This window comes from Ranitomeya imitator, chromosome 4 (genome assembly GCF_032444005.1).
Source record: "Ranitomeya imitator isolate aRanImi1 chromosome 4, aRanImi1.pri, whole genome shotgun sequence".
Taxonomy (NCBI): domain Eukaryota; kingdom Metazoa; phylum Chordata; class Amphibia; order Anura; family Dendrobatidae; genus Ranitomeya; species Ranitomeya imitator.
The window spans coordinates 367,746,974-368,035,331 of NC_091285.1; the positions used below are offsets into that span (position 1 = coordinate 367,746,974).

General features: G+C 43.1%; 1 protein-coding gene across 1 annotated transcript; it reads right to left on the reverse strand.

Annotated features, from left to right (window-relative positions):
• Nucleotides 1–6,844: 6,844 nt before the first annotated feature.
• Nucleotides 6,845–236,163, reverse strand: SEMA3C (semaphorin 3C). Its single transcript, XM_069765149.1, has 18 exons — nucleotides 235,921–236,163; nucleotides 227,200–227,350; nucleotides 116,686–116,846; nucleotides 114,218–114,280; nucleotides 108,494–108,613; nucleotides 107,295–107,385; nucleotides 101,883–102,002; nucleotides 97,980–98,122; nucleotides 96,952–97,066; nucleotides 96,254–96,323; nucleotides 90,093–90,237; nucleotides 87,094–87,316; nucleotides 61,569–61,657; nucleotides 55,537–55,578; nucleotides 51,507–51,664; nucleotides 50,211–50,278; nucleotides 34,917–35,047; nucleotides 6,845–12,102 (listed from the first exon to the last, which is right to left on the reverse strand). The coding sequence occupies exons 2-18, from the start codon at nucleotides 227,300–227,302 to the stop codon at nucleotides 11,692–11,694; spliced, it is 2,253 nt and encodes a 750-aa protein (XP_069621250.1). The 5' UTR covers nucleotides 227,303–227,350; nucleotides 235,921–236,163; the 3' UTR covers nucleotides 6,845–11,691.
• Between the last annotated feature and the right edge of the window lie 52,195 nt (nucleotides 236,164–288,358).

The following is a 288,358-nucleotide window of genomic DNA, read 5'->3' on the forward strand; positions in this document are numbered from 1 at the left end:
GAGTTTTCCATCTAAATTTAATGTTTAATTTTAAATGGTCCAATACATCAGGGGAGACATTTAATGGAATGGCTTCTGTTTTTGAAGTATTCAATTTACAGTATATCCTGATAAATCCCAATATTTTTGAAAAACATCCATAAGATTAAGTAATGTAATATAAAGCTTAGTAAGGGTTAAAAGGACATCATCTCCAAGCAAAGAAACCTTATATACTTTACTTACATACTCCTGATATGTTGGGATTTTTTCGTATCATTGCCACCAGTGGTTCTATGCACATAACGTCAAATGTCTTTTCTGCATCCAGATTTAATATAAGGGAATGTATATTATTTCTGATGGCAATCTCTATCAGATATATTGCCCATCTAGTATTGTCCCCCCCGTCGACGAGGGACAAAAGCCACCTGATCCTTATTGATAAGTTGGGGTAACCAGCATTTAAGCCTATTGGCCAGCATACGGGTTAATATTTTCAGGTCACAGTTTAATAGAGCGATAATTTGAGCAATCTAATCAAGGACAAAATCTGCAAGGAGTTTGTATGTTCTCCCCGTGTTTGCATAGGTTTCCTCCGGGTTCTCCGGTTTCCTCCCACATTCCAAAGATATACTGATAGGGAAATTAGATTGTGAGCCCCATCGGGTACAGCGATGGTAATGTGTGCAAACTGTAAAGCGCTGCGGAATATGTTAGCACTATTTAAAAATAAAGATTATTATTATCTTTTCCCATCTTTGGGGTGAGGGTTAGATAAGAATGTGTTAAAGTGTCCAGAATGGGAGAGTCCTCCTAAAAGAAGTTAAACATCTTAACCATATGGGGAGTAAGCTCCTCAACAAAGGATTTGTAATACAGATATGTCAACCCATCTGGGCCAGGGGATATACTTAAAGGAAGGTCTTTGAGGATGTCTACAATCTCTTCTTCAGATACTGGTTGGTTAAGAGATAACAATGCCTCAAGGGGGACAACTGGAAGCTTTAAATTCGAAAAAAAAAATTGCACTATGCTGTCTCTGTTATTCCTATTTGAAGGTAGAGTATCTTGCAGATTTTACAACCTGCAATATAAGTTATAAAATAGATTTGAGATAGTTTGTAATGAATCATACCATCTCCTCCCCCCCCCAAGGGCCTGGGGATGTAAAGACGAAGCTTTATCCTTCAATTGCCTAGCCAATATTGTGTGGGCCTTATTATTTTTCATAATATTTTTGCTTTGTATAAAGGAGTAATTTCTCAACTTTACGCATATATAGATCTTTTAGCCTGTTTCTGATCCCCACAAACTTGTTAAGGCCCTCAGAGAGGGTGAGACAGCTAACTTATGTTCTTCTTTAATAAGTTGTGAGGATAGTTTGTTGAATTCAAATTTAGCATTTTTTTCACTCTAAAGCCTTAATACAGTAACCTCTCATGACAGCCTCATGAGCCTCCCACAAAACTGAGGGAGACTGTGAAATGGTCCACTAATGTTTTGCGGATAGTTGCGTCCTTAATTAAAAACTCATTCAGGTGCAATTACAGGCCCAAGTAAATGAATGAGTGGATTTAAGGTCCAGCACAACAGGTGTATGATCATACCAGATAATTTGACCCATCTCAAACTTCTCTACGATCCTGAGAGTTAATATATTTGTGAAGAAGAAATCAATTCTGGTATGGGTATAATGAGAAGAGAAAATAAAGAAGGCCTTATCTTTGGGATGATTTATCCTCCATAAATCAAATAAGGAGTTAGTCCAAATTAATTTCCTGAAATCTCTCGCCACTCTAATGATATTTGGTGATTGTGGTTTGGTACCAACAGACTGCCTATCAAATATCTCAGAGAAGGGGACATTAAAATCTCCTCCAACTAATAAGGCCGCTGGTGAAAGTTTTTGGAGTAAAGTAAATATTTTCCGCAAAAAACAAATCTGCTCCGTATTTTTTGCATAAAATGATGGGCTTACAGAAGCTTTTAAGACCACAAACCTACCCCATGGATCAATATGCGTCTTAATCACTTGCAAAGGGCAACCTGAGGAAATCAAAATTGCCACCTCTCTTATTATTATTAAAGGCAGAGTAGAACACAAAGAAGGAATTAAAGGCAAATGTAAAGTTCCATTTTTATCATAATGAGTCTCCTGTAGGAAGATTATATCGGACCTCTGAGACTTTAATTCCTGGAGGGTGAGCCTCCTTTTCCTAGGGGAGTTAAGACCCATAATGTTCATTGATATTATATGTGTCATTTTGTATGTGTGAGTTACTTACTTATTCAGAGTGCTCCTAACATGTCACCTCTCTCAAGTTCCTGATATGCAGCGATGCACTCTCCCCTCCAGGACGTCATGTGTCTCATAATCAAGAAGTTGTATCTAAATAGATGGATGGGAAGGAAATACAAGGACAGGGGAAAGGCAAAGACAAAAACAGAGATGGAGGAAAAAATTGCAAACTTTAGAAAATAAAGACCTATAGCTCCCAGGTATGAATTTCCTGGCCTAAGGTTACCCCTGTGGAGCAAGTTGAACCCACAAGGAAAACAAAAGAAGCAACGTAGCCTCAGGAGAGAAAACCAGATGGACAGAACCCAAAGACTAAGGCTACTTTCACACTAGCGTCGGACTCGGCCCGTCGCAGAGCGTCGGGCCGACGTACCGACGCTAGCAGTGAATGCGCCGCACAACGGGGGCAGTGGATGCATTTTTTCAAGGCATCCGCTGCCCCATTGTGAGGTGCGGGGAGGTGGGGGCGGAGTTCCTGCCGCGCATGCGCGGTCGGAAATGGCGGACCGTCGGCAGCAAAAAATGTTACATGTAACGTTTTTTGCTCCCGGCGGTCCGCCACAACACGGCGCAACTGTCGCACGACGGTTGCGACGTGTGTCAATGCGTCGCTAATGTTAGTCTATGGGGCAAAAACGCATCCTGCAGACAACTTTGCAGGATGCGTTTTTTCCCATAAACGACGCATTGCGACGTATTGAAAAAAACGCTAGTGTGAAAGTAGCCTAAACCACTCAAAGGAGAGAAGTAACTGTAGCAACAAAAAAAAAGTCCCTTCCAGCAGGGCACACCAGGCCCCCAGGGCATATATCGTAGCTCAGAGAGAGAAATAAACAACAGCAGTTTGCCAACTCCTGCAGCTTAGAAAAATTGTAAACAGATTGAATCAAGTCGAATAGGAATCAACAAAGTCTATTAAGGGATGTTCCTCTCTTGCTGTCCCTGAAACTCCTCATTCCTTTCTTCTTTCCTGGGAACAAACCAGGGGTGGTGGTGGTCCCTCAGACGCAGAAGTATCCCAGTCAACAATCTTAGGGATCTTCAACCCCAATTAATAACAAAAAGCTGGAAGGTCAGCCAGAGAACGTAATGTTGCTGAGAGTCCCTCTCTCCGGGCTGTTAGGGCCAACCCCATCTGTAAGGAATTTGGAGATCTTTAAGTATGGTCGATAAGGTCCTGAGGAGCCGCCTTTTCTGCAGAGTAATACGAGACAAATCTGGAAATAACAGAATTGCTGTGTCCAAGTACAATATTTCTTTCTGTAACCTGGCTTTTGTCATAATCTTTTGCTTGATTTCAAAATCATGGAGGGAACAGATGTCTTGTAGATAAGGTAATGACCCTTTAGGCTGAAGCGCCCAATGAGCTCTGCCAAAATTAATAGGTGATGAGGCTGGTTCACCCACAATGGAATTAAAAATATCCTTTAGGATAAATTTTGTGTTTTCCTACACATTGGAATCTGGGAGTCCTCTCATTTTAATGTTGCTTCTCCTGCCCCTATTGTCAAGATCTTCCAGTTAAGCTCTCAGGTTTCTGACAGTTTTCTGTTGTCAAATAGATGCCTGATGTAATTTATCCATATGGAATCTGGTGAGATCATGTTTCCCCTTTAAAGTATCAATCTGACCAGACAAAAGCTGCAGGTCTTGTCGCACATAGGTTGTCTCCGACCTGCATGTGTCCTTGACTTCCGCTATTAAAGATTTAAAGTCATCTTTTGAGGGAAATCGTGGTGGAGGGTGTTCACCCAAGTGGCCCTCATCCTCCCCAGAGGTCTCCCCCGTATAGTCAATCCAGACCCCTTCATGCATAATTTTGTTTGATACCTTAGGGGGGCCCTTTTGGGAAAACATTTCCCTCATCTCTCCTTCTCTTCTGCTCCTCCCCATAGAGGCTTTTTTATTTCTGTGTGAAAGTAAAAGTTCTGAGGGATGATTTTGCAGAGAGAGGGGGGAGAGTTATCCTCCTGCTTCATCCTGCTGTGAACCACCATCTTGGGAGTCGCTCTATGCTGAGGAGTCTGTATATCCAGCCCTCCATAAGCCTGCTGCTGCCTGGGGACACCTCCCATGTGCTCATCCTCCTTACCCTTTCCAGGCTCCTGCTCATCAGAAGAAGGCTGCGTGTCCCATCCATCCAGACAGCTGGGAGACGCGTCATCCACAAGTTGTCCATCCGCCTCCTCCTCATGACAAGATGGCACCTGGGCCGACAAGCGTCCAAAGCCGTTGCAGAAATGGACTTACCGTAACTGCTCCCGGCTGCGCAGGAGTCTTCACTCTCCTGGGGCCCATCAGGGAAACATGAGAAAAGGCTGGTGCAGGTACCACAGGCCAGATTAATCACAGGCCTGGAGGGAGCTCTGTAGCCGCACGTCTGTTCAGGTCAGGATCTGGACATGCCCCCCATTTCGTATATTGTAAGGATTCTCTTGCTGAACTATTTTTATATCTTTTCTCTGGAACATACAAATTATATTTCTCCTGCAACTATTAAACATAGTATCTCCAAGAAAAAACAGCTGAATAAAGAAGTAAAACTTGCAAGGAGTATCACTGTGCTATCAAGAGATTACCCTTTTAACCCTCAGTCAGGTACAGCTGATCTGACAGACACAGCTCAATTAGGTTTGTTTCAATCCTCTCCAAATTACTCTTTGAAACCTGATCCAATGAAAGTGCTGGCCAATGGTCATCTCGTGATGTTGAATGTGGGTGGTATCAATTCACAAGTGATTTACCTCAGTAGAGTAGAGAGCTACACCGAAGAAGTCAGAAGACAAGTGGAATCTCCTCTAGCCTGCAAGTCCGGCTGAAAAGATTTCATCCCAAAAATGATCAAGAAAAATCACTGCCTCTCCCACCTCCCAAAAGACATATATGCACCACCTGCACCGTTAAAACTGGTGGCAGATGGATGTCAAATTATGAATGTAAAAAATTTCACAACACGATTTGCCTACCTCTTGCAAATATGATCTGCCTGCCTTGCTTCTCTAAGTCTGCCGTCACACTAGCAGTATTTAGTCAGTATTTTAAATCAGTATTTGTAAGCCAAAACCAGGAGTGGAACAATTAGAGAAAAAGTATAAGCGTTTATCACCCATTCCTGGTTTTGGCTTACAAATACTGATGTAAAATTCTGACCAAATACTGCTAGTGTGACTGCAGCCTTCGTGTAACTGTGTTTCTTATGCTGAACATGGAACCTCTGAATAGTAGTCAAGTAGCATCTAAGTGCACTACCAAGTTTTTTTCCTAATTTTAATGTTTAGTAACAGCTATGTCACGAAAACTGGAGGCTATTTGCTGGTAGTTGAGAAATTTGAAACTTTTTGTTTTAATATATTTATGGTTATTAAATGGTTTTATACTCTCTTTTAATACATCCCTATAAAGGTCACTGATTACTTTTGAAGTCCTGAAATTGAGATAATTCGATATTATAGGTGGTTTTATAACTTGCGCATTATTCTGCCTAAATCTGTATTTAAACTAAAAGAAGTGAAACATCAAAGTGTAACTGTGGTTTCAGAAGAACTTGCAGAATTTCCGTGTCTACCTCTAGCTCCCCTGTCCTCCTCTAGCTCCCCTGTCCTCACTCATCCAAAGATTTTTATCAGCAGAAACCGTCATCTCCTATCTCTTTGAAAGTCTGTATTCAAAGAAGACAGATTTTACCAGTGAACTAAAGGTACCTTCACACTCAGCGACGCTGCAGCGATACCGACAACGATGCCGATCGCTGCAGCGTCGCTGTTTGGTCGCTGTAGAGCTGTCACACAGACAGCTCTCCAGCGACCAACGATGGCGGTAACCAGGGTAAACATCGGGTTACTAAGCGCAGGGCCGTGCTTAGTAACCCGATGTTTACTCGGGTTACCATCGTAAAAGTAAAAAAAACAAACACTACATACTTACATTCCGCTGTCTGTCCTCGGCGCTGTGCTTTCCTGCACTGACTGTGAGCACAGCGGCCGGAAAGCAGAGCGGTGACGTCACCAATATGCTTTCCGGCTGGCCGGCGCTCACAGCCAGTGCAGAGAAGCACAGCGCCGGGGACAGACAGCGGAAGGTAAGTATGTAGTGTTTTTTTTTTTTTTACTTTTACGCTGGTAACCAGGGTAAACATCGGGTTACTAAGCGCGGCCCTGCGCTTAGTAACCCGATGTTTACCCTGGTTACCAGTGAAGACATCGCTGAATCGGCGTCACACACGCCGATTCAGCGATGTCTGCAGGAGGTCCAGCGACGAAATAAAGTGCTGGACTTTCTGCAGCGACCAACGACATCACAGCAGGATCCTGATCGCTGCTGCCTGTCAAACTGAACGATATCGTTAGCCAGGACGCTGCAACGTCACGGATCGCTAGCGATATCGTTCAGTGTGACGGTACCTTTAGCGTTAGAGATCAGTCAGATTAGAAGGAAGCAGATTTCGCTTGTAAGATATGTTACAAAGCTTCTTATCCTCACGTATACTATTGATTTAGCACAAAAAAAATAAAATGAACGCTACTCTTTAAGAATAAGTTTTCAGAAAAAAAATATACAGTGCAATTCAAAGGAACTATATTTTATTTAGACTAGCAATGAAAAGCATTATTAAATTACTAAATTCTAAATGTACTGTAAACACATTCATATTCACCGTAGAAACAGTTTCATCATGCCAATGGTTATACATTTCCATTCTGTAGTAAATGTATGTATAATATGTGGAGACAGTGCAGACAGACATCACAGACTAACAGACAAAATGTTAAGTACCCAATGTATGCCAATTAGGAAGGAAACTCATATTAGCTAAACCAGTCTCCCATCTGTCGCCCAATATTTTGTTTCAGTGCTTCAAAGTTTTGTCCCTTGTCAATACTGAGCAGGACGCTGGTTTGCTGGATGAGAAAATACCCACCTTGAAAATAAAATGTAACCAACAGCAAAATATGTGGTAGGTACAGCCATAGATGTTACACAATATGAAACAAAAATTTATGTACATTATATTAAAAGGCCATAAAACAGACACATTAAATAGCATGAAAGTGAGCAATTATATTACAACAGCAAAGTAAATGATGCAAATAAAGAAACTAAAAAACTGACAACATATTGTCTCTGCACAGAAAAACAGCGGGGAATTGTAAGAAAGATCATTAAATTGAGGCTTACAGTATACGAGCTTATTTCACATGTGCACAGCACATATACACTAATATCCAGGTATCTATGGTAGCCACCTATATTACCTCATTACATATTGTGATGCAAATCGGTCTCTTTATAAGATCTGATACTGTAGATTAGTGCAAAACAAAATACAAATTATAGCAATCCTTGTTAATGGCCATACATGGAACTGTGTAATGATACAGTGGTAAAAGCTGTGACTTGGCAATATGAATGGATAACAACATTGAGGTGTACTATATACTAATTCTTTCTGAAAGCTGGAAAAAGTGGACTCAATTTTCTAACAGTGAATTACCAACATTGGGATCAGATGGGGTAGCCGGCATAAATATCTTGGTGAACTGTACTTGTTGAATATACAGATGTAGCTGATGTTAAACTATGACACAAGAAAGATGACAACGCAGAAAGTCAACTCAACACAACAAAGCCCCTGAATTGGTATTGTTAGGTGTCGCATTAAGGCCACATACATATTAGGTTAGGTGCTGTTTGGTCGACAGCCATGTTCTCTATGAGAAAACTGGCAGCAGAGATCGCTCCCATTGGCGTATCTCCAAGAGAACAAAGTGATTGGCAGTCCAAAATTGGACCTGCTCGATTAATATCTTCCCAAACAATCAGATGGCCAGTGCTTTCATATGTATTAAAGTTTCATTCAAACCTGTCGATATTGGGGGCTTTAAACTGTTTCACACCAGTATTTTTCTGCATTGTTACATCTTTGTCCTTTAAAGAATGTCTACATCTGTATATGAATAGACATAGATTTCAATATGTGTGTTGCATGAGAATTCACACCACTGGCACAGTTATACGTTCACCATTTACATGAATAGCAATTTTACATAGTAGCTTATAGAAGAGCCTCACAAAGCATTAATTGTCAAGCAGACCAATCCTGATACTTTGTTGAAATTTATATTAGTAGATATTATATTATAAGAATAGTGTCCAGTTTACAGATTTATCATCTGTAATAGCAATTCCTTTGGACCAGAAATTGAGGTTTTTTGCTTTTTCCAAACAAGATGACAACTTTCTAATGTTATATACCACATACGAGTCATATGCAGCTTTACGTTACCATATATGATAATGTATAAAAGGTATTATGGCACTTCCTGAGGGTATACTAAGCACAATGGTCCATAGATAAAAAAAAAAATCAGGTCTAGCCCCTGAAAATGCCACACTAATAAAAACTAAGGTGCAAGATTACGGTATATATTGCTCTTTATATACTAAAATGTAGGTGATTTTTAAAAATTGTTATTAAACATAGACACAGAGTTAGTAAAAAAAATACTCAAGTGAAGTGTACTTGTCAAAAAACCATTTACTTAAAATAAGACTATGGGTTTGATATTGAATGGAAGGCATTTTGGAGAGAAGAATGGGGCAAGCCACTGGTTGCTTCAGGTAAATATGGCTTTTTTCCCACCATAAATATGACTAATACTGGTGACAAACTACAGATAGACTATATTACTCCAATAAATAACAGTAAAACACATTATATTTGTGGATTTTGATCACATACCATAAATTATATTTTTGAGTGACCATATTCAACAGATATGACAGTCTACAAATGATATCCACCCGAGAATTGGCCTCAGCAATTGCAAATATTTATGATCCCCTATTGTTAAAGTGAAGCCATCTTAAGAAAATCACCTATTGTTTGAATCAAGTTATTGTTTTACATGTATTTCTAAACAAAATATTGTCAATATTTTTTCCATATCAATCTTTATAAATTAAAAAACTAAATGAGTAGTCTTGCAATTTTCACACAGCTCATCACAAAGTATACCTCAATCTCAGTAGTAGATGTCACAGTTGACCCCTCTACTCTCTCTTCACAATGACTTTTTCACAACCTCATTAGACACTTTAATACAAAAGAGAGGGTCGGAATCTGATAATTGTGGCTATGTACAGTACATGTGTTGTTTCCTGAGACTACAGAGCCTTGATGGCCAGTGTGAAAATTGCAAGATTTTTTAAAATTTTTTAATACAGATTGTGATATGTAAAAAAGTAAAATGTTGCCAAAGTTAGTTTCCCTTTAAATGGCCTTTTCTCAGAACCTCCAGCCCTGGGACCCCTGCTGTTCAGGGGCTGAGCTGCTCTGCTTGGAAAAACAATGGATGATTTGAGTCTCTCCACGGTTTTGTTAATCATGGCTATCCCATGGGTTGCTCTCTGGAAGAATGGGTCTGGGTGTTGCATGGTTGCCTTCACACACGGACTAAGCTATCTAATGTTACTTTCCGATATAGAACTAGTAGATATTGGCATGTGAATGGGCCTAAAAGTGGTAGAAGCAAATGATCATATCTAAGTTACTGTAAAATGGTACTCTGTAAGCAAAATTAAAATGTAACGTTTATTTTTATGCTACAATAACTAAGTTCCAATGTACAGTCTTAAATAGGTGTTAAAAAATTGCAAAATATAAAAATAACATAAATTTGGATTTTCACATAGATTAATCACGCAACATCTTTACACTTTACCTTACTGATTTGCTGTTTGATTTAAACAATGTACTAAAATAATAACAATAAATTGGATTTCTCAGCAGACGGCAATTTGAGCTTCAGTCCCTTGAATAATGATAATAATAATAAAAAAATAAAACAGGATTTTGAGAAACCTCTCTAACCATTATGTTTTTAGAAATGCATATTTTCCCTTTTAAACACCAAACATATAGAACTTCATTTATCAAAATTGGCTAAAGAAAAGTTGTATTTGTTGCCCATAGCAACAAATCATTGCTAAGTTTTCATTTTGCCAGTGCAGTTTAAAAAATGTAAGCTAAGCTCTGATTGGTTGCTATGGACAAAAAGATAGATTTACTTTTTGCTACTTTTGATGAATATGGCCCCAAATATTTTAAAACTGACTTTTACATTTCCTTTGAGAAGCTGGCCTATGAGAATATTCTAACAATCCTCACTACTTTCCTCTCTTCCAAACCACCTTTGTGCTTTTCCAACCATGATTTATATTACTTCCATGTTCCTTTCTCATCAAGATATATACAACATAAGCCTTAAACTCTCCATTGCTTTAGCTCACTAAGAGTTAACTATATGATTCCTTGGTATTGTTGTTTAAGAGAACCTGTCATCAGGGTTACATGTATTAAAGTAAAGGCACTGCCATAATGGCACAGGTATACTAACTTAATATATACTTTCAGAAGGAAATCTGTACGCTGTTTTTTTTTTTTTTTTTTTAAATCATCATAAGTTTTGGTCTCTGTGCATCAGGGTGGGCCTGTGGGACGGGACTGCGTGTAGGGTCTTTGGGTCTGCCATGGCCTCTCAGCTGTCTAATCTTCTTCCTTATTCAAATTCCCCGCTGGCGCCATCCTAGTCACGGGAAGCGCTTGCGCAGATTGATTTCTCGATGGGCTTCAATAAAATGGCGCTGGTGGCAGCGCACACACTCATTGGGACCTTGGCTCGTCATTGAATTCCACCAGCATGGAATTTAAATAAGGAAGAAGACAGACAGAAGAGGGACCAGGACAGAGCCGAAGAAGCAACCCGCTGTTCTGCCCCGAAGCCCAGAGTCCAAAAAATTGTAATGATGATTTTTATAAAAAGCAGGCTATGAATTTCTTTACTGAAAGTATATATTGAATCAGTATACCAGTGCCATTATGGCAATGCCTTTAGTTTAATATGTATGACCCTGATGACAGGTCCTCTTTAAGTACTGTGGATTCATATCTCTTCTGTAACATAATGTATTAAGACAATTTGCCGGATCACTCTAATACATTTAATATGTCCTACGTTTCTACAGTATAAATAGACTCTGGACCAACAGTGAGTGTTAGTTACAACATGAAACCTCATTTGTTATGTTCATTTTAATTACTGTCTGAAAAATAAAATCTAATAAATAAGGGTTAATAAAACCAAATTTGACTTATGTACACTAACACATAAACAAAAAACAAAGTGTAAGTGAAGGCATCTACCACCAACCGGTTCAATATTGTCGGAATATGCTAAATTACTTGGGCATTTAGTTGATGTTACAAAAGCAGGATTTCAGTATCATAAGTTCAATTGAAGGTATGGTTATATAAGCCAAATGGGTTTGAATTTCATTTTTTTCTCCATATTGTTCACACCTAGGTGACTGGTAACACAACTCATAGCTGTAAATAGAGGAGTAACCAATCCTTAAGACCCAGGAAATTGATTTCTCCGATTCCTGCTTTTCCTGGTATTCATAATGAGTTTTAATTTACTATATTCACCTTTGTGTTTTGGTATTTCTAGTGCCGGGTTTTTTTTCTGCCTACTCTCTTTGCAGTATTGGTTAATTATTTGCATCTCGGAGTGACTGAATGATCCAGTGAGGTCCTTGGGATGAAACTGTAGTCCACTCAAAGTGCTGGCCCAGATCCACTGAGATTTATCAGTCATAAAGGTCACAAGTTCTGAATCCAAGATTTTTAAATTGATTTTTGCAATTGTTTGCTTGAAAGCATTCTCAGTTGCTATGCAGTGATACAATCCTTGGTCAGTGTCCTGAATGGATCGAATAAGCAGTCCTTGACCAGTAGAAATGATCCTTTCATTCAGCTTCACCTGTGAAAGGCATAGAGGCGATGTCAGAAAAATATGTAGGCGTGTAAACCAATCATGTATGGTATTACAAAGCTGAGGCTAACATTTCAAATATGCTCCAATTCTTTATTATTGCTAAGCTATTGTGAATGCATTTATTTAAGACTTGAAAAGTTCTGTCTTTTAAAACATTTTCTGAAAAATATTGGTTTTCAAAGCATAAAGAAACAATTTGGGGTCTCTTAAAGGGAACCTGTCACCCCCCCAGGCGTTTGTAACTAAAAGAGCCACCTTGTGCTGCACTAATGCTGCATTCTGACAAGGTGGCTCTTTTAGTTCGGGTCCCTGGCACTGCTGAAATAATCGTTTTTTAAATTTGTCCCTCATACCTCGAAATCGCCATGGAGGCAGGTCTTTCCCCCCTAATCCAGATGCCTCCCAGCCATCACTCAGGGCCTCTGCACGACGGGCGCCGCCTCCTCTTCCTTCATTAGCGTTCCCGGCGCCTGCTCTGTAAGTTCGAAGGGCAGCGCCACTCCGCTTGCCCGAAAAAAAAAACAACAACAGCGCTGGCGCTGGGAACGCTAATGAAGGAAGAGGAGGCAGCGCCCGGTGTGCAGAGGCCCTGAGTGATGGTTGGGAGGCGTCTGAATTAGGGGGGAAAGACCTGCCTCCCTGACGATTTCGAGGTATGAGGGTCAAATTTCAAAAACAATTATTTCAGCAGTGCCAGGGACCCGAACTAAAAGAGCCACCTTGTCAGAATGCAGCATTAGTGCTGCACAAAGTGGCTCTTTTAGTTACAAACGCCTGGGGGGGTGACTGGTTCCCTTTAAAGGGAGATCCAGAGGCAGCATGTATCAGATGCTGGCTGCAAGAGTTCAGTGGTGTTTATCCAATATCTACATATAAGTATAGAAACCATTTAAGGTATACATAGTGAAATTTGTGAACGTATGATTACCAAAACAGATAAATTATTATTTCTTTCAAAATATGCAATAAATGGGTGTGGTGGTTTCGGGAACTTAAATACTACTGGAAACGTTTCCTCTCTTCCTCTCTTGTGGTAGCTTTAAAATTATTACTGTTCTCACATCATCTAATGTCATCATATTGTCAGTTTGTCTAGTCTACCGTGACTCATATGGTTATTAGATAAAGCTGTAGGAATTTATCAGGACTACCGCAGAAATTCAGCACTGAATTATTATGCGGACCACTTAAAGTCCATTATAGTGTCATCATAGAGTCATAAATATATACGCACATATGTGCGTATATATTTATGACTCTATGATGACACTATAATGGACTTTAAGTGGTCCGCATAATAATTCAGTGCTGAATTTCTGCGGTAGTCCTGATAAATTATACATACAGTGGGAGAAAAAAGTATTTGATCCCTTGCTGATTTTGTAAGTTTGCCCACTGACAAAGACATGAACAGTCTGTAATTTTAAGGGTAGGTTAATTTTAACATTGAGAGATAGAATATCAAAAGTAAAATCCAGAAAATCACATTGTATAAATGATATCAACTTATTTGTATTTTGCAGTGAGAAATAAGTATTTGACCCCCTACCAACCATTAAGAGTTCTGGCTCCTACAAACCAGTTAGACACCCCTAATCAACTTGGTACCTGCATTAAAGAGAGCTGTCTTACATAGTCACCTTTATAAAAGACTCCAGTCCACAGACTCAATTAATCAGTCAGACTCTAACCTCTACAACATGGGCAAGACCGAAGTGCTTTATAAGGATGTGAGGGACAAGATCATACACCTGCACAAAGCTGGAATGGGCTACAAAACAATAATAAGATACTGGGTCAGAAGAAGACAACTGTTGGTGCAACAGTAAAAAAATGGAAGAAATACAAAATGACTGTCAATCAACATCGATCTGGGGCACGATGCAAAATCTCACCTCGTGGGGTATCCTTGATCATGAGGAAGGTGAGAGATCAGCCTAAAACTACACAGGGGGGAACTTGCTAATGATATCAAGGCAGCTGGGACCACAGTCACAAAGGAAACCATTGGTAACACATTACGCCGCAAAGGTTTAAAATTCTGCAGTGCCTGCAAGGTCCCCCTGCTCAAGAAGGCACATGTGCAGGCCCATCTGAAGTTTGCAAATGAACACCTGGATGATTCTGTGAGTGATTGGTAGAAGGTGCGGTGGTCAGATGAGACAAAAATTGAGGTATTTGGCATTAACTCAACTTACCGTGTTTGGAGGAAGAGAAATGCTGCCTATTACCCAAAGAACACCATCCCCACTGTCAAGCATGGATGTGGAAACATTATGTTATGGGGGTGTTTCTCTGCTAAGGGCACAGGACTACTTCATTGCATCAATGGGATAATAGATGGAGCCATGCACCGTAAAATACTGAGTGACAATCTCCTTCCCTCCACCAGGACATTAAAAATGGGTCATGGCTGGGTCTTCCAGCAAGACAATGACCCAAAACATACAGCCAAGGCAACAAAGGAGTGGCTCAAAAAGAAGCACATTAAGGTAATGGAGTGGCCTTGCCAGTATCCAGACCATAATCCCATAGAAAACGTATGGAGGGAATTGAAGCTCCGAGTTGCCAAGCGACAGCCTCAAAATCTTAATGATTTAGAGATGATCTGCAAAGAGGAGTGGACCAAAATTCCCCCTGACATGTGAGCAAACCTTATCATCAACTACAAAAAAACGTCTGATTGCCGTGCTTGCCAACAAGGGTTTTGCCACCAAGTATTAAGTCTTGTTTGCCAGAGGGATCAAATACTTATTTCTCACCGCAAAATGCCAATACATTTAAATATTTTATATCATGTGATTTTCTGAATTTTATTTTTGATATTCATTCTCTCAAATTTAAAATTAAGCCACCCTTAAAATTATAGACTGTTCATGTCTTTGTCAGTGGGCAAACTTACAAAATCAGCAAGGGATCAAATACTTATTTCTCTCACTGAATACACAAACATGCTGTAGTATGTCCTGTACATTGTGTAACGTATATGTGTTATTACCATATTGGCTAAAACTTTATCTGCAATACAATATTTAACAGATTTGAATTGAGTAGTATATTGTATGATATATCTGCCCAGGTTTACCCACCTTATCTGAATTTGTACTGCCCTGTTTTTACATATTCATGATTTTGTTCTCATTCTTTTAATTATAATAAAAATGTTTTTAGTCTTTTCTAAAAGGCGCTCATCTCTTTTTTAATGTTGGTTTATGATATGTTTTTTTGGTCAAATAATTTAGTATTGAGGATATTGGTGTATTTACAAATGTAAAACACAAAATATCTGTATCACAAGCTGTAAGCTGTACATTGGAAATGAGTATACCATATGTGGTAATGGAAAATAAAATGCAGTGCAATATAAGGCGGCTGACATACGTGTAGGCTACTAGCATTAACCATAGGTGTACTTAGGTTAATTTGATGTGTTTCTGTCTGATCCATATAAAGGCTCTATTGTGTGTAGGAAAGCACTAACATCATCAGCTTCATCGTGGATCACATCTGGTTCTGAAAAATTCTTATTTGTATCTTCACTCCAAAGATCGCAAGATACTTAGGTTTGTTTTACAGTGAAAAATATTTCCAAGTAACATTTGTTTCTTGGCAATCAGAAGCCTAATTTCCAGACAGTGATGCTGGTATTGTCTAGAAGGAAAGCACAGCTGGCGATATGGTCAGGCTGTAAAGGTTAACAGTTCCAAATTGTAAAGAATCACTGACATTCACACAAGAGGAACGAGTTTCCTGGGAAGTGAAAAATTAAAGAGTTCAACAATTCCTTGGCTTGTTAAGAGTAGAGGTCCCATTCCCAACTAAAACGTTCATCCCAAATAAAAAGCTTGATTACGTAGTCTTGAATCGTGAGGATAAAACCTTTGCCCGTGTGTAATCTTGATATGGTAAATTCATGCTGACAACAACCAAAAATATATTGATGTATTACAAAACAGACAATACTTGTGACTACTTGTTATCTTCAGTATGCTGATCTCTGGTGTTTGCTACCACTTATGTAATATTATTGGATCTCCGGAGCTACAGATAAGCCAGTTTTTGTATGTACCCTACTGTGACATCTCTGCACACTGTAACAATTTAAAGGGATTGTCCCATGAAATGTGTTGTTTGAAGCTCAATAGAGCATGTGAAAAGAAGTGTATTTGCAATATACATCCAGTAACATTAGTGTGTAATGGTGGTCCATGCTGTTTCTCTTGTGGCAATAGCTGTAACAAAGGGAACTGTTGTGAATTCTGTGGCTGAGTTCACTTCTGTGGTCACAAGTGGTATTGCAGTCTCTGGGCTTCCTCCCTCAGGTGTTTTGGTGAGCTCGTTGGCTGCCTTGCTATTTAGCTCCACCTGAGTCTGTCTTCCTTGCTCCTTGTCAATGTTCCAGTGTTGGATCTGAGCTACTGCATCTTTCCTTGGGCCTGCTGCTCTGCTAGATAAGTGCTTCTAGTTTGTTTTCTGTTTTTTTCTGTCCAGCTTGCTATTGTCTTTTGCTGGAAGCTCTGAGAAGCAGAGGGGTGCACCGCCGTGCTGTTAGTTCGGCACGGTGGGTCTTTTTGCCCCTTTGCGTGGTTTTCGTTTTAGGGTTTTTTGTAGACTGCATAGTTCTCTTTGCTATCCTCGCTCTGTCTAGAATATCGGGCCTCACTTTGCTGAATCTATTTCATTCCTACGTTTGTCTTTTCATCTTGCTAACAGTCATTATATGTGGGGGGCTGCCTATTCCTTTGGGGTATTTCTCTGAGGTAAGTCAGGCTTGTATTTCTATCTTCAGGCTAGTCAGCTCCTCAGGCAGTGCCGAGTTGCATAGGTAGTTGTTAGGCGCAATCCACTGCTGCTTATAGTTGTGTGAGGATAGATCAGGTACTGCAGTCTACAGAGATTCCACGTCTCAGAGCTCGTCCTATTGTTTTTGGTTATTGCCAGATCTCTGTATGTGCGCTGATTACTGCACGCTGTGTTGCCTGATTGCCAGCCATAACAGTACAAGGAGCCACACCAATGATTCCCAATAGAGGGAAAAAAGAAATCCTGACATCATTTTTTTTTCTTAGCTCTGTCTTCAGTCTTTTTTTTCCCCTAGACATTAGAGTGCTTCAGGACACAGCTGTGGACATGGATATTCAGGCTCTGTGCTCCTCAATGGATAATCTCGTTGTAAATGTACAAAAGATTCAAGATACTATTGATCAGAAATCGATGCTAGAACCAAGAATTCCGATTCCTGATTTGTTTTTTGGTGACAGAACTAAGTTCCTGAGCTTCAGAAATAATTGTAAGCTATTTTTGGCCTTGAAACCTCATTCTTCTGGTAATCCTATTCAACAGGTTTTGATTATTATTTATTTTTTGCGCGGCGACCCACAGGACTGGGCGTTTTCTCTTGCACCAGGAGATTCTGCATTGAGTAATGTTGATGCATTTTTCCTGGCGCTCGGATTGCTTTACGATGAGCCTAATTCAGTGGATCAGGCTGAGAAAAATCTGCTGGCTTTATGCCAGGGTCAGGATGATGTAGAAGTATATTGTCAGAAATTTAGGAAATGGTCAGTACTCACTCTGTGGAATGAATCTGCACTAGCGGCTTTGTTCAGAAAGGGTCTCTCTGAAGCTCTTAAGGATGTAATGGTGGGATTTCCTATGCCTGCTGGTTTGAATGAGTCTATGTCCTTGGCCATTCAGATCGGTCGTCGCTTGCGCGAGCGTAAATCTGTGCACCATTTGGCGGTACTGCCTGAGAGTAAACCTGAGCCTATGCAGTGCGACAGGACTATGATTAAAGTAGAACGGCAAGAACACAGACGTCTGAACAGACTGTTTCTATTGTGGTGATTCTACTCATGCTATTTCTAATTGTCCTAAACGCACTAGGCGGTTCGATAGCTCTGCCGTTATTGGTACTGTACAGTCCAAATTCCTTTTGTCCATTACCTTAATGTGCTCTTTGTCATCGTATTCTGTCATGGCGTTTGTGGATTCAGGCGCTGCCCTGAATCTGATGGATTTGGATTATGCTAAACGTTGTGGATTTTTCTTGGAGCCTTTGCGGTGTCCTATTCCGTTGAGAGGAATTGATGCTACACCTTTGGCCAAGAATAAGCCTCAGTACTGGGCCCAGCTGACCATGTGCATGGCTCCTGCACATCAGGAAGTTATTCGCTTTCTGGTACTGCATAATTTGCATGATGTGGTCGTGTTGGGGTTGCCATGGCTACAAACCCATAATCCAGTATTGGATTGGAACTCTATGTCGGTAACCAGCTGGGGTTGTCAGGGAGTACATGGTGATGTTCCATTTTTGTCTATTTCGTCATCCATTCCTTCTGACATCCCAGAGTTCTTGTCGGACTTTCAGGATGTATTTGAAGAGTCCAAGTCTGATGCCCTACCTCCGCATAGGAATTGTGATTGTGCTATCGATTTGATTCCTGGTAGTAAATTCCCTAAGGGTCGTTTATTTAATTTGTCCGTACCTGAACACACCGCTATGCGCAGTTATGTGAAGGAGTCCCTGGAGAAGGGACATATTCGCCCATCGTCGTCACCATTGGGAGCAGGGTTCTTTTTTGTAGCCAAGAAGGATGGTTCGCTAAGACCGTGTATTGATTACCGCCTTCTTAATAAGATCACTGTTAAGTTTCAGTATCCCTTGCCATTGATTTCTGACTTGTTTGCTCGGATTAAGGGGGCTAGTTGGTTTACTAAGATTGATCTTCGTGGTGCGTATAATCTGGTGAGAATCAGGCAGGGAGATGAATGGAAAACGGCATTTAATACGCCCGAGGGTCATTTTGAGTATCTGGTGATGCCGTTCGGACTTGCCAATGCTCCATCTGTTTTTCAGTCTTTTATGCATGACATTTTCCGTGAGTATCTGGATAAATTCTTGATTGTTTACTTGGATGACATTTTGATCTTCTCAGATGATTGGGAGTCTCATGTGAAGCAAGTCAGAATGGTTTTCCAGGTACTGCGTGCTAATTCCTTGTTCGTGAAGGGATCAAAGTGTCTCTTCGGTGTGCAGAAAGTTTCATTTTTGGGGTTCATCTTTTTCCCTTCTACTATCGAGATGGATCCGGTTAAGGTTCAGGCCATCCAGGATTGGACTCAGCCGACATCTCTAAAAAGTCTGCAGAAATTCCTGGGCTTTGCTAATTTTTATCGTCGCTTCATCTGTAATTTTTCTAGCATTGCCAGACCATTGACCGATTTGACCAAGAAGGGTGCCGATTTGGTTAATTGGTCTTCTGCTGCCGTGGAAGCTTTTCAGGAGTTGAAGCGTCGTTTTTGCTGTGCCCCTGTGTTGTGTCAACCTGATGTTTCTCTTCCGTTCCAGGTCGAGGTTGATGCTTCTGAGATTGGTGCAGGGGCGGTTTTGTCACAGAGAGGTTCTGGTTGCTCAGTGTTCAAACCATGTGCTTTCTTTTCCAGGAAATTTTCTGCTGCTGAGCGTAATTATGATGTGGGCAACCGAGAGTTGCTGGCCATGAAGTGGGCATTCGAGGAGTGGCATCATTGGCTTGAGGGTGCTAAGCATCGCGTGGTGGTATTGACTGATCATAAGAACTTGACTTATCTCGAGTCTGCCAAGCGCTTGAATCCTAGACAGGCCCGTTGGTCGTTATTTTTTGCTCGTTTTGATTTTGTGATTTCATACCTTCCGGGCTCTAAAAATGTGAAGGCGGATGCTCTGTCTAGGAGTTTTGTGCCCGACTCTCCGGGGTTATCTGAGCCGGCGAGTATCCTCAAGGAAGGAGTCATTGTGTCTGCCATCTCCCCTGATTTGCGGAGAGTGTTGCAGAAATTTCAGGCTAATAAACCTGATCGTTGTCCGGCCGAGAAACTGTTCGTCCCTGATAGGTGGACTAGTAAAGTTATCTCTGAACTTCATTGTTCGGTGCTGGCCGGTCATCCAGGAATCTTTGGTACCAGGGAGTTGGTTGCTAGATCCTTCTGGTGGCCATCTCTGTCACGGGATGTGCGTGCTTTTGTGCAGTCCTGTGGAATTTGTGCTAGGGCTAAGCCCTGCTGTTCACGTGCCAGTGGGTTGCTTTTGCCCTTGCCGGTCCCGAAGAGGCCTTGGACACATATTTCGATGGATTTCATTTCTGACCTTCCCGTTTCTCAAAAAATGTCGGTCATTTGGGTGGTCTGTGATCGCTTTTCTAAAATGGTCCATCTGGTGCCCTTGGTTAAATTGCCTTCCTCCTCTGATTTGGTGCCTTTGTTCTTCCAGCATGTGGTTCGTTTACATGGCATTCCTGAGAATATTGTTTCTGACAGAGGTTCCCAGTTTGTCTCGAGGTTCTGGCGAGCCTTTTGTGGTAGGATGGGCATTGACCTATCTTTCTCCTCGGCCTTCCATCCTCAGACTAATGGCCAGACCGAACGAACCAATCAGACCTTGGAAACATATCTGAGATGTTTTGTTTCCGCTGACCAGGATGATTGGGTGTCATTTTTGCCGTTGGCTGAGTTCGCCCTTAATAATCGGGCCAGCTCGGCTACCTTGGTCTCTCCATTTTTCTGCAATTCTGGGTTCCATCCTCGTTTCTCTTCAGGACAGGTTGAGTCTTCGGACTGTCCTGGTGTGGATTCTGTGGTGGACAGGTTGCAGCAGATCTGGACTCAGGTAGTGGACAATTTGACCTTGTCCCAGGAGAAGGCTCAGCTTTTCGCTAATCGCAGACGCCGTGTGGGACCCCGACTTCGTGTTGGGGATTTGGTTTGGTTATCTTCTCGTCATATTCCTATGAAGGTTTCCTCTCCTAAATTTAAACCTCGTTTTATTGGTCCGTATAGGATTTCTGAGATTCTCAATCCGGTGTCTTTTCGTCTGACCCTCCCAGACTCCTTTTCCATACATAATGTATTCCATAGGTCGTTGTTGAGGAGATACGTGGCACCTATGGTTCCATCTGTGGAGCCTCCTGCCCCTGTTTTGGTGGAGGGGGAATTGGAGTATATTGTGGAGAAGATTTTGGATTCTCGTGTCTCTAGACGGAAACTCCAGTATCTGGTCAAATGGAAGGGTTATGCTCAGGAAGATAATTCCTGGGTTTTTGCCTCTGATGTCCATGCCCCAGATCTTGTTCGTGCCTTTCATGTGGCTCATCCTGGTCGGCCTGGGGGTTCTGGTGAGGGTTCGGTGACCCCTCCTCAAGGGGGGGGTACTGTTGTGAATTCTGTGGCTGAGTTCACTTCTGTGGTCACAAGTGGTATTGCAGTCTCTGGGCTTCCTCCCTCAGGTGTTTTGGTGAGCTCGTTGGCTGCCTTGCTATTTAGCTCCACCTGAGTCTGTCTTCCTTGCTCCTTGTCAATGTTCCAGTGTTGGATCTGAGCTACTGCATCTTTCCTTGGGCCTGCTGCTCTGCTAGATAAGTGCTTCTAGTTTGTTTTCTGTTTTTTTCTATCCAGCTTGCTATTGTCTTTTGCTGGAAGCTCTGAGAAGCAGAGGGGTGCACCGCCGTGCTGTTAGTTCGGCACGGTGGGTCTTTTTGCCCCTTTGCGTGGTTTTCGTTTTAGGGTTTTTTGTAGACTGCATAGTTCTCTTTGCTATCCTCGCTCTGTCTAGAATATCGGGCCTCACTTTGCTGAATCTATTTCATTCCTACGTTTGTCTTTTCATCTTGCTAACAGTCATTATATGTGGGGGGCTGCCTATTCCTTTGGGGTATTTCTCTGAGGTAAGTCAGGCTTGTATTTCTATCTTCAGGCTAGTCAGCTCCTCAGGCAGTGCCGAGTTGCATAGGTAGTTGTTAGGCGCAATCCACTGCTGCTTATAGTTGTGTGAGGATAGATCAGGTACTGCAGTCTACAGAGATTCCACGTCTCAGAGCTCGTCCTATTGTTTTTGGTTATTGCCAGATCTCTGTATGTGCGCTGATTACTGCACGCTGTGTTGCCTGATTGCCAGCCATAACAGGGAACAAAAGAGAAGAGATAGATAGATAGATAGATAGAGTACAGACCAAAAGTTTGGACACACCTTCTCATTTAAAGATTTTTATGTATTTTCATGACTATGAAAATTGTACATTCACACTGAAGGCATCAAACTATGAATTAACACATGTGGAATTATATACTTAACAAAATAGTGTGAAACAACTGAAAATATGTCTGATATTCTAGGTTCTTCAAAGTAGCCACCTTTTGCTTTGATGACTGCTTTGCACACTCTTGGCATTCTCTTGATGAGCTTCAATTGGTAGTCACCGGGAATGGTCTTCCAGCCATCTTGAAGGAGTTCCTAGAGATGCTTAGCACTTGTTGGCCCATTTGCCTTCACTCTGTGGTCCAGCACACCCCAAACCATCTCGATTGGGTACATGTCTGGAGACTGTGGAGGTCAGGTCATCTGGCGTAGCACCCCATCACTCTCCTTCTTGGTCAAATAGCCCTTACACAGCCTGGAGGTGTGTTTGGGGTCATTGTCCTGTTGAAAAATAAATGATGGTCCAACTAAACGCAAACCGGATGGAATAGCATGCCGCTGCAAGATGCTGTGGTAGCCATGCTGGTTCAGTATGCCTTCAATTTTGAATAAATCCCCAAAAGTGTCACCACAAAGCACCCCCACACCATCACACCTCCTCCTCCATGCTTCACGGTGGGAACCAGGCATGTAGAGTCCATCCGTTCACCTTTTCTGCGTCACATAAAGACACGGTGGTTGGAAACAAAGATCTCAAATTTGGACTCATCCGACCAAATCACAGATTTCTATTGGTCTAATGTCCATTCCTTGTGTTCTTTAGCTCAAACAAGTCTCTTCTGCTTGTTGCCTGTCCTGAGCAGTGGTTTCCTAGCAGCTATTTTACCATGAAGGCCTGCTGCACAAAGTCTCCTCTTAACAGTTGTTGTAGAGATGTGTCTGCTGCTACAACTCTGTGTGGCATTGACCTGGTCTCTAATCTGAGCTGCTGTTATCCTGCGATTTCTGAGGCTGGTGACTCAGATAAACTTATCCTCAGAAGTGATGCTTAGTCTTCCTTTCCTTGTCCTCAGTTTCTTTGTAGCACTTGATGGTTTGTGCCACTGCACTTGGGGACAGTTTCAAAGTTTTCCCAATTTTTCAGACTGACACCTTCATTTCTTAAAGTAATGATGGCCACTCGTTTTTCCTTACTTAGCTGCTTTTTTCTTGCCATAATACAAACTCTAACAGTTTATTCAGCAGGACTATCTGCTGTGTATCCACCAGACTTCTGCACAACACAACTGATGGTCCCAACCCCATTTAGAAGGCAAGAAATCCCACTTATTAACCATGACAGGGCACACATGTGAATTGAAAACCATTCCCGGTGACTACCTCTTGAAGCTCATCAAGAGAACGCCAAGAGTGTGCAAAGCAGTCATCAAAGCAAAATGTGGCTACTTTGAAAAACCTAGACTATAAGACATTATTTCAGTTGTTTCACATTTTTTTTATAAAGTATATAATTCCACATGTGTTAATTCATAGTTTTGATGCCTTCAGTGTGAATTTACAATTTTCATAGTCATGAAAATACAGAAAAATCTTTAAATGAGAAGGTGTGTCCAAACTTTTGGTCTGTACTGTGGATAGATAGATAGATAGATAGATAGATAGATAGATAGATAAATAATGGGACTTTATTTATTAGTAGTATTGATAAGACTGCATACAATTGATTATTGTTTTCAGGTAAATGGAGGAAGACAGGAGATATGGTGTTTAAAAATAAAGGTAGCTGACAGCACTCACTCTCGCAGGGCGCTCGATCCAAGTCCAGGGAACCCTCCTGGGCAATGTACAGACTTCAATGTAGAAAGACAGCGCTCCATCCAGGTGTTGAAATTCAAGAAATCTTTATTAAAGCCATGATAAAAACAGCAAACAGCAACGTTTCGACCGCACAACCGGTCTTTTTCAAGCTTGAAAAAGACCGGTTGTGCGGTCGAAACGTTGCTGTTTGCTGTTTTTATCATGGCTTTAATAAAGATTTCTTGAATTTCAACACCTGGATGGAGCGCTGTCTTTCTACATTGAAGGAGATATGGTGTTGGCAGTGCACTCCTGGAAAATTCTGCCATTTCCTGGTCACATTGGACAAGCTATCGCCCACCCATAGGAACGGAAGAAACCAGAATTTTTGAAAATTTTTTAAAGGTGTCTAAAGGGATAGAAATGCACTGAACAAATAACTTTTAATGTATTAAAATAATATTGTACATTGTTCCATAGATTTATTTATTTACCTAGTGGGATAACCTCTTAAACTTAAGGTTAGAGTCGCATGTTTACATAGGTTTTGCTGAAATCGGCAATGTTTTTTTTAAGTTATACAAAAGATTCTAGAACTGCTTCCATTACATACTTGGTATACTAAATTCATGGCTTTTCCATGCTGTTCTACCATACTCAGTTACACAACATATGTATCTATCCATTTTCCTCTAAAGGATGCAAAAATTGATTCTATGAAGAAGAATAATGTCACAGGTGGTTCATCTGCTGTGTTGCAATAGCATAAAATCTGACCAAAACCTGAAGTGAGTTTGCATATTCTCTTCAAGTTTGATTTGACTTGTCAGTGTACTCCAATCTCCATCCACAGTCCCAAAAACATGAACCAAGTTCATCAACTTCCTATTAAATTGGCCCTAGTGTGTGTATGCATCAGACAGAGAAATTAGATTGTGGGGACACGTGAGTGATAACAAGAAGGCACCTAACATCGGGACACTGTAGCACACCTCTACAATTACAAAAAATGTGAGCTCATAGCTCGTGTGCTCATAGTCAGGATTTGTTGACATGAATTTAATCTTCTTTCCTTATCTGACATAGAATGAGTCTATTAAGAGGAAAATGCAATTTCCCCCAAATGAAGGAGCATTTTTGCACAAAGGGCGTCCTGTTCTATAAAAGCTTATGAAGGATCATAGATGTGGAGAGGTGAACACAGAGAGCCCTTACAAGCACTAATGTATTTTAGTGGTTCTGTCTGCGTCACTAAGAACACTGTTGGGTAATGGCTCATTATAATAAGATGTCTAATAATAGAGAAATGAAATGCGGCTTTCTGGAAATAGCCACAGATGTCAAAGAAAAGTGCGTCTGGAAAAACATCTCTCTATGAAACCAATAACAGTGAGTGAAGAAGAGAATATTTATCTGTATGCAATAGAAGGTGGTGAGCATTTATTTGTTTTTATTTATGGGTGCTGCCCTATACTACAGAGTCTGCCTGGGGGGGTGCTGCCTTATACTACAGAGTCTGCCTTGGGGTGCTGCCTTATACTACAGAGTCTGCCTGTGGGGGGGATACTGCCTTATACTGCAGTCTGCCTGTGGGGGGTGCTGCCTTACACCACAGAGTTTGCCTGTGGGAGGAGCTGCCTTATACTGCAGTCTGACTGTGTGGGGGTGTGCTGCCTTATACTACAGTGTCTGCCTATTGGTGTACTGTATTATGCTACAGAGTTTGCCTATGGGATGCTGCCTTATACTACAGAGTCTGCCTATGGGCTGCTGTCTTATACTACAGGATCTGTCTATGGGGGGCTGCCTTATACTACAGAGTCTGCCTATTTGGGGCTGCATTATGCTATAGAGTCTGCCTATGGGGGTGCTGCATTATACTACTTTGCCTACGGGGTGCTGCCATACACTACAGAGTCTGCCTATGGGGTGCTGCCTTATACTAGTCTGCCTATGGGGTGCTGTCTAATACTACAGGGTCAGCCTATGGGGTGATGTCTTATAGTGCATGGTCTGCCTATGGGTGGTGCCTTACACTACAGAGTCTGCCTATGGGCTGCTGTCTTATACTACAGGGTCTACCTATGGGGTGCTGCCTTATACTAGTTTGCCTATGGGGTGCTGTCTTGTACTATAGAGTCTGCCTATGGGGTGCCTTATACTACAGTCTGCCTATGGGGTGCTGCCTTATACCACAGGGTCTGCCTATGGGGTGCTGCCCTATACTATACAGTCTGCCTATGGGGGGGCTGACTTATACTACAGAGTCTGCCTATGGGGGCTGCCTTATGCTAAAGAGTCTGCCTATGGGGGTGCTGCATTACACTACAAAGTTTGCCTATGGGGTGCTGCCTTACACTACAGAGTCTGCCTATGGGGTGCTGCCTTATACTAAAGGGTCTGCCTATGGGGTGCTGTCTTAAACTACAGGGTCTGCCTATGGGGGTGCTGCCTTATACTACAGGGTCTGCCTATGGGGGTGCTGCCTTATACTACAGGGTCTGACATAGGGGTGCTGCCTTATACTACAGGGTCTGCCTATGGGGTGCTATCTTATACTAGAGGGTCTGCCTATGGGGTGCTGCCTTATACTACAGAGTCTGCCTATGGGTGCTGCCTTATACTACAGAGTCTGCCTATGGGGTGCTGTCTTATACTACAGGGTCCACCTATGGGGTGCTGCCTTATACTACAGAGTTTGCCTACGGGGTGCTGTCTTGTACTACAGAGTCTGCCTATGGGGTGCTACCTTATACTACAGGGTCTGCCTATGGGGTGCTGCACTGTTATGATCAGGTGGCCTTGGAGCAGCATGAAATGACCTTCGCTGGAGCAGTGGTAACTTTACTGACCACAAACCCTGATCCTATCATCGCAACTAGAAGTAGCCGTGGGGTGTGCCTAACCAGACCTAGACACCTCGACACAGCCTAAGGACTAAATATCCCTAAAGATGGAAATAGGAAAACTCTCTTGCCTCAGAGTAGATCCCCAAAGGATAGATAGCCCCCCACAAATAATGACTGTGAGTAGGAAAGGAAAAGACACACGCAGACAGAAAACAGGGATAAGCAAAGGAGGCCACTTCTACCTAGATATGAAAGGATAGTACAGGATACTATGCGGTCAGCATAAAACACTACAAAATATCCACAGCAGAAAAATACAAAAACTCCACCACCTAACTAAAGATGTGGAGAGTATATCTGCGACTCCAGCGAGTCCAACTAGACTGAGAAAAACATCAGGCACAGTCTAGCAGGAACAAAATAGAAACAAGATAAGCACAGAAAATAAACACACAGCAGTGTGTCTAAAAAAATGAAGCAAACACTTATCTTAGCTGAATTGGCAGCAAGCAGGAGAGGCCAGGCAGAGGACCAACACTTCCAAAGGAACATTGACTACTGGCAAGGACTAATGAGTCCTGCACAGCTAAATACCCCAGTCAGAATTGCAATTAGCAGAAACACCTGTCCAAGACTGCTGCTCAGGAATAACTGCATTACCATCAACAACCACCGGAGGGAGCCCAAGAGCAGAATTCACAACAGTACCCCCCCTTGAGGAGGGGTCACCGAACCCTCACCAGAGCCCCCAGGCCGGTCAGGATGAGCAAGATGAAAGGCACGAACCAAATCAGCGGCATGGACATCAGAAGCCGAAACCCAAGAATTATCCTCCTGGCCATAACCCTTCCATTTGACAAGGTACTGAAGCTTCCGCCTCGAAAAACGAGAATCCAAAATCTCCTTAACCACATATTCCAACTCCCCATCGACCAACACAGGGGCCGGAGGATCAACAGAGGGAACAACGGGCTCCACATATTTCCGCAACAAAGATCTATGGAAAACATTATGGATAGCAAAAGAGGCCGGAAGCGCCAGACGAAAAGACACCGGAAAAATAATCTCAGAAATCTTATAAGGACCAATAAACCGAGGCTTAAACTTAGGAGAAGAAACCTTCATAGGAACATGACGGGAAGATAACCAAACCAGATCCCCAACCCGAAGCCGGGAACCAACACAGCGACGTCGGTTAGCAAAACATTGAGCCTCCTCCTGAGACAACACCAAATTGTCCACCACCTGAGCCCAAATCTGCTGCAACCTGTCAACCACAGAATCCACACCAGGAAAGTCAGAAGACTCAACCTGCCCAGAAGAAAAACTAGGATGAAAACCAAAATTACAAAAAAAAAGGCGAAACCAAAGTAGCCGAACTAGCCCGATTATTAAGGGCAAACTCGGCCAATGGCAAAAAAGCCACTCAATCATCCTGATCAGCAGACACAAAGCATCTCAAATAAGTCTCCAAAGTCTGATTAATACGCTCGGTCTGGCCATTTGTCTGAGGATGAAATGCAGTAGAAAAAGACAAATTAATGCCCAGCCTAGCACAAAAGGCCTGCCAAAACCTAGAAACAAACTGGGAACCTCTGTCGGACACAACATTCTCAGGAACACCATGCAAACGGACCACATGCTGAAAAAACAACGGAACCAAATCAGAAGAAGAAGGCAATTTAGGCAAAGGCACCAAATGAACCATCTTAGAGAATCGGTCACAAACAACCCAGATAACAGACATCCTCTGGGAAACAGGAAGATCGGAAATAAAATCCATAGAAATATGCGTCCAGGGCCTCTCAGGGACCAGCAATGGCAAAAGCAACCCACTAGCATGGGGGCAACAAGGCTTGGCCCGCGCACAAGTCCCACAGGACTGCACAAAAGACCGCACATCACGCGATAAGGAAGGCCACCAAAATGACCTACCAACCAAGTCTCTGGTACCAAAAATGCCAGGATGACCAGCCAACACAGAACAGTGAACCTCAGAAATCACTCTACTAGTCCATCTGTCAGGAACAAACAGCTTCCCCACAGGACAACGATCAGGTTTGTCAGCCTGAAATTTCTGAAGAACCCGTCGTAAATCAGGAGAAACGGCAGAAAGGACCACCCCTTCCTTCAAAATACCGACTGGTTCCAAGACTTCAGGAGAATCAGGCAGAAAACTCCTAGAGAGGGCATCAGCCTTAATATTCTTAGAACCCGGAAGGTACAAGACCACGAAATGAAAATGAGAAAAAAACAAGGACCATCGAGCCTGTCTAGGATTCAACCGTTTGGCAGACTCAAGGTAAATCAGATTCTTATGACCGGTCAAGACCACAATACGGTGCTTATCTCCCTCAAGCCAATGTCGCCACTCCTCAAACACCCACTTCATAGCCAACAACTCCCGATTGCCGACATCATAATTGCGTTCAGCAGGCGAAAACGTACGGGAAAAGAAGGCACACGGTTTCATTAAGGAACCAACAGGATCCCTCTGAGACAAAACAGCCCCTGCCCCAATCTCAGAAGCGTCAACCTCAACCTGAAACGGAAGAGAAACATCCGGTTGACGCAACACAGGAGCAGAAGTAAAACGATGCTTAAGTTCCTGAAAGGCAGAGAAAGCCGCAGGGGACCAATTCGCCACATCAGCGCCCTTCTTCGTCAAATCAGTCAAGGGTTTAACCACGCTGGAAAAATTAGCAATGAAACGGCGATAAAAATTAGCAAAACCCAAAAATTTCTGAAGGCTCTTCACGGATGTGGGCTGAATCCAATCATGAATGGCCTGAACCTTAACCGGATCCATCTCTATAGACGAGGGAGAAAAAATAAAGCCCAAAAAGGAAACCTTCTGCACCCCAAAAAGACACTTAGACCCTTTCACAAACAAGGCATTGTCACGAAGGATCTGAAATACCATCCTGACCTGCTGCACATGAGACTCCCAATCATCGGAAAAAATCAAAATATCGTCCAAATATACAATCAGGAATTTATCAAGATAATCCCGGAAGATATCATGCATGAAGGACTGAAAAACAGATGGAGCATTAGAGAGTCCGAATGGCATCACAAGGTATTCAAAATGGCCCTCGGGCGTGTTAAACGCACTTTTCAATTCATCACCCTGCTTAATACGAACAAGATTATAAGCCCCCCCAAAGGTCAATCTTAGTAAACCAACTAGCTCCCTTAATCCTAGCAAACAAATCGGAAAGCAAAGGTAAAGGATATTGGAACTTGACCGTGATCTTATTCAAGAGATGATAATCAATACAGGGTCTTAAGGAACCATCTTTTTAGCAACAAAAAAAAGAACCCCGCTCCCAACGGTGAAGAAGATGGCCGAATATGCCCTTTCTCCAAAGACTCCTTAATATAGCTCTGCATGGCGGTATGTTCAGGTACAGACAGGTTGAAAAGTCGGCCCTTAGGAAACTTACAGCCTGGAATCAAGTCAATAGCACTATCGCAGTCCCTGTGTGGTGGAAGGAAACTGGACTTGGGCTCATCGAATACATCCTGAAAATTAGACAAAAACTCCGGAATTTCAGAAGAGGGAGATGGGGCGATAGACATCAGAGGAACATCATTATAAACCCCCTGACAACCCCAACTAGTCACAGACATGGACTTCCAATCCAAAACAGGATTATGTACTTGCAACCATGGAAAACCCAGCACGATAGCATCATGCAAATCATGCAACACCAGAAATCGACAATCTTCCTGATGGGCTGGCGCCATGCGCATGGTCACCTGTGTCCAAAACTGGGGCTTATTTTTAGCCAAGGGTGTAGCATCAATGCCCCTTAAAGGAATAGGGTTCTGCAAAGGCTGCAAGGGAAAACCACAACGCCTGGCAAACTCAAAGTCCATTAAGTTCAAGGCGGCGCCTGAATCCACAAACGCCATGACAGAAAATGATGACAATGAACAGATCAAGGACACAGATAACAGAAATTTAGGTTGTACAGTACTGATGGTAAATGAACTGGCGATCCTCTTGGTCCGCTTAGGGCAGACAGAAATGACATGGGAAGCGTCACCACAATAATAACACAACCTATTCTGACGTCTGAAACCTTGTCGTTCCGTTCTAGACAGAATCCTATCACATTGCATTGGCTCAGGAATTTGCTCTGAGGATAACGCCATAGCGCGCACAGTTCTGCGCTCCCGCAAGCGCCGATCAATCTGAATGGCCAGAGACATAGAATCACTCAGATTGGAGGGTGTGGGAAACCCCACCATAACATCTTTAACGGATTCAGAAAGACCCTTTCTGAAAATTGCCGCCAAAGCATCATTATTCCATTTAGTCAATACAGACCATTTTCTGAATTTCTGACAATACAATTCTGCCGCCTCTTGACCCTGAGACAGGGCCAACAAGATCTTCTCAGCTTGATCCACCGAATTAGGTTCATCATGCAGTAATCCTAACGCCTGAAAGAAGGAGTCTACATTAAGCAAAGCAGGATCACCAGATTCCAGGGAAAATGCCCAATCCTGTGGATCACCACGCAGCAGGGAAATGATGATTTTAACTTGTTGAATGGAATCACCGGAGGATCGAGGTTTCAATGCAAAAAACAGTTTACAGTTGTTTTTAAAACTCAAAAACTTGGAACTGTCACCAAAAAAACAAATCAGGAGTAGGTATCTTAGGCTCCAAAGCAGGAGTCTGAACAATGTAATCAGAAATACCCTGTACTCTAGCAGCAAGCTGGTCTATACGAGAAACTAATTCCTGAACATTCATGCTAGCACAAGGCTCTTCAGCCACCCAGAGATAAAGAGGGAGGAGAAGACAAAACAGACTGGAGAAAAAAAAATGGCTCAAGATCTTTCCTCCTTTCTTCTGAGATGCAATTAACTCATTGTTGGCCAGTAGTACTGTTATGATCAGGTGGCCTTGGAGCAGCATGAAATGACCTTCGCTGGAGCAGTGGTAACTTTACTGACCGCAAACCCTGATCCTATCACCGCAACTAGAAGTAGCCGTGGGGTGTGCCTAACCAGACCTAGACACCTCGACACAGCCTAAGGACTAAATATCCCTAAAGATGGAAATAGGAAAACTCTCTTGCCTCAGAGTAGATCCCCAAAGGATAGATAGCCCCCCACAAATAATGACTGTGAGTAGGAGAGGAAAAGACACACGCAGACAGAAAACAGGGATAAGCAAAAGAGGCCACTTCTACCTAGATAGGAAAGGATAGTACAGGATACTATGCGGTCAGCATAAAACACTACAAAATATCCACAGCAGAAAAATACAAAAACTCCACCACCTAACTAAAGATGTGGAGAGTATATCTGCGACTCCAGCGAGTCCAACTAGACTGAGAAAAACATCAGGCACAGTCTAGCAGGAACAAAATAGAAACAAGATAAGCACAGAAAATAAACACACAGCAGTGTGTCTAAAAAAATGAAGCAAACACTTATCTTAGCTGAATTGGCAGCAAGCAGGAGAGGCCAGGCAGAGGACCAACACTTCCAAAGGAACATTGACTACTGGCAAGGACTAATGAGTCCTGCACAGCTAAATACCCCAGTCAGAATTGCAATTAGCAGAAACACCTGTCCAAGACTGCTGCTCAGGAATAACTGCATTACCATCAACAACCACCGGAGGGAGCCCAAGAGCAGAATTCACAACACTGCCCTATACTATAGAGTCTGCCTATGGGGGGCTGCCTTATACTACAGAGTCTGCCTATGGGGGCTGCCTTATGCTATAGAGTCTGCCTATGGGGGTGCTGCATTATACTACAGAGCTTACCTATGGGGTGTTGCCTTACACTACAGAGTCTGCCTATGGGGTGCTGCCTTATACTAAAGAGTCTGCCTATTGGGTGCTGTCTTATACTACAGGGTCTGCCTATGGGGGTGCTGCCTTATACTACAGGGTCTGCCTATGGGGGTGCTGCCTTATACTACAGGGTCTGACATAGGGGTGCTGCCTTATACTAGAGGGTCTGCCTATGGGGTGCTGCTTTGCGCTATAGAGTCTGCCTATGGGGGTGCATTATACAATATAGAGTAGGCCTATGGGGAGTACATTATACTATATGGAGTCCTATGGGGGGTGCATTATACTATATGGAGGCTATCTAGGGGGGCCAACATACAGTGTGGAGATTACAGTGAGAGGGTCATCTTACAGTGTTGGAGCCATCAAACAGTTTGGGGGCTACTAAGGGGTCGGTATACTGTGTGGGGTACTTTACAGCGAGGAGGCATCATGTTATGTATAAGAGAGCATCATGCTGTGTATAGGGGAGCTGTTCAGGGAGGAGAGTCAGGACATTTTTCAATGTTAAGTGGGCACTTATTGTTATAGGGGAACTCTGGTTACTGTGACTATCAAAGGGCCATATAGGCCAATATTACTTTCTAGGGGGCAAAATGTGGGCACTGTTTTCAAGGGCACTTAATGCCGGTATTACTATATTATAGAGGGTTGCTTTAGAATTTAGAGAGCACACAGAACCACACAGCAGGTGAAGTAATAGGGTCACATATGGCAGCAGCGGTTCAGCACTGGGGTATCAACAGGATGAGGAGTTTGTGCAGGTTGGGAATAGATGGTGATGGCTGGAATGTGAGAAGTGAAACGTGTCTTTGTTGTATTCTCTGCAGCCGAGTCGTGGCTGGAAGACGTTGTCATGTCGGTCTGGGCCAGATGTAAAAAACGTGAAAAGTGACAACTCCATCAGAAAGAACATCAGCAGTAAGTCATTATCTGTAACTGTGCTGTGATCTCTTATATGTTCTGTAGGACTGGTATCTACCACTGCCTATATGGCGGTAATATCAGTATTGGTCTTTATATAGAGATTATTTTCAGTAACAGCGCGGTCATCTGCTGAGGTTCTCCTCTAGTATTAGGGTGCATCACCAGTTGTAATCGAGGTTACCTGGTTAGGGGCCCACGCAGAAGCTTCGCCCCCCGAACCAAAACCCTAGCTACTCCTCTGTCTGTATGATACTATAATTATAGGTCTGATTTTCCAGCTAATAACCCAGCAGCAGGACAGGAGGGGACAGAATGAGTAGTAATATAAGCTGATGTGTAGTATTGCATAGTCACCATTTCATTTCATGAGATAGCAAATTATGGCAAGACTTTTTGTTTACTGATACTTGGAAAGTCCCAAGTGAGAAACTACACCAAAAATTTAGGGACATTTCAAACTACATATTAGAAATTTAGAGCCAATGTATAAGCTTTGTTCTGTATGTAGTCCAAGCTAAACAAAAATATATACGCTATTTGTCTCAGGATTTACTTGTGCCATGCTTCACTTCAGCCATTGATAAAAAAATGGGATATAGAGATGGATTCTTCTCTGTGCCGCTCATAATATTAGAAGTCCAATTCAGTAATCCAATGAAAAGTGACTTTATTTCAAGGTGTTTCGGAGCACTACGTATATTTGATGTGGTATCCTGATGAAGGAGCCGTAGTGCTCCGAAACGTGCTGAAATAAAGCCACATTTCACTGGATTACTCAATTGGACTTCTAATTTTATGAGCTGCGCAGAGAAGAATCCATCTCTATATCCCATTTTTTATCTTTGGTGCGGTCACAAGGAGACCGGTGGATCTGCAGCAGCTTAAGTTTCTATAAGCCTTTGTAAGGGCTGGATCTGGTGAGTACATTTTATTGGAATTTATCTCTTTATACCCAGATAAGACCATATTGTGCGCCTTACTTCCTTCTAGCCCTTCACTGATCACTTCAGCCATTACAGCACGTATCTGCATCTTGTGGCTTTCCATTTATGGCAAAACTACAACTTTCAGTAACATATTGGTGCCAAGGTATGCTGGAATTTGTAGTTGTCACAGCCACTGAGTCATGATTTAGAGATCACTGTCCTCTAGAGCAGTGCTTCTCAAACTCCAGTCCTCATGGCCCTCAACAGATCATATTTTCATGATTTCCTTTTTATTACACGGGTGAGTGAACCAATGGCCATTTCTGATGCCTTGATAATAATTCCATCACCTGTGCAATGCTAAGGAAACCCTGAAAATATGATCTGTTGGTGGGCCGTGAGGACTGGAGCTTGGGGAACACTGATGTAGAGTAAAGTCAAATATCCATCTACAGAATTTAATATAGAATCTTTGGTAGAATTTTTGATTGGGTCATGATCTGCCCCATGTTCCACGAACTCACCTCTTTCCTTCGATCATTGTCTTTCTGCAGGAGCCATCTGACAGAAGCTTGCGGAGATTTGGCAGTGCACTCCAGGAAAGTTGTGTTATTTCTGACTCCGTACTGTATAGTCTCTTCAGTGTTCCTATACTCTGCACATAAGGAAAATAAGGGCTTGTAAACCATGCCAAAAACATCAATAAGCCTAAAACTGCTAAATATATCTAGCTACCTAGATCTGAGCCAAGTGGAAGAAAATACAAGGTACTAAAGCCACATCAGAGCTTCTTTGCCACCCGCTTAACCCCTTCATGACCCAGCCTATTTTGACCTTAAAGACCTTGCCGTTTTTTGCAATTCTGACCAGTGTCCCTTTATGAGGTAATAACTCAGGAACGCTTCAATGGATCCTAGCGGTTCTGAGATTGTTTTTTCGTGACATATTGGGCTTCATGTTAGTGGTAAATTTAGGTCAATAAATTCTGTGTTTATTTGTGATAAAAATGGAAATTTGGCGAAAATTTTGAAAATTTCGCAATTTTCACATTTTTAATTTTTATTCTGTTAAACCAGAGAGGTATGTGACACAAAATAGTTAATAAATAACATTTCCCACACGTCTACTTTACATCAGCACAATTTTGGAAACAAAATTTTTTTTTGCTAGGAAGTTATAAGGGTTAAAATTTGACCAGCGATTTCTCATTTTTACAACGAAATTTACAAAACCATTTTTTTAGGGACCACCTCACATTTGAAGTCAGTTTGAGGGGTCTATATGGCTGAAAATACCCAAAAGTGACACCATTCTAAAAACTGCACTCCTCAAGGTGCACAAAACCACATTCCAGAAGTTTATTAACCCTTCAGGTGCTTCACAGCAGCAGAAGCAACATGGAAGGAAAAAATGAACATTTAACTTTTTAGTCACAAAAATGATTTTTCAGCAACAATTTTTGTATTTTCCCAATGGTAAAAGGAGAAACTGAACAACAAAAGTTGTTGTCCAATTTGTCCTGAGTACGCTGATACCTCATATGTGGGGGTAAACCACTGTTTGGGCGCACGGCAGGGCTTGGAAGGGAAGGAGCGCCATTTGACTTTTTGAATGAAAAATTGGCTGCACTCTTTAGCGGACACCATGTCAAGTTTGGAGAGCCCCCGTGTGCCTAAAAATTGGAGCTCCCCCACAAGTGACCCCATTTTGGAAACTAGACGCCCCAAGGAACTTATCTAGATGCATAGTGAGCCCTCTAAACCCCCAGGTGCTTCACAAATTGATCCGTAAAAATGAAAAAGTACTATTTTTTCACAAAAAAAATTCTTTTAGCCTCAATTTTTTCATTTTCACATGGACAACAGGATAAAATGGATCCTAAAATTTGTTTGGCAATTTCTCCTGAGTACACCGATACCTCACATGTGGGGGTAAACCACTGTTTGGGCACATGGTAAGGCTCGGAAGGGAAGGAGCGCCATTTGACTTTTTGAATGAAAAATTATCTCCATCGTTAGCGGACACCATGTCGCGTTTGGAGAGACCCTGTGTGCTTAAACATTGGAGCTCCCCCACAAGTGACCCCATTTTGGAAACTGGACCCCCCAAGGAAGTTATCTAGATGCCTAGTGAGCACTTTAAACCCTCAGGTGCTTCACAAATTGATCCGTAAAAATGAAAAAGTACTTTTTTTTCACAAAAAAATTTCTTTTCGCCTCAATTTTTTCATTTTCACATGGGCAATAGGATAAAATGGATCCTAAAATTTGTTGAGCAATTTCTCCCGAGTACGCTGATACCTCATATGTGGGGATAAACCACTGTTTGGGCACACGGCATGGCTCGGAAGGGAAGGCGCGCCATTTGACTTTTTGAATGGAAAATTAGCTCCAATTGTTAGCGGACACCATGTCGCATTTGGAGAGCCCCTGTGTGCCTATGCAATGGAGCTCCCCCACAAGTGACCCCATTTTGGAAACTAGACCCCCCAAGGAACTTATCTAGATGCATACTGAGCACTTTAAACCCCCAGGTGCTTCACAGAAGTTTATAATGCAGGGCCATGAAAATAAAAAATAATTTTTCTTTTCTCAAAAATGATTTTTTAGCCTGGAATTTCCTATTTTGCCAATGGTAATAGGAGAAATTGGACCACAAATGTTGTTGTCCAGTTTGTCCTGAGTACGCAGGTACCCCATATGTGGGGGTAAACCACTGTTTGGGCGCACGGCAGGGCTCAGAAGGGAAGGCACGCCATTTGGCTTTTTAAATGGAAAATTAGCTCCAATCATTAGCGGACACCATGTCGCGTTTGGAGAGCCCCTGTGTGCCTAAACATTGGAGATCCCCCACAAATGACCCCATTTTGGAAACTAGACCCCCAAAGGAACTAATCTAGATGTGTGGTGAGCACTTTGAACCCTCAAGTGCTTCACAGAAGTTTATAACGCAGAGCCATGAAAATAAAATAAAACATTCTTTTCTCAAAAAATGATTTTTTAGCCCGCAATTTTTTATTTTCCCAAGGGTAACAGGAGAAATTTGACCCCAAAAGTTGTTGTCCAGTTTCTCCTGAGTACGCTGATACCCAATATGTGGGGGTAAACCACTGTTTAGGCACATGCTGGGGCTCGGAAGTGAAGTAGTGACGTTTTGAAATGCAGACTTTGATGGAATGCTCTGCGGGCGTCACGTTGCGTTTGCAGAGCCCCTGATGTGGCTAAACAGTAGAAACCCCCCACAAGTGACCCCATTTTGGAAACTAGACCCCCAAAGGAACTTATCTAGATATGTGGTGAGCACTTTCAACCCCCAAGTGCTTTACAGAAGTTCATAACACAGAGCAGTGAAAATAATAAATACGTTTTCTTTCCTCAAAAATAATTTTTTAGCCCAGAATTTTTTATTTTCCCAAGGGTTACAGGAGAAATTGGACCACAAAAGTTGTTGTCCAGTTTCTCCTGAGTACGCTGATACCCCATGTGTGGGGGTAAACCACTGTTTGGGCACACGTCGGGGCTCAGAAGGGAAGTAGTGACTTTTGAAATGCAGACTTTGATGGAATGGTCTGCGGACGTCATGTTGCGTTTGCAGAGCCCCTGGTGTGCCTAAACAGTAGACTCGGGCATGCTCATCCGACAGCGGTGGACACCGCGTCCTGACCCGTCTCCTTTCCAGCCTGCAGCAACGTCTGCAATCGCGGCCCTGCCTAGGGACTTACATCGTTCAAGGGATTTCCCTGGAGCTCATTACGCTCTCAGAAGCACACCATCTATCCAGACACCTCTCAGTACGTAACTGACGAAGGCCAGACCAGGCCGAAACGTTTTACGTACTACAAAATAAAAACCACAAGTCTGTCTTAAAGTTGAGTGCCGGGTTCTTCTTATCTACCTAAACAGTAGAAACCCCCCACAAGTGACCCCATTTTGGAAACTAGACCCCCCAAGGAACTTATCTAGATATGTGGTGAGCACTTTGAACCCCCAAGTGCTTCACAGACATTTACAACGCAGAGCCGTGAAAATAAAAAATCATTTTTCTTTCCTCAAAAATGATGTTTTAGCAAGCAATTTTTTATTTTCTCAAGGGTAACAGGAGAAATTGGACCCCAGTAATTGTTGCGCAGTTTGTCCTGAGTATGCTGGTACCCCATATGTGGGGGTAAACCACTGTTTGGGCACACGTCGGGGCTCGGAAGTGAGGGAGCACCATTTGACTTTTTGAATACAAGATTGGGTGGAATCAATGGTGGTGCCATGTTGCGTTTGGAGACCCCCTGATGTGCCTAAACAGTGGAAACCCCTCAATCCTAACTCCAACACACCCCTAAACCTTATCCCAACTGTAGCCGTAACCCTAATCACAACCCTAACCCCAACACACCCGTAACCCCAACACACCCCTAACCCTAACCACAACCCTAATTCCAACCCAACCCTAACCCTAAGGCTATGTGCCAACGTTGCGGATTCGTATGAGATTTTTCAGCACCATTTTTGAAAAATCCGCGGGTAAAAGGCACTGCGTTTTACCTGCGGATTTACCGCGGATTGCCAGTGTTTTTTGTGCGGATTTCACCTGCGGATTCCTATTGAGGAACAGGTGTAAAACGCTGCGGAATCCGCACAAAGAATTGACATGCTGCGGAAAATACAACGCAGCGTTCCCGCGCGGTATTTTCCGCACCATGGGCACAGTGGATTTGGCTTTCCATATGTTTACATGGTACTGTAAACCTGATGGAACACTGCTGCGAATCCGCAGCGGCCAATCCGCTGCGGATCCGCAGCCAAATCCGCACCGTGTGCACATAGCCTAATTCTAAAGGTATGTGCACACGCTGCGGAAAACGCTGCGGATCCGCAGCAGTTTCCCATGAGCTTACAGTTCAATGTAAACCTATGGGAAACAAAAATCGCTGTACACATGCTGCGGAAAAACTGCACGGAAACGCAGCGGTTTACATTCCACAGCATGTCACTTCTTTCTGCGGATTCCGCAGCGGTTTTACAACTGCTCCAATAGAAAATCGCAGTTGTAAAACCGCAGTGAAATGCGCAGAAAAAACGCGGTAAATCCACAGCGGTTTAGCACTGCGGATTTATCAAATCCTCTGCGGAAAAATCCGCATAGGACCAGAATACGTGTGCACATCCCGAACCCTAACCCTACCCCTACCCCTAACCCTACCCCTAACCCTTACCCTACCCCTAACCCTAACCCTACCCCTACCCCTAACCCTAACCCTAGTTCTTACCCCAACCTTAGTGGGTCATTTACTTTTTTTTTTATTTTGATCACTGAGATAGGTTATATCTCAGTGATCAAAATTCACAGATTCGGCAGATTCGGCGGGCGCACTGCACATGCGCCCACCATTTTGGAAGATGGCGGCGCCCAGGAAAGAAGATGGACGGACCCCGGGAGGCCAGGTAAGTATAAGGGGGGCGGGGGGGAGATCAGGGCACGGGGGGGCGTCGGAGCACGGGGGTTGGATCGGAGCATGGGGGGGGTGGATCGGAACACGGGGGGGTGGATTGGAGCACGGAGTGGGGGATCGCTGTGCGGGCGGGTGGATCGGAGCACGGGGGGGGATCGCTGTGCGGGGGGGATCGGAGTGCGGGGGGGTTTGATTGGAGCACGGGGGGTGTGATTGGAGCACGGGGGGAGCGGACAGGAGGACGGGGGAGCGGAGCACAGGACGGAGGAGAGCGGACCACAGATCGGGGGGCTGGGGGGGCGATCGGTGGGGTGGGGTGGGTGCACATTAGTGTTTCCAGCCATGGCCGATGATATTGCAGCATCGGCCATGGCTGGATTGTAATATTTCACCATTTTTTTAGGTGAAATATTACAAATCGCTGATTGGCAGTTTCACTTTCAACAGCCAATCAGAGCGATCGTAGCCACGGGGGGGTGAAGCCACCCCCCCTGGGCTAAACTACCACTCCCCCTGTCCCTGCAGATCGGGTGAAATGGGAGTTAACCCTTTCACCGGATCTGCAGGGACGCGATCTTTCCATGACGCATATGCTGCGTCATGGGTCGGAATGGCACCGACTTTCATGACGCAGCGTATGCGTCAAAGGTCGGGAAGGGGTTAAACAACCACTGGCTTTAAGGATATAAATCATCAATGACTAGAGAATCATGAGTTTACACTGGAAAAATCTACAAATGAAACCCCAGTTAATCAGAGATTGTGCTCAGTGATCAAAGTTCAAGGTACACGATGTAAATTGGAAACATAATCAGGTGGCTTAGCAATGTGGAGCTACAAATATTTGTTATACATTATATCTTCGGAAAAAGAAAATATCTTGTGGTCACCTGTTAAACTGTACTACTATAGTCAGTGTGTTCTTTCTAGCTGATTTACAGTTACAGGACTTTTCTGTTTGTACAAAAAAAGTGATAAAAAGTAATAGTTGTTTCTACAATAACCCAAGATATTCTTGTTTATTAAAGGGAACCTGACACCAGGTATGGCCGATACAAGATACGGCCATCACCTTTAAGGGCTGATATAGAAGCTGGGAGGAGCCAGACCAGGACCTGCAACACCCTTCGGACCGGACCGCCCTGCAGGTGAGCATAATAAAACGTATTTTTCTTCTTTTGCAGGTCGGATCAGGGGCTTATCTACAGCATTATAGAATGGTGTATATAAGCCCTGAAAGGCGGTAGCAGTAACTTGTATCGGCCAAATCTGGTGACAGGTTCCCTTTAAGTGTTCCTAAACTAGTCTTGTCAATGTATGTTACAATGAGCATGGAAGGAAAGAAGCCGAGAGCACAAGTGACATGTCAGCTCATATCTTAAATTAGAACTGGTAAAAATAAACTGGTAATTAGTAATCGTGCTGGCAGTGACAGGGGAGATCTTTTACATGCAGCTATAAGCCACTCACTGAATTGAAACGTGTATAAGCCATTTAGGAGTGCAGGTCATTCTATCATATAACATGGAAAATTGCACAGTATGTTTTCTGTTTTGTGCACTTTTTGTTACTTTACATAAAAAATATATATTTTTTTAATGTGAACAATCACATGCATACGGAAAACAACACAAAGCCAACAAAGTACCGTATGTCACACATTAAAAACTCTGTTGCAATGCGAGGCTAAAAATGGACACCAAAATCAATGTGGGATATGTAGAACTTTATGTAATAGGTCATCTTGACAGAGGAATATGGTCATTAATTTTATATTGACAATCCTAAATAAACTGCCGGATACCTGACTATTCAAGACAGGTCTCTATTTTTAATCTAGTCTGTAGCTCATTGTACTATCATATAACTGACTGGAGTCTTCATGTCTATTTCTTTGATGGTCGATACATCATCTAGTAAACAATTTAAAGGCTATTGTGAGAATACCCTATTTATGTCAGCTTTAGCTAAAGCCCCCCATGCACTTTTGATAGCTGTGTGCTATAAAGATTGTTCGTCTGGAACACCCGTCAGGACAGTGGGGATACTCGGTACCAGGTCCGGTACTTAAAAGGACGTGTCACGGCGGCGACCCGGTCCGTGGCCCTGGGCGCCCATGTAAAAGGGATTTGTGGAAATTATGAAAGTTAGTGAGGCCACGTGTGGTATTCGGTCAGAAGTGACCAACGCTGCTTAAAGGGGTCCTCTAGGGTGATGTTATGGCAGCCAGAAGGTATAACTTCCCACAGGTGAAGTAGGTCCCCAGGGCTCCTGGGGAATAGATGGAAGATGGTGAGTGGTGCAGTAAAGAACGAAGGACGCAGTTGTGCAGTCTTTTTACCTGGTTTACTGATGGTAGCAGGCAGCCACAGTCCAGAGCACCAGATCACAGGTCCAGCAGGGTCCGGCCGACTTGGAAGCGAGTTCAGAGTCCCCTTTAACCAGGTGGAGTTAAAAGCCTTCCTTCTAGCGCTGTGGTGTAGTTCCTTACTGCCTATGGCTTCTTAGCAAGGTCCTCTCAGTTATCTCTGTCCTTTATTGAAGTGGGACACAAACCCGTATGACAGGTAACTCGAGCCTTTTTACAGGGTCTTTATCATGACCCAGGCTCTATGTGTCACTGTGTCTCCTGGGCATTAGGGCAGACAGGTTACATGCAGTCTAGCTGTCCTACCAGTTTCTGACGTGCCTCCTAGAGTATGACACAACCTCGGTCTTCCGGTTACCGGTATCTGAGCTCTGTCAGGGAGGTAGCCCAGCCGCTGCTATTTTCCCTTGTTGTCACTCTCCTGTGCTTTACTCTCCTGCACATTAGCTAAAGGCTGTTCTTCCTTCTGTATCTCGCTATCTAGGAGCTACAGCACCTCAGGCTGTATGGCCCATCACCCGTCCTTCTGCCTCAGATGCTCCAGTCTGCTGTCTGACACCAACTGTCAACTCTTCCCAACTGCCTAGCAACTGCCTAGCAACTAACTCCTCCTCCCGAACAGAGAGAGCAGCTCCCCTTTCTGGCCTGGAGTCAGAATGGTGTTGTATGTGCTGATTACCTGTCAAAAGGAATCCTTCATCGCTTCCAAGCATGATATCACTCTCCCCATGAGGAAAGCAATGCCACTGTGACAACCAGGACCCTGGGGTGTCACACGTCCACCTGACTGCTATGTGGCCTGATCATCCCAAACACAGGAGCGCTTGTTCTGCTTGTTCTCTGTATGCGAGAGCTGCTGCTAGACATCTCTGAAGGGCGACTTATCTTTAACCCCTTAGTGACAGAGCCAATTTGGTACTTAATGACCAGGCCAATTTTTGCAATTCTGACCACTGTCACTTTATGAGGTTATAACTCTGGAACGCTTCAACGGATCCCGCTGATTCTGAGATTATTTTTTCGTGACATATTGTACTTCATGTTAGTGGTAACATTTCTTCGATATTACTTGCGATTATTTATGAAAAAAACGGAAATATGTCGAAAATTTTTAAAATTTTGCAATTTTCAAACTTTGTATTTTTATGCCCTTAAATCAGAGAGATATGTCACGAAAAATAGTTAATAAATAACATTTCCCACATGTCTACTTTACATCAGCACAATTTTGGAAACAAAATTTTTTTTTGTTAGGGAGTTATAAGGGTTAAAAGTTGACCAGCAATTTCTCATTTTTACAACACCATTTTTTCTTAGGGACCACATCACATTTGAAGTCATTTTGAGGGGTCTATATGATAGAAAATAATGAAGTGTGACACCATTCTAAAAACTACACCCCTCAAGGTTCTCAAAACCACATTCAAGAAGTTTATTAACCCTTTACGTGCTTCACAAGAACTGAAACAATGTGGAAGGAAAAAATGAACATTTAACTTTTTTTTGCAAACATCTTAATTCAGAACCATTTTTTTTATTTTCACAAGTGTAAAAACAGAAATGTAACCATAAATTTTGTTATGCAATTTCTCCTGAATACGCCAATACCCCATATGTGGGGGTAAACCACTTTTTGGGCGCACCGCAGAACTTAGAAGTGAAGGAGCGCCGTTTGACTTTTTCAATGCAGAATTGGCTGGAATTGAGATCGGACGCCATGTCACGTTTAGAGAGCCCCTGATGTGCCTAAACAGTGGAAACTCCCCACAAGTGACACCATTTTGGAAACTAGACCCCTTAAGGAACTTATCTAGATGTGTGGCGAGCACTTTGAAGCCCCATGTGCTTCACAGAAGTTTATAACGTAGAGCCGTGAAAAAAAAAATTGAATTTTTTCTACAAAAATGATCTTTTTGCCCACAAATTTTTATTTTCACAAGGGTAACAGGAGAAATTAGACCACTAAAGTTGTTGTGCAATTTCTCCTGAGTACGTCGATACCCAATATGTGGGGGTAAACCACTGTTTGGGCGCACCGCAGAGCTTGGAAGAGAAAGAGTGCCGTTTTACTTTTTCAATGTAGAATTGGCTGGAATTGAGATCGGACGCCATGTCGCGTTTGGAGAGCCCCTGATGTGCCTAAACAGTAGAAATCCCCCACAAGTGACCCCATTTTGGAAACTAGACCCCCCCCCATGGAACTTATCTAGATGTGTGGTGAGAACCTTGAATGCCCAAGTGCTTCACAGAAGTTTATAATGCAGAGTCGTGAAAATAAAAAATATTTTTTTTTCCACAAAAAAGATGTTTTAGCCCCCAAGTTTTTATTTTCACAAGGGTAACAAGAGAAATTGGACCTCAAAAGTTGTTGTCCAATTTGTCCTGAGTATGCTGGTACCCCATATGTGGGGGTAAACCACTGTTTGGGCGCACGGCAGAGCTCGGAAGGAAGGAGCGCCGTTTTGGAATGCAGACTTTGATAGAATGGTCTGTGGGCATTATGTTGCGTTTGCAGAGCCCCTGATGTACCTAACCAGTAGAAACCCTCCACAAGTGACCCCATTTTGGAAACTAGACCCCCCCAAGGAACTTATCTAGATGTGTGGTGAGAACTTTGAATGCCCAAGTGCTTCACAGAAGTTTAGAATGCAGAGTTGTGAAAATAAAAAATATATTTTTTTTCCACAAAAAAGATATTAGAGCCCCCAAGTTTTTATTTTCACAAGGGTAACAGGAGAAATTGGACTGCAATAGTTGTTTTCCAATTTATCCCGAGTACGCTGATGCGCCATATGTGGGGGTAAACCACTGTTTGGGCGCACGGCAGAGCTTGGAAGGGAAGGAGCGCCTTTTTGGAATGCAGACTTTGATAGAATGGTCTGTGGGCATTATGTTGCGATTGCAGAGCCCCTGATGTACCTAAACCGTAGTAACCCCCCACAAGTGACCCCATTTTGGAAACTAGACCCCCCAAGGAACTTATCTAGATGTGTGGTGAGAACTTTGAATGCCCAAGTGCTTCACAGAAGTTTAGAATGCAGAGTCGTGAAAATAAAAAATATTTTTTTTTTCACAAAAAAGATATTGTAGCCCCCAAGTTTTTATTTTCACAAGGGTAACAGGAGAAATTGGACCACTAAAGTTGTTGTCCAATTTATCCTGAGTATGCTGATACCCCATATGTGGGGGTAAACCACTGTTTTGGCGCACGGCAGAGCTCGGAAGGGAAGGAGCGCCGTTTTGGAATGCAGACTTAGATAGAATGGTCTGTGGGCGTTATGTTGCGTTTGCAGAGCCCCTGATGTACCTAAACAGTAGTAACCCCCCACAAGTGACCCCGTTTTGGAAACTAGACCCCCCATGGAACTTATATAGATGTGTGGTGAGAACTTTGAATGCCCAAGTGCTTCACAGAAGTTTATAATGCAGAGTCATAAAAAAAAAAATATATATATATTTTTCCACTAAAAAGATTTTGTAGCCCCCAAGTTTTTATTTTCACAAGGGTAACAAGAGAAATTGGACCCCAGAAGTTGTTGTCCAATTTATCCCGAGTACGCTGATGCCCCATATGTGGGGGTAACCCACTGTTTGGGCGCACGGCAGAGCTCAGAAGGGAGGGAGCACCATTTGACTTTTTGAGCGCAAAATTGGCTGTCGTGTTTGGAGACCCCCTGATGTACCTAAACAGTGGAAACCCCCCAATTCTAGCTCAAACCCTAACCCCAACACACCCCTAACCCTAATCCCAACCTGATCCATAATCCTAATCACTAACCCTAACCATAATCACAACCCTTACCCCAAAACAACCGTAATGTCAACCCTAACCATAACCCTAATCAAAACCCTAAATCCAACACACCCCTAATCCTAATCTCAACCCTAACCTCAAACCTAACCCTAATCCCAATACACCCCTAATCACAACCCTAACCTTAACCCTAATCCCAAACCTAACCCTAATCCCAAGCGTAACCCTAATGCCAACCCTAACCCTAATACCAACCCTAATCCAAACCCTAACCCTAATCCCAACTCTAACCCTAACTTTAGCCCCAACCCTAGCCCTAACTTTAGCCCCAACCCTAACCCTAGCCCCAAGGCTACTTTGACACTTGCGTCGTTTGCCATTCCGTCGCAATCCGTCGTTTTGGACAAGAAACGGATCCTGCAAATGTGCCCGCAGGATGCGTTTTTTGCCCATAGACTTGTATTGCCGACGGATCGTGACGGATGGCCACACGTCGCGTCCGTCGTGCACTGGATCAGTTGTGTTTTGGCGGACCGTCGGCACAAAAAAACATTCAATGAAACGTTTTTTTGTACGTCGCATCCGCCATTTCTGACCGCGCATGCGTGGCCGTAACTCCACCCCCTCCTCCCCAGGACATAGATTGGGCAGCGGATGCGTTGAAAAACTACAGCTGCTGCCCACGTTGTGCACAATTTTCACAACGTGCGTCGGTATGTCGGGCCGACGCATTGCGACGGCCCCGTACCGACGTAAGTTTGAAAGAAGCCTAACCCTAAATTTAGCCCCAACCCTAACCCTAAATTTAGCCCCAACCCTAGCCCTAACCCTAGCCCTAACCCTAGCCTTAACCCTAGCCCTAACCCTACCCCTAGCCCTACCCCTACCCCTAACCCTACCCCTAACCCTAGCCCTAACCCTACCCCTAACCCTACCATTACCCCTAACCCTACCCCTAATTTTAGCCCCAACTGCTGTTCTCCTGCCGGCCGGCAGATGGAGACAGATGGCGGGCGCACTGCGCATGCGCCCGCCATTTTCTTCTGCCGGCGGCCAGGAGGAGCAGCAGGAGGATCCAGGGACACAGGTGAGTATGATAGGGTCCCCGAATCCCCCTATTTCTCTGTCCTCTGATGTGCGATCACATCAGAGGACAGAGAATTACACTTTACTTTTTTTTTTTTTTTGCGGTCGCCGGTAAACAGTTAATTACCGGCGATCGCAAAACAGGGGTCGATAAAACCGACCCCGATCATGCTCTTTGGGGTCTCGGCTACCCCCGGCACCCGAGACCCCAAAGATTTTCGCGGGACCGGCCGGCGGGCGCACTGCGCATGCGCCCGCCATTTTGAAGATGGCGGCGCCCACCGGGAGCCACGAGGAGCATCGGGGGAGATAGGTAAGTATTGGGGGGCTACCTGGGACCCCTTTTCTCTGTCCTCCGATGTGCGATCACATCGGAGGACAGAGAAATTAAAGAGATCGTGTTTTTTTTTTCTTTTGCGATCGCCGGTAAACGGTTAATTACCGGCGATCGCAAATGCGGGGTGGGTAAAAAACCCCCCGAATCATGTTCTCTGGGGTCTCGGCTACCCCCGGCAGCCGAGACCCCAGAGAAAATCCGACTCTGGGGGGCGCTATTCACTTTTTCCACAGCGCCGTTAATTAACGGCACTGTGGTTTAAGTACCCTTAGCGGCCGCCGTTAAAAGGCGTATCGGCGGTCGCTAAGGGGTTAAACGATCAGCAGTCCGTAACTGGGTATGCCAGATCATTATGTTCTCAGACAATCATCTGACCCCCTACACAGCAGGCTGTCGACAGATTTCAGAGCCCATTTATAATTCACATATCAGTATGTAATTATGGATTCTCAGATTAACAGAATTTATACGTAGCATGACAAGAATTTTCTATATAACACCAACTCTTGTACTAGGCAAAACACTATTTACAGCATTCCTATAAAACGAGAAGCTTTTAAAGCATTTAAAAAAGTACTCTTTCTTATTACTGTGTATAAGCTGAGTTTTTCAGCATATTTTTTGTGCTGAAAATACCCTCCTTGGCTTATACACGAGTCATTATCCCAGTTTGTAGCTGGGGATGGGGAGCGGTGAAGCAGCAAGTCACAGAGCCGGCAGCTGCGGCTAAAGCCTGTGCCCACTGCTAAAGAGAAATGAATATTCACTGCCCTGGCAATGAATATTCATTTCTCTTATAGCGCGCAGTTACAGCCGCAGCCACCGGCTTCCAGCAGCTGCTGGGCTCTCACGGGTGCCCGCTCATTAAAGTAATTAATATTCACCTCTCTCCACTCCCATAAGCTGGAGAGAGAATATTCATTACCTTAACAAGCGGGGACATGTGATCGCCTGGCTGCAGGAGCTGCTGGAAGCCAGATCGAGATGCTGCGAGGGTGCGCAGGGAAGGTAAGTAGGATTTTTTTAATGCTTTTCTCATGGGGCCATACATACAAGGATGAGAATAAGGAGCCATGCATACAAGGATGAGAATAAGGAGCCATGCATACAAGGATGAGAATAAGGAGCCCTGCATACAAGGATGGGAATAAGGAGCCATGGAATAGGGATTAAGTGACAATGCATACCTGGCTTCTAATCGAGTCAATAAGTTTTCTTAGTTTTTCGAGGCAAAATTAGGTGCCTCGGCTTATAGTCAGGTCGACTTACGCACGAGTATATACAGTATATTTTCATCTATCATTTGACTTTTACTTATAGTGCCTTACACATAGACTGCATAATAATAATACTACTCCTAATATTAGCAACAAGTATATCTTTATTGACTGCATACTTAAAGGGAACCTGTCACCCCGTTTTTTCAGATTGAGCTATAAATACTGTTAAATAGGGACTGCGCTGTGCGTTACTATAGTGTATGTAGTGTACCCTGATTCCCCATGTATGCTGAGAAATACATTACCAAAGTCGCCGTTTTGCCTGTCAATCAGGCTGGTCTGGTCAGGTGGGCGTGTTCACAGCGCTCTTTTCTTCCCCAGCTTTCCGTTGGTGGCGTAGTGGTGTGCGCATGTCCAAGGTCCGAATTCCCTGCGCCCACGTGAAGACACAGCGCGCGATCTGCGCTGTCATCCCTTGCATCGGTAGGGGCGGCCATCTTCCTGGGGCCGCGCGTGCGCAGATTGAATGCTCTGCCGCACGGGGCTTCAGGAAAATGGCCGCGGGATGCCGCGCGTGCGCATTAGAGATCGCGGTGGCCATTTTCCCAAAGCCGAGATGCAAACTCGGCTTTGGGAAAATGGCCGCCGCGATCTCTTGTGCGCACGCGCGGCATCCCGCGGCCATTTTCCTGAAGCCCCGTGCGGCAGAGCATTCCATCTGCGCACGCGCGGCCCCAGGAAGATGGCCGCCCCCACCGATGCAAGGGATGACAGCGCAGATCGCACGGTGTCTTCACGTGGGCGCAGGGAATTCGGACCTTGGACATGCGCACACCACTACGCCACCAACGGAAAGCTGGGGAAGATAAGAGCGCTGTGAACACGCCCACCTGACCAGACCAGCCTGATTGACAGGCGAAAACGGCGACTTTGGTAATGTATTTCTCAGCATACATGGGGAATCAGGGTACACTACATACACTATAGTAACGCACAGCGCAGGCCCTATTTAACAGTATTTATAGCTCAATCTGAAAAAACGGGGGTGACAGGTTCCCTTTAAAACATTTCAGTCTTTATTTTGTGTTTAATATTAAATAGAATTGTGACAGTAATAATTTACAATATTCAGCGGTATAATTACATACTACTTACTGTTATGATGCCTTTAATAATTATAAGAAGCTGTTTTCAAACTGACTTCTTGGGATGTATGCACACAAAGGGGCAGATTCATCAAGATTGGCATAGTGCACAATTGTGCTATGCCAGTCTCGCTGTAATAAAATGTGTCAAGATCATTAAGAGAGTGTGCCGTGTCTGAAATGCTACTCCAGTCAGACACTGGAGTAACATTTTTTGGTGTAGAAAGTGGCACCATTTATCATGAATTTGATGGGCGGGAGTAGCCACACCTCATCCCACCCCAACCATTTTGGCAGAGTTGAGTCAAACTGGTAAAGAATGTCAAAAATTTGTATGACTTTTCAAATATTTTACACCAGATTTAAGTTATAAAGGCTTTAATGAATTGGTGTCAAAGTTTTTCTAGAAGGTCAATAATGATCGATTTTCTAGTAGAAATCACGGAAAATAATTCTGTAAAATACCTTTCAGATTAAATCCACGGCACTGGGTAACTGGATTTCCATGTTTTATATCCTGTCTCCTGCTTCTTCTATGAAATCAGAAAAACACAAAGGTCAAATCAAAACAGCACTCATCGGAAATCTCCAATGAAGTACAGGTATATGCAGTGATAGGAGGACATGAACTATAAGTTATGATTGCTGGCTACTTATCAAAAATTGAAAGATCTGGACAGTAGACAACTATTACTAATGTATAGGTCAATGAGCACGCTCAGATATTCTTTTATGAAGAATGGGGGTGTGACAGACAAAATATGGCAAATATATATTTTAATAGCATTAACCTGCAATAACAACAGAATTAAAAAAAATGTATTCTTTAGCCTTCTGATCGTGCACTCCGCCTCCTAGCTTCAGGTGTTTTAATTACAGCAGGTCCAATACCCCTCCACAGAGAGAGAGAATTTTAGTCTAGGAAGAGGTTTTCACATGTACCCATTCAGATGGAGACGTTTATTCTCAGCGAGGTAAGGCAAGTTTAGGACCTGGTATAAGAGAGATGCCGTAAAGGGGCTACCAGGTACACATAAAATTGGCCATTTTTATGCGCTAAAAGCTCTCATTTTTCATATTTCTAGTGCAGTAATGCAGTTCAAATTTCGTGTTTTCAAGTTTACATGTTTTAGCGCTGCAGTGTGCTGCCTTATTTACTTAAGTGTCCCTTTAAAGCTTAGCACTGCTATTTTTCATAGAAGATCTCCTTTTTCAAAAGATGATCCAGTGATCAGCTGATTGACATGAGTACAACTTTTAAATAAGGAGATGTGTGGCCTGACTGAATTAGAGCCTTTTGGCTCGAGTTAAATGACCACTGATCAGCTACATATTTGCCTGTGAGCAGAATATTAATTCAATGATCGCTCTGTGTGCACAGACTGTTGTTGGTCTCGGCAGCACATATCCTGTATACACAGGGTGATTTGCTGCCAAGAATAATCGTTTATTACGCAGGCTTAAAAATCATTTCATGAATGAGCCTATTGCTTGTTTGCCCATTGATCAATCTGTTTACACTGCATGGTTATCAGCAAAAAGGAATTATCTTATTTAAATTTTTGGCTATTAATTGTGATCCAATGAGGCAGGTTTTTTTCTTATTACATAAGTGACACGTAAATTGTAAAAATTATTCAGGCATACTCTTACATAGCAAAAATTCCACAATAAACTATAAAATGAAACCTTCTCCAGTCTAGACAGAAGCAAAACATCAACACATAAAACCCAATACAAGTCATAACACAAGTGTCTTACCTTTTCCCAGAGGGGTAAAACTTGGAACAAAAGTTTCCATCCCAGGCACAATAAGGGTCCCTGGCTAGGCAGCAGTCTGCACATGCAGGCCCATAAATATGGCAACGGTGTAAAGACAGCTGAGTGACACCTTCTTCTGAGCTAACGTACAATTGTTGCTGTAAAATGAAAACCTATTTTCAGCAAACTGTTTCTTAGCATTTTACTGTCTTAGCTGAATGGATTTATATCTTGTGTGTAGAGATACAGGCTATAATAATTACAATCACAGAACAACACTGGTTATTAGACCTAAAACAAATCTAGCTTTTGACGCAAAGAAAAAAATAATTTCTGTTTTTTCTTCCAAAACACAATATTTTAAAAGTTTATAGGGAAAGGTGCCATTATTGAACATGATAAGAAGAGCTATGAAGGCCTGGCAAAACCACCAGCATCAACAACGAGAGCTGTAAATTAATGTGTCAGCTGCCACACGTGAAAATCTGAAAGTAGATTTTAAAAAGAAATGAATGGTTTAATCTGAAGCTAAAAAGGGCCTAGAATATTAATACAGTCTAATGTTTATGGTAGCCCCAGAGAATTTATTGTCGAGGATCCAGCATGTTCGTTTTCAGACTGAAGATCCACTTGTTATCCTTGAGGTAAGCCACCGCCCGGACATGTCTGGCAGCTGCTCTCTCATAGAGAACACAGGAGCACTCGGCAGAGCAAGTGCCATGAGGGCTGGATTAAACCACTCGACATGCAGCATTAAACAACCACTACTAGTGAGATCGATTATTATTAAGCAAGCTTAAAAATAATTTCACCCAACAAACATACGTTTTGGACATTTGTTAGATGATCACTAGTTTGTTTAAACTACCCGATTAAGCAAGTGTTTCTCAGAAGACAATTCCATGATAATCATGCAATATATATCCAACCTAAGCCATTGTAAGACACCGCTATTGGCAGCCTATCTCCCAGAGACCAAAAAAATGGAGGCCACATTACACATTAGATAGTTGGCCAGTCTATCTCAAATTGGCGGGTTGGGCAGACTTTAATCAAATGTATATAGGGTCATAATGGAACCTGGACCTCTTATAGCTACAGATGGTTTTGGTCCATAAAATGTAAAATAGTGCATATTGAAGAGAGTTTTTAAAAATACTTTTTGGGGCACTGGCTCGCTTGGCACACTTTATATCTATGCATCATGCAAAGTTGTAGAATGTGTTGATGCCTCATTATTATGATAACGCTTGTATACGTCTCACTACTGTTTCCTTCTTTGCAGTATTGCTGGCTGATTCCAATTGCCAATGCAATCATATAGTATATAATAAATTTAATAAACTGTGTAAACTACCGTATTTTAAGGTCTATAAAGATGCACATGACCATAAGACTCAATCCAAATTTTGGGGAGGAATATAGGATTTTTTTTTTCAATAAAATGGTGGTGAGTCTTGTAGTCCACTTTTACGATGGCGGCAAGAGTGGGTCGATGCCGCAGGCCCCGGGCTGGGCAGAGGGGTGTTTGATGGTGTGAGGCTTTCAAAAAATGTCGGGAGTCCCAACACTTCCCATCATTTTCACTGTGGAGGACTTCGGGAAAATGGCTGCTGAAGGCGGCTCATGTGCAGATTGGGATTTCGGTAGGGTTGCATTGATGCAATAGCTTTTACATTTTTTTATCAAAATCAAGTCAACTAATTACCCTATGGTATTTTCATGCACTATTGCTATTTACTTATTTACTGCAGGGTATTTGCTGATTTTGCCTTATGTTTTGTCTGCTTAGTGACCAGTGTGAACATGCGCCTGCATGTTTGCATGTATACCAATTTATATTCTAGTTAATCTCTTTGGGATTTTAGCTATTAGATAGCATATTTTATAATCTAGAACTCCATAACAGAAGTCTAAGTGTACAGTATATTATAGCTGAATTCATATGAAAATGTTACATATTCTGTATTCCATCTGCTTTTTTCCCAATTCAATACTTTCTTTTAATTCTAATGTGCTTTAGTACTTGACTTTACAAAACTTAATGAGTATTCCATCTTTGTAGAATTTCTGAATTTAGATGTAGTATAACATAATCAGTGTGAGAGGATATGCTCAATGACTAAAGTGCTCAATTGATTTTAGGAGTGTTATTACTAATGAATCTAATCTCTACTTGCCTGCAGACGTCTTACTAAAAGGGAATTTATCAGTTACTAGGGACGTAGCTTTAAAATGTCACTTATGGAAATGTGAAATTACATGCCTGCCATAAAACACATTTTGCAATCTTGAACATAGATTAGGGAATTAATTTTTGGAGCGCAATCTGTAATTACAGTCATCAGAGTTGGAAAAATGAATTTAATCTGTCACCAGTCTTCAATAAGTAAGTACTGAAATGTATAGTTGCGTAACGTTGAGCTTTAGGATATAACTGTAGCTACAAGAACATAAAATTAGATTAAAGTTTGCTATGAAAGGACAGTACAAGAAATTCTGAAATATTCAACTCTGGGAAGAAGCGAAAAGTTGAACAGTTTGCAAGTGCTATAAACTGATTCCCAAGTTCTTCCTAAGGGTAATTTCACATTAAGTTTATTATGTGAATTTTAGTCCCTGCTCATCATGCCCCATTTCCTTCCATTGCGCAGTTCAAATTTTGGTTCTTAGATTACTTTTTTTGCCTTCATCTCACATACCTACATTAAGGCCATTACCTACTTCCGCCCTCAACAATGGCCCATTTCTACGTCTATATGTTCAGCTCGCATGTCAACACTGTGCAATGTGTACATAAAGACACTGCACACAAACTCTAACCAGTACGGACAGTCAGTCTTACCGGTACGTCACATAGCTTGATAGGTAATCATGCCAGTACGCTCTACGTGGATGGTGTGACCCATTGTTCTCTCTCCCTTGGCCTGCGAGCATAGTTTGCATCACCTGTAGTCAGCTTATTCATTCATATATATCTATCACACAGTTTCTGTGGTACTTGCTAGCCTTATTTTAGTAGTGTGTAGCATGTATATATGGTCTCCCTTTCATATCTCTATATTTATAGCTGAACACATTTGGTTTTAACTCCCAAAACTGGAGTGCACTTGAGTCAAAATTACTAGTCTACTATTGACTTATGGGTCCACAAGACTGCATTCGCGTTTGCTAATATGTAAATATTGTGTTAAATATTATGCAAATCATTGGTTTTAATTTGTGCAATTACAGTTTGTGTGTATTTTTGATAAGGGTCTGCTTACACTAGTCTTTGTGCGGCACTTATCAAACACTTATCAGCAACGTGTTTACACAGGCAGACCGCACTTCATTGACTGATCTGTAAGAGATTGTTCAGTTCAAATAGCTTGCCAAGAACAATGATTTTAAGCCTTCTTAAGAAAACATTGCACCCAACGAATGAGCGTTTTGCTCAATCATTGGGTGATCGGCAGCCTGTTTACACTGCAAGATTATCGTGAGACAAGTGATCCTAGGAATAATCGTAAATTATAATCTTGTGGAGTAAATACACTTTAAGGGAGCGGACAAGGTCCAGATTGGACTGAAACTTTGACTATATTGGTACAATTAGATTTTGATATGCTGACACCTTAATATCTACAGTATTTCTATGTCTAATCTCTTTCACCAGTACATTTTGAGTGATGGGATAACTTTCAATATTGTTTTACAACTTAAAGTAACTGACCACAAGCTTTGTTGATGTGTCTGGCATAGGCTAAATACGACCACAAGTATAAAAGTTCATTAATTATATGCACTAAATGTGATTGAGCCATTAAAAGACACAGGGTGTTCATAATTTCCTTTTTGCCCTGAATCAAGACTTTTTGCATCATACACTGTTGCAAATATATATATCTAATTTGGTTCAATATTTTTATATAACCTAGTCTGTTTCGGAGAATAATTTGGCAATAATGCATGCGCACATAAAATACATGCTTTTACATTGTACACTAATTTGTAAACAATGCAGGCTAAAAGATAAAAGGCAAATTACCTTTTTTGAGGAAATCTTCATAGATCTTATAGAAGAATGACCCTAAACAAAGAGAACAGATTTTTGTAATGGGCACAGGTCACCACATGCATTAGTACAAGACAAAAATTGCTGATGTTACACATATTACTATAAAATCTTAAATAAAGCTATGAATCTTAGAATTAAACTATATCAGGACAATCACAGACACACAGACTTCCGCACCAAGTCAAAGACCACTGGACACGTACAACAGATACAAATCATCCTGTCACTGCAATATGCATTGTATAGAAAAGTAAATTATTGAATCGTCTGCCCAATAGACTTACTGTAACTTTACTCTGTTGTCATGAAAATGAAATCAGAACTAATAGTATAAATTCTAATAAGAATTGTAAGTCTGTGTTCCCGAAAAAGAGTCCTTGCACCTATTTTCATGTGATTTGGTCTCTAATATCAATACTTCATAAGCAGAAGGATTTCTACTTTGCATTGATTAATTTGATCTATGTAAGAGGAGAGTTGGCAGGTGGCCAATTGCTATATCTTCCTAGCATGTGAGAACAGCTACTGGGATATATGTTGTGGTAACGGTCAGTAGGCGAAAAAAATCAGCTAAGCATTACAAGTTGTGAAAAATTAGGATGCAAACAGAAATCCGTTATGTCTAGTTACTTATAGATGACTTCCAGGAATTGTTAATGCGCAGCCTTGGGGAAAAACATAACCGTCCTGAAATCAGTTATATTGCCTCCTGTGAAGTGTTTGTAACAGTATCACTTCCTCTTTTATAATTTTTTAAAAATATATTATTTTGTGTAATAAGTTGCTCTCTCTTTGATGCAACACAGTTATGCAGTGATCAGTATAAATCAATACACCCACTTTGAAAAGTAAGATTTTAATCAATCTCTCACTGAACACACAAACAATTTCTGAGACTGAGTTTCATAGAACATTTTTTAACCCATAACATGAAAGTAAGGTTAATATAACTTTTGTTAAAATAAATCTTCAGTTTTGCTCAAATTAGTTGATGCAAGAATGAATACACCCCACATCAAAAACTATACAACTATTACTTTCTATGACCTCCATGATGTCCAAGGACAGCACCATGTTTATTAGGCATGGAATGAACAAGTTGGTGACATATTGCAACATCTCTCGTTTTCCATTCTTCAAGAACAACCTCTTTTAGAGCCTGAATGTTGGATGGAGAATGATGCTCAACTTGTCTCTTCAGAATTCCCCATAAGTGTTCGAATGGATTAAGTTACGATACGATACACTTTATTGATCCCGTGGAAAATTATGGTATCACAGCAGCACAACTTAAATCATAAAAATCATAAAGGAATTACATAGTTGACATGACAGTGGAGTTGACAGAAGAACATTATACATTATACATTAGAATAGGACATACACAACAAGTGAACTGAAATGTAGAGAAATAAGTAGACATTCACCTTGGTGGTTTAACCCTAATGTTATTGTTGTACATTCCCATAGCAGTTGGCACAAACGATTTCCTATATTTTTCCTTCTTACACCTCAGAAGTATTAGCCGGTTGCTGAAGGTGCTCTTCTGTCTCATGAATAGCTCATATAATGGATGTGCATTATTGTTCAGAATTGCCATACACTTTTTCAGAGTTCTTTTCTCCACTACCTCCCCAAAAAAGTCCAGCTTGCAGCCCACAGCAGAACTTGCCTACTTAATAATCTTATTCAGCTTATTATCATCAGAGGCCCGCACACTACTACCCCAGCACGTGATTGCAAAAAAGATGGCACTTGCCACTACAGATTGGAAAAACATTTCTAACATTTTGCTACACACATTAAAAGACCTCAGTTTCCTTAGGAAATACAATCTGCTCATCCCCTTCTTGTAGACAAACTCTGAGTGGCATCTCCAGTCCAGTTTGCTATCCAAATGGACACCCAAATATTTGTAACTCTCCACCTGCTCTACCTCCTGACCAGCAATAGTGATCGGTAAGCATTCCATCTTTATCCTGCTATAGTTGGCCACCAACTCCTTAGTTTTCTTAACATTTAGTTGTAGATAGTTACCATTGCACCAATCCACGAAATTCGACACCACCCTTCTGTATTCCTCATCCCCCTGATCTCCCCTAATGCATCCCACAACCACAGAGTCATCCGAAAATTTTTGAAAGTGGCAAAGTTCAGATTTATACTGAAAGTCTGAAGTATACAGTGTGAATAGAAAGGGCGCAAGCACCGTTCCCTGGGGGGCACCTACACTGCTCAATAATCTGCTTGACACAACTGTTCCCATCTGTACAAACTGTGGCCGATCTGATAGGTAGTCAGTTATTCAATTTCTCATCCCCTCCTCAACCTTCATATCAGTCATCTTTTTGTGTAGTAAAAGTGGCTGCAGGGAGTTAAATGCACTCGAGAAATCGAAGAACATCGCTCGCACCATTGTACCGTCAGTCTCCAGAAATGAATGTACCCTATGTAACAGAGAAAGAATAGCATCATCCACCCCCAATCTATGTCGGTAGGCAAACTGAAGGGGATCGATAAAAGCATTGACCATTGGTCTTAAGTGAGCAAGCACTAATCTTCATAGGCCTTCATAGCGTGAGATGTTAAGGCTATAGGACGATAGTCATTTAGGGTTGCAGGAGAAGAAGTCTTGGGTACCGGCACCAGACAGGAAGTTTTCCATAACACAGGTACCCTTTGTGTTTGTATACTTCCATTAAATAGGCGTGTAAAGACAGTACACAGCTGGTCTGCACAAACTTTAAGGACACGTGAGCTGAGTCCATCTGGTCCTGCTGCTTTAACAATGTTAAGTGACTTAAACTGCCTCCTCACATCATTTTCGGATACTCTAAAATTAGTCTGCTCATCCTTCAATATCGATGTTGCAGAATTTGCACCCAATTCCCATCCACTATCAGTTGGCAGTACACATGTACTGCTAAACCTGTTGAAATACTCATTCATCTCATTAGCCTTGTCCAGATTTCCACCATCATGTTCAGGCCTCACCTTAAGCCCAGTCAGTAATTTCATTCCTGACCAAACCTCCCTGGTATTATTGTGGGACAGTTTCTTTTCAAGTTTAATTCTGAAGGCTTCCTGGGCCTCCTTTATTTTATGCTTCAATTCATGCTGTATCATTTTAATTTCCTCTTTGTCACCTAGTTTAAATGCCTTTTTTTTCCTGTTGAGCAAATGCTTCAATTCCTTTGTTATCCATGGCTTGTTGTTTGCAAAACACCTAATCTTTTTAGCCGGCACCAACATATCAGTGCAGAAGTTAATGTAGTCAGTCACTCTACCAACCACTTCATTAACACTTGTGTACTCGTCCATTGTCCCAAGCAACACATCCCAGTCTGTAAGATGAAAGCAATCCTGCAGAGCCTGCTCATTTGTTGGACTCCACATTCTAACTGTTTTAATGGTAGCAGGCTGTTTACTAACAACAGGTTGGTAGACTGGTGACAATAGTATAAGACTGTGATCAGACTTCCCCAAGGGCGGCAGGGTAATTTTGTCACGTGTTGTACATTTAACAAATTTATAGAATTTAGGTAAGGCAGTAGAAATTTTAGCCCGGTTAAAATCCCCAGAGATTACAGTAAGCGAGTTGGGGTGTTTCAGCTGGAGCCGAGCAATGACTCCTGACAGCACTTTACCTGCAGCCTCATGGTTTGCAGTTGGTGGTATGTACAACACTATTGCAGTAACAAGTGAAAATTCTCTAGGAATATAGTAAGGTCTGAGGCCAACAACTAGCAATTCAATGTTAGGACAACAATGGCGCTCCCTTACAGTCACATGCCCCTGATTGCACCAACCATTGTTTATGTAGAGTATAACTCCACCGCCCTTTTTTTTGCCGCTCTTCATAGTGTCTCTATCCGCCCGGACCATGTGAAATCCTGGTACTAAAACACTTGAGTCCGGGATCTCGCCACGTAACCATGTTTCAGTAAAACACATCAAACTGCATTCCTTGTATTCCCTCTGGGTCCGTATTAATGCCAGCAGTTCATCCGACTTATTACCCAGTGATTGAACATTCCCCATGATGATGGACGGAACTACAGGTTTAAACCGTCTTCGCTTTGCCTTAAGTTTTTTGCCCGCTCTGCAGCATCTGTAGGGTCGCCTTACCTCACACGGGACACGTGGTTTACCCACTGCAGGAGAAGGCATTAGCCTGAGCAGCTCCAGAAGTCGGCCCCTTGAGTAAGCAACGCGTTTATGAACAGACTTAGGGACATCAATCAAAACCTTGCCCATGTTAGTCGCACTAAGCCTGTCCGTGTAGGGAGGCATACAGTGCACTCCTCCAGACATAGCTGTACCAATTCCCAGACAGGTAGTGGCCGCCTGGCAGTAGGTGCGTATAATACCAGTCCTAGGTTGCAAGGTGATCACAAATGCACTGTAAATCCAGATAGCTGTGGGTAGCAGCAAACATCCAAGGGAAACCTTTCAGGGGAGCCAAGGATCAGAAGCATACATCCAAAAAGCTGTGGGTAGCAGTATGCATCCAGGGGAAACAAATCAGAGGATCCCAGGTTCAGAAGCAACCAGCCAAGGGGAAAGCCAAGGGTTCAGCATAAATCCAAGGGTTCAGCATAAATCCAAGGGAAGCATTCCAGCGGATCCAAGTTCAGAAGGAGTTCAGATGCAGAGACATACTTGAGTTACTTTCACCCTATTCTTCTACAGAAATGCAACAGTGGCCTTAGAAGTGTGTTGCGGTCAGTCATGTTGGAAAAGAGCAAGTCTACAAAGGGCATCTTGGATCAATATAGGGCAGAACATCGGTGAATTAATGATACCATCAATGAAATGTAGCCCCCCAAGATCAGCATCATTAATTCTAAAGATATTTATCTTGGTCTCAATGCAAAGTATAGAGTCCCAGTAGTCTTTATATTTTTCATCATGGGCCCTGGCAAATTGTATGGGGGCTTTTTTGCGCATGGGCTTTAAGAGAGGCTTCCAAGTGGACGACATCTATGAGTGTCATTCCTCTGAAGAGACGCCGTATTGTATCAAGAGAAACACTGACCCCGGTTTAGCTTTCTACTTCATTATATAACTGCAGTGAACTTGCATGTTGATTGTCTTCAACCTTTCTCATCAGAGGACACTCCTGTTTAGGTGTTAACTTCCGTGATTGGCCTGGACGTCTGTAAGATGGTGAGCAGTTTCATCTTTGGCAAATGTTTGCATCACTCTTGCTACAGCATTCTGATTGATAAGTAAAGATTTTCTGATTTTCATGTAGCCTTCAGCTTTCTTGTTTAAAGAAATTCTTTTTCACGATTGGTGACATTTCTCTTCCATGTGGTGCTATTGCGGACAGCATGAAATGGGAAGGTGATTTTTTTGTTCAGTAACATCCCTTTATAGTCAACTGTCTCCTAGACACCTGTTAAATAAGTAATTAGACTTCCTGCATTTGAATTCTTGCTAATTAGTATTTTGTAGTCTAAACTTTAGCTTTGCTCTTAAGACTGTCATTGGATTATATTCATTTTTTCAAAATGGTCTTGAATGAATTTGCCTGCAAAATTACTTTTTTGGGTGTGCAAAATAACAAATCATATACAATTTTGATTCTGAAAGAAAACTAAAGGGTTTTGGCAAATCAGTTGGGGTGTACTCGTTTATGCTGGGCACTATAAGTCTACTAACGGAAATGAGTCCTTGGCGATTGTTATAAATTGCTGGAAACAATACATTACAATTACATCATCCCTTTACTATAGAAAGAAAACAAGCAAACTTCTGTTTGCTTTTCATGCTAGCTATTCGTATACTTCTGTTGCCAGCAATATTTATCATATCTGACGTGAAGTTACTGAAACTACACCAAACATTACGTTATTTCAGTGCTGGTCACAGCTAACCCAAACACACATTACAGCACTAGCTTTTTTATCTGTAGTTTTACATATAGTGCCAAGTCTGTCAGGTCAAAACTGTATGTACACATGTTAATTTCTTGAAATTAGAAGTTGGTGCCAAACCTTAAAAACTTCCAGCTCTTCTAAGATGATCTCTCCAGTAGTTGAGCTATTACCCGGAAGAACGACTACTTTCTGTACTGTCCCCTTGTCTGGAAGAAAACATTAAGTTATTACGTTACATAATATCCTATACATATTATCAGTGTGTAACTTGGGAATCTATTATCAGACTTATGCTGCCCTATCAAAAGGGCATCATAAAGTAGTGACAGAGGATCTGATGCTAGCACATGGTCACTTCCATAAAATCGCGTTTAAACAGAATTTGTCAGCAGGATTTCACAACCCAAACTATTTATTTGTGCATCTAGCTCTTTCAAAGACAAGCCAGATGCATCGCTGGGCGGAGAAGAATAACGGAGTCAATGATTCTTGGGAAGATCTACCACACACAGAAAGCACTTCAGGCTCATTTGCATATCCTATCAAAAACTAACTTCTCAGTGACAGAAACATGGATGGGCTAGGTAAAAGTTTAACTGGACTTGTCTTTGAAAGAGCTATGTGTACATATAAATATTTTGGAAAGGTGAAAACCTGCTGAGAGATTCCCTTTAAAAACTGTAAAAGGAGTCGAAGTTGACATTCTCTCAATGTACTCCATGCATCATGATGAAGTGCTTGATATTTCTGACCTGCAGACCAACCCCAACTTTCACTCCCTGATTGTTAGCTATCTCCCTATGTAAGGGAAAGGGAGAAAAATCTGTCAATCAGTAGCCAGATGGCATGATTAGCCAGCAGCTCATGAATATCACTTGGCATCCCTGGCATTAAATCGAGTGAACTCCAACAATGCTATATATTGCAGTTAATAAATATTGGAAACAAGTACACCAAACATGGTAAATGGCCCAACACTGTAATCAGGGAATTTATCATCTTTTATGCCACTTTCATGATAACCCTGATTACTGTTCTAATTATGAGCATATATTAAATAAATATTCTTTTGATTTAATGACACTCACGGTGGAGCACCTCCACAAGAACATCGAGACCAACGCATCTCACATCAAGAACATCGAGACACAACAGGCTATTGCTGGTACGACGGAGGGACTCAATTCACTAAAAGGCTCAGATCCAGACTCGAGCGGATCAACATAGAAAGGACACCAAAAGCCGTAAATGAAGTTCTCCAGAGATACCACTAATAACGAACTGAATCAGGTATATCGATGGCAAGGTAGCTCTTCTACCAGACGACCACCGTCTCACAGCCAAAGATCTTCAACGGACCTCTCCACTACTGGATCGGAGCAAGAAAGGAATACACTTCCGTCCAATCAAGGTCTTTTTGTAGGTCAGAAACGTTGTTTCCCAAGAAGAAGAGAACATGGGGGCGTAAACAGAAACAATAACCCAGACAGAATGAGTCACGAGATCCCAGGTACAGAATCTTTGGTAGTTAACATTTTGTCGGGATCCCTGGGTATCCACGAACTTCGTGTTTTACAGAAGGGCCTCTCCTTCTGTCCCTCCTACAAATGCAAAACTTTCGAACTGGAGATGGATCTACAATGGTTTTTCCGTCTCCTTAGGTTGAAAGTGCATTTTTCCACAGTTCCCACTCCAAACCCTAGCTCCAGCATAGCCCATAACACTTTATCCATCACCAATTTGGGACGACGAAACAGAAGTTGTTTCCGCTCACCTCATGGGTCACATGCAGTTGAGACCTTTATCGGTTTTATACAAAATTCTTTCCACACTATATGTGAGGACATAGAGAAAGGTCGTCCCTTCTTTGCATCTAACCTATCCGTAGTTGAACAACAAGCCCTCAGGACACTTCAGGGGGACAATAATCTTATAATCAAGCTGGCTGATAAGGGGGAGCCCTTGTAGTAATGGATAGAACTAGCTATTTATCTGAAATTACCAGACAATTAGAGGATACATCGGTTTACTCAAAACTCACTAGGGACTCTACCCCTGATATCCGTAGTAAAATAGAGGACATTCTACAAAAATATTCCCATCTCAGGGTCCTTGATTCAAAAACTATGGATTTTCTTAGGAAAAAGAACCCGTGTTCTACATCTTACCTAAAATACACAAATACCTACAGAATCCTCCTGATAGGCCTATAGTGGCCTCTACTGAGTCCGTCCTATCTCCATTATCAATTTTCCTAGAGAAAATTCTCACATCGATCATTCAATCTACACCCTCTTTTCTTCTTGACACTGGGGCATTCTTAAATATTATTCAGGAACTCAATACTGTACCATCTAACACTATCTTTGTAAGAATAGACGTTAAAGACCTCTATACCTCTATTCCCCATATTGAGGGGATTAACTCAGTACATCGTTTTTTAACATCAGCGGGTATGGAAACGGATCAGATTAATCTGTGCATGGATCTCCTTACGTTAGTACTGTTCAACAATTTCTTTCTCTTCCAGGATATTTTTTTTCTTCAAACCGTGGGACCGCAATGGGCTCCAACGTAGCGCCCCAGTACGATAATGCCTATATGGCTCACTTTGAGGAGTCGGTGATTTACAAACATCCCTTATTCATTTCCAATGTCCTTCAATGGACACGTTATATCGATGATATATTTTGCCTATGGGGGGACCCGTTGGAGTCCCTAAATGTATTTTTTGCATTCCTCAATGAAGCTTGACCTGGTATAAAATTTACTATGACTCGTGATACGGGGTTGGTCAGCTTCTTGGACACCTATTGTCCTTAAAGATTTGGAAGCACACCTATCCACTGACCTTCACATCAAGCTCACTGATAGGAACTGTATCCTACATTATCAGTTTCCATCCCCCTTCAGTCAAACGTTCCATACCCAGGTCAAAATTCCAACGCGTTAATCGCTTTGTCTATAACAATATGATACGTAGCCAAGGCCTACATGACATTACGTCCAAATTCCTTAAGAGAGGTTACCCTACTTCTGTATTAAAAGAGCAACTTAGTCCTCCATCCAGAATCCGGAATAAAAACCACAATACAAGAATACCGTTTGCACATTCGTACCATCCATTTGCCTTTATCCTTCATAAGAACATTAGGAAACACTATCCTTTACTAACTATGGCATATCCTAACATTCCGGAATTTAAACTCCCTTTTTTACCATGCTTTAAGAGACCCCCCCAATCTTATGGACAATTTATTTAAGGCCGACATAGGCCCTACACAATCCAGCAGATCACTTTTCTTAGCAAGACCAAAAATGGGTATGTTTCCCTGCTTACATTGTGCACAGTGTAGCAATGTGCAAAAAGGCAGTACTTTCCAGCATCCTCGATCAGATAAAAGCTATCAGATTAGGGAGCACTACACGTGTGAAACATCCTTTGTAGTATATCTAATTAAAGGTACCTTCACACTGAACAACTTTACAACGAGAACGACAACGATCCATGACGTTGCAGCGTCCTGGATAGCGATCTCGTTGTGTTTGACATGCAGCAGCGATCAGGATCCTGCTGTGACATCGCTGGTCGTTGCTGAAAGTCTGGAACTTTATTTGGTCGTCAGGTCAGCGTGATTCGTCATGCTTGACAGCAAAAGCAACGATGCCTGCAATGATTCTTCATGGAGGGAACAACCAGCGAGAACGATAAGTACATCACTGGATCGCTCCTGCATCGTTCTGGAGCTGCTGTGTTTGATGTCTCCTAGCGACCTAAACAGCGACGCTGCAGCGATCAGCATCGTTGTCTATATCGCTGCAGCGTCGCTAAATGTGACGGTACCTTAAGTGCCCTTATGGCCTACAGTATATCGGAGAGATGACACAACCAGTACGGGATAGAATTTCAAAGCATAAGTCGACCAAATTAGCTTTTGCCTATCCCTAACCATTTTCAATCACAGGGGCACTCAATTTCCCAATTGAAGTAGACGAGGAGGGGATAGGATCTCTCTCCTAAAAAAAAAGCAAAGCATATTGCCTTCCTGTAGAAGGACGTAGTTCTGGGGATTTATTATGATGGAATATAGGCTGAACTGGATGGACAAATGTCTTTTTTCGGCCTTACTAACTATGTTACTATGTTACTATGTTACTATATTGGATCCATACGCTGGAGACACTCAGTCCTAAAGGACTTAATAGAAAGTAAGATCTGTTAGTCTTTTTATAATATTAATGTGTTCATACTGTGTTTAACCACTTCATGACCCAGCCTATTTTGACCTGGCCGTTTTTTGCAATTCTGACCAGTGTCCCTTTATGAGGTAATAACTCAGGAACGCTTCAACGGATCCTAGCGGTTCTGAAATTGTTTTTTTCGTGACATATTGGGCTTCACGATAAATGAGAGAATTATGTGACAAAAAATAGTTAATAAATAACATTACCCACATGTCTACTTTACATCAAAAATTTTTTTTGCTAGGAAGTTATAAGGGTTAAAATTTGACCAGAAATTTCTCATTTTTACAACAAAATTTACAAAACCTATATGGCTGAAAATACCCAAAAGTGACACCATTCTAAAAACTGCACCCATAAAGGTGCTCAAAACCACATTCAAGAAGTTTATTAACCCTTCAGGTGCTTCACAGCAGCAGAAGCAATATGGAAGGATAAAATGAACATTTAACTTTTTAGTCACAAAAATGATCTTTTAGCAACTATTTTTTTATTTTCCCAAGGGTAAAAAGAGAAACTGGACACAAAAAGTCATTGTACAATTTGACCTGAGTTCGCCGATACCCCATATGTGGGGGGTAACCACTGTTTGGGTGCATGACAGGGCTCGGAAGGGAAGGAGCGCCATTTGACTTTTTCAATGAAAAATTGGCTCCAATCTTTAGCGGACACCATGTCGCATTTGGAGAGCCCCTGTGTGCCTAAACATTGGAGCTCCCCCACACGTGACCCCATTTTGGAAACTAGACCTTCCAAAGAACTTATCTAGATGCATAGTGAGCACTTTCAACCCCCAGGTGCTTCACAAATTGATCCCTAAAAATGAAAAAGTACTTTTTTTCACAAAAAAATTATTTTAGCCTCACTTTGTTCATTTCCACATGGGCAACAGGATAAAATGAATCCCAAAATTTATTGGGCAATTTCTCCTGAGTACACTGATACCTCACATGTGGGGGTAAACCACTGTTTGGGCACACGGCAGAACTCGGAAGGGAAGGAGCGCCATTTGACTTTTTGAATGAAAAATTATCTCCAATCGTTAGTGGACACCATGTCGCGTTTGGAGAGCCCATGTGTGCCTAAACATTGGAGCTCCCCCATATGTGACCCCATTTTGGAAACTAGATCCCCCAAGGAACTTATCTAGATGCATAGTGAGCACTTTGAACCCCCAGGTGCTTCACAAATTGATCCCTAAAAATGAAAAAGTACTTTTTTTTTCACCAAAAATTTTAGCCTCACTTTGTTCATTTCCACATGGGCAACAGGATAAAATGGATCCCAAAATTTATTGGGCAATTTCTCCTGAGTACACTGATACCTCACATGTGGGGGTAAACCACTGTTTGGGCACACGGCTAGGCTCGGAAGAGAAGGAGCGCCATTTGACTTTTTGAATGAAAAATTAACTCCAATCGTTAGCGGACACCATGTCGCGTTTGGAGAGCCCCTGTGTGCCTAAACATTGGAGCTCCCCCACATGTGACCCCATTTTGGAAACTAGACCTCCCATGGAACTAATCTAGATGTGTGGTGACCACTTTAAACCCCAAGTGCTTCACAGAAGTTTATAACGCAGAGCCGTGAAAATAAAAAATCATTTTTCTTTCCTCAAAAATTATTTTGTAGCCCGCATTTTTTTATTTTCACAAGAGTAACAGGAGAAATTGGACCCCAGAAGTTGTTGTCCAGTTTGTCCTGAGTACGCTGATACCCCATATGTGGGGCTGGGGGAACCACTGTTTGGGCACACGTCAGGGCTCGGAAGGGAAGTAGTGACGTTTTGGAATGCAGACTTTGATGGAATGGTCTGCGGGCATCATGTTACGTTTGCAGAGCCCCTGATGTGCCTAAACAGTAGAAACCCCCCATAAGTTACCCCATTTTGGAAACTAGACCCCCCAAGGAACTTATCTAGATATGTGGTGAGCGCTTTGAACCCCAAGTGCTTCACAGAAGTTTACAACGCAGAGCCGTGAAAATAAAAAATCATTTTTCTTTCCTCAAAAATGATGTTTTAGCAAGCATTTTTTTATTTTCACAAGGGTAACAGGAGAAATTGGACCCCAGAAGTTGTTGTCCAGTTTGTCCTGAGTACGCTGATACCCCATATGTGGGGGCTGGGGGAACCACTGTTTGGGCACACGTCAGGGCTCGGAAGGGAAGTAGTGACGTTTTTGAATGCAGACTTTGATGGAATGGTCTGCGGGCATCATGTTACGTTTGCAGAGCCCCTGATGTGCCTAAACAGTAGAAACCCCCCATAAGTTACCCAATTTTGGAAACTAGACCCCCCAAGGAACTTATCTAGATATGTGGTGAGCACTTTGAACCCCAAGTGCTTCACAGAAGTTTACAACGCAGAGCCGTGAAAATAAAAAATAATTTTTCTTTCCTCAAAAATGATGTTTTAACAAGCATTTTTTTATTTTCACAAGGGTAACAGGAGAAATTGGACCCCAATAGTTGTTGCCCAGTTTGTCCTGAGTATGCTGGTACCCCATATGTGGGGGTAAACCACTGTTTGGGCACACGTCGGGGCTCGGAAGGGACGTAGTGACGTTTTGAAATGCAGACTTTGATGGAATGGCCTGCGGGCATCAAGTTGCATTTGCAGAGCCCCTGATGTGCCTAAACAGTAGAAACCCCCCACAAGTGACCCCATTTTGGAAACTAGACCCCCTAAGGAACTTATCTAGATGTGTGGTGAGCACTTTGAACCCCCAAGTGCTTCACAGACGTTTACAACGCAGAGCCGTGAAAATAAAAAATCTTTTTTCTTTTCTCAAAAATGATGTTTTAGCAAGCAATTTTTTATTTTCACAAGGGTAACATGAGAAATTAGACCCCATAGTTGTTGCCCAGTTTGTCCTGAGTATGCTGGTACCCCATATGTGGGAGTAAACCACTGTTTGGGCGCACGTCGAGGCTCGGAAGGGAGGGAGCACCATTTGACTTTTTGAACGCAAGATTGACTGGAATCAATGGTGGCGCCATGTTGCGTTGGAGACCCCTGATGTGCCTAAACAGTGGAAACTCCTCAATTCTAACTCCAACACTAACCCCAACACACCCCTAACCCTAATCCCAACTCTAGCCATAACCCTAATTACAACCCTAACCCCAACACACCCCTAACCACAATCCTAACCCCAACACACCCCTAACCCTAACCATAAGCCTAACCACAAGCCTAATATTAACCCTACTTCCAACCCTAGCCCTAATTCCAACCCTAACTCTAATTCCAACCCTAACCCTAAGGCTTTGTGCCCACGTTGCGGATTCGTGTGAGATTTTTCTGCACTATTTTTGAAAATCCGCAGGTAAAAGGCACTGCGTTATCATCATATATTGCACGTTCAACAGCCAATCAGAGCGATCGTAGCCACGTGGGGGAAAAGCCACCCCCCCCGGGCTAAAATACTACCACTCCCCCTGTTCCTGCAGATCGGGTGAAATTGGAGTTAACCCTTTCACCCGATCTGCAGGGACGTGATCATTCTGTGACACAGCATATGTGTCACAGGTCGGATTGCCACCGACTTCCATGACGCATACCCTGTCACAGGTCGGGAAGGGATTAATTGTTATGGTTACTAATTATGTCCACTCTATTCTCCTAGAGTCGTCTATATTTATCTCTTTTCACGAGCACTCACTAATCTTCACCATCTGCCTCACTGTATATGAGATCTCATCATTATCCACAAAATACACATCCTGTATACTGTGGTATTATTGCACTTTTTTCTACAATCTCTATATACGTGGGTTTATGTCCTTCATAGTTTGCTCCTGTACCATATTATAATCTATTAGCTTACTTAATATTAGGTACATCCACCCTATGACCCCTGAGTGATTTATAATACCCCTGCGCCGGATACTACATATCTTTACTATCGTACCACCTTCGGCATTTATGGGTGGCGACCTAGCATTGTGATCACACAAAGACTTCCCCTTGTTTGGTAAGTGAAGAGCCGTACTCTTCTAACATGGGTGGAATGCATTCAGTGTGTCCTTGGAACGCACCACCATGTTAGTTACATCACATCCGGTCCCAACACACACTGGTGTTAGCCGGCTCCTGCCCACATCCGGCCGACGGCGTTCACATTTCCTGCCCCCTCTCCCACGTGTTTTATACGAGCGGCTCAGCCTAATGCACCAGATAAGCGGTGGAGTCTGCGTCTGCAGCATCACCTCCTAACCTACGGTTTCTGTACCATCTATTTATATCATTAGGGGCGATAGTACCTTATTGGTACTAATTTTCTAATATAGGCTGCACCAAGTCTGTGTCCTTTAATTTATGCCTTCCATGTAAGGGGTATGCTATTCTGTTCCTTAAACACCACCCCATGCTTTTATGGTCACTCCTGTGTTTGATATATCCATCCCTGTTCAATTCCAGATACTAGTAACTACTAACTAACATTTCAGTCTGCCTATTGGGCATAGATATTCACCCCACTATCATTCACAGCACGGTACGTAATCTCACTTATACTGTCTAATAATCTAAATGTGACTGTGCCAAGATTGATTTATTTCTTCGGAACATGTTTCACCTGTTTGTTCATTATGTTGCCACATAATACTTGTATATACCTTATTTTTTCTATTTTCTTTTTATTATTAATTTTGTGACATTATATCTACAGTAACTGATGAAGGTCGTTGTTTGTGACCGAAACGTTTTGCTGTTACTGTACTATCCTTTGGATTAAAAACCGCTTGCATACATGAAAGTTGAGTGCCAGGTTTTTGTTATATTTATTAACCTTCATAAGTCTGACAGCAAAGTCCCTTTTTGGCTAAAAATAATAAGTTAAGTTCCTTATACAGTATTTAAAGTTCAATAATTGCTAATACTATATTTTATGCATGTCTACTTACGGTATATTCTCTATGACTAGTCAATTACAGTACATGATGTCATTACTTCTTTCTAAATTATGTCATTTCTAAAGATCTAAGATCCCTTAAAGAGTGGAGGGTTTTAGGGTTATGGGTTTAATCCAAGCATATGCACCGTTGTTCAGCACAAAACTGGAGGTTAAAGTGATGGCCAGTCTGCAAGCATATGCAAGAAAGTGGAGATCAAAAGTAGAAAAGGACAGCTTTTTTATTTGTGTTTCAGAAAAATGGCACCTTGTTTCTTCTTGGGTTTTGTCTGGTATGGCAGCTGAACTCCACTGAAGTGAATGGGGCTGAGTGGCAATACCACACACAACCCGTGGACAAGTGTGGCATTGTTATTGGGAGAAATTAGCCTTGTTTTTCTAATCTTGTACAATTTGTTTAAATGCCATGTTCTTAAAAATATTCTTAGAATCAATAAGGAATATATTTGATATCATTTTTGATAAGAAGTCGAAAACTGATCAAATGTAATGTAAAAAAAAACAGATAAGTAGCTTAATAAATGCCAGCTAGCTTTTCCTTTGCATCATTTTTAAATTATTATTAGTGATGAGTGAGTGTACTTGTTGCTCGGATTTTCCCGAGCACGCTGGGGTGACCTCCGAGTATTTATGACTGCTCGGAGATTTAATTTTCATCACGGCAGCTGAATGATTTACATCTATTAGCCAGGCTGAGTACATGCAGGGGTTGCCTGGTTGCAAGGGAATCCTCACATGTAATTAAGCTGGCTAGTAGCTGTAAATCATTCAGCTGCCGTGATGAAAACTAAATCTCCGACCAGTCATAAATACTCGGAGGTCACCCCAGCGTGCTCGGGAAAACCCGAGCAACGTGTACACTCACTCATCATCACTAATTATTACTATTATTATTATAGCGCCATTTATTCCATGGCACTTTACATGTGAAAAGGGGTAAGCATAACAAAAAACAAGTACAATAGTCTTGAACAAAACAAGTTGCCGACTGGTACTGGAGGAGAGAGAACCCTGCCCACGAGGGCTCACAGTCTACAAGGCATGGGTGAGGATACAGTAGGTGGTTATACGTAAATATATGCTAATTCATAAGGGCCACCCTATACTATAGTAGGTTTCTGAAGCTAGCAGTCCTCAAATAGTGCAGTATGATGATCTTGGAACATTAATGCACTATAATAGCTAATAGGGTTATTGTAGGGTCACCAACAATCAAATGTTTATTTCTGCTCAATCTCAGATTAAAATATAATCTGATAAATGTTACAAAATATGCATGCATTCTCTGTGAGTTCTAGAACAGATTTTACCATATTAGTACATAATCACTGAAAAAAAAATCCTTAACATTGTAATGCAATATACCGTAGCCTTTTAATGTCAAATCAGATTATCACTGTCTCAAGTCTAAAACTGAGCCGATCCTCCAGCTATAACTATACACACTGAAGCTCCACAGTCAAGCCTATTTCAGAAAGTTCAGTACATTTATTTGATAGGCTGATCTGCAGTACTGGGAGCGACCCTAAACAGTCTGTGGACCTATCCCAATGATAGGTCATCAATATTGAAGTAGTGCACAACTCCTTTAAGAATGAGAGCAAAGAATAACTACAAAGAACATCTGGAGAACATAACACATCACCACAATCAGAGAACAGCCTGTTGATTTCAATTATATTTGGTAATATTTGGTAATGCTTAATTTGTCCTGTAGAGGCGCTGCAGGGAAAGAGAACAAGTGATGATGGATTTTCCGTGAAATTACAGCTAAATACCAGCATTTCTAGCAGCAGAACACTGTGTTGAACAAATCATCAGGATGACCACATAAGCAAAAAGAGGCCCTGAGAGGTCAAACAACTTTAGGCCAGAGCAAGGCTCTCATAGACTTACACTGAAAGCTTGTGAGTGTTACCTCTGACTCTGTCCAGTCAGAAGATGTGGTCACAAGATGGTGGAGCGTGCCCGCCATTGTGCTGGGAAGAGCTGAAGATGTCACCTGGTAAGTATAATATTAGGGTCAGGGACATTACGTTAATGGCACAACTCTAATGCTGAAATAAAAAAAGTTGCTGAAGTGGTGCTTTAATGTCAGTCTGCTGGTGACATAAACATAATGTAAAAATAATTATGAAAAAAATGACCTACTCTCCAATGATCAGTCCAACTTTACATGTAAAAACAATCTTACCCAAGAAAGTTGGTTTACCTGTCATTCGCCCACTTTTTTCATCTATTCACCAATGGATACACTGAATTATCACTAATTGCTAAACATTAACCTTAGGATAGAACGATTTGTCTATGCATTACTGATGAAGGGAAGACAAATATGGCAGTTTTTTCATCTAATGAACACCCCTACCCAAAACTTTGGTGTACGTGTTTAACAGAAGTCTCAATTGCTTATACGGAATATCATCTTTCAAATAGTATAGTACATAGTTACATAAGACTTTTCATCATTTGCAAAAATATACAATAGTACTCCTTATTGCCCTAATAGTAACTGGCCTTTGCTAATTATGGTGTGGAACAAAAATGTTCAACATTGTACTCGGAAAAAAGAGAATTGTTAATGTACAAGACAGGGTCCTGACAGTGACAGACAATCCTGCGGAGATTCACACCTATATGGAGGCTCTCTGTATTAAATATAACGGTTATTTCCACGAGGCGTGAAACCCATTGTGCACTCCAGTCTATTCAGCAACGAAGATGTAGGCGGCTTCCAAGTAATTACCAAAGTACCGTATTTGCTGCACACAGACTTTCATTACTAAAAGGACAGTAAAGATTATAGACTTTTAGAGTTGACATTAGTTTCTACCATGCCTCCTGTGTGCTCAGTTAGCTTTTTTGCTGTATTGTGCTTCTTATGTATGGCAAAATCTAGCTTATAAAATAGAGAAGCCATAGCTGGTATCTGCATTACGATAAAAAAAGGCTACAGAAAACAAACTTCCGACAGGTAACCAGTTGCAGGACCTTAGGTATTCATGGTCACGACCACTAGCAACTAGCTAATTACCTGTCACTATATCAGTGGTCGTAACCATGGACACCTAAGGTCCTGCAATGCCTGCACATGAGGAAAGAGACATAGCGAATCAGAAAAACTATAATATATTTGTAATTGGAGGTATGTGCTAATATTATTATTATTACACCTACTACATATTGGGATAGGATCTTGGAGATGGTAATACTCCTGAATCATTATTGCCTTTGCGTGCTTTTTTTTTGTCTGCTTTTGTGCCTTTTTTTTGTTTGCACCCAATTCCTTATTCTATTTCTGCTTATAAACCTATTTTATCTGACCTCCCTGTTTTTTTTTTTCGCTTCATAGGTGGAGTTGAGAAATTCCATATATTTTTGCCTGATATGTGAATTTGATCGATTAGTTGCAAAATTTGAAGCAATTTAACTACAATTTCCTTCCCTCCCGCTGTATTTTTGAGTACCAAATTTTGGCATCAAAAGATGCAAAACAGTGACTGGAAAAAAGTCAATTTTTGAGCTTGCACCAAATTTATGAACCACTAAAGTGGTTAAAACAAGTAAAAAAAAGACCGAAAACGTACACAGAAATATCATTCTTACATTGCTGTGGATTATATTCATTTTGTGACAGACCTGCTGCGCTTTTCAAGGTAGATTCTCGGTGGAAAAAGATATTGTATGAACATACGCTAAGGCTATGTGCACACGGTGCGGATTTGCCTGCAGATCTGCAGCGGATTAGCCGCTGTGGATTTGCAGCAGTTTTCCATCAGGTTTACAGTACCATGTAAACCTATGGAAAACCAAATCTGCTGTTCCCATGGTGCAGAAAATACCGTATGGAAATGATGAGTTGTATTTTCCGCAGCATGTCAATTCTTTGCGCGGATTCTGCAGCATTTTACACCTGCTCCTCAACAAGAATCTGCAGGTGTAAAACCGCAGGTGAAATCCGCACAAGAAAAGAAGGAAATCCACTGTGGATCCGCAGGTAAAACGTAGTGCGTTTTACCTATGGATTTTTCAAAAACGGTGTGGAAAAATCCGCACACGAATCCGCATCATGGGCACATAGCCTAAGACTACATGAGAGCACGCTGCTTCCTACAAATTGGAGTTTATAGTTAGCTGCTAAGGAGGATCTGGCAAAACTGTAAATGCTCTAAACGAAATCCACACAGGAAATCCAATTAAAAACAACATTTTGCTTAAAAGAACATACAGAACTAAATTCAGATTTTAAGCTGCTTTAACAGACATTACATAATGTAGTGAGATTTATATAAGCAGTTCACCCAATCTATTGCAGTTTGTTCTGGTGTGGTTTCTCCACTCTGAAAACCAGAGGAATATGTTATGTGGGATCTGCAATGCTGAAACATTTAACCCCTTAATGACCGCCGATACACCTTTTAACAGTGAAAGGGTACTTATTCCTCAGGGATGTTTTTTAGCAGTGCTGAGAAATAAGGGTATAGCATCCTCCAGCGTCAGGAAATCTCCAGGGTAGCCGAGACCCTGGAGAACATGATTCAGGTCGGATTTTACCGTCACCAGTGTTGCGACCTCAAAAAAGTCTGATTTCCCATATATTTCTCTCTTCTTTGATATGATCTAGCATACCAGAGGAGAAAGAAATGGGGTCCCCTTAAGCCCTCCCCGCTCCTTACGGTGTCCCTGGACCCTCAGGGTCTGTCCCCAGGCCGTCAGCATCTTCTTCTGGGAAGAAACTGGCGGACGCATGCACAGTGCACCCGCCGACATCTGATGGCCGTAACTCGGCAACAATAGGTGATTTTTCCTATTGGTTCATTTTTAGCACTGTGATACACCCTATTACAGTGATCAAAATAAAAAATATAGTAAATCAAATCCCCCTTTATCACCGCCTTAGTTAAAAAAAATATATATATTTTTTCTATTTTTCCATTAGCGTTAGGGTTGGGGCTATGGTTAGAGCTAGGGTTAGGATTGGGGCTAGGATTGGAACTAGGGTTAGGGTTGGGTTTAGGATTAGGGTGGTGGTTAGAGTTATGGCTGTGGTTATGGTTGGGATTACGGTTAGGGTTGGGATTAGGGTTAGGGGTGTGGGGGTTATGTTTGGGATTAGGGTTAAGGGTGTTTTGGGGTTAGGGTTGGAGTTAGAATTGGGGGGCCATCAGTCAATTTGATTTCAGTCAATTTTGCCTTCCAAAAGTCAAACAGTGCTCCCTCCTTTCTGAGCCCTGCTATGCGCTCAAACAGTGGCTTTCCCCCACATACAGGGTATCAGTGTACTCAGAAGAAATTGCACAACAAATTTTGTGGTCCATTTTCTCATGTTATCCTTGTGAAAACAAAAAAAGTTTGCGTCTAAAGTAATTTTGAGGTGAAAAAAGTAAAATGTTCATTTTTTCCTTTCACATTGCTTTAGTTCTCGTGAAGCATCTGAAAGGTTAACTTCTTGAGTGTGGTTTTGCGCACCTTGAGTGGTGCAGCTTTTAGAATGGTGCCACTTTGGGGTATTTTCCCTGTTTAAAATACAATGAATGTAACAATATCCAAAAGGGAGATACACCCACATACCGGAAAAAGATACACTATCAGTAATTTTTTCACATGTGACTCGACCTATGTAGTTTACCTGATTAAATGTCCATGTGGCCTTTTGCTTGTGGGTGAAACCACACAGCCTATCAAAGATAGAATATCCAAGCACAAGTCAACCATCAGATGCAATAATCTTCTATTTCCCATTCCACAACATTTCATTACCAGAGGCCATCCAATTGCATAGCTGAAATTTCAAGTCATATTCCCCCCCCCCCCCCCCTGCCGAGAAGGTGATCACGTTCATATCATTGAACACAGGGGATCGTTTTGGATCCATGAATTAAATACCTTGGCCCCAAAGGACTATTAGTACAAAAGTCTCGCACTCAACTTAAGTCTTATTGATTCATAGATTTTATTGGTGCAAGGTAGCACTGGAAACGTTTCAGCTCTTGTCGAGCTTTCATCAGTCACGTGCTGTGCCTTAAGAGTGTGTACCGAACATGTCTTAGATTAGGATGCATCGTGCCTGTTGCAGCCAAATGACTGCGGAGAGATAAGACGGTGGTCTTTATGTAGTATACAACACTACAGATTAGAGAAGCTTTTGTATATAGTGCCGGCGGAAAGAGTCAAGGACCTCAAAGGTGGCCAGCATGAGAGCAGGGGCTTATATATATATAGTGTCAGCGGTAAGAGGCAATGACCACAAATGCGGCCAGCATAAGGGCCGGGGCTGCAGGGAGAAGCCGCCTGTGAATGGGTTACGTCCCCTGAGACGCGGAGTCCACGTCACCTTGGAACGCATACACGCAGTTCCGGCATTATAGAATGCACAAACTCCAGCACCTCCATCACTTCCGGTATACCATTTCCAGCGCCTCGGCACTGCATCTACAGTGTGCGATCCCAGGCACCATATAAAAAGCGTTTTTCTGAATATTTTCTCACGCTAGAGTTCATATGAGGTTATGCCAGCAGGGGGCGCAGCACCGCAAGTCTACGATGCTGCATCGCAAGTGTGCATTCCATTCATTCTCCATTTTTTACAGGCAGGGGCAACAGCTGCATTAGCAGGCTCAAGCTTGTAAAATTATTTAACCCCTTCAGATGGATTTACAGCGTGGTACTTGACTGTAACGCCTGAGAGGTATGGGATATTGTTGTTTTTTTATTTTAACTTTGTTTCAGGTGACAAAGGTCTTCAATTGGAGCATATAATAAAGATATTACAACACCATGTGTATTTATTTCATTAAAATACTTTTTTGCAAATGTGTGTGTTTTTTAACCCTTTATTATTATTGGATTAATAATGGATACAGTGGGGCAAAAAAGTATTTAGTCAGTCAGCAATAGTGCAAGTTCCACAACTTAAAAAGATGAGAGGCGTCTGTAATTTACATCATAGGTAGACCTCAACTATGGGAGACAAACTGAGAAAAAAAAATCCAGAAAATCACATTGTCTGTTTTTTTAACATTTTTTTTGCATATTATGGTGGAAAATAAGTATTTGGTCAGAAACAAACAATCAAGATTTCTGGCTCTCACAGACCTGTAACTTCTTCTTTAAGAGTCTCCTCTTTCCTCCACTCATTACCTGTAGTAATGGCACCTGTTTAAACTTGTTATCAGTATAAAAAGACACCTGTGCACACCCTCAAACAGTCTGACTCCAAACTCCACTATGGTGAAGACCAAAGAGCTGTCAAAGGACACCAGAAACAAAATTGTAGCCCTGCACCAGGCTGGGAAGACTGAATCTGCAATAGCCAACCAGCATGGAGTTAAGAAATCAACAGTGGGAGCAATAATTAGAAAATGGAAGACATACAAGACCACTGATAATCTCCCTCGATCTGGGGTTCCACGCAAAATCCCACCCCGTGGGGTCAGAATGATCACAAGAACGGTGAGCAAAAATCCCAGAACCATGCGGGGGGACCTAGTGAATGAACTGCAGAGAGCTGGGACCAATGTAACAAGGCCTACCATAAGTAACACACTACTCCACCATGGACTCAGATCCTGCAGTGCCAGACGTGTTCCACTGCTTAAGCCAGTACATGTCCGGGCCTGTCTGAAGGTTGCTAGAGAGCATTTGGATGATCCAGAGGAGTTTTGGGAGAATGTCCTATGGTCTGATGAAACCAAACTGGAACTGTTTGGTAGAAACACAACTTGTCGTGTTTGGAGGAAAAAGAATACTGAGTTGCATCCATCAAACACCATACCTACTGTAAAGCATGGTGGTGGAAACATCATGCTTTGGGGCTGTTTCTCTGCAAAGGGGCCAGGACGACTGATCCGGGTACATGAAAGAATGAATGGGGCCATGTATCGTGAGATTTTGAGTGCAAACCTCCTTCCATCAGCAAGGGCATTGAGGATGAAACGTGGCTGGGTCTTTCAACATGACAATGATCCAAAGCACACCGCCAGGGCAACGAAGGAGTGGCTTCGTAAGAAGCATTTCAAGGTCCTGGAGTGGCCTAGCCAGTCTCCAGATCTCAACCCTATAGAAAACCTTTGGAGGGAGTTGAAAGTCCGTGTTGCCAAGCGAAAAGCCAAAAACATCACTGCTCTAGAGGAGATCTGCATGGAGGAATGGGCCAACATACCAACAACAGTGTGTGGCAACCTTGTGAAGACTTACAGAAAACGTTTGACCTCTGTCATTACCAACAAAGGATATATTACAAAGTATTGAGATGAAATTTTGTTTCTGACCAAATACTTATTTTCCACCATAATATGCAAATGAAATGTTAAAAAAACAGACAATGTGATTTTCTGGATTTTTTTTCTCAGTTTGTCTCCCATAGTTGAGGTCTACCTATGATGTAAATTACAGACGCCTCTCATCTTTTTAAGTGGTGGAACTTGCACTATTGCTGACTGACTAAATACTTTTTTGCCCCACTGTAGGTGCCTTATTGACACCTCTCCATTATTAACCAGGCTTAATGTCACCTTACAATAGCAAGGCAACATTAACCCTTTATTACCCCATATCCCACCGCTACAGGGGAGTGGGAAGAGAGAAGCTAAGTGCTAGAATAGGCGCATCTTACAGATGTGCCTTTTCAGGGGTGGCTGAGGGCAGATGTTTTTTAGCCGGGGGGGGGAGGGGGAATAACCATGGTCCCTCTCTAGGCTATTAATATCTGCCCTCAGTCACTGGCTTTCCCATTCTGGCGGAGAAAATTGTGCGGGAGCCCACGCCAATCAAAATTTTACACACAGACACTTCTAACATTAGCAGTGAGGAATATGTAAAAAAAAAAAAGGGATATGAAATGGGTTACTGTATGTAAACCATGTATCATATCCTGTCGGGTTTGGGAAGGAGATAGCAAAAGCCGGCAATTGAATTACCGGCTTTTCTGCTATCTAGCTCTGTATTAAACATAAATATATATATGTGTCTCACTGATATATATATATATATATACTGTATATATGTTTTCAGAAATATTTGCGCCCATAGATCCATTCTATGTCCATTTTGCAAGCCGGTGAGAAAATCTCGCCGTACGAATGCCATACGGATGCCACACGGATAATTTTTGGAGAAAAAAATCACATCCTCGCATTGAATACGGATCAATGTTCAGGAGCTTTTCTACGTATTACGGCTGTAAAAAATGGACCGTATTTCCCTACGCTAAGTGTGACGCCGGCCTAAGGGTGAGTGGAAAACATTGGACTGCACTCAAATGACATTCATTCGAGTGCACTCCGATTTCTGCGTACTCACAGAAAGGAGAAGATGGAGAAATCTGATCAGAGTTGGAGCGGAGTCCCATTTACATAATCAATCCGATACTCTCGCATGATAGAATATATACTTGTATGAGCGAGCCCTGCTGTTTGCAGCGGAATGCCTGTGTCTGCCTTTATCTCCTCCCTCCTCCTCTCTATCCCTCTTCATAGAATCTTATGAGTAGCAGCTGTCATCCTCCATCTTGGCAATGGGAAAATATGTCTACAATGAATTCAGCTTTTACCCATGAATTGAAACTGAAAGATCAGTACAGGAAAAGAAAGAAGTAGATTTCTCAGATGAGATATATTAAAAATGTCTCTTCTTTTCATATATATATACTATTGATTTATGAAACACTAATACTAATGTTGGTTACTCTGTAAGGCCGCATGTGCCAAGATATGGCTGTGCTGCTGTTTTCATTCATAATTTAAATATACAACACAGTTATAATACAATTCATTTTCTTTTCTTTAGCACAATCTCGTTTATAAGAAAGTAGAGATAAATCGTAGCATTGCATAATACAGGCAGATAAATATAATATATCTGCAGAGATAAGACTGTACTCATTTGTGTAAAATCCTGCAAATCATCATACGGCGTCTGTGTGAACAGCGTTGTGTGTGAATGCAGCTTCTTCAGAACAAAGGGCTTATGAAGCTCTACTCATGACAGCGAGTTTGTCGGCACTAGATAAATCAATGTCAAATAAGCATATAGTGAGTTTACATGAATCTTCCTTTGGTGTGATAGTAAGTTCATATCGTTTAGACACTACAGCGGAGTCCAGTCCAGGACTATAAAGCCATCCAGTAAGAATGCTAAGCCTGGCGGAGCTATACTGCCTTGGCAGCCAGAGCGATAAAATTGTGTGACCACACGGCTATAAAGTTAATGCAGTCTGAGATGGAAACAGCCCTCTTCCATCACTTCAGTGTGACTATGTCAAGTATTTCATGGCAGAAACAACTAGAAGTGTCAAAGTGATTAACAATGGACCGTAAAAAGAAATAATATCCATTGATACACAGGCAGCTTACTTCGAAATTTTCAACCTGGTGATGTGGTGAAACTTGATCTACTTTGCACTGACTCAATTAAAGACTTCCAGAGAATAAAATGGGGAAATCTAAAAAGCTGTCCTACAATGTGTACCATTATAAGTATAAGGGCTCATTTCCACTTGCGAGTAAAACGGACGAGTGCAATCCGATAAAAAATCGGATTGCACTCGGACCAATGTTATTCAATAGGTGTCTTTTCATTTGCGATTTTTTTCTCAGCCGAAATCGGACTGAGAAAAAAATCGCAGCATGCTGCGATTTGCTGCGAGTCTCGGACGAGACTCGCCAATGCAAGTCAATGGGTGCGATTAAAAAAACGCATGGCATACGGAACATCCGTATTCCATCCGTTTTTTACGGATACCTTACCATTCTGTGTCATAGAACACTGTAAATAGTCCTGTAAATGACTGTATAAAAATAGTTGCAGAGAAAAAAAATGGACTGCATACGGATGTAAAACGGATGGTGCGATTACAAAATCGCATTGAACTCGCATCACAAACGCATGACAAACGCATACTTTTCATCCCTCTTTTCGGTCCAGATTACGGACCGATTTGTCTATCACAAGTGGAAATGAGCCTTAAAGAATATTCCCTTCCACAAGTCCAGACAACTCCCACCTGGCTGGAGAGCCTAATCGGGGGAGAGGGGTAAAAGCTACTACCCGACCACTTTGGAAGATTGTTTTCTTGAGGGGAACAAAGGTTTGGCCATGTTGAAATCCAACATGTCTTAATATCTGAAGGCCGGAGGTTCTTGAGACACTCAATGCACATTAGATAGTACGAGGATAAAGCCAAAATGATCACGAATAATTATGTTTATGATCAGCGTTTGCCTGCTGTATGCAGGTAAAGACTTCCATGCACATTATATTAAAGCCCGAAAGATACATCTCCTGGCTACCCCATACCCATAAAGGTTCAGAAACACTCCCAAGCACATTTGATTTGATCTCCCAACTACACCACACACAGAAACACCCAGCTTGGTTCCTGTGTTCTCTATGGGACTCTTAAGGTACCGTCACACATAGCGACGCTGCAGCGATACCGACAACGATCCGGATCGCTGCAGCGTCGCTGTTTGGTCGCTGGAGAGCTGTCACACAGACAGCTCTCCAGCGACCAACGATCCCGAGGTCCCCGGTAACCAGGGTAAACATCGGGTAACTAAGCGCAGGGCCGCGCTTAGTAACCCGATGTTTACCCTGGTTACCATCCTAAAAAGTAAAAAAACAAACGCTACATACTTACCTTCCGCTGTCTGTCCTCGGCGCTCTGCTTCTCTGGTCTGGCTGTGAGCGCCGGGCAGCCAGAAAGCAGAGCGGTGACGTCACCGCTCTGCTTTCCGGCTGACCGACGCTCACAGCCAGAGCAGGAGGAGAGCAGAGTGCAGCGCTGGAGGACAGACAGCGGAAGGTAAGTATGTAGTGTTTGTTTTTTTACTTTTAGGATGGTAACCAGGGTAAACATCGGGTTACTAAGCGCGGCCCTGCGCTTAGTTACCCGATGTTTACCCTGGTTACCAGCAAAGACATCGCTGAATCGGTGTCACACACGCCGATTCAGCGATGTCTACGGGGAGTCCAGCGACGAAATAAAGTTCTGGACTTTCTTCCCCGACCAGCGATCTCCCAGCAGGGGCCTGATCGCTGCTGCCTGTCACACTGGACGATATCGCTAGCGAGGACGCTGCAACGTCACGGATCGCTAGCGATATCGTCTAGTGTGACAGTACCTTTAGTGCCAAATATTTTAATGCGAGAACAAAAGGATCGGCTCCTGAAACTCAGCAGGCTATATCCTTCTCTTCCCGGGAATTACCTTTTGGGGCAGTGCTGACTTTGGTAACCTTAAAGGGGTTCTGCCACGAACAAAAGTATACTTTAATCTTGGAATAATAATAAACTCCACAATTGGATGTGTTTTAAAAATGTTTTCCTGTCCCGAGATAATCTTATAAATGTGCCCCTATGTAATGGCTGTGTTCGACCATGCAGAAACATGGTCGGATATACCACAGCTACTGGCCAGGGGAGGAAGCAAAAAATATCCAGACATTACAGCATGGGATCATAGCTGATTCTTTCTTTGAGGTAAGCCAAAATCTCAATTTGCAGACTCTGTGTTTAGGGGTACAGCAGCTCGTCAGTACAAAGTGTGAGATCTGGTTTGGCTGGGTGAGAGGCGTCTGACCGGGATCCAAGGGGTAATGTTTCTCCTTGTGGAGAGTGGCATTTCAAGGTTAAATTTGAGGTAAAATATTGTTTAAACACAGGCAGTGAAATGTTTTACTCACAAAAAGAAGCAGCTGTGATCCCATACTGTAATATCTGTATACTCTCTTAGGCTAGGTTCACATCGTGTTAGTGCCATTCGTTACACGGATGCGCTAACGCTGATGCACAAAATCTCTTTTTACTACAATCGCGCTAACACATGCGCTAACACATGGTAAAATTGCATTTGCATGCGTTAGCAATAGAGGTCTATGCACAGCGAACGCATCCGTTCGCTGTGCGTTAGACCTAACGTACCCGAAAATGTGGTAGACCGCGTTCAAGGGTGCATCACTAAGTAACGCTTCATCGCTAATGCATGCTGATTTTGACAAGAATTAGGATGCGTTACGATGATGGAAGTCTATAGGCGTGTTAATGGATATGTTACATAGCGTTAATGCCGCTAAGCAACGGATCCGTTAAACGGATCGCCCAAACGCAATATGAATCTAACCTTATGCACGGGAGCTGTGATATGATCAGACCATGTCCCTTTATGGTCAGTCATGGCCATTACACAGTACACAGCAGGGGCACATTTATAAGCTTATCTCAGCACAGGAACATTATTTTTAAACACGTTCAATTGTATAAGTTATTATAATTTCAAGATCTGTTGATTAAAATATATGTATGTTTGTGGCACAACCCCTTTCAGTCAGTCTTACCATTAGGTAAGATGTGGGCTGGTCGTCATACCCACATCTCTACTCATTTGGGTCACAGCTATAGCAGGATAAGTAATGTATCTAAGGCTACTTTCACACTTTCGTCGTTTGGCATCCGTCGCAATGCGTCGCTTTGGGGAAAAAACGGATCCTGCAAATGTGCCCGCAGGATGCGTTTTTTGCCCATAGACTTGTATTGCCGACAGATTGTGATGTATGGCCATACGTCCCATCCGTCGTGCACTGGATGCGTCGGCACGAAAAAACGTTCAAGGGAACGTTTTTTCGTACGTCGGATCCGCCATTTCCTACCACGCATGCACGGCCGGAACTCCGCCCCCTCCTCCCCAGGACTTTACAATGGGCAGCGGATGTGTTGCCAAATTTTCACAACGTGCGTCGGTACGTCGCGCCGACGCTTAGCGATGGACCCGTACCGACGCAAGTGTGAAAGATGCCTAACAGGTAATATGTTACACTGACACTATTATAAATGGTACTGGAGCTGCTGACGTATGCAGCGCATGGAGAATTGTCTAGTTGGGTGCAATTGTTTTACACTCGTGAAATACATTGCATTTTAGTGCCAATTTTACCCATTGTATTGAGATAGACAGAATGCTAGATAAATTCCAAAGAAGCGTACGTGTTTCTGCTGTCTATAATTCGGTGTAAACAGGGTAATATGCTTTATATAACAATAGTGTGGTTTTGCTGATTACAGCATACAACAATTTGCAGGATCAAATGGAGACGATGGCAAAACATCAGAGCAACACTTACTCTCTGATGTGCTCTAACTGTGCATCCATTTAGAAATATATCCATAAAATGCAACATTTACATTCTGGGAACATATGTGTAAAATATGAGACTATATCTGAGCCAGCTACTGATTTGCTGAATGTGGAATATATTAGCATGTTTATACAATGGCACTCGGAGTGTGAGACAATACACTGGCACTCATTAAATAAGTATCACAGGAATATCATCCAGTCACTGGACAAATCATGCTCAGTTCAATAATATACATATTTATTATAGCAATATTACTGTCGCATCAAGAGTATAGAGTCTCATGTAACGTCATTCTTTTCTTGGGGGTGGATGTCAATGATCACCCAGAACTATAACACAGGGCGCCTTCTTCTAGTAGTTGCGTCCTATGAATCCCCCTCCCATAAAAACCATGGGAAACAGTTACACGCTTTACTAACAAAACAAGAACAGATGTGAATGGTTCCATCAAGTAATGAGGTTATGGTAAAATGAATGGCCAGACATGTGTTACATTTCTTAAGAGGCTGCTTCTTAAGAAATTGAGTGCAACTTGTTCCAGCTATCTGCATATTAAAATTGGCAAATAAATTAGGTGAAATTTCTACATATACAAAAGCAAATAATAGCTACTGATATCAAATACCTCTGAAACTGCATCTCAGATAAAATACCGTACAGAATCGCTACAGTAGACTATCAGCATACACTGTATATTCATTATACAGCTCTGGCAAAAATGAAGAGACCTGAAGAGACCACTGCAAAATGTTCAGTTTGTCTGATTGCCCGGGCATAGTAACTAACTCTGGTTAGTTATAACAAATTATAACGATTATCTGCCATCCCATAGTCCCGTGCCCAAATACCCATCATACATATCCTCTATCCCACAGTCCAGTCCAGTGCCCATATACCAATCATACATATCCTCCATCCCATAGTCCCGTGCCCATATACCCATCATACATATCCTCTATCCCATAGTTCAGTGCCCATATACCCATCATACATATCCTCCATCCCATAGTCCCGTGCCCATATTCCCATCATACATATTCTCCACCCCATAGTCCCTTGAAAATTAACCCATCATACATCCTCCATTCCATAGTTCCGTGCCATATACTCATTATGACATCATCTTCGCAATGGCAACCATTCTGACAAATCATCGCCATTGCAACCTATTTTGACATTGTCACCATGGCAACCATTATGATATAACTGTCACCATTACAACCTATTATTACATCATTTTCACTATGGCAACCATTATGACATACCCATCACCATTGCAACCTATTATGACACCATTGTCGCCATGGCAACCATTATGACATCATCTTTGTCATGGCAACCTTTATGATATCATCGTCACCACGGCAACCATTATGACATCACTGTTGATACACACACATATACACTCATTTTTATATAGAGAGATTTTTGAGTAAAATGTAAATAGTTCTTTAGTTTCTAAACTTCTAACAGCATATCTCCGAATTTCCAAGCAATAAATTTAGGTTTTTTTTTCTGAAAAGGAGAAATGGTCAAAATAAAAAAAAAACTGTGCTTCCAGACCTCAAATAATGCAAAGAAAACAAGTTCATAATCATTTAGAAACAATAATACTAATGTTTTAGCTCAGGAAGAGTTCAGAAATCAATATTTTGTTGAATAACCATGATTTTGAATCACAGCTTTCATGTATCTTGGCATGCTTTCCACCAGTCTTTCACACTGCTTCTGGCGCAAAAATGTAAGCAGTTCTTCTATGTTTGATGGCTTGTGACTATCCATCATCCTCTTATTTACATTCCAGAGGTTTTCAATGGGGTTCAGGTTTGGAGATTGAGCTGCCCATGACAGGGTTTTGATGTGGTGGTCTCTTAATTTTTGCCAGAGGTGTATATGAAGATTGTTTCTGAAACTTCATTTACCTTGACATTGAAAGCCAGCAGTGTCAGCTACCAAAGGAGCGCCTTACATCAACTGACCACATACTCTTGGTGCTGTCCAGCAGACCAAGGGAAAGTTCTGCAGCAAGGCAACAGCTGAATCTGAGTACGAGTGGAGCACACTTTCGATTCTGAGCTCTGTACTGCTGTACCTATTGCTTGCTCATCTAACCAAATCAGAAGAGAAGACAGAAACAATATTGCCCTAGGTAATGCTCATTTTTGTCTTGTCTCTTGACTGCACGCATAGTTGGGCTGACCCAAAAGAACTTGACCCAAGTGGTCCAGTAGAGTCTATAGAGCATGCACCTGTTCTGTATACGTGGTTGGTGGGGTCCTGGTAATCCTGTCAGACTCTGTATGAATTGCATTGTATCTATAATTACATTTCTGTTATTCCGCTTACCTGTCCCAAGAAACAAGACATGATACTTCCCATCCGCTGCATTTACTCTATCCACCACTATTTTTGTATACTTGTAATCCGTGCCTGTTCTTATTAAAAGTGGTCTCCTGTGCGCTGGATAAATTGAGTTGAACATAAGTGGATGGTTTCTTATGAAGGTAACAACATCATCTGGGAATTCCTTAGTTGTATGCACATTTGGAGTAAAAGCACCCCCTGGGCACTGAAAGAAACAGAATACATGATATTAGTACATATTCTCTCAATAAGATATCTAGAACAGGGAACAAGGAAACAAATACGTTACCAATTCATAAAATAAGCTATAGGGGCTATAATCAAGGTACCAGTTTATGCAAAGCTAGAAACTTGGGGAAAAACCTTTACACATATGGAAAAAGATGATCAGATTGAAAATAAAGAGGATTACAATAAAATTGGCTTTTGCATTAGTTTCTATCATTCACCTAATAATGTTAAACAACATAAGACTTTGGGTCAAGCCAGAAAGACATGAGTCTGTGCTGTATGTAGACACTGCAACATTAAGACATAACATTACATAAAAAAAGGATAGTGACACTTTTAATCAATTTAAGAAAAGGTCTAGTTTGGTCTTAAAGGGGTTCATCCTTGTCATGTGTCAGGACAGAGTGCAGTATGAAAAAACACAGCTCCCAAGACCTGTCCCAACTGAGAGAAAAAGTCTACTGTAAGCACACATACTGTACCTCTGTGAGTCGAGGACAAAAGCTGTCAGAGGAGAGGAAATAAATCTGACTAAGCACAAAGGATCTTTTCTCCAGCCTCAGTCCTCTGCGCATCCAGCAGAAAAAAAGCAATGTATTTCTTCTTCTGTCACAGCCCTTCTCTTGCGGGTCCAGTATGTGTGCTTATGATCTTGCTCCTCTCTCAGTTGAGACACAGGTCTCGGAAGCAATGTTTTTACAAAAGGATGCCGTATGAATTACGTGATGGTGCCATTTTATTACTTTCTTGGAGAACCCCTTAATGTCCACACATCTTTTTTTTCCATTGTTAAATTCCAGGAGCCATAATTTTTTTTATTTTTGAAGCAGCTATATAAGGGCTTGCTATTTTCAGGATGAGTTACTACCATTTTGGGGTAAATGAAACCTATTATCTAACTCTTTATGGGAAATAATATATAAAAAACAGCAATTCTACCTTATTTTTAATTGCTCTATAATAGTTCTTCTGGCACAATCTATGATAGATCAAAAGGCCATTGTTAGGCACATAGCAAACATCGGCTCCTTGCAATGACAATGTAAGGAGCTTTATGCAGTAACAGAGCTTGTGATCCTTCCCTGTCAACTCCCTACATGCTGCATCACTATGGACCACAGAATCTAGGGGATTATTTGAGCTGCAGCACAGTGATGACAGTACTCACATCCCCATGTTGTGTCTGTGCTAACAGAAGGGGATCAGCATGGTCAGACACAGTGAGAGAAGGTGCACTACTTTTTCATTTTCTAATTGAAACTGACTTTGGTTAAAAAAAAGTCCCCTTTCAATAACATGGCAAATATTTGCTTGATTTCATTTTCTACACTTTCAAAATCATACCAGTGGTCCGAAGTGCAAACTGCAATGGTAAAACTTCTTTTAAAACAAATGTAAACCACAAGTTTGTAAGCCAGCATTTTAATGCTTCTGTGGATGTAGCCAAGGGAATGAATATCTGCTGTGTGAGATGAATGTTTACAATGATATGCTGGAGTTGTCTCACTTAGGCTATGTGCACACGTCAGGATTTTCTGCAGAATTTTCCTCAACAAAACCGGACTTTTTCTGCAGGAAATCCGCATGCGTTTTTTTCCGGAGCTTTCCCAATGCAATAAATAGCTGTAAAAACACGAAAAATCAACAAAATTAATGAACATGCTGCGTTTTTTTCTGCAATGCCTTTTTTTTTTTTTGCGGAAAAAAACGCAACATATGCACAAAAATTGCGGAATGCATTATAAATGATGGGATAATAATATTTATTTTTATATAGCGCTAACATATTCCGCAGCGCTTTACTGTTTTTTGTACACATTATCATCACTGTCCCCGATGGGGCTCACAATCTAAATTCCCTATCAGTATGTCTTTGGAATGTGGGAGGAAACTGGAGAACCCGGAGGAAACCCACGCAAACACAGAGAGAACATACAAACTCCTTGCAGATGTTGTCCAAGGTGGGATTAGAACCCAGGACCCCAGCGCTGCAAGGCTGCAGTGCTAACCACTGAGCCACCATGCTGCCTGCATATGTATGCGTTTTTTAAGCGTTTTTATCGCCAAACATCCTGAACGTGTGCACACAGCCTCACCCATTTTTTTTTAAAGAACAAGGCATGTGGTAAATAATAGAAGTTATACTCAACAGCTGTAACACCAATCCATTACATTCTTTTCTTTTGACACCTGAGCGCAAATGATTATGATTGGCTGTAGCATTTAACTGACAGGAATGGCAGATCATAAATTGTGCTTTAGATCACATCTCATTTCAGTCATTTGATTGTCAGAGCCAAACACAGACCTCAGATGACTGAGAACACGACATCATCAATTCCTGTCAAAAAATTCCTAACAAAAATCTGTCTTTTTTTAGGAAAATCAGATTACTCTTTTAATAATCCCTGCATTGGTATTTTTAACAGGTTTTCCTAAAATCAACGGTTAGGTCTTAAGTATTTGTTTGCTGGGGTTTCACAGCTGGGACAGGAGTCTCATATGCCAAGTTTGAATGGCGCAGTAGTGGAACATGCGCACTGCCCCTCCATAGGACTGATGGCGATAGCCGACCTTAGCGCTATCATAGGATCTCTATCAATAGTGCTGATTGGCTGTAAACTATCAAGTAGTACTGTCTGTGAGTCCACAACTTCCTTCAGTCGTTGACAGAACCACAACTGCAACATAATTATATGATGAGATCATGCGTAATACATAGAGGAGATAATACCTTCCTAGTAACTTACCGTACCAGGCCTTGGATAGGGTATTCTGCCCTGATAAGGAATTAGCTGGTGGTTTGGACCTTCTCTATGAGCAAATGGACCATTAAAAACGGTTTGAATGTCGGACATGTGATAAACACACACTGCAGAGCCTTTAAAAACCGAGCTGGAAAACAGAACCATAATAAGAGTGAATACAAAGAACAATAAGAAAAGCAACGCGATCTTATTACACTTGTTCACAAGATACATTTGTAAAAAAATAACACATAACAGCCCAGTAATTGCCAGACAGTAATAAATAAATGCTAAGCAATAAATCCAAGTTGAAAAGAAAGGCTTATTTCTTTTAACTGGCTTTGTAGATTTCCAAGATCTGTCTTCCAAGAGTGCCACAAAACTTGTGTATGGAAACAGTAGCTCATTTTCCGTTCAGTTGTTTCATTCATAAGGTAATTCCCTGCAGGTCTCAATCCACATGTTTAACGGATTATACAAGGAAACCTGAAATCCTACCTAGTGGCTGGCAACCAATGTGTAGGTCTTAACAATTCCATCTTTAGATCAGTTTCTGTTTGCATTTGTCAGACTTTGGATATCTACTTTCTTATATAAACTTCACTCCATATAATGGAAAAGCACTGCCTGCGCTCCAAAAAGAAGGTTCTGTACAAAAAATTCTTTATATGATCTATTGAGGAAGACCACACACAGCTGGAAATGGCATATGGCTATTATTCTATTGGTGTACTTGATAAGCTTCCTCTTACATTAAAACTCTGGACAGCTAAAGGCTAATTGAAGAAATATATTTATTGACCTATTTTCCATAACATCATTGGCAAGGTGCCATATGATCCTTTTATCATCTGCATATTTCTGTGCCTTATGACTGATGTATTGTAGAGCCCCATTTGGCTCTTCAGTGAAGTAGTTGGAGGAAGGACATCATTTCCCTCTTCAAATAATTTTCAGAGTTAAAGAGAACATTTGTCTGCCATATTAACGCACTACTCGTCCCAAGAAAAGATGTTGCTTCCTTAATCCTTTGCGGTCTTGTTTTTTTTTACTTATCTTTTCATATTAAATTCTAGCATCAACAGACTTCTGTTCAAACTGCCAAGTGAATCTGAATATCATCAGCCTTTGGAATGTATGAACTTCTGCCCATAAACATCTTAATTATGGTGGACGGATAATAAATGACATTTCAGCCAGTGCAAGCCACCCACTGTTTGGGATTGGATACCTCAATGCTCTGCTTCTCCTGCCATTTAAAGAGCCTGTAGGCCAGCTATGCAAAATGCGAAATATCATGTTTGTACAGGAAAAGGAAACTCCTATGGTTAGAAACACTGACGACCCAGACAAAAATAAAATACCCCAACCTGTCCCAAGTGCTTAGCAGGCTATGCTACCATTACTCAGAAGTATTGATTTGTCTTTTCACTATTTTTCCCTTTGCTGTGCTGCACCCTTGTTTTGGTACTGCCACAATTTGTTGTGTGTGGAATTAACCCTACCACTATTCCACTCCCAAAGATAGTCTCTTTTACAGCTGCCTGCATGCTCTTCCACTACAAGGTGTAAAGTAGTGCTGTAAACACATAATGGCTTAGCTAGCTACTCTGAACTGCAATAGATACATTTATTTTCACTTCCTAGACATTGCAATCTGATAGCCGGTATATGAAATATTATCCATTCTAAGAAAGGAAGAAAGAAGAGCAGAGCGCACTGGGGATAACTGGTATGTGACATGTAACGTTCCATATTGTGCAGAGAAAATGGTCAGAGGACACCAATCTACCCTTCAAAAATCTGTTGGGATGAACTTGTGATCTAGTTCAAACAAGCTGATATGTAGAGCTCAATTTAGAGAGAAGTCAAATTTGGCTATGTATTAATTTGTAAAAATCATATCAGGGTTTAATAATAAGTTTCTGAACCCAGAAACCGTGACTCCATATGTGCAATTGGAATTCATTAAAGAAGATCTGTCACTTGCTTCCGAAAAATGTGTTAAATATCTTGTAAAAGTCCCTCAGCTCCCCTGATTCTGCCCCTTTTTTCTACTTTGCGCTGCACTAATCCATTGCAGAGATATTCATACAGTATGTGTTGCTTTTTGAGGGCAGAATGTACAATCTTTGCTTGTAGTGCAACAGGGCATTTCTTCACTCGTCTTTGGCGGCATGTGTTTTAAGCCATCCCTTACAGACGCTGCCAATCAAAGCTCATCAGTTGATCAAGTAGTCTCAGACGTTGCAGAGCAGTGATTGGCAGTGTCTAGGAAAAAGTGTGAAAGCACACGTCCCCAGAGAAGGACACTGAAGAAATGCCCAATTGTGCTACAAGTAAAGATTTCACATAATGTGCTCTAAAAGCAACAAATGTGAATATCTCTGCGATCGAGCAATGCATAGGAAAATGGAAAAAAATGGCAGAATCAGCAGAGTTTAGTGATATTTCCAAAATATTTAACTCAAATATTTCGAGCAAGTGACAAGTCCTCTTCAAATAAACAGTAAATAGACACAGAAACCCTGCTAATATCAACAGGTTTGCGCAACCTCAGACAACTGATCACTGGGAAAAATGTGGATTGGGCACTTTCAAATTTGGGCTGCTGATTTCCTTTTTGCTCTCAGAGATAAGCCGTTGCCAGATATGTCAAATGACGGACCTCTCATAGAGAACACAGGAGCATTTGGCTGAACGAGCACTCCTGTGTATGAGAGAGCCGGCCAAGATGGTTGTCGACTGAACAAACAGCTAAGGTTTCATTCAGCCCACAGCCATCTAATGTGTATGGCTGGCTTTGCTCACAGTGACTGATAAAGAATAAACAATACTAATCCACTTATCTAACATCTTAAATATGTTACAAAGGTAATTATACATCTCAGAAATCCATTAATCATTTACTCCTTAAAACACGTGGACATACCTGGCTGGGGTCTGCAAGTGTTGAGGGACTGAGCAGCTAGTCTCTCTTTACATGTGATAGAAACTTGTGGAGCTGAGCTCCAATTTGCGCTGTTAACCATGTAGATGCCGCCATTAATCTCTGACAGCAGTATTGAAATGGGTTCATATGCACATCAGCTCCCACCGGCTCCCCACTTCACAAAGGGTATAGGTTTGATACCATGGTAGCCGGGGGCCTGCTGAAAGACACCATGCCTGCCATCTTGGTGCACATGTGAAGCCCAGTCACAAGCTCAGCTTCATTGGCGGCCACCAATTACATGGTGTACCACAATACTGTATTATTGCAATGTGTAGAATAAGTGATTACGGTAGATAAAATAAAAAAAACAAACATTGGAACCACGGCTATTTTAAATCATTAAAAATAAATAAATAAATAAAAATATTTGGTACTGCTGCATTTATAACATTACTGTCTACCAATATATAAAATTAATTAACCCATATGGTCAATGTGTAAAAAGAAAAAAAAATCTAAACAACAGAGTTGTGTTTTTTTTCATCACTACGCCTCCTTAACCTTCGTCAGGCTGCATAATTTTACAACGATAACAGGCTGCAGAGGTACAATTGTACCTTCATATATATATTTTATTGAAATTTGGGCAATATATTTTGGACCAAAACTGCAGAGATGTCACGAAATGTTAGCCCTCTACGGCTTTTCGAAAAAAAAAGTTATTGCAATTTTAAACGGAATAGTTACAATTGTACCTACTCAGCCGGACGAAGGTTAAAAATACAATAAAAGCAATCAAGACGTTGTATATAGCCCAGAATGATATCAATGAGAATGTCAGTATGTCATGCAAAAAAGCCAGTCCTCACACAGCTGATGGAAAAATCAAAACATTATGGGTCTCGGGAAAATAGGATCAAAAACACTTTTTCACCACTAAACAAAAGACGGGTCATTTTTACCATATACTGTATATACTCGAGTATAAGCCGAGATTTTCAGCCCAAATTTTTGGGCTGAAAGTGCCCCTCTCGGTTTATACTCGAGTCACGGTGGGTGGCAGGGTCGGCGGGTGAGGGGGAGAGGGCGCTGAGGCATACTTACCTAGTCCCGGCGATCCTGGCGCTCCCCTTGCCGTCCCACGGTCTTCGGGTGCCGCAGCTCTTCCCCTGTTCAGCGGTCACGTGGGACCGCTCATTAGAAAAATGAATATGGACTCCACTCCCATAGGGGTGGAGCCACATATTCATTTCTCTAATCAGCGGTAACGGTGACCGCTGATAGAGGAAGAGGCTGCGGCACCGAAGACCAGCTGTTCGGGAAAAGGAGCGGGACGCCGGGAGCAGGTAAGTATGTCATATTTACCTATCCCCGTTCCACACGCCGGGCGCCGCTCCATCTTCCCGGCGCCACTCAATCTTCCCGGCGTCTCTCCGCTCTGACTGTTCAGGTCAGAGGGTGCGATGACGCATATAGTGTGCGAGGCGCCCTCTGCCTGATCAGTCAGTGCGGAGAGACGCCGGGACGAGACGCCGGGAGTTGCAAGCAAGAAAGGTGAGCATGTGGGTTTTTTTTTATTGCAGCAGCAGCAGCAGCAATGGCAGAGCTTTCTATGGTACATCAATGGGACAATAATGAACGGTGCAGAGCACTAAATGGCACGGCTATGGGGCAAGAATGGACGGTGCAGAGCACTATATGGCACAGCTATGGGACAAAAATGAACGGTGCAGAGCACTATATGGCACAGCTATGGGGCAAAAATGAACGGTGCAGAGCACTATATGGCACAGCTATGGGGCAATAATGAACGGTGCAGAGCACTATATGGTACAGCTATGGGGCAAGAATGAACGGTGCAGAGCACTAAATGGCACGGCTATGGGGCAAGAATGAACGGTGCAGAGCACTATATGGCACAGCTATGGGACAAAAATGAACGGTGCAGAGCACTATATGGCACAGCTATGGGGCATAAATGAACGGTGCAGAGCACTATATGGCACAGCTATGGGGCAATAATGAACGGTGCAGAGCACAATATGGCACAGCTATGGGGCAATAATGAACGGTGCAGAGCACTATATGGTACAGCTATGGGGCAAGAATGAACGGTGCAGAGCACTAAATGGCACGGCTATGGGGCAAGAATGAACGGTGCAGAGCACTATATGGCACAGCTATGGGACAAAAATGAACGGTGCAGAGCACTATATGGCACAGCTATGGGGCAAAAATGAACGGTGCAGAGCACTATATGGCAGAGCTATGGGGCAATAATGAACGGTGCAGAGCACTATATGGCACAGCTATGGGGCAATAATGAACGGTGCAGAGCACTATATGGTACAGCTATGGGGCAAGAATGAACGGTGCAGAGCACTATATGGCACAGCTATGGGGCAATAATGAACGGTGCAGAGCACTATATGGCACAGCTATAGGGCAATAATGAATGGTGCAGAGCACTATATGGCACCGCTATGGGGCAATAATGAACGGTGCAGAGCACTATATGGCACAGCTATGGGGCAATAATGAACGGTGCAGAGCATTGTATATGGGGCACAGCTTTATATGGAGCATCTATGGGGCAATAATGAACTGTATGGAGCATTATATGTGGCACATTTTTATATAGAGCATCTTATGAGCCCATCATGAACTGTATGGAGCATTATATGGGGCTCCTGATTCAATATGGATATTCAAAAACACTTAACCTACTGATGTCTCAATTAATTTTACTTTTATTGGTATCTATTTTTATTTTTGACAGTAACCGGTAGCTGCTGCATTTTCCACCCTAGGCTTATACTCGAGTCAATAAGTTTTCCCAGTTTTTTGTGGCAAAATTAGGGGGGTCGGCTTATACTCAGGTCGGCTTATACTCGAGTATATACGGTAATAAATGCCATGAAAAACAAAACTCAAAAAACAATAACAGGATTGCATTTTTTTCACCATTTCATCACTTTATTTTTTTTAGCCTGAACTGCTTGTTAAAAAGAAGGATTTCCTTTAAAACTACAACTCATCCCACAAAAAAAACAAGTCCTTATATGTCTATGTTGATGAAAAAATAAAAAAATAATGGCTGTTTGAAGAAAGCGAAGAAAAAACTACAGCGCAAAAACAAAATATTGACTGGTCCTGAGTGAGTTAATATATAATGTAACTACAGTATAAGCATCATATGTGCAGTTCTTTACCATTAACAATGTTATACCTTGAGGTTGTGAAAATTCCATAGACGAGAGTAGATCGGGGATTGTCTGCTTCCATGAGAAAGACATCCTCTAGGTTAAACAATAAAAAAGAAGGATTTTATTTCGGTCATCGTCACTTCTAATGACTATTTCAGATTTTATTTTTGTACGTTTAGCTAAAATGTCCTGTCAGTGGGTAATTTGCATCAAAAAATTATCTTCCATGATCTGCACCATGCTCATGAAGTGTTTTTTAGATACTTTCCGCTACTTGCCCGACCAAGGAAGTCGCCTTGCTGAATTGGGTGTCTTATCAGAAAATGAACATAGGGTCACATATTAGGCTATGAGCCAAAAAATGCGTCAAAATTATGGAGCCTGCTTGTGCCACAAAGTAAGTCAACTTGGCAAACGCAATCCCTTTTGAGACATTGCATTAGCGCAGTCCGTAGCGCTATGCGCTAAACGGACTGCCCTAACGCAATGTGAACCTAGCCTAATCGGTGAACAAACATCGTAACAAATTGAGTAAAACATATTTTTAAAAGAAGAAAAACTACTACCTCTTATCACATTATTGTATTATTATGGTTACCTGTGAAACCTTGCTATTCCCTATTTCATTATTCTATGGTTCCAATCTTTGAGAATAATCTGGCTTCTGCAGAGATTGCATTTTTCTAACCATACAAGTTACAGCGCACAAATAATTACTCACCTAGTTCATCAAAATAAGTCTCAGTCCCATCATCGTCCATCACCGAGCACACTAGTCTCGCCTTTAGAAATGTTGTCCACTTATTAACAAGGCTCCTCTGTCCACCAATATCATTCTAGAAGGAATAGAGAGCAATTTAGTTGATATTTTTTGCAGTGTTAAGAGAAATATGTTCTCGCCCATCGCATTTTCCTGCTTACACTATCATTTTCAGGCAGCTGTCAGGCCTTGATCTGTATATAGGTTTGTTGAAAAACTATATTATCTTTTTAATTGACTTTGTGTTTTTTTTTTTTTTTTCCACAAATACAGAAATAAAATAAAGACAAATGATTGCAATGTTCTTATTAATATAACATAAGTGAGCTCAGAACTTGAGCTGAATAACTTTGTTGACATTATAGGAAAATTACAATAATCCCCCAAAAAATCCCCACAATTGGTAAAATCATAAATCCAGAAAATAAAAGACACAATTTAATATACTTCACTACAATACTCAGAATTAGCAAGAAGCTCATATAGATCATCAGCTCGTATAGATCATCAGGTAGTCAACTCCTCTGTAAAAAACAGCCCAAAAACAAAAAATCACTCTAATGGGAAGCGTTGGAAAAAAGTGAGCCAAAAATGTAAATATTTAAAAATTAGGAACCATGAAGAGAGCAGTCGCATGTATTGTTTGAAAAATGTTTGTCAACTATCAAAATAATTGGACAATTCTAGAACTCAAGAAATCTTTCCTGAATCCTTCAGAAATAAACTGTAACATGGAGTCACGGAACACATACCATTGTCCGGATGGAGAAACATGAGGATCTGAAAGCATTTCTGTTCACTGTTTCAGTAATGCCCGGTGATTAAATGTAATTACTTTGGACAAAGTCCAGATGGAAATAAGTAGACATTGAAGAAGAGTTATGCACTGCATTACATGTCCTACAGTCCTCGGCCTCGTCATGGGCAGGAAATGCACTTAGAACCAATGTGATTATTAGATTGTATTACAATGAAGAAGACATGCTTACCGGGCAAACCCTGGCTATCATGGAATGGATCTGCTTGGTGCTGCCGCTGTTGTCAGTCAACCTCTCTTTGAGAAAGACATAAACCTTTGCATCGTTTGGATCGGTTCCATCTGGCAGGAGCTGGGCGTCCACAAAAATTGGTTCTACAACACAAAACAAGAGACCTTTATATTTAGCTGTAACTCCTATGTGATTTACATATTTATTATCATGTCAAATTAACATTTATTGAGCCCTTTTATCATGTATGCAAAGATTGTAATTACAGGGATAATGAGCAAGTGTTGCATAAAAATCAATGAATATACTCCGCACCTTGGGCCTTATGTACTATGTTAATGACCACATGGCCATCCACAGAAAAACCCAATTTAAAAGTAATGTATCATCAGATGACCTGTTTATCTCCTTTACCCCCCAGCCTGTTTACATGACCAGGCCATTTTATTTCAATTCTGACCAGTGTCACTTTATGTGGTAATAACTCTGGAACGCTTCGACATATCCCAGTGATTCTGTGAATGTTTTTTTAGGACATATTTTACTTCATGTTAGGCTACTTTCACACTAGCGTCGTACGACACACGATGTAATGCGTCGTGGCGACGTACCGATGCATGCTGTGAAAGCGCAGCACAACGGGGGCAGCGGATGCAGTTTTACAACGCTCCGGTGAGGAGGGGGCGGAGTTCCAGCCGCGCATGCGCGGTCAGAAATGGCGGACACAACGCACCAAAAAACATTACATGCAACGTTTTTTGGTGCCGACGGTCCGCCACAACAAGACGCAACCGTCGCAAGCCTATGGAGAAAAAACGCATCCTGCAGACAACTTTGCAGGATGCGTTTTTTCTGTAAAACGACGCATTGCGACGTGCGTCGTACGACGCTAGTGTGAAAGTAGCCTTAGGCTACTTTCACACTAGCGTCGGATTTGGCCCGTCGCATTGCGTCGGGCCGAGATTCCGACGCTAGCGCTTGTTGTGCCGCACAACGGGTGCAGCGGATGCATTTCTCCGGCGCATCCGCTGCCCCATTGTGAGGTGCGGGGAGGTGGGGGCGGAGTTCCGGCCGCGCATGCGCGGTCGGAAAAAGCGGTCCGTCGGCTGCAAAAAACGTTACATTTAACGTTTTTGGCTCCCGGCGGTACGCCACAACACGGCGCAACCGTCGCAAGACGGTTGCGACGTGTGTCAATACGTCGCAATGCGTCGGTAATGTAACTCTATGGGGCGAAAACGCATCCTGCAAACAACTTTGCAGGATGCGTTTTTTCCCCTAAACGACGCATTGCGACGTATTAAAAAAAACGCCAGTGTGAAAGTAGCCTTAGTGGTAAATTTAGGTCAATATGATTTGCTTTTATTTATGAAAATATTGCAAATTTTGAAAACAAAAATTGACAAAAAATTGAAAATGTAGCAATTTTCAAACTTTGAATTTTTATGCCCTTAGACAAGATAGTTATATCAAGCAATATAGTTAATAAATACCATTTCCCACATGTCTACTTCACATAAACATCATTTTTGAAACATCATTTTTTTGTTAGGAAGTTAAAAGTTTATCAGCAATTTCTCATACAAATTTCTCAATTTCTTATACAAACTGATATCACGCAAATAAATTGAGTTTCAATAGACTTTTAATGATATTTTCTGTTATCTCTAATAAATCTTAACATTTTAGTGGAAATATTAGTGAGCAGCAGACACAATTAGCTACATTTGTAATTCGAGTAAATTAAAGTATTTTTTTGCCTAGGTTTGTGGATTAACAGTCACTGGTAGGGCATGAACACATGATGTCTTTTAGACAATAGCATATCTGCATCATAACTGAAGCAGGAGACGCTTCATGAAAATGCTAGGTTTTTCCAGAGCTGTCTTTTCTGATGTCTTGTGCAGTATCTTTTTTTTTACATTCCATATATACACCGTGTTCCAAATTATTATGCAAATTGGATTAAAGTGTCATAAAGATTTAATTGTTTTGTTTTTCAAATAAACTCATGGATGGTATTGTGTCTCCGGGATCAATGGATCACTATAATCAATCTTTAAACATGTGATAATTAGATTTCCAGGTGATTATAATGAAAGGAAAACTACTTAAAAATGATGTTCCACATTATTAAGCAGGCCACAGTTTTCAAGTAACATGGGAAAGAAAAAGCATCTCTCTGCTGCCGAAAAGCATCAAATAGTGCAATGCCTTGGTCAAGGGATGAAAACATTAGATATTTCATGAAAATGTAGGCGTGGTCATCGTACTGTTAAGAGATTTGTGGCTGAATCTGAAGACAGACATGTTCGTGCTGATACAGGCATAAAGAGGAAGGTTTTTGCCAGGCAAGTTCATCGGATTAAGAGAGCAGCTTCCAAAATACCATTACAAAGCAGCAAACAGTTATTTGAAGCTGCTGGTGCCTCTGGAGTCCCTCAACCTCAAGGTGTAGGATCCTTCAAAGGCTTGCTGTGGTGCATAAACCTACTATTCGGCCACCCCTAATCAGTGTTCACAAGCAGAAATGGTTGCAGTGGACCGAGACATACTTGAAGACTAATTTTCAAACAGTCTTGTTAACTGATGAGTGTCGATCAACCCTGGATGGTCCAGATGGATGGAGTAGTGGATGGTTGGTGGATTGCCACCATGTCTCAACAAGGCTGCAACGTCAGCAAGGAGGTGGAGGAGTCATGTTTTGGGCCGGAATCACGGGGAAACAGCTGGTAGGACGCTTTAAGGTTCCTGATGGTGTGAAAATGACCTCTGCAAAGTATACAGAGTTTCCGACAGACAACTTTCTTCAATGGTATAAAAAGCAGAAACGTGCCTTCAGGAGCAAAATCTTCTTCATGCATGACAATGCTCCATCTCATGCTGAAAATAATACCTCTGAGTCATTGGCTGCTATGGGCATAAAGGGAGATAAACTCATGGTGTGGCCACCATCTTACCCTGACCTTAACGCTAGAGAACCTTTGGAGTATCATCAAGCAAAAGATCTATGAGGGTGGGAGGCAGTTCACATCAAAACAGCAGCTCTGGGAGGCTATTCTGTCTTCATGCAAAGAAATACAAGCAGAAACTCTCCAAAAACTCACAAGTTCAATGGATGCAAGAATTGTGAAGGTGATATCAAAGAAGGGGTCGTACATTAACATGTAACTTGGCCTGTTAGGAGGTTTTGGAGTTAAATACCTTTTATTGTTCAGTGAATGTGACCCCCTAATGCTGCAAATTCCACAAATGAGCATTTTCAGTTCTTTAAAACATATCAAATGTTTAGAAATTCTACTGTGCCTAATAATTTGGACAAGTGCATTTTGAGTTTTTATTCATTTTGGAGATTATACTGTTATCATTGTGAGGTTTTTTTCAATAAAATTCGATGTATACTCAAACGGGTGATGACTTTTATTAGACTGACTGTCATTTGCACCGACCATTTAGGAAAATCCGAGAAAAATATCATTTGCATAATAATTTGGAACATGGTGTAAAATAGTGGCGGCTTCCAATGGAAGCCACCAGAAGAATGGACCAGTCACTTTTTAGCCTTTTGAATCCTGATGATGAAATATATGTACTGCAAATCATTTTGATATTACAGTACAGAGGTGTTTTTTTTACATTTTTTAGAGCTTTTTCTGGAGGGTTCAAGAGGAATTCTCCTGAAAAAGATGTTGCGTGCACATACCCTTGCAAAAGGTATAACTACAAGATTATTATTTGTTCCTCCCACTGAGAGCAATCAATCTCATACCCGTGCTGAGTTGGAAATTTTAAGCTGTGGAGACTGATACTAGTAAACGTAAGATAAGGTGTTATGTACAAAATATTCAACATGATTATTTTAATAACATTTGTAACGTAGTTAACATTGCAAAAAATCCTTACCACTTAACCATTTAGAGTTGTGCTGATCTGTCCTGACCGGATTACGTTTTGTAAGACTGCGAAAAATGGCCGAATCAGTGCCCATGAAATCAATATACATTCCAGAAAAGAGCTCTTCATCTATGGAACAGTACATTGTCAAAAAGAAATATCGTTTATAAACAAGGTCGAAAATGTTACAATACATAACTACACATCCTACATGCCATAAATTATCTGAAAGTTACACGGTTACTCTAGATAATGTGCGACAGACATATTTAGAATTAACAAACCTAAACCATAGTTAAAAAAAGCCGAGTTTGGAAGCTTTGCTGCAGGGTTTTAAATCTCAATTGCTATTTAATGTTGGTAATTTGTTTTATGACATAATAATCTCCAGTCATGTAAATGGCTACAGTTAGATGTGGATATTACCCCGGGGCACGCAACCCACTCATTAGCCTGCGACATACAGCCACAATTCACATTAGATAATAATCCTACTGTTCTGTGCTATAGCACGGGTTAACTTTATCACTAGAAATCAAGCTGTCATATATATATGGTAACAAACAGAGAACGCTGCTTTATTTCAGGCCAAACGTCACTGCTTTTTCCACTTTATAACATGCACTGTAAACTGAAGGGCCTGCGCGGCTTATATACGCAGTCCGGAGTCTGAACTTTTGCACCCATTTGTGCGTCCAGGAATAATATAACATTAATCAGTCTATAAACATTAGCAGAATATTACAAGTCTACGAACGGGCATCTCATTTTCACTAAGGACATGACGAGAAATTCTATTTACACCTCTTATAAAATGACAATGGGTGGCGATTTCTTTAGAATCTCTATGATTAAATCTATCACGGTATATTAAAATCAGGCAGCTGTGATCATTGTTAAAGCATGTTCCCATTTTCTATGGAAAGTATGTGGATCAGAATGTTATTCCATTTCACTATGCCCCTATTAGTATTATCAGGGAGAACAGTCTGATTTGGAATTGGGTCGCATTATGATGATATATACAGTGCCTGCAAGTAGTATTCAACCCCCTGCAGATTTAGCAGGTTTAATAAGATGCAAATAAGTTAGAGCCTTCAAACTTCAAACAAGAGCAGGATTTATTAACAGATGCATAAATCTTACAAACCAAAAAGTTTTGTTGCTCAGTTAAATTTTTATACATTTTAAACATAAAAGTGTGGGTCAATTATTATTCAACCCCTAGGTTTAATATTTTGTGGAATAACCTTTGTTTGCAATTACAGCTAATAATCGTCTTTTATAAGACCTGATCAGGCCGGCACAGGTCTCTGGAGTTATCTTGGCCCACTCCTCCATGCAGATCTTCTCCAAGTTATCTAGGTTCATTGGGTGTCTCATGTGGACTTTAATCTTGAGCTCCTTCCACAAGTTTTCAATTGGGTTAAGGTCAGGAGACTGACTAGGCCACTGCAACACCTTGATTTTTTGCCTCTTGAACCAGGCCTTGGTTTTCTTGGCTGTGTGCTTTGGGTCGTTGTCTTGTTGGAAGATGAAATGACGACCCATCTTAAGATCCTTGATGGAGGAGCGAAGGTTCTTGGCCAAAATCTCCAGGTAGGCCGTGCTATCCATCTTTCCATGGATGTGGACCAGATGGCCAGGACCCTTGGCTGAGAAACAGCCCCACAGCATGATGTTGCCACCACCATGCTTGACTGTAGGGATGGTATTCTTGGGGTCGTATGCAGTGCCATCCAGTCTCCAAACGTCACGTGTGTGGTTGGCACCAAAGATCTCGATCTTGGTCTCATCAGACCAAAGAACCTTGAACCAGTCAGTCTCAGAGTCCTCCAAGTGATCATGAGCAAACTGTAGACGAGCCTTGACATGACGCTTTGAAAGTAAAGGTACCTTACAGGCTCGTCTGGAACGGAGACCATTGCGGTGGAGTACGTTACTTATGGTATTGACTGAAACCAATGTCCCCACTGCCATGAGATCTTCCCGGAGCGCCTTCCTTGTTGTCCTTGGGTTAGCCTTGACTCTTCGGACAAGCCTGGCCTCGGCACGGGAGGAAACTTTCAAAGGCTGTCCAGGCCGTGGAAGGCTAACAGTAGTTCCATAAGCCTTCCACTTCCGGATGATGCTCCCAACAATGGAGACAGGTAGGCCCAACTCCTTGGAAAGGGTTTTGTACCCCTTGCCAGCCTTGTGACCCTCCACGATCTGGTCTCTGATTGCCTTGGAATGCTCCTTTGTCTTTCCCATGTTGACCATGTATGAGTGCTGTTCACAAGTTTGGGGAGGGTCTTAAATAGTCAGAAAAGGCTGGAAAAAGAGATAATTAATCCAAACATGTGAAGCTCATTGTTCTTTGTGCCTGAACTACTTCTTAATACTTTAGGGGAACCAAACAGAATTCTGGTGGGTTGAGGGGTTGAATAATAAATGACCCTCTGAAAAAACTTTTCCCAATTTAAAAGACAAACAAACAAAGAAATAACATTCTTTTTTGCTGCAGTGCATTTCACACTTCCAGGCTGATCTACAGTCCAAATGTCACAATGCCAAGTTAATTCCAAATGTGTAAACCTGCTAAATCTGCAGGGGGTTGAATACTACTTGTAGGCACTGTATATTGTATGGGCAAAATAAAATTGGTTTCTCAGTAAGGATGCTTACTCCGACCAGAAGACATGACAAGATCTATAGCAATGGCTACAGCCACTTGTGATCTTTTGCCTCTTACAGGACTATACCTTTCACCAAAGCCTAAAGGTACAGTCACACTCAGCAACTTTCCAACGATCACGACCAGTGATATGACCTGGCCGTGATCGTTGGAAAGTCCTTGTGTGGTCGCTGGAGAGCTGTCACACAGACAGCTCTCCAGCGACCAATGATGCCGAAGTCCCCGGGTACTCATCGGGTTACTAAGCGCAGGGCCGCGCTTAGTAACCCGAATTTTACCCTGGTTACCATTGTAAAAGTAAAAAAAAAACACATACATTCCGGTGCCTGTCACGTCCCCGACGTCCGCTTCCCTGCATCCTGTGTAAGCGCCGGCCGTAAAGCAGAGCGGTGATGTCACAGCTGTGCTCTGCTTTACGGCCGGCCGGCGCTGACACAGGATGCAGGAGGAGTGCAGGGAAGCGGATGCCGGGGACGTGACAGGCACCGGAATGTGAGTATTTTTTTTTTTTTTTACATTTACAATGGTAACCAGGGTAAACATCGGTTACTAAGCGCGGCCCTGCGCTTAGTAACCCGATGTTTACCCTGGCTACCAGTGAACACATCGCTGGATCGGCGTCACACACGCCGATTCAGCGATGTCAGCGGGTGATCCAGCGACGAAATAAAGTTCTGGCCTTCTAGATCCGACCAGCGATGTCACAGCAGGATCCAGATCGCTGCTGCGTGTCAAACACAACGATATCGCTATCCAGGACGCTGCAACGTCACGGATCGCTATTGTTATCGTTGTAATGTTGTTCAGTTTGAAGGTACCTTAACAGTTTGTGGCTACAAAGGCACCAGAGTTGTGGCTGGAAAACCACCCTAGTCTACAGTATCTATAGAAATCTGTCATTTTTAACTTCCACACATCTATCTCCATGTTAATGGATACTAGTGTGCTGAATGATGTCAGCAAGCCATTCAGTTCTAACAGTAGCAATGCTGGTCATAATGATAGTACATTAGTAATTATTAACGTACTATCACTCTACCTGAGGCAACTTGTGATGAAACTCCAGGTTTCCTATAACATCATTTAAAAAGGATTTTACGCGAACAAAGGACATTTTAATCAATAGATCTAAATAATTTCCACAATTGGATGTGTTAAATAAAATGTTCCTGGGTTGAGATAATCTTATAAATGTGCCCCTGGCCGTGTCTGACCGTGCAGGTACATGGTCTGATCATACCACAGCTCCTGGGCAGGAGAGACTATACAGACAGGACAGCACGGGATCACAGCTGATTCTTTTTGTGAGGTAAAACATTTAATTGACTGTTTAAAAACATGTTTTACCTCACATCAAGATGCAGCTGTGATCCCCTGCTGTCATATCTGTATATTCTTTTGCTTCCTCGGCTGCCCAGGAGATGTGGTATGATCAGACCATGTCCTGTACGGTCAGACACGGCCATTACACAGTACACAGCAGGGACACATTTATAAGATTATCTCAGCACAGGAACATTTTTAGACAGGGCCATCACAAAAATCCAAGCTCTATTAATTAAAATGTACTTTGCTTGTGGGACAGCCCCTTTAACATTCATTTAAGTACTGTAATGTCCAAACAGAACATGCCAGACATCTATCCTTTTCATAACACTAATTATCTTAAAAAGAGCAAAGACAAGACACTGTATATTTAAGTACAGAATATATCTTGGGGTTGTACGCTATCTAAGGCCAGTCTCACACGTCCAGATTTTTCCGGTACGTGAAGAGACGGTCCCGGAGCTGTCCGTGTGTGCACGTAGGCCATGTATTGAAGCACTTTTTTTCAATTTTAACCCTATGGCCTTAAAAAAGCACACAGACGGCATCCGTATGCGGTGACTTTAATGGGTCTGTGTGATCCGTGCGCTCCCACGAACACTGAGTGTCTCCGTGTTTTGAACACGGACCGTAAAAACTCGCTAACATCTGCAGAGACACATTAATTTTAATGTGTCTACGTGTGTCACTGTCTCCTACGTGAGGAAACTGTCACCTCACGTACTGGAGCCAGAGCCACTGACGTGTGAAACCATCCTAACAATGGTGGAAAATTAGTATTTTGAATAATTACTCTACTGATTGAAAATCTGCAGACATATCACTGATAAGCATTGGTGATCTGACTCACGCAACAGAATGTTAATATTACAGCCAATAAGACTTGGATTTTCATTGTAAGTACAACAGCCTAATCAGGTCCAGATGATTTTACCATCAGTGTGGCATCCGTTTTTTGAAAAAAAATCAAGCTTCTCCCATCCATCAAACAGTTAAAAATAGACATCACTCTGATGACACAAGGGAGGAATCAGTGTGCTATCTGTTTTTTTCACAGACCCACTGACTTGCATAGGAAAGTTAGATCAAAAGGGATCAAACCCGGACACGTCCAGAATGGACCACATATTCAATAGAAAGTATAAGCTCCGTAACCTAAGCTTTCTACTGAATGTGAACCCCGCTCTACGCGCTCAGCTGTCTCCTGCCTGCTAACCGGAGCACTCCCCGCTGCTGGGAGGGTTGAGCGACCGGTAGAGATTTATATAGATTTATATAGAGAATTATAAAGGCACTGACATATGACAAAACTTTTTAAGGCTTTAACTACTCTAAGTTTTATCTTTGCTGCACATCAATTGTACATCTGCACTTAACCACGGCCGCTGCATTATGTATAATTGCTAATAAATACTTACTAATCATAACAGAAACAGTATTCACTTTCGGGTTGAAAGAACAGCGCCCTTTTCCAGATTCATTCTTGGTGTCAATTAAAAATATCTGATCCTGTAAAATATTAGAAAATGTTTTACTGTAATGTCAACAGATTTGGGTGGTGACAATGAACAATGATGTGACACCAGCCGTGCCGCCTTGATTTCTAGCACAGCAATGATCACCTCGCTCTCTACATGGAAATCCCGGATGGTTTAACATCACTGAATTACTGCAATGTTTGATACTTTCTAGCCCACAAATCTGCAGCACATGCTTTTAAATAGGCTTTTGTTCAGGAAATTATGAATAGTGTCTTTGATTTTGACTATGCAGAACGCATGCTTCCTGTGACCTTTCATGAAGTACATTCTTGTAGTGTCAGACATAAACCTAATACAGAGGGCAGACTGGTAAATGCCTCCAATGTCTCTTAATGGAGGACACAATTATTTAACCAGGCCGTGTATCTTTCATGCATAGATCAGCCTTGTCGTAGAAGCAGGTCACAATGGTTGAGTTCACCATTCATCTGCTTTTGTATAATAAGCTGCATAATGTTCCATTCTCTATTACCTTTGTAGAGCTACACTCTCTACTGGGCAGGTGAAGATGACCATATGTTCTCCATCTGAAAAAATCGGTCCAATTAGGCTAATCACACTCAGAGTTTGAACAGAGTATGATCCAATTTTCTTGGAAGTGGAGAAAAAAATGTGTCCATCTTCTTCATTCTGTCTGTCCCTGAAACTTGGACCAACTCGGATGTCATCTCAGTGCAGTCCTAGGTTTTCCATGGACCCATAGACATGGAATGGGCTTTTGCCATCTGATTATTAAAGGCAAATCGTGCATGCTGCATTTTTTTCCTCGACAACTCGGGGCCGGAAAAAAATTCAGACATGTGCATGACCCCATAGAAAAATATTGGTCTCAGGGCGATCCAATATTTTGACGGAGCAAACAAGGAACGAAACGACGGTCATCTGCACGAGCCCTTACGCACTGTGCTGGATATGATGGTGCAGGACTCAAGAGCTGGTGGAACTTTTTATATATCCAAAATCTTCAAACTATACATAGAAATGTGAAGAAAAGTAAGCATAAATCACACAAACCAGAAAATAATATGATAGATATTCTTATACTCCTATAATATGTTAGAAAAAGATGGCAATACCTCAGACCTGCGCCCTCGGTTGACATATGTGCAAATAGGACTGAAGGCTCCACTTCCACAAATGTACAAATGGGTTCGATTGAAGCTCTGAATTACACGAACAAAGTTACCACAGCCGTGCTGGAAGAATAGACAGGAAGATCAATGATATAATTATAATCAATATATACTGCAGTGCATTCTGTAACGGTGTCTCAGCAGAGTTGGATGCGTTGTTAATTAATACTATACACAGTTAAAAGAGGTTTCACACACAGTATTTTCTTTTTCCAAGTCATTGAATTTTTTAGAAGTCTTTTGAGCCAAAAAGTCAGATTTGGATTCAAATGAAATGTGAATGATAAAGAAAGGGCTTGTACTTCTTTTTACTAGATCCGATTCTGGCATTGACAAAAAAAAGAAAATTGCATCAAAACCTCAGTGGCATTTTTATCAAAAATGTGTGTAAAACCAGTCTTAATAGGGTTGTCAAGAAGCCCCCAGAAATGGAAACAAAGTGCTGGAGAGTCCAGAAGTGATCAGTAATGAGTCCGGATCAAAATCCCATTGAACACCTGTGGAGAGATCTTAACATTTCTGTTGGGAGAAGTCACCCTTCACATCTGAGACACCTGAAGCAGTGTGCAAAAGAAGAGTGGTCCAAAAGTCCAGTTGAGAGATGTAAGAACTTTGTTGATGGTTATAGGAAGCAATTGATTCAAGTTATTTATTCCAAAGGGTGTGCAACCAAATATTAAGTTGAGGGGCTCACAGGTTCTGGCATTACATCATACGAGAAAAACCTAGTGACAGAGTTTGTCTCCTGGTTAAACACTGATGGCCTATCCTAGAGTAGGTCATCAATGACTGATCGTTGGGGGTGCGATAAGAGGCATTCTTGCCGATCAGCTGATCTCAGTGTTGGCAGTGGCTGTAACTGGCCAGTTATGGAGCTGCACAGCACAGGTCTGTCTACTTTATAGCCACCGTGGTCAGCTACTGCACATCTGCCCCTTATTCAATAGGGGGAGGATGTGCAGTAGTCGGAATTTTACTAAAGTATTGGACAACCTCTTTGATATCACATAGTGGTCTTTATTAGGCATGAGTATTTATATTATATCAGTCATTAATACTTTAAACAGATTATTTGCCTATGTCAATAGCGATCAAGTACTGATGTGTTAAGGAGCTGCTGATGCTTTCCAGATGCCTATAAGTATTCAGACCCCTTTAAATTTTTCACTCTATGTTTCATTGCAGCCATTTCGTAAATTCAAAAAAGTTATTTCTTTCTCATTAATGTACCCTCTGCACCCCATCTTGACTGAAAAAAAAAGAAATGTAGAAATTTTTGCAAATTTAATAAAAAGGAAACACTGAAATATCACATGATCATAAGTATTCAGACCCTTTGCTCAGACACTCATATTTAAGTCACATACTATTTCCTTGTGATCCTCATTGAGATGGTTCTGCTCCTTCATTGGCATCCAGCGGTGTGTAATTAAACTGATAGGACTTGATTTGGAAAGGCACACACCTGTCTATATAAGACCTCACAGCTGAGAGTGCATGTCAGACCAAGGTGCTTAGAGACAGAAATGTGGCAAGGCATAGATCTGGACAAGGTTACAAAAGAATTTCTGCAGCACTCAAGGTTCCTAAGAGCACAGTGGCTTCCATAATCCTTAAATGGAATAAGTTTGGGACCACCAGAAGTCTTCCTAGACCTGGCCATCCAGCCAAACTGAGCAATCGTGGGAGAAGAGCCTTGGTGAAAGAGGTAAAGAAAAACCCCAAGATCACTGCAGCTGGGCTCCAGAGATGCAGTAGGGAGATGGGAGAAAGTTCCACAAAGTCAACTATCACTGCAGCCCTCAACCAGTCGGGCCTTTATGGCAGAGTGGCTCCACCAAAGCTTCTCCTCAGTGCAAGACATATGAAAGCCCGCATAGAGTTTCCTAAAAAACACATGAAGGACTCCCAGACTATGAGAAATAAGATTCTCTGGTCTGATGAGACAAAGATAGACCATTTTGGTGATAATTCTAAGCGGTATGTGTGGAGAAAACCAGGCACTTCTCATCACCTTCCCAATACAATCCCAACAGTGAAACATGGTGGTGGCAGCATCATGCTATGGGGGTGTTTTTCAGCTGCAGGGACAGGACGACTGGTTGTCATTGAAAGAAGCATGAATGCGGCCAAATACAGAGATATCCTGGATGAAAGCCTCTTCCAGAGTGCTCTGGACCTCAGACTTGGCTGAAGGTTCACCTTCCAACAAGACAATGACCCTAAGCACACAGCTAAAATAACAAAGGAGTGGCTTCAGAACAACTCTGTGACCATTCTTGACTGGCCCAGCAAGAGTCCTGACCTAAACCCAATTGAGCATTTCTGAAGAGACCTGAAAATGGCTGTCCACCAACGTTCACCATCCAACCTGACGGAACTGGAGAGGATCTGAAAGGAAGAATGGCAGAGGATCCCCAAATCCAGGTGTGAAAAACTTGTTGCGTCATACCCAAGAAGACTCATGGCTGTACTAAGTCAAAAACGTGCTTCTACTCAATACTGAGCAAAGGGCCTGAATACTTATGACCATGTGATATTTCAGTTTTTCTTTTTTAATAAATTTGCAAAAATTACTACATTTCTGTTTTTTTCAGTCAAGATGGGGTGCAGAGTGAACATTAATGAGAAAAAAAAATGAACTTTTTATGAATTTACCAAATGGCTGCAATGAAACAAAGAGTGAAAAATGTAAAAGGGTCTGGATACTTTCCGTACCCACTGTTTTTTGTCTATACTACAAAGTGTGAAAAAAAAATTAAAAATAAGAAATCATCAAAAGGGATGATAAATAAAACAAGTTGATCATCACCATTGTGCTACAAGTCACGCAAAATTTGTATATTAGCTCAAACAGGAAATTGCTCAGATCAGAGTCACTCTTTACTTTGCCATCGCCCTTCTACAGAAGAATGTAATTCCTGGCAAATTCCAGGAACTGTTCAATAGAGATGTGCGTAGAGGTTTACCTGGATTACCCATGTTTGCATACACAAGGCTTAGTTGCAGAATGCTGGCAACTTCTGTAAGGATTTAGACGTGGAATCCGAGCCTAAAGCAGAACAGAATCCTGAATGTGTGAACATGGACTATCTTGGCTAAAAAAAACATTATTTGGTCTAATTTGTGCAGTAGCCAACAGGTACTGTAGAAGGAAATGTAGCAATCTGGAATTAGCGGGGACTTCCAGTGTTATGTCAGGCAGGTATTAGTAATGGCAGCGTGTTTACATTTCTCGCCTGAAGTTAAACAGTAATGACTTCCATCGGACATTACAGTAATATGAGGTAAGCGGTCTGCTATTACTAACGCCACAACCTGCTCTCTGTAGGAACATAAAACCGTAATAGTTTATGCTGGTTATTCCCATGAAGAATATCTCCCCTACACACCTTTTATGTTCCGGCACACGGAAATGTTTTATCACCCTAATAATAGTAATAAAATAATAAGTTATCAGTTTATTAAGTAGTAAGTACAATGTCAGAATGAAGATTGCTACACCGGCAGATCAGACCTCAGACGTTTTCAGAAATGGCGTGACGGACACAGCCATGATGTCCCGCCACTTGTCTGGTAGCTGTGGTGATGCACTGGAGAGGATAGCAGATTTTACCTAAAAAAAATGCTTTATCTACAGTGGCATTCTGTGCCTTGAAAATGTATTCATATCCCATGAACTTTTCTTCAATTTTTCACGTTATACTCAAAAGCCTATAGAATAACCGTCATTTTAATTTTTATTTCATAAATCAATAGTACCCATAAAAATAAGCAAGTTTGTAATATATCTTATCAGAAAATTTTGCTTCTCTCTCTGCCAAATTTGATCAGTCATTATAAAAATTCTCAATTCTGCGGGAAAATCTGTATTCAGAAGACAGACTTTCCCATTACAGAGATAGGAGATGGCGGGGGCTCCGGAAACAAATCTATGTAGACGGGAGGAAGGAGGAGCTACAGACAGAGCTCCTCCTCTTCCTCCCCCCCTTACTATCTACATAGAATTCTATCAGTAGCAGCTCTCATCTCCTCTCTCAGTAATGGGAAAGTCTTCACTGAATACAGATTACCCCTCAGAATTGAGAATTGTGATAATGACTGATGAAATTTGGCAGAGAGAGAAGCAGATTTCAAAGTGACTTATTTTCATGTGTACTATTGATTTATGAAATAAAAATGAAAACAGTAAATGTATTTTATTGGGATTTTATGTGACATACAAACACAAAGTAGCAAGTATTTGTGAAGTAATACTTGGTTTTCTAAATATCTTAAAATATAAATCTAAAAATTGTGACACGCATTTGTATTCAGCCCCCTGAGTAATTACTTTGTAGGACCACCTTACGCTACAATTACTGCTGCAAGTCTTTTGGGGGTAAGTTTCTACCAACTTTGCACTTCTAAAGACTGACATTTTTGCTCATTCTTCTTTGCTAAATATCTCTACCTCAGTGAGGTTGGATGGAGAGCATCAGTGAACAGCAATTTTCAAGTCTTGTCACATACTGTATTTTCAAAGGGATTTAGGTCTGGACTTTGACTGGAACATTCAAACTGCTAGAAGGTGAACTTGCGCCCCAGTCTCAATTCTTTTGCAGCCTCAAACATGTTTTCTTCCAGGATTGCCCTGTATTTAGCTCCATCCATCTTCCCACCAACTCTGATCAGCTTCCCCATCACTACGGGAGAAAAGCATCCCCTAGTATGATGCTGTCACCACCATGTTTGACGGTGGGGATGGTGTTTTCAGAGTGATATGTAGTGTTAGCTTTCCATCACACATAACCCATGGGCATTTAGCCCAAAAAGCTCTACTTTGGTGTTATCTGGCCAGAGTACGTTCTTCTGAATGTCCTGTGCGGGACACATCTAGCATGTTGAAAAAGGTGCTCTGGTCAGATGAGACCAAAGTAGAACTCTTTGGCCTAAAAGTAAAGCACTATCAGAAAACTAACACTGCACATTGTTCTAAGAAAACTATCCCAAAACATGTCAGCCTCTAGATGTGGAAAGCTGATAGAGACATACCTCCAAAGATCTTAAGCATAAAAAGGCCAAACTGAAATGTAGTAATGCCTGGCAATTAGGAGATAATAAATGTACTGTGCTAAGATCTGAAGTGGTTCCCATCTGTTCGGCTATATCATGACAGCGCTTATGGCTTTAGCTCTTGGTAAAAGATGTGCAGTTTACCACACATTCATTCTTGTAAAGCCCTCTAGTCTCTACAGGGATATATCCTGAGCTGCTACTACAAATAAGGACACCTACCAAGGGAAAATATTTTAAGTTCCTCTGCTACTATTTCTTCAAGTAGCAGGTTTTTTTTTAACACAGCATGATTTACATGTAATTGCTGTAAGACAAAATGTGCTAACATGCACATATATTAATATTCATAAGGATTAAATACATTTTATGAGAATTAATTCAGGAATTAAAAAACGCCATCTGTTTTGTCTGATCAATGCACATATTAATTCCTTAATTACGAGCACAGAACTGAATTATAACCTATAGGTTGTTCCTTGGAAATTAGTGCTCAAATGCTATCACTCCACAGGGGATAAATAGTAAAAACTACACCCTTTATTTGATTTTCCTTTGGCTGCAGTGGCCTCAACCTGACTCACAGGACAAGTATTTTCCTCACTGACTTACTGTGGGATCTTTGCCAGCCATCTTGCACTCTTCAACTTTGTTTGCAGAAGCCGGCCAGAAAACCTGATTGCAAACGAAAAAGAACAAATATAATATTATTTTTAAAAAGACTATGCTGTATTTGTACTATGTACGTCTTGTTGAAATGTAAATTATATTTTACAATATTTTGGGAACAGCCTATAAAATTACTGTGATGAAATCCTTATTCTGCCTTTTTGCAGAAAATGGAACCAATACATCCACATTTTTATGGCCTGTATGTCACCAGATGAAGATTTTATGCGTTATATACGGTGGTACAGTCTGATGATAGATTTGCATTATCATCATATACAGGTCTACTTAAACGGGTTGCCCGGCCATTGGCTACAAGTCTGCAGTCACTATGAGTGACTGCAGACTTGTGAATCCTCACAGTGCGTGCACTGCACACTGTCAGGATTTTCTGGTCCCGGCGGTCACATACCGACTAGATGGACGAAGCCTCAATCAATGCAAGTGAATTGAGCAAGGCCAGATAGAGTGTAGTCAGATATAAGAGGTGATGGTTGGGATCCTTAAGAGTTTATGGGTGTCCAATACTGACTAGGACCTACAGTCACTTATTAGAAAGCTGCATAATTCCATTACACGTTTACATTTATATAGGGCTAGATAACCCACATACCATTGCTATCTTCAGCCCATTCATATTTAGTAAAGTGGAATGACATACCATCGACAAAATTTCACTAAATCCAAAAACCGTACATTTGGCAATGATTTAATATATAATATGCTATGTTTTGCGGTATACGTTTTCTATATCATGTTTCCATGAGTCATTCAATATGGAAATTCTAAGATGCTAGACTTGTGAGCCCACCAAAACCATTCCATCACCTACTTTTCTTCCTCTTTCAGTGTAACAAACACTATTTTGCAGAATTCTAACATACCTATGATACCCCCAAATCAATCAGCCAGGTAATACTGCACAGACGCCTTGCAAGTACCGAGCATAAATCTGGATTTTATAACATCTGTAACGTTCATTCTTCCTAAATCTTCAAAAGGGAGAGGCACTTATTAAAATCTGGGGATTGCGCTCATGAAATATTGCACTTTTCAAGAGTGAAGGAGCCTTTTGTTCACTGTAAGAGTATATGACAGCACAACAATGCTTTTTTTAATATGTTATATTACTGAGTTTTAAATTAAGAGAAATAATGCAGCTAAATGGAATCTGTCAGCAGGTGTTTGCTACTTAATCTGAAAGCAGAATAATGTCGGGGCAGAGAGCCTGGCTCCAAGGATGTGTCATGTACTCAGCAGCTTTTTGTACTTTCAATACAATCAGTGTTTTATCAGCAGGGGATTACCACTGCCAGACTAGGTGTCACTGCAAAACAGTCCAGCCAATATGTGTAACTCCACCCCCTGCACTGATTGGCAGCTTGCTCACAGCATATAGTATACATAGGAAGCTTCCAAGCATGGGTGTGGGCGGGGGTTATACATAGCTCAGCATTATGATCACTGCTACACCTACAGCAGAGAAAACAAGGATTCTGTCAAAACTAAGCAGCTCAGTAAGTGACACATCACTGAAATCAGGCTCTCTGCCACTACATCATGCTGCTCTCAGATTACATAGCAAAACTTGCTAATCAATCTTTTTTAAATGAAACGTAACATATTTGATTATACAATAGTAACTGAACTACTCTCTTCCTGTACTACAAATACTAGGCTGTACTGTTTTCTATATGTACTACTGCTGTACAGTGCTGAAACAAGAGGAGCTGCTTCTTTAACCCCTTAATGACCATGATAGTTGATAGACCGATTTTTTTGTTTGTTTTTGCTTCTCCACTTGTGGGACAAATTGTAACATTTTTTTAACATTGTTTGGGGTTATTTAATTTATAAAAAAAATTATCAAAAAAGTTTATTAACCCTTCAGGTGCTTCACATGAAGTAATGCAATGTGTAAGGAAAATATGAACATTTTACTTTTTTTTTACATTTTATTATTTTCACAAGAGTAACAGGAGAACATGGACATCAAAATATGTTGTGCTATTTCTCCTGAGTACGCGGATACCCCATATGTGGGGGAAAAGTACTTTTTGGGCGCATAGCGGGGCTCAGAACGAAAGGAGCACCATTTGACTTTTTGAACGCGAAAAAAATTAAATTGCTGGAATCGAGAGAGGACGCCATGTCGCGTTTGGAGAACCCATAATGAGTCTAAACAGTGGAAAATCTCATGAAGTGACCCCATTTTGGAAACTAGACCCCTCAAGGATTAGTTTAACCATTCTATTACCTGGATGCCCATAGTAATAGCTTAAAAGCATCTCGGGGTGATATATTCCCTTTAAGTACCGTATAAGTGAAATTGTTAAAAATCTGTAGTGGGGTTGTCCATGGTGTCACAGAAGATTAGGTTGCCAGCTGAACACTCAAGAATAAGAACTTACACTCAGAGGATTGTGACTTATGTTGTTAATGTTCAGAGACAGAATGTGATCTTTGCTGCCCACATAGATTCTGTCCTGGTCCTCATCCATTAGCAAAATCCTGTAGTCCAGGGGGCTCTGGGAAATAGTGTAATACTCAGATGTCTTTGTCATTTGAAGCTCTGAAAAAGAAGATATACGACAGTTGTAAGTACTAACATTGTGAGAAAATAGAAAAATCAACAATATCCAAGAAAAATGTAACTTCTGTAATGTCTTAGAAATCTAAAACTGGGTAAATATTTGCCATGTTTCATTATTTCCACAGCTGTGCATGATCGTCAGGTGTGCTACACACGCATTCATTTGTAAAGGCATTGAAGGGCAATTACGCAGTGAAAAATGGCTACAAAAAATACATTACAGTGCGGACTGACTTTTTTGAGCTTTTTTTGTAGACCACACGTAAGGTTCCCCTTTGTAATTGATGCTGTTTTCGTCACTGTACAAAAGCCTGGTTTCCGTTTATGTCACAGCTTCAATCCAATTAATTTCGATTCAACATTGATTATCTCATTCTGTATACTATGTGCATATGATGAGCAGAATGGTTCTGAAGCTAGAAATGTGTTGAGGTTTCTGATCTGACATTGAGTTTTTCAAAGGGAGTTGGTCATTAAGCTCCTCGCTATTAAACTGCTGACAGCACATTATGTCCCTCCTAATTATCCGTTACGTGTTCCCCTGCATAACTGTAAAAATGATCTTTATTCATTCCCTTCCTGTATGTAACTTGGCGCCAAGCAATCCGATGGATGGAAAGGGACCAACCTGGCACCTGCTGTGAGCTTGCTAACACTACCGCATCAATCAAAGGCAGAGGGACCAGTTTAGCTCAGAGCAGGTGCCAAGGTTGGCCTATACATGCCCTTAGGACAACTGGGCATTAAGTAGTATGAAGGAAGTAAGTCAATATAAATAATGCTAGGTGTAGGGGAGCATAGACCGGATCTCTAAAATACTAATTAGAAGACATAAGGCCTCATTCAGACGTCCTGTTTTTTGCATACGAGAACATCAAACCAATTATTCTAATCAGATTTTGATCAGAGTTTGACAAATGTGTGCTACAAGTGTTATCTGATTTTCCCATACATGGGAAAAAATTAAAAAATTCTCCACTTTCTCCATTTTGACAGTCTGTGAAAATCACACCACACATAGATGTCATCAAAGTGCAGTCCGATTTTTTCATGGACCCATTGACTTGCATTGTTGATTTTCATCAGAGCCTCAGATCAAAATTGGACATGTCTAAAATATTTTCAGAACACCGCTCAGTCCAAGGAAAAAATTGGACATGCGAAAGGACCCATAGACTATCACAGGTACGAGTGTTCCCCATGAACAACAGTGCAGCATGCACTATTCTCTCCTCAATGTCAGATGAGACTCACCCATTCAAATCTGAGCGTGTAATATAAATCCGGTCCTACACAGAACATCCATGTGGCATCTGATTTTGATCTAAACTGGAAATCAGTATTTGATTGTGTACTTTTTGAATGTTGAATATATGGAAACAAATCACACACAAATGTCAGTCATAACAAAACTGGACACACTGATGGCATGTGAATGAAAAGTTGGTCAAAATTTCTAGATGAAAGATCATAGTTTTCTAGATGAAATTTTGATGATTTTTCATACGCTCGTCTGTCCCTGGTCTAAGGCTGGAAGTTTATACAATAATGAATTTAAAAAGAAAAAGTGAATAGGCCCACCAATCTCATAGGCAGTTCAGCTGGAGTTAGGGAAGAAGCACTTGGACGAGCTCCGGGCCAATTCATGTGTAAACAAGCAAGGGGAATTCTTTGTAGACATCCAGCATCTGCTGAAAAATCAGTGAGTTAAAATCTCACATTTTATTCAGGCTTCTCAAAAAGGAGAGGAAAAAAACTACACAGAAACAAATAGTCATACACCTTTGTTGCAATAATTTGTCTCTTCTACTTTTTAAGAAGCCAAAATAAAATATGAAGTTTTAATACACACTGATATTTCTGCAGATTCTGAACTACTTAGTAGAATTCCCTTTGATGTTTAGAACTGTAATACCCTACAGCATAGCAGCATGTCCTTAGTTTAGGTACCTACATCATAGCGGCAGGTTCCTTATATCATGGAACAATTTTATACTGAAAATGTTAGGCTGGTACACACAATTCTTTTAGTTAAGTTCTTTTTTTATATTTTTAATTACATTTTTAAAACAAAGCACATCATCCAGACAAAATTAGGGACTTTAGGGTATGTGCACACGTTGCAGATTTGCCTGTGGAATTGTCTGCGCAGATTCTGAATCTCTTGGCAGAAAACACAAGTAAAAATCCGAGTGGATTTGATGCGTTTTTGATGCGGCTTTTGATGCGTTTTTTTCATGCAGATTTGTATGCTTTTCTCTTTCCATCATTCTGGTAGAGGTTGATCTTGGTTTTATCTGTCCAAAGAATGTTCTTCCAGAACTTTGCTGGCTTTTTTAGATGTTTTTTTAGCAAAGTCCAGTCTAGCCTTTTTATTCTTGATGCTTATGAGTGGCTTGCACCGTGCAGTGAACCCTCTGTATTTACTTTCATGCAGTCTTCCCTTTATGGTATATTTGGATATTGATACGCCGACCTCCTGGAGAGTGTTGTTCACTTGGTTGGCTGTTGTGAAGGGGTTTCTCTTCACCATGGAGATAATTCTGCGATCATCCACCACTGTTGTCTTCCGTGGGCGCCCATGTCTTTTTGCATTGATGAGGTCACCAGTGCTTTCTTTCTTTCTCAGGATGTACCAATCTGTAGATTTTGCCACTCCTAATATTGTAGCAATTTCTCAGATGGGTTTTTTCTGTTTTGCAGCTTAAGGATGGCTTGCTTCACCTGCATGGAGAGCTCCTTTGACCACATGTTTCCTTCACAACAAAACCTTCCAAATGCAAGCACCACACCTCAAATCAACTCCAGACCTTTTATCTGCTTAATTGAGAATGACATAACGAAGGGATTGTCCACACCTGTCCATGAAATAGCCTTGGAGTCAATTGTCCAATTACTTTTGGCCCCTTTAAAAACAGGGTGGCACATGTTAAGGAGCTGAAACTCCTAAACCCTTCAAAATGTTGTCTCTGTCCAAATATATATGGACCTAACTGTAGATGATAGATAGATCTATAGATAGATAATAGATAGATAATACCAAGCCCGATGTTTAGTAATAAACACAATAAAATGGTAAATAAAGACCCACACACAAAATCTGCGTTAGGCCGGGGTCACACTTAGGAGAGACTCGCACGAGTCTTGCATCTCAATACCCGGCACTGTCGCTGGCACTCAGGCCCGGAGTGTTCAGCTGCATAGAAAGACATGCAGCTGCACGCTCCGGTTCCGAGTGCGAGCAGCAGTGCCGGGTATTGATGCGAGAGACTCACACGCAATATTCTGTGCCAGAGAGGGAAAGCCGGCGACTAGGGGCCAATGTTTGTAGCCTGGGAAGGGGTTAATCCCATGTATCTTCCCAGGCTATGAATATCAGCCCGCAGCTGTATATTTAGGCTTTTCTAGCTATTAAAATAGGCGGACCCCCCAAAAAAACGACATGGGGTCCCCCTATAATAGCCAGAAAAGGCTAAGCAGACAGCTGCAGACTGATATTAATAGCCTAGGAAGGGGAATGGATATTGGCCGCCCCGGCTCAAACACCAGCTTACAGCCGCCCCAGAAATGGCGCATCTGTAAAATGCGCCAATTCCGGAACTTAGCCTCTCTTTTCCCACTGCCCTGTAGCTGTGGCTTATGGGGTAATAGTGGGTTATTGTCACCTTTCAATTGTAAGGTGACATCAAGCCGGCTAAGTAATGGAGGTGTCAATAAGACACCTATCCATTACTAATCCTATAGTTGTTAAAGGGTTAATTAAACACACAGCCAGAATAAATTATTTTAATGAAATAAAACACTACACAGTTTTGCCATCTTTATTTTGCTGCCAATGCATGAGACGCCCTCGATCTCCTGTAAAAAATAAAAAAACAACACAAATACTCCCTGGTCCGACGCAGTCCATTTAATAATGAGTGTCCCATGACGATCTCCCCTATGGAGCAGTCACATCAGGAGATGTGACTGCTCTATAGGCTTCCAGACACACATTGACAGGAGACAATGGCTCCTGCAGTGGTATCACTGAGGGTTCAATGGGCTCTCACGTTACAGCACTGCTGCGTGAGAATTTTCCCACTCAGCGGTGCCGCAAGTGACAGTATGAACTATACTGAATTCACAGCGGAGGGATACAGTGCAGATTACATTGGATCAGGAAGTATACTGTTGGTATATTATTTTTATTTTTTTATAGTTGATCAAGGGCTTCAGGGACTTGGTGTATGGTGAGATTATACTGTATGTTGTATGTTATATGTACTGTATGTGAATATAAGTGTGTATGTGATTTTTTTTTTTTACACAGTAGCCGGATGATGGGACTACTGCTGTCCCATCATCCGGCTAGCTTTCACTGTAGCAGGCATAGCCGGATGGGACTAGTAGTCCCATCGGACGATGCCTGCCTACACAGACACACACACAGCTCCACAGACCCACACAGCTCCACAGACACCAGCAAACCAACGCACACACACACAGATACACAAAAACACCCGCACACAGACACGCACATCTTCTCCGCACACAGTCTCCGCCCATACACACACACAGCCCCGCACACACACACAGCGCCGCAGACCCCTGCAGAGACACACACACTCACACAAACACCAGCACACAGACAAGCACATCTTCTCCGCACACACACAGTCTCTGCCCACACACAGTCTACACCCACACTTCCCTCCTCACAATATGCAGCGTTTCTCGCAGGCACATTTGCAGCAAATCTGCAGCTCTTTTTAAAACCTGCGGTTTTGCTGTGGACTTGCCTAACACAATGGAAGTCAATGGGTGCAGAAACGCTGCAGATCCGCAAAAAGAATTGACATGCTGCAGAAAAAAAAACGCTGCGATTCCACGCTGATTTTTCCACAGCATGTACACAATTCTTAATTTCCCATTGACTATACAATAATATATAGCGGCTTTGTGTCAGCTTTGTTAGAAGGCTACTGCAGTAATGCAATGCAGCTATTGTTGTGACAAGGTAGCAGCCAACATATAAAATTCAGTTCAATGTTGGAGCCAAAGTGGTTTGCTTTGTATTTCTATGCTCTGTTTATTGATCTTTTGCTGCCTGACCATAGACCTCATTCTGACCATCCATTTGTCTAACCCCTTTGCTTTGATCTGGTATGTTGAAGGTATTCTGACCTCAGACAGTGACCTGACTTCACCTTTGTCATTTCACTTTAGTTTACTTCGTGCTCTCTTGGTATCTGACCCAGGAACATTTGACTACCCTGCCTCACAGACTGTCCATGAGTAGTGACTAAAGTCACAGCTGCATTTTCAATCACTGCTTTCTATTTTGTGACAAAATATGAACTGGATCCCAGTGGTGTAAAGCAGGAAAACTTTTGTAGCAAACGTATCTTTGTAAATTAACCTTACACCTTGAAACAGACATATTCATACATAACGTTTAATGTATTATTTTTGGTTCCAGAACCATTAATTATTTTGTTTAATAATGTTTTAGTTTTTATTATTATTTCACATGCCAAAGTATCATTTGAAAAAGGATATCAAGAGTTGCACGGGGGAATATAAAATAGCCAATTTTCTAAGTGTTATTAAACAATAAAATCTCAGCATCTGAACCTTATCAGGACAGTCAGTACACACTGGAGCTGGACACTTTGTAGTCAGCAATGCCTTATATAAAAGATAATATGTTCTGGATGTTCCATCCTCCCTTTGCTCCGTCAGGTGTTCTTACATTTCCAGTCTTGGATAACCACATCCTCTCAGCAGCTGTTAAGGATTACCTTGTCCTTACTGGTATTTTGCTCTAGCCTCTCTGTCAGTACAAGGAGTTGAACTATGGCTGGCTGCCTTTGCATTGGGAAAATGTCGCTATTAATCTCCGAAAAGTGAACTGAAATATTTTCAGGATATTTTGCATTCAGGTGCATATTTCATAGTGCAAATAATCTGTAAATGATTTAACAGTACGCCTACCACTTGCTAAATCCAAAACCACTTTTGGCTTTTCAACACCATTCTTTTTTACAAACCAATAAAAAACTATGTTAATGTCAGGTTTGTGATATACAGTTAGGTCCATATATATTTGGACAGAGACAACATTTTTCTAATTTTGGTTATAGACATTACAACAATAAATTTTAAACAAAACAATTCAGATGCAGTTGAAGTTCAGACTTTCAGCTTTCATTTGAGGGTATCCACGTTAAAATTGGATGAAGGGTTTAGGAGTTTCAGCTCCTTAACATGTGCCACCCTGTTTTTAAAGGGACCAAAAGTAATTGGACAATTGATTCCAAGGTTATTTCATGGACAGGTGTGGGCAATCCCTTCATTATGTCATTCTCAATTAAGCAGATAAAAAGCCAGGAGTTAATTTGAGGTGTGGTGCTTGCATTTGGAAGGTTTTGCTGTGAAGTAAACATGCGGTCAAAGGAGCTCTCAATGCAGGTGAAAAAAGCCATCCTTAAGCTGCGAAAACAGAAAAAACCCATCCGAGAAATTGCTACAATATTAGGAGTGGCAAAATCTACAGTTTGGTACATCCTGAGAAAGAAAGAAAGCACTGGTGAACTCATTAATGCAAAAAGACCTGGGAGCCCACGGAAGACAACAGTGGTGGATGATCGCAGAATAATCTCCATGGTGAAGAGAAACCCCTTCACAATAGCCAACCAAGTGAACAACACTCTCCAGGAGGTCGGCGTATCAATATCCAAATCTACCATAAAGAGAAGACTGCATGAAAGAAAATACAGAGGGTTCACTGCACGGTGCAAGCCACTCATAAGCTCCAAGAATAAAAAGGCTAGACTGGACTTTGCTAAAAAACATCTAAAAAAATCAGCACAGTTCTGGATGAACATTCTTTGGACAGATGAAACCAAGATCAACCTCTACCAGAATGATGGAAAGAGAAAAGTATGGCGAAGGCGTGGTACAGCTCATGATCCAAAGCATACCACATCATCTGTAAAACACGGCGGAGGCAGTGTGATGGCTTGGGCATGCATGGCGGCCAGTGGCACTGGGTCACTAGTGTTTATTGATGACGTGACAGAGGACAGAAGCAGCCGAATGAATTCTGAGGTATTCAGAGCCATACTGTGTGCTCAGATCCAGCCAAATGCAGCAAAACTGATTGGTCATCATTTCATACTACAGATGGACAATGACCCAAAACATAAAGCCAAAGCAACCCAGAAGTTTATTAAAGCAAAGAAGTGGAATATTCTTGAATGGCCAAGTCAGTCACCTGATCTCAACCCAGTTGAGCATGCATTTCACTTGTTAAAGACTAAACTTCAGACAGAAAGGCCCACAAACAAACAGCAACTGAAAACCACTGCAGTGAAGGCCTGGCAGAGCATCAAAAAGGAGGAAACACAACGTCTGGTGATGTCCATGAGTTCAAGACTTCAGGCAGTCACTGCCAACAAAGGGTTTTCAACCAAGTACTAAAAATGGACATTTTATTTAAAATTATTGAATCTGTCCAATTACTTTTGGTCCCTTTAAAAACAGGGTGGCACATGTTAAGGAGCTGGAACTCCAAAACCCTTCATTCAATTTAAATGTGGATACCCTCAAATAAAAGCTGAAAGTCTGAACTTCAACTGAATCTGAATTGTTTTGTTTAAAATTCATTGTGGTAATGTCTATAACCAAAATTAGAAAAATGTTGTCTCTGTCCAAATATATATGGACCTAACTGTATATTTAGCAAGAACGAAAGGAGAGCATGCAAACAGGTTGAGCTACATTAGCATAAACGTGTCAAAAAAGTCTATTTCTGGCCTCAGATTTGATAATACATAAAACTATACCACTAAAAAAATCAATTACTGGAGTAGCACAGGAGATTTCCATTCAATGATATCCAGCAAGAAAATATATATTCAATGTATACATTGTCTTTACAATGCAACTTTATGGGTATCAGATGCCAGTGTATCACAATAACCAAAAATCATATATGTACCAGCGTACATTAAATGGAGGCCACATGGGTGATGTCAACAGAGCCCCAATTATTTCAAGCCATTAGAAAGTTAAAGGGGTGTTACAGTTTCAAATGTCAATTGTCCAAAATCTTGATCAGTAAGAAGAATATTATTATTATTATTATAATTACATGCATGGTCATCATTAACTGTCCCCAGTCGGGCTCATAATAAAATTACCGAAAAGGATTATCTTCATGAGACAATTCTCATGAGAAAAGTAATAGCAGTCCTCATCGTGAACCATATACCGTATTTTTTGGACTATAAGACGCACCGGACCATAAGAAGCACACCAAATTGTCAGAAGGAAAATAGGGAAAAAAATTAATGCGTCAAATGGAGGTCCATCTTTCAGTCTGAATTCAGCTTTCTGGGGGGGGATCGGCAGCGCTGGTGTAGCGGGGTCACAGGAGGTGATCATTGGTCCGGCGATGATCTGACTCTCTTCCCAGGCTGGTGCAGCAAATTCAGCAGTGCTCGGTGGTGCGGGGCTCTGCCAATATTGTGTGAAAGCACAGAGATCTCGGGACAAGATCCTGTTGCCGAAATCTCAATCTGCACATGCGTTGCCTCTGGCAGCCATTTTCCCAGAGGCCATCGCATTGCAGCACATTGCAGGCTTTCACATAATGTCGGAGGAGCCCCTGCACCACTGAGCACCGCCAAACCTGCAGCACCAGCTTGGGATGGGAGTCAGATCATTCCCCTGCAGTGTCGGACCACCGAATATCCCTTCTTCCCAGCCCAGCACCGGCAGATTTGCCCGAGTCCCGCTGCCGCAACACTGCTGGTATGTACATTCAGACTATTAGGAGCACCCCTACTTTTTCACCAAATTTTGAGGAGAAAAGTGCATCTTATTGTCCGATAAATTGTACCTGATACCTTTTAATCTAATGTTTGCTTTAAATACAAAATCTTGGGGGATCACAGGAACTCAGTGCTCACAATTGGCAACCTCTGCAAGCAATTTCTATATCCCTAAATGTTCTAAAGTTATTGAGTTTACATGCATGGCTATGAGTTTGTAAACTGAACAGATATCTCCCTTTAAATAGACTCACATGTTCAATATTTTGAATAATGTGAACTTAAATCACCTCAATTTTGACACCATGGTCAGTAGTCAGAGAAGTATGCTTCCGTTCTAACACTCGGCCTTTGGGAACTGTAAATAAAACATCACTAATGTAAACCAAGCCACGAGTGACTTTGTTGCTATGTCTGATTTCTTATGAAATAGTTTGCACAGTCCCACCAAGTTCCAAGAACTTTGCTCATAACTGAATATTTCATATTTATTTTACGGCTGAACGTTAGAAAGAATGGATCCAAAATTAAAAATATATATATTTGGGTTGATCTACTAAAACAAACTTTTAGCTAAGAAAGTCTTAAAATGAACAAAATGTATCAAAGTGGCTCATCTGTTCCTCAAATTGGCACTTCATAAGGCCGGTCTGCTTTAAGTTTACCATCTATGTGGAATAAAAATGCACCTCATTTATCGAAAAGCATGAGCGACTTTAATAAATTTGATGAATTGTACGAAATTCTAGACTAAACTCGCGGTATCAGAAAACGTAACAGTTTTATTACCCCACGTTGGAGATTTCGACAGGCTTTTTACTCGCCCCACTTAAAAATAAATGCTGATAGACTAGTATTCTACTAATGACACATGTAGGTTAGTTAGCACAAGTTGTTAATGTTACTGAATTACTCATAATTAGAAATTCAAAAGAATCTTTAAATATTATGTGAATCTGAAAACAAAAGAGACATTCATCATTATTGCAACTTAAAAGCACGGAAAATAAATGAACGCCATCAGCCGACATGTTCTGTCTATTGGTAATTAGTAACGAAAACTATACAGCACCTGGTCAAGACAGTTTAGGATCGCAGATACATCAAGGGAGATTTATTTTGTCTCTAAAGATGTGGTGAAAGCTGGATCTCAGACCATAATGGCACATTGTAAACATTACCCCATATCTACCGAAATCACTTTTCATCAAGCTTGTAAAGTTCACGTTGGTCTACAATCCTACCATTATACATTCAAACTGCTGTATCACCAACCTGGGTTTTTACGTCTTTTCTACTGGCCAACAACCAGTGCTAAGTACAGGCATAGATTGTCACAGAATGAATTCACATAGTAGTAAATGAAAGGAAAAAGGATAATCATGGAATGAACACTCTTGAGGGATGAAAGAGCATCCGCAGTGGAAACATCACTACTAAACAGATGTAATAAAGGGGAGGGGTGGTCATCTCTCACTGTAGGGGGAATTTGTGACTGACGCAGAAAGGGACATCTGTGGGTCATAACTTATGTGTGACTCTTGGACCCAGGAAAGGCTCCCTGATGGAGGATAAAGCAGTGAAGGGGGACATAGACATGGCAGAGTAAAACTCAAGCTGATTTAAACACAAACTCACTGTGAGGCATGCAAGTAAAAGTGCTACAGTCTCTTATGAGGTTACAAGAGCAGCATAATATCATGGGAACAAATATTGACAACAATTGTAACAAATAACTGTAGCACTTACTTGGCTACATGACAGTAGAAAAACCTAAACAATTGCTAATAATAATAAATCTAAATATTATTCTTATTTATACAGTGCCAACATATTCAACAGCAGTTTTGGTTATGGCAATCAATTGGCACTTTAACCCAAACTGCACTCAGGTAATGAACTGGGCAGTTATTAATGAACACCTTGCAGAAAGCCATGCTTGGAAAAAAACAAAACAATGTTGGTGTCCCATGCGTCCTATAATGCTTATTTACAGATGCAGGACCCAAAAGAACTTGGGAGACACACACTGACAGCAGGTCTCCTGGTGCAAGCCAGAGTCTACCTTGTTGTCTCAGGTTATGGAGGACTCACAGTCAAGATCACAATTTCTAGATCTTCTCAAGTCATAATGGAACAACTTTACGCGCACCAGACCTTCACACTGTCTTAGGCCAAATAAGAACTATTATCACTGTATCATGCTAAAGCATCATACTGTATTATATCCCACAGTCACTGTCTAGTCCCAGTCCACAATGTCTTACCACTGGAGGCTTCAGGGAAGTTTAGTGCTATCTATCACTGCAGATAACTTTAAAGGGCCACTGTCACCCCCTGCAGCCGTTATAAACTAAAAGAGCCACCTTGTGCAGCAGTAATGCTGCATTCTAACAAGGTGGCTCTTTTAGTTTTGTGTTCAGGTATTACTAAAATAAAGCAGTTTGAAACTTTGCAAAAATACCTGTCTTTGTCCATGGAGGCAGGTCTGAAGCCTCCTCTGTGAAGTGCCCAACAGCCGTCACTCACATCTTCTGGGGCGATGGTCGCCGCCCCCTGCGCGCTGTTTTCTTTTCAAATCCAACTCTCACCCACGTCCCCCGCCTTCCAGCCAGCTAGCAGGCAAGTTTCGTAGGTTGTTTCTTTCCCGGCGATTGCTATGAGCAGAAGGAGGAGGCGGCAGGATGAGCTCAGCTGAATAGCCAGAGGCTGGAAGGCGGGGGACGTGGGTGAGAGTCTGAGACATGCAGTGCGCATTCCCAGGAATCCTAGCCCCGCACTGTGCATAATGCATAACACATTGCGGGGCAGGGATTCCCGAGGTGGGTGGCCGCACTGCCAGCACAGGCGCAGTCTGCAAGCCTGGCTGTGCATCAGACAGCCAGAGCTTACTGCGCCTGCCCCACAAATATTTACACAGCGCCGGCGTTGGATTTGAAAAGAAAACAGCGCGCAGGGGGCGGCGACCATCGCCCCAGAAGGTGTGAGTGACGGCTGTTGGGCACTTCGCAGAGGAGGCTTCAGACCCGCCTCCGTGGACAAAGACAGTTATTTCTGCAGAGTTTCAAAACGCTTTATTTTAATAATACCTGAACACAAAACTAAAAGAGCCACCTTGTTGGAATGCAGCATTACTGCTGCACAAGGTGGCTCTTTTAGTTTATAACGGCTGCAGGGGGTGACAGTGGCCCTTTAAGGAGCAATTCTCTGGGGCAATAACTTACAGTGTCTTGCTAAAGTATTCACCCCCTTGGCTTTTTACCAATTTTGTTACATTACAACCTGTGTTTAAATATTTTTGTTATCCAATTTGTGTGGGATGCATCAGCACTAAATAGACGAAATTGGTGACGTGAGAAAAATATAGGCATAAATTTAAGGGATTAAATAGCTAAAAATTTCCATGTGTATATGCATTCACCCCTTTTGTGATGAAGACCCTAAACATTTCTAGCGCAAGCAATTACCTTCATAAGTCACATGCTTAGTGAAAGAAAGTCACCCTGTTTGCAAACTAAGTGTCACACAGTCTGTCAGTATATACACACTTTTTCTGAAAGTCCACAGAGGCTGCAACACCATAAAGCAAGAGGCAACACTAACCAAACAAAACCATGAAGACCAAACAAGACAGGGACAAAGTTGTTGAGAAGTACAAGTCAGGGCTGGGTTAAAAAAAAATCTCTGATGATCCCCTGGAGCACCATTAAATCCATTATCATCAAATGGAAAGAACACGGTACCACAAAAAACCTGCTGAGAAGGCTGCCCACAAAAACTCACAGCTCGGAAAAGGAGGACATTAATCAGAGAGGCAGCACAGAGAACAAAGGTAACATTGAAGGAGATGCAGAGTTCCCAAGCAAAACTGGAGTATTTGTCCATATGCCCACAATAAACCGTACACTCCATAGAAGTGGCCTTTATGGAGAGTGGACAGAAAAAAGCCTTTTCTTACACACAAAACTTGCCAGGCTTGTTTTGAGTTTGCCAAAAGTCATGTGGAAGACTCCCCAAATATATGGAGAAAGATGTTGTGGTCAGTGAGACCAAAATTGAACTATTTTGGCCACCAAGGTAAACGCTGTGTCTAGCGCCAAACTAACACATCTTATCTCCCAAGAATGCCACCCCCAGAGTAAAATATGGTGGCAGCAGCTGTGGGGATTTATTCCGGCAGCAGGGACAGGGAAAATGGCCCGAGTCAAGGGTCAGATGGATGGTGCAAAATACAAGGATATTCATGAGCAAAACCTGTTTCAGTCTGTCAGTGATTTCATACTGTTCAACTTCCAACAAGACAATGATCCAAGGCATACTGCTAAAGTAACACTCAAGTGGTTTAGGGGAAACATGGAAATGTCTTGAAGTGACCTAGTCAAAGCCCAAACATTAATCCAATTGAGAATCTGTGGTCAGACTTGAAGACTGGTGTTCTCCAGAGGAAACCATCTAACTTGAAGGTGCTGGAGCAGTTTTCCATTTAGGAATGGGCAAAAATCCCAGTGAAAACATGTAGAAAAATCATAGAGACTTCTCCAAAGCAACGTGCAGCTGTAATTGCTGCAAAAGGAGTCTTTACAAAGTAGTGACTTTAGGGCTGGTGAATAATTATGCACATGTAAGTTTCAGTTATTTTGTCCTATTTGCTGTTTGCTTCACAAAAAAAAGAAGAAAACCAAATATTCTTAGTTGTAGGTGTGTTCTTTTGCACTGTTCAGGCAGAGGGCGGCGCGCACACTAATTGCGTCATCGCGCCCTCTGACCTGAACAGGAAGTGCAGAGGATGGAAGACAGAGCGGTGCGCAGCGGTGGAACGAGGAAGGTGACTATCGTGCAATGCTCACATCCCCCGATAAACTCACCTGCTCCCGGCGCGGTCTCTGGCAGCGTCTCACTGTCAGATGGTCTCCGGGAGCCAGCGGCATCTTCCTGTGTTCAGTGGTCACATACTGCTCATTACAGTAATGAATATGCGTCCATATTCATTACTTTAATGAGTGGTACCACATGACCGCTGAACACAGGAAGAGCTGCCCGGAGACCATGGGACATGCAGGGACAGCGCCAAGAGTAGGTGAGTATGTCACCGCGCCGCTCCCCCGCCGTCCTTCCCCCCGCTGACAATGACTCGAGTATAAGCCGAGAGGGTCACTTTCAGCCCACAAAAGTGGGCTGAAAATCTCAGCTTATATTCGAGTATATACAGTGTCTTTCTGTAAGCACAGGGATGACATTTGCCTAGTTTTCCCCAGTTGGTGAAAGCACAGCTGCTTTGGTGAACTCGTAGAGCCCAGTACGCTGCCCAGGTACCCTTCTTTCTAGATCCAATTAGACTTGCATTTCAAAGACATAAATGCAATTGAATTATGAGCAGGCTGGCACTGTAGAGGCTGAAGAGCAGTAATCAGCTCCCTGCCCCAATGTACAAAGAGGCATGCTTTGGTCACCACAACACACTGCCAGCATGAAACTGCAGCACCACAAAGATGGCAGTGAAAGTAAGCACTCCATATTGATTTTGAAGAATAAAGTGACTTTTCCTATAAACTGGAGGAATACAGCACACAGAGGGAGAGATAGTGTAAAGAGGGGAACAGTATAGAGGAAGTATCAGGGGGGACAGTGTGAGAGCACAATTTGAAGAGGGTACAAAATTGAATGGAGACAACATTGTGTGACAGTAAAAGGTCTCAGTGTGAAGAGGGGACACAGTAAGTAGAAGGAGCAGCATGGGGGTACAGTGTGGAGATGGGGACAGCATGAGGATAAATAGTTGAGAGAACAGCATGAAATAGGGACATTGTGGAGGCTATAGTTCATGAGGCAGGAACAGGGTGGAGGGGGACAGCATATAGGCCATAAGGGCAGACAATATGACAATTAGAGATCATTAAGAGTGGGACACTGTGGCGATTATAGTTCATAAGGGCAGACAATGTGGTGGTTGCAGCATTCCTCATAAACTGCCCAGCACTTATGAACCCCCAAATGGCTATTGATAGAGGAGCATGTGACCAGACCAGACCATCATCATCCTCCAGTTGTAAAACTCCTGACAAGGGAAAGCCGTTTTTCTATTGGAGGAGGTTGATGGACCGGTCTGGTCACATGACCCTCCACCGGTAGCGACCAAATAGATAGAAGTGCTGGTCAGTGCTGCACAGTTTATTAGCAGAGTTGCACCAACAGCAGAAAGAGGCTAAACTCTACCTGAGAATTTGTCAGCGTCTGACAGTCTAACAGGAAAGTTTGTAACTCTTTCTCATCTGTCTTTTTCTCAGCTGATTTATGATCAGAGAGTACAATAAAGTTGAACACGCAAGGAAACAAACAGTCTGCAAAAGCAAAACAGTGTCATATTTGTAATGAAACTCATTTACAAAAATGATTTTTAGCTCAAAATACATATATTAAGGTAAAAAGAAAGAAAACCTGTCCTCAAAGATGGCTAAGCCCTTTAACTTAGCCATGGTCACATGGAATTCCAGAACTTAATATTAATCAGGTCTGAACTTTGGGAAAAACACAACAATTTTCTATTCTGCAGGCCAAGCATTTCTAATTTTTCATCCTATAGGTGTATTTATTGGAAGCCACGGAGTTATACAACATAAATGTACATAAAGATCACATACAGTCATGGTCAAAAGTATTGACCCTCCTGCAATTCTGTCAGATAATACTCATTTTCTTCCTGAAAATGATTGCAAACACAAATTATTTGGTATTATTATCTTCATTTAATTTGTCTTAAATGAAAAAACACAAAAGAGAATGAAGCAAAAAGCAAAACATTGATCATTTCACACAAAACTCCAAAAATAGGCCAGACAAAAGTATTGGCACCCTCAGCCTAATACTTGGTTGCACAACCTTTAGCCAAAATAACTGCGACCAACCGCTTCCGGTAACCATCAATGAGTTTCTTACAATGCTCTCCTGGAATTTTATACCATTCTTCTTTGGCAAACTGCTCCAGGTCCCTGATATTTGAAGGGTGCCTTCTCCAAACTGCCATTTTTAGATCTCTCCACAGGTGTTCTATGGGATTCAGGTCTGGACTCACTGCTGGCCACCTTAGAAGTCTCCAGTGCTTTCTCTCAAACCATTTTCTAGTGCTTCTTGAAGTGTGTTTTGAGTCATTGTCCTGCCGGAAGCCCCATGACCTTTGAGGGAGACCCAGCTTTCTCACACTGGGCCCTACATTATGCTGCAAAATTTGTTGGTAGTCTTCAGACTTCATAATGTCATGCACACGGTCAAGCAGTCCAGTGCCAGAGGCAGCAAAGCAACCCCAAAACATCAGTGAACCTCCGCCATGTTTGATTGTAGGGACCGTGTTCTTTTCTTTGAATGCCTCTTTTTTTCTCCTGTAAACTCTATGTTGATGCCTTTGCCCAAAAAGCTCTACTTTTGTCTCATTTGACCAGAGAACACTCTTCCAAAACGTTTTAGGCTTTTTCAGGTAAGTTTTGGCAAACTCCAGCCTGGCTTTTTTATGTCTCGGGGTAAGAAGTGGGGTCTTCCTGGGTCTCCTACCATACAGTCCCTTTTCATTCAGATGCCGACGGATAGTACGGGTTGACACTGTTGTACCCTCGGACTGCAGGGCAGCTTGAACTTGTTTGGATGTTAGTCGAGGTTCTTTATCCATCATCCGCACAATCTTGCATTGAAATCTCTTGTCAATTTTTCTTTTCCGTCCACATCTAGGGAGGTTAGCCACAATGCCATGGGCTTTAACTTCTTGATGACACTGCGCACGGTAGACACAGGAACACTCAGGTCTTTGGAGATGGACTTGTAGCATTGAGATTGCTCATGCTTCCTCACAATTTGGTTTCTCAAGTCCTCAGACAGTTCTTTGGTCTTCTTTCTTTTCTCCATGCTCAATGTGGTACACACAATGACACAGGACAGAGGTTGAGTCAACTTTAATCCATGTCAACTGGCTGCAAGTGTGATTTAGTTATTGGCAACACCTGTCAGGTACCACAGGTAAGTTACAGGTGCTGTTAATTACACAAATTAGAGAAGCATCACATGATGTTTCGAAGGGTGCCAATACTTTTGTCCACCCCCTTTTTTATGTTTGGGGTGGAATTATATCCAATTTGGCTTTAGGACAATTCTTTTTGCGTTTTTTCATTTAAGACAAATTAAATAAAGATAATAATACCAAATAATTTGTGTTTGCAATCATTTTCAGAAAGAAAATGAGTATTATCTGACAGAATTGCAGGGGTGTCAATACTTTTGGCCATGACTGTAGATTACTAAAGAAAAGAATCATAATTCATTGTCTTATAAAAAGTACTTTCCACACTGAATACAAGCATTACAATTACACTTATAACTTATATTTTCAAAAATGTAAGCAGTTGCTGTAAAATATAACTTGCTGAATGTTAAAATCTGGTCATTGTTCCATAAGGGAGTGAAGATGTCCTTATCACACTTCCTCCTTCCGTGGAAAATCCAAGAAAGATTAATCATTAATGTGAATTTCACAAAGTTGCTCCATTTGGATATGTGACAAAAAGATATAATAATTGGTTATATACACGCTAGAAACTTCCCGCAACAACCAACTGATAAATACATTTCCTGTTTGTCCACTATTAGAGTACAGGAAATTATGGAAAAACTAAAACTTAAGATGGTGTAGGTTCTTTATAGAAATTATTATATGTAATCTGTTTAGAGCCTAAATAAATGCTTCTATTTAATACTAAGCTATCAAAATTGTAATCCTACTAACTTTAGGTAGGGTTGCAATGTCAGAACAGTCACAAAAGAAAATGGATAGAGTTTGTGCTTGAAAGTCTCAAGGATTTCAAAGCTGATAATACATCAGAAACTTATCTCTTTTTGTCCAGGACCTCCGTGACCAAATTGATTCACATTGTCACAAAACACTCTTTTGGCCTCTGCTCCTGATGTATGTGTCCAGCATACTCCCATGACCTAATATGAACAAGCCCTTTCAAAGACGCAAGAACAGGCAAATCGAGAGAAAGTTGCAGTGTTCTGCTAAACAGGAGACTGTCAAGATACTAGACCCAAAATAATAGCCCCCGATTCATCAAAGTTTTTATAGCAATAAAGTGACGCAATATCTTAAAAAAAAAAAACACAAATTTTGTCACAACTCAGAATTGCAACAAAATTTTGGAACTTTTGATATTTTCACACCAGTTTTTCCCAGCGCTGTTGTAATGGCCAGAGCTGATTCCAGTGCTTGTCTAATTTATGACGAGCTGTGGCATACCATATGCCAGAAATTTTACTCCAGTCCCTTAAGGCGTGCATCTCTTCATCAATCAGGAGTGTATGACTCCACCATGGTCCCTCACGTGGACCGGCTGGAAAATCGCTGGCCTTGATGAATCAGGGACAATATTCTAAAAGTAACTTAATTTAACTCTTTAATGAATGACCTGGATTTTTCTGTTTTTAAGCTTTTGCTTTTTCCTCACCTTCTTCCAAGAGCTATAACGTTTTATTTTTCCATCATTGTAGAGCAGGGGTGGGGAATCTTTTTTCCCGCGAAGGGCCATTGGGATATTTATACCATCCTTCGGGGGGCCATACAAACTCCGCCCACAAAGTGCATGCTGACTCTGGCACTGGTGTCAGGACGTAATCTTTCACTGCATGCTCTTCAGTGTTCAGTAGTGAACACTGCGTGTGTGTGCTAACAGAGCAAGAAGAAATTAATGAGCTGGTGGCAATCAAAATACAGCGCCTTACCCAAGAATGTGGTCCCTGAGAACCTGCCCGGGGCCTGAGAAAAGGTCATAGAGGGCCGTAAATCTCACCACCCCTGTTGTGGAGGTATGAGGGCTTGTTTTTTGCAGGACAAGTTGTAGTATTGAAGACCAGCCTTCATTATGGAATGTGATGTACAAAAAATTGGCAAGTGGGATGAAAAGGTGACAAAAAGCAATTCCGCCATTATTTTTGGGTTTCATTTTTACACCATTTGTTGTGTGGAAAAAATGACCTGGAGTCATTAATGCAATTACGATGATACCAAACCTGCATCGTAAAAGTACTTCAGAATTTTGTAAAAAAAAAAGTTTTTACTTTGTGTTGCCATGTAATATTTTTATGTTTTTGCTGAGGGGATGGAGTGCTTGCTTTTTGTATAGAGAGCTGCCATTTTCATTAATAGCAATTTGGAGAACATACGATGTTTTGTTTGCTATTTATTGCATTTTTAGGAAGGAAATATGGTAAAAAAAAAATACACCCTCCAATTTTGGTGTTTAAATTCTTCTTTATACAGTAGGTTAAATAATTGTATATTTTGATAGAAAAGACTTTGACGGACGCGGAAATAACAAATAAGGTTTCTTTTTAACAAGGTAATGAGGGGTGATTTTTATTTCTATATTATTTTTATATTTTCGCATATTTTTCAAAACTTTTTTAGCTACATGATTTTTTTAGTCCACTTATGGGATTTGAACCTGCGATCAGTTGATTGCTTGTACTATGCTGCAATACCACATCATTGCAGTATACAGAAAAAAAATCAAGGTGTTCAACCTGTGTCTGAGCTTCATATGAATACCAAGATGGCAGCCATGGTGGCCTTAATAAAAACAATGGTACCCAGCTATCATATTATGGGGAGATGGCACATGAACGACCCAGCAATATCTCATCTAAGTGCTGCTGTCAGAAATTGACACCAGCATCTAAATGGCTAACAGTCACCAACGCTCCGGCCGCACATACTACCGTGTGTGGAGTGGGCTCAGCACATGACCCTCCTCCACATTTGCGGACCCTTTCTTAGGATGTTTACTCATGACCTTGTGCAGGAAGGGATCAATCTGTCTCTAACCTGTAACTATTGATTTGTTTAAATCTTCACAAAAGTAGGATGAGAATAAAATGTTTATGACTGCGAATATGAACTCTTTTACCTATATTTGGACATATTGTCTTTTAGCAGCAGTCACATCTAATATTGTTTTCACTAATAACGTCGTTTTAAACCTCAGGTAGTTGAATGCTTTAGATTAGTTGTCACTGCCAAGTTTTCAGGCATGGGATATATTCCAAAAACAGATGACACAACCAGTGCTTGCTCCCCTACTATCCCTTAATTGCCTCCTTCTATTCCCACGCAAGCACATACATCTGAGCCAGCAGACAAAAACATGGGTTAAATTACACAGATCATTTACGTCCGTTGGAGGCTAATGCGTACATCTTACCAATTGGGTTGCATACAGCTCACGCCATTTCGTGAATTGCAATATATTCAAAGCTGCTCATTTACTAGAGTGCAGGTCACTACTAGGGTCTCATTATTGGCAGTGATTACATCATAGCATGATGGTCACACATATCATACATGCAGCTGTCCAGGGATGACTGTACCCCATCTGTTAATGATGATGCCCAATAGCTGTCACACCAAGCTGTGCCGTGGAGATTTCACAAAGTAGGAATAAAAAATGACATCTTACCCTAACTAAAGCATCTACCTGATAAGAGGCAACCATCTTTTTTTTTCTCACATGCTTGGTTGTGTAAAAATAGTTGGAGCAACAGAAGAACATAGGAGGATGTGTATGGCTGACTTCATGACAGAGCTGGTGATAAAGTTAGGACATGTTCAGACAAGCAGACCTTTCCATCCGTATGATAGGAAGATAAACACTATAATGTATCATCGAGTTAATTCAGAATAAACTGCAAGCAATGACTGGAAATCAGAAGACTGTTCATAAAGAGGTACACATGAATTGGCCAGTTTATGCGCTAAACTTTCTCAATTTTTCATATTTCTAGTGCAGTAATGCAATTCAATTTCCATATTTCCTGTTTGCAAGTTTTGGCGCTACAGAGTGCTGCCTTATTTATTGTATTGTACATGAGTTGGTGAATCTAGGTTAGCACCTGATCACATTTAGTCTATGTTTGGATGTGATGGTCAATTTTTAATATTTGTATTCATTAGCCTTCTGACTGAGCACTCCGCCTCTTAGCTTCAGGGTTTTTTTTTATCAAGACAGGACTCTACCCCTCCACAAAGGTGTAGATTTTTAGTCAAAGAGAGGACTCACAGGTTTCCATACAGATGAAGACTTTATTCTAACTGAGGATGGCATTGATAGGTCCTGGTAAACGAGAAATGCCTTATCATGGCTACCAGGTAAACATGAATTGGCCAATTTATGCACTAAACTTTCTCATTTTTTCTTATTTCTAGCGCAGTAATGCAATTCAATTTTCATGTTTCATGTTTGCAAGTTTTGACACTACAGAGTGCTGCCATATTTATTTTATCATAAAGAGATCCTGTCCACAGGTTTTTATACCTTAAAATAACGCCATCAATGCAAAGCACCTGAAATGTTGATGACGTCAACACCTCTATATTAAACATCCATGTGTCCGTTTTCTAGAAATTCATTGGCAAATGATATGCAAATTATCTTGCAAGATCAAGGGCTTGGCCTGCACTTATAGATCTCTGGCCTCTCTCTCCTCCCGGCACTGGCCTTCTGCCTGTGACAGGTCATTCTTCTCAAAATCTCATGCAGATGTCATCATTAGTGGACATGGTGACATGGTGCCTGTGCAGATAAACAGTCTGGCTCTTGCAACATCACCAGGATCTTTTTCATATGCGCCGCCTACAGGAATGATGGTGCCTATGTGAGATCTCAAACTGGGAAGAAGGTTACAGAAAGGAGAAGTAAAAAAGGGCCAGAGAAGTCTGGAGAGCTGTAAGTGCAGGTCAAGCGTCAGTATTTTCCAGCTCATTTGCATAAACATTTGCCAATTATATGTAGAAAACGGAGGCACAGATTTTTAATATAAAAGTATGAACGTCATCAACATTTCAGATGCTTTACATTGACGATATTAGCACAGGGTCTTAAAACCTGCTGATAGGTTCCCATTAAATTAAATATATTTACATACTGATCAGCATCTCATTTCATACTTGCTTAAAGACACACAAATAGTCTAATTTCCAGTGTCTTGAAGCTAATAGGTGGATATTAGCTCCTAAAATGTGTCTTAGGGCTCATTCACACGAGCTTATGAATCGGACGAGTGCAATCCAATAAAAGGTCGGATTACACTCAGGGCCGTATTTGGAGTTTATGCTGCCCTAGGCACTTTAAGGCTATGTGCACACGTTGCGGATAAAGGTACCTTCACACATGATATTGTTAACGATATCGTTGCATTTTGTGACGTAGCAACGATATCGTTAATGAAATCGTTATGTGTGACAGCGACCAACGATCAGGCCCCTGCTGGGAGATCGTTGGTCGCTGAAGAAAGTCCAGAACTTTATTTCGTCGCTGGATCTCCCGCGGACATCGCTGGATCGGGGTGTGGGACACCGATCCAGCGATGTCTTCACTGGTAACCAGGGTAAACATCGGGTTACTAAGCGCAGGGCCGCGCTTAGTAACCCGATGTTTACCCTGGTTACCATCCTAAAAGTAAAAAAAACAAACACTACATACCTACTGCTGTCTGTCCCCGGCGCTGTGCTCTGCACTCCTCCTGTACTGGCTGTGAGCGTCGGTCAGCCAGAAAGCAGAGCGGTGACGTCACCGCTCTGCTTTCCGGTCGCTGTGCTCACACAGACAGTACAGGAGGAGAGCAGAGAAGCAGAGCGCCGGGGACAGACAGCGGTAGGTAAGTATGTAGTGTTTGTTTTTTTCACTTTTAGGATGGTAACCAGGGTAAACATCGGGTTACTAAGCGCGGCCCTGCGCTTAGTTACCCGATGTTTACCCTGGTTACCGGCATCGTTGGTCGCTGGAGAGCGGTATGTGTGACAGTTCTCCAGCGACCAAACAGCGACGCTGCAGCGATCCGGATCGTTGTCGGTATCGCTGCAGCGTCGCTTAATGTGAAGGGGCCCTTAGGCTTAGGAATTTCTGGTGCAGATTCTGACTCCCCTGGCAGAAAACGCACCTGCGGATTTGTTGCGTTTTTTGTGCGGTTCCGCAGCGTTTTTTGTGCGTTTTTGCTGCGGTTTTCTTGCGTATTTGCTGCTTTTTTTACCCCTGCGGTTTTCTATAATGGAATGGGTACAAAAACGCTGCAGATTCACAAAAAAGAAGTGACATGCTACTTCTTTTAAACTACAGCATTCCGCAGCGGATTTTTCGCAAAGTGTGCACAGCATTTTTTTTTCTCATTGATTTACATTGTACTGTAAATCAACTGCGGATCTGCAGCATTTCTGCACTGCAAAAAACGCTGCGGGTCCGCAGAGAATCCGCAACGTGTGCACATACCCTTAGTGCTGCCTCCCCCATTGGTGAGTATGACTAATGCAGACACTGTCGGCAGTGACTTAGGCTACTTTCACATAAGCGATTTTTGCCTTTCGCGCCAGATGCGGAAGTTTTCCACATCTGCCGCGTAACAGAGCACTTACAGCAACACTGCGTTCGGCCTCATTCATTCCCTATGGGACTTGCGGACATGTGCGGCACTTGCGGTATTGCCGTGATCCGGCAAATGCGGTACTTGCAGCAATGAAAAAAAAACACTGCCAGCAGTGTTTTCTGTCTCACCGCAAGTTCAAAACCACAAGTGCCGCACTTGTCCGCAAGTAGCCATCACTACATGTCCCTGCACCTTCCTAGCTCATCCCTAACCATCCCTCTCTGACCTAAAACTACACTATAAAGCTTTAGAAAAAACAATTTATTAACTGACATATTCCTATGATAATGAGGCTCCAGGCTACGGCGTAGACTCGGACGGGCAGTCTCCGGGTCTCCATTCTCTCCTTACAGTATTGTAATATTCAGTCACTATGTAGTGGCAATATATGGTCTGATCACGGTGTGGCGGTATTTGTAGAAGTATAATGGTTTGTATAGGGGAAAGCCGAGTGAATAGTGATTTGTATGAGGGAGAGTGGGGTAGATACTGATTTGTATGGGGGAAAGCTGGATGGATACTGTTTTGTACAGGGGAAAGCTGGGTGGATACTGTTTTGTACAGGGGAAAGCTGGGTGGATACTGTTTTGTACAGGGGAAAGCTGGGTGGATACTGTTTTGTATGGAGGAAAGCTGAGTGGATACCAATCTGTATGGGGGAAAGCTGGGTGGATACTGTTTTGTATGGAGGAAAGCTGGGTGAATACTGATTTGTATGGAGGAAAGCTGGGTGGATACTGTTTTGTATGGGGGAAAGCTGGGTGGATACTGTTTTGTATGGGGAAAGCTGGGTGCATACTGTTTTGTATGGGGAAAGCTGGGTGAAATTTGTATGGGGGAAAGCTGGGTGAATAGTGATTTGCATGGGGAAACCTGAATGAATAGTGATTTCTATGGGGAAACCTAAATGAATACTGATTTGTATGGGGGGGAAGCTGGGTTGATACTGTTTTGTATGGGGGAAAGCTGGGTGAATAGTGATTTGTATGGGGAAAGCTGAGTGGATACTGTTTTGTATGGGGAAAGCTGGGTGAATAGTGATTTGTATGTGGAAAACTGAGTGAATACTGATTTGTATGGGGGAAAGCTGGGTGGATACTGACTTGTATGGGTGAAAGCTGGGTGGATACTGACTTGTATGGGGGAAAGCTAGGTGGATACTGACTTGTATGGGGGAAAGCTGGGTGGATACTGATTTGTATGGGGGAAACTGCCTTACATTGTATTTGTTCTGCTCTCCACATTTCCATACAAACGGTAACAAATGAAACATGTATAGGTAGCTGAACTGACCAGTTCTTTAGTCTGAAATGCGCAGCTTGTGATTTCCTCATGTGCATTTACACTTAGAGAAATCAGTGCTTTTCCACATAAAAGGCCATAAGACTCTGCAGCCAGAAGCCCTCAGTGAGCGCTCCTTCCATTCACTCTGCAGGTTGACCCTAGGTCACGACCCTGTCAGAACTCCAGCAGCTCCCAGGAGAACGGTAGAGACTAGGTCCTTCTCGTGAGCACATCTTTTTTTTTTTATTATTCATTTATTGATAGGTTAAACAAGGATAAACATACCATATGAAAGGCAAAAGGGAAGTTTATTATATGTAGGAGGCTTGTGAAATTATATATCTGAAAGATATCTATTTATTATCTAATATTTTTCTATCATCTATCTATTAAATGCTAGTAAAAATCGGATACTTGCATTGCACTCACATTACACATGGATTACCAAGAGGAGAGAACTTGGCCAACTCTCCTGGATGAGAATCCGAGCAATTTTGCATACGCTCATGTGACTACAGAATTTCTTATTAATTATGCCAGATGGTCATTGAACAATGATGTTTGCTGATATGTTGATTACATATTGTACAGGGCCATGCAGTTTGTTTACTTGCAAACATTGAAAGGTAAACTATAAACAATCGAACAATGCGAGTTACACATCACATCTTCTCTTGACCTCTGGATGCTGGATTGAAGGACAGTTGTGAAATACACACGTGGTCAAAATTGTTGGTACCCCTCGTTTAATGACAGAAAAACTCACAATGGTCACAGAAATAATTTGAATCTGACAAAAGTAATAATAAATGAAAAATCTATGAAAATGAACAAATGAAAGTCAGACTTTGGTTTTCAACCATGCTTCCACAGAATAAAAAAATAAATAAAACTCATTAAATAGGCCTGGAAAGAAATGATGGTACCCGTAACTTAATATTTTGTTGCACAACCTTTTGAGGCAATCACTGCAATCAAACGATTCCTGTAAGTGTCAATGAGACTTAAGGTACCTTCACACATAACGATATTGTTACCGATATCGTTGCTTTTTGTGACGTAGCAACGATATCGTTAAGGAAATCGTTATGTGTGACAGCGACCAACGATCAGGCCCCTGCTGGGAGATCGTTGGTCCCTGAAGAAAGTCCAGAACTTTATTTCGTCGCTTGACTTCCTGCTGACATCGCTGGATCGGCGTGTGTGACACCGATCCAGCGATGTCTTCACTGGTAACCAGGGTAAACATCAGGTAACTAAGCGCAGGGCCGCGCTTAGTAACCCGATGTTTACCCTGGTTACCATCCTAAAAGTAAAAAAAACAAACACTACATACTTACCTACCGCTGTCTGTCCCCGGCGCTGTGCTCTGCACTCCTCCTGTACTGGCTGTGAGCGTCGGTCAGCCGGAAAGCAGAGCGGTGACGTCACCGCTCTGCTTTCCGGCTGCTGTGCTCACAGCCAGTACAGGAGGAGTGCAGAGCACAGCGCCGGGGACAGACAGCGGTAGGTAAGTATGTAGTGTTTGTTTTTTTTTACTTTTAGGATGGTAACCAGGGTAAACATCGGGTTACTAAGCGCGGCCCTGCGCTTAGTTACCCGATGTTTACCCTGGTTACCGGCATCGTTGGTCGCCGGAGAGCGGTCTGTGTGACAGCTCTCCAGCGACGCTGCAGCGATCCGGATCATTGTCGGTATCGCTGCAGCGTCGGTTAATGTGAAGGGGCCTTTATGCACCTCTCGACAGGTATTTTGGCCCACTCATTAAGAGCAAACTGCTCCAAGTTGTCTCGTGTTTGAAGGTTGCCTTTTCCAGATGGCATGTTTCAGATCTTTCCAAAGATGTTCAATAGAATTCAGGGCTCTTATAGTCTGTTTTCCTCTTAGCCATTATTGGGTGTTTTCAGCTGTGTGTTTTGGGTCATTATCCTGTTGCAAGACCCCTGACTTGCGACTGAGACCAAGCTATCTGACACTGGGCAGCACATTTCTGTCTAGAATCCTTTGATAGTCTTGAGATTTCATTGTACCCTGCACAGATTCTAGACACCGTTTCACAGTAGCGACAGTGCTCTTTCCTTGATATGCTTCATTTTTGCATCTGTGAACATAGAGATGATGTGCCTTGCCAAAAAGTTCCATTTTTGTCTCATCTGTCCATAGGACATTCTCCCAGAAGCTTTGTGACTTGTCAACATGTAGTTTGGCAAATTCCAGTCTGGCTTTTTTTTTTCCACAATGGTGTCCTCCTTGGTCGTCTCCCATGAAGTCCACTTTGGCTCATACAACGACGGATGGTGCGATCTGACACTGATGTTCCTTGAGCTTGAACTTCACCTTCAATCTGTTTAGAAGGGTTTCTGGGTTCTTTTGTTACCATTTGTATTATCCGTCTCTTTGATCGGTCATCAATTTTCCTCCTGGGGCCACATCCAGGGAGGTTGGCTACAGTCCCATGGATCTTAAATTTCTGAATAATATGTGCAACTGTAGTCACAGGAAAATCAAGCTGCTTGGAGATGGTCTTATAACTTTTACCTTTAACATGTTTGTCTATAATTTTCTTTCTAATCTCCTGAGACAACTCTTTCCTTCGCTTCCTCTGGTCCATGTTGAGTGTGATACACACCATGTCACTAAACAGCACAGTGAGTATCTGTAGCCCTATATACAGGCACACTCACTGATTCTAAGATTGTAGACACCTGTGATGCTAATTAATGGACACATCTTGATTTAACATGTCCTTTTTAACATATTAGTTTCAGGGGTACCATCATTCTGTCCAGGCCTATTTCATTTGTTTTATTATTATTTTTTTTTTTAATTCTGTTGAAGCATGGTTGAAAAGCAAATTCTGACTTTAATTTGTTCATTTTCATAGATCGTTTATTTATTATTACTTTTGTCAGATTCAAGTTATTTCTGTGACCAATGTCGGCTTTTCTGTCATCAAACGAGGGGTACCAACAATTTTGACCACGTGTGTATATAAGGAAATGTTTTCCTCCGTTCCAGGGGCGTCTACAGGATGTCAGTTTAGGAGACCACAGCACCAGCTGGAAGAGCACAGATCTGCTTCATTGACCATCACTGAACCACCAGAGACATCTTGAAGAATCCAAGTTGTAACAATCTGGTCACCTGGCCAAATACCTCACTGCTCTCAGATAACTTCCTAAGCTTGTCGATACCTCCTCTCTGTGGGGGCCTATCAAAAGAGGGGTGCCACTGGTCGGGGTAGCCGGGGCTGGAAGCAGCACTATCCCTGGTGAGTCAGATAAAAGGTGACACTCTATTTTGCATCATCTTGGGTATTTGGCTGGGACTGTTCTATATGCTGTTGTTTGTTGGTCGTTCAATAAATTATTGCCACACTGTTTTACCCTCACCCTGTGTTATCCGAGTAGTGTTCTGCCCATGGGAAACGAGAGCGGGCATTCAGTGGTATGTGCCCTAGTCCATGCGGTTTCAGCTAGCGCACCAGAGCACTCACTGACAATGAGTCTTCACAGCTTGTGTGACTCCAGCCTTTTTCACAGTACACACTGACATGAAGGATTTTTGCTCTCCTGTCCCGTGTACCACATGTTCAGAAGCCGCTTCAACACCAGTAGAATGATTAGTTTTGTTCCAGTCTATTACGGTCATTACATGTAATTGAAAATAACAATGTGCTTTGCAAAACTATTACATTTTGTTTTGTGCAATTTACTTAGAACACATAAAAGGCATGCAAGATTTTACACTTTGTTGGAAATAATTTTCTAACATGATTTAGCATTACATGTTTGATTGAGGTGTCAGCCTATTATGTAAAAGAGACAATCCTCAGCCAGGAACAGCGTTATCTACACTTTCAAGGGATTCTAAGAATTTTGTAGCTTTTCCACTATTTGTTTTTGGCTAGTAATATTGTATGCTTTTTTTGTCTTTAAACATCTGTCAGCGCTGATCAGGAAATTGCTTAAACCTAAAAAAAACCTTTAAAATGTTTGCGAATGTACATCTGAAATGCATGCTCAGCCTTGAATTACAATTTATTGTAGCAGCAATAATCAGATGATAATTTGGCTTACAATAAGGCTATGTCAATCATCATGAATGTATTTACAAGATAGGTGCTTCATGTTAGACAGTGATATTGCCCTGATTACTAGTTACTGGAAGATGTACGTCAAGAGGCGTATAGGCATATATAGGGTACCAGTCTGGAACTGCCTATGCAAGGTTGAGAGTTAACATTTTGGGAGGCATAGGGCAATTGTAAGGGATTTTTCTGATTAACCCCTTACAAAGTGAAGCCACATTGCTGGATTCTGGGATCCCACCGCTGTCAATGAGGTTTGTATGTGCCTTGTTCACAGTCAAATTGTTTTTTCAGAGAGGAAGGGGACTAGAACTCTAGTGCCATCTATAGGAAATAGCAATCAGAAAAGTAAATATTGACTCTCTAACGAGCCTTGTCCCATGACTTAGGATAATAGCCAAAAAGCAAAATCTCAGATTGCAGACACTGTTTCAGGGTACTGCCCCTCGTTAGTGCAAAGTGTGAGATGTGGTTTGGCTGGGTAAAGGTGTCTGACCGGGATCTCAGGGGTAACATTTCTCCTTGCGGAGATTGACAGCCACACATGCTGATTCGTTAAACTGTTTTATGACCCTTTCTATATTGTGCAGGTCAGCTAGATTGCTGCCCCTTATCTAATTGAGTATGTAGAATCTTGCATTATATACTATTTGATGTTTTTTTGTTATTTGACTAAGCATATTCCGTTTGATATAATCTGTTCTAGAGATTCATATATTTTATGCTATTTAGTAAAATTAATGTTTTTAGCATCCTCACATTTGCTTGTTACATAGTGCTAAATTAACTAAATAGATCACATTGCAAAAGTTTAAAAGGCAACTTGGATATTGATTTCTTACAATTTGAAAAAAAATTGTAAATAATACAAAATACTTTGGATTAAGAGTTTAATTCTAAAAGTCTTATATTCATGTTAAACATGCATTCCTTGTGAAAAACATGAGACCTCCCAACAGCTGTGGTCCCGCAGGCGTTTAGGTTCAAGATCTTTGCTGGCCTTTGAAGACTCGCCCATGTTATTCACTCATCTGATACAAAGCAACAAAGACAGAGCCAATAGCGTTCATAAGCAAATATCATTCTACATGTACTGAACTTTGCAGAGCGTTGCTGAATATGCGTAAACGACGTTGTTAAAGTAAAAGGTCATAATTAGGGGCTGGAACCAAATAATGAAAAACATCTTTAACTAAATCATTAGATGAACAACAATATGAGATATACTGTATAATAAGAATGTACGTGAGAAATAAAATGATACTAATAAAAGACAAAATCCATATATGTAAACTACTCACAGAAAACCAATTTGCAGGTGAGAATAATGTTAGTAAGTAGTCTATGTTTCAGTGAATCAGCAATGATTCGAGAGCAGGAAGAGATGTTCTTTGCAAGCCCCCATTGATATTACAGAAATTAAATTTTCTTGAAAAGTATTACCAAAATGACTATTAGGCGGTTTATGTAATGTAATTGTACATTCACTCTTATTGATAGTCCTTTAGGTATGAGAAATGTATCATGCATGCTACATTATAAGATAAAATATGAGATTATTTAATAGGTCTATGAAACGGGTCGGGTGCAACAAAGCTTGCAGTGATCTGGCTTTTCATCCTAGATGTCATCTGAGGTTAGATGAACCGACCTCATCAAAAAAATTGATGGCCAAATTGCCCAACTTTCTCAGTCCTTAGAGCGAAACATCCAAATTTACTCCACTGTGATATCGCCAATGTTAGTCCTGGCATAAACGCAAAATATAAGCAGTATTATATTTAACTTAAGAAGTCTAATTTCAAACAAAATTGGACACAAGCTCAATCTATTGGCAACTACATTTATTTTTCACACACATAAAATTGACATCCGACAAAACGCTTTCAAATCGCAATGGAAACTGCAAGAAAACATTTTGCATTTGTCTTCTCTATACCTATTATTGTGTGCTTCAACCTTAAGTAATGTGTGTCAATTTTTAATCACGGGCATTAGAATTTTATTTTGTGGGGTTGTTTTAGCATATCTGATCTTAATTCTTCCCAGAGGGTCGCATGGTAGTTTTTTACATATATACAATATCAATGCAGATTGTATTTGTTTTTTTATTTCTGTGTTAATATCAAACTTACTATCCGGTGGATTTATACTTGCTGGTAGTTATTCAGGATTTATTTACTGACACTGTGCTCTGCTGGATGTCACAGATTGCTACTGCACTATAATCCGTTAGACATTTTTTTATTTATTTAATTTACTCAATTATGTAGCGCCATTAATTCCACAGCGCTTTACACACATTAACATCACTGTCCCCACTGAGGCTCACAATCTACATTCCCCATCAGTATGTCTTTGGATTGTGGGAAGAAACTGGAGAACTCAGAGGAAACCCACACAAACACAGGGAAAACATACAAACTCCTTGCCGATGTTGTTCTTAAAGGGATTGTGTCTATCCCTATAGTGACATTCCAATATATTTTTTCATTTTAGAATTAACCCCTAAACCAGAGGTCCCCAACTCCAGTCCTCAAGGCCCACCAACAGGTCATGTTTTCAGGATTTCCTTAGTCTTGCTAAGGTAATAATTGCATCACCTGTGCAATGCAAAGGAAATCCTAAAAACATGACCTGTTGGTGGGCCTTGAGGACTGGAGTTGGGGACCTCTGCCCTAAACGACCATCGATACGCCTTTTAACGGCAGCAGTTAATGGTACTTAAACCACAGCGGCGCTTTTTTAACGGTGCTGAGGTTTAAGTGTATAGTGCCCCAGCATAGGAATTTCTCCGGGGTCTCGGCCCTCCTCCAGAGCCCTCCCACTCACCGTTGGTATCGCCACATGACGAACCTGAGCAATAAGCATTATCCCCCTTCAAGTTTCCTGCCAAGTACTGGATTGCTGTTTATCTCTTACCACGTTACAGCCCCACAGGGTCAAATTAGCTTTCTCCTTCCTGGGCGTCCCTACTGAAGGGCGGGCTTGCCATATGACTTACTGAGGCACTCAGGTAACATAACTGAAGATCAGGCTGCTTCAGCCTACTCTCAGTATCTTCCTTTTTACTATATCTTTCTGCCTTACTTGCAGGGCCATTCCTGTCGCAAGTTCTTTGCATATTCAAGTAGCGCTGTTCCTCTCCTGTTATGTGAATAGCCCCACCAGGTCCAGGTATACTATTAACTAAGCTCATGTAAGGTGTTTCATATATACCTTGATTTCCTTACCCTTTCAATTCCTACAGTTGGCATTACAGTCACCAGACCGCATACAGCCGCCTTTATTCGCATAATTTCATATGACATCCAGTTTTCCCCAATAAGGATATTTTGATGAAGGTCCTATGACGGACCAAAAATGTTTAATTTAATTTATTTGGTCTGGATGTACAATAAAGAAGGAATCTATTTTTTTCAAATATTGAGTGCCAAGTAATTTTTTGCCTAAGAAAGTGCCATTTATTTCTCAAGCGATGAGGTTAAGGATGAAATGTCTCAGATAACCTATTCAATCTAGGCAAAGCATTATAAATTTACTGCCAATGATTCAGTATTCCCTACAGAAAACACACAATTCTAACGTGAAAATTGCTAAATGTAATTACCCAGAAATCAATATCTAATACAATTGATTAGGACATAGGAACAAATCCCTTGGCAAAAAGGCAATCTCATGGATCAGTTGGAGCTTTAAAAGTAACAGATCACATACTATTTCAGCCAAAATTATCCCTGGAAAAGGCACTTAAAATATCCCAGCCAAACTAATGTAAAAAAGAACAATGCAACCATAAATTGTAGACTTGTAATAGCACAAAACCTGTTTATGGTGATCAACTGTCTTTTACAAGGCTTGACTAGAGAATGGAAATCCTGCCAGATAAAAACCATCATAAGGACTCTCCCGACATATAAGCAACTGTATATCCAGTATATACACATCATCTAAAATATGAACCTAAGAAGATTTTCCCATGACAAAGAGTAATGGTGCTTCATTATTAGTTGGGGTTCCCATGAACCTGGGAATGAATGAGCAGACATGATAGTTTAGCCCATAGGCTTCTTGATTGTTAGTTTGTGTACCATTTGGGTTGTGCTAGGGTCCCCTGCTAACCAGTGAGCAAGATTACCAGTAGGCAAGGAACAACAAGGAAGAGTACTCATCTCTGGTTTAAAATTTCAGAATCAATGATGGGGCTGTGTTCGAACCACAATGGGACCACCCACTTGACTAAAAAGTAGAGATGAGCAAACCCAAACAGTTTTGTTCCTTGAACTCTGAGTATGGGCTTCTCCTGGATGTCCGTTTTAGTGTTCCGAGTGAAGTGAGAGAGCGACAATCTTTGGTAGCCCTCTAGCACTTACTATGACCATTTTACAACACCAAAATTTGGGTCCCCATTGACTTCTATGGGGTTTGAGTTCTGGTTAGAGTTTGGGTAGAGTTTTGATACCTGAATTAGACTTTGGACTAAAGTTCAGTCAAACCCGACAAACCTTAACTTCCATGGGTCTGCTCATCCCTACTGAAAAGGCTAGAGTAAGCCCATATTTAAATGAATAAAACAGTGGCTATACTTAATAGTATCCCACAAAATTTATAGTAATCAAAGGTTAAACAATGATATTCTAAGTGTGGCAACATACAGTGGGTACGGAAAGCATTCAGACCTGTTTAAATTTTTCACTCTTTGTTTCATTTCAGCCATTTGTTAAATTCTAAAAATTTCATTTTTTTCTCATTAATGTACACTCAGCACCTCATATTGACTGAAAAAGAACAGAAATGTAAACATTTTTGCAATTTATTAAGAAAAGAAAAACTAAAATATCACATGGTCATAAGTATTCAGACCCTTTGCTCAGACACTCATATTTAAGTCACATGCTGACCAATTCTTGTGATCCTCCTTGAGATGGTTCTACTCCTTCATTAGAGTTCAGCTGTGGTTAATTAAACTGATAGGACTTGATTTGGAAAGGCACACACCTGTCTATATAAGACCTCACAGCTTACAGTGCATGTCAGACCAAATGAGAATCATGAGGTCAAAGGAACTGGCCAAGGAGCTCAGAGACAGAATTGTGGCAAGGCACAGATCTGGTCAAGGTTACAAAACAATTTCTGCAGTACTCAAGGGTCCTAAGAGCACAGTGGCCTCCATAATCCTTAAATGGAAGAAGTTTGGGACCACCAGAAGTCTTCCTAGACCTGGCCTTCCAACCAAACCGAGCAATCGTGGGAGAAGAGCCTTGGTGAGAGAGGTAAAGAAGAAGCCCAAGATCACTGTGACTGAGCTCCAGAGATTCAGTAGGGAGATGGGTGAAAGTTCCACAAAGTCAACTATCACTGCAGCCCTCCACCAGTCCGGCCAGAGTGGCCAAACGGAAGCCTATCCTCAGTGCAAGACATATGAAAGCCCGCACAGAGTTTGTTAAAAAAAACAAAAACACATGAATGACTACCTGACTATGAGAAATAAGATTCCCTGGTATGATGAGACGAAGATAGACCTTTTTGGTGATAATTTTAAGCAGTACGTGTGGAGAAAACCAGGCACTGCTCATCACCTGCCTAATGCAATCTCAACAGTGAAACATGGTGATGGCAGCATCATGCTATGGGGTGTTTATCAGCTGCAGGGACAGGACGACTGGTTGTCACTGAAGGAAACATGAATGCGCCCAAGTACAGATATATTCTAGATGAAAACCTCTTCCAGAGTGCTCTGGACCTCAGACTTGGCCGAAAGTTCACCTTCCAACAAGACAATGACCCTAAACGCACAGCTAAAATAACAAAGAAGTGGCTTCAGAACAACTCTGTGACCATTCTTGACTGGCCCAGCCAGAGCCCTGACCTAAACCCAATATAGCATCTCTGGAGAGACCTGAAAATGGTTGTCCACCAACGTTCACCATCCAACCTGACGGAACTGGAGAGGATCTGCAAGGAAGAATGGCAGAGGATCCCCAAATCCAGCTGTGAAAAACTTGTTGCATCATTCCCAAGAAGACTCATGGCTGTACTAGTTCAAAAGGGTACTTCTACTCAATACTGAGCAAAGGGTCTGAATACTTATGACCATGTGATATTTCATTTTTTAATACATTTGCAAAAATTTCTACATTTCTGTTTTTTTCAGTCACGATGGGGTGCAGATTGTACATTAATGAGAAAAAAAATGAACTTTTTTGAATTTACCAAATAGCTGCAATGAAACAAAGAGTGAAAAATTTAAACGGGTCTGAATACTTTCCGCACACACTGTATTTTACTGCATATGAGAAATAAGCTACATTGATGAATTTTGCAGTACATCTCCAACTACTTAGTGATTGAAGTAAAGTACAGTCGGTAGAAGCCTTGACAAGCTAATGGAAGAAAACGTTCAAGTGTAAGGGAACAGCTGTCTTATTAAGAAAATAATCCTATATTATTGTTTTCTGGGAATGGGGCGAGTCCATTCATACTATAATATGTACATTTCAAAGACTGAAAAAGAGCAGCTGTCCAGACACTGCCTACTATATTAGAAGAGTGTAACTTTTGGCGAGGATTGAAATCCCCCTTCAATTCCTGATACTTCACCATTTCATAGCAAGAAAAAACTTTCCATATTCTCGGAGCAATAAAAAAGTAAATCACTGGTACACAATGTGCCCACTCTACTATTAAAATCTTTACAATAAATTACAAAAAGAGTATATTCTTAAACTGATTTCCGTATTATGTTAAATTTATTACTGTCTTTTTTATTTTGAATACTCAGTTTCCTTATAAATGGTTTCCAGCTTAATGAATCTTGGCAGTCGCCAAACAGCATCAGACAGATTACTAATAAAGGCATCATTTTTAACACATTTTTAATGAATACTACTGGAGCCAAGACAACAAAAGCTTTATTCTTCAACAGAAGAAAACACATGTGCTTCTTTGGAAAAATATCACTTACGCAAAATAATTGGCTCTGAAACAATAGAAAACCTGTGATAAGGCAACAGAGAAAACATTTTCTTTTCTTTGGAGCTACGATGTAGGTCTGGATGAGATCTTCGAGAGGAGACTGGAAATACTAAATGATGCTACAGTCTAAACTCTGAATTCCCATAATCCAAGTAAAATCTACAACGATTTTCATTTTGGGCATAGACAGAAGTAGTGAGGGCAGACATTGGACAAATTTGAGGAATTCAATATCTTCCTAAAGGAAACAATTACTTGAGTAAGTAGAAATGGAGACATTGATTCAAATCCATATTTAGAGCCAGGAAGGAAAGTTTTTTTTGCCATTTGTAGTATCTGGAGGATGACTCATTGGTGGTTTTGTTCCGAGTTCCTCTTAATTGCCAAAACACATTTAGAACAGGTTAAAAACACTTGACCATTTATACCTCGATAATGATGTTACTATATTTATCTATGAAGTAAAAAGCTACCGCTGGAATATACTTTAGAAAAGAAAATATGGAAGAGATATTTATTTTTCTCGGAGAGTCCTTTAAAATGAATGCATCAACATTTTTTATTATTCTAAAATACCAATGTAGAAGCTAGAGACAAATTTCGGAACATTCCAATCTATAGAAGCTGTATTAAAGTAAACCTTAACACATACATGCTAAAAACTAGACATGTGGCATGTAATCTTGACGTCAACCCCTCCCACCTATTACTGATTGCCTTCAAAACTGCAGGAGACTTGCCTATTGAAGAAACATCCAATATACACATATGAGGCTCTATACCTTAGTGGTGATGGCAGACTTAAGCGATCTAAACTATTCACGGGTTCCCTTCAAAAAAATTTATGTTATATTTTATGCAGTACAAACAATATTTATGTTCCACATATTTAAAAGAAAATATACAGAGGCAAACTTTTAATCTACCTATATACCTATTAGAAGATACAAACTCACCGATTCATTATTGTGTGCCTGGAGGTACATACAACAATGATCACACAATAGATCACATAAGTCAACTCTGGCCCGCGGACCATATCTGGCCCTAAGAGTGAGTATATTTGACCCGCGATGCTGAGCAGGTCCCCAGAGTATTCTTGAACCCTGCCCGACATTCCCATTTTTACCTGATATCACACTTTCAACTATATCGGCATCCTAGATGCCAATACAGTTGAAAGCAATGATGGAGGAAGAAGTGTTGGCTGAGGCTCCCTCTCCCATCATTACCCCTCTGTCTGACATCTCTGTTGTTACACGTGGTCTGAGGTTTTGAGGCAGTTGGATATAATGCCAAATTCTCTGAAACACCTTTGGAGATGGCTTAGGGTATGTTTCCATGGGGTGAATTGGCAGCACTTTGAACGCAGCGGACACACTGCTTCGCTCAAAGCGCCGCCCCCTGTTGTACAGGCAGTGATTCCGCATCGTATTTATAGACGGTGTTATTTGTAGACGCTCCATCTCCGCAAGATAAAAAGACATGCTGCTGTCTGGAAAGACGCACCGCATGTCCGGTTACGCAGGGTCAACAGAGGCGTCCCTGCACGCATAGAGGAGATGTGATTTCATAAAATCCCCTCCACTATGTTGTAACGTCTGGACCCTGCGGATTGGACGCTGTATGCAGCGTCCAATAGCAGCAAATCCTGAAGGTTTCCTGAACCCTTATGGTACAGAAATATCAATTCTCGGGTGAACATTCCTGCATTCAGCATGTTAATTTCCCGCTATCTCATAACTTCCGACATCTGTGGCATTGAGCTATGTGATAAAACTGCACATTCTAGAGTAGGTTTTTATTCTGACCAGCCTAAGGCACACCTGTGTAATAATCATGCCGTATAATCGGCATCTTGATATGCCGCACCTGTGAGGTGGATGGATGATCTTGGCAAAGGAGAAATGCTCACTAACACAGATTTCGACAAATTTGTGAATATTTGACAGAAAAATGCCTTCTGTGTACATAGAAAAAAAGACTTAGATCTTTGAGTTCAGCTCATGAAAAATTGGAGCAAACACAAAAGTGCATATATTTTTGTTCCGTGTATATTATTGGACAAATTTATAGCTACTGCCAAAAAGAAGAAACGGCCTTGTGATCCCTACCAACAGCTCAAGACTCAGCTTTAATTTCCTAAAGGGGTTGTCCATCTTTGCTGACATTTATTCTTCCTAAATGCATTAATTTGGAGCCGAATCTAATTTTTGCAATTGGCATTCATTAAAAATGTGGCTCTGTTTGGTGTTTACAGGCTATTTGTTTCCGGCACATTCAACTTTGATGTGGTCTATGGTCATCAATCAGCTGAGAGGAGCTCATAAATAAGCAGATGATGGAGTTACAAATGCCCCATCAGACCCTCATATTAGGCTGACTCAGATTTTTTTATTTGATTTATCCAATTTGTGGACAACCCCTTTAAAGAGAAATTGTCAGCACGTATTTAGATATGAAAGTAGTACTATTGCAATATAACCTTGTCCTCCAACAAAAGTGATACTTTGTTTGCAGATAGCTGATGTGCCAGTCACAAGAAATCTAGCACAGAAGCCATATGTAAATCAGTCTGGAAATGCTTTAGGAAGAAGCAGTCAATATACAATGACACAACCTCCATTGGATTCCCAGCCCGATTTGCATCTGGCTCCTATGCTAGAGATCTCATGACTAATACATCAGATATCTGCAAAAAATTGTTTCACTTTTGTTGGGGGCAAACATCTACACAGCAATAATGATACTTCTATAAATAAAAGGAGTATATAGGTAAAAAGATATTTTATTAATAGGTATACAAAAGTAAATAATAAATATAGATAATAAAAACACAGAGCAAAGGGCACAAGGATGATGCTAAAGGATCACCTATGCTGTGCACCCGCCAACAATAAACAGAGAGCGCTCATGTAATAAGATCAATAGTAGCAGGTTTTTTAGGGTCGTGTCCGGTGCTGCCAACCCTCCAACTTATATACTGGTAAGCGCTATTTATCTGTATCTATTTATACAACTCTTGGACTATCCTGTTACATTTACTGCTACTATCGATCTTATTACATAAGCGCTCTCTGTTTATTGTTGGCGGGTGCACAGCATCGGTGATCCTTTAGCATTAAACTTGTGCACTTTACTGTGTGTTTTTACTGTCTAAATTTATTATTTACTTCTGTATACCTATTAATACAATATTTTTTTACCTATATACTCCATTTTTCTCCTTATTTCATTCTTATTATGGAGTTGGTATTTTTGCAGGTTTGAGGTCCTGTTTGCACAATTTAGTGCCTTTCCTTCAAACCGTCATGTTGCCTGGTTCCTGTCTCCTTCTATAAATAAAAACATGATGACATCTTCCCACTAAATTGCTTAGGAGAAATGAAGGATGCAGTGTGACTGGTTGACATGTGCAACAAGATGTAGAAAATCCCAATATGGCCGCATTCCCCTTTCCACACACATAACTTGCAGTTCCCGGAATCCCAGCGTACAAGTTCATGACTGTTTAGGTAAATTCTCATTTCATTTGAAAAACTTGGTCACAAACGATCTAGGGCTCTAAAAAAGGAACTTCTATGTTATTGACGATTTCTATGCCAGAGATTAATCTAAAGTCTCATTCACAATACATGTTGTACTACAAGTAAATAATTGTGTCTTTACAGACTTTTACGTTGAATCCCAGTTCGGACAACAAATAATAAACAATAGTAACAAATAAGAAACAGATTTTATACTTAAAGTGAAACTTGCAACGTGTTTAGCCGCCCCATCACCAGGAGAGATGCAGCATCAGGCTGGGTGGTTCTGCAGGGAGAGGTAAGGCAACGCTAACACTTCTATTCGGACAATATTTTTTTGTTCAGACAAATGGAAAAAATGTCCTAAAAGGGATCCGTGTCATAACTAATGCAAACAGAAGCAGTGGATCACACTGATCATTCTGTGATCAGTCTGGGTTGCATTGTGTGTCCATTCTTAGAAAGAAAGAAAAACGGAACCAAGTAAAATGTTTCTTTCCATCTGATGGATCCCATAATAATCAATGCAGTCCCTCTGCTTCTGTTTGCATGAGTTATGTAACGCATCAATTTTGGACAATAATTCCATTTCTCCGTTCCTCAAAATGAATGCCTGAGCAGATGTGTGAACATGGCCCTAAAGGTGGGTTTATACTAATAATAATAATCTTTTATTGATATAGTGCCAACATATTCTGCAGTGCTTTACAGACATTGCCATCGCTGTCCTCGATGGGGTCCACAATCTAGATTCCCTATCAGTATGTCTTTGGAATGTGGGATGAAACCAGAGAACCTGGAGGAAACCCACACAAACACGGGGAGAACATACAAACTCCTTGCAGATGTTGTCCTTGCTGGGATTTGAACCCAGGACTCCAGCGCTGCAATGCTAACCACTGAGCCACCGTGCTGACCTAGCTGTGAAATGGATGCTGACCGGCGATGGATTGTTCTGTGTGCACAGAATGCCATTTTTCTCGGTAGCACATGTCCTGCAGAGAATGATGATTTAAAAGCAAGCCTAAAAATAATTTTACCAGATGAACAAGAGTTTTCCTTGTTGTTCAGGTGATTGCCAGCATGTTTACACTGGCCAAATACGAGGAAATGAGAGTTCTAGGAAATCTCGCTCATGATAATCGGTCAGTGTTACCGCACCCCAACAATGTTGTATAGTGGTTCCCATCCACAACAAGTTTTATCCCCCTTTTCTGGCTCTGTATCTCCTCTCTGGAAAACATTTTGCAAAAGGATTGTGTTTTCTCTGCTGCAGCACATCATTTTTAACTTATTTTGTTTATTTACTGCACGCAATTTACTTGGATGTACATAATTGAGCTTCCATCATGACCCACAGTATTTTACAACTTGGTCTTGATACATGAGCACACGATGCAGAAGATTTGATTTTGTTTACACTACTGGAACATCATTGCGAAATGTACCGAGAAGAGAACATTTCTTGCTCGAATCCATTTGACTTAGACTTGGAGGTTATTTTCTTCTTAACGTTTTTTAGGAGGAATTTAGAAAGCGTGTATGAGACGGGGCAACCTGACATGTGAGTGATCTGTGTCTGGTGACCCTAAATCGCACAAATAATCCTGCTCTCCTTGGTGCATTTATCAGAAGCCTAGTCATAAAGGAAGACATCAAATTAAATTCCTTTTTAAGAAACATACAAGTTGGTTACATCTAGTTATATTGTACTGACATGCTCCACTCATATATATATTTTACTAGATTGTGGCCCGATTCTAACGCATCGGGTATTCTAGAATATGCATGTCCCCGTAGTATATGGACAATGATGATTCCAGAATTCGCGGCAGACTGTGCCCGTCGCTGATTGGTCGAGGCAACCTTTATGACATCATCGTTGCCATGGCAACCATTATGACATCTACGTCGATACTGTGCCCGTCGCTGAATCAGAAACGTGAGATGTCTACGTCCTTTATGACATCATCGTCGCTGTGCCCGTTGCTGATTGGTTGAGGCCTGGCGGCCTCGACCAATCAGAGACGCGGGATGTCTACGTCCTTTATGACATCATCGTCGCTGTGCCCGTCGCTGATTGGTCGAGGCCTCGCGGCCTCGACCAATCAGAGACGCGGGATTTCTACGTCGATGCTGTGCCGGTCTCTGATTGGTCGAGGCCTGGCGGCCTCGACCAATCAGAGACGCGGGATTTCCAGGACAGACAGACAGAAAGACAGACAGACGGAAAAACCCTTAGACAATTATATATATAGATTTACCGTATATACTCGAGTATAAGCCGAGATTTTCAGCCCATTTTTTTAGACTGAAAGTGCCCCTCTTGGCTTATACTCGAGTCATTGTCCCAGTAAGTCGGCAGGGGAGGGGGAGCCGCGGCTGTGACATACTCACCTGTTCCTGGCGCAGTCCCTGTACAGTCCTTGGTTCTCCGGGCGCTGACAGCTTCTTCCAGCATTGAGCGGTCACCATTACCGCTCATTACAGCAATGAAAATGGACCCGACTCCACTCCCATAGGGGTGGAGCTGCATATTCATTACTGTAATGAGCGGTAATGGTGACTGCTCAACGCTGGAAGTAGCTGTCAGCGCCCGGAGAACCAAGGACTGTACAGGGAGTAGGTGAGTATAATGGGGAGGGGGAGCACTGGGCGATATTCACCTTTTCTCTCTCCAGTGTCGCTACATCTTCCGCGTCCTCTGCAGTGACGCTCAGGTCAAAGGGTGCGATGACGTGGTTAGTCCGCGCCCTCTGCAGAGGACACGGAAGACACAGCGGCGCTGGAACGCGGACAGGTGAATATTGCAAGTGTCGGGGGCCGAGAGAGAAGTATGTTATTTTGTTTTTTTAATCGCAGCAACAGCATATGGGGAAAATATAACAATAATCTTTATTTTTATATAGCGCTAACATATTCCGCAGCGCTTTACAGGTTGCACACATTATCATCGATGTCCCCATTGGGGCTCACAATCTAAATTCCCTATCAGTATGTCTTTGGAATGTGGGAGGAAACCGGAGAAAACACACGCAAACACGGAGAGAACATACAAACACTTTGCAGATGTTGTCCTTGGTGGGGTTTGAACCCAGGACCCCAGAGCTGCAAGGCTGCAGTGCTATCCACTGCGCCACCGTGCTGCCCTTAAATATCTTTATGGAGCATCTTATGGGGCCATAAACAGCATTTGTGGAGCACTATATGGGGCAAATATCTCTATGGAGCATCGTATGGGGCCATAATCAACATTTGTGCAGCAATATATGGGGCAAATATCTTTATGGAGCATCTTATGGGGCCATAATCAACATTTGTGCAGCATTATATGGGGCAAATCTCTCTATGGAGCATCTTATGGGGCCATAATCAACATTTGTGCAGCATTATATGGGGCAAATATCTTTATGGAGCATCTTATGGGGCCATAATCAACATTTGTGCAGCATTATATGGGACAAATATCTTTATGGAGTATCTTATGGGGCCATAATCAATGTTTGTGCAGCATTATATGGGGCAAATATCTTTATGGAGCATCTTATGGGGCCATAATCATCATCTGTGCAGCACTACATGGGGTAAATATCTCTATGGAGCATCTTATGGGGCCATAATCAACATTTGTGCAGCATTATATGGGACACATATCTTTATGGAGCATCTTATGGGGCCATAATCAATATTTGTGCAGCATTATATGGGGCAAATATCTTTATGGAGCATCTTATGGAGCCATAATCAACGTTTGTGCAGCATTATATTGGGCAAATGCCTCTATGGAGCATCTTATGGGACCCTTATTAACCTTTATGCAGTACTGTATGGGGCAAATATGTCTATGGAGCATCTTCTGGCGCATTACCCTTTGTGCAGCATTATATGGGGCATATTTTAATATGGAGCATCTTATGGGGCCCATCATAAACTGTATGGAGCATTATATGGGGCTCCTGATTCAAAAACACTACTGATATCACAATTAATTTTACTTTTATTGGTATCTATTTTTATTTTTGAAATTTACCGGTAGCTGCTGCATTTTCCACCTTAGGCTTATACTCGAGTCATTAGGTTTTCCCAGTTTTTTGTGGCAAAATTAGGGGGGTCGGCTTATACTTGGGTAATGTGCTTTGCAAAAAAGAAAAAAAAAAAAAAAAAAAGAGCATGAACCGCACATCCCAAAATCATATGTTGATCTAAAGCCGCTAGGCAAAAATTAATATAACTGAATATGAGGTTTTCAGTTTAACATTCTGATCAGACTGTATGAAGTCCACTGCCCCTTCACGGCAAACCTCGTAGTGGGTCCTAACGCCCTAACGGAGCGGAGCCGTGCGGCACCCACCGCCACAGCGGCCATGCACCGGCAGGGCGGACGGCCTGTTGCCCCACAGCACCCATGCTGCAAGACTGAGTCCCCCGCACGGCTCCGCTCCGTTAGGGCGTTAGGACCCACTACGAGGTTTGCCGTGAAGGGGCAGTGGGCTTCATACAGTCTGATCAGAATGTTAAACTGAAAACCTCATATTCAGTTATATTAATTTTTGCCTAGCGGCTTTAGATCAACGTATGATTTTGGGATGTGCGGTTCATGCTCTTTTTTTTTTTTTGCAAAGCATGTTCTAGTCTTCTTCTTGGACCAGCACTCCTCCCATTTGGCTCAGGTGATTTTAATTAGCAGGAGACTGCAAAGTAAGGGGTCTAGCCCATTTTGGCTCTCAGATCAACGTATGATTTTGGGATGTGCGGTTCATGCTCTTTTTTTTTTTGTACAAAGCATGTTCTTGTCTCTTCCTTGGACCAGCACTCCTCCCATTTGGCACAGGTGATTTTAATTAGCAGGAGACTGCAAAGTAAGGGGTCTAGCCCATTTTGGCTCTCACTGAAGAGCTGGAGGAAGGTGAGTTTCAATGCTCCTTTCATTTTGGTGTTGGTGCTGTGTGGCGGCCATTGTTGCTGTGGCTTTGTGCTGGTGGGGCGGCGCGGTCTGGAGTCTTGGGGACTCAGTCTTGCAGCATGGGTGCTGTGGGACAACAGGCCGTCCGCCCTGCTGGTGCATGGCCGCTGTGGCGGTGGGTGCCGCACAGCTCCGCTCCGTTAGGGCGACAGGACCCACTACGAGGTTTGCCGTGAAGTGGCAGTGGGCTTCATACAGTCTGATCAGAATGTTAAACTGAAAACCTCATGTTCAGTATATAAATTTTTGCCTAGCGGCTTTACATCAACGTATGATTTTGGGATGTGCGGTTCATGCGGCCATTGTTGCTGTGGCTTTGTGCTGGTGGGGCGGCGCGGTCTGGAGTCTTGGGGACTCAGTCTTGCAGCATGGGTGCTGTGGGACAACAGGCCGTCCGCCCTGCTGGTGCATGGCCGGTGTGGCGGTGGGTGCCGCACGGCTCCGCTCCGTTAGGGCGATAGGACCCACTACGAGGTTTGCCGTGAAGTGGCAGTAGGCTTCATACAGTCTGATCAGAATGTTAAACTGAAAACCTCATGTTCAGTATATAAATTTTTGCCTAGCGGCTTTAGATCAACGTATGATTTTGGGATGTGCGGTTCATGCTCTTTTTTTTTTTTTATACTTGGGTAAGCTGTTTTAAGCGTGCCCTAAAAACTCATTTGTTCAGACTGGCCTACCGCCTCAATGCATTAACCTAACGATCCCTGTGTGGCCTATATTAAAAAAAAAAAAAAAAAAAAATTAATTAACTGGTTCATGCAGCTTTACATGAACACCCAAGCCTTACACTATGGCTGGTCCGAATAACTATAGCAATTGTTACCATCCACCTCTCGTGTCTCCCCTTTTCCTCATAGTTTGTAAGCTTACGAGCAGGGCCCTCACTCCTCTTGGTATCTGTTTTGAACTGTATTTCTGTTATGCTGTAATGTCTATTGTATGTACAAGTCCCCTCTATAATTTGTAAAGCGCTGCGGAATATGTTGGCGCTATATAAATAAAAATTATTATTATTATTATTATTATTATAAGCTTATATTCGAGTATATACGGTATATCACAACACATGAAATCACTTTGCTCCATACAAACCAGAAGGCAAAATCAATGAAAAATACAAAACAAATACGGTATGTATTTGCTAGTTCTAGAATAAGGAATAGTATCTGAATGTGTAAGCTTTAATGAAGATTATCTGACAGATTACCGAGTGTTCGTTACTGTAGTTTTATTGCACTGCATTGTTTCGTGACTACAAAAGGGTTATGTTTCTTTATGAATAACAAATGAAGTTTGCTTTATGGCCATTCTCAACGTTTTTCTCTCCGTTTCATCATGTCGGACTTCACAGAACCATTTTTGTTTCCTTGTAATGTCTGCACATTTAATTAAAAGTCAGCTTGATACCATCAAACTCATTTCACTTGGCATTCTGCTCAGTCTTTGAACTTTGCCTTGAAAGGTGAAAGTCTTGTGCAAGAAGCTTAGCTTATCATACTTACTCCCTATCAAGGTTTTCTAAACAAATGGAAAAGAAATTATAACATTACAACAAAACTTCTCTTAAGTAAATATTCATCATGTCAGTGGATAGTGGCTTTTAGGATGTCAAATTGCTGGATTTTCACATGTACGGTATAAGGCTCTGAAGTCTTAAGCTCAAAATCTGCCTGGTCAAAAGGGCTAATGTTTGGTGACAGCTACAAATAAACTGTGAAAGGACAAATGTGTCGACAATAGAGGACTTCCTTCACAGCTGGATGTTGAAGTGCTTGTAGGGCATCGCCGCTCGAATATAGGATCACATTTAGACATGGTCTCTGCAGCCCTTCATAATAATTATGAATGCAGTTTATTTTCGATTAACAACTTTCAGTCATGTCCACATACAAAGACTTCAAAAGGGTTCAAAAACGTACAAAGGCAGCAACGGCGCTGGGCTATTTCACATGGTACGCTTTCATGTATGAAAAAGATTTAGAGAGCACTTGCTGCTCAACTCCTTGGAAGAGACCAACAAAGAGGGAGGATTGCATTATTCCACGTGTGCTGAGAGCCTCTGGAGAGCACTGAAGAATGTTCCTAGTGACCAGATTCCAAGGTTACACCCAGTCACGCGCCAGCGTGTGCTGTAAATGAGCTAAAGCAGAAAATTTTGCTACTTTTTTCCATTATTTATTGGTCTAGTTGTATAAATGAATTCCCTGCTGGTGCAACACTGACTAATGAAATTCTCAATATCTTGGCACAGTTGACTTGTGAAAGATGGTTGATGTACATCATCTCCCACTACTATAGTGGAATTCTGTGTCAATATTCTTGGCCACAAGGCAAGGGTCAGATAAAGACACATTTACAAGCATCATCTGGCAGCCCTGCTTTCACTCATGAATCATAAGAGACTCATAATTCTCAGGAACTTCAGGAATTTTTATATGGTTATGTGGAATTTAATCGCTAATATGCAGTGCAGAAGTCTCTCTACATAGCAAAGTTCACCTGGGAAAGACTAGGGGCTAGCAGAGGGTAGCTGGCGTGGCATGTGTGCCAGGCGGGAAATAGCACACACTAGCCACAAAGGAGGTAGGAGAGGTTGGGAGTCACGATGCAGAGGACTAACACCGGAATCCAGTGGAGGTTGTCGATAAACAACTGGTGGGTGCCGATCCTGCTGGTGCAAAACTGACTTATGAAATTCTCAATATCTCGGTACAGTTGTCTTGTGGAAGACGGTTAATGTACATCATCTCCCACTTCCGCTATAGTTGAATTGTGCCAATATTGTTGGCCACAAGGTAAGGGTCAGAAAAAGACACATTTCCCAGCATCATCTGGCAGCCCTACTTTCACTCACAAATAAGGGAATCACAGGTTTCAGGAACTTTTGGAATTTCATATGGTTATGTGGATTTTCATTGCTAATATGCAGTGAAAGGTCTCTCTACATAGCAATGTTCACCTGGAAATCCTGGGCGCTAGTAGAGGGTATCTGGTGTGGCACGTGTGCCAGGTGCCAGGCGGGAAATAGCACACACTAGCCACACTAACTTTCATATGGATACAGGAATCGGGTAGCAACTAAATATTTTCCCTGGATGAAGAGACTAGCTACAACTTTGACAAACATGTTCAATACAGCTGCAGAAAGAGCAGAAGGTCTGTTTGTTAAACTGTATGGTTCCACTGGAGTATTCCTCAAATAAGGAGGCAGTATGATACCCTAGCATTGTTCCTTTACTTTATTAGCTCAAATAAGTTTGTATATTACTTTTCTATGTGTTTATCTTGGGTGGGCATCTAGTGGATCAGTGCATGAATAAGATGAGCGAAGAGTCAATTAGCTAATAAAAGTAGAAAAACTGCAGGGGAACAAAAGCGCTGAAGACCATTTGATGATACCCTTTTAGCAGCCAAGGAAAGTAAAATGAAGCTGCTCACCTGAGTTGGGTGTGTGCAGGCACAACTCCTATGAACACCTGAAGGTATCAGCTGCTGCTGCCTCGTGGCTGGGGATGATATCCTCTAGGATAGTTGACCTATTTGGACGATAACACAATATCGGGCTGCGCTGCTGTAATAAAGCATCCATAGGACCAAAAGGAGTTGAACGCTTTCATTTCCACAACGCGTTTCAATGCTGGACTAGCGTCTTTTTCAAGTGAAAAAAAACAATTGCATGATGCAGTGCATAAGTCTCTCTACATAGTATGATGCAACTATTTTTTTTCACTTGAAAAAGATGCTAGTCCAGCGTTAAAACTCCTTGTGGAAATAAAAACAGAACAACTCTTCTTGGTCCTAAGGATTCGTTATTACAGCAGCGCAGCCTGATGTTGTGTTATCATCTAAATTGGTCAATTAGCAGAAACTAAAGACCCCGTCACACATAGCGAGATCGCTAGCGAGATCGCTGCTGAGTCACAAGTTTTGTGACGCAACAGCGATCTCAGTAGCGATCTCGCTATGTGTGACACGTACCAGCGATCAGGCCCCTGCTGTGAGATCGCTGGTCGTGTCGGAATGGCCTGGGCCATTTTTTGATCGTTGAGGTCCCGCTGACATCGCTGAATCGGCGTGTGTGACACCGATTCAGCGATGTCTTCGCGCCCTGCGCTTAGTTAACCGATGTTTACCCTGGTTACCGGGGACCTCGGGATCGTTGGTCTGTGTGACAGCTCTCCAGCGACCAAACAGCGACGCTGCAGCGATCCGGATCGTTGTCGGTATCGCTGCAGCGTCGCTATGTCTTTAAGGCATGCATCCAGGGCCACAGCCTCCAGTGTAAAAAAAATTCTCTCGATCCGTGTCTGCTGCGGTCTCCCATTCGGTATCGGCCGCAGTGGGCTCTGCTCAGCGGAGACGTCGCTCCCAGCGTCTCGCTGGGGCTGATTCGGTGCATAGGGTCACTACTGCCTTTTCTGGCTTTCCTATGGTACACTGCACTGATCTGCGGCGAGCGAGCCTCTCTGGGACTAAGTCCTTGTTTACTCACACTGAGCATGCCCAGGGCAGGGTCTCCCATTGGAGGTCGAGGGCCACATGTTCGGTCACATGCTCAGGTGCTGCAGTACATTCCATTGGTCCTTCTGGAAGGTCCTGAAAGGGCAAAACATGCCCAGGTACTGCAGCACTTTCCATTGGTCCTTCTGGAAGGTCCTGAAAGGGCAAAAACTTCAGTAGCAGCTTCCTGTGCTGCAACTATATAAACTGCGCATGACCGCACGGCCATGCGCTAGTATTGTCTTATGTTATGTGCTTTGCGCCAGTGTGGTCACATGTATGTGTGTTCAGGGACCCGGCTGAAATAAGCCCCTAGAATGCTGGCTCCTCCGGCGAGGAGATTGAGTCTGAGTGTATTCAGGGACCCGGCTGAAATAAGCCCCTAGAATGCTGGCTCCTCCGGCGAGGAGTTTTGTGTGTTTGTGTGACCACTGACTGCTCTCTGTGTGGGCAGTTAGCCTGTGCCTCTGTGGAGTCTAACAGGGCACAGTGCTTTCCTTTCACGGCTACTCAGTGAATTAACTGAGTTAGTCTATACCGCCATATAGCTCCGCCGTTTGCTAGCAGCAGGTACTCCTGCACGGTGGACCCCGGGCTGCGAACGCACCAATATCAATAAACATCTCTATTTACTCGGTGCGTTCCGCTAGCCCTAACAGTAATTGACAACATATTCCTATCAGTATGAAAAAGAAGAGCAAAATTACCGGTTATTCAGGATAACGCTTTTTAAAGGAGCAATAACTCCTTTTTATTATAATATGTGGAGCAAGAACAACCTAATCTACCTTAGATAATGAAATATAAATGGATAAACATAGATAATAAGCTTCACATGTCTATGCAATGTGGCTCATAAAGGAGAAGATTACTAATTTGTAATAATTTGTTTACTATTTAGGGAGACTACAAAGAAATTGTTAGAGCCAGCATAACATTAGGCTTAGAGTTCACATGTCCAGTTATCGTAATTATGAAAAGGATCCAGCAGCTATCGGGACAACAAAAGCTGTGCAAACGTTTCATAAGGATGATTACTGGAAATGTTGACTTGGCATTAATGCCCCCATACACGGTAGACTGATGTTAGCCTGATCCACCAATACTGACAGGTCCAGTCAACAGTCTAATGTGTATGGGGGCACTGGCCAATTAATGGTCAGGAGAGATGTCAATCGTGCATGTCTGAATTTGGACTGCTGGTGCATTGTTCTGCACGTTTCAGTTGATGACTGTCTCATAGAGAACACAGGAGCACTTGACCAATTAAGGAAATGAGAGATTCGGCTGAGATTGGCATCGTTTGTCCAATGGCCATCTAATTTGTATGGCCAGCTTTGGAGTAATCTCTTCACAAAACTTTTGGTTAAGGCCATAAACATCAGGCATGCATTCTGTAATCAAACCTTATCTAATGTCTATGGAGTCGGGCAAACTCTTGCCAAAGTACTGAAGAAAGGTCAGACAACACTGACTTATGCAGTTCTGTATACATGAGAATTGTAGAGCGCAACAGCAAACATGAGTAAGAGCCTCATTTTCATATCTGAGTTTCAGAATGAATAGAAATAGCAAACAAACTAATAAATATATTAGTCACTATATATGTCACTAGTACAGGGGTCTCCATAATAACTAGGCAAGAGCTAAAAACATAGCGAATGAAGTGCAAAGCTGATGACCCTTCATCTAGTGGGGTCCCACATTATTACTATGGCCTGGCTTCTATGACAAGTATTTTCATGCTGTGTATCTTAAGAATGGTTAAGGTCTGCACCAAGCACAATTAGATGTTCTCACCTGCGTGATGACGCCAGATAACAGTTTAGAGCCCTAGTTATGGGAGAGAAGTTCTTCAATAATAACAGCATCTAAGACTAAATACTCTTCAACACAAGAAAGGCTTAGAAGAATGTAATCAATGGCTTATAGGTTTAGACGGCACTAGGTTAGGATCAATGTTGATAATTAGGGGATTTCTTGTGCCAGAGGTTACATCTCAACACAACTTCAAGAGAATCTCACAGCTTACATTTCTCTCACTTCACCTTTCAAACACCTAAACTGCTGAGGGATTTTCTGTCTTATGGAATATTTTATCTTTTCTGGAAACTTCAGCTCAGCTTTCATGAAATGTCCTGCCACACTCAGCAGCATGGACACTTTCTGCAGACATATAGAATTCAATGATCTCATCCAAGATTCTTAGCATCGGCTTTCTGAGACTCCTTAGTAGGTAGTGAAATCTGATTATGGTGCTTTAAATGTTCCCCGTCTTGTATATCATAACTTGGCATAAGCTAAAACAAATTGCACTCAGTGAAGAGGTCTTGGGGAAGAAGAGAGCTCTGATAACAAAACCAAAACACTTCAGTAACGCTAAACTAGTTGGTGACCTTAAATTGCTCCTATTATGAAAAAACACACCAGAATCAGCCCTTAGGCAGTTCTTATCTATAGTAATACATATGTATAGAGCCGATCCACATAGAAACATGATCACTGATAAAACAAACGCCAACTAAAATGTATACGTTCTCTCCATCATTGTTTTGTGAACAGACTTACGATAGTTGTATTAGTTGTTAACCTGCATGTAACAGCCATATTTCATAGATAACTGATGAACTATTGTGTATGTTATCGATGCGTTAATCTACAGCTTGCAGAAATATGATGTCTCCTAGCTATAATCAGATTTTTAATCTACTTGCATATTTGTTGCTGTTATAATGTGTTAACATATTCCACAACGATGTATAAAACACACATAAACTAAAGCTGTCCATCCAAGCCCTTTCCACTTCCTGCCGACTTCAACTCAAAAATATTTCACGAATCCGTATATTCCTCAACCAAGAATCTGCAAAAACCCTAGTGCATGCCCTCATCATCTCTCGCCTTGACTACTGCAACCTCCTGCTCTGTGGCCTCCCCTCTAACACTCTCGCACCCCTCCAATCTATTCTAAACTCTGATGCCTGACTAATCCACCTGTCCCCCCGCTATTCCCCGGCCTCTCCCCTCTGTTAATCCCTTCACTGGCTCCCCATTGCCCAGAAACTCCAGTACAAAACCCTAACCATGATGTACAAAGCCATCCACAACCTGTCTCCTCCATACATCTGTGACCTCGTTTCCCGGTACTTACCTACACGCAACCTCCAATCCTCACAAGATCTCCTTCTCTACTCCCCTCTTATCTCCTCTTCCCACAATCGTATACAAGATTTCTATCGCGTATCAGCCCTACTCTGGAACCCTCTACCACAACACATCAGACTCTCGCCTACCATCGAAACCTTCAAAAAGAGCCTGAAGACCCACCGCTTCCGGCAAGCCTACAACCTACAGTAACCACCGATCGACCAAACCGCTGCATGACCAGCTCTATCCTCGCCTACTGTATTCTCACCCATCCCTTGTAGATTGCGAGCCTTCGCGGGCAGGGTCCTCTCTCCTCCTGTACCAGTTATGACTTGCATTGTTTAAGATTATTGTACTTGATTTTATTATGTATACCCCTCCTCACATGTAAAGCGCCATGGAATAAATGGCGCTATAACAATAAATAATAATAATAATAATACACATTGCTTAGCTGTGGGTCTAACAGCTATCCTCTCCAGCTTCCGAACACAAGAATGCTCACTAAGCCAACAGTTTTCTGCCTGAACTCCCCCACTCATATGAATGTTTGACTTGGCCAAGAGTTTTTGTGTTTTTAATCGGACAAGACAAAATAAGACCCAATTAGACAGGCGATTTTCTGCCTTTAAAATGAGAACTGTTTTATAACCAGAAGGCAAAACTGCATAGAAATACAGTAGAATGATCATCCTTACAATTATTCTCACCAATATATCATGCTGTTGTCTGCAGCACACTGTTTACATGGGATATTGAGCTGTTGATAATAATAATGATAATAGAACAGCCAGCATCAAGAATCCAAACATTGTCTGATCAACTGCATATTTAATCTACCCAATAATCAGGAAGAAGTATTTTTGTGAATGTTCATTAGCCGATTATCAGATCATATAAATTCGTATGAAGCAAATTTACAGGGGGTTTATATCTTTGAGAATAAAAGGGTTGGGCAATTTAATTCTTGGCCCTTATCTCTCGCAACATCATAAGTCGATGGCAGGAGAGAGGTCCTCATACACATCAGATGGTTGGCTAACCCTTTTCACACGTTCAGTCAATATCAATGTGTATGTGAGTGTTAAAGGTGTTGTCCACTGAAAACAAGTTATCACATCGGTGATAACTTGCTGGTTGGTAAATGTTCCACCGTCAGCACCAATGCAGATCTGTAAAAATGTAGAGAAAGTCCACAGCACTGTTGTGCGTGTGTGTCACCGCCTCTGTACAATACAAAATGCAACTATGTGCCGCTGCTGTGCCATATATGCCTGACTTTAGACTCTGGGTGCACCTTCAAGACAAGATATAAGAATCCAAGCGAAGAAAAAGAAACAGGAGTGCACTCACCGGTCTCTTGTGCGATAGTCCTTTATTAGAACATGTGCGGGCACACTTGGGGAGAACATGGGACAAAAAACGACGGCCGTTTCGCGCTACTGCACTTCTACAGGATGGCAGTCCTTTTTTTGTCCACGTTCTCCCCAAGTGTGCCTGCACATGTCCTAATAAAGGAATATCGCACAAGAGACCGGTGAGTGCACTCCTGTTTCTTTTTCTTCGCTTGGATTCGCAGATCTGTAAAGTTTTATCCCTGATGTGGAACCTGTTATAAAAGGGGGCGGAGGGTTAGACACTCAACTGATGCCCTATTCATTCACTATAGGGCTGCCAAAAAAAGCCCAGGCACAGTGCTTGGCAGTTTCATAGGGAGTTCAATGAAGCAGTGATCAAGCATGCACACTGCAGCTCCAATATAACAGGGATACAAGTTGCACCTCCACCAATCAACAAGTTATGACCTATCCTTTTGATAAAGGAGTAAGTATGTACTGTTAAAAGAATATGCCACCAACTTCCTAAAAAGAAACAGTAGATAGGTGCAGGGTAATGCCCAACAACAGCAGAGAGATAAAGACCTAACCGTTTTTTTACTGTATGGTTTAAACTACAGCAGTATGGCTGGACATCCAAAAGAGACTATCACCAGCAGGAAATACCAATAGGAGGAAAGTATATTAAGCCGCACCCAAAAGGTGATAGGGCAGAAAAATTTGTAAATGAAAACCCTAAAAAGACTAAAGCAAGGATAACAGAAGCTAAACACTTGGAGAAAAGGTGTATCTGCTGTTGCTTAGCGGACAGAGATGATGACGACAAAGCACAAGCTCAATGGTTCGAACACAGACACATGACACAAGTTTCCTATTCATTTCACACTTATCATATGAATGAGCTTTTAAAGATCAAAATTTGTTAATAGTTATGCAGTACCGTATTTAATTTTAATACACTGCAAGTAAATTTCTGGTCTTATGGACACAAGTCATGCTGCTTGCTTGGATTCAAGAAACCTACTGTTAGGACTGGCGGAACGCACCAAATAATAATTAGAGAAGATATAAGGTGCGTTCGCAGTCCGGGGTCCACCGTGCAGCTAAGACACCTGCTGCTTGGTAATGATGGACTATATGGCAGTATAATTTGAGTACACACACGGGTTAGCTTCACCCGGTATGAAGGAAGCGAACCCTACCGCTCAGAGAGCGCAAGCAAGGCGACACAGATCTCTGCCCCAAGACTCAGGGTGAGGCCGGCGTCACACTAGAGAGTTTTACGGATGTATGAGAGGCACAAAAACTACGCATTGCACACGGACCAATGATTCTCTATGGGGCAGCTCCTATCTGCCGTATATTTCTCAGCCATATTTTACGGGCGTAGAAAATCGCAGCATGCTTCGTTTGTCAGCGTATTGCGCAAAAAATCCACCAATGAAAGTCTATGGGGGTGAGAAAAATACGGACTACACACGGACCATCAGTGTGACTTGCGAGAAATACGCAGCGGTGTTCTATAGAAAAGCCGGTAATTCAGTGCGGTGTACAGTAAAATCACACTGCCAGGTTAGAATAGAATAGATCAAATAAATGTCTACACATAGTATAGGGAGATATATATATATATATATATACTCAGTGAGACACATATATATATGTATATTTCATACAGCGCTAGATAGCAGAAAAGCCGGAAATTCAATTGCCGGCTTTTGCTATCTCCTTCCCAAACCCGACAGGATATGAGACATGGTTTACATACAGTAACCCATTTCATATCTCTTTTTTTTGCATATTCCTCACTACTAATGTTAGTAGTGTGTGTATGCAGAATTTGGGGGCTCTAGCTGCTAAAATAAAGGGTTAAATCGCGGGAAAAACTGGCGTGGGCTCCCGGGCAATTTTCTCTGCCAGAGTGGGAAAGGCAGTGACTGAGGGCAGATATTAATAGCCTGGAGAGGGACCATGGTTATTGCCCCCCCCCCGGCTAAAAACATCTGCCCCCTGTCACCCCAGAAATGGCACATCTGGTAGATGCGCCTATTCTGGCACTTAGCCAGTGTCTGCTGAGTAGGTTCCACTGTGGCTGGAGGAGAATGGGAGACCGCAGTGGACATGGTTCGAGAATCCCCTGTGTAGTGGTGGGAACTCAACACCTAACACCTACCAGAATATATGATTGAATCCCATGCAAACAATGGAAGAACATAATTTTCCACTTAGATGTTTTGCTTGGTGTGATTTGAACCAAATAACTTTTTTTTCCAAATTGAGGAAAAACGTATTAAGGAAAAGAGCAGGGCTTAACATTGTCAGGCTGGCAGATGTTCCATTCGAAACTTGGCTAGAATTGGCCCCATACTGAAATATCTGTATAACTGTAGGGAACTTGAGGATTACGCATGAAAGGTCAAACTAACTTAAAATGACAGTACCGTTACTCATTCTTCATCTGTTGGATTTAGATGCTATGTAATTTCTGACCTTCATGACCAGAATACAACACCAATCATAATTAGGAATATTGTACCTTTTTAATTTATTGTCAACTTAACTAAATTCTGCAGGCCAGAAGGTCTATTTAACAATACTAAACTAAGGCCAATATTTATTTTATTTTGCAAGTCTTATGCATTACATAACTTTCGGCAAGCACAGTTATTTATCCAGACTCTCCATAAACATGCTCTATTGGAGTGAGGTGGGAATTGCTATCACAGCCCTTTGGCAGTGGGTTATCTTTTGTTGACAAAAATTATCAGGCATGTTTAAATCTAGTATGCCTGATCATTCTTTTCCTGACATCAGAGAGAAGAAGCGTTTCTGAAAATTCATATTAGATTATGGTCCGATTTTGTCATAACTGGCAGGTTCTACTGGGTTTTATATACTATGCATGAACACTTATACGTAGTAGAAAGTAAACGTTTCTTTAGCTTAACTAATAAATTAATAATCATGTTCTTATGTGAGTAGTGCTTGCAGAATTTTATACTTTAGCCATCTAAGAACAAATACGGTACTTTGTTTTTCAATGTAAAAATATGTAGTTAAATGCAATTTATTGAATATGTACAGTCATGGCCAAAAGTATTAACACCCCTGCAATACTGTCAGATAATACTCAGTTTCTTCCTGAAAATGATTGCAAACACAAATTCTTTGTTATTATTATCTTCATTTAATTTGTCTTAAATGAAATTACACAAAAAGAATTGTCCTAAAGCCAAATTGGATATAATTCCACACCAAACATAAAAAATGGTGTGGACAAAAGTATTGGCACTGTTCGAAAAATCATGTGATGCTTCTCTAATTTGTGTAATTAACAGCACCTGTAACTTACCTGTGGCACCTAACAGGTGTTGGCAATAACTAAATCACACTTGCAGACAGTTGACATGGATTAAAGTTGACTCAACGTCTGTCCTGTGTCCTTGTGTGTACCACATTGAGAATGGAGAAAAGAAAGAAGACCAAAGAACTGTCTGAGGACTTGAGAAACCAAATTGTGAGGAAGCATGAGCAATCTCAAGGCTACAAGTCCATCTCCAAAGACCTGAATGTTCCTGTGTCTACCGTGCGCAGTGTCATCAAGAAGTTTAAAGCCCATGGCACTGTGGCTAACCTCCCTATATGTGGACGAAAAAGAAAAATTGACAAGAGATTTCAACGCAAGATTGTGTGGATGTTGGATAAAGAACCTCGACTAACATCCAAACAAGTTCAAGCTGCCCTGCAGTCCAAGGGTACAACAGTGTCAACCCGTACTGTCCATCGGCGTCTGAATGAATAGGTACTGTATGGTAGGAGACCCAGGAAGACCCCACTTCTTACCCCGAGACATAAAAAAGCCAGGCTGGAGTTTGCCAAAACTTACCTTAAAAAGCCTAAAACGTTTTGGAAGAATGTTCTCTGGTCAGATGAGACAAAAGTAGAGCTTTTTGGGCAAAGGCATCAACATAGAGTTTACAGGAGAAAAAAAAGGCATTCAAAGAAAAGAACACGGTCCCTACAGTCAAACATGGCGGAGGTTCCCTGATGTTTTGGAGTTGCTTTGCTGCCTCTGGCACTGGACTGCTTGACCGTGTGCATGGCATTATGAAGTCTGAAGACTACCAACAAATATTGCAGCATAATGTAGGGCCCAGTGTGAGAAAGCTGGGTCTCCCTCAGAGGTCATGGGTCTTCCAGCAGGACAATGACCCAAAACACACTTCAAAAAGCACTAGAAAATGGTTTGAGAGAAAGCACTGGAGACTTCTAAGGTGGCCAGCAATGAGTCCAGACCTGAATCCCATAGAACACCTGTGGAGAGATCTAAAAATGGCAGTTTGGAGAAGGCACCCTTCAAATATCAGGGACCTGGAGCAGTTTGCCAAAGAGGAATGGTCTAAAATTCCAGCAGAGCATTGTAAGAAACTCATTGATAGTTACCGGAAGCGGTTGGTCGCAGTTATTTTGGCTAAAGGTTGTGCAACCAAGTATTAGGCTGAGGGTGCCAATACTTTTGTCTGGCCCATTTTGGGAGTTTTTTGTGAAATGATCAATGTTTTGCTTTTTGCTTCATTCTCTTTTGTGTTTTTTCATTTAAGACAAATTAAATGAAGATAATAATACCAAATAATTTGTTTTTGCAATCATTTTCAGGAAGAAAATGAGTATTATATGACAGAATTGCAGGGGTGTCAATACTTTTGGCCATGACTGTAGAGTTTGCAAACTGATGGCTTAATTCACATTGCTTATATAATGCCATAAAATTCCACAGCGAATTCCATACTGGTTATTTCTGTGTGGTCATTGCTACCATCTAATCCAAGAGATAAAGATGCTAAAACCTCACGTAACAACCTCTCCTTAATAGGAACCTGACAGCTGATTCATGCTGCCCGATCGCCAGGCAGCTTACCGACCGCCAGGCAGCTTGTATCATGCCCTAGCTGTAAGATTTTGGCCATGTATCCTTGACTGTGAAACACTACATTTCAGAAAGAAGCATACTGTGAAAGCCGTCTGGAGATAAAGTCGCATGGGTGACTGGTCGGAAAGGTGGGTCCTGGTGACTTCTTCCCGGCTACCCCCATTGACTGAAAGGTCTCTACCTGCATGAGTGTATATGGAGAGATCTGTCACTCTAGGGGACAGGGTAAGGAGAAGCTACTGGGGACCCCCTGTCCAACTAGTCTCCCTGTGGCTCGATTCCTGGCGGCTTTTAAAGTACATTCTTCTCTGAAAATCCGCAGTGTTTCAGAGTTCAAAATATATGATTGAAATTATACAGTCAGTGTCTGATACAAGCTGACCTTGGTTTGGGAACCATGCATCAGCTGTCAGGTTCACTTTAAAGTGAAAATGTATATTTGCATCTGTGCTGGAAGAAAAGCCAACTTATTGATGTACTATTACCATGCCGCATTCATGAATTGGATAAAAGGAGTCTGTCATCAACAAAATTTAAATTAAACAACTTATAAAGTGCTACAAGGGTTATAGCGCCTATAAAAATCATACCTGCAGAATAGTTTTCACTTCTTAAGTTGCACAGAAAAAATGTAGGCTCCTTGGTGCACCCTTGCCTTGGCTAAGGGCTCCTCAGCATGCTGTGTACTTCCCCTTAGTTTGATTGGCATTGCCCACTTTCCACTTTTTTTCTCATCTTAATATATACTTACCTTGTAATGTTTTTACATCCTGTTCCGTCCAGATGTGTCCAGATCCCATTACTCCAAGCTCCGGAAGTTCACCGACCGTATTGGGACACCTAAGTGATGGGTGTCTCAATATGAAAACTGCTGGTGGAACCAGCCTCTTGCGCGGTACCACCAGCGGAACACCATCGCACCACACATACACACACTATATACGCCGTATGCACCACACACACACAAACACACACTGTATATGCCGTACGCACCACACACATATATACACACACACTGTATAAGCCGTACGCACCACACACACACACACACTGTTTATGCCGTACACAGCCTCCTGCGTGGTACCACCAGCTGAACACCGTCGTGAACACGCCGCCGGGATTAGCCGAATTATTCACTGACCGCAGCCATCTTTGTATAGGAGGAGCGCATGCACAGTTTTAATGTGACCACCGCTATCTGTCTGCACAAAGATGGCAGCGGTCTGATTTACTGCACCTGTGCGAATTCCATTCAGGGGCAGTGAATCATTCGGCTGATCCCGACGGCAGATGCATGACGTGTCTACAGGCTGAGGAAGCCGGTCACATAAAAAAGGGTTTCCCACGAACGAAAGTTCATTTTAAAACTTGTCTGTGTCTGACCATGTACGGAGCATACCACATCTGCTTGGCAGGGGAGGAAGCAAAAGACAATACTGACATTACAGCAGGGCATCACAGTGGATTCATTTTGCCAGGTAAAATATTTCACTGACTGTTTTTAAACAATATTTTACCTAAAAAAATATATCCTTTGCGATCTCCTGCTGTAATGTCAGTATTACACAGTTCAGAGTAGAGATGACATGAGAGGAGAAGACAGCAGACGGGGGAGAGAGAAAGCGCACAGAGGTGAGAGAGACAGAGCACAAGGGTAGACAGCTCAAACGAGACAGCACATGAGGGAAGAAGACAGCACAGGAAGGAGAGAGACAGCTGACGAGGGGGAGAGCACATGAAGTAGACAGATCAAAGAAGAGAGCACAGACGGAAGAAGTCAGGACATGGTGAAAGAGAGTGGGTAGGTGGTTGAGCACATAGGGGGAGAGAGTCTCAATGCTGTAAAGCCTGCCCCATCATGATATTACCGCCCTCCCGATGCGATAGCATAGGGCTACCATCTAGTATGAAATAAAACTTGATATTTTTCTATCCAACTAAATACATATAATCTATACTGCAAGTCTGATTTTTATAGGGCTAAAGCTTCTATTTATTCTAACTTGCTTCATGTTGTTCCTCTCTCCTGAAAGAAACAGGTTTGCAATAACTATGGACCTAATTCTCTAGCTTACAAGTGCAAATTATATACTGTACACTTTTAACTGAGAAATTCAAGTGTAAATGACTTTCAAGTTCACAGAACACAAGTTAACAGTTTCAATGTCATTGTACAGAGAAAAGAAAGCCAAAAGTTTGTGAAATACTCAATTGTGGGAAAACTCCTTACCCTTCCTGTACTAGGAAAGATATATATCTTGGCACCGTGTTAGCCAGTAGACCATGTGGGGTCATCACAACAGAACCAGACCCCAATCAGAGGACAATAAAACATTCCCTATCTAAGAAGTGGTCCAAAATTTATGGACATAACTGTTAATCACTTATGGTAATTCTGCTTCATGTCACCTGTCTTATCCATGGTTTTTTTCCTTTTGATGTTTTGTACATAAATATGTGATTCTCCAGAATTTCTTTTAGTCTTTACCTGATGAAGAGACCTGTGTAGTCTCGAAAGCTTGCAATTTGTTACCATCTTTTCAGTTAGCCATTAAAAGGTATCAACCACTGAGGACTCTCAATTCTAAATATTTTTCCTTCCTGTACTAGACATTGTCATGCTCTATATTCTACAAGTTATTGAAATAAAAAAAAATCTAGACTTGTATTTTGCATTTTATGTAGAAGAGGATGTAATCAAAGAAGAAACTGTCGTCAAGTGTCCTGATTCCCATTGATGTCCTATAAATCTGCTCCCTTGTGTTCTAACAAGAAGTATATGTGAATGGTCCGCAGGTGGTCTTTGTGAGGGGGGAAACTCTTGCAGTGTGAATGTCAGGCTGTTGCTTCTGTTTTTCCAGATGTGTGAATGGTCAGGAAAACACTGTGATACCGCAGATAGAATTTCTCCACAGGCTCATTAATAATCTCCCAGTGTATATAGACAATAATGCCCACTGTTCTGCTCACTTCACAAGTATAATATATGCTGCTCCATGTCAAACAAGCTTTCACAATCCCTGACTGTGTGCAGAAAAGCAAAACAATCCTGTAGTGCTCTTCAAGATCAAAACCCAGGGCGTTCACTTCAGAAACAGTGACAATAACAAAACATCCAAAATGCAACATTGTTTTCACAAATCATGTACTGTGAAAAACTGGTGAAGTAATTGCCTTATATCCGTGTTCCCCAACTCTGGTCCTCGACAGTCACCAACAGATCAACTTTCAAGATTTCCGTAGTATTACATAAATGACGGAATTATTTACCTGGGCAATACTAAAGAAATTTTGAAAATGTGATCTGTGGTGGCTCTTGAGTTGAGTAACACTGCCTTAGTCCAGAGTTGGGGAACACTGCCTTAAGGTACCGTCACACTTAGCGACGCTGCAGCGATACCGACAACGATCCGGATCGCTGCAGCGTCGCTGTTTGGTCGCTGGAGAGCTGTCACACAGACAGCTCTCCAGCGACCAACGATCCCGAGGTCCCCGGTAACCAGGGTAAACATCGGGTAACTAAGCGCAGGGCCGCGCTTAGTAACCCGATGTTTACCCTGGTTACCAGCGTAAAAAAACAAACAGTACATACTTACATTCAGCTGTCTGTGCCTTGCCGTCTGGTTCCTGCACTGACTGCTGGCCGTAAAGTGAAAGTGAAAGCACAGCACAGCAGTGAGTCACACAGCGGTGACTCACCGCTGTGGCTGTGCTCTGCTTTCACTTTACGGCCAGCAGTCAGTGCAGGAACCAGACGGCAAGGGACAGACAGCTGAATGTAAGTATGTACTGTTTGTTTTTTTACGCTGGTAACCAGGGTAAACATCGGGTTACTAAGCGTGGCCCTGCGCTTAGTTACCCGATGTTTACCCTGGTTACCAGTGAAGACATCGCTGAATCGGTGTCACACACGCCGATTCAGCGATGTCTGCGGGGAGTCCAGCGACAAAATAAAGTTCTGGACTTTCTTCCCCGACCAGCGACAGCACAGCAGGGGCCTGATCGCTGCTGCCTGTCACACTGGACGATATCGCTAGCGAGGACGCTGCAACGTCACGGATCGCTAGCGATATCGTCTAGTGTGACAGTACCTTTAGTCCGGAGTTGGGGAACACTACTTTAGGCCAGGTTCACACTGCGTTTTAGCCGTCCGTTAGACGGACTACGTTACACTGCGGCATAAAGTGGTGTAACGCAGTCCGTTAACGCCGCCATTAAGCCCTATGGCGGACACATCACTAGCGCACACCCACAATGGGTGTGCACTAGTATGTGCCGTCATTGAGTGACAGGCCCTGGGACGCGGGCTGCAGCGTTTCCGGGTCCGTCACTGCTAGGCTAGCATATATAGATCATCTGCTAGCTCTATCTACGCTAGCGGTATGACAAGTCGGCACTTGCGTTAACAGCAGCCCATTAACGCATGTGTTGAACGGGCTGCTGTTGACGCAATGTGAACCTAGCCTTAGTCCAGAGTTGGGGAACACTGCCTTAGCCCAGAGTTGGGGAACACTGCCTTAGTTCAGAGTTGGGGAACACTGCCTTTGTCCAGAGTTGGGGAACACTACCTTAGTCAAGAGTTGGGGAACACTACCTTAGTCCAGAGGTGGGGAACACTACCTAAGTCCAGAGTTGGGGAACACTGCCTTAGTCCAGAGGTGGGGAACACTGCCTTAGTCCGGATTTCGGGAACACTACCTTAGTCAAGAGTTGGGGAACACTACCTTAGTCCAGAGGTGGGGAACACTGCCTTAGTCCAGAGTTGAGGAATACAACCTTAGTCCAGAGTTGGGGAACACTACATTAGTCCAGAGGTGGAGAACACTACCTTAGTCCAGAGGTGGGGAACACTACCTTAGTCCAGAGGTGGGGAACACTACCTTAGTCCAGAGTTGGGGAACACTGCCTTAGTTTAGAGTTGGGGAACACTGCCTTAGTCCAGAGTTGAGGAATACTACCTTAGTCCAGAGTTGGGGAACACTACCTTAGTCCAGAGTTGGGGAACACTGCATTAGTCCAGAGTTGGGGAACACTGCCTTAGCCCGGATTTGGGGAACACTACCTTAGTCCAGAATTGGGGAACACTACCTTAGTAAAGAGTTGGGAAACACTGCCTTAGTCCAGAGTTGGGGAACACTGCCTTAGTTCGGAGTTGGGGAACACTGCCTTAGTCCGGAGGTGAGTAACACTGCCTTAGTCAAGAGTTAGGGAACACTGTCTTAGTCCGAAGGTGAGTAGCACTGCCTTAGTCCGGAGTTAGGGAACACTGTCTTAGTCCGAAGGTGAGTAGCACTGCCTCAGTCCAAAACAGTTTGGTCTAAGGCTGCCGTCAAACTAGCAGCATTTGGTCAGTATTTTACATCAGTATTTGTAAGCCAAACCCAGGAGTGGAACAAATAGAGGAAAAGTATAATAGAAACATATGCACCACTTCTGCATTTATCACCCACTCCTGGTTTTGGCTTAGAAATACTGATGTAAAATACTGACCTGTAGAAGCGCAAGCACAGCACGAAACGGCCGTCGTTTGCTCCTGCTCACAAGAGCTCTGTTTCTCAGTCTCCTGGCCATGGAGTTTTAAATGAAGATAAAATAAAGTTGGGAATTTTAGATCGGTGAATGCCTTCTCCTTTTTCTCACATATACCAGTGGAATTGTTTGTTTTTCTTCTGAAGAGCACCCGTGATCATGATGTGTGGCTGATAACTAAATGACTGTCGAATGACACCTGGGTCCAAGATTGGGACAACCTCAGTTTTTTCACAGTGCCGTTTATTTTTGTTTCTTTTGGCATTTGGAATAGTTATTACAAGTTTATACCGTTTTATGTTTTACTATTTTTGCATTTAAAAAAAACTACTTTTAAATAAAACTATCTTTTTCATTGTTCTCCTTACAGAACTGTATGAAGGCTTATTTTTTGCGTAATGATCCATAATTTTTATTAGTATTATTTTGAGGACCGTCCACATCCATAGTGCAATAATGAATCATGGTCTAGAATTAATTGGTGCTGATTCTCTAGATTGAACACTTCAGATATGTATAAAGCAAGAATGGCAAATCCATACAAATAAAATCACAATGTCTTCTTTGTCAAAATCCATAAAACAAAATCCACAAAAACCTTACGGTATACTTCACAGGTTAGTCATGACTGATTATAGTCATGGATTTTGTAAATAAAGAAAGCATTGTGATTTTATTCCTATGGTTGTGCCATTCTTACTTTATACATTATAGTGAGACATTTGATCACATTATTATTTTTAGTTGTTATTATCATAAAAAGCCATTATGGCATGATTTTCATATTGTTTTTTTATTATTATTAAAACTGGGATTTTTGGTTTTGTATTCTTACATTTCTTTTTTTTAGGGTATCTTCACAAGTGGTGTTTTTGCTGCGTTTTTTTATGTAAATTTTCAGCTGCGTTTTACAGTACCAGCAAAGTCTATGTGATTTCAGAAGTCTCATGCACACAGCATTATTTTTTTGTCCTCAGTATTTTATACTTTTGCTTGTTTTTGGCTTATCTGTGTATTACAGCTGGCTCCTGATGAAGCTCATGCCATCCCTGACACATACCTGTACATTGGATTGCAGTAAACCTAGCTGCAATCTGAGTGTACAGTTAGAGCTATTTATAGGAAAGGGTTAATGGAATCTAGATCATGTAGATTGATTCCAATTCTGTTTAGTTTCAGTTAATATGTGAAGACGTATTAAGTCTGCACATACTTGTGTTTTGTATTCATATATTTTTTGTAGGATTTGTTCAACATTCTCCTTGGGCCAAAACTGTAGCCACATTTGTAATTTGGAAAGGATTTTTTCACTTTGATGCCAAACTTCTGTACATAAAAGCGTCCATGATTTTAAAGTGTGCTTGGAAGGTAAAATACAAAAAACATATTTAAGATAATGGGTAACTACTTACTCTAATAGCCGCCTTAATTTGCTTTCTAGCTGGAGCAACAGAAGACCCATTCACACACTTCCCCAGTTTTTTCCTTTTCTTTTTTAATGTTTTCCATTCCATTTTTCCCTTCCCCTAATAACTATGCAAAACGAACATTCTTTCTAGAACTAGGTTTACACTTCATCTTTTTCAGCAAGTCTGCTCATAAAAACACCAGAAAAAGAGCTCAGAAAATGTTCTATGGAAAAAAAATGGGGAAAATAAAATTGATGGCAATGGCAATCCAATCAAAATACTGCAAAAATGTAGCAAAAAATGCTTAAAAAATTCTGCAAATGAAAAACTTCTCCAAAAAGTCCCAAAAGAAGCAAATTCCACTACAAAACTAAAAGGGCCCAGTTCATCAAAGCTTTTACGCCAGAATTATGGAGTTAAAAACTTTGAAAAGTTGCAACACTTTAGTGGAATGCACGGCTTAAATGTAGCGACTTATGGCGTTCTTATGTCACTTTCACCCAGCTCCGACAAACACTACATGGAGCTGGGATGAGACAGGGCTATGGCAGCCCCTGCTAGACACATTCATGACTAGCAGCAATGTTTTTCCAGCTTCAGTCTGTGATTGGAGTAAAATATTTGGCGAGGTGCATACTACTCGTCAGATGCTCCTAATTCATTAAGAGGCGTCCACCTCTGCATAAATCAGGAGTGTCTGATTCCAGCATGCCTCCTCATCAAGACCTGCATGAACAACGCCAGTCTTCATGAATCAGGGACATAGCCTTTAACAGTATTTCTGTCAATACTGCCAACATACCCCAAGGCCCCGATTCATGAAGACCAAGAATTCTCATGCCAGTCTTGATAAGGTGGCATGCTCGTCATTAAAAGACGCTTGCCTCATAATGAATCAAGAACATCTGATAAATGGTATGTGTCTCCAGGTGTGCCTTGCCATTTATCTAGCTGGGGACTGGAGTAAGATTTGTAATGTAAGGAATGCCACTGTTCGTCATTAATTGGACAAGCAAGGTTATCACTCCCCCATCCCATCCCTGTGCCGGCCACTTTGCCGAAGAAAGCAAAAAGTCACAAAACTTTACACGAACTTTGTGTTGCACAAAAATTTTGCAACTTTTCAATTCTGGCATAAAAGCTTGGATGTATTGGACCCTAAATCATTTTTTGTGTTGTCAAGGATCACAATTGATGAAGTCTAAAATAAGTTTTTAACTTATTTACCAGTTAGGACTAGTCATTTTATTGAATTATTGTTCTCCAGTCTGTTCAATACAATATATATTTTACAAAAACCTATGTCATATTTGAATAAAGTATTCTTAACGCCCAGTCAGATTACGACTCTAACACCAATGATCAGGATAATGGAGTAACATAAATAGGTTGAGAGACTGAACGTTGTGTCCAAAAACTCTCATTCATCGCGCATGAAATCCTTTGAAAATTGTATGATGTCAACGGAGATTGTTCGCTCATTCAACGATTTGACCTACACAAAGGAGAACAGGTATCGGTGAGAGCGCAGTGCACAATGTGTAACAATTCAATCACTTGATTTTTGTTCTGTGCTTGTCAGACATTGTTTGCTAGTCGTTAGATACATTGGCATCCATTAATCCGAACCACAGAGAATCTGTGCATTGTACAGTGATACAAGGTGTGATATACAGCAGCCTGAGAGACAGAAAATGGTAACATCTGGAATGCATCTGCTATTAGTCACGTTCACTATTTTCAGGATGTTGCTGTTAGCAATAAAATAAAAAGAAACGTTGCACCACCTGCTCATTAATATATATTTTCTTTTTCACTTTCACATATTCTTCACTGTATACAGTAAAAGCTCTTTAACAAACCATCCCTATACCGCAGGCAGAGTATATACTCCAGTAAGCCATTAACAAAAATATACTGTAGTAAGCAATAAAAATAAAGGGATACACCATGGTAAGCCAAGAATGACAAGCAAATTATTCTTTCCTTCTTCTGTCTGTGTATCTATGGAGGCATCCAAGATACAAACAGGAGACAAACAGGCCATCCCTGCACGTGTTGCGGCTGCCGACCAGCCGCGAGACATGCAAGCGCGGTGAGTCGAACATATTATTCAAGCATGCTGTAGACACTCGGTTAGCAGCCGAGCATGCTGGGATATCGCCTTATCCGATCACGTGCGCTCATCATTATTAGCAGCTTAACCCAAGTCTTAAAGGGAATCAGTCAGTAGAATCATCATTCCTAAGCCGTTTATATGAATAACATGATACACTGACGTCTGCGATTCAATGTCTTACTAAAGAGAAAGCAGTGCTTTTCTTAATATGTAAATGAGCTGTTAAGATCTATGGGTGAGACATAGATCTCCCTGAGAAATTCCCCCCAGAGGTTATTTAAATGAAAGGAGGCATTAAAAAAATTCTGAAAAGTTTTTAGTTTGAGTGACCCATCACAAAGAAATGAACCGTACAAGATTAATGGCGAAGAACAGAGCTTCAACTAACAATAATATTAACTTTCAAAACAGCCCATCTTAAAAAATGCTTGCGGCCTTACAAATGGAAGCTTCCGAGAAGGAATCTTGGATACTAAGAGTGCATCTCAAGAGGAATAAACCGCAGCGATCATCATCTAAGAGAAGAGCCAAAGGATTACGGTACATGTAAACTTGGTGCAATCAGCTTCTGCCCCACCCTGTTGGCAACCTCTCTTGCTGGCATAAAGACAATGCAGCAGATGGCTTTCAGTAGAGAAAGCAAGAAAGTTTAAATAAGCCCAGCATTGATTGTATACACAGTGTACACATTATAAAATCCTAGGTATGGAGATACAATCACGAGGCCATTTATATAGTATTATAAACACATAGAAAGCAAGGATCATCTACGATTCCTTCTTTCGAGAGACTTATATTGTATACTACTGTCCCTAAACTACATTGACTGTTTCAGAGCAATGTGATATCTATGCAAATGTTACAGATCTAGATTATTTACTTACATAATACTGACATAAGGCAATTTGCTTATGAGATTTTCCACAAGCACTGCCACCCACGGTTTCCAGATTTCTTAGTGGCAAATTAGATATGCTTCCATAAGTGACAAAGCGATCTCTGCATAACGAGGCATGTCAGCCATGTCCCAGAGTCAAAAACAAGAATCCAGGAGTCAGACTTACAAGGCAGGATGGTAATCTAACGCTGCGGGTGTAAAAATGCTTGCAAAATATGATGTACCGTAGTCTATTAGTAACAAAAAGGATCTCATCATCGGCACCATCAAAGAAAAACTGTTCTACAAGTATGTGCGCTGGTATAAATCAATGGTGGGCACAGGGCAAAAATGTGAGCACTCCCACGTCAACGTCCTCTGGGTCATGTTACAGTGATGGCACTCCAAGGAGCTCTAGCTGATATCTAAATTACAGGGATTTTTACCACTTGTGTGGAAACACTACACACAAGTTTCTCCTCTAATTAGACTACACTTTACAGGAAGAATAAGTGTGCTTACAGCAATTTATTTCATTTGCAAGAGACGTCATCGCCAACAAAAGACATAAAACAGACAGTTGTAAAAATGTTAAATGTTATGATGTATGCTTGGATGACATACTCAACTGAAGACAAAACTGTCATTTTGGCAAAGTTACCCTTTAATTTTATTCCCTTATTAGAAATTAATATAGATCATTTTGTTGATTTGTAAGTACCTTAGTGCACGGCCCTTATTTTCCCTATTTTTACTGGGTGGGATTCCTCCACATATGTCTTCTCCAGCATTCTAACAACATACTAGTAGTTTAATAGGCTTCACATAGCATGGTCTTCACGTGTGGGTTAGAGCCCCCTTGAGGACAAGCATCCATGGAAGTGGATACAAAATATTTTTTGTTTATAGCAAAGGGATGAGATAACCAGGACCCATACATAAAACATGGCAGGAGGGATTTGGAAGTGTAATGGATGGTTGCCAGAAGTCGTGAATCCTTCTTTGTTGCAATATTTCCATATTTATGAATGCAAACAAACAATCCTAGGTTGTAAATCTTGTTATTTAAGTTGTGTTATAAAGTCAATATACATATGAAAATCATCTCCTGGCAGACCAACAAGCAGTTCTGGTAACAGGCTGATAGTTCAACAAGCTGGGGTTTTACAGTTTGACAATGTTGACATTGTGTTGCTAATAACAAGCATGTTCGGACACTTTCAACACATTCTTATCAATCAGACGTAGGATAAGAAACAACAGTGACATAAAAGGTCACTTGTCAGGTCGCTTGGTGTATGTATATCATGCACTTTAGGCTTTATAACATAAAGGATACAGTCCGGTAAATGGTGTTGTTTATAGCAATTCATTAGGCCACCTTTATACCTGCAGGCTACTAAAACAACACCTTTCTCTTCTTGCTTGCTGTTAAATCATTCCAATAGGAATAACAAAAATAGTAGTTAATGTTTAATTTATACACTCAAATATCCTTCTTCATAACCTAATATGCTACTAACACTAAGGCCCTTTATAGATTGTAAGCTTGCAAGCAGGGCCTCCACTCCTCAACTATATGCTACTTTGTAAAGTCTTATCTTGTTTGTGCAAGTTCCATCTGAAATGTAAAGTACTGCAGAATATGTTACAGCAGTAAAAATTAAAATTATTTTATATATATTGTTCATTAGAACTGGCATTTCATACGCCAGTCATAATAATGTTCAAGAATACGGCACACCAAAGTCATTGAGAGGCACATGAATTTGACCCATCTTCTCAGTGTTATGTGGTCACATACGTCTTTGCCAGAAACGTTACTCCAATCAGGGACTAGAGTAACATTTCTAGAGTAAGGATACACCGCCGTTTTTACTAAATATGCTGGGTAGTGTTGCCATGTTCTGTCCCAGCTCCTCCCCAATACCGCCCATTTTGTAGAAACTGCCCGAAGCTGGCATGAGAGTGACAAAAGTAGTAACAATTTTGCACAACTTCATGTTGGGAAATTTGAAGTTGTGTTATGCATAAACACCAGGATGAATCGGTTACTCAGTTTCCAGCTAAGAAAGATCTTTTGTCCAACTACTACTAAAATATTTCAATATAGTCAACTTATTTCCATGCCATTATACTGTATTAAAGTCAGTTAAAACAATCATTCATCCTTTAGTTTAGTATGTATAACCAACTTACAGGGAAACGATCATCAGAAAATGACCTATTGTGTAAATCAGGATTTTATGCTACATGTATTTCTATAAAAGTTTGGAAAATATTTAGAATTGAGAGTCCTCAGTGGTTGATACCTTTTAATGGATAACTGAAAAGATGGTAACATATTGCAAGCTTTCGAGACTACTCAGGCCTCTTCATCAGGCAGAGACTAATAGAAATTCTGAAGAATCACATATTTATGCACCACACATCACAGAAAAATGCTATAGATAAGACATGTGACGTGAAGCAGAATTACCATTATGTGAGTGATAAACAGTTATGTCCATAAATATTGGAACAGTTCATAGATACGGAGTGTGGATGTTTTATTGTCCTCTGATTGGGGTCTGGTTTTATGTTATGAAGCCCCCACACGGTCTGAGGAGCAAATTCCTTAATTGATGTAAAAAGACATAAATCCATGCGACACATTCAATCCTGCACTGAGAGTGTCAAAGGTCATCATCAGCTTATACTCCCAAACTCTTCTATCTCTCTGAGATTTGAAGTTATCTTTTAATACATGTAATTTCATGTCCATAATGCTATGATCGGGGGAGACAAAAATGTATTGCCACAGGTAGATCAATTCTTTTTTCTCTTACTGTATGGCGATGAGAGTTCATCCTTGTTGAGAACTGACAACAAGGATGAACTCTCAGTTAACTCTTAGTTATCTTGCAATTTTGACACTGACCACTGGTGCTTTTTTAGACTCTTACTTCCTGTCCTTTCAGGAAGAGTTTGCAAGGGTTTCTAGTCAGCAGAGGCAGGATTTCTATACACAGCTGATAAAGGACTGACTATACTGACAACAAGGATGAACTCTCAGTTAACTCTTAGTTATCTTGCAATTTTGACACTGACCACTGGTGCTTTTTTAGACTCTTACTTCCTGTCCTTTCAGGAAGAGTTTGCAAGGGTTTCTAGTCAGCAGAGGCAGGATTTCTATACACAGCTGATAAAGGACTGACTATACTGACAACAAGGATGAACTCTCAGTTAACTCTTAGTTATCTTGCAGTTTTGACACTGACCACTGGTGCTTTTTTAGACTCTTACTTCCTGTCCTTTCAGGAAGAGTTTGCAGGGGTTTCTTGTCAGCAGAGGCAGGATTTCTATACAAAGCTGATAAAGGACTGACTATGCCCCCTCCCTTTGCACAGGCTCATTAGATTAATACAAAAGATTAAAAAAGCTACAGTAGCTAATGTGAAAATTGCAAGATTCCTATTTTTTGGGTATTTTTAATACAATTTGTTACATCTTCTAAAAATGCTAAATAAAAAAAATACATTTAAAACACAAACCTAATTGAATTAATAGATTATTTTCTGATGATGGCTTCTCTTTAAGCTTGTCACTGCTTATGTATGTGTCATAGTTAGAGATTGGGGATTTAAAGTGTTACATAGAATTCCAACAAGGCTACAATCTATCTAGTGACTGACTGCAAAACCTATTCTGCTGATATGATGTTCTCCGCACAATATCAAAGAGATCCAAAGTACCACAAGTGTCATGAGGTTATTCTGGTAGAGGCCTCTGCTGTGCTGGACAACCTGTTTCTCTGTGCAGGTCTCAGGGCAGAGTCGGACTGGCCAGCTGGCAATTGCCAGAAGGGCCTGTCTGGTCGTGGGCCACCTTGCCTGCTACATTATTAACAGAATCTCTGTTCTCAAGACACTCATACTGTTACGAGCTGTGATGGAGCACAAAGTCGATTACTCCGTTACTTACCCCAGCAGGCCACTGGTATCATAAGAAATATTGGTCTTGTAGTAAATCTTGCTTTCCTCCATCCAGGGAAATATTAGTAATATGTCCCATCAGGTGCTTGAGGACGGGGACAACATGGGCCTGTGTGATTTCAAATGCCAGGGCTGAATTTCAGCCCTAGTCCATACCTGTCTCAGGGTAACATGATTCTAAACAGATGGCATAGTTGTTGGCATTTGTGGGGTAGCAGTAGAAACAATCTGGTGCTTCCCTTTAAAAGAACTAATTAAATCTATTCTAAAATGTGCAAACAAAAAAAAGATACATTTGCAAATTAGAAAACTGGAAGAAATAATGTATCATAAAATATTTTAGTGAAATGTGCAGCGCACATTGGATACATCTCATTGGAATGCACCATAATAATGCATGGATTACCTTCAAACAATCTCAGCTCTGTACACAATCTCAGCTTATTCCAGTCTGAACATGTATACCATAAACAGTTACCGTACATATGCTTAGACTTTTCTGCAAGGAAGTAGATCCAATATACACTGAAAGTGGAAATATATTCTTATTTTAAAATAGTAAAACATATTTTCTTTAGATGACGGCATAACATGACATTAATCGATATGGTCTCCTTTTTTATCTTACTGGTTGAGCAAATAAATCTAAATCTATTTTCCATAAGACCTTGCTGCAGCCAATGTATTATCTCTACACTTGGCTTGATGGGACCCTGTCTATACACAATGTGCTCATTTGCTCAACTTTCCATGGGAAAGTACTTGTAATGCTAAATGATTTTATTATTGTTCGGGTTATCTGTTTATGGTGGAAAGCTAGTTTAGTTGTCACGCGTCACGGGTTGTGAAAATAATTTCCCTCCTCTAGCAGTGTTAAAGCGTTGAATCCTTCCAGTTTTACAGCAACTTTTCACTAGAACCATCTACAAGGCACACATACAGAAAAACCTCAACTGTAGACAGTAATCATACATTATATCGTTATTTCTATTAATCATATGATATTGCTGTATTCCTCAAATAATAGTTCTTTAATTGTTTTCTGAACACAAATTTGACAAAAGTTCCCCCTACACATTAGATACAAATCAGCAGAACCTGCCAATTCCACAAGGATTGGCAGACCAACAAATGTGTATAGGGGCCTCCTGACTCTCCCCCCGAAAAATGATGTTGGGGTAAAGAATGATCCTGCCTTCAGAATTTAATGCCCAATCCTTTTGATGGAGCAGACGTAGACCTCTCTCGTAAAGAACACAGGAATGTTTGGACGAGCGTTCCTACACATAGGGGAGTTAGGAGCCATAGCTACTGGGGGCCATAATTCAACATTTTACTTGTCAACCACAGGATTCCAAATGACAGAAAATATGATGGTAGAAAGGCAAAAACAGAAATTTTTCAAGGGCTTTCAGAGGAAAAAATGTTTTCAAATGGTAGCAATTTATGAACTATTTCTTTAAGAATTTAGCACAAGAAGAACACGGGGATGATCAGCTTTCCAATTAGACCAGGCTGTGGAGGGCTGCCCTTGATTCTTCTAAAGTAGATATGGCACTTTGGGGAACTTTTTTATAATAAGAGTAAAATAAAGGTTCATATTTCAAGCACTGGCCATAAATTTGAACACTTTGGCCCCTTAAATAAGTATATCCATCTCACACATTTTTTGCATATCCAAAGAAGATGCCATAATTGTGTAGTAAGTAGATCACGGAAATGAGGTTGATCAACAATTTTTAGAGGTCCTATACAAATGAACGGACAGAGAAGCTCAAGTGCAACCAGCTCACAATTGAGTCCAGCATATGTCTTGCCCATGGTCTCTAGAACGAAGTAGGTCTTAGCTGGGAGACAAGCAGATATCATATATTTATTGCATGTCCTGTGCATACTCCATATACGTACGAGATGGAACTATGACTATGGGCAATAACAACTACTGCTGCAAGTAACTGAGCAATACAGCAGAAGTTGTTAAAACAACGCGACCTTCACTGACTTCATTCAGTAGTCTGCAGCCATTTACTGAAATGGCATCACACAGACTTTCCTTCTTCTCACCTTCTTGTATTGCTGGAGTTATCATAAGTTATTATCCTTCTTAAAGATGAACTTTCACTGAATTTTTTTATTTAAACTGAGTCCCTCCTTAATTTGGCGCTGCCCCACCGATTCTATCATAGTAACATAGTTATTAAGGTTGAAGGAAGACTTTAAGTCCATCTAGTTCAACCCATAGCCTAACCTAACATGCCCTAACATGTTGATCCAGAGGAAGGCAAAAAAAAACCCAGGTTTTCTTTTTCTGCTGTGCCCCTCCATTTACCAAGTTATGCCCCATAGTAATACATTGTAAATTTTCCTTTGAGCCAACTGGGCGTACGCTACAAAACCACTCTATGGGCGCGGCTGTGTTTTGATTGGCCAGCATCAGAGGAGAAAATGCAAATACCTATAGAGAATGTCTGCTCATTGAAGGCAAAAAATGCATGATTTGCATTATTATAGAAGGCCATAACTTTGGAATGGAGCGGCACAAGAAAGAAAGAGAAAAACTGTTGCAGAATCAGTGGAGCAGCGAAAATTGGAGGAAATACTCAATTTAAATTAAAAAAATTCAAGTGAGAGGTCAGCTTTAACCCCTTTCTGACATCGGACGTACTATCCCGTCCATGTGGGGTGGGCCCCTATGACCATGGACGGGATAGTACGTCCAGCGCGATCGGCGGCGCTCACGGGGGGAGCGCGGCCGATCGCGGCCGGGTGTCAGCTGCCTATCGCAGCTGACATCCAGCACTATGTGCCAGGAGCGGTCACGGACCGCCCCCGGCACATTAACCCCTGGCACACCGCGATCAAAGATGATCGCGATGTGCCGGCGGTGCAGGGAAGCACCGCACAGGGAGGGGGCTCCCTGCGGGCTTCCCTGAGCCCCCCGCAGCAACGCGATGTGATCGCGTTGCTGCGAGGGTCTTACCTCCCTCCCTCCCTGCTCGAGCCCCGGAACCAAGATGGCCGCGGATCCGGGTCCTGCAGGGAGGGAGATGCCTTCACAGAGCCTGCTCAGAGCAGGCACTGTGAAGCCTGCAGCGCTGCATGTCAGATCAGTGATCTGACAGAGTGCTGTGCAAACTGTCAGATCACTGATCTGTGATGTCCCCCCCTGGGACAAAGTAAAAAAGTAAAAAAAAAAATTTTCAAATGTGTAAAAAAAAAAAAAAAAAAAAAAATATTCCAAAATAATGAAAAAAAAAATATATATTATTCCCATAAATACATTTCTTTATCTAAATAAATAAAAAAAAAACAATAAAAGTACACATATTTAGTATCGCCGCATCCGTAACGGCCCGACCTATAAAACTGGCCCACTAGTTAACCCCTTCAGTAAACACCGTAAGAAGAAGAAAAAAAAAACGAGGCAAAAAACAACGCTTTATTATCATACCGCCGAACAAAAAGTGGAATAACACGCGATCAAAAAGACAGATATAAATAACCATGGTACCGCTGAAAACGTCATCTTGTCCCGCAAAAAACGAGCCGCCATACAGCATCATCAGCAAAAAAATAAAGAAGTTATAGTCCTGAGAATAAAGCGATGCCAAAATAATTATTTTTTCTATAAAATAGTTTTTATCGTATAAAAGCGCCAAAACATAAAAAAATGATATAAATGAGGTGTCGCTGTAATCGTACTGACCCGAAGAATAAAACTGCTTTATCAATTTTACCAAACGCGGAACGGTATAAACGCCTCCCCCAAAAGAAATTCATGAATAGCTGGTTTTTGGTCATTCTGCCTCACAAAAATCGGAGTAAAAAGCGATCAAAAAATGTCACGTGCCCGAAAATGTTACCAATAAAAACGTCAACTCGTCCCGCAAAAAACAAGACCTCACATGACTCTGTGGACCAAAATATAGAAAAATTATAGCTCTCAAAATGTGGTAACGCAAAAAATATTTTTTGCAATAAAAAGCGTCTTTCAGTGTGTGACGGCTGCCAGTCATAAAAATCCGCTAAAAAACCCGCTATAAAAGTAAATCAAACCCCCCTTCATCACCCCCTTAGTTAGGGAAAAATTAAAAAAAATGTATTTATTTCCATTTTCCCATTAGGGCTAGGGTTAGAGTTAGGGCTAGGGTTAGGGCTAGGGTTAGGGCTAGGGTTAGGATTAGGGTTAGGGCTAGGGTTAGGGTTAGGGCTAGGGTTAGGGTTAGGGTTAGGGTTAGGGCTAGGGTTAGGATTAGGGTTAGGGCTAGGGTTAGGGCTAGGGCTACAGTTTGGGTTGGGGCTAAAGTTACAGTTAGGGTTTAGATTACATTTACGGTTGGGAATAGGGTTGGGATTAGGGTTAGGGGTGTGTCTGGGTTAGAGGTGTGGTTAGGGTTACTGTTGGGATTAGGGTTAGGGGTGTGTTTGGATTAGGGTTTCAGTTATAATTGGGGGGTTTCCACTGTTTAGGCACATCAGGGGCTCTCCAAACGCGACATGGCGTCCGATCTCAATTCCAGCCAATTCTGCGTTGAAAAAGTAAAACAGTGCTTCTTCCCTTCCGAGCTCTCCCGTGTGCCCAAACAGGGGTTTACCCCAACATATGGGGTATCAGCGTACTCAGGACAAATAGGACAACAACTTTTGGGGTCCAACTTCTCCTGTTGCCCTTGGGAAAAAACAAAACTCGGGGCTAAAACATATTTTTTGTGGGAAAAAAAAGATTTTTTATTTTCACGGCTCTGCGTTATAAACTGTAGTGAAATGCTTGGGGGTTCAAAGTTCTCACAACACATCTAGATTAGTTCCCTGGGGGGTCTAGTTTCCAATATGGGGTCACTTGTGGGGGGTTTCTACTGTTTAGGTACATTAGGGGTTCTGCAAACGCAATGTGACGTCTGCAGACCATTCCATCTAAGTCTGCATTCCAAATGGCGCTCCTTCCCTTCCGAGCTCTGCCATGCGCTCAAACGGTGGTTTCCCCCAACATACGGGGTATCAGCGTACTCAGGACAAATTGGACAACAACTTTTGGGGTCGAATTTCTCCTCTTACCCTCGGGAAAATACAAAACTGGGGGCTAAAAAATAATTTTGGGGGGAAAGATTTTTTTTTTTTAATTTTCACGGCTCTGCGTTACAAACTGTAGTGAAACACTTGGGGGTTCAAAGCTATCACAACACATCTAGATGAGTTCCTTAGGGGGTCTAGTTTCCAAAATGGTGTCACTTGTGGGAGGTTTCTACTGTTTAGGTACATTAGGGGCTCTGCAAATGCAATGTGACACCTGCAGACCATTCCATCTAAGTCCTCATTCCAAATGGAGCTCCTTCCCTTCCGAGCCCTCCCATGCGCCCAAACAGTGGTTCCCGCCCCACATATGGGGTATCAGCGCACTCAAAACAAATTGGACAACAAATTGTGGGGTCGAATTTCTCCTGCTACCCTCGGGAAAATACAAAACTGGGGGCTAAAAAATAATTTTTGTGGGAAAAAATTTTTGTTTTATTTTTACGGCTCTCCATTATAAACTTCTGTGAAGCCCTTGGTGGGTCAAAGCGCTCAGCACACATCTAGATAAGTTCCTAAGGGGGTCTACTTTCCAAAATGGTGTCACTTGTGGGGGGTTTCTACTGTTTAGGTACATTAGGGGCTCTCCAAACGCAATGTGACACCTGCAGACCATTCCATCTAAGTCCTCATTCAAATGGCACTCCTTCCCTTCTGAGCCCTCCCATGTGCCCAAACAGTGGTTCCCCCCACATATGGTGTATCATCGCACTCAGGACAAATTGGGCAACAAATTTTGGGGTCCAATTTCTCCTGTTACCCTCAGGAAAATACAAAACTGGGGGCTAAAAAAATAATTTTTGTGGGAAAATAATTTTGTTTTATTTTTACGGCTCTGCATTATAAACTTCTGTGAAGCACTTGGTGGGTCAAAGTGCTCACCACACCTCTAGATAAGTTCCTTAGGGGGTCTACTTTCCAAAATGGTGTCATTTGTGGGGGGTTTCAATGTTTAGGCACATCAGTGGCTCTTCAAACGCAACATGGCGTTCTATCTCAATTCCTGTCAATTTTGCTTTGAAAAGTCAAACGGCGCTCCTTCCCTTCCGAGCTCTCCCATCCGCCCAAACAGTGGTTTACCCCCACATATGGGGTATCAGCGTACTCAGGACAAATTGTACAACAACTTTTGGGGTCCAATTTCTTCTCTTACCCTTGGGAAAATAAAAAATTGGGGGCGAAAAGATAATTTTTGTGAAAAAATATGATTTTTTATTTTTACGGTTCTACATTATAAACTTCTGTGAAGCACTTGGTGGGTCAAAGTGCTCACCACACCTCTAGATAAGTTCCTTAGGGGGTCTACTTTCCAAAATGGTGTCACTTGTGGGGGGTTTCAATGTTTAGGCACATCAGTGGCTCTTCAAACGCAACATGGCGTCCCATCTCAATTCCTGTCAATTTTGCATTGAAAAGTCAAACGGCGCTCCTTCCCTTCCGAGCTCTCCCATCCGCCCAAACAGTGGTTTACCCCCACATATGGGCTATGAGCGTACTCAGGACAAATTGTACAACAACTTTTGGGGTCCAATTTCTTCTCTTACCCTTGGGAAAATAAAAAATTGGGGGCGAAAAGATAATTTTTGTGAAAAAATATGATTTTTTATTTTTACGGTTCTACATTATAAACTTCTGTGAAGCACTTGGTGGGTCAAAGTGCTCACCACACTTCTAGATAAGTTCCTTAGGGGGTCTACTTTCCAAAATGGTGTCACTTTTGGGGGGTTTCAATGTTTAGCCACATCAGGGGCTCTCCAAACGAAACATGGCGTCCCATCTCAATTCCAGTCAATTTTGCATTGAAACGTAAAATGGCACTCCTTCGCTTCCGAGCTCTGCCATGCGCCCAAACAGTGGTTTACCCCCACATGTGGGGTATTGGCATACTCAGGACAAATTGTACAACAATGTTTGGGGTCCATTTTCTTCTGTTACCCTTGGTAAAATAAAACAAATTGGAGCTGAATTAAATTTTTTGTGAAAAAAAGTTAAATGTTCATTTTTATTTAAACATTCAAAAAATTCCTGTGAAGCACCAGAAGGGTTAATAAACTTCTTGAATATGGTTTTGAGCACCTTGAGGGGTGTAGTTTTTAGAATGGTGTCACACTTGGGTATTTTCTATCATATAGACCCCTCAAAATGACTTCAAATGAGATGTGGTCCCTAAAATAAAATGGTGTTGTAGAAATGAGAAATTGCTGGTCAACTATTAACCCTTATAACTCCCTAACAAAAAAAAATTTTGGTTCCAAAATTGTGCTGATGTAAAGTAGACATATGGGAAATGTTACTTATTAAGTATTTTGTGTGACAGATCTCTGTGATTTAATTGCATAAAAATTAAAAGTTGGAAAATTGCGAAATTTTCATAATTTTCGCCAAATTTCCGTTTTTTTCACAAATAAACGCAGGTACTATCAAATAATTTTTACCATTGTCATGAAGTACAATATGTCACGAGAAAACAATGTCAGAATCACCAGGATCCATTGAAGCGTTCCAGAGTTATAACCTCATAAAGGGACAGTGGTCAGAATTGTAAAAATTGGCCCGGTCATTAACGTGCAAACCACCCTTGGGGGTAAAGGGGTTAAAGAAAGCTTCAGTAAAATGGCAATCCAATGAATTTCTGTTCTGTCTTAAAAGGACTGTAAATATTAAAATGGAATTATGACTTTGAAGAAGTACTTACTAGAAGTGGAAGAAGGACTTCAGATGTTGCAAATATGGAAGCAATGTGTCACACAGTTTTTCCAGCAGGTTTGCATAAATTGTGATGTTTCTGCAGTCAGTTTCAATGGAGTGACACTTGACCTGACGGTTATGCTCATTTATTTTATAGCTGTACAATATATCTTACTTACACTCTGTACAGCTGTCTGTAGACTTGGAATCTGTGGAACTATATCTACTTTCATTCCAAACATCTACACAACAAATCAATACAGAAATGCGCTTGGAAAGCACAAAAGGTTTTCTTTAAGGATGCACATTCCATGTGAATGTGTAATTAAGTTACTACATAGCATATTGTACTGTAGAAAGAAAAACTAAATGGATTAGAATCCCTGCTGGAAATGTCCATGCAAATTTAACAGTCCTAAAAGTAAACAGATTAGAATCTTGGATTTCTTCCTTTAGTTTCTTTCTCTACACAAAAACATAGCTCACATCACCATAAAAGATTGATAGTGACAACTGGCCCAGAATCCTCCAAGTAAAGAAATTCTTGAATAAAACCTAGTGGTTTAGATTCCCACTGGGTATTCTTTTCTCTAGATTCCCTTACGATCCACATAATAGTATTCTGGATGAAATAGTGTTTTATCCGGTGAAAAAAATGACAACAGTTTATATCACGCATATTCAAGAGGCACGATTTCCTTTCTTCTGACATATGATAAAAAGGTTTCAATAGGTAGCAAAGCTAGGGTTAAGAGACCATCAAACACCAAAGTTGGGAGGGACGGGGAGGGCACCAACTTTACTGAATTAATAATTATCGGAAGAAAATAAAATCACAAACACACAATAATGCGGCTCCTTCATGAATCTATTTACTATTAACTTAAAAAAGGTTGTCCAGGTTTATCACAACAGTCTGTAGTCACTCTATTTATGAATCCTCAAAGTGTTTATGGAATTGAGCTAAAGGTACCTTCACACTGAACAACTTAACAACGATAACGATAGCGATCCGTGACGTTGCAGCGTCCTGGATAGCGATATCGTTGTGTTTGACATGCAGCAGCGATCAGGATCCTGCTGTGAGATCGCTGGTCGGAGCTAGAAGGCCAGAACTTTATTTTGTTGCTGGATCACCCGCTGACATCGCTGAATCGGCGGGTGTGATGCCGGTCCAGCGATGTCTTCACTGGTAACCAGGGTAAACATCGGGTTACTAAGCGCAGGGCCGCGCTTAGTAACCCGATGTTTACCCTGGTTACCATTGTAAATGTAAAAAAAAAAAAACACTACATACTTACATTCCGGTGTCTGTCGCGTCCCTCGCCGTCAGCTTCCCGCACTGACTGTGAGCGCCGGCCGTAAAGCCGGCCGTGACAGCTCTCCAGCGACCACACAACGACTAAACAGCGACGCTGCAGCGATCGGCATCGTTGTCTATATCGCTGCAGCGTCGCTTAATGTGACGGTACCTTTAGTAGTTGATAGATAGCTGAATCTCATATTCTTAGACTCTCTTGTAATAGAGTTGGTGCCACAGGATTGGAGGATGAATCACATGGTTTAGAAAAGTAAGAAGTTAGATCCAGGCAACTATCATCAGGTAAGCCTGACTTCAGCAGTGTGCAACGTTTTTGAGAGCATTATAATAGTTGAACTGCATAAATAATAATAATAATAATCTTTATATAGCGGCAACATATTTCGCAGCACTTTACAGTTTGCCAACATTATCATCGCTGTCCCCGATGGGGCTCACAATCTAAATTCCCTATCAGTATGTCTTTGGAATGTGGGAGGAAACCCACGCAAACACGGGGAGTACAATCTCCTTGCAGATGTTGTCCTGGCTGGGATTTGAACACAGGATCCCAACGCTGCAAGGCTGCTGTGCTATCCACTGAGCCACCGTGCTGCCATTGTAGATAATAATAACTGACAACCAGCACGGATTCATGAAAGATAAGTTGCGTCTAACCAGCATGTTGGGTTTCTATGATGAGGTAGATGCAAATCTGGATGTTGGTAATGTGTCTGATCTGATTTATCTGGACTTTGCAAAGGCATTTCATACTGTAACACCTAACAGCCTTATACTGAAGCTACAGAAGCAAGGACTGGGTGAAACTATATGCAGATGGGTAAGGAACTGGCTAAATGAGAGGAAACACAGAGTAGTTGTAAATGGCACGTTCTCTAAATGGGATATAGTCAGCAGTGGGGACCGCAGGGATCTGTGCTAGGATCGATTCTTTTTAACCTCTTTATTAATGGCCTTGTGGATGGGATTGAGAGTAAAGTGTCAGTATTTGGTTATGAGAACAAACTATGTAGGATATTAAAGATTTACCTTAGTACAATATTGCAAAATGATCTGAATAAGATGACTGAATGTGCAGACACTTGGCAAACAAGATTTAATGTAGATATACAGTAATGCATCTAGGATGGAGTAATCATATTGCTGCATATGTATTAAATGGAAGTATACTTTGGGACTACAGAACAGGAGAGAAGGACTTGGGTATGTATTGTTACCCCTTTATAAATCACTGGTGAGGCCATATCTAAAATATGGGATCCAGTTTGGGGAACTACATTTTAAAAAGGATATTCAGAAGTTAGAGTCAGTTCAAAGGTGGGCAACTAGATTATTACTAGGGTTTGAAGGCTTCTCATATGATGAGAAGTTAGAAAAGTTGGGCTAGTTTAGCTTAGAAAAAAGACGCCTCAGAGGGGATCTCATTTATATGTATAAATACATGTGTGATCAATACAAAGGACTGGTACATGACTTATTCCTTCCAAAGACCATACTAAGGACCAGGAGGCACTCAATACAGAAGAAAGGCGACTCCGCCATCTAAATATTAAAGTGTTCTTTATGGTTAGGGCTGTCAGACTGTGGAATACCCAACCACAAGTAGTAATGGCAGACACTACAACAGCTTTTAAAAAAGGACTGGATGATTTCTTCAGTACAAATAATATTCTGGGTTATGGTTAAAGGGAACCCGTCACCTCCAAAATCGAAGGTGAGCTAAGCCCACCAGCATCAGGGGCTTATCTACAGCATTCTGTAATGCTGTAGATAAGCCCCCCGATGTATCCTGAAAGATAAGAAAAAGAGGTTAGATTATACTCACCCAGGGGCGGTCCCACTCTGGTTCTGGCTGCGTGCAACCTCGTATACGGACCTACTCGGGTGAGATATAATTTTAGCTATATTGATACACATCACACTGGGTTTGGATTCTGAACCTTGTGCCACACTTGTGGTGATTTATGCGGTTTTCTTACCCTGGATCTTTCCTTATAGCCAGTGTTAGATGGTGGTATATACATTATGCTATACACCCATGGTCCTTTTTACACTATGTAAACTTGGTTGCTTTCTGTCTGTGTCCTTCACATTTTTTAACTTGTTTGTCCTTGATATATTTTTGTATTTTATATTGTACTTTTATGTCACATGTTTTTATATTTACTACTAATAAATATTTGACTTTATTTATGGGTGGTTTGGTACTCCTGTTTCTCTTTTGTTTATACTTTATTATTTGGGCCTACTAACTGTGTCTGCCACTCATTACAGTTTTTCTCCTCTGAACAAAGCAATGCCAACTGTTTAGTCCTGTTACCAATTTTGAACTGCATTTAGCCTACTTTATTCTTTGGGACTATATCTGTGTTTCCTCCTCATCCTGCCCATTGCCCAGCCAGTGATAGATGAGTCTGCTGGTACATTGACCCAGACCACTAGATTCCCGTTGCACTCTACACAGCCAGAATCTGACCCTGCTGAAAGTCAGGTTCCCCTTCCCGCATACTATACCACCTTACACGGGGACAAAGAGGAAGGTGCAGATGAAAGTGCAGGTTCCTTCATCAGGCGGGGGGGGGGGGGGGGGGGCCACAAAAATCTTGAGCCAGCCCTACCCCCCCACAACTATCCAAATGTCCCCCAGTTTTCAATGCCTAACTATTATTATAAAGTAAATTAAGATTGACAAGCTTAAGTAATAAGAATTGATATTTTTGGCATTAAAATGGGCACTGTAGGTGTTTTTCTGTCCTCCACTCACTGCCGACTTTGATTCCCCATTGACTTGCATTGGGTTTCATGTTTCAGTCGGCCCCCGACTTTTCGCAATAATCGGCCGATTTCACCCGACCCGACTTTTGACAAACCCCGATTCGATCCGAAAAAAGTAAAAGTCACTGAACTCTAGATACAAGTAACAAATATATACTTACATAATTTATTCATGGCTATACATAATTTGTGAATAGGTCTTTTTTGCTGGCGTATTTGATTTATAGCCACATATATAGTTATGTAAAAAGTTTCCAGGCAGTTTTATTGATACTACCATATACATTACCTATACTGTAGTCACATGATACTTATATACCGTATATATAAAGACTACTTGTCTCCCTAAAACACCTCTCTGCTGGCTGAATTTTTGCTATGGTCAATGTAAAAAAAGTAAATAGAATATAGCAAGACAGATACAGTAAACCCTTCATTAAGGAAAACAGACACCCGCAACAGAAATCGCACTCACTAGACCCCCTAAGACCCAAAACACTTAAGGTGCAGGTGATGGATGGGCTGTCACACACACAGATCTGCGTCACTGTCAGATTCCTTCAGTTCCAGCTATGTTCCACTGCAGCCAGGTATAGTGGTTGACTCCCTCTGCTGACCGAAAGCAGCCACAATACTCAGGCTCAGGAGCGGAGTGATGGCAGCGGTACTACCCGATCTGTGTATCACAGCCCAACCCTTATTACCATATTGTGGAGTCTTTTGAATGCAATTCTTTTTGGGAGTGTCTGCTTTCTTTTAGGGTTGTCTGTTGCCTTGATAAAGGGTCCTGCTATATTCTATTCACTTTTTTACATGTATACCGGTAGCTAACTGGAAACATTTACTCAACTGTAACTGGCTTATTTTTCGAGTAGGGCTTATATTTCAAGTATACTCCAAACAATCCTGAAAAATCATACTAGGGTTTATTCTCGGGCTACGTCTCATTTTCAGAGGAAACACGGTACATGGTATGGATCGGTCTTCCTACATCTTAGGCTTGCCATTGAAGATGGAACAATGAATACTGAATTTTATCTAATGGAAAATGTCAGGACATCTTTCCAAGATGTGAACCTCAAGAGAACGAGGGCTATGCAGTAAGACAACGACCCAAAGCACACAAATCAATGTTATAAAGGAATGAATAATAAAAAATAAAAGTTACAATTTTCTAATAGCCAAGTCAAAGTCCAGACGTTAATGCAATAGAAATTTTGCAAAAGGAACTGAAGTGAGCAGCTCATGGAAGAAACCCACCAACATAACAAAGCTGAAGTGATTTGTAAGAAGGAATGGGCTACAATGCTTAAGACTAATCAATACTTACCAGAAATGTTTGATGCAGTTATTGCTGCACAAGAAGGTCATACAGTACCAGATGCTGAAAGCAAGGGTTCATGTCATTTTGCCAGCCACAGACGTGATTATTGGATCATTTTTTAATAAAATAATGACAAAGTATAATTTTTGTTTCATTTGTTTAAATTGCTTCTCTGTATTTACTTTTATCAGTTGCGTTTAAAAAAAATTGCAGAACTATAGAAAATTTTCAAACTTTTAAGCACCGCTGTAGAAGCGAGAAACCCTTTTGTCTCCATTTATAAAATGTCACACAAGTGATGCACAAATTCTGCTGTTGGAGCTGGGAGATAGTCATGGGGACTTCCTTGACCCTGTTGCTGCTCTTCTCCTCAATCAATATGGCTGGTTAAAGAATTAGCTTTGGAAAATAAATCCATGCTGTTACAGTATGTGTTCACCATGCTCTTCTCCATAACGCCTTCTTCTAGACGGCACGGCAGGAATATGTGGCCACTGTCATCCAAGGAAGCAGAATGATATGGCAAAGTCATGAAATTAAATGGTGATTATACAGTTTCTGATCCTTTCAAGTGTGTTCCAGTATAACACATTAAACGTGAAATCCGCCTTCTAAAGAAGCGTACTTTGATCGCATCAAGATGTAACACAGATTCAGCCTTAGGTTATAGTCTTTAAATAATACAGCAATTAAGCAGTTCTCATTATCATACATAAATGTTTGTGGCTTGGAAGCACATCACATGTTACTTTCCTGATTTTTGCTTTGGGCGAGAGATAATAACCATGTTTCTGTTCTTATCTAGATTGATAAGGAACAATGAGTTGACTGCAGCGCCAAAGGAAATATTATTTATTGGCCAAAATATTAGAGTGCAATTGTGCAAATATCAAAGCATTACTATGATGTTTATGGCGGATATGGCCTTGATAACATCCAACACATACGGTTCTTTAACTTTCATTATACTTTTTTATTTTACTTAACATTTTTAAGATTTGCTTTCAGGTAATAAAAATATCCTTCTGCACAGTAAGTATTCAGCAACATCATGTCATGGCTTCCACCTCGAAAAACATTGTGTGGAGAAGACATTGCCCTTATTGATAATGCTATTGCTCATAATAAAATAAAAATAACGGCATCCTTCCTCCAATGTTGGCTTTGTGTCCCCCATTGGTCACGTGACATTCTTATGTCACGTGACTGCTACAACCAGTCAGCAGCCACTGATCAGCTGTAGCCTTCATTATTCCATCAGAGCGGACTTCCCCTCTAATGGACTAGTGAAAAGTGCAGGCAATTAGTAGCCACTGATTGTTTTTATTTTATGATAGGGCTGTCCAGTCCAAATCGATAAGTCTGCAGTCACTTTTGGTGACTGCAGACTTATGAATTCTCCCAGGTCACGTACCTTGTGCTACGGTGATTTGCTGTTTTCTGACCGGGGAAGGTTTGTATGCGTTATACATACTCCCAGCCAGGGCTCATCTACTGGGCGTGGCCTTGCTCCATACACTTGTATTGAGGCAGGCTGGGCCCCATCTAGTGACGAGACTGGACAGAAAGCTTGGCCGATCAGAGGGCGCATCCTCACTCCATACAAGTGTATGGAAGCGAGGCCACACCGACTGGTAGCCATTTTTAGAACAGCTAGCAGACCACTGACAGACTCTTGTAACAAATTTTCCCAAATCCGTCAGGGATCTGGCCTTGGGCACCTGCAGTCGGGCCAGAGCCAGGAGGGATTTAAAAGTACAAAATCAGAAAGCAAAAGAATGGTCAGGAAACAGCCAGCAGTAAAGGTACCGTCACACTAGATGATATCGCTAGCGATCCGTGACGTTGCAGCGTCCTCGCTAGTGATATCGTCCAGTGTGACAGGCAGCAGCGATCAGGCCCCTGCTGTGCTGTCGCTGGTCGGGGAAGAAAGTCCAGAACTTTATTTGGTCCCTGGACTCCCCGCAGACATCGCTGGATCGGTGTGTGTGACACCGATTCAGCGATGTCTTCACTGGTAACCAGGGTAAACATCGGGTAACTAAGCGCAGGGCCGCGCTTAGTAACCCGATGTTTACCCTGGTTACCATCCTAAAAGTAAAAAAACAAACACTACATACTTACCTACAGCTGTCTGTCCTCCAGCACTGTGCTCTGCTCTCCTCCTGTACTGGCTGTGAGCGTCGGTCAGCCGGAAAGCAGAGCGGTGACGTCACCGCTCTGCTTTCCGGCCGCTGTGCTCACAGCCAGTACAGGAGGAGAGCAGAGAAGCACAGCGCTGGAGGACAGACAGATGTAGGTAAGTATGTAGTGTTTGTTTTTTTTACTTTTAGGATGGTAACCAGGGTAAACATCGGGTTACTAAGCGCGGCCCTGCGCTTAGTTACCCGATGTTTACCCTGGTTACCGGCATCGTTGGTCGCTGGAGAGCGGTCTGTGTGACAGCTCTCCAGCGACCAAACAGCGACGCTGCAGCGATCCGGATCGTTGTCGGTATCGCTGCAGCGTCGCTAAGTGTGACGGTACCTTTAGACATAGGAAAACAAACAAGCAAAATAGGAGCTGAAAGTGCAGGACTGAACAAGAGTAGATAACCTATATCTGGCTGCTCTCTTCAGTAAGACTGGAGTATTAATATGGTGTGGTTCTGTCCAACTGGCCAAACCACTGAGCGGATTACTCCATTTGGACAGAACATGCACCCAGACTGCCACACTGAAGAGTACTACAGATCCTTGCCACCATAGTCTCAGTGGTTGGACAGAGCCAGTGCCGCAAAGAGCTTCTGGTCCAGACGTCGCCTCCATCACCAGGGTCGACTGCAGAATGATATAATCTATTAGACATTTTAGGGTATGCTATCACAGTCAGTAAACGCTGCGGGTTGGGCGCTGTGTACATCCGCAGCAGCCAGATGTTACAGCATAGTGGATGGGATTTCAAGAAATCCCATCTCCACTATGCATGCAGGGACGCCTCCAGCTTCCCTGCGGAGACAGACATGCGGCCCGTCTTTCCAGACTGCATCATCTCTATTTATCTTACGGAGACGCTCAGTCTCCACAAGATAAATATCATCTTTACAATGTATTAGGCGTGGTAATTCCGCACGGTTCAATGAACACATGCGGAATCAACAGCGTTCAGAAGCCGGCAGCGCTTTGGACGGAGTGGACATGTGCTGCGTGGAAAGCACTGCTGATTACTCACCATGGGGATGTAGCCTAAAAGTCAACTCAGTGCCCCCAAATACTGTAGTCATATTGCCATTTTTCCAGCTAACTTCAGAAAACGATAAATCACAAATCGGCTACACTCCACCTACTTAATGCAGCCAAAGCTATACCCCATGAGTAGTACAAAAATGCCTTTTATGTTCTCCATCAAACAATGGCTGACAGAAGTCAATATGATAGGCATCTACAAAAAAAATATCTGATGATTCTGAAAGCAAAATATGAATACAAATCAGTATTTTTTAATGGATGTTGCCAGACAACTAATATATAAGTATACACAAGCTATACAAATCCTGGTAAAAAAAATGTCCATCTTCAAATAAAAAAGATGTCCTGACAAGTATGGATCAGAAAACTGCCCAAAAATTGGAGAGACCTTCCTGGCACTCATACATACAAAAGCAATTATGTGTTTTAGTGCAGCTTATTTTATAGCCCTTGTATTCAGCAAAATAATAAAAAGACTCATTGATTTTTGTTTTTCAGAAATTTTATTTCTTCATGCAAAAATATATGCAGAAGATGGTACACAACTTATAACTTAGCATGCCAAGAATTTTTTACATTATGGATATTATTTACATAAATGAAGTCATGATAAGACTCTAGCAAAATAATAATCTTACATATAATTTGTCCATTTTCCAGATGTCTCAGAACTCAGAAGTGAAGAAACACTCATCTATTGTGCACACATTCAGACGTTTCATAACTACGCCAGAAAAAGTTAAATATTAAATGGTATTCCACGTGAATAGACATTCCATTCATGCTGCATAACAGTTCCAGAAATTGGCAGGATGATAAAAAGCAAATAAAAGAAAGCACAAATCCCTTGAGTAACGCTGACCACAAAATGTGAAATCTGACAAAATCCTGTGGCTACTAGCCTCAGGGGACGACTATGTTATTGGAGCGCAGGCTCTTATGCAATCACCAAATGCTGGTGGAAAGTAACCGTGAGAGTATTGGCTATAGTTGTGTGATAGCGGGGGCATATGCCTATAGAAACAGGTAATAGCAGCATGCACTGAAGGGCAATGACCTGACAATGGATGTACCGCACATGTCATATTGCAGGCACATAAGGAATGTGTGATTACACGGTTCATAAACTAGCAAATGCAGACGATTGCTTAGTCACAGGGCTTCGATCTCTGGTGAAAATGAAGACATCGAAGAGATCAACTGATCGCCCCAGATCTGTTCTCACCCCTTGAATCCTGGCAAACAGCTCATTTTGCAAGGGATAGGCAAAGTCAGTCTGACATTTCCTCTGCAATATTAATATTATATGGTAACTAGTAAAGCGCGAACGTGCTCGGATATCGTTTTATCTGAGAATGCTCAGGTGTTATCAGAGTATCTCGGGTGTGCTCATAGATTATGTTCGAGTCCCCGCGGTTGCATGATTTGCGGCTATTAGACAACCTGAAGATGTGCAAGGATTGTGGGAAATCCCCACATGTGTTGAGGTTGTCAAATAGCTGCAAATCATGCAGCCAGGGACTCGGACATAACATACGAGCACACCCGAGATACTGATAACACCAGAGCTTGCTCGGATATGACGTTATTCAAGTATGTTCGCCCATCACTAATGGTCACCAATCAAAAAAATGGCCAACCACATAAAACAAGAATAAGGGCTTACTCAGACATTAGGTTTTTTCACACACGAGAAAAAAACAGACAGAGTCGGTTCAGCTTTTCATGCAAGTTTCATCACCATGTGGTCTGATTTTCTTCAATTTTTCTTCAATGCAAAAAAACCCCTCTCTTATCAGTCTGTGACTATCGGACCACTCTCAGATGGCATCATGGACCCACAGACTTGTATTCACGATTCTGATCCAACATGTGGACGTGTGAACGCCTCATTAACTATTATAGGTACAAGTGCTATCTGTTAACTTCTCCACCCCCAGGCAAATTTCCGTATTTCATTTTAGATTTTTGCTCCCCTTCTTCTCAGAGCCATATTTTTTTTTATTTTTCCATCAATATGGCCATTTGAGAGCTTGTTTTTTTGTGGGACGAGTACAATTTTGAATGACACCATTGATTTGATTTTACTATATAGTGTACTGGAAAACAGGAAAAACATTACAAGTGCTGTAAAATTGCAAAAAAAGAGCAATTCCACAATTGTTTTGGGGCTTTTTATTTACCATGCTCACTAAATGCTAAAACTGACCTGCCAATATGATTCTCCAGGTCAGTACTGAATTATGAAACTTATGGAGATAGAGACTCACTGACTTCAAAAAATTAGAAAAAAATGAAAAGCAACAGCATCCAGTCCAGGTGAAAAAAATATTGCAACATTTCGACCCTTAAGGTCTTTGTCAAGCATACAACAATATGAAACATGGCAGCCTTATATATCGTGGAGACATGTGTGCTCCAATCACCAACAAGGTTCCAACCACTAACATAATACATATAACACGATTAAAAAAGTTCAATCATTTTACATTATCATTATATATATATAACAGTAGTGACTCATAGCACATCTAGTGTACAAACATAATATCACAATATAAGGCTGCAATGTTTCATGTTGTTGTGTGCTTGACAAAGACCTTCTTGGTCGAAACGTTGCAATATGGCAAAATAAAGATCAACTTCTATTTTTTTCACCTGGACTGGATGCTGTTCCCTTTAATTTTTGGCATGTATTTTCCATTTGGCCTCATTGGACTCTGAACGTGCATCCCTATCTTGGAAGAGCTGTTGGCTGCTGCTTTGTATTTATTAAAAAAAAATTAGAAGTCATGAATAAGAGTCGATTGAAACATGTTGACCGTTTGCATGGACATGATGTTTTATCGATATACACAATAAAATTGTAAATTCTTAATTCATGTGGGCTATGTGCTGGATTGACATTACTAATTTGGATTCCTTGCTTGCTCACATAATTGATCCATGTACCACAAAGAAAAAGGAATGAACAGTAAGTGTGGTGAGCTGTCAAAAAATAGACCCACACACATGCGTGAAATCCTTTCCATCTCTATTTTTGCCAATGAGGATGGATGAGTGGCTATGAGGGAGGGTCAATGGTGGAAACTTATGTTATCCAAGATGGTGGATGCTCTAGGTGCCCTCCCGATAATATGCCTTGCCTTCTTTTATCTTTCTCTGTTTCTCATTCAGTATAATGCCAACGATTAGAAGCCGCATCGACTCCCTAATTCAAGCCCATTACCATGCTGTGCACCTTTTCCTCCTACTACTAATGTATCTTCAGATGTAATCTCTTATAGATTTTGATATGGAGTGAATGTGACATAACAACATTATGGCTCGCAGACAGGCATACATTCAGGATGTTATGGCACGCATCCAAATCCATGACGCACTTAATATAGAAAGCAAATACTACTTAGAGGCATGCGGGCCTGGACACCCATCCAGCTGCTGATTCCACACACTGCTCACACACCCAGGCTTAGGAAAGGCCACAGGTCAAGTGTATTCTCCCTGGGCTGAGAAAAATTTCATCAAATTTTTCAATGTGAAAATATGCAGGTTCTAATTCCTTTAATTATACTTATGTGGGAAAGATCAACAAGACTTGGGCAAATTAATGTAATTAAATGCAGAATTCTCAGTTAATTCAAAATGTACCATGGGTACAAACCCAAGACACGACGATTATAAGCCCAATTATTCCGCACACCTCCCCCACAACTGCATGTGGCAAGTAACATTCGGAATACATTCGTTTTCATCAGATAAATACAAGATTCTGTAATTTACCACACAGCATGGCGACAATAGTTAGCGATCACTCAGACTACTTTACGTTAAACTTACAGCGGGAACTGACATTTTCTTTAGTGAAGGATTCTTTAAATAGAGATTTCCAGAACAGCAGGGTAAGGGGATAATATGCAGCAGCCTACTGAAAAGTGCACTTGAAACGTATAGTTAAGGCAATTAACCAAGAAAATGTCGCTCTGGTTCTTTAACTGAAACCAAAGCACCAATTTTATGCATAGACGACAATGATGAATAGACCCCGAGATAACTCTGATCACAAAAAGCCTGGAAACAAGAAGAAAGGAAGACAGATCCTGCCTGAATTAGTAATGGCCAACTTACTCTGCATAATAGCAGTACCAGATATGGCTGACCTTTCCCCCATCTCTCCTTCACTGCAGAGACAGAACACACACAACACTTATGGGGGCTGCTGACTCCTATTAGAAATGTCACATTTCTGGTGCCAAAAGACCTTGAACCGAAAGGATCGAAATGATTTAAGAAATATTCAAGGCCTATTCTTACAAAATCTGCACTTCCCGATGTCATATTGAATTATAATTAGACCTATCATGCTGACATTAAAGCAAATTCCCAATTAAAAGCCCTTTATCTTCTTTTCTCCTATTCAGAAAAGCAGTATCCTGGATTTCCTTTTCAATTGTCTCTAATGGTGCTAAAGCCCAAGAATTGTTCAAAGCCATAATCCAATTTACCAATGGGGTCTCAAGTTCCACTTGTTTGGGACACAAAGCTCAGATACTTGTGTTTCCTGAGATTTATATTGTGCATCCACAGCATTGTATATATAGTACATCATTAGATACTACTCATTTTAAAATGCAGAATTGGCATATTTATACATTTTACTACTTTTATTTATTTTATATTTTTAGTTTGTTTGTTATAGTACATGTGCAATAATATCCAAAAAAACTACAATGTCTCTACATCCTGTCCTCCATCCCATACTTTACTCAGTCCCATCCTGTCCACAGTCCCATCCTGTCCTCAGTCCCATCCTCTACTCAGTCCCATCCTATATTCAGTCCCATTGAGTTCACAGTCCCATCCTATACTCAGTCCAATCCTGTCCTCAGTCCCATCCTCTACTCAGTCCCATCCTCTACTCAGTCCCATCCTCTAATTAGTCCCATCCTGTCCTCTGTCCCATCCTCTACTCAGTCCCATCTTGTCCTCCATCCCATCTTCTACTCAGTCCCATCCTGTCCTCCATCCCATTCTGTCCTCAGTCCCATCCTCTACTCAGTCCCATCCTCTACTCAGTCCCATCCTGTCCTCCGTCCCATTCTGTCCTCAGTCCCATCCTCTACTCAGTCCCATCCTGTCCTCCGTCCCATTCTGTCCTCAGTCCCATCCTCTACTCAGTCCCATCCTGTCCTCCGTCCCATCCTCTACTCAGTCCCATCCTCTACTCAGTCCCATCCTGTCCTCCATCCCATTCTGTCCTCAGTCCCATCCTCTACTCAGTCCCATCCTGTCCTCCGTCCCATCCTCTACTCAGTCCCATCCTGTCCTCAGTTCCATTCTGTCCTCAGTCGCATCCTCTACTCAGTCCCATCCTGTCCTCAGTCCCATCCTATACTCAGTTCCATTCTGTCCTCAGTCCTATCCTCTACTCAGTCCCATCCTCTACTCAGTCCCATCCTGTCCTCCGTCCCATCTTCTACTCAGTCCCATTCTGTCCTCAGTCCCATCCTCTACTCAGTCCCATCCTGACTTCCGTCCCATCCTCTACTCAGTCCCATCCTCTAATCAGTCCCATCCTGTCCTCCATCCCATTCTGTCCTCAGTCCCATCCTCTTCTCAGTCCCATCCTCTACTCAGTCCCATCCTCTACTCAGTCCCATCCTGTCCTCCGTCCCATTCTGTCCTCAGTCCCATCCTCTACTCAGTCCCATCCTGTCCTCCGTCCCATCCTCTACTCAGTCCCATTCTGTCCTCAGTCCCATCCTGTCCTCCGTCCCATTCTGTCCTCAGTCCCATCCTCTACTCAGTCCCATCCTGTCCTCCGTCCCATTCTGTCCTCAGTCCCATCCTCTACTCAGTCCCATCCTGTCCTCCGTCCCATCCTCTACTCAGTCCCATCCTCTACTCAGTCCCATCCTGTCCTCCATCCCATTCTGTCCTCAGTCCCATCCTCTACTCAGTCCCATCCTGTCCTCCGTCCCATCCTCTACTCAGTCCCATCCTGTCCTCAGTTCCATTCTGTCCTCAGTCGCATCCTCTACTCAGTCCCATCCTGTCCTCAGTCCCATCCTATACTCAGTTCCATTCTGTCCTCAGTCCTATCCTCTACTCAGTCCCATCCTCTACTCAGTCCCATCCTGTCCTCCGTCCCATCTTCTACTCAGTCCCATTCTGTCCTCAGTCCCATCCTCTACTCAGTCCCATCCTGACTTCCGTCCCATCCTCTACTCAGTCCCATCCTCTAATCAGTCCCATCCTGTCCTCCATCCCATTCTGTCCTCAGTCCCATCCTCTTCTCAGTCCCATCCTCTACTCAGTCCCATCCTCTACTCAGTCCCATCCTGTCCTCCGTCCCATTCTGTCCTCAGTCCCATCCTCTACTCAGTCCCATCCTGTCCTCCGTCCCATCCTCTACTCAGTCCCATTCTGTCCTCAGTCCCATCCTGTCCTCCGTCCCATTCTGTCCTCAGTCCCATCCTCTACTCAGTCCCATCCTGTCCTCCGTCCCATTCTGTCCTCAGTCCCATCCTCTACTCAGTCCCATCCTGTCCTCCGTCCCATCCTCTACTCAGTCCCATCCTCTACTCAGTCCCATCCTGTCCTCCATCCCATTCTGTCCTCAGTCCCATCCTCTACTCAGTCCCATCCTGTCCTCCGTCCCATCCTCTACTCAGTCCCATCCTGTCCTCAGTTCCATTCTGTCCTCAGTCGCATCCTCTACTCAGTCCCATCCTATACTCAGTTCCATTCTGTCCTCAGTCCTATCCTCTACTCAGTCCCATCCTCTACTCAGTCCCATCCTGTCCTCCGTCCCATCTTCTACTCAGTCCCATTCTGTCCTCAGTCCCATCCTCTACTCAGTCCCATCCTGACTTCCGTCCCATCCTCTACTCAGTCCCATCCTCTAATCAGTCCCATCCTGTCCTCCATCCCATTCTGTCCTCAGTCCCATCCTCTTCTCAGTCCCATCCTCTACTCAGTCCCATCCTCTACTCAGTCCCATCCTGTCCTCCGTCCCATTCTGTCCTCAGTCCCATCCTCTACTCAGTCCCATCCTGTCCTCCGTCCCATCCTCTACTCAGTCCCATTCTGTCCTCAGTCCCATCCTATACTCAGTCCCATTCTGTCCTCAGTTCCATCCTCTACTCAGTCCCATCCTCTACTCAGTCCCATCCTGTCCTCCGTCCCATCCTCTACTCAGTCCCATCCTGTCCTCAGTTCCATTCTGTCCTCAGTCACATCCTCTCAGTCCCATCCTGTCCTCAGTCCCATCCTATACTCAGTTCCATTCTGTCCTCAGTTCTATCCTCTACTCAGTCCCATCCTCTACTCAGTCCCATCCTGTCCTCCGTCCCATCTTCTACTCAGTCCCATTCTGTCCTCAGTCCCATCCTCTACTCAGTCCCATCCTGACTTCCGTCCCATCCTCTAATCAGTCCCATCGTCTAATCAGTCCCATCCTGTCCTCCGTCCCATTCTCTACTCAGTCCCATCCTGTCCTCCGTCCCATTCTGTCCTCAGTCCCATCCTCTACTCAGTCCCATCCTGTCCTCCGTCCCATTCTGTCCTCAGTCCCATTCTCTACTCAGTTCCATCCTGTCCTTCGTCCCATCCTCTACTCAGTCCCATCCTGTCCTCAGTTCCATTCTGTCATCAGTCGCATCCTCTACTCAGTCCCATCCTGTCCTCTGTCCCATCCTATACTCAGTCCCATTCTGTCCTCAGTCCCATCCTCTACTCAGTCCCATCCTCTACTCAGTCCCATCCTCTACTCAGTCCCATCCTGTCCTCCGTCCCATCTTCTACTCAGTCCCATTCTGTCCTCAGTCCCATCCTGTTCTTAGTTCCATCCTGTCCTCAGTCCCATCCTCTAATCAGTCTCATCCTGTCCTCAGTCCCATCCTATACTCAGTCCCATTCTGTCCTCAGTCCCATGCTCTACTCAGTCCCATCCTCTACTCAGTCCCATCCTGTCCTCAGTTCCATCCTGTCCTCAGTCTAGCTCATCGTCTATTTTCTTATAAATTAGAAGTACTATGTATAAGTACAAAGCCTTCTTGGGAAATATTTAGAAAATACAAATCAGTGTTTCTTACGACGTACCCTTGAAATGCAATGATTTCTTTGCCACTTATTTCACTTTCAGGTGCTTATTATACCATCATAGCAGGGGTGGGAAATTGATTCTCTCAAGGGGTCAAATGGGATTAATGCAGACTGACAAGCCAATAGGCCGAACTACTAGTCGTTAATACGACATTACCACTGCAGACAATAAACAAGCACTGGAAACAGCAGGAACGTGTTTGCTATTTTCATGCAGCACAAATAGAAATGGACAGAAAAATAAATATTCATGGAAAACCCTTTTAAAGGGTACTCCATGAATACTGCTGCACAACCTCTTCTAAATGATCCAAGACTGCAGCAGAAGTGTTTTCCAGTTATAGGTTTCTGGCCTTAAATGGTCTGTGCTGGGTTAAAATAAGAGTGGCATGTTACTTACTACAGTGCTGCCTCTCTGCTGCTGCTCCAGTCTCTGCAATCGCTGCAGCAGTGACATCACGACTACAGCGCACATCACTTCTGCAGCCAATCATTGAGATCAGCTGCCCGTGCTGTCTGCAGCGGCACCCGCCACTGAGCTTAGTGATTGGTTGCAGAGCCGACGCGTGCTGTGGTCGTGATTTTAAAGCTGCAAATAATCAACAGATACTGGAGCAGCTGTGAAGGGACAGCACTGGAATTGTGGAGGCCAGGAACCAACTTTAAAAAATATAGTATACCTTCCTACTTCTCCTGGCTTGCTCACCTGGTCTGAGCCCAGTGTATGGGCTGGGTGAGAAAATATTTGGGCCACTCAATGAGAAATCAACATGTTCACAAGGGTGATCAACATGGACGGAGCTTTATTAACAGGTTGCACAGACTCATACCAAGACCAAGCATGTTCTTGGTGTGCTGCTCAGGTGTCGCGATAGGGCGAAGCTGTCAAGCACCCACACTGGCACCAGTAGATAGGAGCACCCACTGTGCGGAGCACCTACAGTCGGAGTAGCATGTGCACCTGACCTATGTCTCTACCAGTCTACACAGATCAGGTGCACTCTCTTCCGTAGAACCGCCATAGCACTGCTGCAGCATTTGATTTCATTCCATTCGGCTGTACGTGGGTGGGACAGAGACCGCCAATGGGCCAGAAGGGACCCACAGGCCCCTATCTGCCCAGATTTTATCCATATGATGGGAATTAAAGACCAAGAGAAAAGTCCACATGACAAAGGCAGTAGCTTCTGGGACAGTGATTCAGGATGATGATGAAGGAGCAAATATAAGCTGATTTTTCCCCAATTATGTTCTTTTTTATAACCTAATTGCTTTGGAACATAGCAATTTATGTTCCAAATTTAGCATGCAGAAAGCTGTAAGTAAGAGAAAGAATGAATCCGGCTAATAATCAGTGTTACTATTCTCACCTCACCTCCAGTGGTAGCAGACTTCACACAAGAGGGACGCCACGGAGCTTATTTTCATGCAAAACACACTCAATTTTGAAACACAATTTTCTAGACGCTCTGAAGCTGCTGTTGTAGGAATAGGATGAATGGAAAATATAGGTAGCAGAAATCAATAGGTTTAACCGGCAGAGAAGATACAAGCCATTTAGAACATTCACGAAATGGAGCAATAATAAAGTGATTTGTCCGGCAATGTAAAAGAATAGCATAGGGAATAAACTATACTCACCTGCTGTGTCCCCCGCTGATCCAAATCTACTGCTCGGGTTCTCCCCACAAGTCTTTGTTTACGGGGCTGCAGCCATTACATGTTGTCCTTACACATGACCGCTGCAATCAATCATTGGCACCACAGGTGTACAGCAAGAGACTGTTAAGACCAGAGCAGTCACCGATGGGCATCATCACTTTAGCCTAGCAAGTAAGGACCGCAGGGACAACTAGAGCAGAGGGGCATTTTCTGACATGACCCCTTTAATTACAATCATTGGATCAAGTTACAATTGCAGCAAAGTAAACAGAAAATATATTCTAAAAAAGAAAGTAAAAAGCACTGGCGCTCCTGATAGTCCCTAGTGGGGAAACAAAATTGCTGAATGTAGCGTGCTGCTGGTGATTGTGACAGGTTCTGTGTAGACCTGTAAAGTATATAAAATGAAAAAGAGTGGTATTCACCTGCGCTGTCTACAAAAATGAACAATAAAATGAAAAATAGATGAATAAATGAATAAGAGAGCACTTACTTAATGAGTAATCATTGGTTATGCAGTGGATGTTGCAATGGGTCCTTAAAGTACTACCAGAATCTTAGGGGAATGAGGAGAGAAAAAAAAAAAAAAAAAGGGGGGGTAAATGTTTGTAGCGGTCGGAGAGGGTGGGCAGAGCTGCTGGTGACGTCACCACGCTACGGGGCTAAAGAGGACAGGTGTGCTAGTATAGCTAGTCAGCAAACCAATTATTTAAAACCACCATTACCTATAAAGGTTGTACATTTATCTAAGCAGGGGCATCTACTATAAACCTCTGAAGATTAAGCAACCGTGGTCATCACAATACCCGCATCAATTGCAGATACACAGGGATCACGTCTCTTCATTGCACATTTCCATTTAATATCTGAGTGATTATATATTATAAATCTATTTAGTCTCACTATATTCACCAATACAAACATTTACCCCCTTTTTTTTTTTTTTCTCTCCTCATTTCCCTAAGATTCTGGTAGTACTTTAAAGGGACTCTGTCACCTGAATTTGGCGGGACTGGTTTTGGGTCATATGGGCGGAGTTTTCGGGTGTTTGATTCACCCTTTCCTTACCCGCTGGCTGCATGCTGGCTGCAATATTGGATTGAAGTTCATTCTCTGTCCTCCATAGTACACGCCTGCGTAAAGCAATCTTGCCTTGTGCAGGCATGTACTACGGAGGACAGAGAATGAACTTCAATCCAATATTGCAGCCAGCATGCAGCCAGCGGGTAAGGAAAGGGTGAATCAAACACCCGAAAACTCCGCCCATATGACCCAAAACCAGTCCCGCCAAATTCAGGTGACAGGTTCCCTTTAAGGACCCATTGCAACATCCACTGCATAACCAATGATTACTCATTAAGTAAGTGCTCTCTTATTCATTTATTCATCTATTTTTCATTTTATTGTTCGTTTTTGTAGACAGCGCAGGTGAATACCACTCTTTTTCAGAAAATATATTCTATATCATTCAAAATTACCATTGAATTCCTATGTTACAACAGTAAAACCCGATATATCCATCTATGAATACTACACAACTCTAATGTTACACAATCGATGCCAGCTTCTCATTCACAGCCACAAAGGGCAACCAAGACATTGGAATTATTGGAAAGATATGATTTGGCTGGTTACAACAGAAAACATACAGTATGTGTTTTAGATCAAGCAAATATGCTACTGTGCATGGGGTCTACCATTAAATATATGGTCCTATATATACATACTGTATATAGTCCTATGACAATGCTTCTGTACATGGAAGGCATCTTAAATATATAGTCACATATACCAGTCACCTGTTCTGCTGCCCATGTATTGGAAAAACACAAAAAATGGAGGAAAAAAAGCAAATTGGACATCATTTCAAACCCCCAAAATGGGATGGACAAAATTGTGGGTAAACAACTTTGTTTAAAATTGTGATGCTTGTTAAAACCCATATGTGGCAAGTAACAGGTGTGGAAAATATGAAAATCATACCTGAAATCGGATAAAATGGGGAGAAGTTGACTCAATGTTGCATTGTGTGTCTGTGTGTGCCACACTAGGAATGGCAAAAAGAAAGAGAAGAGAACTGTCTGAATACTTGAGAACCAAAATTCTTGAACAATAGCAACAGTCTCAAGGTTACAAGTCCATCTCCAGAGATCTTGATGATCATTTGTCCATGGTGTGCAACATAATCAAGAAATTTACAACCCATGGCATTGTAGCTAATCTTCCTGGACGTGGATAGCAAAGTAAAATTAATACAAGTTTGCAATGCAGAATAGTCTCGATGGAGGAGAAGCAGCCCCATTCAAGTTCCAAAGAAATTCAAGCTGTCTTGCATGATCAGAGTGCATTAGTGTTGGAACGAACTCTTCGTCAATATTTCAATGAAAAGAAAGACTATGGCAGTAGATCCAGGAGGAGCCCACTGCTGACACAGCGACATAACAAATCTAGATTACAGTTTGGCAAAATATATGTACCGTATATACTCGAGTATAAGCCGAGATTTTCAGCCCAAATTTTTGGGCTGAAAGTGCCCCTCTCGGCTTATACTCGAGTCACGGTGGGAGGCAGGGTCGGCGGGTGAGGGGGGGAGAGGTCTGAGGCATACTTACCTAGTCCCGGCGATCCTGACGCTCCCCCTGCCCATCACACTGTCTTTGGGTGCCGCAGCTCTTCCCCTGTACAGCGGTCACGTGGGACCGCTCATTAAACTTATGAATATGGACTCCACTCCCATAGGGGTGGAGCCGCATATTCATTTCTCTAATCAGCGGTAACGGTGACCGCTGATAGAGGAAGAAGCCGCGGCACCCGGAGACCAGCTGTCCAGGAGAAGGAGCCAGGGACCACGCCGGGAGCAGGTAAGTATGTCATATTTACCTGTCTACGATCCACACGCCGGGCGCGGCTCCATCTTCTCGGCGTCTCTCCGCTCTGACTGTGCAGGTCAGAGGGCGCGATGACGCATATAGTGTGCACGCCGCCCTCTGCCTGATCAGTCAATGCGCAGAGATGCCGGGACCGGACGCTGGGAAGCTGCAAGCAAGAAAGGTGAGTATGTGTTTTTTATTTTTTTATTGCAGCAGCAGCAGCAGCGTTACATATGGCACAGATTTATGTGGTTAATCTATGGGGCCAAACTGAACTGGGCAGAGCATATATGGCACAGCTTTATAATGAGCATCTATGGGGCCAAACTGAACGGTGCAGAGCACTATATGGCACAGCATTATAATGAGCATCTATGGGGCCAAACTGAACGGTGCAGAGCATATAGGGCACAGCTTTATAATGAGCATCTATGGGGCCAAACTGAACAGTACAGAGCATTGTATATGGGGCACAGCTATATAAGGAGCATCTATGGGGCCAAACTGAATGGTGCAGAGCACTATATGGCACAGCTTTATAAGGAGCATCTATGGGGCCAAACTGAACGGTGCAGAGCATATAGGGCACAGCTTTATAATGAGCATCTATGGGGCCAAACTGAACGGTGCAGAGCATATATGGCACAGCTTTATAATGAGCATCTATGGGGCCAAACTGAACGGTGCAGAGCATATAGGGCACAGCTTTATAATGAGCATCTATGGGGCCAAACTGAACGGTGCAGAGCATATATGGCACAGCTTTATAATGAGCATCTATGGGGCCAAACTGAACGGTGCAGAGGATATAGGGCACAGCTTTATAATGAGCATCTATGGGGCCAAACTGAACGGTGCAGAGCACTGTATGGGACAGCTTTATAATGAGCATCTATGGGGCCAAACTGAACGGTGCAGAGGATATAGGGCACAGCTTTATAATGAGCATCTATGGGGCCAAACTGAACGGTGCAGAGCACTGTATGGGACAGCTTTATAATGAGCATCTATGGGGCCAAACTGAACGGTGCAGAGCACTATATGGGACAGCTTTATAATTAGCATCTATGGGGCCAAACTGAACGGTGCAGAGCATATAGGGCACAGCTTTATAATGAGCATCTATGGGGCCAAACTGAACGGTGCAGAGCATATATGGCACAGCTTTATAATGAGCATCTATGGGGCCAAACTGAACGGTGCAGAGCATATAGGGCACAGCTTTATAATGAGCATCTATGGGGCCAAACTGAACGGTGCAGAGCATATATGGCACAGCTTTATAATGAGCATCTATGGGGCCAAACTGAACGGTGCAGAGGATATAGGGCACAGCTTTATAATGAGCATCTATGGGGCCAAACTGAACGGTGCAGAGCACTGTATGGGACAGCTTTATAATGAGCATCTATGGGGCCAAACTGAACGGTGCAGAGCATATATGGCACAGCTTTATAATGAGCATCTATGGGGCCAAACTGAATGGTGCAGAGCATATATGGCACAGCTTTATAATGAGCATCTATGGGGCCAAACTGAACGGTGCAGAGCATATATGGCACAGCTTTATAATGAGCATCTATGGGGCCAAACTGAACGGTGCAGAGGATATAGGGCACAGCTTTATAATGAGCATCTATGGGGCCAAACTGAACGGTGCAGAGCACTGTATGGGACAGCTTTATAATGAGCATCTATGGGGCCAAACTGAACGGTGCAGAGCACTATATGGGACAGCTTTATAATGAGCATCTATGGGGCCAAACTGAACGGTGCAGAGCACATATGGCACAGCTTTATAATGAGCATCTATGGGGCCAAACTGAACGGTGCAGAGCATAACGGGCACAGCTTTATAATGAGCATCTATGGGGCCAAACTGAACGGTGCAGAGCATATATGGCACAGCTTTATAATGAGAATCTATGGGGCCAAACTGAACGGTGCAGAGCATATATGGCACAGCTTTATAATGAGCATCTATGGGGCCAAACTGAACGGTGCAGAGGATATAGGGCACAGCTTTATAATGAGCATCTATGGGGCCAAACTGAACGGTGCAGAGCACTATATGGGACAGCTTTATAATGAGCATCTATGGGGCCAAACTGAACGGTGCAGAGCATATAGGGCACAGCTTTATAATGAGCATCTATGGGCCCAAACTAATAGGTGCAAAGCACTATATGGCACAGCTTTATAATGAGCATCTATGGGGCCAAACTGAACAGTACAGAGCATTGTACTGTATATGGGGCACAGCTATATAAGGAGCATCTATGGGGCCAAACTGAACGGTGCAGAGCATATATGGCACAGCTTTATAATGAGCATCTATGGGGCCAAACTGAACGGTGCAGAGCATATAGGGCACAGCTTTATAATGAGCATCTATGGGGCCAAACTGAACGGTGCAGAGGATATAGGGCACAGCTTTATAATGAGCATCTATGGGGCCAAACTGAACGGTGCAGAGCATATATGGCACAGCTTTATAATGAGCATCTATGGGGCCAAACTGAACGGTGCAGAGCATATAGGGCACAGCTTTATAATGAGCATCTATGGGGCCAAACTGAACGGTGCAGAGCATATAGGGCACAGCTTTATAATGAGCATCTATGGGGCCAAACTGAACGGTGCAGAGCATATAGGGCACAGCTTTATAATGAGCATCTATGGGCCCAAACTGAACGGTGCAGAGCATATATGGCACAGCTTTATAATGAGCATCTATGGGGCCAAACTGAACGGTGCAGAGGATATAGGGCACAGATTTATAAGGAGCATCTATGGGGCCATAATGAACGGTGCAGAGCATATATGGCACAGCTTTATAAGGAGCATCTATGGGGCCATAATGAACTGTGCAGAGCATATATGGCACAGCTTTATAATGAGCATCTATGGGGCCATAATGAACGGTGCAGAATATATATGGCACAGCTTTATAAGGAGCATCTATAGGGCCATAATGAACGGTGCAGAGCATTGTATATGGGGCACAGCTTTATATGGAGCATCTATGGGGCCATAATGAACGGAACAGTGCAGAGCATTGTATATGGGGCACAGCTTTATATGGAGCATCTATGGGGCCATAATGAACGGTGCAGAGCATTCTATATGGCACAGCTATATACGGATAATCTATGGGGCAATAATCAATGGTATGGAGCATTATATATGGCACAGCTTTATATAGAGCATCTATGGGGCAATAATGAATGGTATGGAGCATCTATTTTTATTTTTGAAATTCACTGGTAGCTGCTGCATTTTCCACCCTAGGCTTATACTCGAGTCAATAAGTTTTCCCAGTTTTTTGTGGCAAAATTAAGGGGGTCGGCTTATACTCGGGTCGGCATATACTCGAGTATATACGGTAATACGGTAAGTAAAAATCCTTCTGGAAAAGAAGATGAGACCAAGATAGAGCTTTTTGCATAAAGCACATCATTCAACTATTTACCGGAAATGGAATAAGGCCTACAAAGTAAAGAACAAAGTACCTACAGTCAAATATGGTGGAGGTTCAAAGATCTCTGGCACTGGGTGCCTTGACTGTGTGCAAGGCATCAAGAAATCTGAAGATTACAAAGGGATTTTGGATTACAACGTTTTTTTATCGCAGCAACAGCAAATGGAGCAAGTGTCTGTATGGAGCATCTTATGGGGCCATAACGTTTGTGCAGCACTATGTGGGGCAAGTGTCTGTATGGGGCCATAATCAATGTTTGTGCAGCACTATGTGGGGCAAGTGTCTGTATGGGGCCAAACTCAACGTTTGTGCAGTACTATATGGGGCAAGCGTCTCTATGGAGCATCTAATGGGCCATAATCAATGTTTGTGCGGGATTATATGGGGCAAATATCTTTATGAAGCATCTTATGGGGCCATAATCAACGTTTGTGCAGCACTATATGGGGCAAATATCTTTATGGAGCATCTTATGGGGCCATAAACAACATTTGTGCAGCATTATATTGGGCAAATGTGTCTATGGAGCATCTTATGGGGCCATTATTAACCTTTATGCAGGATTATATGGGGCATATTTTAACCCCTTTACCCCCAAGGGTGGTTTGCACGTTAATGACCGGGCCAATTTTTACAATTCTGACCACTGTCCTTTATGAGGTTATAACTCTGGAACGCTTCAATGGATCCCAGTGATTCTGACAATGTTTTCGCGTGACATATTGTACTTCATGTTACTGGTAACATTTCTTTGATACTACCTGCGTTTATTTGTGAAAAAAATGGAAATTTGGCGAAAATTTTGCAATTTTCCAACTTTGAATTTTTATGCAATTAAATCACAGAGATATGTCACACAAAATACTTAATAAGTAACATTTTCCACATGTCTACTTTACATCAGCACAATTTTGGAACCCAAATTTTTTTTGTTAGGGAGTTATAAGGGTTAAAAGTTGACCAGCAATTTCTCATTTTTACAACACCATTTTTTTTAGGGACCACATCTTATTTGAAGTCATTTTGAGAGGTCTATATGATAGAAAATAACCAAGTGTGACAACATTCTAAAAACTGCACCCCTCAGGGTATGTGCACACGTCCGGATTTTTAGCGTTTGTTTTGCGGAATTTCGCTATAAAAACGCTATAAATCCGCTAAAAAATGCTAACATTATGCATCCTATCTTTTAGAATGCATTCCGCATTTTTTGTGCATATGTTAGCGTTTTTTTTCCGCAAAAAAAACTCATTCCGCAAAAAGAACGGACATGCTCATTCTTTTTGCGGATTTTTTGCGGATTTCATAGCAAAACTGACATTCCAAAAAATAAAAATAAAAACCGCAAAAAATCCGCGCAAAAACCGCGCAAAAAACTCGCAAATTCCGCGAGAAATCCGCGCGAAAAAAAACGCGGATTATCTGGCAGAATTCTCAGGATTTTGTCAGGAAAAAAACCTGATGTGTGCACATAGCCTCAAGGTGCTCAAAACCATATTCAAGAAGTTTATTAACCCTTCAGGTGTTTCACAGGAATTTTTGGAATGTTTAAATAAAAATGAACATTTTACTTTTTTTCACAAAAAATTTACTTCACCTCCAATGTGTTTTATTTTACCAAGGGCAACAGGAGAAAATGGACCTCAAAAGTTGTACAATTTGTCCTGAGTACGCTGATACCCCATATGTGGGGGTAAACCACTGTTTGGGCAAATGGGAGAGCTCGGAAGGGAAGGAGCGCCGTTTGACTTTTCAATGCAAAATTGACAGGAATTGAGATGGGACGCCATGTTGCGTTTGGAAAGCCACTGACGTGCCTAAACATTGAAACCCCCCACAAGTGACACCATTTTGGAAAGTAGACCCCCTAAGGAACTTATCTAGATGTGTGGTGAGCACTTTGACCCACCAAGTGCTTCACAGAAGTTTATAATGCAGAGCCGTAAAAACAAAAATCATATTTTTTCACAAAAATTATCTTTTCGCCCACAATTTTTTATTTTCCCAAAGGTAAGAGAAGAAATTGGACTCCAAAAGTTGTTGTACAATTTGTCCTGAGTACGCTGATACCCCATATGTGGGGGTAAACCACTGTTTGGGCGCATGCCAGAGCTCGGAAGGGAAGGAGCGCCATTTGACTTTTCAATGCAAAATTGACTGGAATTGAGATGGGACGCCATGTTGCGTTTAGAGAGCCACTGATGTGCCTAAACATTGAAACCCCCCACAAGTGACCTCATATTGGAAACTAGACCCCCCAAGGAACCTATCTAGATGTGTTGTGAGAACTTTGAACCCCCAAGTGTTTCACTACAGTTTATAACGCAGAGCCGTGAAAATAAAAAATCTTTTTTTTTCCACAAAAATTATTTTTTAGCCTCCAGTTTTGTATTTTCCCAAGGGTAACAGGAGAAATTGGACCCCAAAAGTTGTTGTCCAATGTGTTCTGAGTACGCTGATACCCCATATATTGGGGTAAACCCCTGTTTTGGCGCACAGAGAGCTCGGAAGGGAAGGAGCACTGTTTTACTTTTTCAACGCAGAATTGGATGGAATTGAGATCGGACGCCATGTCGCGTTTGGAGAGCCCCTGATGCACCTAAACAGTGGAAACTCCCATTTATAACTGAAACCCTAATCCAAACACACCCCTAACCCTAATCCCAATGGTAACCCTAACCACACCCCTAACCCTGACACACCCCTAACCCTAATCCCAACCCTATTCGCAACCGTAAGTGTAATCCAAACCTTAACCCTAACTTTAGCCCCAACCCTAACCCTAACTTTAGCCCCAACCCTAACTGTAGCCTTAACCCTAGCCCCAACCCTAGCCCTAACTCTAGCCCTAACCCTAGCCCTAACCCTAATGGGTAAATGGAAATAAATACATTTTTTTTTTAATTTTTTAATTTTTCCCTAACTAAGGGGGTGGTGAAGGGGGTTTTGATTTACTTTTATAGCGGGATTTTAGCTGATTTTTATGATTGGCAGCCGTCACACACTAAAAGACGCTTTTTATTGCAAAAAATATTTTTTGCGTTACCACATTTTGAGAGCTATATTTTTTCCATATCTTGGTCCACAGAGTCATGTGAGGTCTTGTTTTTTGCGGGACGAGTTGACGTTTATATTGGTAACATTTTCGGGCACGTGACATTTTTTGATCGCTTTTTATTCCGATTTTTGTGAGGCAGAATGACCAAAAACCAGCTAATCATAAATTTCTTTTGGGGGGGGGCATTTATACCGTACCTCATTTATATCATTGTTTCATGGTTTGGCGCTTTTATACAATAAAAACTATTTTATAGAAAAAATAATTATTTTTGCATTGCTTTATTCTGAGGACTATAACTTTTTTATTTTTTCGCTGATGATGCTGTATGGCGGCTTGTTTTTTGCGGGACAAGATGACGTTTTCAGCGATACCATGGTTATTTATATCCGTCTTTTTGATCGCGTGTTATTCCACTTTTTGTTTGGCGGTATGATAATAAAGCATTGGTTTTTTGCCTCTTTTTTTTTTTACGGTGTTCACTGAAGGGGTTAACTAGTGGGACAGTTTTATAGGTTGGGTCGTTACAGACACGGTGATACTAAATATGTGTACTTTAATAGTTTTTTTTACTTAGATAAAGAAATGTATTTATGGGAACAATATTTATTTATTTTTATTTTTTTCTGAATTTTTTTTAATTTTTTTACACATGTGAATATTTTTTTTTTACATTATAACATTGCCCCATGGGGGGGCATCATGTTATGGTGTAAGATCGCTGATCTGACCCTTTTCTGTGCACTGTGTCAGATCAGCAATCTGACGTGCACTCATAGAGGCTTCCCGGCGCCTGCTTTGAGCAGGCACTATGAAGCCACCTCCCTGGAGGACCGGGATGCAGCCCCACGGCCATTTTGGTTCCGGGCCTGCTGCAGGGAGGAAGGTAGGAGACCCTCGGAGCAACGCGATCACATCGCATTGCTCCAGGGGTCTCAGGGAAGCACGCAGGGAGCCCCCTCCCTGCGCGATGCTTCCCTAAACCGCCGGAACACTGCGATCATGTTTGATCGCAGTGTGCCGGGGGTTAATGTGCCGGGGGCAGTCTGTGACCGCTCCTGGCACAGAGTGCCGGATGTCAGCTGCGATAGTCAGCTGACACCTGGCCGCAATCGGCCACGCTGTCCCCGTGAGCACGGCCGATCGCTATGACGTACTATCCCGTCGGTGGTCATACGGGCCCACCCCACCTCGACAGGATAGTACGTCACATGTCAGAAAGGGGTTAATATGGAGCATCTTATGAGGCCATCATAAACTTTATGGAGCATTATATGGGGCTCCTGATTCAATATGGATATTCAAAAACACTTAACCTACTGATGTCTCAATTAATTTTACTTTTATTGTTATCTATTTTTACTTTTGACATTTACCGGTAGCTGCTGCATTTTCCACCCTAGGCTTATACTCGAGTCATTAAGTTTTTCCAGTTTTTTGTGGCAAAATTAGGGGGGTCGGCTCATACTCGGATCGGCTTATACTCGATTATATACGGTAAGTTGTCCGGCCCATTTGGGGGTGTTGTGTGAAATTATGTCCAATTTGCCATTCTTAATCATTTTTTGTTGTTGTTGTTGTTCCAATACACACAAAGGAAATAAACATGTGTATAACAAAACAACAAAACATGTGTAATTGCAATAATTTTCTGGGAGAAATACTTTTTTGGGAATAATTTCAAGGGAGCCAACACTTCCACGACTGTATGTATCTATGACCTATCTTGCTGTGCATGGCTCCATTTGCTAATAAGCAGGTACAATGGATTCTGCTTTTTGGCGGTCTCTCTGATATTGGCTTCAGTCCCTCACTGGTTTCATGTGAACATATCATAGCAATAAATGGTAAATTACACATTGATATTTTACAGTAAGCCATAAGGTGAGATGACTCAGCAGCATTAGCAGAAACTTCCACTGAAAATGATTATGCCCGCAAATCTTTCAGTTATTAGATGATTGATACATTTTTCCAATAATCTTCATTACGTGTGGATTCGTGCATGTTTGTCAAGCCACATTTTGGAGACATAGGAAAACATGCACAAGGACACATAGGGCAAAAGGTTTTATACGGAGCTGGAAAGCCCCCATAATTCATCACACGTTGGGTAGTTCATTTACAACCAAAAAATTGCATTGATTGAAACAAATATCAATCACAAAATATAAAATAGTACATGGACAAAACAGTAATCCTAATCCTCTAATAAACACCTCCAAGTATTCTTAGACATAAAACAAGAAAACACAAGGACGTCAAACAAACAGAAAACTGTGTCAGATTTCTGCACATGGCTCCCGTTTTAGGAAAGTGCACAACCCCTTTCGAATTTTAGTAGGTGTTTTCAGACAAAAGCAGGAATATATAGTATTTTCCATTCCATATTTACAAGATGGCTATTCTTCAGGCTTACACATCATGCTATTGCCATTATGTATTCATTCTGTAAGGAATATTAGATCATTCAGGAAAAAAAAGTTTGGTTTTAATAAGACAAAGCGCTGCCAAGTCTGCACTTGGTTCTCATATGCCTTCCATAGTATGTAAAGTATACCGCCAGATCTAACCTTGACTGCAGTCCAGCATGCAGTAGCAGATGAATCAATCAGGCCCAGACAGTACAATGACTAAGCCTGTGGTGCTGGCATGCCGCTCTGCACTTTTACCCTCAGACTGGTTTATATAGAAATGTATAGCTCTCAGCTCCATATCTCATTCTTCACAGATTCCTCTCAAACACTGACATATGCATAAACCGTGCCAGATAATGACTGCTGCTATTACACCCAGAAGATAAAGGGTATATTTCTTACCTTCGAATGTCAGCGAGACCCTTGCCTGCGGCTGTGACGATCCCGTGGTACATCCGATGTATACAGCTAGCCCTAGTATAACCTTGAGTGCCACAGATGCCATGGTGGTAGGATGGTATTTATTTCTATATTTAGATCCCGGCCGTACAACCTGTAATAGAAGAAGGTGAAGTCATTACACCCTTCAACCAATGCAATAGGACATTTCAAGGTAGGAAACATTGAAGAGTTGTGTCATGTTTACAGTAACTTAACCTGCGGGATGGAGAACCAGCCAAAATGTAAAATGTGAAGGCGATGCCCCCTGCCCCTGCATTCCACCACGTCAGCTCATAGTAAGCAAATAATAGACGTCTTTAAGTGAGCAGGTACTCACAGCAGACCTATCCCACTTGTAGTCAGAGCAGGCTTTCTGCTGCCTGGAATGGAATAATAAGCTGAATAAACACCATAAGCTTCTCCCACATTTTCTCAGCTGTGATAACATCTTGTGGACTTCTCTTCAAACAGAGCGGACACATTAAAGTCTCATCATCCATAAGGCACATAATCTAAAGCAAAGCAAACATCAGCTCTCTTCAAACAGGTTATTAACATTCACCTGGAGCTACAGCGGGGCAAACCCCAACGCAACCCAATAGAAGGCAAACGTGTGAAGGGACCGCAATCAGCAGCGAAACACATGGAGATAGGCTGATCCTCCCTGTACGGTCAGTACATCACCTGTAATAGATGCACAAGCTGCAAATGCAGAAATAGTCATATGTGCCGAAGCCTAGCATGTCAGCAAATAAACTGGGGAAAATAAGTATTTGATACACTGCCGATTTTGCAAATTTTCCAACCTACAAAGAATGGAGAGGTCTGTAATCGTAGGTACACCTCACCTGCGAGGGACAGAATCTAAAAATAAAAACCAGTAATTGTTTGATTTTTAAATAATTAAATTGTATTTTATTGTATGAAATAAGTATTTGATCACCTACTAACCAGCAAGAATTCTGTCTCTCAGAGACCTTTTTGATTTTCTTTAAGAAGCCTTCCAACTCTGTACTCATTACCTGTATTAATTGCACCTGTTTGAACTCGTTGCCTGTATATAAAAGATATCTGTCCACACAATGAATCACACTGCAACCTCTCCATCATGGCCAAGACCAAAGAACTGTCTAAGGACACCAGGGACATAATTGTAGACGTGCACAAGGCTGGGATGGGCTAAAGGACAGTGGGCAAGCAGCTTGGCGAGAAGGCAACAACTGTTGGCACAATTATTAGAAAATGGAAGAAACACAAGATGACTGTCAATCTTCCTCAGTCTGGGGGCTCCATGCAAGATCTTGTTTTGTTGGAATGATTCTAAGAAAGGTCAGGAATCAGCCCAGTGCTACTTGGGAGGACCTGGTCAATGACCTGAAAGCACCTGGGACCACAGTCTCAAACATTACCGTTCGTAAAACACTACGCCATCATGGATTAAAATCCTGCTGTGCATGCAAGGTCCCCCGGGTCACACCAGCACATGTTCAGGCACAATTGAAGTACACCAATGACCATCTGGATGATCCAGAGGAGGCATGAAATAGGGTAATGAGGACAGATGAGATCAAAATAAAACTTTTAGGTATCAAATCCACTTGCCATGTTTGGAGGAAGAAGAAGGATGAGTACAACCCCAAGAACACCATCCTGAACGTGAAGCATGGTGGGGGAAACATTATTCTTTGGGGGTGCTCGTCTGTAAAGGGAACAAGACGACTGCATCATATTGAAAGGAGTGGCTCTGTAAGAAGCATTTCAAAGTTTTGGTGTGGCCTAGCCAGTCTCCAGACCTGAAACCAATAGAAAATCTTTGGAGGGAGCTGAAACTTAATGTTGCCCAGCGACAGCCCTGAAATCTAAAGAAGATCTGTATGGAGGAGTGGGCCAAAATCCCTGATGCAGTGTGTGCAAACTTGGTCAAGAACTACAGGAAACTTCTGTACGAAATATTAAGTTCTGTTTTTCTATTGATTCAAATAGTAATTTTTTTTCAATAAAATGCAAATTAATTCTGTAAAATCATGCAATGTGATTTTCTGGATTTCTTTTTTAGATTCTGTCTCTCACAGTTGAAGTGTACATATGATAAAAATTACAGACCTCTACATTCTTTGTAGGTGAGAAAATTAGCAAAATCGTCATTATCAAATACTTATTTTCTCCTCTGTATAAGGTGCGCAGTCTGGGGGAGATTTGTTGGGATCTCTATACCAGCTAAGTGTAAAAATGCCCCACTTCTCATACTACGCTCTGAACACTATGATACTGAATCATAAGTGATGCTAAGAGTTCCAGATCTCTTGTAGCTGGCTCTGTATGAGGGGTCTCCAGGACAGATGTAATTAGGGGCTATGAGGGCACATAGACCTAAATACACACATACTGTATGAGGCACAGTGTAAGGACTGCACTTTACAATGCATCCGGATGGTCTGTAATAGAATTCTAAGGCTACGTTCACATTAGCGTTTTGCGGGTCTGCGTCGGGCGCAGCCGCGGCGACGCATGCGTCATGGACCCTATATTTAACATGGGGGTGCATGGACATGCGTTGTCTTGCGTTTTGTGACGCATGCGTCTTTTTTGGCGCAAGTGTCAAGGCGCAAATGCAGCAAGTTGCATTTTTTTGGCGTCCAAAATCATGGCAAAAAAGGACGCATGCGTCTCAAAACAATGCGTTTTGCATGCGTTTTTGTTTGCGTTGTGCGTTGCGTCGCCGACGCAGCACCGCACAACGCAAATGTGAACGTAGCCTTACAATGGCAAATACAACAAATAAGCACATTTTCATCCATTATCTATCAAGCAAATATGTTAGTACATCTTTAGTACAAATTTGACATATTTATTTTAGGGACCATTTTTCAAGTGTCTTCTCCAATGCAGACTACAGAATATAATTCCTGTCCAGGCAGCTCAGTAATTTGGCATACAGCTCCAGCACCCTATGAAGGGGGCATATTATTTCCGGCAGTGACTCGTGTGGCCACTGAACCAAGAGGAAGATGATGAACTCTCAGCAAATACAAACTTTAAATGATCTTAGAGCTGAGATATTACTGTCTGTAAGAACAAAAGCCGCGTAATACAAGCAGTCACTGCCGTCTGCCCTATAGCCCCGAGCTTTATGATCAGTGTCAGGGACACAAACGCTCCCGAGTCACCGAAAATGATGAGAGGTGTTACAGATGATGTCACAATGGAGCCATGAGTAATATCATACTTCTGATGACTGGTGTCACTGTAGGAACCAGAGCCTGGAGGGACGCCCATCGTGACCCCATAAAATCTGTGTACAGTCACTGGTCACTATGCTTATCAATATATATATTTAACCCCAAATCTGCCACATGTCGAGCCAGCCTAACCCCATGTATGCTGGTTTGCATCCCTGTTATCACTTATGTTACATATAAAATATAAGTCATTGGTATCATCATCTGACCCTACAATTAATACAATTAGTAATTATATCACTGTAAAAAAAAAAAGTATAATAATAATATATTAGTGAGCAATGCTGTGCAGCTCAAAATGAAAGAAGCAATGTGCTATGGGTCATTGTATAATCTGGAGGGGAAAGAGCCACATAAGGGTCAATATAAGATAATGACAGCTATATATTAGCCAACGCAAGAGGTGAAAGAGCCACATAAGGGACAATATAATACAATGTTGTATAAGGACTGCTATATACTAGCCCAAACTGGAGGGGAAAGAGCCACATGAGGGTCTGTATAAGACAAGAACTGCTACATATTAGCCAAGGCTGGAGGGGAAAGAACCACATGAGGGTCTGTATAAGATAAGGACTGCTTAGCCACATAATAGCCCAGGCTAGAGGAGATGGAGCACATGCATAAGATAAGCACAGCTGTATACTAGTCCATGCAGGAGATGAATTAGCCACATGTATAAGGACTGCTGTATACTAGCCCATACAGGAGGGGAATTAGCCACATGAATAAGGACTGCTGTATACTAGCCCATACAGGAGGGGAATTAGCCACATGTATAATATAAGGACTGCTGTATACTAGCCCAGGCTGGAGGGGAATTAGCCACATGTATAAGATAAGCACAGCTGTATACCAGTCCATGCAGGAGATGAATTAGCCACATGTATAAGGACTGCTGTATACTAGCCCATACAGGAGGGGAATTAGCCACATGAATAAGGACTGCTGTATACTAGCCCATACAGGAGGGGAATTAGCCACATGTATAATATAAGGACTGCTGTATACTAGAACATACAGGAGGGGAATTAGCCACATGTATAAGGACTGCTATATACTAGCCCAGGCTGGAGGGGAATTAGCCACATGTATAAGATAAGGACTGCTGTATACTAGCCCATACAGGAGGGGAATTAGCCACATGTATAATATAAGGACTGCTGTATACTAGAACATACAGGAGGGGAATTAGCCACATGTATAATATAAGGACTGCTGTATACTAGTCCATACAGAAGGGGAATTAGCCACATGTATAAGGACTGCTGTATACTAGCCCAGGCTGGAGGGGAATTAGCCACATGTATAAGATAAGGACTGCTGTATACTAGCCCATACAGAAGGGGAATTAGCCACATGTATAAGGACTGCTGTATACTAGCCCAGGCTGGAGGGGAATTAGCCACATGTATAAGATAAGGACTGCTGTATACTAGCCCATGCAGGAGGGGAATTAGCCACATGTATAAGATAAGGACTGCTGTATACTAGTCCATACAGGAGGGGAATTAGCCACATGTATAATATAAGGACTGCTGTATACTAGTCCATACAGGAGGGGAATTAGCCACATGTATAAGATAAGGACTGCTGTATACTAGTCCATACAGGAGGGGAATTAGCCACATGTATAAGGACTGCTGTACACTAGTCCGTGCCGGAGGGGAATTAGCCACATGTATAAGGACTGCTGTATACTAGCCCATACAGGAGGGAAATTAGCCACATGTATAATATAAGGACTGCTGTATACTAGTCCATACAGGAGGGGAATTAGCCACATGTATAAGGACTGCTGTACACTAGTCCGTGCCGGAGGGGAATTAGCCACATGTATAAGGACTGCTGTATACTAGCCCATACAGGAGGGAAATTAGCCACATGTATAATATAAGGACTGCTGTATACTAGCCCATACAGGAGGGGAATTAGCCACATGTATAAGCACTGCTGTATACTAGCCCAGCCTGAGTGAGAAGTAGCCACATGTATATGATAAGGACCGCTGTATACTAGCCCAGCCTGAGTGAGAAGTAGCCACATGTATAAGATAAGCACTGCTGTATACTAACCCATACAGGAGGGGAATTAGCCACATGTATAAGGTAAGGACTGCTGTATACTAGTCCATACAGGAGGGGAATTAGCCACATGTATAATATAAGGACTGCTGTATACTAGCCCATGCAGGAGGGGAATTAGCCACATGTATAAGATAAGGACTGCTGTATACTAGTCCATACAGGAGGGGAATTAGCCACATGTATAAGGACTGCTGTACACTAGTCCATGCCGGAGGGGAATTAGCCACATGTATAAGGACTGCTGTATACTAGCCCATACAGGAGGGGAATTAGCCACATGTATAAGGTAAGGACTGCTGTATACTAGTCCATACAGGAGGGGAATTAGCCACATGTATAAGGTAAGGACTGCTGTATACTAGTCCATACAGGAGGGGAATTAGCCACATGTATAAGGACTGCTGTACACTAGTCCATGCAGGAGGGGAATTAGCCACATGTATAAGGACTGCTGTATACTAGCCCATGCAGGAGGGGAATTAGCCACATGTATAATATAAGGACTGCTGTATACTAGTCCATACAGGAGGGGAATTAGCCGCATGTATAAGGTAAGGACTGCTGTATACTAGCCCATACAGGAGAGGAAGTAGCCACATGTATAAGGACTGCTGTACACTAGTCCATGCCGGAGGGGAATTAGCCACATGTATAAGGACTGCTGTATACTAGCCCATACAGGAGGGGAATTAGCCACATGTATAAGGTAAGGACTGCTGTATACTAGTCCATACAGGAGGGGAATTAGCCACATGTATAAGGTAAGGACTGCTGTATACTAGTCCATACAGGAGGGGAATTAGCCACATGTATAAGGACTGCTGTACACTAGTCCATGCAGGAGGGGAATTAGCCACATGTATAAGGACTGCTGTATACTAGTCCATACAGGAGGGGAATTAGCCACATGTATAAGATAAGGACTGCTGTATACTAGTCCATACAGGAGGGGAATTAGCCACATGTATGAGGTAAGGACTGCTGTATACTAGTCCATACAGGAGGGGAATTAGCCACATGTATAAGGTAAGGACTGCTGTATACTAGTCCATACAGGAGGGGAATTAGCCACATGTATAAGGACTGCTGTACACTAGTCCATGCCGGAGGGGAATTAGCCACATGTATAAGGACTGCTGTATACTAGCCCATGCAGGAGGGGAATTAGCCACATGTATAATATAAGGACTGCTGTATACTAGTCCATACAGGAGGGGAATTAGCCGCATGTATAAGGTAAGGACTGCTGTATACTAGCCCATACAGGAGAGGAAGTAGCCACATGTATAAAGACTGCTGTACACTAGTCCATGCCGGAGGGGAATTAGCCACATGTATAAGGACTGCTGTATACTAGCCCATACAGGAGGGGAATTAGCCACATGTATAAGGTAAGGACTGCTGTATACTAGTCCATACAGGAGGGGAATTAGCCACATGTATAAGGTAAGGACTGCTGTATACTAGTCCATACAGGAGGGGAATTAGCCACATGTATAAGGACTGCTGTACACTAGTCCATGCAGGAGGGGAATTAGCCACATGTATAAGGACTGCTGTATACTAGTCCATACAGGAGGGGAATTAGCCACATGTATAAGATAAGGACTGCTGTATACTAGTCCATACAGGAGGGGAATTAGCCACATGTATGAGGTAAGGACTGCTGTATACTAGTCCATACAGGAGGGGAATTAGCCACATGTATAAGGTAAGGACTGCTGTATACTAGTCCATACAGGAGGGGAATTAGCCACATGTATAAGGACTGCTGTACACTAGTCCATGCCGGAGGGGAATTAGCCACATGTATAAGGACTGCTGTATACTAGCCCATGCAGGAGGGGAATTAGCCACATGTATAATATAAGGACTGCTGTATACTAGTCCATACAGGAGGGGAATTAGCCGCATGTATAAGGTAAGGACTGCTGTATACTAGCCCATACAGGAGAGGAAGTAGCCACATGTATAAGGACTGCTGTACACTAGTCCATGCCGGAGGGGAATTAGCCACATGTATAAGGACTGCTGTATACTAGCCCATGCAGGAGGGGAATTAGCCACATGTATAATATAAGGACTGCTGTATACTAGTCCATACAGGAGGGGAATTAGCCGCATGTATAAGGTAAGGACTGCTGTATACTAGCCCATGCAGCAGGGGAATTAGCCACATGTATAATATAAGGACTGCTGTATACTAGTCCATACAGGAGGGGAATTAGCCGCATGTATAAGGTAAGGACTGCTGTATACTAGTCCATACAGGAGGGGAATTAGCCACATGTATAAGGACTGCTGTACACTAGTCCATGCAGGAGGGGAATTAGCCACATGTATAAGGACTGCTGTATACTAGCCCATGCAGGAGGGGAATTAGCCACATGTATAATATAAGGACTGCTGTATACTAGTCCATACAGGAGGGGAATTAGCCGCATGTATAAGGTAAGGACTGCTGTATACTAGCCCATGCAGCAGGGGAATTAGCCACATGTATAATATAAGGACTGCTGTATACTAGTCCATACAGGAGGGGAATTAGCCGCATGTATAAGGTAAGGACTGCTGTATACTAGTCCATACAGGAGGGGAATTAGCCACATGTATAAGGACTGCTGTATACTAGCCCATGCAGGAGGGGAATTAGCCACATGTATAATATAAGGACTGCTGTATACTAGCCCATGCAGGAGGGGAATTAGCCACATGTATAAGGTAAGGACTGCTGTATACTAGCCCATACAGGAGGGGAATTAGCCACATGTATAAGGACTGCTATATACTAGCCCATACAGGAGGGGAATTAGCCGCATGTATAAGGTAAGGACTGCTGTATACTAGCCCATGCAGGAGAGGAATTAGCCACATGTATAAGGTAAGGACTGCTGTATACTAGCCCATACAGGAGAGGAAGTAGCCACATGTATAAGGTAAGGACTGCTGTATACTAGCCCATACAGGAGGGGAATTAGCCACATGTATAAGGACTGCTGTATACTAGTCCATACAGGAGGGGAATTAGCCGCATGTATAAGGTAAGGACTGCTGTATACTAGCCCATGCAGGAGAGGAATTAGCCACATGTATAAGGTAAGGACTGCTGTATACTAGCCCATACAGGAGGGGAATTAGCCACATGTATAAGGTAAGGACTGCTGTATACTAGCCCATACAGGAGAGGAAGTAGCCACATGTATAAGGACCGCTGTCTAGCAGCCCAGCCTCCACATGTATAAGGTAAGGACCGCTGTCTAGCAGCCCAGCCCGGGTGGGACAGGGCAGGTGTCCGCTCCCTCCTGGCAGAAGTTCGGCTCCACAGCTGTCACTGCTGCACATGGACAGTAACTTACCCAACTGCTGAGGGATCCCCGGGCTTTGTGCCTCCGCTGCTCGTGGACTCCGGGCGCTGCTCCTTCCCATTAGCAGTCCTCTCTCTGCTCCGCGGTGAGCGCTAATCCCGGCTCCCGGGACGAGACTATTCAGTCAGCAATGTCTGCAGAGCGCACGGTGCATGGAAAGTAGCCGAGTGGTGTCAGTCAGCGAGGGGAGCGTGCTGCCATCTGCCTGCTCAGTGCTGCACTCTGTGAGGAGTCAGCCACACCCATCACTGTGACACCCGGAGGAGGACCTGCTGCTGCTGGACCACTGCTGCCCTTCCTCCATGGCAGATGCTGGACTCTGGTGGCTGCAGCACCTGGAGGGTTATCAGACACATGGCTCCACAATGTGCAGCTGCAGGACGGCCATGGGCTTGTCACCTCATTCTTTTCTGTTTCATGGTGTGAGAGTGTCATAAGCAGTTGTTGGAGCTGTAGAGATGAGTGCACCATGGACATCAGATGTGGATATGTGTCCTCTATGGACAGGAGATGTGGATATGTGTCCTCCATGGACAGGAGATGTGGATATGTGTCCTCCATGGACAGGAGATGTGGATATGTGTCCTCCATGGACAGGAGATGTGGATATGTGTCCTCCATGGACATCAGATGTGGATATGTGTCCTCCATGGACAGGAGATGTGGATATGTGTCCTCCATGGACAGGAGATGTGGATATGTGTGCTCCATGTACTGGGTATGTGTGCTCCATGTACAGGAGATGTGGATATGTGTGCCCCATGTACTGGGTATGTGTGCTCCATGGACAGGAGATGTGGATATGTGTCCTCCATGGACAGGAGATGTGGATATGTGTGCCCCGTGGACAGGAGATGTGTATATGTGTCCTCCATGTACAGGAGATGTGGATATGTGTCCTCCATGGAGAGGAGATGTGGATATGTGTCCTCCATGGACAGGAGATGTGGATATGTGTGCCCCGTGGACAGGAGATGTGTATATGTGTCCTCCATGTACAGGAGATGTGGATATGTGTCCTCCATGGAGAGGAGATGTGGATATGTGTGCTCCATGTACAGGAGATGTGGATATCTGTGCTACATGTACAGGAGATGTGGCTATGTGTACTCCATGTACAGGAGATGTGGATATGTGTGCCCCATGTACTGGGTATGTGTGCTCCATGGACAGGAGATGTGGATATGTGTCCTCCATGGAGAGGAGATGTGGATATGTGTCCTCCATGGACAGGAGATGTGGATATGTGTGCCCCGTGGACAGGAGATGTGTATATGTGTCCTCCATGTACAGGAGATGTGGATATGTGTCCTCCATGGAGAGGAGATGTGGATATGTGTGCTCCATGTACAGGAGATGTGGATATGTGTCCTCCATGGAGAGGAGATGTGGATATGTGTGCTCCATGTACAGGAGATGTGGATATCTGTGCTACATGTACAGGAGATGTGGCTATGTGTACTCCATGTACAGGAGATGTGGCTATGTGTGCTCCATGTACAGGAGATGTGGATATGTGTGCCCCATGTACTGGATATGTGTGCTCCATGTACAGGAGATGTGGATATGTGTCCTCCATGGACAGGAGATGTGGATATGTGTGCTCCATGTACAGGAGATGTGGATATGTGTGCTACATGTACAGGAGATGTGGATATGTGTGCTCCATATACAGGAGATGTGGATATGTGTGCCCCATGTACTGGATAGGTGTGCTCCATGTACAGGAGATGTGGATATATGTACTCCATGTACAGGAGATGTGGATAGGTGTGCTCCATATACAGGAGATGTGGATATGTGCGCCTCATGTACTGGATATGTGTGCACCATGTACAGGAGATGTGTATATATGTGCTACATGTACAGGAGATGTGGATATGTGTGCTCCATGTACAGGAGATGTGGATATGTGTGCTCTATGTACATCAGATGTAGCTATGTGTGCTCTATGTACAGGAGATGTGGATATATGTACCCCATGTACTGGAGATGTGTGCTCCATGTACAAGAGATGTGGATATGTGTGTTCTATGTACATCAGATGTAGCTATGTGTGCTTCATGTACAGATGATGTGGATATGTGTGCTCCATGTACAGGAGATGTGGATATGTGTTCTCCATGTACTGGATATGTGTGCTCCATGTACATAGATGTGGATATGTGTGCTCTATGTACTAGATATGTGTGTTCCATGTAAAGGAGATGTGTCTATGTATGCTCCATGTACATCAGATGTAGCTATGTGTGCCCCATGGACATCAGATGTGTATATGTGTCCTCAATGTACAGGAGATGTGGATATGTGTGCTCCATGTACAGGGGATGTGGATATGTGTGCTCCATGTACAGGAGATGTGTATATGTGTCCTCCATGTACAGGAGATGTGGATATGTGTGCTCCATGACCTGTACAGGGGATGTGGATATGTGTGCTCCATGTACAGGGGATGTGGATATGTGTGCTGCATGTACAGGAGATGTGGATATGTGTGTTCTATGTACATCAGATGTAGCTATGTGTGCTCCATGTACTGGAGATGTGGATATGTGTGCTCCATGTACAGAAGATGTGGATATGTGTGCTCTATGTACTGGGTATGTGTGCTCCATGTACTGGATATGTATGCTCCATGTAAAGGAGATGTGGATATGTGTGCTCCATGTATAGGAGATGTGGATATGTGTGCTACATGTACATCAGATGTAGCTATGTGTGCTTCATGTGCAGAAGATGTGGATATGTGTGATCCATGTACTGGAGATGTGGATATGTGTGCTCTATGTTCTGGATATGTGTGTTCCCTGTAAAGGAGATGTGGATATGTGTGTTCCATGTACAGGAGATGTGGATATGTGTGCTCCATGTACTGGATATGTGTGCTCCATGTACAGGAGATGTGAATATATGTGCTCCATGTATAGGAAATATGGCTATGTGTGCTCCATGTAAATCAGATGTGGATATGTGTGCCTCATGTACAGGAAATGTGGAAATGTTTGCTCCATATACATCAGATGTGGATATGCGTGCTCCGTGTACATCAGATGTGGAAATGTGTAGTCCATGTGCAGCGCCCCAGAAACCTGGTCGTTGCAGTAACGTCGCTCTGCCACTAAGGGGAGTGATGGTACGTCTGATGGCACTAAAGGAGTTCATCTGACCAGGTATCACCAGCACACATTAGACTTCACACTCCGGCCACTAGTGGGAGCAAAAGGTTTTATTTATTAGGCCACTCCTCACACTGGTAAAACTAGGGGTTGGATAGGAAGTTAGACAGAAGCTGACTGGGTTTTGTTCAGGCAACATCCCGTGGCAGGGGGTGTTGCGGGGGGAAGATTCAGGGGGGTCCCTGTCAGGCGTGGGAACCTGGCAGGCACCTAGCGACAAGGATAGAACGTTACGGAGCCACGCCTGCACTATCTGCGGCGGCATCCAAAGAAAGGACACGAAGCAAAGGATATTGTGAACAGTGAGAAACGAGATCAAAGCACAAAGGAGAGCCAGTAGGAGTCGTGCCCGGAGAACGGCAACATCCTACTGAGGCGCGTAGCCGGTGCCCGGAACACCGAGGAAGTAACTGACTTTATGCCTTACTTCAAATACCGCAGGACAGTTAATTATAGGTTGGCTGTCTACCTTACATCACCTAAGCAGACATAGGGGGAAACGCGTGGAGAGGGGCGTCTCTAGGGTCCCGGAAGAGCTCCGAGCCTTCCCGTCAAACGGGTGCGTCCTAGCCATAACAAACCTAGGGGACGGAGAATAGAAAGAACGAGAAAGAACTAGAAAGAACGAGAACAGAAGTTGTGAGGACTATCCCGAATGCTCAGCAGGGAAGCACTACAACACACAGGCGCTAGTGGTAGGTAACGATTTCCACCTGCAAAGGGAACTCTGGATGTGCCTTCGGACCAGCCGGTCTCAGACAGCCCTGTTAACAGTGCTCTGGATTGAGGATCCTGAAGTCCCCAGTAAAGAGGTAAAGAGACTGCAACCCTGTGTCCTCATTATTGACTGCACCTCACACCATCGCCACCTACACCACTGGGAAGCCCTGGGGACATACTTCACCTGCGGGAAGGTATACCATCTAGCTGCCATCACATCACCCCAGTGGACTTCGAGCAGCGTCGGTCACCTTGACCGAATACCACAGGTGGCGTCACGAAACCTTGACAGACTTGTATCACCTTTTATTGGACGCCCCTTAGCAGGGTCACGGACCGGGTCCAGCCACCGTGACAACCCCAGAACTGAGCCAGAGAGGACCGGTACCAAGTAACCCGCGGCCCTGCGTCTGGGGGCGTTCAACATGTACATCAGATGTGGATATGTGTTCTCCATGTACAGGAAATGTGGAAATGTTTGCTCCATGTACATCAGATGTGGCTATGTGTACTCCATGTACATCAGATGTGGATATGTGTTCTCCATGTACATCAGATGTGGATGTGCTTGCTTCATGTTCATCTGATGTGGATACTGTATGTGTGATCCATGTACATCAGATGTGAATATGTGTGCTCCATGTACATCAGATGTGGATATGTGTTCTCCATGTACATCAGATGTGGATGTGCTTGCTTCATGTTCATCTGATGTGGATACTGTATGTGTGCTCCATGTACATCAGATGTGGATATGTGTTCTCCATGTACATCAGATGTGTTAACGTGTGCTCCATGTACATCAGATGTGGATGTGCTTGCTTCATGTTCATCTAATGTGGATACTGTATGTGTGCTCCATGTACATCAGATGTGTATATGTGTGCTCCATGTACATCAGATGTGGATATGTGTTCTCCATGTAAATCAGATGTGTCTACGTGTGCTCCATGTACATCAGATGTGGATGTGCTTGCTTCATGTTCATCTGATGTGGATACTGTATATGTGCTCCATGTACATCAGATGAGGATATGTGTGCTCCATGTATATGAGATGTGGATATGTGTGCTCCGTAGCCTGGAGATGAGTGCTCCATGTACAGGAGATGTAAAGATATGTGCTACCTGTACTGGATATTAGTGCTGCATGTAAAGGAGATGTGAATATGTGAAGAAGAAGTCTCCAAGCTCCTCTCCTCTTCTCGTCCAACTACATGCACCACCGACCCATTCTCTCACACCTCCTCCAGTCTCTCTCTCCAGTCGTCACAACTCACCTAACTACAATTTTTAATCTCTCCCTCTCCTCTGGCATTTTCCCCTCCTCCTTCAAACACTCTATCATTACTCCATTACTCAAAAAACCCACCCTCGACCCATCCTGCACAAACAACTACAGACCAGTCTCCAATCTCCCCTTCGTCTCTAAACTCTTGGAGCGCCTGATCTACTCCCGCCTTACCCGTTACCTCTCCACTCATTCCCTCCTAGACCCTTCACAGTCTGGTTTCCTGTTATGAACAGGTGATTCAGAACCACAATGGACCTAGTGGTTAAGAGCACACAAAGTGACCTGATAGTTACTAACATAGGATGAGCTCTGAGATGTGGGAACTCTGCTGACCGCAATCCCTAATCCTATCATACCACACTAGAGGTAGCCGTGGATTGCGCCTAACGCTCCCTATGCAACTCGGCACAGCCTGAGAAACTAACAAGCCCTGAAGATAGAAAAATAAGCCTACCTTGCCTCAGAGAAATTCCCCAAAGGAAAAGGCAGCCCCCCACATATAATGACTGTGAGTTAAGATGAAAATACAAACACAGAGATGAAATAGATTTAGCAAAGTGAGGCCCGACTTACTGAATAGACCGAGGATAGGAAAGATAGCTTTGCGGTCAACACAAAAACCTACAAACAACCACGCAGAGGGGCAAAAAGACCCTCCGCACCGACTAACGGTACGGAGGTGCTCCCTCTGCGTCTCAGAGCTTCCAGCAAGCAAGAAAAACCAATATAGCAAAGCTGGACAGAAAATATAGCAACAAAAGTAACACAAGCAGAACTTAGCTTATGCAGGGCAGACAGGCCACAAGAACGATCCAGGAGAGAGCCAGACCAATACTGGAACATTGACTGGAGGCCAGGAACAAAGAACTAGGTGGAGTTAAATAGAGCAGCACCTAACGACTTAACCTCGTCACCTGAGGAAGGAAACTCAGAAGCCGCAGCCCCACTCACATCCACCAGCGGAAGCTCATAGACAGAACCAGCCGAAGTACCACTCATGACCACAGGAGGGAGCTTGACCACAGAATTCAGAACAGTTTCCGCCCCCTACGTTCACAGAAACTGCACTCATCAAGGTGACCAATGACCTTCTGACAGCAAAATGTAACAGTGACCACTCTCTGCTCATTCTCCTCGACCTTTCTGCAGCTTTCGACACTGTTGACCACCCTCTCCTACTCTCTAGGCTCCAGTCACTAGGCATTAAGGAAACTGCTCTCTCCTGTTCTCCTCCTACCTTTCTGACTGCTCCTTCACTGTTCTGTTCTCTGGCTTCATTTCATCTCCTCTTCCTCTCACTGTTGGGGTACCTCAGGGCTCAGTTCTTGGCCCCCTTCTCTTCTCCCTCTACACAGCCCCAATTGGACAGACCATCAGCAGATTTGGCTTTCAGTACCATCTTTATGCTGATGACACACAACTATACACGTCATCCCCTGACCTTACCCCCGCTGTACTACAGAACGCCACTGACTGTCTGTCTGCAGTCTCCAACATCATATCCGCTCTCTATCTGAAACTCAACCTCTCCAAAACTGAACTTCTTCTGCTCCCGCCTTCTACTAACCTCCCTAAATCTGACATTTCCCTCTCCGTGGGTGGCACCATAATAACACCCCGGCAGCAGGCACGCTGTCTGGGTGTTATGTTTGACTCCGATCTCTCCTTCACATGCCATATACAATCTCTTGCCCGCTTGTGCTGCTTACACCTAAAGAATATCCGCCCTAACAGTAGAAGAGGATTCTTTACTGTTAGGACGGTGAGAAACTGGAATTGCTTGCCTGAGGAGGTGGTGATGGCGAACTCAGTCGAGGGGTTCAAGAGAGGCCCAAGGCAGAGGAGCAGAACAATATTGTATCATACAATTATTAGGTTCTGTAGAAGGACGTAGATATGGGGATTTATTATGATGGAATATAGGCTGAACTGGATGGACAAATGTCTTTTTTCGGCCTTACTAACTATGTTACTATGTTACTATCTCTAGAATCCGCCCTTTTCTCACCATGGAGACAACAAAAACCCTCACTGTCGCCCTGATCCATTCCCGCCTGGACTACTGCAATGCTCTATTAATTGGCCTCCCCCTCACTCGACTTTCCCCTCTCCAGTCCATCCTTAATGCGGCAGCCAGGGTTGTCCATCTGGCTAATCGTTACTCAGTGTCCCCAAGTTTAATGGCAAAAACCATCAAGCGCTACAAGGAAACTGGCTCACATAAAGACCGCCCCAGGAAAGGAAGACCAAGAGTCACCTCTGCTTCTGAGGATAAGTTTATCCGAGTCACTAGCCTCAGAAACGTTTACATTTGTGCCATATAGACATTTTCGGCGCATATAACCGCCCTGACATTCCGGTCATACAGCCACATAACTAGTTGCGACCTAACCTTCTCAGGTCAGCCCGCCCCAAGTTTAGACTGTAAAAGGCGATAGCACCTATGTCCCGACATACTTGGGGCGGGCTGACCTGTATGACCTCCGGACTATGGCTTTTATTAGGTTGAGTCCGGAATGTCAGGGCGGTTATATGCGCCAAAAATGTCTATATGGCACAAATGTAAAGATATAGCAGTAAGCTCTGCATAATGAGGATACATTGGTGTGCTATAATAGATCACTGCACTAAAAGATTGCCACGGTTACATTGAGGCTATAATTAGCTTTGGCAAGCAAAGGGTGTTTGCTGGGCGCTGTTTAGCGCAGTATGCGCAGGCGCCGACCTTATGGTAAAGGACTGACCTCCTGATATGAGATGCCACTACAAAGGTGGCGATATAGAGCGCTTTTGTGCATGCGCTGATGCCGGTGATTGGTCCGCGGTCTAGCACAGTGATGTGACGTAGTGGACATGCGCAGTTGCGCTTAGTGAACGCTGAACTCCATGAGGATGTCCTCCATTAACAGCAAACAGCTACGGGGGTAAGATATATAGTTACATAGTTACATAGTTATTAAGGTCGAAGGAAGACTATAAGTCCATCTAGTTCAACCCATAGCCTAACCTAACATGCCCTAACATGTTGATCCAGAGGAAGGCAAAAAAAAAACCATGTGGCAAAGAGTAAGCTCCACAATGGGGAAAAAAATTCCTTCCCGACTCCAAATACGGCAATCAGACTAGTTCCCTGGATCAACGCCCTATCAAGGAATCTAGTGTATATACCCTGTAACATTATACTTTTCCAGAAAGGTATCCAATCCCCTCTTAAATTTAAGTAATGAATCACTCATTACAACATCATATGGCAGAGAGTTCCATAGTCTCACTGCTCTTACAGTAAAGAATCCACGTCTGTTATTATGCTTAAACCTTTTTTCCTCCAAACGCAGAGGATGCCCCCTTGTCCCTGTTTCAGGTCTATGATTAAAAAGATCATCAGAAAGGTCTTTGTACTGTCCCCTCATATATTTATACATTAAAATAACACCCATTAGTCTTCGCTTTTCCAAACTAAATATTAAAATTAGTGTTTTTCCACCCGTCTCCAGCTAAATTGTGGAAAAACACTACATAGGATAACCTAGAGGGGGGTTTTTGGGCCTTGCAGCGCCGTTTACGGCTGTCTGCACGGTCTCCGTGTGAGCGCAGCTCGCCCTGCAGTCTGTGTGTAGCCACAGCCGGTTGTATTCAGCTCAGGGTGCGTCACTGCCTCATACCGTGAAAAAACTTTTCCTTTTTTTGAAATAGTGCAGCCTGTTGAAATTTTTTTTTTAAATTTCCTATTAGTGTCTTTCCACCCGTATCCAGCTAAATAGTGGAAAAACACTACATAGCATAACCTAGAGAAGGGTTTTTGGGCCTTGGAGCGCCGTTTACGGCTGTCTGCACGGTCTCCGTGTGAACGCAGCTCGCCCTGTAGTCTGTGTGCAGCCACAGCCGGTTGTATTCAGCTCAGGGTGCGTCACTGCCTCATACCGTTGAATAACTTGTCCTTTTTTTCAAATAGTGCAGCCTGTTGAAAATTTTTTTAAAAATTTCTTATTAGTGTCTTTCCACCCGTCTCCAGCTAAATAGTGGAAAAACACTACATAGGATAACCTAGAGGAGGGTTTTTGGGCCTTGCAGCGCCGTTTACGGCTGTCTGCACGGTCCCCGTGTGAGTTAAAGTCGCTCTGTAGCCCGATCTGCAGAAAAAAAAAAGTTAAGTTCACCAAACACCACTTAACACTTGTGTAGGCCACATTTTATCAATAATAAAGTCTAGTCCACACTTTACAACATTAGTGTTTCTTACACCTGTTAGGAGGAGCATTTCAGGAATAAGCACACTAAGACCTTAGTACTTTTCTGCTTATCCTTATCTGTCAACCAAGATGAAGAGGGCAGGGAGTAAGGCACGTGGGCGCGGAGCAGGGAGAGGAGCAGGGAGAGGACATGGTGATTCTGTGCCTGCTGCGGGCACCGGTGACTCGTCATCACTCAGTTTCAGCAGGGAACAGTCCTTCATGCACAGCTTTGTCGGAGAGCGCCGTGCACCGCTGCTGCGTGAAGATCAAATTGAAGCCGTTGTCAGATGGATGGCAGCTAACGCCTCGGCATCGACTTCAATTAGTGCCACATCCTCTCAGGCACAGACCACTGGAGAGCAGCCATCTGTCTCTTCACCACCTGCCAAATTGGCCAGGCAGTCAGAGAGCCCAGGACAGGAGCCTTCTCTACTTCTGTTCTCTGAATCTCTTGGCTTGGAAACAGGGGGCCAGCCAAGCAGCATTGGAGAAATGGAAGAAGAGGCAGTGTGCAGTGATGGCCAACAGCTTTGTCTCTCTGACTCTGAAGAGGCGGGTGGGCCAGTGCCTGCGGTGACCACAGCGCAGTACGCATCTGATGATGAAACTCAGGTGCCGCTTTCTGGTGCGTACTGTGCTGCCGAGACTACCCAGGAGGAGCAGTTGGTGGCAGAGGGTAGTGGAGATGATGAGGTCCTTGACCCATCGTGGCGTGAGGAACAGGAAGGTGGTGGGAGCAGCTCTGAGGAAGAGATTCCCCTAACGGGCCAAAGAGGGAGAGGGAGGGGGAAGACTGCGGAGCCTGTAGCCTCCACTTTGGCACCCGTTAGGAGCCTGTCTCTTTCAAAAGCCAAAAAGAGCGCTCCCAAGACTTGCAGTGCCTGGTCCTTTTTTGACACAGTTGCAGATGACATTTGTTTTGTCAAATGCAAGCTGTGTCATCAGAAAGTCAAAAGAGGTAAAAGTGTCAGCAACCTCAATACCACAAATATGTGGAAACATGTGCGGACCAGGCACGCGGTGGAGTTATAAAAACACACTGAAGACCTAGGCCAACCAACATCGGCAGCTACCACCTCTTCAGCTCGTGTTGCCTCTTCCTCCAGCTCACGCACAGCTGGTTTGGCTTCCTCCCAGGATCGCCATGGAAGAACCTCTGGCACTGTTGTCCAGAGACCTAGTGTAATTCCACCCACAGCACCACATTCCCAGTCATCCTCACACTCCCAGTCTACTCTACAGCCATCAGTAGTACAGGCATGGGAGAAAAGGCGGGCATTCTCGGCCAACCACCCCCGAGCACAGGCTCTGAATGCAGGCATTGCCAAACTTATATCACTGGAAATGCTCTCATTCAGGCTGGTGGAGACTGACAGCTTCCGTGACTTGATGACATTGGCAGTCCCACAGTACAAGGTGCCCAGCCGCTTTTACTTCAGCAGACAAGCTGTCCCTGCCCTGCACAAGCATGTGGAGGGACACATAAAACACGCGCTACTGAACGCCGTCAGTAGCAAGGTCGACCTCACCACCGATGCGTGGACCAGTCAACATGGACAGGGGCGATACATTTCTCTCACTGCCCATTGGGTTAATGTTGTTGAGCCAGGTACAGATCGTGCGGGTGGCGCAGGACGTGTCCTGCCCACTCCAAGGATTGCAGGAATCCAGTCTGTACGCATTGACTCCTCCTCATACACAAGTTCCTCAGAATCATTGCTGCAGGAGCCGTCACAGTCCACCTCCACATGGACCCGTGAACGTTTACCTGTGACGACCGACATGAGCACAGCCGTGGCCAAACGTCTTGAAACTAGTTTCTTTGGGGAATCGAAGCCACACAGCGCAGGAGCTCTGGAATGCCATCAAGCAGGAGAGCGATGTGTGGTTAGTGCCAGCGAATCTCCAGCCAGGCATGGTAGTGTGTGACAATGGCCGAAATCTGGTGGCAGCTTTGGCCATTGGCAACCTCACTCACATCCCATGTCTGGTACATGTGCTCAATTTGGTTGTGCAGAGTTTTCTGAGGGACTATCTGGATCTTGATGCACTGCTGCACAAGGTCCGCCTAGAGTGTGCTCACTTGCGGCGTTCCAGCTTGGCAAGATCCCGCATTGCTGCTCTGCAGCGCCGATTCCGCCTTCCGGAACACCACATCATATGTGACCTACCTACCAGGTGGAATTCCACGTTACATATGTTGGAGCGGTTGTGTGAGCAGCAGCAAGCAGTAATGGAGTACCAGCTGCATCAGGCGCAAAAAAGTCGCAGTCAGCGCCGATCAGACTTCACAACCACAGAGTGGGCCACCATGAAGGACGTCTGCCAGGTTTTGCGTCCTTTCAATTATTCCACGTGGATGGCAAGTGCAGATGATGCACTAGTCAGCATGACTGTCCCCCTTATCTGCCTGCTTCAACAAACTTTGCAAGCGTTAAGGGATGATGTTGTGGAAGAGGTGGAGGATGAGGAGTCACCTTTTCCATCAGCTTCTGGAGAGTCAGCGCCACGTGGTTCCTCACAAAGGGGTACGCAGGGGCCACTTTGTGAGGAGGATGAGGAGGAGTCAATGGAGGAGGAAGAGCTCCGTCCAGAGGAGGGAGTTACACAATTGTCCAGTGGTCAGTGTGTACAGTGAGGGTGGGGTGATGACGAGCGGGCAGAGATCATGTCTCAAGCAGGGGACAGCGTTTCTGGGCCAGTTGGCAGTCTGCAGCACATGGTGGATTTCATGCTGCAGTGCCTGAGAAACGACCGCCGCATCGGCCACATTCTCAACATGCCTGATTATTGGGTGTTCACCCTCCTCGATCCTCGCAACCGGGACAACGTTCAAAACCTCATCCCAGCGTTGACCCGGGGGCGTAAAATGCGGGAGTACCACGACACACTGGTGAATTCCATCATCTTCTCCAGTCCAACTGAGAGGAGTGCTGCTAGTGCTTTACAAAGGAGTTCAGTGCGTCGAGGCAGTGGGGGAGGCTCTGCACAAAGAGGGAGCAGAAGCAGTGCCTCTGCCCAAGGCAAGACCAGTATGGCACAACTGTGGCAAACTTTTGTGTGCCCGCCCCAAATGTCTACACCATCACTGGCGGCTCCAGTCAGCAGGAGGCAACGGTTCCGTCAGATGGTGACAGACTACATGGCTTGCCCTCTTACTGTACTCCCAGACGGCTCTTCAGCGTTCAAGTTTTGGGTCTTGAAGCTGGATACATGGCCAGAGCTAAGCCAGTATGCATTGGAGGTGCTGGCTTGCCCTGCGGCTAGTGTCTTATCGGAACGTGTCTTTAGTGCCGCAGGTGGTGTACTAACAGACCGTCGCATGCGACTATCCTCTGATAACGTTGACCGGCTTACTTTCCTGAAAATGAACCAGGCCTGGATCTCGCAGGAATTTGCCACTCCTCTGCCTGATTAAGTAATTGGGTGTCATCCATGTCTCCTGATGTGTTCATCTTTCTACCACCTGAACTGCTATTCCTGGGCTCCAACACCGCCAGTTGCGGCTCAGAAGTGCAGGCTGCACAGTCAAAACATACGACCCAGTGTTATTGGGTTTCAGTAACGTCAGCTGATCCCCAGCTGTGTAGCCGGCAATGTGTCCTGCGACCGCCACGCTGGCACAACAACCTAAATGTAAGGGAACCTGTCCCCCCAGGTGTTTGTTACTGAAAGAGCCACCTTGTGCAGCAGTAATGCTGCACAAGGAAAAGGTAGCTCTTTTAGTTTAGCTCCTTGCACATGCAGAACTTAACACTTATAAAATGTGTTCACTGATTCCGTTATACCGTCCCGGAGCTGGGACTTTCCTTCGTAATGTGACGCAGCACAGCCGTCATTCCTACCCCCTTGGTGCCATGCGCTGCCTCCTCAGCGTTGTTTTAAGCTGTCACGGAGCCTGCGCTGTTCTGTTATCCCTTGGCCATGCCCAATTTGCGCTGCCTGTCTTCTGACATAATTTGGTGTCAGGCTGGTTGCGCCTGTGCGCCCGTGCTGCCCGAGATCCCGCCTCGCAGTGTCTTCTGATTGAATCACACTGCGAGCCTGGGATCCATGGGCATGCGCAGTGCATATCTTCCCCTCGGGCTCTCGCTCATCTCCTTCCGCCTTCTTTAGACTGTGCGCCGTCAGCTGATCCCTAATAGCATGCCACGGCTGTGATGCCGCACAGTCTAATGAAGAGGGAAGGAGGGGAGTGAGAGTCGAGGATATGCACTGTGCATGCCCATGGATCCAAGGCCCGCAGTGGGATTACATTAGACGACACTGCGAGGTGGGATCTGTAGCAGCGTGGACGCACAGGCACTGACAGCCTGACACCAAATTATGTCAGAAGACAGGCAGCGCAAATTGGGCATGGCCAAGGGATAACAGAACAGCGCAGGCTCCGTGACAGCTTAAAACAACGCTGAGGAGGCAGCGCACGGCACCAAGGGGATAGGAATGACAGCTGTGCTGCGTCCCATTACGAAGGAAATTCCCACCTCCGGGACGGTTTTACGGTATAAGGGGACACATTTTTAGTGTTTACTTCTGTGTTTGCAAGGAGCATAATTAAAAGAGCAACCTTTTCCTTTTGCATCCTTAGTGCTGCACAAGATGGCTCTTTCAGCTACAAACGTCTGGGGGGGGGGTTAAAGGTTCCCTTTCAACTTGCTCCAATCAGGCTTCGGCCTACACTCTGTTCCTCTGCTCCTCCTGCTGTCCCTGGGCTCTAACACCGCCAGTTGGTGCCTGGAAGTGCTGTGTGCACAGTCAACAGTCACTCCTTTGTTATTGGGGTTCAGTAACGTCAGCTGATCCCCAGCTGTGTGTGCGGCAATACCTCCAATCTGCTCCTCCTGCTGTCCCTGGGCTCTAACACCGCCAGTTGGTGCCTGGAAGTTCTGTCTGCACAGTCAACAGTCGCTCCTCTGTTATTGGGGTTCAGTAACGTCAGCTGATCCCCAGCTGTGTATCCGGCAACGTGTCATGCGACCGCCACGCTGGCACAACAAAAATGTAAGGGAACCTGTTCCCCCCTTCCCCCCCCCAGGCGTTTGTTACTGAAAGAGCCACCTTGTGCAGCACTAATACTGCACAAGGAAAAGGTCGCTCTTTAAATTATGCTCCTTGGAAACGCTGAACTGCACACTCATGTAATGTGTCCCCTCACACCGTCAAACCGTCCCGGAGGTGGGACTTTCCTTTGTAATGTGACGCAGCACAGCCGTCATTCCTACCCCCTTGGCTCCGTGCGCTGCCTCCTTAGCGTTGTTTGATTCTGTCATGGACCCTGCGCTGTTATGTTATCTCTTGGCCATGCACAGTTTGCGCTGCCCGTCCTCTGACATCATTTGTTGTCGTCCTGGCTGCGCCTGTGCGTCCACGCTGCCCGAAATCCCACCTCGCAGTGTCGTCTAATGTGATCCCACAGTGGGCCTGGTATCCATGGCCATGCGCAGTGCATATACTAGCCTCTCACTCCCCTTCTTCACGCTTCTTCAGACTAGGCGGCGTCAGCTGATCCCTAATAGCATGCCACGGCCGTGACGCCGCACAGTCTGAAGAAGCAGGAAGGAGGGGAGTGAGAGGCGATGATATGCACTGCGCATGCCCATGGATCCCAGGCCGGCAGTGGGATTACATTAGATGACACTGCGAGGTTGGATCTCGGGCAGCTTTGACGCACAGGCACTGCCAGCCTGACACCTAAATCATGTCAGAAGACGGGCACCGCTAACTGTGCATGGCCAAGGGATAACATTACAGCGCGGGCTCCGTGACAGAACCAAAAAACGTTGAGGAGGTGGCGCACGGCACCAAGGGGGTTGGAATGACGGCTGTGCTGTGTCACATTACAAAGGAAAGTCCCACCTCCGGGACGGTTTAACGGTGTGAGGGGACACATTATATGAGTGTGTACTTCAGCGTTTGCAAGGAGCATAATTTTAGGAGCCACCATTTTCCATGTGCAGTATTACTGCTGTACAAGATGGCTCTTTCAGCAACAAATGCCTGGGGGGGGGTTAAAGGTTCCCTTTCAACTTGCTCCACTGCAGGCTTCGGCCTACACTCTGCTCCTCTTTGATTCCCTGGGTTTCAACACTGTCAATTGCCACCTGGAAGTGTTGTCTACACAGAAAAAACACTAGCTCATGTGTCAGTGGGGTTCAGCACCGCCAGCTGTTCCCCTGCTGTGTAGTCGGCACCGTGTTCAGCACAAGCCACGCTGGCACAACAGACCAAAAGCTGCCACAAGTGCAGGCTTCTGCCTACACTCTGCTCCTCTCCTCCTCCTGCTGACCCTGGGCTCTAACACCGCCAGTTGGGGCCCGGACGTGCTAGCTGCACAGAGAAAAACACCAGCCAATGTTTCAGTGGGGTTCAGCACCGCCAGCTGTTCCCTGCTGTGTAGCTGGCAACGTGTCCTGCAAACGCCATGCAGGCACCTGAACTGAAATTAAAGGGAACCTGCTCCCCCCCAGGTGTTTCTATGTATAACAGCCACCTTGTACAGCAGTACTGCTGCATTTGTACAAGGTGGCTGACTTTTTCTCCTTGCCCACGTCGAACTCAACAAACACGTACAAAATGTGTCTCATTAGAGACCATTACAGTGTCCCTGAGGTGTGACTTTCCTTTTTAATGACATGCAGCACCCCCCTTGGTAGCGCTGCGCGTCTTCTGACATCATTGGTTGGCTGGCTGTGCCTGTGCGTCCGCCCTGCCCGACACAACGCCCCTCGTTGTCTGATCTATTTTGACTGTGAGGGTGTGATTGATGGGCATGTGCAGTGCATATGTTTGCCTGTCTTAACTCATCTCCTTCCGCCTTCTTCAGACTGTGCGGCCTCATGGCCGCGGCATGCGATAAGGGATCAGCGGAGGCCGCCCAGTCTGAAGCAGGTGTAAGGACATGAGTGAGCGGCGAACATATTTACTGCACAAGGCCATGAATCCCAGCTCTGCAGTGTGACTTTATTGAAAGACACTGGGTCTGGGATTCATGGCCATCGCTAACCGCACCGGCCAACATGAAATGAGGTGAGAAGACAGGCAGCGCTCACAGCGCATGGCCAAGGGATCACAATAGCACAGACTCCTGTACAGCAAATAACAACGCTCATGAGGCTGCGCCCAGCACAAAGGCGTTATTTTTGTGCACCTGTGCTGCGTCTCCTTAAAAAGACAAGTCACGCCTCCAATACAGTCTTACTGTATAATGGGCAAAATTGAGTACGTCTTTCATTCTGCGTGTGCAATGAGCAAAATTCATAGAGCAACCTCTGACTTGTGCAGCATTAGTGCTGCACAAGGTGTGGCTCTTGTACTTTGCAACACCTGAGGGGGGTTAAAGGTTACCTTTGAAATTGGTTCTACTAGGCTTCGGCCTACACTCTGCTCCTCCTGCAGACCCTGGGCTCTAACTACGCCAGTTGGGGCCCGGAAGTGCTGGCTGCACAGAGAAAAACACCCTCCATTGTGTCAGTGGGGTTCAGCACCGCCAGCTGTTCCCCTGCTGTGTAGCCGGCAACGTGTCCAGCACAAGCCACGCTGGCACAACAGACCAAAAGCTGCCACCAGTGCAGGCTTCGGCCTACACTCTGCTCCTCTTTGATTCCCTGGGTTTCAACACTGTCAGTTGTCACCTGGAAGTGTTGTCTACACAGAAAAAACACTCGCTGATGTGTCAGTGGGGTTCAGCACCGCCAGCTTTTCCCCTGCTGTGTAGTCGGCAACATGTCCAGCACAAGCCACGCTGGCACAACGGAACAAAAGCTGCCACCAGTGCAGGCTTCGGCCTACACTCTGCTCCTCTCCTCCTGCTGTCCCTGGGCTCTAACACCGCCAGTTTTTGCCCGGACGTGCTAGCTGCACAGAGAAAAACACCAGCCAATGTGTCAGTGGGGTTCAGCACCGCCAGCTGTTCCCCTGCTGTGTAGCCGGCATCGTGTCCTGCAAACGCCACGCAGGCACCTGAACTGAAATTAAAGGGACCCTACCCCCCAACCCCACAGGTGTTTCTATGTATAACAGCCACCTTGTACAGCAGTACTGCTGCATTTGTACAAGGTGGCTGACTTTTTCTCCTTGCCCACGTCGAACTCAACAAACACGTACAAAATGTGTCTCATTAGAGACCATTACAGTGTCCCTGAGGTGTGACTTTCCTTTTTAATGACACGCAGCACCCCCCTTGGTAGCGCTGCCCGTCTTCTGACATCATTGGTTGGCTGGCTGTGCCTGTGCGTCCTCCCTGCCCCACACAACGCCCCTCGTTGTCTGATATGTTTTGACTGCGAGGGTGTGATTGATGGGCATGTGCAGTGCATATGTTCGCCTGTCTTCACTCCCCTCCTTCCGCCTTCTTCAGACTGTGCAGCCTCATGGCCGCAGCATGCGATAAGGGATCAGCGGAGGCCGCCCAGTCTGAAGCAGGTGTAAGGACATGAGTGAGCGGCAAACATATTTACTGCGCAAGGCCATGAATCCCAGCCCTGCAGTGTGACTTTATGAAAAGACACTGTGAGTCTGGGATTCATGGCCATCGCTAACCGCACCGGCCAACATGAAATGAGGTGAGAAGACAGGCAGCGCTCACAGCGCATGGCCAAGGGCTAACAAGAGCGCAGACTCCTGTACAGCAAATAACAACGCTCAGGAGGCTGCGCCCAGCACCAAGGCGTTATTTTTGGACACCTGTGCTGCGTCTCCTTAAAAAGACAAGTCACGCCTCCAATACAGTTCTACTGTACAATGGGCAAAATTGTGTACGTCTTTCATTCTGCATGTGCAATGAGCAAAATTTAAAGAGCAACCTTTCACTTGTGGAGCATTACTGCTGCACAAGGTGTGGCTCTTCTACATTGTAACACCTGAGGGTGGTTTAAAGGTTACCTTTAAAATTGGTTCAATTATGCTGCGGCCTACACTCTGCTCCTCTCCTCCTCCTGCTGACCCTGGGCTCTAACACCGCCAGTTTTTGCCCGGACGTGCTAACTGCACAGAGAAAAACACTAGCCAATGTGTCAGTGGGGTTCAGCACCGCCAGCTGTTCCCCTGCTGTGTAGTCGGCAACGTGTCCAGCACAAGCCACGCTGGCACAACAGACCAAAAGCTGCCACCAGTGCAGGCTTCGGCCTACACTCTGCTCCTCTCCTCCTCCTGCTGACCCTGGGCTCTAACACCGCCAGTTGGGGCCCGGATGTGCTAGCTGCACAGAGAAAAACACCAGCCAATGTGTTAGTGGGGTTCAGCACCACCAGCTGTTCCCCTGCTGTGTAGCCGGCAACGTGTCCTGCAAACGCCACGCAGGCACCTGAACTGAAATTAAAGGGACCCTGCCCCCCCCAGGTGTTTCTATGTATAACAGCCACCTTGTACAGCAGTAATGCTGCATTTGTACAAGGTGGCTGACTTTTTCTCCTTGCCCACGTGGAACTCAACACGTACAAAATGTGTCTCATTAGAGACCATTACATTGTCCCTGAGGTGTGACTTTTCTTTTTAATGACACGCAGCACCCCCATTGGTAACGCTGGCCGTCTTCTGACATCGTTGGTTGGCTGCCTGTGCCTGTGCGTCCGCCCTGCCCGACACAACGCCCCTCGTTGTCTGATATATTTTGACTGCGAGGGTGTGATTGATGGGCACGAGCAGTGCATATCTTCGCCTGTCTTCACTCCCCTCCTTCCTCCTTCTTCAGACTGTGCGGCCTCATGGCCGCGGCATGCGATAAGGGATCAGCGGAGGCCGCCCAGTCTGAAGCAGGTGTAAGGACATTTGTGAGCGGCGAACATATTTACTGCGCAAGGCCACGAATCCCAGCCCCGCAGTGTGACTTTATGAAAAGACACTGTGGGGCTGGGATTCATGGCCATCGTTAACCGCACCGGCCAACACGAAATGAGGTCAGAAGATGGGCAGCGCCAACAGGGCATGGCCAAGGGCTAACACAAGAGCGCAGACTCCTGTACAGCAAATAACAACGCTCAGGAGGATACGTCCAGCACCAAGGCGTTATTTTGGACACCTGTGCTGCGTCTCCTTAAAAAGACAAGTCACGCCTCCAATACAGTTTTACTGTACAATGGGCAAAATTGTGTACGTCTTTCATTCTGCGTGTGCAATGAACAAAATTTAAAGAGCAACCTTTCACTTGTGTAGCATTACTGCTGCACAAGGTGTGGCTCTTCTACATTGTAACACCTGAGGGTGGGTTAAAGGTTACCTTTGAAATTGGTTCAATTAGGCTTCGGCCTACACTCTGCTCCTCCTTCAGACCCTGGGCTCTAACACCGCCAGTTTTTGCCCGGAAGTGCTAGCTGCACAGAGAAAAACACCAGCCAATGTGTCAGTGGGGTTCAGCAACGCCAGCTGTTCCACCGCTGTGTAGCCGGCAACGTGTCCTGCAAATGCAACGCAGACACAAAGCTGCCTCCAGTGCAGGCTTCGGCCTACACTCTGCTCCCCCTGCTTACCTTTTGCTCCAACATCGCTAGTTGGGGCTCTAGGAAGACAATCTTGAATAGGCAACGCATCCGGGTTCCAGCACCGTCAGCTGGTTCTCGGCAGTGTCTTTGTCACGGGTACTCCCTCCTGCCCAGCCTGGTTCCAGCACCGTCAGCTAGTTCCTGGTAGTGTCAAGCTCACTGAGACGCCTATGCGTTGCCCCGTCGTGTTGCGGTCGGGTTAGCCAACTCCATGGTGCCTCCAGTTTAGGAGCTTCCTATGTGGGCTGCGGGAATTGGCAATCAAGGCTGGTTCTGTAGTGCCAGTAGGCCAAGCTCCCCCTGTAGGACTGTTGGTGTTCGGTAACTGCGGCAGCCTCGCGGCCTAGCTGTTCTCTCCTCTCCTGTGGACCTTCTGATCCACATCCTGGTTCCAGCACCGTCAGCTGGTTCCGGGCTGAGCCTTTGGCTTAGGTGCCTCCTTCTGAGTATCCGAGTTCCGCCAACGCCAGGCGGTCCTTGGTAGTGCTTTTAAGCACGGGCACCTACAGCTTACTAACCGTGTTCCAGCACCGTCAGCTGGTCCTCGGTGCCATTGGCTCTTGCACACTTGGGCAACGCATCCGTGTTCCAGCACCGTCAGCTGGTTCTCGGCAGTGTTTTTGTCACGGGTACTCCCTCGTGCCCAGCCTGGTGCCAGCACCGTCAGCTGGTTCCGGGTAGTGTCAAGCTCACTGAGACGCCTATGCTTTGCCCCGTCGTGTTGCGGTCGGGTTAGCCAACTCCATGGTGCCTCCAGTTTAGGAGCTTCCTATGTGGGCTGCGTGAATTGGCAGTCAAGGCTGGTTCTGTAGTGCCAGTAGGCCAAGCTCCCCCTGTAGGACTGTTGGTGTTCGGTAACTGCGGCAGCCTCGCGGCCTAGCTGTTCTCTCCTCTCCTGTGGACCTTCTGGTCCACATCCTGGTTCCAGCGCCGTCAGCTGGTTCCGGGCCGAGCCTTTGGCTTAGGTGCCTCCTTCTGGGTATCCGAGTTCCGCCAACGCCAGGCGGTCCTTGGTAGTGCTTTTAAGCGCGGGTACCTACAGTTTTGTAACCGGGTTCCAGCACCGTCAGCTGGTCCTCGGTGCCATTGGCTCTTGCACACTTGGGCAACGCATCCGTGTTCCAGCACCGTCAGCTGGTTCTCAGCAGTGTTTTTGTCACGGGTACTCCCTCGTGCCCAGCCTGGTTCCAGCACCGTCAGCTGGTTCCGGGTAGTGTCAAGCTCACTGAGACGCCTATGCGTTTCCCCGTCGTGTTGCGGTCGGGTTAGCCAACTCCATGGTGCCTCCAGTTTAGGAGCTTCCTATGTGGGCTGCGGGAATTGGCAATCAAGGCTGGTTCTGTAGTGCCAGTAGGCCAAACTCCCCCTGTAGGACTGTTGGTGTTCGGTAACTGCGGCAGCCTCATGGCCTAGCTGTTCTCTCCTCTCCTGTGGACCTTCTGGTCCACATCCTGGTTCCAGCACCATCAGCTGGTTCCGGGCCGAGCCTTTGGCTTAGGTGCCTCCTTCTGGGTATCCGAGTTCCGCCAACGCCAGGCGGTCCTTGGTAGTGCTTTTAAGCGCGGGTACCTACAGCTTTGTAACTGGGTTCCATCACCGTCAGCTGGTCCTCGGTGCCATTGGCTCTTGCACACTTGGGCAACGCATTCGTGTTCCAGCACCGTCAGCTGGTTCTCGGCAGTGTTTTTGTCACGGGTACTCCCTCGTGCCCAGCCTGGTTCCAGCACCGTCAGCTGGTTCCGGGTAGTGTCAAGCTCACTGAAACGCCTATGCGTTGCCCCGTCGTGTTGCGGTCGGGTTAGCCAACTCCATGGTGCCTCCAGTTTAGGAGCTTCCTATGTGGGCTGCGGGAATTGGCAATCAAGGCTGGTTCTGTAGTGCCAGTAGGCCAAGCTCCCCCTGTAGGACTGTTGGTGTTCGGTAACTGCGGCAGCCTCGCGGCCTAGCTGTTCTCTCCTCTCCTGTGGACCTACTGGTCCACATCCTGGTTCCAGCACCGTCAGCTGGTTCCGGGCTGAGCCTTTGGCTTAGGTGCCTCCTTCTGGGTATCCGAGTTCCGCCAACGCCAGGCGGTCCTTGGTAGTGCTTTTAAGCGCGGGCACCTACAGCTTACTAACCGGGTTCCAGCACCATCAGCTGGTCCTCGGTGCCATTGGCTCTTGCACACTTGGGCAACGCATCCGGGTTCCAGTACCGTCAGCTGGTTCTCGGCAGTGTTTTTGTCACGGGTACTCCCTCGTGCCCAGCCTGATTCCAGCACCGTCAGCTGGTTCCGGGTAGTTTCAAGCTCACTGAGACGCCTATGCGTTGCACCGTCGTGTTGCGGTCGGGTTGGCCAACTCCATGGTGCCTCCAGTTTAGGAGCTTCCTATGTGGGCTGCGTGAATTGGCAGTCAAGGCTGGTTCTGTAGTGCCAGTAGGCCAAGCTCCCCCTGTAGGACTGTTGGTGTTCGGTAACTGCGGCAGCCTCGCGGCCTAGCTGTTCTCTCCTCTCCTGTGGACCTTCCGCCAACGCCAGGCGGTCCTTGGTAGTGCTTTTAAGCGCGGGTACCTACAGCTTTGTAACCGGGTTCCAGCACCGTCAACTGGTCCTCGATCGTGCCATTGGCTCTTGCACAGTTGGCCAACGCATCCGGGTTCCAGTACCATCAACTGGTTCTCGGCAGTGACTTTTGCTCTTGTACCTTCTGCTCCCCATCCTGGTTCCAGTACCGTCAGCTGGTTCCGGGCAGAGCCTTTGGCTTAGGTGCCTCCTTCTGGGTATCCGAGTTCCACCAACGTCAGGTGGTCCTTGGTAGTGCTTTCAGGCACGGGTACCTCCTGCTTAGTAACCGGGTTCCAGTAACGTCAGCTGGTCCTCGGTAGTTCCATTGGCTCTTGGACCTTCGGCTACCCATCCGGGTTCCAGTACCGTCAGCTGGTTCTCGGCAGTGTCTTTTGCTCTTGTACCTTCTGCTCCCCATCCTGGTTCAAGTAACGTCAGCTGGTTCCGGGCAGAGCCTTTGGCTTAGGTGCCAGCTTATGGGTATCCGAGTTCCGCCAACGTCAGGCGGTCCTTTGTAGTGCTTTTTAGCACGGGTACCTCCTGCTTAGTAACTGGATTCCAGTAACGTCAGCTGGTCCTCGGTAGTTCCATTGGCTCTTGGACCTTCGGGTAGCCAGCCGAGTTCCAGTTCCATCAGCTGGTTCTCGGCATTTTCTCAGTCTTCTTGTACCTTCTGTACCTTTGCCCCGTCGTGTTACGGTCGGGTTAGCCAACTCCATGGTGCCTCCAGTTTAGGAGCTTCCTATGTGGGCTGCGTGAATTGGCAGTCAAGGCTGGTTCTGTAGTGCCAGTAGGCCAAGCTCCCCCTGTAGGACTGTTGGTGTTCGGTAACTGCGGCAGCCTCGCGGCCTAGCTGTTCTCTCCTCTGCTGTGGACCTTCTGGTCCACATCCTGGTTCCAGCACCGTCAGCTGGTTCCGGGTCGAGCCTTTGGCTTAGGTGCCTCCTTCTGGGTATCCGAGTTCCGCCAACGCCAGGCGGTCCTTGGTAGTGCTTTTAAGCGCGGGTACCTACAGCTTTGTAACCGGGTTCCAGCACCGTCAGCTGGTCCTCGGTGCCATTGGCTCTTGCACACTTGGGCAACGCATCCGTGTTCCAGCACCGTCAGCTGGTTCTCGGCAGTGTTTTTGTCACGGGTACTCCCTCGTGCCCAGCCTGGTTCCAGCACCGTCAGCTGGTTCCGGGTAGTGTCAAGCTCACTGAGACGCCTATGCTTTGCCCCATCGTGTTGCGGTCGGGTTAGCCAACTCCATGGTGACTCCAGTTTAGGAGCTTCCTATGTGGGCTGCGTGAATTGGCAGTCAAGGCTGGTTCTGTAGTGCCAGTAGGCCAAGCTCCCCCTGTAGGACTGTTGGTGTTCGGTAACTGCGGCAGCCTCGCGGCCTAGCTGTTCTCTCCTCTCCTGTGGACCTTCTGGTCCACATCCTGGTTCCAGCACCGTCAGCTGGTTCCGGGCCGAGCCTTTGGCTTAGGTGCCTCCTTCTGGGTATCCGAGTTCCGCCAACGCCAGGCGGTCCTTGGTAGTGCTTTTAAGCGCGGGTACCTACAGCTTTGTAACCGGGTTCCAGCACTGTCAGCTGGTCCTCGGTGCCATTGGCTCTTGCACACTTGGGCAACGCGTCCGTGTTTCAGCACCATCAGCTGGTTCTCGGCAGTGTTTTTGTCATGGGTACTCCCTCGTGCCCAGCCTGGTTCCAGCACCGTCAGCTGGTTCCGGGTAGTGTCAAGCTCACTGAGACGCCTATGCGTTGCCCCGTCGTGTTGCGGTCGGGTTAGCCAACTCCATGGTGCCTCCAGTTTAGGAGCTTCCTATGTGGGCTGCGGGAATTGGCAATCAAGGCTGGTTCTGTAGTGCCAGTAGGCCAAACTCCCCCTGTAGGACTGTTGGTGTTCGGTAACTGCGGCAGCCTCATGGCCTAGCTGTTCTCTCCTCTCCTGTGGACCTTCTGGTCCACATCCTGGTTCCAGCACCATCAGCTGGTTCCGGGCCGAGCCTTTGGCTTAGGTGCCTCCTTCTGGGTATCCGAGTTCCGCCAACGCCAGGCGGTCCTTGGTAGTGCTTTTAAGCGCGGGTACCTACAGCTTTGTAACCGGGTTCCATCACCGTCAGCTGGTCCTCGGTGCCATTGGCTCTTGCACACTTGGGCAACGCATTCGTGTTCCAGCACCGTCAGCTGGTTCTCGGCAGTGTTTTTGTCACGGGTACTCCCTCGTGCCCAGCCTGGTTCCAGCACCGTCAGCTGGTTCCGGGTAGTGTCAAGCTCACTGAAACGGCTATGCGTTGCCCCGTCGTGTTGCGGTCGGGTTAGCCAACTCCATGGTGCCTCCAGTTTAGGAGCTTCCTATGTGGGCTGCGGGAATTGGCAATCAAGGCTGGTTCTGTAGTGCCAGTAGGCCAAGCTCCCCCTGTAGGACTGTTGGTGTTCGGTAACTGCGGCAGCCTCGCGGCCTAGCTGTTCTCTCCTCTCCTGTGGACCTACTGGTCCACATCCTGGTTCCAGCACCGTCAGCTGGTTCCGGGCTGAGCCTTTGGCTTAGGTGCCTCCTTCTGGGTATCCGAGTTCCGCCAACGCCAGGCGGTCCTTGGTAGTGCTTTTAAGCGCGGGCACCTACAGCTTACTAACCGGGTTCCAGCACCATCAGCTGGTCCTCGGTGCCATTGGCTCTTGCACACTTGGGCAACGCATCCGGGTTCCAGTACCGTCAGCTGGTTCTCGGCAGTGTTTTTGTCACGGGTACTCCCTCGTGCCCAGCCTGATTCCAGCACCGTCAGCTGGTTCCGGGTAGTGTCAAGCTCACTGAGACGCCTATGCGTTGCCCCGTCGTGTTGCGGTCGGGTTGGCCAACTCCATGGTGCCTCCAGTTTAGGAGCTTCCTATGTGGGCTGCGTGAATTGGCAGTCAAGGCTGGTTCTGTAGTGCCAGTAGGCCAAGCTCCCCCTGTAGGACTGTTGGTGTTCGGTAACTGCGACAGCCTCGCGGCCTAGCTGTTCTCTCCTCTCCTGTGGACCTTCCGCCAACGCCAGGCGGTCCTTGGTAGTGCTTTTAAGCGCGGGTACCTACAGCTTTGTAACCGGGTTCCAGCACCGTCAACTGGTCCTCGATCGTGCCATTGGCTCTTGCACAGTTGGCCAACGCATCCGGGTTCCAGTACCATCAACTGGTTCTCGGCAGTGTCTTTTGCTCTTGTACCTTCTGCTCCCCATCCTGGTTCCAGTACCGTCAGCTGGTTCCGGGCAGAGCCATTGGCTTAGGTGCCTCCTTCTGGGTATCCGAGTTCCACCAACGTCAGGTGGTCCTTGGTAGTGCTTTCAGGCACGGGTACCTCCTGCTTAGTAACCAGGTTCCAGTACCGTCAGCTGGTTCTCGGCAGTGTCTTTTGCTCTTGTACCTTCTGCTCCCCATCCTGGTTCAATTAACGTCAGCTGGTTCCGGGCAGAGCCTTTGGCTTAGGTGCCTCCTTATGGGTATCCGAGTTCCGCCAACGTCAGGCGGTCCTTGGTAGTGCTTTTTAGCACGGGTACCTCCTGCTTAGTAACTGGGTTCCAGTAACGTCAGCTGGTCCTCGGTAGTTCCATTGGCTCTTGGACCTTCGGGTAGCCAGCCGAGTTCCAGTTCCATCAGCTGGTTCTCGGCATTTTCTCAGTCTTCTTGTACCTTCTGTACCTTTGCCCCGTCGTGTTGCGGTCGGGTTAGCCAACTCCATGGTGCCTCCAGTTTAGGAGCTTCCTATGTGGGCTGCGTGAATTGGCAGTCAAGGCTGGTTCTGTAGTGCCAGTAGGCCAAGCTCCCCCTGTAGGACTGTTGGTGTTCGGTAACTGCGGCAGCCTCGCGGCCTAGCTGTTCTCTCCTCTGCTGTGGACCTTCTGGTCCACATCCTGGTTCCAGCACCGTCAGCTGGTTCCGGGCCGAGCCTTTGGCTTAGGTGCCTCCTTCTGGGTATCCGAGTTCCGCCAACGCCAGGCGGTCCTTGGTAGTGCTTTTAAGCGCGGGTACCTACAGCTTTGTAACCGGGTTCCAGCACCGTCAGCTGGTCCTCGGTGCCATTGGCTCTTGCACACTTGGGCAACGCATCCGTGTTCCAGCACCGTCAGCTGGTTCTCGGCAGTGTTTTTGTCACGGGTACTCCCTCGTGCCCAGCCTGGTTCCAGCACCGTCAGCTGGTTCCGGGTAGTGTCAAGCTCACTGAGACGCCTATGCTTTGCCCCATCGTGTTGCGGTCGGGTTAGCCAACTCCATGGTGACTCCAGTTTAGGAGCTTCCTATGTGGGCTGCGTGAATTGGCAGTCAAGGCTGGTTCTGTAGTGCCAGTAGGCCAAGCTCCCCCTGTAGGACTGTTGGTGTTCGGTAACTGCGGCAGCCTCGCGGCCTAGCTGTTCTCTCCTCTCCTGTGGACCTTCTGGTCCACATCCTGGTTCCAGCACCGCCAGCTGGTTTTGGGCTGAGCCTTTGGCTTAGGTGCCTCCTTCTGGGTATCCGAGTTCCGCCAACGCCAGGCGGTCCTTGGTAGTGCTTTTAAGCGCGGGTACCTACAGCTTTGTAACCGGGTTCCAGCACCGTCAGCTGGTCCTCGGTGCCATTGGCTCTTGCACACTTGGGCAACGCATCCGTGTTCCAGCACCGTCAGCTGGTTCTCGGCAGTGTTTTTGTCACGGGTACTCCCTCGTGCCCAGCCTGGTTCCAGCACCGTCAGCTGGTTCCGGGTAGTGTCAAGCTCACTGAGACGCCTATGCGTTGCCCCGTCGTGTTGCGGTCGGGTTAGCCAACTCCATGGTGCCTCCAGTTTAGGAGCTTCCTATGTGGGCTGCGGGAATTGGCAATCAAGGCTGGTTCTGTAGTGCCAGTAGGCCAAGCTCCCCATGTAGGACTGTTGGTGTTCGGTAACTGCGGCAGCCTCGCAGCCTAGCTGTTCTCTCCTCTCCTGTGGACCTTCTGGTCCACATCCTGGTTCCAGCACCATCAGCTGGTTCCGGGCCGAGCCTTTGGCTTAGGTGCCTCCTTCTGGGTATCCGAGTTCCGCCAACGCCAGGCGGTCCTTGGTAGTGATTTTAAGCGCGGTTACCTACAGCTTTGTAACCGGGTTCCAGCACCGTCAGCTGGTCCTCGGTGCCATTGGCTCTTGCACACTTGGGCAACGCATCCGTGTTCCAGCACCGTCAGCTGGTTCTCGGCAGTGTTTTTGTCACGGGTACTCCCTCGTGCCCAGCCTGGTTCCAGCACCGTCAGCTGCTTCCGGGTAGTGTCAAGCTCACTGAGACGCCTATGCGTTGCCACGTCGTGTTGCGGTCGGGTTAGCCAACTCCATGGTGCCTCCAGTTTAGGAGCTTCCTATGTGGGCTGCGGGAATTGGCAATCAAGGCTGGTTCTGTAGTGCCAGTAGGCCAAGCTCCCCCTGTAGGACTGTTGGTGTTCGATAACTGCGGCAGCCTCGCGGCCTAGCTGTTCTCTCCTCTCCTGTGGACCTTCTGGTCCACATCCTGGTTCCAGCAGCGTCAGCTGGTTCCGGGCCGAGCCTTTGGCTTAGGTGCCTCCTTCTGGTTATCCGAGTTCCGCCAACGCCAGGCGGTCCTTGGTAGTGCTTTTAAGCGCGGGTACCTTAGCTTTGTAACCGGGTTCCAGCACTGTCAGCCGGTCCTCGGTGCCATTGGCTCTTGCACACTTGGGCAACGCATCCGTGTTCCAGCACCGTCAGCTGGTTCTCGGCAGTGTTTTTGTCACGGGTACTTCCTCGTGCCCAGCCTGGTTCCAGCACAGTCAGCTGGTTCCGGGTAGTGTCAAGCTCACTGAGACGCCTATGCGTTGCCCCGTCGTGTTGCGGTCGGGTTAGCTAACTCCATGGTGCCTCCAGTTTAGGAGCTTCCTATGTGGGCTGCGGGAATTGGCAATCAAGGCTGGTTCTGTAGTGCCAGTAGGCCAAGCTCCCCCTGTAGGACTGTTGGTGTTCGGTAACTGCGGCAGCCTCGCGGCCTAGCTGTTCTCTCCTCTCATGTGGACCTTCTGGTCCACATCCTGGTTCCAGCACCGTCAGCTGGTTCCGGGCTGAGCCTTTGGCTTAGGTGCCTCCTTCTGGGTATCCGAGTTCCGCCAACGCCAGGCGGTCCTTGGTAGTGCTTTTAAGCGTGGGCACCTACAGCTTACTAACCGGGTTCCAGCACCATCAGCTGGTCCTCGGTGCCATTGGCTCTTGCACACTTGGGCAACGCATCCGGGTTCCAGTACCGTCAGCTGGTTCTCGGCAGTGTTTTTGTCACGGGTACTCCCTTGTGCCCAGCCTGATTCCAGCACCGTCAGCTGGTTCCGGGTAGTGTCAAGCTCACTGAGACGCCTATGCCTTGCCCCGTTGTGTTGCGGTCGGGTTGGCCTACTCCATGGTGCCTCCAGTTTAGGAGCTTCCTATGTTGACTGCGTGAATTGGCAGTCAAGGCTGGTTCTGTAGTGCCAGTAGGCCAAGCTCCCCCTGTAGGACTGTTGGTGTTCGGTAACTGCGGCAGCCTCGCGGCCTAGCTGTTCTCTCCTCTCCTGTGGACCTTCCGCCAACGCCAGGCGGTCCTTGGTAGTGCTTTTAAGCGCGGGTACCTACAGCTTTGTAACCGGGTTCCAGCACCGTCAACTGGTCCTCGATCGTGCCATTGGCTCTTGCACAGTTGGCCAACGCATCCGGGTTCCAGTACCATCAACTGGTTCTCGGCAGTGTCTTTTGCTCTTGTACCTTCTGCTCCCCATCCTGGTTCCAGTACCGTCAGCTGGTTCCGGGCAGAACCTTTGGCTTAGGTGCCTCCTTCTGGGTATCCGAGTTCCACCAACGTCAGGTGGTCCTTGGTAGTGCTTTCAGGCACGGGTACCTCCTGCTTAGTAACCGGGTTCCAGTAACGTCAGCTGGTCCTCGGTAGTTCCATTGGCTCTTGGACCTTCGGCTACCCATCCGGGTTCCAGTACCGTCAGCTGGTTCTCGGCAGTGTCTTTTGCTCTTGTACCTTCTGCTCCCCATCCTGGTTCCAGTAACGTCAGCTGGTTCCGGGCAGAGCCTTTGGCTTAGGTGCCTCCTTATGGGTATCTGAGTTCCGCCAACGTCAGGCGGTCCTTGGTAGTGCTTTTTAGCACGGGTACCTCCTGCTTAGTAACTGGGTTCCAGTAACGTCAGCTGGTCCTCGGTAGTTCCATTGGCTCTTGGACCTTCGGGTAGCCAGCCGAGTTCCAGTTCCATCAGCTGGTTCTCGGCATTTTCTCAGTCTTCTTGTACCTTCTGCTACATTTCCAAGTTGAAGACCCTAAAGACGACGACACGGAAGACCACCCCTAAGATGACGACGACACCAGAGACGACAACCACTGAGATGACGACGACCCTGGAGATGACGACCCTGAAGACCACCCCGATGACGACGACGACGACGACGGCGGAGACGACAACGGCGGAGATGAAGACGGCGGAGACGACGACCCTGGAGACGACGACCCTGGAGACGACGACATGGAAGACCGAGAAGCAGAAGAACAAGAGGCTGCAAAACAAAGAGCAGAAGAACATTAAGCATAACACTTAATATCAGAGCAAAAGATATTATCTAAATTATATGCAGAAGAAGACTAAGCAGTGTATGGGGGTGAGTCCGTTCCTCCTCGTGTTGCCCCTGGATAAAGCCTGATGCTGCAGGCCAAACTGAACGCGGACAAATGTAACTTTTGTGACTGGCAGAACGGAAGGTGTAATCTTCAAACTTTTATAGATAACAACTACAGGAATGCCTGTCACAATTGAGAATATGATGAAGAAGTAGAATAGGAAGAATAATAATAGTTGAATAAAATGAATATGAAGAATGTAATAAAAAAAAAAATAGGTAGAAGATGAAGAAGAAGATGAATAAGGTGAAGAAGTTGATGTCAAAGATGCTGATGATGAAGAAGATGAAAGTGTGGGAAAAGTAAAAAAAAAAAAGGGGAAGGGCGTGGAATAGTGAAACATCAATATCTGACAAAATAAAAAAAAAATTTACATAGTCAATATCTTTGTCACTCCGAACGTCTTTAAAAAAAAAAAAAAATTATGCTATTCTATTTGATTGGGCTAAACCTCTATGCCTTTAATGTCTCCGCCACCTCCCCAAATACATCCTGCATTATTCTTAGTTGTTTTCCTTCATGTAGAATGAACCTACAAGGAAAGAAAGGGTTTATTTTAATTCCGATATTTTGGTCCCATTGACTTGCATTGGGATCGGGGATCGGTATCGGCGATAGCCGATATTTTTTGAATATCGGCCGATCCAATCCGATTCCGATACTTTCCGATATCGGAAGGTATCGCTCAACACTAGTAATAACCTATCTTGGTATTGCAGACCCCCCAGTCCTCTAATAACCTTGGTCGCTCTTCTCTGCACCCGCTATAGTTCAGCTATGTCTTTCTTATACACCGGAGACCAGAACTGTGCACAGTATTCTAAGTGTGGTCGAACTAGTGACTTGTATAGAGGTAAAATTATGTTCTCCTCATGAGCATCTATGCCTCTTTTAATGCATCCCATTATTTTATTTGCCTTTGTAGCAGCTGCCTGACACTGGCCACTGAATATGAGTTTGTCATCCACCCATACACCCAGGTCTTTTTCATTGACGGTTTTGCCCAGAGTTTTAGAATTAAGCACATAATTATACATCTTATTATTTCTACCCAAGTGCATGACCTTACATTTATCCCCATTAAAGCTCATTTGCCATTTATCAGCCCAAGCTTCTAGTTTACATAAATCATCCTGTAATATAAAATTGTCCTCCTCTGTATTAATTACCCTGCAGAGTTTAGTGTCATCTGCAAATATTGAAATTCTACTCTGAATGCCCCCTACAAGGTCATTAATAAATATGTTAAAAAGAAGAGGGCCGAATACTGACCCCTGTGGTACCCCACTGCTAACCGCTACCCAGTCCGAGTGTGCTCCATTAATAACCACCCTTTGTTTCCTATCCCTGAGCCAGCTCTCAACCCACTTACACATATTTTCCCCTATCCCCATTATTCTCATTTTATGTATCAACCTTTTGTGTGGCACCGTATCAAAAGCTTTTGAAAAGTCCATATACACTACATCCACTGGGTTCCCTTGGTCCAATCCGGAACTTACCTCTTCATATATGTGAACAATGTGACAAAGATCATGACACGTGGTAGCAGTAACACATAATGAGGCACTGTATAACACGCTATAGCACTTTATAATGTTAATGAGTACTGTTGATACGTAAATATAAACTATAAACACATGTACTGTATCACTAATGGCTGATTAAGGCTTGTTATGGTTCTAAACGTATATATATGCACTAGAATGGTTTACCCACTGCTTGAGAAAGGCTCATTTAGAGCCGAAACGTCGTAGTAAAGACATGTGGGTCTGATTAAACTCTGCACAGTTGATCAAGATACAATGGAGTGCTGCTTGAAAAGTTGGGAGCTATATCCTGTGACTGCACATATGTGATGTGATAAGATTTTTGCTATGGGGCCCCATTATTTGTAGGTTTTGCCTGCTCAGTAGCATTATTACAATAAAGTTGCACTGAGGTTCATTATTATAAGGAGGCACAATAGGAGATCGTTTATATTATAGGGCAAGCACAGAAGACAGAATTATTATAAGAGTGCACAGAGGGGGAGTTTTATGACGTATGGAATCATTATTATTATACTAGATGGTGACCCGATTCTAACGCATCGGGTATTCTAGAATATGTATTTATGTATGTATATAGTAGCCACATAGTATATAGCACAGGCCACGTAGTATATAGGAGCCATGTAGTATATAGCAGACAAATACTACGTGGCCTGTGCTATATACTATGTGGCTGCTATATACATACATATTGTAGAATACCGATGAATTAATACAGGCCACGCAATATATAACAGTGGCCACGCAGTATATAACACAGCCAGGTACTATATAACACAGCCCACGCAGTATATAGCAGCCACGTAGTATATAACACTGCCCACGCAGTATATAGCAGCCACGTAGTATATAACACTGCCCATGCAGTATATAGCAGCCACGCAGTATATAACACAGGCCATGCAGTATATAGCAGCCACGTAGTATATAACACTGCCCACGCAGTATATAGCAGCCACGCAGTATATAACACTGCCCACACAGTATATAGCAGCCACGCAGTATATAACACTGCCCACGCAGTATATAGCAGCCACGCAGTATATAACACTGCCTATGTAGTATATAGCAGAGCCCACGGAGTATATCACACAGCCCACGTAGTATACAGCTGTGTGGGCACCATATCCCTGTTAAAAAAATAATTAAAATAAAAAATAGTTATATACTCACACCTGGGATCCAGCGAAGCTCCGGCGATACGCGCACGGCTGCCGCCATCTTCCGTTCCCAGGATGCTTTGTGAAATTACCTAGATGAGACCGCTAAGTCTTCTGGGTAATTTTGCAATGCATCGCCGGGAACGGAAGATGGCGGCCCCGCGCGAGCGGCTCGGTGGACAACGGAGGGTGAGTATAGCAGGTTTTTGTTTTTTTTATTATTTTTGACATTACATTTTTTTACTATTGATGCCGCATAGGCAGCATCAATAGTAAAAAGTTGGGGACACACAGGGTTAATAGCAGCGGTAACGTTACCCGCGGCATAACGCGGTCATTTACCCTGTGTGAGCAGTGACCGAAGGGGAGTATGCGGGCGCCGGGCACTGACTGCGGGGAGTAAGGAGCGGCCATTTTCTTCCGGACTGGGCCCGTCGCTGATTGGTCGTGGCTGTTTTGCTGTGACCAATCAGCGACTTGGATTTCCTTGACAGACAGAGGCCGCGACCAATGAATATCCGTGACAGAAAGACAGACGGAAGTGACCCTTAGACAATTATATAGTAGAAGGGATCAAGCAGGATTATTATTATTAAAGGAGGAACATGGGGATTACTGTTATAAGGAGGCGCAGGGGACATTATTTTTATAGGGTGCCATATACGTCTAAGGAGGCATTGGGGCATAGGAGCATTATTACTGCAGAGAAGTACAGAGGGAACATTATTACTGTGTAGGGGCACAGAGGGGGCACTGTTATTGTAGGGTACACAAAAGGAGGGTGCTATTACTGTGCAGGGCACAGAGGCATTATTACTGTCTGGAACTAGTTATAGCATTATATGGTTTGTAGAGGTGGAGAATGTGAGTAAAGTGCTGTACAGCAGTAAGATGACAATGTCTCTGGGTTACATTTTGCAGGGATGAGTTATGGTTGAAAGACGTAATCATGGCAGTCTGGTCTGAATAGAAAATAAAAATGAAAATGAATAGACGATTATTGAAAATGTCACTAGTGACAACCTGTACTGTACACACATATTTGGTCTGCAATATTTTTAGTATGTTATTATTATTAAATCTTACGTAGCAGTATTACTGGAAATATAGCTAATAATAAATCTAGATTTCCTCAAGGTAGGGTAATATTAGTAAGAACAAAAATGAATATAGTGAGCATCACAAACGTAAGATAAAATGAATAAGTGAATAAGGGGTTCTACCAAAATCTATTCAAAAATGGAAACTGAGGGAGAAAAGCTGCAAATAAATAAAAATGCACACCTAAATAATATATGAATAAATAGACATATTTTTCTTGTATGGTGTGGTGACATCGAGTCTTTAATATTTTTTCATCAGTATATCAACCAGTGTGTAACTAAATTGACCTTTACTATACATTACGATCAAAAGTCAATCTCATTTTTAGATACCCAAGTAATAGTGAATAGGGATGGTTCACTATCGACTGATTTATATGTCAAACCGACCGATAAAAATAGTCTTCTATTATTCACCAGTTGTCATCCTCACCACGTTAAAAGGGCTCTCCCGTTGTCACAATTTCAGAGGATTAACCGGATAGTGTCGGATAGTTCCCAACGTACCTTGAGGGTATGTTCACACGTTCCTGATTTCCATCCTTTTTTTTTCAGGACTGTTTTTTAAAAAACTGCAGCTCTTGGCAGAAAACGCAGGTCCTTTTTTTGGTCCTTTTTTGGTCCTTTTTTGATGCGTTTTTTGATGCGTTTTTTGATCCTTTTTTTTTATCCTTTTTTTTTATGCAGTTTTCTATGCAGAGTCCGTGTGTTTTCTAGGAAGTTTTTTAGGGTTAAAATGGCTGAAAATACCCTAACCCTACCCCTAACCCTACCCCTAACCCTAACCCTACCCATAACCCTACCCCTAACCCTAACCCTACCCCTAACCCTAACCCTAACCCTACCCCTAACCCTAACCCTACCCCTAACCCTAACCCTACCCCTAACCCTAACCCTACCCCTAACCCTACCCCTAACCCTATTCTAACCTTAGTGGAAAAAAAAATTATTAATTTTTTTTTATTGTCCCTACCTATGGGGGGTGTCATTTACTATTTTTTTTTATTTTGATCACTGAGATAGGTTATATCTCAGTGATCAAAATGCACTTTGGAACGCCGGCAGATTCGGCGGGCGCACTGCGCATGCGCCCACCATTTTGCAAGATGGCGGCGCCCAGGGAGAAGACGGCCGGACGGACACCGGGACGCCGGGTAAGTATAAGGGGGGGAGATTAGGGCACGGGGGGGCATCGGAGCACTGGGGTGGGCATCGGAGCACGGGGCGGTGGGATTGGAGCACGGGGGGCGGGATCGGAGCACGGGGGGGCAGCCACACTCCGCCCACGCACTTCCGCCCGCTTCCCCGCACTTCCTGCTGCAGCGGTTCTGCACCACAAACCGCTGTAAAACCCGCAGATATTTTTTTCATCTGCGGGTTTTACTGCGGGTTTGACCTCACAATGGAGCTCAATGGGTGCAGAACCGCTGCGGCTCCGAAAAAAGAAGTGACATGGTACTTCTTTTTTCCCGCAGCTATTCAGCGCGGCTTTTTTTTTGATTTTCCGCATTGTGGGCACAGCAGTTCCTGTTTTCCATAGGGTACAATGTAATGTACCCTGCATGGAAAACAGCTGCGGACCCGCAGCGGGAAAATCGCGGCAATTCCGCATGAAAAAAGGATCGTGTGAACATGGCCTGAGACTAAAAGATATGGCCCTTAAATTTCAAAATCGGGGTTATCCCGACACTCTACTTAAACACTCGCCGGATGTTTTATCCCCTAGGACAGTACGGCGTGATACACAGAGGTTGGCCTTCGTTAGTACCCATCATCCTTTTATGCGGTTATTTCATAGAATTATTCATAAACATTGGCCTTTATTGGGTCTATCATATCCTGATATTCCAGAATTCCTCTCCCCTCCACTGATGTGCCACAAGAAACCACCTAACTTACGTAACCTTTTGGTATCGGCTGATGTAGGGAGTGCGAGAAAAGAGATAAGACAAACTGTTTTGGGCTCGACTCGAAAAGGAACATTCCCTTGCTTGCATTGTTTACAGTGTTCCAACATTAGTAAGGGTGACACTTTTACTCATCCGAGATCTGGGAAACGTTTCCCTATCCGTAATTACTATAATTGTGATTCTACATATGTTATTTACTTGATCAAGTGTCCTTGCGGTCTCGGATATGTTGGGGAGACTACTCAACATATCCGAGACCGCATATCTCAACATAAATCCACCATTCGGTGTAAGAGGTTGATGTTGCCCATTCCAGCCCACTTTATTTCACACAACCACAATATTTCGCAGCTTCGATACCAGGTTATCGATAATATACCGATTGCTAGATGAGGGGGTAATAGGATCTTGAAACTTAAGGAGAAAGAAGCCTATTGGATTCACACTCTTCAGACTTTAGAACCCAATGGCTTAAATAGAGAATATGAGGTGTTTCTTTGATTTAACATTTCTTCTCCCATAGAGACCTATAGACTCTCGAGTATATTGTAATATATGGGTCATTTTTTCTTTTTTTCTTTTATTATATAGATGGTTACTCATATTTGTATGTTGTTATTTTGCTGCTCATGATGTGATTTATACATGATGATTATATTGATATTAAGTTTGCTTCTCCCTTTTTTTATGTAGACATAATCCGGTGGATCCTCACAGCCTTGTGGTGTGCTATTCTCCTTCAGGTTTGTGGGTACTGTCTATTGGGTGGTATCTCCTTTCTCATATCCGTCCGGCTTATCTCCTGACTAGTATATTTTTCCTATCTGCCCCCTTTTTCTTCCCTTTTTTTCTGTTTTTTTCTCTCTTTTACTTTTCTTGCATTGGGTTCAGCGTTGTTGCCCCACTTTCGTCTGGCTTTTGATTACTGCGCATGCGCGTTTTGGTTAGTTGGCGCGTGCGCTGTCGCTGGACTTTCTGTTTTCCCTTCTTCCGGGATTTCTTCTTCCGGTCTGCGCATAGCACCTTCGTCATAAAAAGACGCCGACCTTTATTAGTGACGCACACCTTCTTGCATGGCGGCTGCATCTCGGACCCCGCGTTTCACATTCACCTGGTATGTGTATCTTTCTATTTCACAGGGCGGATGTGAGCTTACTTATGGTGCGGTTTTCACTTAGGGTACTTACTCCTCTGTATCTCTATTATCTTACAGTTTCCCTCTTTATACCACCATACAGGTAACCGTGTACTCTTTTATCTTATCTTATAGGATCCCACCTGGACATACCATGTTTATCATAGATATTATTGATAACATAGGGTTGCTATATTGTTTTTTTTCCCCCCTTTTTTGGAATGTTGCTAGTGGAAGTCACCATCTATCAATATTGAATTGGGTTTATCATATAATGGCTCATGATATGAACCTATTGCGTATATCTATACACTTATGTATATCTGGACTTTCTGCTGTAAGATGGTTCTGGACCAGGACAAGAGTTATTATGTTATATGTATCTGATTGATGATTTTCATATAGACTTACTGTTTTCTTTTTTCATTATTTTTGTACAGATCATTGCCTTGATAAAGGCCAATTTTGGCCGAAACGTTGGTTCTTTTGATTGTATGTCTGGTCCTTAAATACATTTTCTCAGAATTATTTCTTCTGATGTCCTCGGATTAATCTTCTAGACTTTAAATAGACATACAGGCACTTCTCTCAAAATTTGAATGTCATCAAAAAAGTTAATTTATTTCAGTTCTTCAATACAAAAAGTGAAACTCATATATTTCATTACAGAGTGATGCATTTCAAGTGTTTATTTCTGTTAATGTTGATGATTATGGCTTACAGCCAATTAAAACTTAAACGTCTTTATCTCAGGAAATTAGAATACTTTATAACACCAGCTTGAAAAAATGGTTTTAAAATCCGAAATGTTAGTCGACTGAAATATATAATCATTGATGTTTTGGGGAGCTATGTCATCTGCTGGTATAGGTACACTGTTTAATCAAGACCAAAGTCAGCGCGGCCGTCTACCAGGAAATTTTAGAGCAATTCATGCTTCCCTCTGCTGACAAGCTTTTTGGAGCTGGAAATTTGGAAATTTAATTCTCCAGCAGGACTTGGCAACTGTCCACACAGCCAAAAGTACCAATTCCTGGTTTAAAAACAACAGTGTCACTGTGCTTGATCGGCGAGCAAACTCGTCTGACCTTAACCCCATAGAGAATCTATGGGATATTGTCAAGAAGAAGATGAGAGACATCAGACCCAACAATGCAGATGAGCTGAAGGCTGCTATCAAAGCAACCTGGGCTTCCATAGCAACTCAGCAGTGCACAGACTGATCGCCTCCATGCCATGGCACATTAATGCAGTAATTGATGCCAAAGGAGCCCTGACCAAGTATTGAGTGCATTTACTGAACATACATTTCCGTAGGCCAACATTTCAGATTCTTAAAATCATTTTATTAAAGCTGGTGTTATAAAGTATTGTAATTTACTGAGATAATAAGTTTTGGGTTTTCATTGGCTGTAAGCCATTATCATCAACATTAACAGAAATAAACACTTGAAATAGATCACACTGTTTGTAATGACTCTATCTAATATAGGAGTTTCACCTTTTGTATTGAAGAACTGAAGTAAACTAACTTTTTAATGATATTCTAATTTTGTGAGATGCACCTGTAGTTTATTAGAGATCAAAATAATACTGACCGTCAAAAAGCAAGGGATAAAACAATTTAAAAATATACACTATATAAGTAACATGCAGGGGATGGACAAGATAATCCAAAGTAATCCCCAAACAACAGGCATGTATAAATATAATAAATAATGTCCACAAATATAAGACACTCACAGATGCATGTGATAAATATAACTGGAATATGAGTCAAATGAATAAATAAATAAAAAAATAAACAATTAAATCCAATACAATTCTAAATGAAGCAAAGACTAAAAAAATGCAAAAATGCTAAATTCAACCTGCAGGTGGAGCATCAATGCATCAATGCCAGAAATTGAGATCAGGGGAACATACAGGAATGCTCAAAAATGCCTGATGAAAGGAACACAACTTTTGTCACTTCCTAATGTAGCTTCATCAGGGGTAGTCTGCAAGATGTCAGGTAGGTCCTAAAAGTACAGCTCTGTTCACATGTACGCTCAGACATACTGTTTTACCTGTTCTGTTTACTCACACACAAACGAAAACAAGTGATCTTTTGCATCAGTTATGAAAACTGAAACAGAGAGGTCACTACCTGCTGTCCCGAAGTCCAGTAATGAACGTACTGATTGAAGACAAGAATGTGCATGGCCTATTGGATACAGGAGCTGAAGTCTTCAAAATGCCACTGGAGTACTTCAAAACCCATTTTACGTCACTTTATCAAAGCCAAGCAAAGAAAACTGATTAATCTGATGGGCATTGATCAAATTTCAGTCCACGGGATAGCGTGGATGCACGTGAAAATTGGAGACCAGGATCTGGGTCAAAAAGGGATTGTGCTGGTGGACGGGGATTCAAGGTTATATTAGGAATGAGTATCCTTCATGACCTAGACCGCTTTATGTTCCACAAAGATGGCCTGGAAAAGAGTCTCCAAACATTGGCCTACACAGAAGGCTTTCCAGAGACTGAGCTGGTTATGTGGGATTTTCTACAGTGTTTCCCAAGATGAAGAGGTGGGGATTGTGAACGTCCCACCAGCATGTCAAAATATTATCTCACCTTGTTATGAGTAGATCCTTCAGACTTAATGGAATAGAGGTGATTATTGAGCCCCAGAAGCCAAAAGGAACTGGAAAAAGCCTGATGTTAGCACATACCATGGCAACAGTAGTGAATGAACAAGTGGCTGTCTGGTGTGCCAATGTACATTATTCTCCTGTCGTGCTTTGTGCAGGTGAAAAAGTTGTGGATTTGTACGTGTATGGAGGAGAGATATTCTCGGAATTCCAACTGGCCCTGATTGCGGAGGAACCTGAACCATGGAACCATGGACTGTGACTGTGTCCGAAGCTCTGAGGACAGAGTCGACTCAGGAGTGAAATGGCCAGCAGATCCTCAAAATGATGCAATTGAACACCAGTCAGTCCTCCAAACAAATTCAGCTGATAGAAGACCTGTTATGGTAGTTTCAAGCTGTTTCTCCAGAAATGAAGATGATTTTGGATGTATAACGTATAACATGCATTGAACATGAGATTCCGACACCTCGAATCCGTGAGCAATATCGACAACTCCCCCTAAGATGTACCAGGAAGTAAAAGCCATGCTATCACAGATGCTGAGTAGTGGTGTATTGTGGGAAAGTCAGAGTCAATGGGCAGCACCAATAATGCTTGTCTGAAAAAGGGTGGAAGCTTCAGATTCTGTGTTGACTATCGCAAGTTGGATAGTGTCACCATACATGACGCTTCCCCTTTACCAAGAGAGGAAGAGTCCCAAACGGCATTTAAACAGGCATGTATTTGTCCACCTTAGATATAGCAAGTGGGTACTGGCAGGTTGCGGTGGCTGAAAGAGACATGACGAAAATAGCTTTCATTTTACCAATGGGCCTGCATGAGTTCAATAGAATGCCTTTCAAACTTACCCATGCACCTGGGCTATGGGACATTTCAGCAATTAATGAAGCACTGTTGGGAAGAGCTGAATTGTGAATCCATCTGGACATCGTTCATGCACCCACCTTTGACCAACATCTACGAAGGCTACTACAAGTGCTGACCCGTCTACAGGCCCACGATCTGAAATTGAAGCCCCGAAAGTGTCATTTGTTTCAGACAGAAATTGAATATCTAGGTCACGTGGTGTCTTCGGGTGGAGTCAGCCCAGCTGGAAGCAAAGTGGAAGCTGTAATGAAGCTGCAAGCCTTCCTGCTTGTTTCTGAAAAACATCCATGGAGTCAAAATTGTCACTACACCTGTAGATAAATTCCCAAAGTGGTATAATTTCCAAAATGGGGTCACTTGAGGGGGTATTCTGTTTTTCTAGCACTTAGGGGCTCTGTATATGGAGTCAGCAAACTATTCTAGGAAAATCTGCAAATGTCCCTCCCGAGCCTCTCCGTATGGCTAAGTAGTACTGTACAGCCAGATATGGGATATTTCTACATTCAGCAGAAATAGTGGAACAAATTTTGGTGCCATTTTTACTGTTTGGACTAACATATTTTTGCTTCACTGCCCAATGGTATAAAATTCTGTGACACACCTGTGGTGTCAATTTAATCACTGCATCCCTAAAAAAATTCATTGAGAAGTTTAGTTTGTAAAATGGGTTCACTTATTGGGGTTTCTGCTGTTCTGGCACCTCAGGGGCTCTGCCAATGTGACATGGCATCCTCAAACCAGTGCAGCAAAATCTGCACTGTAATATGGTACTACTTCCCTTCTGAGCTTTGCACTGTGCCTCAAAAGTAGTTTTCGACCACATTTGGGGTATGGATGAAATCAGGAGAAATTGTAAAACAATTTTTGGGGTCCATTTTCTTCTGTTACCCTTGTGAAAATACAAAATTCGGAGCTAAAAAGATTTTTGTGGGAAAAATGTGATTTTTTTATTATTTTCACAGCTCTATGTTATAAACTTTCTGTGAAGTACCTGGGGATCAAGGTGTTCAATACACATCTAGATAAGTTCCCAAAGGGGTCTAGTTTCCAAAATGGTGTCATTTGTTGGCGGTTTCCACTGTTTAGGCACATCGAGGGCTCTACAAACATGACGTGGCATCTGCTAATTATGCCAGTAAATTTTACATTCAAAAAGTGAAATGGCGCATCTTCCTTTCAGAGCCCTGCCGTGCACCCAAACAGTAAATTTCCCCCACATAAGGGGAAGTTGCACAACCAATTGTATGATCCATTTTCTCCTGTTACCCTTGCAAAGCTAAAAAAATTAGGTCTAAAGGAAAATTTTTGTGAAAGAAAAGTAAATGTTTATTTTTACTTCCACGTTCCAAAAATTAATGTGAAGCACCTGAAGGGTTAAGAAACTTCTTGAATGTGGTTTTGAGTACCTTGAGGGCTGCAGTGTCTAGAATGGTGTCACTTTGGGGTATTTTCTGTTATATTGGCCCCTCAAAGTCATTTCAAATGTGAAGTGGTCCTTAAATAAATGTTTTTCAAATTTTGTTGTAAAAATAAGAAATCGCTGGTCAATTTTTAACTCTTATAACTTCCTAAAAAAAATTATGTTTCAAAAATTGTGCTGATGTAAAGTAGACATGTGGGAAATGTTATTTGTTAACTTTTTTGTGCAATATGACTGTCTGATTTCAGGGCATAAAAATTAAAAGTTTGAAAATTGCAAAATTTTCAATATTTTCGCCAAATTTCAATTTTTTTCACAAATAAACGCAAGTCATATCAAAGAAATTTTACCGCTATCATGAAGTACAATATGTCATGAAAAAACAGAATCAGTGGGATCCATTGAAGCATTCCAGAGTTATGACCTTATAAAGTGACAGTAGCCAGAATTGTAAAAATTGGCCATGTCAGGAAGGTTAAAACAGGCTTTGGGGTGAAGTGGTTGATTATATGACCATACCTATATTCTAAAGCATTTTGGTTAAAATTAAATTAAGGTCTTGCATGATGACAACTTCATGCACTTTCAATTCATCACCAGGAAAATGGCTTCACAACAACTAGACAGATGTAATCTCCTGCAGTCCTACCTGTTCTGCCACCTTCCTCCACTCATCATTGCCCAGCCCTCCTGCAGTGATACCCTGTCTGACACCCCTGCTCATCATCACTGGCTTCCTGCATTGCACAGGTGGTTAGTGATCCAATCAAAAGTTTACCTAGGGCCTTTGCTCTTCTAGTTAGAGTGAGTTCCTCTTCCACCATTTGTCAAAAAGAATACTGCTAGATACAGTATTTTGCTGTTCTTGTTATCAAAAATGACAAACTTGGTGTCTGAACCTTGAGTGACAGTGTAAATAAAGCCTAGTGTTGAGCCGTGTTTGATATATGGCATGCCGAGTTACATGCACAGCTGTGTGTGATGCATATCAGGAAGATCTACAGTTAGGGCCAGAAAGATTTGGACAGTGACACAATTTTCGCGATTTGGGCTCTGCATGCCACCACATTGGATTTGAAATGAAACCTCTACAACAGAATTCAAGTGCAGATTGTAACGTTTAATTTGAAGGGTTGAACAAAAATATCTGATAGAAAATGTAGGAATTGTACACATTTCTTTACAAACACTCCACATTTTAGGAGGTCAAAAGTAATTGGACAAATAAACATAACCCAAACAAAATATTTTTATTTTCAATATTTTGTTGCAAATCCTTTGGAGGCAATCACTGCCTTAAGTCTGGAACCCATGGACATCACCAAACGCTGGGTTTCCTCCTTCTTAATGCTTTGCCAGGCCTTTACAGCCGCAGCCTTCAGGTCTTGCTTGTTTGTGTGTCTTACCGTCTTAAGTCTGGATTTGAGCAAGTGAAATGCATGCTCAATTGGGTTTAGATCTGGAGATTGACTTGGCCATTGCAGAATGTTCCAATTTTTGGCACTCATGAACTCCTGGGTAGCTTTGGCTGTATGCTTGGGGTCATTGTCCATCTGTACTATGAAGCGCCGTCCAATCAACTTTGCAGCATTTGGCTGAATCTGGGCTGAAAGTATATCCCGGTACACTTCAGAATTCATCCGGCTACTCTTGTCTGCTCTTATGTCATCAATAAACACAAGTGACCCAGTGCCATTGAAAGCCATGCATGCCCATGCCATCACGTTGCCTCCACCATGTTTTACAGAGGATGTGGTGTGCCTTGGATCATGTGCCGTTCCCTTTCTTCTCCAAACTTTTTTCTTCCCATCATTCTGGTACAGGTTGATCTTTGTCTCATCTGTCCATAGAATACTTTTCCAGAACTGAGCTGGCTTCTTGAGGTGTTTTTCTGCAAATTTAACTCTGGCCTGTCTATTTTTGGTATTGATGAATGGTTTGCATCTAGATGTGAACCCTTTGTATTTACTGTCATGGAGTCTTCTCTTTACTGTTGACTTAGAGACAGATACACCTACTTCACTGAGAGTATTCTGGACTTCAGTTGATGTTGTGAACGGGTTCTTCTTCACCAAATTAAGTATGCGGCGATCATCCACCACTGTTGTCATCCGTGGATGCCCAGGCCTTTTTGAGTTCCCAAGCTCACCAGTCAATTCCTTTTTTCTCAGAATGTACCCAACTGTTGATTTTGCTACTCCAAGCATGTCTGCTATCTCTCTGATGGATTTTTTCTTTTTTTTCAGCCTCAGGATGTTCTGCTTCACCTCAATTGAGAGTTCCTTTGACCGCATGTTGTCTGCTCACAGCAACAGCTTCCAAATGCAAAACCACACACCTGGAATCCACCCCTGACCTTTTAACTACTTCATTGATTACAGGTTAACGAGGGAGACGCCTTCAGAGTTAATTGCAGCCCTTAGAGTCCATTGTCCAATTACTTTTGGTCCCTTGAAAAAGAGGACGCTATGCATTACAGAGCTATGATTCCTAAACCCTTTCTCCGATTTGGATGTGGAAACTATCATATTGCAGCTGGGAGTGTGCACTTTCAGCCCATATTATATATATAATTGTATTTCTGAACATGTTTTTGTAAACAGCTAAAATAACAAAACTTGTGTCACTGTCCAAATATTTCTGGCCCTAACTGTATGTATATGCTGAATATGCTCTTTGAAGTGTGATGTGTAAAAGGCATATATATTTGAGCTATGAGCATCGTTAATGGGCGATTTAGAGCTGTATGTACCGTATATAAGGAAGGTGTGTAGCTATATATGTGTACAGTACATAGCTGTTTGTGTGCCACGTATAATACAAAGCTTTGTATTAATGTGTGTGTGTCTGTTATGTCCACATGGACATGTCTCTTCCTCAATGCTAGCAATGTGGAGAAGCCCCAGCTCACACATCACATCTTCCCACATACATTCACCCTCTCTAGTGTTATTACTGCATAATGAATGTTTGAATGCCTACATTTTAAAAGAGTTACTTCCATCTTCATAAATGAATATTGTCAGATAGTGCATGGTGCCCACAGTGAATCTTGGTGGTGTCAGTGTCCTTATGTGGGGTTTCATGAGTGCTGCTGATGTCAGGGAGCTACATTTCATTGATGGCATCATGTATTCACAAACATACTGCGCTATACTGAAAGAGAAGATGCTACCATCACTCTGTTCCCTTGGTGCACACAGTAAAACATAGTGGTGGCAGACTATCTCCAGAATAAACATGTATTACTAGTGCTTTTAAAACAATAGATATTTGGTCAGAAGCGGCAGTTTACCAACCACACATTTTCATGTTGTACATTTTTCCTTGGGTAAATTAATCAATTTGTGAAACAAGATACCTATTGTTAGGTGTCGAGTTCCCGCCGCTGCACAGGGGGAATCTTGAACCATGTCCGCTGCTGTCTCCCATTCTCCTCCAGCCGCAGTGGAACCTACTCAGCGGAGACTTCGGTCCCAGCATCTGGCTCAAGCTGATACTGTGCGAATGGTTACTGCTGCCTTTCCAGGCTCAGCCTTTGTAGCCAGCATTGATCAGCAGCAAGCAGGCCTTTCTGGGACTAAGTCCTGCTTTTCCCATACTGATCATGCCCATGGGATGACCTCCCATTGGAGGTCAGGGGTCACATGCCCAGGTCCTGTTGTGGCTCCTATTGGACCATCAGGAAGGTCCTGGAGCGCTACTGCTATAAAAGGTTCGCATTGCCACTCGGCCATACGCTGGTGTAAACTGATTTAGGCTAGTTTCACATTTGCGGTTGGATCCGCAGCGTTTAATCCGCATCCGCAAGTGCAGGAAAAAATGCAGAGAAACACGTACAAACACGGCGTTTTTTTCTGTATTTGTGTTTTTGGTGCACATGGTGAAAAATTTAACAGGAGAAAAATCTAGATAACCAGACAGCACCAATGGGACTACAGAGGGTGTGTATTATGGGATCTCTATATATAGACCCTTGAACAGCTGAAATCTTCAAATTTTGCTCCTGTATGCTGTGTCATAATGAATCTTCGCATGCAGAGCTTTTATTTCAACCTGGATTTAAGCATCAAGCTGTTTATTGCCTGTGCGTTTTTTTGGGAGCAAGACAGAAATCGCGAAAGATTGAGAAGGAGACAGCGTAGGCGTTTTTGGAGACACCACATTATTGAATTACGTGAGAGACGTGGAGCCTACCACATGCTGTTTGGCGAGCTTAATGCCATAAGGTTGTTGATGTCATTGCGTCCTGATTCTGTTCTGCTATGCAGTATCCATTGGACACAGACTGAAGAGACAATGACTGTCATACAAAACAGATCTATACTCATCAAGTCAGGTGTCAGAAATAATGAATTCTTGATGCACATATAACAGCCTCATGAATTCACTATTTCTGACACATGGACAGGTGAGCATAGAAATGCCGTGTTTATGACCACCATCATCCCTTCACTTTGTGTGGAATATTACGTACACAGATGAGAAAATGGAGGTTATACAAGGCAGTTCTCTACTCACCAGGTCAGGTGTCCTAACTAATGAGTTTTTGGACACCTGACCTGTTGAGTATAGTTCTGCATTGTATTTCCGCCATTTTCTCTTCAGTCTGCAACACTAGTCACAGACTAAAGGAAGAGATTATGGAGATAATACATTAATTTTTTTTGGGGCCCACCTCATATCTCTATACTAAAGACACACAAAGCTGCAGTCATTTATTTGCTAACTACTGGAGCTATGATGTAGCCAAAAAATTAAGTGTTCGGCGGACGGTGTGTGTGTTGACGGCAGCGAAAGACACAATAAACCACACATAATTGGGGGCAAAACAACATTATTATTTTTTTTTTACACAAACGTTTAATTTAACTGTGCCTTCTTGTGGTAGAGTGATGTAAACAGGGGTTGTGAAGCAGTGAGTCCTGGCTAACAGTGGACGACGCAGGGGTGGCAGGAGAAGGGGCAATGAAACTTGAGGGGTCTGGTAGTTCGGGGATAGGGCTTTACACATGAGAGGCTTGAGATGCACTGGATGGGTGAGACAAACCTGACATTACAGACACAAGGGGGAGGAATACTAAGAGTCCGCTGTTTTTTTTTCTTCCTTTCTGGGATTGCTGGGTTCTGGGAGGCCTCGGAGGACTCATTTGTTGTGGCATGGTTGTGGTGGGTGACCTGTTAGGGTCCGGGTGCACTGTGCCAGATTCCATAGTGCTCGTAGAGCGTGCAGCCATGCCAGAGTCCATAGTGCTCGTAGAGCATGCAGCCATGCCAGAGTCCATAGTGCTCGTAGAGTGTGCAGCCATGCCAGAGTCCATAGAGCTCATAGAGCGTGCAGCGATGCCAGAGTCCATAGTGCTCATAGAGCGTGCAGCGATGCCAGAGTCCATAGTGCTCGTAGAGCGGAAGGCCATGCCAGGGTCCTGCTGCATCGTGGTGGTGGCGGTACAGAAAGCCATGCCAGGGTCCTGCTGCATTGTGGTGGTGGCGGTATGGAAGGCCATGCCAGGGTCCCGCTGCATCGTGGTGGTGGCGGTATGGAAGGCCATGCCAGGGTCCTGCTGCATCGTGGTGGTGGCGGTATGAAAGGCCATGTCAGGGTCCTGCTGCATCGTGGTGGTGGCGGTACGGAGGGCCATGCCAGGGTCCTGCTGCATCGTGGTGTCAGTTAAGGAGGTCCAAGCAGGAGCAGCGGTTGTCATGGTGGTGGCGGTGAGCTGTCTAGCAGCACTCAGCATGGTGGTGGTGCTGTACTGGTGTCCGGCAGTGCTAGGAATAGAGGTGGCCGTGCAGTGGTATGCAGCAGAGGTCGGCATTGAGGTTAATTGTAACAGTGAAGGCAAGGGTGGATATGCCGCCACTGTCTGCTGAAAATACCGACTCTGCTGCATAACCTGCACGTAAGCAGCATTGCAGGCCTGCATGACACTAAGCTGGAGATCAGGAGTAAGGTGTTCCGACATGCCCTGCTCAATTTGGTTAAAAAAATGATGTGCTGGCCTCTGGAGGTCGGCTTTTACTTTGTCAAAGCTTTTGGTGACCTCCTGGATACGTGTATTCATGTGGCTAAGGGAAATATCCATTCGGTCACCCAAAGCCTTAAGTCCTTCGTGAAAAACCGAGCTCAAGTGCAAAAACTCGGGCATGAGGGACCTGTCCGATGCCCTCTGCCGCTGCCGGGAGGAGCCCCCCAAAAAAAGGGCAGTGGCAGAGGACTGGGAAAGGTGAAGACCTGATGGACCAGGTTCCTAGTCTTCAGTTTGTATAGCAGGCCCACTTGCTGCAGAGCTGCTGGGTGGCTGGGACGGGTCCGTGGCTGTTTGATGAAGGACCGCTCCAGAACCTGGGCCAACAGTAGTGCGCCATGTGCTGTGAAAAAAGGAAAAAATAAATTAATACCAAAAATTAAACAGACGACAACTCCTGTGGAATAGAAACATACAGATTATTGGAATACAACACAACCTAATGCACGGCATAAATACTTACGTTCTCTGGGCAAGGACCGGTCTTAAAAATGGCAGAACACGATGGTATTTGTTCTTTCAGATCCTTGCTCCTGAACCACTGGGAACACGGCTCTCTTGACGCAGGTCCTTGTTGAAGCGGCCCTTCATCGAACGCCAACATGTTTTGACTTTGGCCACTGTTAAAAAAACCCAAAAACATAATGGTCAGAAAATGGACTTTTGCCAGTGCTCACACAACTGTGTGTGATGAGAGAAACTCCTGAGAGTTTCTTTCATCACACACAGTTGAGTGAGCACGGCCAAGGTCTCTGCTGCTTCACACTGCAGTGCAATACTTACCAAATGCATTTTGGACCCGAGTCGGTACATTGTCCCAGCCATCCCACATCGCTTTGGCCACCTCATTCCATAGGCGCCGGATCGTCACGTTGTTTGAGTGCAGTGGATCCCGGGTGTCCCACAACGGGACTCGCTCCTGGACCAGGGAGATGAGGAGGTCATTTTCTATGAGGTCTGCATCCCGTTCTGGAACCTAAAAATTAAATAAAGACATTAATGTTGGATACATTAACATAAGGAAACGAAAGAAAACAGAGGCTGAGAAATGGCATGAATAAGGAAAGTCAAGATAAAAAAGGAGTCCAGAAGAGAATTAAAAAGAAAGAGTAAAGTACAAAAAGGAAGATTAAAGAATATAACAGTGAGGATACAGCAGTCAGCCTTGAATACGTATATAACCTACAACAGAATTTTCCGTGGCCGAAACGGAAAAACCCCTCAGACCAAACATCTATACCGAAAAAAAAAAAAAAAGCCTTGAATACGTACCTGCTGCCGCCTTGCCACCCGACCGTGACTCCGCTGCTCCTGCCCTGTCTCTGCCGCAGTAGAAGTGCTCTAAAAGAAAAGAAAAACAAAAAATTGTCATATGTGTAGATTTGACAGTGAATACTTACCAATCTGAGGAGGTGAGTACTCACTTCACTGACATGTTCTACTTCAGAAGGCCCAGGACGTTGCTCCTCATCAGAAGATGACATTCTGATGCATGCAGAAAGAAAGAAATGGCAGAAATTAGAACATGTACAGACAGAAAATAGAAAATAAAGGCATTGGCTAGGATATACTCATATTGTTCAGAGGCTTGTTTTCTCAAAGGTGCTGTGGTCTGTATGCTCTGCTTGGCTGTCTGCTGTGGTCCGTCTGTTCTGCTTGGCTGTCTGCTGAGTAGTGACCTGCAAATGTCCACTACCTCCCTTTATCACATGGTATGTGGGAGTGGCTTAACAGTGTCTAGACATGTTTTTCTCTGGTGCAACGCATACTTTTACGAACGCAAGCAAACGCATGTGCTTGTGAACGCATGCGTTTACATAGACAGCAATGCGTTTTTTTGGCGCATTCCTTACACAATCGACCGCATACGTTTATAGGCGGCAAATTGACGCCTCTAAAAATGACTACATGTTGCATTTCAGCAAAACCGCAAACGACGAAACGACGCATGAGTCGTCAAACGCGGCCAAAAGCAAACAATCGCAGACGCATGCGTAAATATAGGAATACACAACGCATGCGGACATATGCGGAAGAAACGCTGCGGACACAACCGCAAATGTGAAACCGGCCTTACTTCTGTGTGTGTAGATGAATGCCTGTTGATGGATGAAAGCTCCGACTCATTCCCATTCCTAGTGTTATTGCCTGCTTGCGAATGGTGGAAGCTACCTAGCGCCAGACAGTGCTGCTCTGCACATCCAGCACACAATTCAGCATCTCTCAGCAGCGACCGCTTTCTGGGCCCTGGTTAGGGTGGTTAGTGGCATCCGCCAGAGCGGCGTTGTACGCACTCTTGTGCGATAAATTATTATTATTAGTTCAGTTCTACCCCTGACACCACAGTAATGGTGTCAAACATAAGAGGTCTAGAGGAACTCTTTCCCCATGTCTTTGGACAGAGTTCTGTGACCCTTTACTTGCGCTCTCTGTGCGGTATCGCGGCCCTGTGACACAACAGGGTTTGCTTCCTTCATAGCGGGAGAAGCTAACCTGTGTGTGTATTCACATTATACCGCCATCTAGTCTGCCACTACCGAGCAGCAGGTGTCCTTTCTGTACGGTTGACCCCGGACTGCGAACGCACCTCATTTCCTCTCTAAATATTATTTGGCGCATTCTGCCAGTCCTAACACCATATTTTTCAGACTATAAGACGCACTTCCCTCCAATAAAATTGTGAGGAAAGTGGGGGGTGCTTCTTATAGTGCAAACACAGGCTTACTGGTTGGTTGCGGCAGTGGTGTGGTGTGGCGGCGGCAGAGCTGCAGCGATGCTGAGGCGCGGTGGTCGGTACCGCATGCACCTGAGCAGGGTCCCTTCCTCAGGTAAGGTGACACCGTGGCCCAGTGCCGGATGAATCATGGGTTTTCGTGGCGGCGGCCTTCTGCCTGAGGCCGCTTGCGCAGATTAAGTTCTCTGCTTCCTCGGGCTTCAGGAAAATGGCCGCGGGAGGCAGCGCATGCGCAGATTGAGATCGCAGCAGCCATTTTCCTGAAGCCGAGTTTGCAGATTGAGATCTCGGCTTCACTCGGCTTCAGGAAAATGGCCGCCGCAATCTCCATCTGCGCATGTGTTGCCTCCCATGGCCATTTTCCTGAAGCCCTGGGAAGAAGAGAACTCAATCTGCGCACGCGCAGACTCATTAACATGGCCGCCGCCACCGAGAAACCCATGATTAACCCAGCTCTGCTGCTCGCCTTGGCCGCGGCGTCACCACACCTGAGGAAGGGACTCTGCTCAGGTGCACGCCATACCTCCCACCGCATCCACCACGTCTCAGCATCACCGCACCTCTTCCGCCACCACACCATTGCCACAACCCCCGTGGACACCAGGCCACGGCGTCGCCCAGCTTAGCAGGAAGGGACCCTGCTAAGGTGCACCCCCCACAGCCCAAACCGAAGCCGATACGAGACCAGACTTATCCTGAGGAAGGGACCATGCCTACTGTGACCCTGCTGTACCACCGCCAGCCCTCAGGAAAGATACCTTAAATTTGGACAATAAGACTGGCCCCCATCTTATAAAAATCTTTTTTTTTTGCTATTTTCACCCCAAAATTTGGGGTGCGTCTTATGGTCCAGTGCATCTTGTAGTCCGAAAAATACGGTAAGTCTTTTTACTATACTGCTGGGCTTTTGCATATTCTGTATAGCTCCAAGTCTAAAAAAAATGTTCCCTTGATAAGCACGTTGCAGGTATTCTCTTCCGCATACTTCTTTGACGTTGAATTATTTTTCTCACAGTGTAATATAACATATCTAATGTCACGTAGTTTTATATTACCTCCAGACACCAGACTGTCGCCTCTGAATTCTCAATTAATTCAGCATTGTCTTTGTAAAGTTTAGGAAAGTCTTGTACATTACTAGCAGAGAATATAATTAGAATGCGGAACTATGTTGTGAATCTGTTATGTACCGGATTCATTCTTTTGCAATTTTTTTTAAATGTTGCATTCTGGTATTACCGAATTTTCTAAATACAACTACAGAAGCTATTTATCATTTCATATCTAGCAGAATACTTGCAGAACTATGTACGTTAATTGCAGCTTTGCTCAGAGATAGATCAATCTCCAGAACTCCCCCAAATATGACTTTTCTAGTTGTCCTGCAGTACGAAGGTATCCATATTTTTGGCAGCTTTGGGCAATAGATAAAACCATCAGCTCTTGCACTTAGTGATTTTATAAACTATTCAGACAGCTACACAGATAAATCCTCCCTCTTGTATAGATTAATTACGGTATCTAACACATGGAGTATTTCTTTACAGGTGTAAGGGTAGCTTAAACCAACCTAAGTTGACAAACAACAGACACCCCAGAATTTTGGAACATATTGTACGTGAAAGTGTCGATTTGCATATAAGTGAATGTCAATTTACCCCCAAGTCAGTTTTAGATCCAACATTCAGCATTAATTTATTTTTTTATTTAACATTTTAGTGGTTGTAGCTTCTTTTTTTCTGAAAGAGAGCTTCAATTATCTGGTATTGATATAAAGTGTGAACTGTGAGAACTCTGGCTGACTTCAGCCACCACTA

Coding starts and splice junctions, on each gene's coding strand:
- SEMA3C (XM_069765149.1), bottom strand. CDS start 227,302: ATGGCATCTGTGGCACTCAAGGTTATACTAGGGCTAGCTGTATACATC. Junction 97,067..97,979: donor TGATAGCCAGGGTTTGCCCG/GTAAGCATGTCT, acceptor TATTCCTTCTAG/AATGATATTGGTGGACAGAG. Junction 35,048..50,210: donor CCGTGGATTTAATCTGAAAG/GTATTTTACAGA, acceptor CCTTATGTGCAG/AGTATAGGAACACTGAAGAG.